A 288,358-nucleotide genomic window follows, 5' to 3' on the forward strand; every position below is an offset into this window, starting at 1 on the left:
AGATCTGCCGTGAAAAGTCCACACATATATACACACACACACACACACACACATAACACACAGAGATTATTGAATTAAATATGTGAAAACTTCAATTCCCATTTAAGTGTAAGCGATTATGACAAGGCGGCCAAACCACCCCTTCCATATCAGCGCAGTGTTTGCTGCTAAACTTGTAAAATGTAACAAAAACCGCTTGAAAAGTCACTAAAAAGTTGTTGTTCCCTATCGACCCTTGGAAAAGAACTTCGAACACAGAAAGAACATTTCGTTGGAGAGGAGTTAAGATCATTATTTTAAAGGGGGGAATTATTTACTTTAAAAAAAAACTTGGAACATCAGAAACTTCGTTGTGAAAAAAATATATATTTGCTGCACTGATCTTTCGGAGCTGTTTGCATGTCTCAGTCTAAACTTCTGAAACAACATTATTTTTTTACCCATAGGGAGTTTATTGGGGGGAGGGGGAATTAAGGCTATTTGCAAATGAGATTTCACTTGAAATTCTTCTGGACCACTCTGTCACGGTTATTAGATTTCTCATCATTTTATTTCATCCTCCCTATAAAAGCATTAAAAACAATCCGTGAAATGTAACTGGGTGAAGTATTGAAGATTTGCAATAGGGTGACAAAAGAATATTGTGTTTTAATCTCTTGCTATCACGTGGACACTGGGCGATAAAAAAAAATCACTTAATTTTCAAGATTCCGTTAAATGAGTTCAAGTGTTGACATCTGACGGTTCAGCCGCTGTGGCGATCAATCTCTGGAGGCGAAGTTGAATCCAAAGTCGAGGCAGATTCATCCGTGAGAAATATATCGAAAAGCCGGTTACTTCTCGGTCTCTGTCGCTTTCTCATCTCCGAGTAGGGTGCAGAGATAGTGTTAACGATCCTTGAGCGATTTAGGAAGTTCGCAAACAGGGTTTTGGGTTAGTGCAAAAATCAAAGGTTTTTTTTTGTTAAAAAGAAATGAACACAGTTCAATTAATTTCCACCGCCTTCAGTCATTTTCAACATTTGATATAGGCCACGGATCCCTCCCTGTCAATATCAACGGTCACTTTTTTTTTCATTCACTTAACCCAAGTCCAGCGGAGCTGCCCCATAATGTGAATCATGTTCTAATAGGTTAGCGGTTAAATGTAGCTCTGTGATGTCCTCTGGATAGACTGGAGTTTGAACGGTGCGCTCAGATGATCTGGGGCAGGTTCAAACACGCCAAGTCAGACACAAAATGTTTGAAGGTGGACTCCAGAGAGGTTATTTACTCGAACCTACGATCTGTATAACTCGCGAATGCACACACTTTGCATGTCTGTGAGTATAGGTGTGTCGTGTAACCCTTGTACAGTCTGCAGTGTAATACAGAACTGCTAACAACTGGCTGGAATCAAGTAATGAAATACATCATTAATGGTCTCATTTTGTCGCTAGCAAAACTGTAAGCACATCAAATTTGGAAGGTGCAGTGTAATCAATTAGGACGGGACAAGGCTGTTTTGCCCATATATCTTACATAATAAGTGGAAGGGACATTGCTGCCTGAATAACTAATTGCGGCAATATTTGGGATCATTCTAACCGTTCAGTATTGATTATAACCCCAATTTGATGTCTTTCTTGTTTTAAACAAGTACAGAAAAATCGCGTATCCTATTAATTTATTTCTCGGGAACACAAAAGTGTCTTTATTTCATTATTTAACGTCTGTTTCTAAACCTCTCCGACTTGAAAAGGGGTGATTTTTTTGTTTTTGCAGGCAGTGAGAAACATGTATGAGGATGAGCACACATTAAATGACGGTGGTCATTTTATCCCTGTCTCCCTAAAACTATCCCGAAGTGTAGTTTACAAATCTCAGCTAACCACCCGTGTGACTGGCAAGCACGCACTGGAGAACGAAGGTGCCGCGTCGAGATGGGATTCTCTCCCCGTGTCAGTGAACTTAAATCAGTAGCTCGCTACTAAATTGGAACGCTTTACGCTGTGAGGAGATCCTCAGTGAAAAAGCTGAGGGCAAATAGAAAGAGAGAGAGAGTAGATGGCGGGGAGTAAGATGAAGAGATGGGGAAACGTGTTGGACTGGACCTGTCCCCCCACACATACAAACACATAAACGTGTTCTACACCTTCTGTTGTACATTGTTGACTATCCGCTGGTTCTCCAGTCTCTCCCCTCACTATGCTGACCAGCATTTAGCAGGTGTCCCAGTCTCAGTGTGTGTTTGTCGCTTTCTAAGTGCCCTGCAATGCCACCTTATAAGAGGCCAGGTGAAGCCGTGCAGAACTAAGTTAGCTTGGTGCATCGCAAGCGCCGAGTTAATGAACTGGAAATCTCCGGGAACGCGTCACTCTCACAACAACAGAGAGAGAGAAAAAAGTTGAGCTTCAAAGTCCACAGTCATTTCTGAGGGGAGGCGGGTTACGGGTGTCATGGAGACGGGACCTGAGCCGTCTCTCCCGTCGTTTGTGCTGGTCAAGATAGCGGGGCGGCCACCAGCGCTCAGTGCTCTCTGCAGTGCAGGGGGGCGCGGGGAACCTGGAACTGGAGCAGACAGCATAATACAGCTTCACAGAAACTTCAAACGTGGCTCCTCGTCTCCCTTTACTTTGTCATGCTGCCCCTTCTGGCTACAGGCCGAATAACATACAGCAATTCCCAGCATCACTTTAGATATGAAAGTGTTTTGCATGGCTTTTTTTTTGCACATGGACAAATTAAATAATACACAAGCTGGAACAGATAGATTTTAAAAAAATTTGAGAAATTTTGCGCTAGAATTGGTTAAACGATTAAAGTAACGTGGAAATTGTTAATGCATTGAATTTCAGGAAAATGTTTGTCATGGACAATGCTAAAATAAGAATGATGCCTACATGTTCATCATGATCTAATCCGCGCAGTATTTACTGCTGACCAAACTACTGTTTAAAATACAAACCACACAAAAATTTCCCGCACAGCCGTTATCGGTACATTTCTGTCCATATATAATCGCCATTTCAGCAGGCAAGATTGATTCGACTTGGCATTTATCGTGTCTTTTTTATCCCCCTGAAATTCTATGCAGTCGAATTAAATCAGTTTGCAAATGTTTCTGAAATCACCTTTCCCGCGTGGCAATAATCCCTGATTAAATTGCAGATTAGATGCGAAGATTTCGTTAATAATTTGCTGCTACCTGCGGGCCTTCCTTCGCTATCAGTGTGTCCACCAACTAAAACCGGTCAGACAAACAGACAAGGGGGCTAGAGGTGGTGGGGGGAGTCATTTCCCTATTATTATCCCTTATTAAAACTCCACCTGATTTACAAACACACAAGCACAATCGTTCAGAGACCAGAGGGTGGGATGGATGTGATATTTAGAAATCTGGGACCTGTAGACTAACATATTAATTACACATCTGGCTTCCCTCTTTCAGATATTGGATTTCATTAATTTTCTACCAAATAAGTTTAAATCTATACGAGGTGGCAATTTTGCATGTATCGCTCAGAGTTTCAGTGTCTGCGTTCAGCTCTGTGTATATTCTGCCTAACTTTCCAATGTTAGAAATGATTTGGAGATGCCGGTGTTGGACTGGGGTGTACAAAGTTAAAAGTCACACAACACCAGGTTATAGTCCAACAGGTTTAATTGGAAGCACACTAGCTTTCGGAGCGACGCTCCTTCATCAGGTGATAGGAGCGTCGCTCCGAAAGCTAGTGTGCTTCCAATTATACCTGTTGGACTATAACCTGGTGTTGTGTGACTTTTAACGATGTTAGAAAAGTAGAGATTGGAACGCCTTTTTCATTGGAAGATCGGCTCTCGACCCACAGCTGCCCTGAACTCCCTGGGCACTAAACTATCTCACTCCAGCCCGGCTTGATAAACGGCGGGGTCTGTGGCAAATCCGCATTTTCACAGCTCATCACATTTCAACTTAAATCATGTAGTTAGGGAGAACACTTGAACAACTTAATGAAGTTCGCTGTTACTTCAGGACCGCGCTTCATCTGAGTTCCTGTCTATGTTTACACGCAATTTTGATCCATCACAGATCTTGTTTTCAGACAATAATTAGGACCAATGTATGCGATTGTTGAAACTAGCACGTAAAAAAAACGAGTGCCCGTAAACAGGGGAAATAGAACAGGGCACCTAAAACAACCAGTAGTGTTTTTTTAATGGTCAGCGTCTACGTTCTGCGCCACTTCCTCTATGTTCTCTATCTGGTCTGAGAGACAAAAGTAAAATCCGATTGCTCAATAATGCAGTTGGGACGATTTGTTGATGGGGTCTTTCTCATGGGGTACTTCGACCTGAGTGTTATTTATTTCCCTGCACCTTAGCACCATAATAGTCTCTCAGCTGTTAGACAGTAGTTCCGTTCACCGATTTGCACAGGCTTGCTGCTGGGGAAAGTATACACAGAGAAATACAGGCGCAGGCAAAACGCACACACCAATGAGTCTACCGGCTGAGCTCACATCGAACACAGCTAAGTAGAGAAAATTGAATAGAAACTGCCCCTGAACTTGCCACGCCAGGCTTTTGTTCGTTCCTCTGTGGTGTACATTCAAGTCAGCACAGTAAGGAAATATTAGCAGACCTTTTCGAAATTATTTAGAATTACTTCTCGATTTCTGTTCATATTTTCTTTCTGTTTTGTTTTCTTTTTGTCAAGCAGTTCTAACCCTACTGCCTCTGTTTTGCATCAATTAGATGCGCGTTTCATTTGATGGTTTGATACCCTGTCGGCTATTTGTCTTGTGTCAATCACTGGATCTAGGTAAGGGAGGGTCGGCTCTGGACTTTGGGTTGCAATTCGTTTCGCCTTTACACACGCAGGGGCGAGCGTGAATCGAAGGAGAAGGCAAAGTGCGTGATCCCTTTCACGTCTCAGCGAGTGTTGTGGCACAGGACACCGGGGGTGGGTGGTCAGAGGAGCGGTAAGAGAAGGGGCCTCGACAGGGCCAGCTCAATGTTGCTCAAAACGTGAGAAGGTGAACTTGGTTGTAGATGGGAAGTTTGTTTAACCCCTCCAATGCCAACTCGAACTGGAACACCAACCTTCTGTTTCAACAATCACACCGGTCCACACGCCAAACTCCACCCAGTCCAAAAGCTGGCCCTAACAGAGAAACCGCTCGAATTTGGTTCTAATCTATTTTATAATCAACCGTTGCTTGAAAGCTAAACTCAACGCGAAACCTCAATCCAAATCAACTTCGACTTTAACTGTGAACCTAACTCCAATTCTAATTCCGATTTTAGCTCTATTCTAGCATAACTAACTGCAAACCAATCCAACTCTATCCCCAACCCTTAAACGTCATTCCATTCTCACTGCAAACCAACCACAAGCCTAGCCACAATCCTGACTGTAACCCTATCCACAACCTTAACCCTAATCCTACACCAACTGCAAAGCAACTCTAACCCCAGGCCCTAACCGTAATCCACCCCTGAATTTATTTCTACACCTGCCCTAACTGCATATCAACCCCAACTCTAGCCATAACCCTAATCTGAGGTAAAAACAATGACTGCAGATGCTGGAAACCAGATTCTGGATCAGTGGTGCTGGAAGAGCACAGCAATTCAGGCAGCATCCGAGGACAGGCAAAATCGACGTTTCGGGCAAAAGCCCTTCATCAGGAATAAAAATTCCTGATGAAGGGCTTTTGCCCGAAACGTCGATTTTGCCTGTCCTCGGATGCTGCCTGAATTGCTGTGCTCTTCCAGCACCACTGATCCAGACCCTAATCTGATACTAACCTCCTTAAAATCTAATCTACCATAATTAACTGCAAACCAATCCAACTCTATACCCGACCCTAACCCCAAATTTGACCCTAATTCTACCCTAACTGCGAACCAACCTCAATCCTAGCCTCAATCCTGAACCTAATCTTCTTCCCACCCTTGACTCCAATTCTACCCTAGTTGCAAAGAGACTCGAACCCCAGCTTCAGCTCTAACCTGAATGGTCGCCCTAAGCTTCCTATCCTAACTGCAAATCAACCACACGTCAATCCGAAACCCTAACTTTAATGCTAATCCCAACGTTAACTCTAATTCTACCTTTACAAATTGCAAACCGATTCCAACTCTAACCGACCTCAATCTTTATCCAAACGCGGCCCCGAACTCTCATATCAAATCGAAATCAGGCACAGACGCAGCTCCCCCTCCCATCTCCAAATCCAGCACCACCTCCAATTTTAACTGCAGTGTTGAACCCCGCTCTCACTTCACTTTTTTTAAAAAAAGCCCCATGGATGGATGTGAATGAGTGTAACGGGACCCGGGGACATCTCGGGACTGCCAGCACAACAATCAGTTCAATCCTGTTTGTTCTTCAATTCCCTTCGAAAATCAATGATTTATCTTTGCTTTCATATTTAAATAAGCAAGCTTTCCCTGCTTCCGTTTATTAATACATTGATTATCGGGTTAGCCATTCGGGACCTGCAGCGTCTTTGCTGCGGTTCTGGCTCAGTGTACTGAGAGTGTGTGGCACTACTAGATACGACCAGCCACTCTCTCTCCTTTCAACTGCAGTTTGACCGCAGAAAGCAACCAATCAGTACCTTCAGCTGGTCAAACCAACTGCTCCTCTGTCCGCTTCCACATTGTGAGGGAGGTTGTATTGTGTTTACCCCCCCCCCCCCCCCAAAACTCCCTCGACCCATGCCATACCCCAACCACAAATTCCAACCCGTCCCCTCCCTCTCTCTCTCACACACACGCAGCTCCATCTCCAACTTTCAGGAAGTTGCTTAAACCAGGCGCACCCTCCCAAAACCCGAATCTCAGAATAATTCGCGTCTAAACCCACCTCTCCCCTTCCCTTCACCTGTCCCGGCAGAGACTGAGAGACATTTCCGATTCCGTTCCTGCTTTTGGTAATCGGCCTCATCCTGCTGTTAAGGAAATTCATTTCTGATTTCCCTTTAAACGTTCAGCAATTTCACCACCCCCCCCCCCTCTTGTTTTTGTTTAACCTAATCTAGTCGGAGTTTAAGTCGAGTTCAGGGTTTCCTTCTATAACAGTGTAACTTCAGCTAGTCGTAGGCACGGCAAGAGAATAAGGTGGGGTGGGGGGTGGTGAAAGAGAGAGAGAGAGAGACAAAAAAAAGAAAGACACCCAATGTTTGGGTGGGGCGGAGAGGGGTTATAACGCCAGCGAAACGACTACAGCTAAGGAAGCAGGGAACAAGACCGAGAGAGGAGAGGAAGAAGAGAAACCAGCGAGTAAGTTCAGGAAGCCTGCAAGATTTAGTGGAATCAGATCGTTAAAGCAATGGCTCAGAGAACAGGGCGAGCAGGTAGGATTGTCAAACTGTTTATCTGAGCCGGGGGGGGGGGGGGGGGGGAGGTGAAGTGAGAGTGTTTCTCTGTCTCTCTCTCTATTTCAGCATGTAATAAACTGGGGTTAAAACCGTCAGCTTTACTACCCCCCCCCCACCCCCGTTTTTGCCTCAGGAGGCAGTGAGAGGTGATGGAGGGTGGGGGCTGATCAGGCGGGCACTGGACCTCCCCTCGGGAACATTGTGTTCACTTCATAACAGTCGGAGCCTGAGTTCCAGTCCCTTAACCATCCCCTTCCTCCCAGCCCTGGTTGTCCAGCTCATTCACACCTTTAGGGTACAGCTGATGTTGCCTGACCCCTCTGTCCCCTCAACTTCAAAGGTTAGGTACTTGACAGGTCTGTTTCTGAGTCATTGCAGACTGTGTTGGTAAGTCCCTCTTAAAGGGTGCAGTGCAAACGAGCTCTCACTCTTGCAAAGACACTGTATGTTATGACGATTCTGCTGTAAATTTTACTAACGTCTTGCCAGCAATGCCTAGTTATTTTCGATTTCGCATAACGATTCTGGCCGTGTCTTTTCTTAAGTTAATTTTTAAAAATACATCACAAAAATTATTTCGCCGCATCTCTCCTATTATACGCATTTTCCTGTTTTCTATATAATGAGGCTTTGACGGTGCCTCATGTTAAACTGTCTTTGGCATTTTCTGATCATCTGTTAATAAACGTTTGCAACATTCTATTAAATTGTAACGGACTCTGGGAGCACACTCGTGCTTTGCGTTCGATTTATTAATTGAGCAAGAAACCAGAGGCAAAACTAAAACACCCCCCCCCCCCCACCCCCCCAAAAAAATGTTGTGACTTCTTCTCGGCCAAGTTTAGCTTGAAAAGCGTTCGAACGTTTAGACCAACCTACGCTCTTTGACAATCCAACATCCCTTTCTGGGCTTTCGGGAGCAAGAACATTAATATTGAAGCTGTAGGAATTGGACCAACACTTGGATGGTCAATGGTGGGATTCTTCTTAAAGTCAAATTAGGAGCCCAATACAAAACCGCTGTAATGATCTAATTAATTATGACAAAATTAAAACAGAACAAGTGAAAAATCAATCTCCGATCATGTCGAGTGTACAATTAAATTGATTGTCCATCTGGCTTCGTTCTACACCCGTTATGAATATGCAAACTGTACTGTCGTCAATTCTGAAACCCCCAGGATTAATATTAACAACACCGTCTATTTACTTCCAATTAGACTGTTGCGATTTAACCTGCACGATTTTGGGCTTAAACAAAAAATAAAATCCAGAGATGAAGGAGCAAAACTGTTTCCTTCATAATCAAGATCCACCCCCCACCCACCCACCCCCATCTCCTTTCAGTAAGGAATTTTTGTGAATGAGATTTCTCTCTCTCGGCCAAGGGATGTCTCGATCGATACTCTGCAGGCAATCCGTTTCCCTTCCGTTGTGCTTGCCTTGCCACGGCTACTCTCCCTGAAAGACAGGCCACTCGCGGCTGCTGGGAGCATTCTTGCAACTGCAAACTTCACTTTCCCCACAAACTGCAACCCCCCCCACCCCCACCGTGAGCCCCTGCACATGAGGGAAGGGTGTTCAGGAGTGTGAATGCCTCGGTACGCCGTTACATCCGCTTCGTGCAAATGTGCATGTGGTCATTAGCACGGGCCAGGATTCCGGACACCGACCGGAACATTACAACACCACACACAAATTGGTTTGGTGGTATTTGAGGAGGTTTGCAACGACAGAGCGCACAAGTTAAACCTTCTGAGCAGCTATATTTAATAAAATACAGAACGATTTGATGCTATTTTCTAAACTGTTGAAATTTCACCCAAATTGAGGGAGAATTGCCATTTGTCAATTGCCTCTCCGTCAGAGGCGTGGACCATAACCGACAAACTTTTCCTCAATTTCGCTGTTTTGTTTTGGAAGGTGCGTGCTCCTACTTTTAAACATACAGGGCAACGTTTAAAACGAATGCTGCGTTGCTGTGAATCAAGCTTGGGCGAGTTGATGCTACGTGACGCTAATTAATTTTACATAAATACGAAGTCACAGCTGTGTAGCAATTATTTTCAATGATGGGTAACTCCGAATCTTTATTTCTGGCTGCTCTGATTGTGTGTGTGTGTGTGAGATTGTGTGTGTGTGTAAACCACGGCCTCAAACAGCAAAGCCCCGATACAGTATCTTAGCGTATAAAGGACGCTCTGTAAGACAACAGTGTTCTACTGTCGGGGAACTAACATTTCAGAGGCAAATACTCTTCCCCAGGTTCTGACATCCAGGCGAGAGTGAGCAAGGGTGAGACCCTTTTATTCTAAGGACACAAACGCTAACGAGTCTGCTTCTCGCCTCACCTAGAAACTCGAATGACGAATTAACAGGTTCGACTTCTAATATGATATATTAATTGCCAGACTAATTGATCTATCGATAGGACAGATTGATTGGCAAGCTGTAAATAGGAATGGTGTTTCTCCAATTAGGCTGCTTTCTTGGCGTCTGAGAGAACTTTTTAGATCCAGGTAAAGCAGTGCAGGCGAGAGACCTGCATTCTATTCAATATATAAGACTTCGAATTGCCATCTCAATCCCTACTAGCAAATTCAACAAACCACCCAAGGTGCAACCACACAAATTTATCCGATTATGAAATTTCACTCCCAAATTCTCAATTTATAATCTCTAATGGTTTGCCTGACTGTTCAATTCTCGTGCTAAGCAAACACCATCTCAGAAACCGTTCACCTTATCCCGTTTAATGGATTATCGTCGCGTCAAGATATCGAATTACACACAATGAAAATGTTCATTTCTTTTATACCAGAAAAAGTCAGCAACATGGTTAAGAGGTTATGCGCTAAAACTCACACCCACTGGCACCGGGTCCTATGGCAGTGTAAGACCCATACATCGATCGTTAAAGTTGCCTCCGACACAGGGAGCTGAACGGAACTAAAAGCAGATGCATTCTGAGTTTGCAGTGACTGACCAGCACATGGCTGGAAGGGGAGGAGGGGATGAGGGAGGCTGGTGGTGGTATTGGAGGAGGGGTGGGGGGGGGGAGGCGTGGGTGTTGGGGAAGTGGGGTGGAATACCCCAGCGCACAGATTTGGAAATGTGGGGGGGGGGGGGGGGGGGGGGGTGTTGGTGTGGTTGGAGGAGGAGTGGGCGCTCCATCCAGTCCCGTCTCCGACTGGAGGCGCTTAGTCGCAGTCAACTACCAGAATCGGTTAGCAGCTGATGCTAAAGACAAATGGATTTCTGTCATTCGCTCAGACGGCTTTTAATTAGGGGGTCAACTTTTGTGTTTGTGTGTGTGTTGCGTGTGTTGCGGGTGGGGATGGTGTTGGTGGTTGGGGCGTTGTCTAATCTCCACTATTCCCAAATTACACTTCTCCACCAAATATCTGCTATCCGAGGGAGAACTGGCTGATCAAGAGAGAGGAACATTATGACAGAGAGAGTTCAGAACGCAGTCACTGCATCCAGAAAATTGTTCAGATTACCCCTTTGCTGAAGAACACTGGGGTGAGATTGTGGCGCGTTATACAAATCCTATAGCAATGCACTACCATCCTCAATATAATCCAGCCAGATTCAGAGAAAGATATATTTCATCTTTATGCATTGCTTCTTAATAATTTCAATACCCCGTATTTTCCTACCCTCGTTTCCTTCCCTGTTTAATATTCAGTTATCACCGATTTTTCTTTCGATGGATTTACTGTAATTCATCGTGTTATGTTGACTTGTAGATTTCATTAGGGATAAGTTTCTCTTCAGCTGCCTCTCTCTCTCCCCGTTTCACAGCATACATTTTCCCTCATTTATTCCCCACCGCTCGACATCCATCCAGGAAAACTGTCCGCTCTAACTCAGCAAATTCACAAGCGAAAGGCGCGCGTTTTAAGTCCTCACACATCCCGGAGCATCTCCCTTTCCATTTGCAAAACATGTCAAAATTTTGTGGAGACGGAGAGCCTGGGATCCGCCTGATTTCTGTGTGGAATACATGCTTCTTTAATCATAGTGAGTGGCTGCGTGCATTTAGAACATACATGTGCCTGAGGAAGGTAGATGTATTTACTTCGAGCTCAATTTCCTAATATATCAGTTTACCTGTGTGCACATGTGTGTTTATGCACGTGTACATAGGTGAATTTATACCCATATTTGTGTATACTTGCCGTATGGGAGTTTCTCAATGCAATGAAATATGTCTATCTGTAAAGATGCACTTGCTAATATTAGCTTGCATCCGTGAATGTGTGTGTCGATTCTAGATTTATGTGTGAATATTCTTCCTGTACATATATATGTGTGTGTAAACTTCATGTGCCTACGTGTATATACATGTCAATATTCTTTGTGCATTTACGTATGTGCCTGTGTATAGTTTGTGTCTATGTGCACAAATATATCTGCATATACGTGTCAATGTTTTTGTATATTTTTATATGTGCGTGGAAATGTTTGCATATTTGCACATGTGTGTCATTTGTGCATTCACATGTATGTCAATATTATTTCTGTGTTTAGGTGTGTATGCGTGTTTCTGTATGTATATATGTGTGTGCTTTGCGACATAGTCTTGCTACAGGTGTCTTCAGCACCCGCGTTTTGCAGGTGAAATTCGCACGCCTGGCTAACCGTATAGCAAGGTGTATCCACAGAATGAACAAGCCCAGGATGAAAGACATTGCCAACATTTTGATGATGGAGAGTTGCTGTTGTTGAAGTGATTGAAAGGAGGCAATACTTTAGAATAAAATCTATTCCATTAGGTTTGGTTTTCTTGCTGGTGTGCCATAACCATGGATAAGAAGCTATCACAGAAACCTTCAGTGAATGGAAATTCTCCAATACTGCAATTTCTGTGCATATATTTATGCCAACAAACTTAATTTATTTTTTAATGAAAAAGGTCATTTAAAGTTTGGGGGCGTGCGTGTTTAATCAAAAAAACTGAGTTTCTTTGGACAACATGGCATCTCATGTTGCATCTCTCATCATGAGGGATGCAGTTATATTTCACTAGCTTAATCAAATTGAATTTTGGCATGTAAATCTTCAACTCGGCGACCAGATACAAAGCAGCACGAAACATTTTCCGATATCGATTCCGAAAGGGAAAAAAAAATTGTAAGTGGCTCCAAAGTACCTCTACACGTGCGCTGTTAACATTCAAAGCAGGCACATGCAAAAAAAGGGAAAATAGCTATTACCGGTGTAGCGTGACCAGATGGGTATAACATTTATTTTATCCGTGCTTCCTGCTCCTTCACTGTAGCCAGGCACTGCAAGGAAAAGGGTCATAATCTTGGGGAGGGTTCGAGACAAGCGAGGAGGGGGAAATGAGGGATTAAGAAGAAGGGGAAAAATTTGCTTTAGGCAAAATGTTCTTCGGACTGTGAAATTGCCGCTACATTTGAGAGCAGAATGCCTCAACTTTTCTAAAACGCACATATCCAGCAAACCCAAACCTAGCCAAGGGTACAAACTGGCACCATGCGCTCATTAGTGTCTCGCCAGCACATTTTAAAGTACTTCCAATCTGCTTGTCCCTTTGCTGAGTGTTGACTGGGGCCTGTATATAATGATTGGACTATATATATATATACAATAATCTGAGAGTACGGGCTATATAATGAATCGGCAGGCTACATAGACCCAGGCTTAGACTGTGCAGATGCGTGTGTACATCTCTCTGTAAATACACAGTTAAGCATAGTTAATGTGATCTTGCTTTTCACATTGTCCATCTCTGTAAAGAAAATGCTACCCATCCATTGGGAGTATGCAACTTCCACACAGCTTTGACACGGTCTCCTCCCCCATCTCCCTGAGAACCCCCCCACACACGTACCCAGAAACACCCAATATTAACAATATAGAGTTTGCAATGCAACCCATCAGACCCCAACATCCTACTACAGTCACCTAGTAACTGCATTAAGGAGAGGCTTCAGAAAAGAATGGTGTGTGTGTGTGTATGTGTGTGAGAGTGTGTGTCTGTTGGGGAAATAAATTGTGACAGGCTCGACATCATTCAGCTAAAATGAAAAATGGCCATTTACGAGGGTTTGTTTTTTTATTGCAGCGAGAACTTCAAGTGAAAAGCATTGTTTGAGCAAACACACACATGTATATAGTGAACATTTAATTGCAGCTCGAGTACTTTCCAAATCATTATCCCACTCCCCCCCCCCCCCCCCCCCCACCCCCCCCACCCCCCCCCCCCCCGACCCGTGCTGTCCGGTTCGACATTTAACTTTTAAACGCTTCACATCAAAGGCAAATACACCGTCGCCGGTAATCCCGCGTGTAAGCACCGAGAGGCGTCAAATCAGACCAGTTTATTTACACCTAACACGATTATAGAGTTAAACAGTGAACGGACAAGAGCAGTCTGGATAAAACAGCATCAAGGGATTTGCCTCTCTCGCGTAGTGTATCAAGTGAGATGCGGATTGACTGCAGCCGGACAAGAGCTGATTTCGAGGACCTACACACAACCCCCTCTCTCCGCTCCACACTTGCCCGGCCTCTCCACCCCCATCCCCCACCAAAAAAAAAGTTTATTTTTCTTTAATTTCCGTTGGGCGAGACGGCACATTGCTTTGAAGTGCAAATAAAGCGATAGGGGCTTCCTGTGAAATAGGTTAATGAATGGCTGGGCAGTGAGGTCACCCAACCATCACTCCCCCAAATCCCTTCCAAGTATCTCCCACCTCGTGTCAGACTGGTATCCAAAGTTTGCAAGTTGTGCCCCGGATTTCCCGTCCATCTTCGGTTATGTTTATTTTTATCCCTTTCTTAAAATAGTGACTAATTTCGACTAAAGCTCTGCCCAAAGACCCAAGTCATTGCATTGCAGTTGGAACCGACAAAGGCCGCTGTTTGAAATCACTTCATTGCTGCTTTGGAATACTATCCTACACCGATTAATAATCCAAAATGCAATGGTGCTCCCGTCGACAGCCAAATAAATCCAGCACTGAGCGTTGCTACGCACTCAAAAGGCATTGTAAAAAAATAAATACAGGGACTGATCAAATGTTTGTTGTCGGAACCCTCCCGCAGAGAAAAAGTGTCACTTTTCTCTCGCGGGTGATGCAAACGCTACCACACACACAAAACAAAAAAAACCCAAGCCAGCAAGTTTGGAAGTATCTTACTTTCCAGTGGTTAGCACTTTTAGTTTGCTGTCAGGTCAGCCGCGCGCTGAAAAGTCTTAAAACTGCTAAACCAGACACACCAATGCTGGTAATGGGGTGGGGGAATAAACTGCACACAAGCTGGTACAAGGGAAAAACTGCGCTAATTTTCCCTTCCTCACTTGAGAGCTGTAAATGCCTGTTCCCCCGGTTGCAATTCCAGCTTTCAGCCCTTCCTGAAGCGCCACTGACCATCCCCTGTTCCCCAGTCCCACTCATGTCTCAAGCCTTGAACTAACTCCTGCGCTCGGTCAAATGAATTTCCCCGGGTGCTTCTCGAATGTTCTCTCGAACGGGATGACAGTGCCAACTTCACATTTACTCGGGGAGGGTAAAACAGCAAAATTCGACTCTGCCTCCCGAAATCCATTTTAGCGAGAAAAAAAATATGGAAGACCCAGAAATATTCCTAGCTACAGAAATGCTTCTTAACTGTCCCTCTCTGCCCATAGTTAATCCAGTATTTTACTGTTTTGTATTAATTACGTTTTATTAAAATTGATCAGCGATTAATGGTGGCCCGCTCTGGATAAATAACCAAAGTGTTAAAACTGAATTATGTGAGTTGAAAGTGTTCCCTAGCGTTAGATGGATTTCAGTTTAAGAGCTGGACTGTGCTTGGTTAGATATTATACAGGGTCACCGCCGGCACTCCTCAAGCTGAACAGTGAAAGCGGGAATTGTTTGCAAACTAAAATTACTTCAGCTATGGAAAAGGAGTTGGAGGTCTGGAGTGAGGACGGGGTGGCGAGGGAGACAATTTGCGAAGAAACGATTTAAACGATTTCAATTACAATATGCAGAGCGCGATGACAGAAAATCGTTTGAAAACAAGCGGTTTGATGACAGATTAAATGATTTGTCACCAAGAAATCAGACGGTTGACTCCGTTCAAAGAAGGGCCGCAATAGTAAATAGCGAAATTAATACAGCCGAACAGCGAGTATCGAATAATCTCTGATTGAGAACAGAGCAAACGGAGATTCCAATCATAGTCACTTTCAAATTTATGCCCAGAAAGAAATAACAAAGTCACGTTTGCCAGTGTTTCAGGGAGTTCTTTATATATTATATTATATATGGTTTCTATTGTGTCTCGGGAGAGTGAGCGCCGAACTCAAGGAACTGTGAACATTTCCAACTTTGAACTCACCTAAAACCTTTTACCAAACTGAACTGACTTCAGAGAAATTAGAAACCAGCGCCATCTGCAGACCTGTGGGTGACACGACAACTAACCCACTCCATTTATCGCTCAAAAACCTTGCACGCACACAAATCATTTCTTTACAATAAAACAAATGGGCACCTGAAAGATTCTGGTCGGCGAACAGGCAAGTGAAGAAATGAAACGCACATTAACTACCCATTGCAGAAAGATTATGGAGAATTCTGAAAGCTATTAAGAAGGAATGAGTTTTGAGTGTTTAGTACTTTTGCATGGCCGGCCCATCCACCGTGCTGTGTGACTGAAATTGCTGTGGGTCACTAAATTGATGCGTTTACACATGGACTCAGTGAAACGTTAAGAGCAAACATTATTAATAAAAAAAAAACTTCAGGGAGACAGGGCAAAGTGTGATTTCTAAACTCTATTGATATCCCCAGAAACGTTTTTTTTTATTTTAAAATGTCTGTCAATCTAATTTCACCTTCCACCCCGTTAGACAGCTCAGGTGAACTAACGGGGTCTATGTGAGGGAGGAGAGCAGAGATGGGGTGGTAGTGGTTAAATAATCCGGTTGCACAGAAATACCGGTTAACAGAATTAGATAGACAAACAACATCTCAGGAAGTGAAAGCACCATAGTTGTCGTTTGATATATATCCTTCTTTGGAAGCGGCTGATTACAATAAAGAGTCAATCTGTTTAAAACAAACAGATGTACAGGGAGAGATTGTTCCCGCAGAATTCAATTTGGAAATAAGACAGGAATACATATGATATGTTAGAGGAAAGTGCAGCGAGACACAGATTAAACGAAATACAGATATTGTGCGGAGTTGGTCTTGACTAAGGTCTGTCTACTTATTCCATTTATCGTTTCGTCTTGTTCATGTCAAACGGGCTGCTTCGTAATTTAATTTCCCAAATAACATCTAAACTCAGAATCTGAATTTAGGTGTTGTATTTGTGTGGTATAAGATTGAGTGGTGTACGTGAATGAGTGTTGTGTGTCGATGTATGTGTCCAGGTCCATGCGGATATGTGTCTCTGTACATATGAATGTGTGCATACGCATGTCAATGTTTCTAAAACATTGTGTCACTGTAAGGTGAGTGTATGTATCAATGTGGATGCTAGTGTATGTGTGTGTATAACTGTGTTTCTATATGTACATGCGATTATATGTGTGTATATGTGAGCACCTGTGTACACGCGAATGTGTATGGTTAAGTGTGTGAGGCGCTGTAGATATGTATGCGTTCCTCTGTATATGATACTTCATGGATCTGATGTATATGTATGTGTGACAGTATATGACTGTATGTGAACGTGTCTGTCTCCGTCTGTATGCATGCATTTCGGTATATATGCGTGTTTGCACATGTATGTGTATGTGTCTGTATATGCGAGTGTGTCTGTGAATACGTGTGTGTGTCTGTATGCAAGTGTGTCTGTTTATGTGAGTGTGTCTTTCGCTCTGTATGTCTGGCTCTCTGTATATGTTAATACGTTTCTGTATATGTAAGTGGGGGATGAATATGAATATGTGACACTGCAATACGAATGTGTGTCTGTACATGTGAGCCTGTGTCTGCATAGGTGTGCGTCTGCGTATGCATGTGTCTGTACATTTGTGTGTCTGTATATGAGTGTGCGAGTCTGCATATGTGAATGTCTGTATATGTGTGCCTGTATATGTGAGTGTGAGTCTGCATGTGTGTGTGTGTATGTGTGTGCCTGTAAAAGTGAGTGTGTGTGTGTTTCTGTATTTATGTGTGTGTGTGTTTGCGAATGGTGACTCTCAAGACTGGCAGATCACGGGACCTCCTCATTTGGGGTCCAATCTGCGTTGGCGAATCACAAAGTGTTGTAATCTATTGGCTTTGTCTGACAAGTCATCCATCTTTCTAAAGGGGACTGGAGTGGCTGGAATCTGCGCAGGGTTTTAGAGAGAGCCACGCAGAACCCGGGCTCCAGTCTGTACTTCAAAACCTGCAGCCAGCACCAGAAACTAACCAGAGACACGCTCTCTGGCTCCATTTGGGCACTACCGCCCTACCTCTGATCCTGCAGACCGGTCTGTTACCCTGGCGCAACTCAGGCACCCGTCAGTCGCATCTGAGGAGTCAGGGCGCTAGCAAAGGATTTGAGTGAAGGTGTACAGAAATTTTCAGAGGGACGGTGAAATTGCCAAAACGACGCATCGCGCGTTCATTTCCCGTCACTGCGTGAGCGCTTCTCTCTCTCTCTCTCTCTCCCTCGCTCTCTAAACAGTCTATAAATCCGAGACTTGGTTTCCGACTGATTTACTCCAAAAGCATTGCAGAAAACTGGACGGACATGTGTCTCACCTGTGTTACTGCCGACCTGTCTCTCCCTCTCTCTCCGTGCACCGAGAACAGCGAGTGAGAACACCAGCCGCCAGTCACTTAACTTTCTTTGCCGGAGTAGTTTTAGTATTTTCGGTTCGTCGCCACAGCTGAGAAACGAAGGGGAAAAAAAAGACAGAGAAAAGTTGTTTTTTTTTTCGTTTTGTTTACAGTCAATGTTTTTTTTTCTGCATTAACGTAAGCGTTTAATTAAAAGACGAGACGGCGGATTCAGTCCCTTTCATTTCTGTAGCGTTGGCACTCATGGATATACATTGTAAAGCAGATCCATTCTCAGCTATGCACAGTGAGTAAGAGATTAATTGTACTTTCTATTTTCTAACGCCTGTTTTAAGTGAAATATTACTGCTGCGAGGCGCAAATTAATAAAGCCTTCTAACTGTAATTGCCAGTATATTTATTCAGCACGAAAAATGTAACGAAATGCACATTTTATAAAAGGGCGTTTTTATTAATAAAGGCAAGGAACACTTACTTGACAAAATGCCACTTTCATCTAAATATACACGTCTGTGTTGTTTACGTTAATAGCAGAAAGATCACGGCACATATTAAACTGAGAATCTGAGGAATATTGAACAGGCCAAATATAATTGCTCTGGAAAAATAAAAGGGGATGTTTGAAGCTCCCGGGAGTTGGGTTGCTTTTCAGGTCATGCAACTTCCCTCTCCCTCGCACTCTCTGCTCGGTTGTAAGGAGAGAGTGGCATGTTTCCTCGCCATCCATATTAGTCAAGCTTCGCTCACAAATGGCCCCTAATATTCGGCTTGTCACGTTGTTTTCTTTTTGCCCACTAATTCTCAGGTAGGAAGGTTCTCTCTTTCTCTCTCTATCTCTCCCTGCCCTCCTTGCGAATTTACTTCTCACTGCTTCCAGCTGCTTGTTAAAGGTAACATTTACAAGGGAGCCCCGAGAGTTCGGGTGGCAATGAAATAAGCTTTTATTGAAACCCGGATTTGTCAAGTGCCGGCTCATCCCGTTTCCCATTTTATCGTTCACCACGTGTAGGGCCCCATCGCATTAGAAATCTCTCAAACACTATAAACCGATTGACTGCCCTAACATATATATATAATATTATATGAAGTCAAATAGATATCTTTTATTGCACTGGGTTGGGTTATCAAAATAACTTGTTAATACATACGAACCTCCACAGAATTTAACATCGGATTGAGAAGAAAATAAATCGTTTCACATATTACCATTTTCTTTGTAAAAGTAGACACATACTTATAACGCTTCACAGAAATTACAGCGTAAAAGGTTTTTAAATTATTTATTCTAATGTTCCCTTGATAATGCAGCTTTCAAATAATACTGAATCTAAGATATCAAAGTTGGTCTGAATTATTGATGCTGAATCAGATAGGAGTTTTGCCAGATAGTAACTTCAAACCACATCTCGGCAGGGCAATGGAAAAGCGCGGAGAAACAATTGCCGTGAGAGAGCACTTCACCTCGGTCTCCCAGTTGCATTTTGTCGGACAGATTGGCAAATGTTTTTGTTCCCTTTTTAACATAACTAAATTACAATTGGAACCAAGTTAAAATGTGTTAGGAAGAGCGAGAAAGATGTCAGCGAGTTTTGTTTTAAATAGCATTCTGTATAAGATTGTTCGACACAAATCCATATTTATAACCTACCGGTCTATCTTCATTGCGGGCGCAATTCAGAATTAGTGGGAATGATGTCATATCGCTAAGTTAGTGTTTGAAGTGAGGAAATAACCAGGGTCACTCCAGCGTAAATAAACTTCGGCCAAGTACAGTAGGGCCCAGGACCCTTGTCTCCTTCTTGTTCTAGCGAACCACACAAATAAACCGGGGCGTTTGAGATAATTCCCCCTGCCTGTTATTAAACAGCATGGCCTCAACAACTAACACGGCGTTTGGAGTTAAAGGAAATAACACAAGGGCAAGCGACACGTTATTTAGGACTAGCTGCATGAGATGTGTCTGCAAGTTTTGAAATGTAAACAATTGGTCTGCCTAATTAATCGGTGCCCAGCATATGCACCCCATTACAGATTGTTACTTATGTGCCCCATATATATCAACACAGATTGGCAGATGCATTTACAAGTCATATAGATCCATAGGTCCCTTTTAGCTTCATAATGTTCCGTACTGAAATTGTCTACTTTTTAAAAACAATCTTTCCACTCATTAAAATTGCTGATTGCCACCCGAGGAAAGGAGATCCACTAACCATGCACCCCTCCAACACAAACACACACACAAACATATTACTGGAGCAGAAGAAACCGAGACAGAGGAATTTTCAGACGGCTTCTCTGAAGCCCTGCAGCGAGGGAACTCTACACATTTGTAATTCGCTGCTTTGTACACTCTTTCCGCGCAGATACCAGCGTGCCGTTTAACAAACAGATCATCTTACCGCCCCGTCAAACACACACATGCACACACAAAATACAATCAACACCCGCTCGACAAATGCAAATGGAAGGTAATTCAGAAGTGGTAAACATAGATTAAAAAAAAACATAAAAGAATATCTGACGATCCTCAATTTTCAAAGTGCAATGAACATTTCTGCCTGTTAAAAATGCCACGTCATATTTGTGTGAGATATATTAATTTAATCCGGTATCAGAGATTTTAATGTATAAATAAAACGGAATTTGTATTCCGTAAAAATGCAGAACGAATCAATAAATGGAAATAATGTAGTTTTAAAATAAGGCATTTCATGTGCCTTTATGTGTAATTTAATGTGAGAACTTTAAAATGTATCGCTGTTTTACTACACGTGTCCACATATATGTAATTTCTTTATTCCATGCTTTCGATTTTTTTCCTCTCGTTCTCTTTTCTCTTTCTATTCCCACTCCCTACCTCCCTCTCTCCCCTTCCATTATTTTGTTGCTTTTGCGCCACTCCTCCCTTTTCTCCCTCTCTCTCTCTCTCTCTCCCCCTACCCTTCTCTTTTTTTGCTCTCTTTCAGGTTGCAGTTCTACCTGGGATGAGTTCAGTTGTGTGTGTTTTGCAGGGCATGGGGGTGTGAATCAGCTGGGAGGAGTATTTGTGAACGGCAGGCCCCTTCCTGACGTGGTGAGACAGCGCATCGTGGAACTTGCACACCAGGGAGTCAGACCCTGTGACATCTCTCGGCAACTGCGGGTCAGCCACGGCTGTGTCAGCAAGATACTGGGCAGGTGAGGGGTGATACTGCCAGAGACAAGGGGCAAACTGAAATTAACGCGGCCAAGAATGAAACAAAGTTTAATACTATGCATAAACCTACACAAACACATGATCCCGGAGCTAATATGAGAAATTGGCTGGTGGCGCCCAGAGGTGAAAGGACCCACACACAATAAAGTCAATTTATGCTCCTACCTAGTTGCACTGATCAAATTCGCACCACCCCTAATTACAATGCCGTTGGCAACGAAAGTTGAATCAATTAGCAGCGGAAATTTACAAAAAAAGGAAACTATTTTAACAACACTTCTCTTGGGCAGTGTTATCAAAGTGGGATGCAGGGTCTAACAACGACACCACAAACAGTTCAGAGTAAATGATATGGGTAATCCAGAAAGGAGACAAGGTACAAAGACAGACACGCGCTCTTAGGACAAGAAACATCAGTTAAGATGCGCCAAATCGTGAGCTGAACGTGAAATGCAACATTTTATGTTTTTTTTTTAACTGGAACGCCTCATTGTGAGCATACTCCAGTGTTAAGTAGATCAGGTCGGCCTCTAACGGAAGAAATCACTTACAAAACAGCAGTCGAATATAACGAGGGTGTTGGGGGAAGGGGGCGGCGTGTGGAGGATTTGTCGCTCGTTGCTAGGGCCTTCGAGTTTGACGTGGTCTATGCAAATGCTCGCAGTTTTAGTGGAACAGGTGGAAATACAGGGTGGACTATAAATTTTGTGAGGTTTTTTTTTCCAAAAGACTCTTCTACCTGCGATTTTAACCCTTGACCATTACTTTGGGGGGAGTGGGAGAAAACTAACAGATCCTTTCGAAACCTCAGTCTCTTGACTCAAAACTGACCATTTCCCAAGTAACTACAGAAACAAGTTAGAAATTAAAGAGAAGCTGAGCGTATAGAGATGATGTCTTGACACAACTAAAAATAAACTGGAAATTAAAACTTGGGCCCAGATTTGTTGCTACTGATATTTCACTGTGAAGCTGACATAGAAATTTGAGTGACATTGAAATAGGAGTTTCTGAAATTTAAATCTTAAAAGTAAAAATCTTAAAATCATTGCAACTGGCCTTTGAAATAGACTCGTTATCACTTTAATGTTCTTTTTAACTTGCTTTCTGAAAGTTATTGCATTTTAGACGCTAAAATTCTCCGAAGAAGTCATGGGGACATTAGGGAGGAAAACACATGTTAGAAAATGCTGGTATCACGCTGCGTATTTAGTGTCCCGTAATCGCTGATTGTATTGCACCCGGAGTGGAAACATTACTGTGGCGTTGGTACATTTCCTAATTCGGTGGCGCTATTTGGGAATACACATCCCCGGGAGCGGGTGGGGACAAAGTGGTTTGGCATTACCGTCTCTCGTCTTTGTTTATATAACTCCTGATTAAAAAGTGCCCAGTCCCTGGATTTTTCCGGACACAGGTATTTAGTTTACCCGGGGTGTGTTCAGGCCTTGAAACTTTTTGAATCCCCACTAGGCAGCCACGAACGAGGAGAACCATCACCTGTGTTGAACCTCAGGCACGTTGCCCTGGTCGGCGTGGAGGGTTCCCTGGTTTCGGTCCATTCAGTTCAAATTCATCCCGAGTTAAACCCGCGATCTACATCGTCTTGCTATTTACATTTGACCTCCCTCCCAATTTATAACCCAAACCGTGGAGTGCACAGGGGGGGGGGGGGAGGCGAATGTACCTTTTTCCCCACTTTAATAATGCGGTCAGCTTTTATCAATCTAACCCGCTTCGGTTGCACAACCCTTTACCGTAAAGACGCACAGAAACTGGGAGGTTAGTGCTCGGTGACAGTGGGATAAAGAAGACTTTTTTCTTTGGATTTATTGTTCACTGTAAGGCTTGTGGCTCTCGGTTGCAGATAACGCAGGGGTAATCGTCTTTAGATGAAGGCTCTCAATTTCTACACTGTCCACTCCACTTCAAATTCCTAATGTGAACAGAACATACAAGGGGCAAACAGACTTCAGCAGGGGCACACACACACAGAACCGGGGACAGCCATTCCGATATCCCCCACTCCCCGCTCTTCTTTCCCGTTCCCTCGGATGGAAAAACAGTCCGTAAATCAACCCAGGAACTTCGGCTCCCTTCGCTGCTAAAGGCAACGTGTCAGCGCGGAATAATGGGGCTAATTTTTGATTTTAAATCCTAATCTTTCTAAAATTGATACCCCGTTTGAAGAAGAAAATGTAGCTGCATTAAAGCTTTCAAATCTTTCAGTGAGCTGACTGGTAGAGTAGTTAGAGAGTAGGGAGGACTGTCGCGTAGACAAGTTAATACCTTTGCATACAGACACTGATTTATTTGTGTTCCAGTGTGCCATATTCATTTTATGGGGTTGTAAATAACGAGTGAGGTCGAGTTTTGCTGTCGTTTCCTTAAATTTAATTATATAAGCGATAGAACAATTGTGTAATTAATATCCACGTTTAATGTTGCTGGGCAGGATGTGATATGCAAGTTCTTGTTGATTGCGGGAACGCGGTGCGGGACTGACAGCATTGCTTGCTGAAGTTTTACTTGCCGTATTTTCTTTTCGCTTTTCTGGTTCGTCTACCCTATCAGATACTATGAGACGGGCAGCATCAAGCCCGGGGTCATCGGCGGCTCAAAGCCGAAAGTGGCGACGCCGAAAGTGGTCGATAAAATCGCGGAGTACAAGCGCCAGAACCCCACGATGTTCGCGTGGGAGATCCGGGACCGACTACTGGCCGAGGGGATCTGTGACAATGACACTGTGCCCAGTGTCAGCTCCATCAACAGGTATAGCCTAAACCCGCAGCAGCAGCGCAACACCCCCCCCCCCCCCCCCCAGCCCCCCCGCCACCCCCCAGGTTAACTGTGCAAATCGTCATTTATAATACTGAAAAGGGTCAGGAAATAAGAACGGGAGGGAATGCCTCTGGTGCCAGCGTTATCTCCAGTTATAACGATTAGTCTGGAAAGCAAACCTGTTTCATTTGAGATTTGGAATGGCCTTTGAATTCAAGGATCTGGATTAGTGGTGCTGGAAGAGCACAGCAGTTCAGGCAGCATCCGAGGACAGGCAAAATTCAAGGAAGCGAGGGAAAAATTGACTGAACCGGCCGCCGCTGTAAATGTAGATTTGAGCTGAACAGGACAAAAACAGACATTTGGAAAGACGAGGGCGGGGGGGGGGGGGGGGGGGGGGGGGGAGCGAGAGGCAGGCTTTCTTTATATCAAGAAAAAATTAAACTTTAATTTTGGAAGGATATAAGGCGGAGTGCCTCATTGATATAGGACGGAATGTTCTGTCCAGAGGTTTGAAAAAAAAATCAGTTCCCAACTCAAAGGAGTTCAAGAACAGTATCTGTTTATTCAATACACAAGTGCAGAAATACTAATCTGGAGATACAGGCAATCAGCTAACAAGATTTGTATATCATTCCTGAAACATGGGCTCCTAATGGGAGCGTCGTAAACCTATATCAGAGGCGGCGGTCTCACTTTTGAACTCACCTGGGATCACAGCGAAACAGGCGGCTATATCAATGAAGGGCAGGTGAACAAGACCCGGATGCACTGCCCTTTCTCGCTGTTTAATGTAATCGCAAATTGGTGGAAATGTAAACTATTAGGGAGGCTTTAAAAGGACATTGATTTAAAGATTACAGCCTGGGCGGTGCTGTTCCTCAAACCCCCTGAGTTTTGCAGGAGCGAACAGGAGAGAGAGAGAGAGAGAAAGAGAGCGCCCCTTTCATAACCTCGGAGGAATGGGGTTTGGGGCGGGGGGTGGAGGGGGAGAAATCCGTGTTTTTTTTAGGGAGGGGAAGTAAATTATTTTTTCGCAATAAAATAGGCGGCTTTGGACGATCGGCGTAGGTGAGGGGGAGAGCTGTAATCAGTCAGAGCCCAGGGCAGATTTCCTTGCAAGGAGAGCGAGATTTTTAATTAGAATTCACAGAAGCTGCTTCTCAAACGCGCACTGGATAAGTCAGGTCTATTAATTATTGCTATTAGTTGGACAGGTTGAAAACTTATTGGACAGAGAAACCAAAAAAAAAATCCACTTCAATCCCCTGGACCTTTATTTTTTTTACCGGTGTGCATCGTTGCCACTCTGTTTATTTTCTCTCTCTCTCTCTCTCTCTCCCATTTTGTTAATTTGCCCGAAGCATTATGAAGGTTTGCACAGTCCAGGTTAGCAGTTCTGAACTTTTGGAGGAATGCAAAGCTCTTTACAAGTAAATGGAGCTGGGTTGTTGACTGAATGCGCACTTTGTCTGAAGTTCACTTGAGGTCCAGCTATATGAAACCGCACCTTTCCATCTGCAGTCCTACCTGAAGCACACATGTCGGCACTGACATGCACTGATCATGCTGATCAGACGGACAACTTTTGTTTGTGCATTTTAAAAAAAAATAGCCTATTCCCCAACCTCTTGAAATTCACCCCAGAACAAATCAACCCGCGTCAGCCGCTCAACTCCCTGAAGTATTGAGCCTGGACAGTGAAGAGGCGCATTTACTGACATATGTTAGAAAGCTTCTCCACAGTTATTTTGCGTGCCAGTATCTTCGAGACCATTGCCCGTTACCTTTCCCCGACACTCAGCCTCACTGTGTTAAGTGCCGACCGCGTTCCCTTCCGTGCGATCCGTACCATTAGAATGAGAATTTAAGGGGGAAGAAACCCTCTATATTTCAGGGACACGCGAAGGGGAAAACAAAAGATTTTAGAATTCTTGCTTATGAAACAAAACATTTGCATAGCATTTGTGCAACGCCTCTAATTTATCAACTCCCCAAATAACCATCTTGAAGGGAGCTAAATCACTCGCACATGTTGATTTTTTTTGGGGGGGGGGGGAGGAGGGTGTTTCTGTACGGAAATATCTAGGGCTGATGGAGGTAGAAATTGGAAAGGAGACAAATGAATCCACGCTCTCCAATAGCTCAGATATTTTTCTTGGTGGAGAGAACACGGCAGTATTCGTTAGTGTCTAGAAAGGCATTATATGCACCCATCTTATTCTGTGACCGATAATTACAGGGTGTAATTCGATTAAAGTCAGTTTTGTGTGTGTGTGTGTGTGTAAAGGCTGTCTTGCTGTACCTGGAAGTAGCACTTTTCAGATGTCTAACAGGTGTCTTAAACAGCGATTTCCCGATATTCTAAAGGAAAGGGATTCTTTGAGTTGAGAGTGAGATTTCCCAGGCCAACGTGTCTCCTCTTACCGGCTTGAGTCACTCATCCATCCCAGGACTTTTGTTCTCCCCCCTCCGCCGGTCTGACCTCGCTACCGGTACCAAACATCCAGCCCAGCCCCGCAACATTGACAAAACAGTGCGTTCTGCCCCACTCCCTCCTCTTTATACATTTCCAAACGACTAGAGTGAGATTCCACGATTCAAGGGAGGGAGAGAAAAGTTGAAAAATGAAAGACAGTTCTTGTTTGAAAATAACAACCTGTGATCTTGCGGGTGGAGAGATGAAGAGGCGGCTTTTGGGGAGTGTTTTGGACGACAGATATGAACTGTCCCCGGACTGTTGTCACCAGCGACACCTTTTACCCGATGGTTGGTAGTATTTACATATGGAGCGTTTAAAGGCAGTGTGTTTAACATTAGAGTCTTTAAATAAATGCATGGCAGTGCAATCTCTCGCGAAGGCAATTTGTGTGGATTAATTGCATTACAGCATGTTGGTAAAAGTTTTCGGTTTCAATTAAACTGGAGGGAGAAATCATGTTATCTGCGAGAGCTGATGTTTAGACAAATAAAAGGACGCCAAAAAAATAATTAATAGACAATAGACAATAGGTGCAGGAGTAGGCCATTCTGCCCTTCTAGCCTGCATCACCATTCAATATGATCATGGCTGATCATCCTTAATCAGTATCCTGTTCCTGCATTATCTCCATAACCCTTGATTCCACTATCCTTGAGAATTCTATCCAACTCTTTCTTAAATGAATCCAGAGACTGGGCCTCCACTGCCCTCTGGGGCAGAGCATTCCACACAGCCACCACTCTCTGGGTGAAGAAGTTTCTCCTCATCTCTGTCCTAAATGGTCTACCCCGTATTTCTAAGCTGTGTCCTCTGGTTCGGCACTCGCCCATCAGCGGAAACATGTTTCCTGCCTCCAGAGTGTCCAATTAAGTGTATTCCTCCACCCCCTCCCGCCCCCCCCCCACTACCCCCGTGTTGCTTTTCAGTATCGCCTTTTAATTCAATATACAGCGATTATCTCAGATCATTACATTGGCAAGTCCACTTTGTAGCTAAATGCTGTCTCTGCATGAATTTTTAAAGATTACAACGAGACAAGGTTTCACTCTGTTGTTGCATTGCAGGCAGGAATAAGAATCAAACGGCTGGTGGCCATTAAAAAAAAACCAAACCCTCCTTTCGATGCTTATTGATTCCGACTCAAAGCAATTTTAATATTTCTTCAGGGAATTTTCCGCAACGGCCAACTCATTAATTCGCCCTTCTAAATTGCTTATTCAATATCCAGGACATGGATTCCGAATAAAGTCGCTGAATTTATGTGGCTGGCGCGAGTCAATAGGTCAAATAACAGTTATGGAGGAATTTGGGAATCCAAATCAAATATTGATACATGTTTTTTTTTGATAAGTCCTGTAGCTTTTGTCGTGTAACCCCAAGGACATTACCAGGGATATTGTGGGCGATATTGTGGCCATTAAAATCAATGACTGTTTGATGTATATCGACTGTTTTATATGAACTCCTACCAGGGATCCCAAGTGTTAGAGGTCAAGCAATAACATGGAGGCGGGGGCGGGGTGGTAAGAATTACCTAAAGCGGACTCACTGCTAAAATGCTCCACACAAGTGAAGGGAAAATCGCTGTGATGGCTATGCAGATCTCGAGGGTGATTCCTAAAGGCAGAGTCGGACTGGTGACTTCTGTAGTCAAGACTCCGGGATGGGTTATTCGATTCAAGCTCCCCCCGCTTCCCCCAACACGCACACAGACACTGAAGAACAGGGACAGACCCGTGAATCCTCCCATGGTTGACCAGACCTTGAAGAACATTCGTTCATTCTCGAAGCGTCGCGGCCTTAAAGTGGATACTGAGCACCGGTGCAGTTAGAGATGGGAGATTATCAAACGGAATGAACAAATAGACTGAAAAGAGAAGCAAAAAGGACCATTTGCATTATTTAAACAAAAAAAAAATAACCTATCCCTCCAGCTAATTTGCAGAGCCCAAACTATTTAATTGAGCTGAGGGCGATATCACGAGGACATGTCGAACATTTTAAGTTTTTTTTTGTCTTTTTATCTATTAACCAGAACTGATCCAAAATCTGTGAGAAATAAGCGTTTTTTTTATATAGGCCCTTTGTTGTAAATCTCGTTGCTAGAATAAATCTCTACATAAACGTAGCCTTTTTGAGAAAAAAAATGACTGTGATGCCTCCTGTAGTCGCCTTGCCTTCGCTCAAACGAAAACATTTGCTGGGCGCGGAACGCGCAGACCCCGTTTAAAAAGCCTCGGGAGTGAGCCCCTTTCAAAGTGTCATTAGTACAAACGATGGCAGAACGGCTTGCAAGCAGCATTACAGAACTATTGCATTCCTGTCACAAATAATTTATAGCTTTCCATTTGCATTACTGGCCTTGCAACTAATTCCCAACTTTTCTCCAGCCGCAGATCAATTAAATCACATCCTTTTTCAGCAGGTCTGGGCGCCTCACGCAGCTCTGACTCTAGGAGTTCTGCCTGGGGAGCCCAGGCTGCCTTACGCGCGAGACAACTAGATTAGACGCGACCAGGTAGAATCAGTCGCCCTGATCATTGAGGTGAATTGATGTGATTTCATGGTTTGTTTGCAGGATCATTCGGACCAAAGTGCAGCAGCCTTTTCATCCCTCACCGGATGGACCCGCCACAGCAGTCACTGCACCAGGCCACACAATAGGTAAGAAAGGAAACAGACCTAAAAAGTAGATGATAATCATTTCACACCGATCTAAACGACACATTTCCCTATCACCAACCGGCATTTCTGCTCGACAGTTCATGCTTACCAGCATTTCTGCTGTTGGCTGCATGTGTTTTTTTGTGTGGAATTTTTACAGGCCAACACAGCTTTTGTTGTCCATCCCCTATGAATTGCTTGGTATTTTATAATTTGGAGATGCCGGTGTTGGACTGGGGTGTACAAAATTAAAAATCACACAACACCAGGTTATAGTCCAACAGGTTTAATTGAAAGCACATTTCAAAGAATTATGTACTTGAACAGGTCTCTCGGTTCCAGTAGCTTTCGGAGCGACGCTCCTTCATCAGGTGATAGGAGCGTCGCTCCGAAAGCTAGTGTGCTTCCAATTAAACCTGTTGGACTATAACCTGGTGTTGTGTGATTTTTAACTTGTTATTTTATGGAACAGTTAAACCTTAACCACCTTACGGAGTCACATCTAGACGAGACAAGGTAAGGTTGGCAGCTTACCCTCTCACATTAGTGAACCGGATAAGGTTTAATGACCATTAATGTCATCATCACATTCCAGATTTATCATTTGTAATCAAATTTCAACAGTTACCATGGTGGGATTTGCACCCATGTCCCGAGAGAATTGACCCTGAGCCTCTGGATTCGCAGCATAGTGACATAACCATTACACCACCATCTTCCCCAATTGAAGAAAGCTATCATGGCCTCAGATAAGGTGCAGAGGAGATTAGCTAGACAGGTATTAGGGCTACAGGCCATTAGTTACTTGGAGAGATTAGCGAAGATGGGATTGTTTTCCTTAGAGCTGGAAAGGTTAAAGGGAGATTTAATCGAGATGTTCAAAATATGAAGGATTTTGTTTGAGTCTGTAAGAAGATATTGCTTCCAGAATAAATTGGTAGGCAAAAGAACCAGATGGGAGTTTTTTTTTAAAATGCAGAGAGTTGTCATAAACAAAAGAGGGCACCTTTATATAGCACCTATCACGAGCACAGGATATCCCAAGGTATGATATAGTCAATGAATTATTTCTGAATTGTAGTCATGGTTCTATGTCAGCTTATGCACAGCAAAAATCCAAAACCGCAATGTGACAATGATCACCTAAGCAGTTTTTATCATGTTCATAAATATTAATTCGGACAGGAAGGATACCTCCCCAGCTTTTCTTGAGAGTAGAGCTACAGCATTGTGTTCATTCACCTGAGAAGGCAGGCAGGACCTCAGTTTAGCATTTGCAACAGCACATCCCTCTCTTAGCACCGCACGAGAGTCAGCCTCACTTTTTACACAAATGTTCTGGAATGGGGCTTGAGCCTATGACCCAATGATTTTGAGACAAGAGGGCTGCCAACCGAACCACAGTTAATTTGGGACAGCTGGGCTGAAAAGGCAGAGGAAACAGATTCAAGAGTCACTTTTAAAAGGGATTTGATAGATACCCAAAATTTATAGGAGCTAAGGGGGAATAAGAAACAAGTGCACAGTACAAATGAGGTAATCCATTCAAAAGGACAGAATCGTATTTTGTCTGTCTTATGTAACTCTGCCTTTCACTACTAACATTGATCTGAAAATGCATGTTTTTTAAAGCCATATACATAGGGCAAGAAACTCAACAAGAGCCAGCAATGCTGAATATTTCATAATATAAACTGCAAAAGTATTATGTAAAATGCTACTAATTCTAAAATCCATAGAAATTCAATTCATTTGTGCAAAGAAGATGCATTCAAACCTGTAAAATTGCATTGTTTAAAGTTTTTAAAATCAGCCATTTCATTTTTAATTTTTAAAATTAGAAGCAATCCATTATTGTATTGTGGTCACCGAAATATCAGAGACTTGTAATCCTATAACACAATTTCAAAACATTTCGTTTTCAACAGCTAATCTTGAAGTTCTGTAGTTGTTAAAACATAAGGGCATGTGGAGATCATTTTGCAAGAACAGCAGTGACAGGGATAATCCGTTGAATGTAAAACCTTAGTACTTCTGCAGTTTGTTAAGTAGTAGTCTGGTTTAGCATCTCAGTCAAAGGATGGCACTATTCATCGTGGGGCACCTCCTTCCACACTTTACTGGATCATCAGTTTGGACTGGGGTGGAATTACTACAGGGGTTTACTGGAACCGAGAGACCTGTCCAAGTACATAATTCTTTGAAATTTGCATTACAGGTGGACAGGGTGGTTGAGGCGTTTAGCACGCTCGCCTTCATTGTTCAGAACTTTGAGTATAGACATTGGGACTTCATGTTGAGAACATCGGTGAGGCATCTTCTGGAGTACTGTGTGCAATTCTGGTCACCGCACTTTCGGAAGGATGTTATTAAATTGGAGGGGCTTCAAAAAACATTTCCTGGGATGTTGCAGGAATGGAGGGCCTGAATTATAAGGAGAGACTGGATAGGCTGGGACTTCTTTCGCCGGAGTGTAGGAGATGGAGGGATGAATGTATAGAGATTTATAAAATCATGAGGGGCATAGATTAGGTGAATAGCAAGGGTCTTTTCCCCATTTGGGCGTGCAAAAAACTAGGGGCATGTATTTAAGGTGAGAGGAGAAGGTTTTAAAGACAACATGAAGGGCAACTGTTTTTAACACAAAGAGTAGTTTGCGTGTGGCATGAACTGCCAGAGGAAGTGATGGATGCAGGTACAGCTACAACATTTAAAAGCGTGCTAAACGCCTCAACCACCCTGTCCACCTGTAATGCAAATTTCAAAGAATTATGTACTTGAACAGGTCTCTCAGTTCCAGTAAACCCCTGTAGTAATTCCACCCCAGTCCAAACTGATGATCCAGTAAAGTGTGGAAGGAGGTGCCCCACGATGAATAGTGCCATACTTGGATAAGTACATGAATAGGACAAGTTAGAGGGATATTGGCCAACGCAGACAAGTGAGACTAGTTTAGTTTGGGAACGTGATTAGCATGGACGAGTTGGGCCAAAAGGCCTCTTTCCAAACTGTATGACTCTAAATCTCTCTTTGTAAGTAATAGATTCTTAGTGGGGGTTGGTGTAAACAGTGTTTGAGACAATTTCTCTGGTATCTCTGCTTATTGTTTGGAAAACCTCTATGGATATTACTGGGGCACATGTTGCATTTTGAAGTGGATTGTGTGTCATTGCACTCTAACCAGGAGGTGAGATTATCACCAGGTACATTAAGCTACCAAAAGATCTTCTATATCAATGGAGCATTTTCCATTTCTCATACCTTCTGTCATCTCAATTTAAATTCCCAACTAATTGGTAAACGTTTGGGAGGTTACTTTGCAAATTCACAATTGTTGTGAAGCAATGTCCTTTTTGTATAGTTATTAAATTTTAACACACCCTTCCTGGGGTAGCTTCCAATAAAATATCCAATGAAACCAGGTCTGAGTCGATGCCCCTTTTCTGTTTTTGAAAAAAAAGTAGATATTTATTTGGTTTTGACTGAAATAATGTAATCACATAATCAGCGCATAATGAATATAAAGCCAGGCATTAAGACCCCCATATTGCAATATTAATAGCAGACAATGAAATAAAAAAGAAATGCAGATGCTGGAAATCTGAAACACCATCAGAAGTGACTTCTCTTTTTATAATTGCTGAGTTTCTCCAGCATTTGCAGTTTGCCTTAATTGCAACAATTTGTTTGAGGAGAGAATTTTTAGATCACAAAGCTAGGGACCGTGAAAACTCAGTCCCAGTTCCTCAAAGCTCAGAGGACACTTGCCACAGAGCTCATTGCAAGCACGGCTGTGCAGAAGTTGTGGATATATTGGACAGTTAAACATTCCTCAAGTAGGAGCCTAAATGTTGTGCCAGTGGGCTATCCCACAATTGGAGGCCATCACAGCCAAGCCTGCACCCGTCTGACTCAATGCACAGAGTAAGAACCCTGACTTTGCATTCCTCTTTCAGCCATAGAATGAGAGGATAGACTGTGGGACATCCAACCTGCCTTGTCTGAAGTCAGTTAACTCAGGACAGACCTGATGTCAATGCTGAGACCACGTCCAAGTGACTCAGCTTTGCATTAGGTAGAGAATTCACTTAGTAGGCCTGTGAGAGATGCTTGTACTTTGAGGAGTTCAGAGTCAGCACAGCCATGTATAATGGGAGTTCACTGTCTGGATATGGAGACATTCTCTACAGGTGCAATGAGGACTTGTCAAAGTTGAAGCTGGGGATCCAACTGCTTTCATTTTGGTTTCACAGAAAGTGCTCCTACGAGGAAGCTTTGTAGGTTATCTTGGCCTGGGTGATTGGTGCAATTCTACAGTTACAACATGGTGAGACACCGTGTATGCACTCCCGCATAATGGAGCAGTTACTGATGACAAGATCACATAGATCTAGTTGAACAATACAGGCCTGAAATTGTAGACAGGAGGCTGATTGTCTCCCCTATCAGTCATACTGCTGTTATTAGTCACATTGTACAATGCATTTTATATAGGTTACACATAAATACTTAGATGCACATACATATATATGCACATGTACATATGTATGTGGTACAAACATACGAAGAAGAACAACACAAATTTAACTCATTCGTGGTGAGTGAATGTTTCTTTTTAACTCAGGCATTAGAATACTGTGCTTGTGTAACATTGTTTGCATGTTCACTTGCTGATATTAGCGAATGTCACTTCATACCTTTGATTTGCACAGTACATTTTTAAGACTGAGCCAATCAAATGAGGTTGAGGCTTGTCAGCAGCCTCAGTGGCATTTTGGCATCATTCATTGGGGAGAGGGGTACCCTCAGAGACAATTAGCTGAAGGGACAACATCCTGGCCTATACTGATGTCCCATTGTACCTTGCCTCAGGAGGGATAGGAACACCAGCTAACCCATGTTTTATCCCTTGCCTGGAGCAATAACAAGTAAAACAAATGTCTGTTTAATGGTAGCTCTGTCGCCCAGCCCTTGCTACTGCTGGCGCTAAGCTACATTTGGCCGTTCAAAGTTATCACTGATTCCACTCAGCAGCTCCTGTTCTTGGTGAGGTGTTCTGCAAGATGTGTTCACTACAAGTGACTGTTAGAGGGCATCGGACATAGTAGACAGACAATACTACCATGGAATGATAATATCTGTATGTGGATGTGCTGAAAGAGGGGTGGGCTGATACAGTATCGTGTTCAACCATTTCAATGATATGCACTTGCACTCACTGCCATGCACCAGTTGTGATCCAGATAATTGTTGGCTTTTAATTAATTATTAATAATTTTGTAATTATATTTTTCTCAGCTTCATGACATGCTTTTACACCATTGAGTGTGGTAGCACTCTGTGACATAATTTCAACTTAAGTAAAACCATTGTAGTTGCAACTTTAATCAAGGTGAATTGTGACTGGGACATCTTTCACTGATCAAAGTTTGTGAGAAGATTTGTAGCTCGGGTGCTCGTTGTTGTGGTTCTGTTGCCGAGCTGGGAATTTGTGTTGCAGATGTTTCGTCCCCTGTCTAGGTGACATCCTCAGTGCTTGGGAGCCTCCTGTGAGGCGCTTCTGTGATCTTTCCTCCGGCATTTGTAGTGGTTTGAATCTGTCGCTTCCGGTTGTCAGTTCCAGCTGTCCGTTGCAGTGGCCGGTACATTGGGTCCAGATCGATGTGCTTATTGATTGAATCTGTGGATGAGCGCCATGCCTCTAGGAATTCCCTGGTTGTTCTCTGTTTGGCTTGTCCTATAATAGTAGTGTTGTCCCAGTCGAATTCATGTTGCTTGTCATCTGCGTGTGTGGCTACTAAGGATAGCTGGTCGTATCGTTTCGTGGCTAGATAGCTGGTCGTGTTGTTTCGTGGCCACGAAACGACACGACCAGCTATCCTTAGTAGCCACACACGCAGATGACAAGCAACATGAATTCGACTGGGACAACACTACTATTATAGGACAAGCCAAACAGAGAACAGCCAGGGAATTCCTAGAGGCATGACACTCATCCACAGATTCAATCAATAAGCACATCGATCTGGACCCAATATACCGGCCACTGCAACGGACAGCTGGAACTGACAACCGGAAGCGACAGATTCAAACCACTACAAATGCCGGAGGAAAGATCACAGAAGCGCTTCACAGGAGGCTCCCAAGCACTGAGGATGTCACCTAGACAGGGGACGAAATGTCTGCAACACAAATTCCCAGCTCGGCGAACAGAACCACAACATCTTTCACTGAGCTAGTATGTGAAAATCCTCAAAACAAACCAAAGTTATTCCTTACCAATTTCAATGTGTTTTCAACCAGAGTTTTCTTGAAAAGGAAGTGGTCCATTCTCCAGGTTTCTTCTGTTGACCACCACTCTACTCACTCTCATGAGTTTCTCCATCCTTGACACACTGGCTAATAATGCTGGACCACACTTTCACAGGCATCAGTGACCCTCTGGCACCTCGGGAAGTGAAGTGAGCCAGATGGTTAATTACAATGCTTTCAGCTATGCAGTGCATGTTCACTGCTAATTCATCATAGCCAAATACTTGATCAGTGTTTGGATAATCAATGGGAGACTGGGTCCCCCAACTCGAGATACCCTAGATTTAGCCTCTGATCCTTGATGAGATTTTCGTGTGTGGAGAGAGCCATGAGGCTGAAAAAGGTTAATGGATACGCGTGGCTACATGGATAAGGTGCTGAAGGACCTTTGGAGCTCTTGATACTATGACCATTGAGGGAAAAATGCTTAATCCATAAACGTAGGATTCCTTTAAGAACTGTGCTGCTTTTAACATCCTTATAAGGATCACGACATGCAGTAAATCCAATCATCCCTTTGAAGGCAATAATATAGCATTTGACTCAAGCCAGTTTATTGTCAGAGAGTGAATGTACAGTCTGAAATTAGACACTTCTTTTTTATTTACAACTTTTTATTTTCCCAATTTTGTCTCCCCATTCCCACCAGATATTTCCTCTCACTGGGCTGCAGATCTTTTGGGAACCAGCTGCCCTCCAATACCTTGCTCGAGAGGCCTTTATTCACGTCTGAACCTTGACAGTGAGTATTGGCCAGCTATTCATCCCTGGAAGGTATCACAGCTGATTTTTTAAAAATGGGTTGCAGGATATGGAGGTCTCTGTCTAGGCTTGCATTATTGCCCTTGAGAAAGTGGGAGTGAGCAGCCTTCTTGAATTGATGCTCTCTGTGTGTGGTTTGGATACTCCCTCAGTACCGTTTGGGAGGGAAGTCCAGGATTTTCGAAGAATGGTGAAGGGATGGCAAATTAAATTTCAGTCAGGTTATTAAGGAACCGGGAGGAGAATTTGCAGGTAGTGGTATTCTTATGCATTTGTTCCTTTTGTTCTCAAGGTTGTAGAGATTGTGGGTTTGGGATGTGCACTTGAAAGACCCTTAAATATTTCCTGCTATGCATCTTGTAAATGGTAGATAGGGCAGACATATTGCACTGTTGATGAAGGGAGTGAATGTTTCAGGATGGTTTGTCAAACAAGTAGGATACTATGCCATGGATGTAGTTGAGTTTTTTGAGTGTTACTGGATCTGCACCCATCTAGGAAAGGGGATTGTTCAATCATAATTCTGACTTGTGCCTCCTAGATGGTGGACAAGCTTTGGAAAGTCAGGAGGTGAGTCACTCACCACAGAATTCCCAGACTCTGACCTGCTCCTGCAGCCACAATATTTATGTGGCTGGTCCAGATCAATTTCTGGAACCCCAGGATATCAATGGTGGTAGAATTCAGCAATGTTAATGCTTTTGAAAGTCAAAGGGACAAGGTCAAGTCCTCCATTATTAGAGATAGTCATTACCTAACACTTTGAGCTGTCCAAGTGTTACTTGTCACTTACCAGCCTTATTGTCTAGGTCTTGCTGCTCCATAATCCTGGATCTGAATCCAATCCCGTCTTGATGCAGTATTCACACTGCATGCATTTACTGAAAGAAGTCGCAGGCTGGCAATCTAGAGTGGGGGTCTGGGATGATATTTATCCCCCTCTCTCCTTAACTCGGCAATGTTGAGAAAAATTGAAGCCCTCCAACACTGCCCAATTAACCATCAGTTAGTGCAGACAGGGAGTAGAAGTTGAAAATCTCTGACCTCTTTGAATTATTATTAAATCAGGAAATGCCTTAACACACTTGACAATAGGTGAATTAGATTTGGTTATACTCCATGCTGATTAATCTCTGGCTAAGTGGGTTTTAAGAATGTTGTTCATGACCATTGCAAATGCAGTTAGTTTTGCCCAAGCCGGCTGGTGAGAATAACAGGTTAAGTTGTTGAATGCACTGTGAAACACAACTTTAAATAAAAATATCGATTTCTTTCAGTCCCAAGCACAAACTCTCCGCCTGTGTCCTCAGCATCCAACGATCCCGTGGGATCGTACTCCATCAACGGCATTCTGGGCATTCCACGATCGAATGGCGAGGCCAAGAGGAAACGAGATGAAGGTAAGAGGGAAACACGATCCATCTTTTTGTACTGTCACCTGTAGGGCAGCTAGTGTTTCTGGCACAGTGTCTGCATGCTATCCATCTGCTCTCTAATCATCTTCTAGTTTACATAGGATTTGAGCTGTTGGCTGCAGCAAGGCTGCAGATGGGGTTTGATGTTTTTTATAAAATTTGGTTCTGCAATTGGGTTTGTGTAATGTGATCGGTTAAGGGTGTTATTCATTAAGAGCGCACATTTGGACGTAAGTGCAGGGGCCTTTAGTCCTCGCGATGGAAATTACAAGCTCATGCCACTGTATGGCCTTCCAGTGCTGGGTGGTACTGGCAACTTATACGTTTAAAGAAGTGAATGTTTTCTGTTGGTGTTTTGTGTGGATAGCTTGCACACATTACAGTCAAGAAGGAGTTAAGTGTATTCCCTGCCTTGTGTGGAGATCCGTCCGTTTGGTTGGTGCAGTCTTTGTTTCGATGGAGCATTAAGGAATTATTTCAGTGGTGTTAACCTTTTGGGAGCTCGAAGGTTATGCCAAGTACTGAGCAATTTTTATTTCTGTTGGAATTGAAAAAGGGATTTCTCCTTGACCTTCTAAGTGTGAATTTCATAGAAAATGATCATAAGTTATGTTACATATTTCATTAATCTCATGAATGGCATAAAATTACCCAAGGCAAGTATGGAAGGACAAAATCATCCTGCTCCTAATCACCTTCCAATTATTCCAACTGGAAATGGACATTGGAAGACATGATCAGGCCTGGTGTTGCCCATATTTGATAGCCTGCTGACACTCACTGCCAACACTTACAACACAAAGAATGGGCAGTCGAGTGAGTTATTGGAGGACATTTAGTGTGAGTTAAGCCAACTGCTGAACACAAGCCAGTGCCTTCAATTCAGGAGGAGATTAAAGTTTGCAATTTTGGAAAATTGACATATTTTGTGAACTGTTGGTGTTCTACCCTTGTATTCTCTTGTTAATGGAAAATTCCCTCCTTCAAATTCAGAGTTTAGAGGGAGTCTCATAGTTTCAGGAAATGGTGAGGCCGCTGTTGGTTTCAAAGGGTTAAATCTTCTCCATTACATTTTATTGAGACAAGACTCAGGATTTCTCAAAAAAATGAAGCATCTGACATCACACTTGGATTTGAGAATGGCCTTTGGGGAAAGAGGATGTGATTTAGAGGGCTAAGAAAGACTTGTGGCTGGTATTTACCAGGAAAATGCATGAAATAAAGGAGGGTGTTTGATGTCACATGAAGAAACCTTGTGTGTACTTATTTATGAATGCCATTGCAACCACCCCTGCTATTTTCTCAGGCTGTTGATAGATGTTTTGATCAAAGGTTATTTGCAATGTGTGTCAAAAAGCATGGAAGAAATGTTTTCAGAAACAATAATTTCTGATTTTTATAATTTGATTTATGTATTCTTGTTACATAAGAAAATAATTTTCCTTTTGGGGGCTGTCTTATTTTGAACTAAGTCAATTATGACTTAGACAAAGCTTGTGCTGTATATAAAATATAGACAACCTGATGCTGGTATAAGTGTGTATGGTCTAGCAGGGTTAATCATAATATTAAAACATTACGCATTCTTGCATGTGACAGTGCTGGTACGTTTAAAGTGACAAGGTATTTAAGATAGCTTGATTCTAACAGGGAAGAATATCACACTCACAATCTGATACCTCCCAGTCGGCTAGCAATGTCCATTTTAAACTTTCCACCCAAAACTTTCATTCCCTTCATGGGATTCACCCCTCCCGAACTCTTGTGACCTCCATCAGGCTCTCAAATCATTGGGGGCTTAGAATTTTGTCCATTCTACGCATCCCTGATTTCCACTGATACTTCTTTGAAGGCTGTGCCTTCAACCACTTGTGCCTAAACTCTGGAATTCCCTCCCTGGACCCTTTTTGTTTCTCTCTCCTAATAGTCCTTCCCCAATAGCACTGTTAGAGTACCTACACCACATGTTACATTTCAAGAAACCGCTTGACCACTGCCTTTTCAAGGGCAATTAGAAATAGGCACTTGAAGCTGGTCTTTCCTGTGATACCCACATAGAACATCGAACATTACAGCACAGTACAGGTCCTTAAGCCCTCGATGTTGCGCCGACTTGTGGAACTAATCTGAAGATTATCTGAGTAAAGGAACTACCTGACATTTCATTAAAGAAATTTTTTAAAATCCTTCTCTCCTTCATTAAGGTGCAACTTATATCGGACTTATTTGACCAGGTTATGATTACTCTTCCTAATATTTTAGATGGCTTAATCTCAAATGTTGTTTGATGAAGTACCTCAGGACGCTTGATTATATTAAATGTACTATATAAATGTGAGTTGTTGTTGTTGTAATGGCTTCAGCTACAAGAACCCTGTATCCCCACAATCAGGTATAACATTTGCAGGCTGTTGTTACTGCTGTATTTTGCTAGTCTGACCAGGTTCTGCCCAGTGTAATCATCCTGTTATAGTCAATGTTGGCATCGCTATTCACCTGCCTCATTCAGACTGAGATTTTCTTTGCCTCCAAATGGTGAGGCCTAGTACAAAGTCAGCTGCAATGCTCCCTGCAGTCATTACCTTGTCCTGTAAAGGATGGTAGCTTGGCTAAGATACCAGGGGGAGCAGAATGTGAGAATAAGTGGGGGTGGGGTTGGGTGGGTGGTGAAGAGGTTTGGAGGTAGATGGGGGAGAGGCCAGTTGTTGAGTCATAATGAAGAAAGGATCACAGGAGGAAAGAAACTTCCCAATTTCCTGACAGCGTTGACAGCAGAAGGGGCAAAATCAGGCCTTACCCAATGAAGAGGATAGGTGGGGCAATAAAGGGACTTCGAGGGGAAGGTGGTGGACAACATTGGTGGGGGTAGGGGTGTGTGTGTGTGTTGGGGGGAGGGGTGGAGAGGAGGAAGTAGCTGAAAGGGATAGCTGAGGCGTTCTATTTCAAATAACTGGCTGTGTGGTTCCTTATTCAACAAGCACCTAGGCCACAAAAAAACACAAGCTTTCTTATGCAGATTGTATAATGAATTCCCTGAAGATTCTATTCAGCCTCGTTCCCCCTTCCCCCAGCCCATACCCAACCGAGCGGAACACCGACCAATCAACCTCACCATCACCACCACCCCCGAAAAAAAATAAAAATCTGGCTTCTCTTTCTGTGAAGTTTATTAATTGAGTCAATGAAGTGCCTATTGAACACAACCAGGGGTTCCCACTCATAGGCCTGACCTACACTTTTGTCACTGTTGTCTTATACAATTAATCTTGGATGAAATGATTAAGAAGAGTTAGGATAATTACATGTCAAGATGATGTAGCAAGCCACCCAGGTCAGCCACGGAAAGCACCACTGATGTGTTAAGATGCTTTTACTCCATTTCTAAGAGAGAAGGCAGAAGAAATGATTTTTTTGCCTGGAGCCTTACAGATTATAGACTCACTGCACACAGCACAGCTCTCCATTTTAATTTTATTGAATAAACATTATTATAAGTAGAAAAAAATACAAAAATCAATCAATTCCGACACATTCATACAGTACAACAAATGAGCTGTATATGAGCCTGACGCCGAGGCAGGGTTGAGTGCTATTATATGATTACAGAGCCACTGAACTTTCACATTGCACAGAGAAAATTAAAAAGAGAGAGAGAGAGAGAGAGCGTGGAATTGCAAATAAATGAAAATTAAACCCGAGAGTTTTAAAACTGCCAATAATCAAGCCAAGGGATGCTGTGTGTCTATGAGGCAGAAGACCAGCAGTATTTGGCAGTCAAACTTGTCCTTTTTACAAAGTGGAATCCAGTCAAAATGCCTGTCCTAATCCCTTTCCCTGCTGGATTGAGAGTGTGACTCCAACAAAGCCTCCCCCCCCCCTCTACCCCGCCTAGGAACACTCATTGGTTGGACATTACAAGTTATTAGCAAGAGGTTATGGTGATAGTTACAAGTCTTCCACCAGTACAGGTGGACACTGACACAGGATATCCTGCACCAACGAGTGAACACATCTTCACTTTGGAACACTTCACTTCCCGTGATCTAAAAGCAAGATGGCCACAGATAGAGCAATCGCCACCTGGCAATATGTTTTTGTTTTCTGTTCACAAATACTTTGATTCACCCTGGCTAGGAGGCGTGAGGCAGTTGTGGGGTCGGGGGTGGGGGGGGTTGGAGGTGAGGATGGAGTGGTGGAAAGGAAAAAGACAGGATGGGGGAGAAAACCGGTAAAAGCTAATAAAATGTGTCAAATAATTAAAATTTGCCAGCCATTGTAACAATCATGCTTATACAGATAATAATCTGAATATATTCTAATGCACCCGTGTTTCCAATAACATATATTCACACGGAGACAAATTGCTGCTCACTTCAGACTGACCCTCACAAATCTGATATTAGAAAGACTGGAAACTTAATACACTCCATGGAAGTGGATGGAAGGGCCCAGATGTCAGGCTGGATTCCCTTCATTATCTCCCCGTTTCCCACAATCGTCTGAGGATCTCCTCTCCATTGATCCATTAAAAATCATTGCGTTGTCTCTTGCACTTTCACCCCTGTTCAGGCACTGGGAGGTAAAACTCACCTTTTGCAAGCTGCAAAATAAGCAAGACCTGGTTACCACCAGGAGTTAGCGGGGCAATGCAATGGATTGTATGGTTGGTGCACCCTTCAAAGCTAACTTGAGTGCACCAGCATGTTAACACTTTTGTTACACTCCATGTTTCTAATAAACACACACCCACTGTTGTGCGACCCATTTGTGGCACAAGTTGCAACTGAATTGGAAAGGCTTTGCAGGCTTTGTTTTTTGGGGGAAAAAAAGCTCCTTTAAAATGGGATTTTCTTTGCAGCCATCGTTTCAACATCTCCGCTGAGGGTTAGGCGATGTGTATGGATGTAACTGCCCAGAACATTCATTTGCTGCAGTTTGTTAGTGAAATGTTGCCATTTATTCAGCAAGGTGAGGTTACTCACTGTGTAACAGTATGGAGTTGCAGTTTAATTGTCAGAGTGAAGGTTATTATGCGCTATTACTAAATTAACAGGCTGAAGATTACTTATTGTGTACCTGTGTTGAGTTTCTAATGTAACTACTCAGGGTGAGGTTTACCATTAAACAAGAGGCTATCTTATAGAAGTTGCTTGGAAGCTGATTCTTGTTTACATGAAATTACCCCACAGTCCCCAAGGAGTTAAAACTCAGAAGGTGAATATTCAAGGCAGGGCAAACATTTTTGATTTGATTTATTTTGTCACATGTACCTAGGTACAGGGAAAAGTGAAAACCTAGTCATTTATTTGTTCCAGAAATGGAGGAGGTGGGTGGAGATGCACTCTGACACGGGCAGGGTGGGTGTTAGAAGGAAGTCAGGTGATAAGGTCTTCAGAATTATGTCCAGTCAAAGTCCAACCTCCCAAGTTTCAAGCGACGTTGAGCTGGCAAGTGCCTCTTCTTGTTGGCTCTGCACTTGCCTGTTTTGCAAAGAATTCCACTTGCCAAGGCCAAACCCTACTTCAGTTCAACTCGAGCAAAAATCTGGCAGGGGTAGATGCTGCTCACTCACATAAAAGACCATAGCAAAGAAAAAACAGAGTTGGGCAAAGTTGGCTTCCGACCAGTTCAAGGTCAACAGTGACTCTGGTTGGGCCCATACCTTGGCCTGTCCCCTTCCAGTCAAACAATCTGTTATCCATTGCTATTAATTTAGACACAAATAAATAATTATGGGCAGGATGGAAGTCTCTGCTTTAGCCCTTGCTCTTTTTTTTCTTCCTGGTTACTGGAGTGGGAGATTAATCTTTAATTCTTAGAAACTTCAGGACAGTCTTGGAGCTTTGGAACCCCACACCAGTCCTAATGAGTTAGCAGCCAGTATTAATTCAAACCAGCATGCCTTTATAGACTGACACAAACTTTGTGTTTTTACTATTGCACAGAATCTCTTTTTAATCAGTAAGGGCAACCTCTCCTACATCTGTCCACCTGTTCCTTGGTGATTATTGTTTTGATTTTTTTTCCTTTTGGTTCCTGCTTATTTGGAAACTTAGGAAATCAAATATCTTGAGATGACACCGAAGTTTAGCAAGACCCAAACAACCCACAGAACCTCAGCAAGGTTACTATAGAAACTGTATGAATCACGCTGCCTGTTAAGTCACCTCTCATTAAAGCATGTTTTTGTGTGCCTATAAAGGATCGTGTTGTGAGGAATGCAGTGTAGTTCCATTAAAACTCCAGGAGTCATTCACAGTCAGCCCAATCACTTCCTCCTTTTTATTGGGAAATCAGCACTTTTTTTCAAAAAAAGAAAACAAACGTTTTTCAGCCACAATAGATTGAAAGCTGCCGTAATTAAACGGAGTTTTGTCAGACCTACTGGGCACTGATCATTCTAATCTTCCTGCCACGGTTAGGATAAACCCTTTGTTTTTCTTTTTTTTAAACCTTTCTTCTGACGAAATCGACTCTTTGCTGGGGCTACAATTGCACAGGCTGCCATGCCCTATTGGCCATTAGTCACATTGGAAATGAACATCACAAGCTGTTCGACTGCAGGGTGCATCATAGCTGAGCCCAATCCCACCACCATCCAATGTTCAAATGCAGCACAGTAGTCAGAATGGAAAACACTAACTGGATTCTTTTTTTTGATGTTCCTAAACCGAGGCACCAAACCCAACTGTGGAGCCTGAGTCAATTAATCTATATTGAAGCATTCAAGGAGCAGTCTTGTTGTTTAATATCACAGAGAGGTAATGGTGTTGTGGTAATGTCATTGGATTAATAATCTACAGATCTAAGCTAATGTTGTGGGGTCATGGGTTTGAATCTCACAATGAAATTTAAATTCAACATTGAACAATTTGGAATTAAAAGCTACTCTTAATGGCAATCATGTAACCATTACCATAAAAACCCACCTGAGGGTGCTTGTGTCAAAGTGACAGTGTCCCTACTTTGAGCCAGGAGCCCTAGGTCCAAGTCCAACTTGCTCAAATGGGTGTATCATGACATTTCTGAGCAGGTTGATTAGAAAATATCGACAAACCCCATCTGAATGGCAAATGTGCTTGAGGGAATGAAATTTGCCATTCTTCCCTGGTCTGGTCTACATGTGACTCCAGACTCACAGTGATTTGGCTGACCATTAACTGCCCTCTGAAATGGCCCAGAGCCTCAATGAATTCAAGAATTAATTTGGCAATAAATGCTGGCATTGACAATGATGCCGACATCACATAAAGTCATACAGCATGGAAACAGACTCTTCAGTTGAAACAGTCCATGCTGAACATAATCCCAAACTAAACTATTCCCACCTGTCTGCTCCTAGCCCATATCCCTTCAAACCTTTCCTATTCATATGCTTATCAAATGTCTTTTAAACATTGTAACTGTACCCATATTAATCACTTCCTTCGGAAGTTAATTCCACATGCGAATCACCATCTTTGAAAAAAAATTTATCCTTCATGTCTTTTTAAAATTTATCTCCTCTCACCTTAAAAATATGCCTCCTATTTTGGAATTCTCTATCCTAGAGAAAAGACGCCTACCATTAATCAACCACCTTGACCTCAGCTTTCCTTTGTTTCACTTCTACAATTTATTGAATGAAGCTAATTTTTATTCAGCACTTCTCATATCAAAGTATTATTTTGCACAATTATACCTTAAAGTGGCGTGGTCATTATCACCTCGATTAGTTCAACAATTCAACAGCCTTGCTTTGAGGCTCAAACACCGATCCACTGGTCCAAGCACTGGAGTGACCGAACTGTACCACGCTGATTGAGCTGTGGAGACTAAGGCTGAATGCTCCTCAATTCCAGAGTAAGACCTGCTCATTTGCCGCTGGTATTTCCTTGCTACCCAAATTGATATAAAAAATGAAATCATTTTTATTTCAACGCATTTTCATCCAAAAGATATTCAAGTTGGCATGGAGAATGTTGTCAGGAAAGAGCAGAGTTGAACATTTTAAGAGATGATTTGATATTCAGAAGGTGAGAAAGCAGGATTTTTAATTACCTTCTTACTGTTCCTAAAAAAAAATCTTAAGTGTTCTCTTTCTGACAATGCAGAGTAAATGCCCTTCAATATCAACAATGGAGCCTCAAGAATGGTGTGATTATACTGGAATACAAGAAAATCACAATTAATGAAGGTCATTTAATTCATCCATCCAAGAAAATCATACACTGTCCCCTTTGCATAATTCAATTATTTCAGAATTGATTCAGAGGTTTTTTTGTCTTCACTGCGCTCTGTGTGGGAATCCATTGCAAGTGTTGGTTCCCCTTTTAGTGTGACATTGATCTTAAATTTGACCTTTATTCACTTCATCCTGTCTCTCTCATCGTCCTCACCTCATAATTCAGCTTAAAGTAATTTTCTGGACTCCCCTTTTCTGTCCTTGTGTCGGGTTAAGTACAATGAAGCATATGCATTAAAGAATGGCACTGGATTATACATGCCAGGGTCCACATGCTCATTGTGGAGAGACTACTGAATTATACACAGCAGAAAATATACTCTGTGATAGGAATACGGACTATGTACACTGCAGTAAGCTTGTTGCAATATGTACATAGAGATGATTTTTGCAGTGTGTAGACTGGAATTTGGGCTTTGGGGTTGGCAGATTACGGCAGAGCCTAATAATCAAATATTGAAACTTGAGCTGTTTCTAATAACTTGAATTAAACAACATTAATAGAACATCAAAATAATCATTTCATTCTCTAAAACATTAACTTATCTGATAAATTGACTTTAAAAACTTCAAATTAATACCTACATGTGATGGAATAAGTACATTAAAGTTTCCCAGTTGGAGTTCTATGTGTTAGCTGCTTTCAGGAACATCTGGGTGAGGAGGATGAAGTATGCATACGATGGTTTGAATAAACAGCTACATGTGAACTGGAGTATATTGTTGGGAATACAGGTGATACTATAAATGGTCATGCATGCATGCTGAGAAGTATATATTTGAGTATATAGACTGCAGTATATACTCCTGCATATCTTCAGCTTCCCCTGTAGTTTCTCCTGAAGCTATTTTTCAGTTTAAGAAAAGTCTTACTGGAATTCTAACTGTGGGCTTAGTGGAGTGAGATTTGTATGGATTGTCAGTGCGTCAGAGCCTGACTTGTTTTTTTTGAGGAATTATTTCACAGAATAAGCTCAGGGGCTGGCGAGAGAAGTAAAGGAGCAAGGTGTTAAATGTCAGTAGGGACTGCTGGGTGATGGACTGCACATTTGCTCAATGCATCTGTTTCAAATGATTTGCCTAATCTGCAGTTTCCTTGGGTTTAAATCTCGGGCACATTCTTGTCAGTCCATGCTTGGAGGGAAGGATTAGGGATGGTTCATAGGTCAGGCAGCTGAATCAAAACACTGCCACTAGAAGGAGCTTTCATCATGTGACTGCACCTTCTATTTCAACAGGAAGCAGATATGGTGTCTTGCAATACCAATAGGCCTAGCAAAAGCTCTTGTGGTAAAGTGGTAGTGCTCCTCTCTCTCTAGGCCAGGAGGCCCAGGTTCAAATCCCACCTGCTCCAGAACCATGATAGCATCCCTGAGCAGGTTGATCAGGAAATTATCTTCCAGCAGGCTTTATTACCTGAAATACCAAATGACATAGAGGTGATATCCAGTACTCAACACAGGTCACATCAATTTCATTCCCCTTTTTTAATTTAATTGTTACTTAAAATGAGGTCTACTCAACAGTGAAAAAAATTAACTTTCCTTAGAATCTTTACCACGATAAACTGAGCCTAGACACTTTGTAGGAACATGATGAAACAAGACAGAATCCACAGGAGGTGAAATCGGGTCAAGTGACCAAATGCTCAGTCAAAGAAGTAGATTTTGAAGAGAAAAAGAGAGGTGGAGAGATGTGAGGAGGGGTTTCCCGCACCGAGGGCCTTACCACATAAAGGTCTGGCCGCTGATAGTTGAGCGATTAAAATTGTGGATGCTCAAGAGGCCAGAATTAGATAAGTGCTGATGTCTCGGTGGGTTGTGGGGCTGCAGGAGATTACACAGATAGATTCAATTAAAAACATTGATGATTGAATTAGTAAAACAACGTTGCATTTTAATGGTGGCCTTAATTAACATTTCAACATGTCAACCCATTCTTTCACATCATCCTTACCTCACCCGTTCTTTTCTGTCCCTTTGTAGAGGTTTTTAAAATCTAATTCTGCTGTTAGTAATTTTGATTTACCTGACTTCTTCATTTGTCATTGCGTTTTTGATGATTTTTTTGTTCTCCTGCTCCATAAAAAAAATGGGGAAGAGGCACAGAAACAGGCACAATGGGCCAAATAGCCTCATTTGTAGCCTTGGGCAAGGTTTGGCCTCTGGTAGTTTTGATTTTCCCATTTTTGCCTCATTTCCGACTATTCATGCTGAAAGAAGCTAACATAAATCACCCCTCTTGTCAATGTGAACTGTCTAAAGGTCATCAAGCAATTTCATGACAGAATCTATGCTTCCAAATTTGGGCTGTACCTAGAGGGAGCACTTTGCATGTTATAGTGAGGTGAAGTGCTATTGTGAAGAGACCTGTCAGTGATATGGTGGCAGCTTGAGGTGAGAAATTATTGATAATAAATATTAAATGCATTGGTTGAAATGTGATTTTTAACAATAATGCTTATGGTATACCCTTCAAGTGTAATAAGATGCAGGTTTTTAATTTGCTAAATATTCCTATCAAAATTAGGTATAGAAATTCATAACAATCTTATTTAAATGGCTAAATAAATGGTTAATGCTTATATTAAAATATCATTGCCCATTAGCAACCCTACTCTTCAAGGCTAGAGGGTGATGTATAATATTGGTTCGTCACTGACTGTGCTACTGAGTGAGAAATTCTAGATTTAAAGTCAATACTGACAAATTATTTAAGTAAGTGGTATATTCTAGAGTGACTAGCCAAAACAAGTGATGTTCATATTAATCTTTAAATTGATCATCACTGAGAAGAATTTGCGAAGATAGGTTGTTCCCCTCCCTGACCTATTGCTCGCATTTTTGTCAACAACTTACATTTATATAGCACCTTTACTATAGAAAATAAACACTCAAAATTGTTTTATATTGCTGACCAGTGTTGATCCTTGGTACAGAAATCATTTACTCATCTTCCTCAGAGTAGTTCTTATCTTACCAGGCAGTGCGAAGGCTTGAATGCCGGTATATTTTCACTGCACAGACTCATGATTCAGAACCCCAGCCTAATGTTCAGGAGATAAAGGTTCAACTCCCACCAAGGCAGAGTATGAAAGCTGAATTCCATAAAAAATTGGAGTAAAAAGCTAGTCTAAAGGTGACCACATAACCACTGTCAATTGTCATAAAAATCTATCTGTTTCACTAATGCCCTTTAAATCGTAGAATCTCTAGAGTGCTGAAAGAGGCTATTCAGCCCATTGAGTCCACCCAGATGCTATAAAGAGCATCCCATCCAGACCTAACCCACCCTACTCTATCCCTATAACCCCACATTTACCATAGCTAGCCCACCTGAAAAATGTACCATCGCCACTCCATCTAATCTGCACATCTTTGGAAGGAATTCTGCCATTCTTACTGGTAAAACCTAGCTATGACTCCAGACTCACAGTAATAGGTCTACCCTCTAAGCAATTGGGGATGCTCAATAAATGATAGTGTAGGTAGTGACATTCACAACCCATAAATGAATAAATAAAATGGAACTAAGTACTTCAGAAAAGGGTGATTTTTATTTATTCCTGAAGGCAATTGAAACATCAAAGTGCTGTGGAGCTTAGGTATCACCTTTAAATGAAATAAAGATTTTGAGTTAGTTTAAGCCTGTTAAATGATTATTTCATTGACAATATATTGGAACAGACACCTGGATTACCAACAGAAAATAGATTCAATTCTATCTTTAACAAATAGAAAATGCTGGAGAAGCTCAGCAGGTTTGGCAGCATCTGTGGAGAGAGAAACAAAGTTCATTTTCCGAGTCCAGTATGGCACATCAAGAAAACTCAAAACATTAACTCTGTTTCTCTCTTCACAACTGCTGCCAGGCCTGCTAGTTTCTCCAGAATCCTCTGTGTTTCAGATTTCCAGAATCCACTGTACTTTGCTTTTATTCAATTCTATCTTTGTTGTTCTCAATGAGGAGTTGAGAGTGTGGTGCTGGAAAAGCACAGCAGGTCAGGCAGTATCCGAGGAGCAGGAGAATTCACGTTTCAGGCATAAGCCCCTCATCAGGAAGCCCGTATGCCTGAAACATTGATTCTTCTGCTCCTTAGATGCTACCTGACCTGCTGTGCTTTCCAGCACCACACACTCGACTCTAATCTCCAGCACCTGCAGTCTGCACTTTCGCCTGTTCTCAATGAGGAACCAAGTTAGAGAATCAAGCTGTTATTATCATAGCCTTATCCCTGACCCTCAGATAAGGACTTCAGCATGATCTTCTCAGAAATTACCTAAATAAATCTGGAAAGGTGTTAACAGTCAGAGCCTGAGACACGTGGCTATGCTTTCAGTTACACAGAAATTTGAAGAAGAACAAATAAAATTTTTAAAAGAACAACAATGAAAATATTGTGTGCAATTAGTTGTTTGTATTGATAGAGATATAGGTTCTGGGCAGCAGGTGGCACAGGAGAGGGAGTGTAATGGATCTGTCTCTATTTTATGAATTTAAAATAAGCTTATATTCATTATCTGCCTTTGAGTACTGCAAAAATAGTTCACAATATCCGAGCTCTCTCTGGCATTTTGCTCTTTTCTTAATTTACTCATACCATAGTAGCATAATGCCTGTTTTCTGTGCCAAGGCTTCAGCTATAGTTCCTTATTCTGCCTTTTAGCTTCATTCAAATTTCAGTTCAAAAACAAAAATATAACACTGCAGCACCAAGGTCTCTCTATCTCTCTCATACATTAATAAACCAGGCGTTTTTGGATAATGAAGTCTCTGGAGAAATTAAGACTTTTTAGCTTGCTACTTTTGTTTTGGCCGCTGAAGTTTTTCAATGTTCAAAATAACATTTGACCATGAATAAAACCACTTCATATTGACATGACTAAACATCACTTTAAATCAAACGTGTCTTTAAATACCTTCATTAATTGAATGCCTCACACTCACTCAACAGGCTGTGCTTAAATTTGATATTTTCTCCCCAGCTGAAATGAGGTCCTGCAGACTTAGTGGGTTCAGTGCACACAATTTCCGACCATGCATCAGTAGGATTCTCTCACTATCAGTAGAATGATGTAAATGGAGTTGAGTGTTTTGCAGTTTTCCCAAATGGTTTGAAAATAGGCTGATGAATGAATTCTGAGGTAAAGTTTCACAGAACTTATCAGCAGTTCATTTTCAGATTGGAGAGATCAAAAATGAGAGTCAGCTATTCAGATAATGGGAGGGAAATCCATATAGTTGAGATTTTAACTCAGTCAAAGCCAATACAGTTACACAGATTTAAAACTGGACTCACATTTACAGTTGTTAGAAAGAGAGAGAAAAACAGGGTGAGAGGGATAGAAAGCAATGATGCCACAGTCATCTGTGCTCTATTTAGAATCATAGAATCCCTACAGTGTGGAAACTGGCTATTCATCCCATTGAGTCCATACCAACCCTCTGAAGAGCATTCCACCCAGACCCACCTCTCATCCCATCCCTATAACCCTGCATTCCCATGGCTATTCCATCTAGCCTGCACATCCCTGGACACTATGGGCAATTTAGCGTGGCCAGTTCACTGGGTCTGCACATCTTTGGACTGTGGGAGAAAACCCACACAGACACAGGGAGAATGTGTAGACTTCGTGCAAACGATTGCCCATGGCTGGAGTCAAACCCAGTGCTGTGAGACAGCAGTGTTAACCACTGAGCCACTATTCAGAATTGAAGGCCAAAGTCATTTTTAGTAAGCAAGGGTTTGCATTAATAAGACATGATTCAGGATCTCAGAGCATCACAAAGTGCTGTAGAAAGTACAAGACCCCAATTTGCACAAAGCAAACTCCCATAAACATCAAAGAAATTAGAGTTTTATTTGTGTTGATTGAGGAACATCTATTCACTAGGACATCATGGAAATGATGACATGATGGTAATGTCAGTGGACTAGTAATCCAGGCCACCAGGCAAATGTTCTGGGAATTTACATATAAACCCACTGTAGCAGATGTGAAAGTTTGAATTCAGTAAAACCTGGAACCAAAAGCTAGTCTAATGGTAGCCATTGTAAAAAGAAAGCACATCTGGTTCACTAATGCTCTATATGTGACTCCAGATGCACAGCAATATGGTTAATGTTTAATTGCCTTCTGAAATGGTTGACAGAGTCAATCCAAGGGCATCTAGGAATGGACAACAAATGCGGGCCTTGCAAGCAATGCGCACATCTCATGCAATAATGTTCAAAACTTCCTTTGCTCCCATAGATTTTTTTTAATTGTCTCATGGGACACCAAATAGTGCCATGGTTTAACATCACCTCTAAAAGGACAGACAATGCTCCATCAAACAGCACTCCTTTAGTGCAGTCATAGATATATGCAGCACGGAAACATACCCTTCAGTCCAACTTGTCTATGCTGACCAGATATCCTAAATTAATCTAGTTCCATTTTCCAGCATTTGGATCATATCCCTCTAAACCCTTCCTATTCATATACCCATCCAGATGTCTTTTAAATATTGTAATTGTACCAGCCGTCACCACTGGCAGCTCATTCCATACATGCACCATCCTCCGCGTGAAAAAGTTAACCCTCAGGCCCCTTGTACATCTTTCCCCTCTCATTTGAGCACCAGATTTTGCACCTAGCTTCAGGCCTGAGACTTGAATCCAGAGATAACAATACACAGGTGACAGCTCTGCCAACTGAGTTATGCTTGACACATGTAGATAGATATTGACGACTTGACAGCAATTACCTTTAAAAGGTATACTTTAGCTAATGGAATATTTTATTTTTCTTAATATCTTTCCTGATATTGTACTTTGATATTGGAGCTGATTTTGCTAACAAACAGCAAGTTGGGATTTAAGCATCAAAAGCGTCACAGCTTGATTAGAGTCAGAAAGTAATACAGCACAGAAGCTGACCCTTTGGTCCAACTAGTCCACTCTGACCACATTCCCAAACTAAACCAGTTCCACTTGCCTGCGTTTCTGACAAAGAAAAAGCGATCAAGGTAGCATGTGCCTTGCTATTCCTTCCAAGTCAATAGAATATACTGGAAAATCAGCGGTGGTGGGGTTGGTGGGGAGTAGGAGTAAGGTAAAGGAAAACAAATGGAAATGAATTATGGAGCAGTTTAAAGAAGGAATGCCAATTCGTCTGTTGATCTGCTGCTGTAACCCTCATTGAGGCTTTTGTTACTTCAGCTACAGATTAGTTACTGGGCAGGAAGAGACCATTTGGCTCATCATGTCTGCTCCATTTCTCTGAGCGAGCATTTCACTTTGGTTTCATTTTCCCACCTTCTTCCTATAACCCTGTGCATTATTTCTTTCTGGATAGCAATCTCCTTTTCTTGTCAATTCTTCGATTGAAGCCACAACCCTCTCAGGCAATACATTCCGGACTGTAAACAATCATTGTTTGTAAAAGATTTTTATCATATCCTTTTGACTTATTTTGCCAATTACTTTAAATTGCTAGAGTAGACTACTGCAATGGCGAGTCTCCTAGGAGACCCGCTCCTTCTATAAATTTGAGCTTATCCAAAAATCTGCTATCCCAGACAAAATTGTAGGGTGCAACGGTGAATTAGTGACTAGCACTGCTGCCTCACAGTGCCAGAGACCTGGGATCAAATTCACCCTTGGGTGACTGTATGCATGGAGTTTGCGCGTTTCCCCTGTGTCTGTGTGCATTCTCTCCAGGTGCACTGGTTTCCACCCACTGTTCAAAGATGTGCAGGTTATGTAGATTGGCCATAGGGAATGCAGGTTTACAAGGATAGGGTAAGGGGAGGATCTGGGCGAGATGCTCTTTGGAGGTTTTGTGTAGATTCAATGGGCTGAATGGCCTGCTTCCACACTGTATGGATTCTATGATAATGGCCACACAGCTGCACCAAGGTTCGTCTGTGGGTCTGAGCACACTGGTTTCAATGTATACACAGCTTAAAATAATATGAGAAGGTGTATTGATCAGCCTCCTGTTATCAGTGGTGATTTTGCACAGCAACATTGCATTCCTATGATTGTGCATTCGTCGCTCTGGCTGGTCATGGTGTTCACGATAAATGCAGCAGAGCAGAAAGTAATGGAAGTGTTCAATATTGGTGGATGGAGAAACAGAGCTAACGTTTCCCATGAAGACTTACCACCAGAACCAAAATCTAGAAAAATAATTGATCTTAAGCAGGTGAAACGGGGGAAAGTGGGATAAAGAAGAAAACAAAAGGACTTTGTTAGGAATGGAAGAGACAAGACATTAAACGAGATTGAAGGGCAAAAGAGTTGAGGTTTACAAGGCAAAAGGGAATGGCAATGAGGCAATAACGAAACAAATGTTGTATAGAGGAGGTGTGTCTTGCAGAATGAGTAGCCACAGTCCGAGAAAAAAGTCAAAAGAGAAACCGAGAGTAAAATCAAAATTTTATTCAAATTTATGAAATTGTCAAACTTAATGCTAAGTCAGGAAGGCTGTAAAGGGCCTAATTGAAGGATAAGGTGCTATTCTTCCAGCTCCACTGCAACAATGCAGCAAGTCCAGGACATGGAGGTCAGTGTGACACCAAGGTAGAAATTTGAAATGATAGGCCGCCAGGCATTTTTGAGGTCATGCTCATGCACTGATTGGAGGTGATACACAAACAAGGCACTCAGTCTTCTAATGTGGAGCAGATTGCATTCTACGCAGCAAATTGAATACACTAAATTGAAAGAAGGGGATGTAAATTGCTGTCTCACATGGAAAGAATGTTTGGGGTCATGAATACAGATGATAGAAGAGGTGAACAAAGCGGGTGTTACATTTCCTGTGCTTTCATGGAAAGGTATCAGGGAAGCACAGAGAATGGTGGGGGTGATGGAAGAGCGGACCACTAAATCAGAGGGGGAATAGTCTGTCCAGGAAGAGTGGTTGGGGAAGATACTGGTGGTGACAGAAATAATGGGACATGATCAATTGAATAAGGCTGCTTATAGGTAGGGTGGAAAGTGAAGACAAGGAGAACTTTATTATGGTTCTGGGAGAGATGTAAAAGAGACCTAAGGGGCAACGTTTTCACGCAGAGGGTGGTACGTGTATGGAATGAGCTGCCAGAGGATGTGGTGGAGGCTGGTACAATTGCAACTTTTAAAAGGCATTTGGATGGGTATATGAATAGGAAGGGTTTGGAGGGATATGGGCCGGGTGCTGGCAGGTGGGACTAGATTGGGTTGGGATATCTGGTCGGCATGGATGGGTTGGACTGAAGGGTCTGTTTCCATGCTGTACATCTCTATGACTCTATGACTCTAAGTGTGGGAAATGGATTAGATGTGCTCAAGAGTCCTGTCAGTCACAGTTGGGGAAATCTCCGGTTGTGAAAACAATGAGACACATCAGAAGCGTGAAAGATCACATCGTTGGAACAGATGAGACAGAAATTTTTATAAAAATCTGGGAGAATGGCCTCAAGCTTATGAGGTGTCGGAATATGAGGAAGTATAGTTATGGTAGCTGTGAAAGTCAGTTAGTTTGTGGTGACTATTTACTGATAGTCCATCCTGAAGAAATAGAGACCAAAGACTTGAGGAAAGGAAGAGTGAGCTATACATGGGTATAATCTAATCAGACAACAGAAACCCAGGGGATAACTGTTCCCTGGCACATTCTCCATGGCAACATTTCCACTAATCAGAGTCCATTTGCAAACAACCAGCACCACTTTCTCATGAAATATAAATTGTTGTTCCTTTTGAGATTTGGTATTTTTGTGAATATGTGCTGATAAGTGCAATATGAAAAACTCTGACAGCACATTCCTTTCTTTAGCAACCTTCAAGTTCTTTCTGACCAAGTGATTATCTCTGTGATAAGCATACCCAGAGTATCTCAAAAATTCCACTATTCCATGGAATCTAATAGCACATTTGGCCCTGTCAACAGACTGTTGTGGGAGAAAGTGAGGACTGCAGATGCTGGAGATCAGAGCTGAAAATGTGTTGCTGGAAAAGCGCAGCAGGTCAGGCAGCATCCAAGGAGCAGCTCCTGCTCCTTGGATGCTGCCTGACCTGCTGCGCTTTTCCAGCAACACATTTTCAGAACAGACTGTTGTGGTCCAACATCCGATCCTATTAAAGCTGCATTTCTTCAGTCTTAAGACCAATACCAGAGCACTGGAGAAAATACAAAGGAGTGGAGGATTTGAATTGAAAAATAATGTTAGTTGCAGCCAGCACTTGGCTGGAAATTAAAAAGGAGCGTAAAGGTATCCGATGTCAGGTTAGGAATCAAAAGACTTCCAGCTCAACATAACCTTGGTGAATGGCCAAAGATACTGAGTGAAGAAGACAGAGCTACACACTCACTCATTACTCTGGCCATGGCGGATACTCTGAAGTTGCTTGTTTCCGCCTGGTCCTGTCTCATCTTACAGGTCTGTGCCGTTCTCAGAATATGGGAGGATTGCTGAGTGCCAGACTTTAATACTAGAACGGAAGACCATTCTCCGCTGTGAGGGAGGCATTATCATTAAGATGATATAGGGCTCATGGCATGTAGGAGGTAACAGCATCAGCATTCCTGTTGTGACCTTCAACCGTCTGGTTCGGAAGCTCCAGAATTCTGTTCATCAGCCTCTCTGACAATGACTTCACCCTTTTCTTCTCCCTTAAGACATTTTTTGAAATGTACCTCTTTGAACAAGCATTTTGTTGCCTGTCTTAATATCTCTTTCTTTCACTTGGTGTCAGCTCTTGCCTGACAACTCTCTTCTTAAAGCATCTGAAGACAATTTACTGCCTTTACAGTGCTATAGAAATGTATATTGTTGTTAACAGGGCTTTCAGTCGGATATATCGTTTGAGATACTTCATCATAGTGTATGATTCCCTTTCCCAAGTGAACTGCCTCCCCTCCTTCATCCCTGAAGATGCAATGACCTACTCAGCCATGACCTTATCTGTCTTGAATACCAGTGTTTGTAAATCATTTGATTGTGGGATGTATCATGGCTGAGCTAACCAGCACATGGTTTTCCACCTGAGGTCATAGGTTAACAGGACACTTGCAAATTTATCCTTGCCTTCTCGCTCAGATGGTGCTGAGGCTAAGTCACTGTCTTGTCTTTGTTGCCATAGCTATGATCAGCCAATGATGGAGTGACTGGGGATGAAACCCAGTTTCTTCTGTTCATTTTGTCTTTCTTGCTCCAGGCATCAGTGCTTCTAAACATTACAACATGAGAACAAACTGCGTCAGTGTTTGAAAGATTAATTCTTGACTCAGTGTTTCTGACTCAAAAACATTCAAGACCACCTGCATTAAGTAGAAACCAAAAATGCTGGGGAAACAAATAGAGCTAACATTTCCATTTCTCTCTCCACAAATTCTTCCACACCTGCCTGAGTTTCTCCAGAGAGTGTTTTTTATTTCAGATCTCCAGTATCCAGTAGATTAATACAGCATGGAAACTAACCCTTCAGTCCAAACAATCCATGCTAATCATAATCCCAAACTAAACTCATCTCACCTGCCTCTTGCTGAAACGCATACCTTCAAACGTTTCCTATTCGTGTACTTATCCAAATGTCTTTTAAACATTGTATTTGTGCCCACAGCCACCACTTCCCCAGGAAGTTCATTCCACATGAGAACCATGCCTTGTGTAAAAACATTTGCTGTTCGTGTCTTTTTTTAAATCTCTGTTCTCTCATCTATGTTTCCATACTTCGATAACTTGTATTGATCCTTCAAAGCTAACAGAAGCAGTTTCAGATAAAGTTTGACATAAATGTTGTGCAATTCTGTGTGCTGCAACAACCCTGTGATTCTGTGAATCGCGCAACGTGAGACATTAGGACAGGTGACTAGGTTTTAAAGAGCATCTTTAAGGAGGCAAGAGAGGCAGTTGAGTTTAAGGAGGGAATTCAGATGTTTTGGGTTCAGTTAGCCTGGCCACAAAACTTAGGGGCGAATAAAATTGGAGATGTGCAAGACCTTCACATTGAAGCAGTGGAAAGATCTTGGAGGACTGGAGGAGGTTAGGGAAACAAGAACAGGTGAAGTTATGAGAGATTCGAACATTCACAAGATCAGTACCGCAGGGTTAGAGTGAGCCACCTCCATTGCAATGGCAAAGCAACAAGATAAAGGGGTGTTTCATCCTCATGATATCTTTCAAGTGAAACATTTGGCCTCACCTATTTTGGGAGAGGACCTTCAAACTAAACAGGGAGGTGTTAAAATTTCAAAGACAAGGTGCTGTGATAAGAGAGAAAAAAATTGTACATCAGTAATTGACACTCTGGAGACTGACAGCCCCCGGTATATATTGGAATGTTTTATTTGTTCCTATTACCTTTGTTTGTAAAACAGAAACCAATTTGAAAATGTAATTTGCAAGAAGAATGGACGGAGGTGGGAGTCTGGCAGTGTGGTTGAAACACTGACAGCCATAGCGGAGGCAGGCTCAGTCCTGACTGCTCCCAGGCTCCTGACAGGAAGGTGAAAATAAATTGCATATTCAATCACCTTGGGTTAATATAACTCCTGCCACACACCACCTCAAAAAAACAAAAGCCCTTTTTTTTCACATTATACAGAATGCAGCACAAAGAACTGAGAACTGAGTTAGTGACCAAATTGGAGTCATTAATTCTGGGCTAATGTGGGAATCATCGCTTACCAATTTCCGAGGATATGAGGGACCTCAGTAAAAGGTTCAGAGAGGGACAATGAGATAATGTAGTGTGACGTCTATTATGTACACGGTGTCTTTGGAGAAAGCTTAGGGGACACAGGTGTCATAAGGCCCATTATTTCTGCCTTTGTCATGTGTTATTGTAAATTAAAAGTAGCATGTTACACTGTGTGGCTATTGGAAAGGAGGATTGTGATTGTTCCCACAGCAGAGAGGCAACTCCACTGTGTGTGAAATGTGACATTTGAAACAAAATTTGCAATTCCGCTGAGAAAACCTATTAATTCGCAAATTAAGAATTTTTTTTCCCCTTTCTGATGGTGAACCGATTGAAAAGACAAAAAGGAAATAGCCTAAAGGATCAGGCTTATTCTCTGTCTCAACAGAAGTCTTTCTGTTTTCTGATGTGACAGCAGAAACAGAATTCAGTTCTCCCATTGAGTGGCGTGTGTGGCCCATCAGATTTATTCCTTTAACTTGGAGCATTGTGCCATTTCCAGACTGTCCTGTAATTGCAATTAGTCAAAGACCGTCACCCTGTGCTCAACTTCCTTTGGTGCAAGTTTGAATAAATCGCTATGCAGGGTCAAAGTTGTATAGGCGTTTAGATGGTTGAGGAGTTGGGAGCCAGTAAATGTAACTTAGAATTATCCAGAGAGGAAAATAAATCACATGGGGAATCATGTTGGAATGACCTGCTTTATTCTGCACTTCACTCCCTCCTTTACTTCGATGAGTTGGGCTCCCTCAGAATCTTCAAGGGTATTCTTCTAATGTCTGCTCAGGCTTTGTGCTCTGGTATATTACCAGACCAATGGAAGTGGTGACGGTGTGCAGTACACTGATTAGTTTAACTCGGAACTTAGTGGAACTTGCAATTTTCAATAGCAAGAAACCAGAAATGTGGGCAATCTGTCTTCTCCTTAATCCAAGGGTACTCTACATTTTTAGTTATGAGTACACATTACAGTTTACCTATCTGTCTCGTAACGTAACAGGCACCTTTCTCAACTAGCCTTACCATGCATGACTGACTATTAAACAAGAAGGTAAGCATTCCCTTTTGAAAGTCACTTGCTTTTTGTTGTACACACTATGCTGCATTTTCACCCAAATTGCCTTTTGTGGTGTGCCTTGCATTTTTGCTCACCACAGTGAGAAATTTCAAGACTGGATAATTGAAGACACATCATCAATATCAGGATCACAGACTCCCCAGTCTCATGTAGTCGGGGTTAAATCGAAATTAAATTACAATTAATTGTTAAGTTAAATTTAGGCACACAATCAGAAAGGTAAATGGTACATTGCCTATTTTGCATAAAGATTTGAATACAGGAATAAAAATACCTTGCTGCAATTGTATAGCACCTTGGTGAAACTGCATATGGAGTAGGTGGTTGTATTTACCATAGAGCTGGAGGACCAAATTTCACCAAACCGATTTCTGGGATGGTCAGAGTGTCCAATGCGAACACTGCCAGAGTACTTTCTAGAGTTGAAAAGAATGAGAGTTAATCTCAATGAAACATACAGAATTCTTACAGGATTCACCAAGGCAGAAGGGTGTTACTCTGGCTTAGCAATCTAGGAGCAGGGAATATACTCTCTGAACAGTTCATTTAGGCTTGAGATGAGGAGCAATTTCAACCATGAGCTAGTTGAGATGCAAAGAAAGCCACAGGGGCTGAGTGTTGCTAAGTATAGAGTAAAACATTGCACTATACCCGCTCTTCCATCATACGGGTTAAATGTAAAATGGAACAGTCTCCATAATGAAAGACTCCAGTGTATGCTATTGGCAGAAATTTAATCCCAAGCTAAAAGAAAAAGCCACTGATGTTGAAGCAACTTTCTATTCTTACCTCCTGTGAGTGAAATGGATAGCTCAGTGATTATTTATCCCAGACACCTTGGTTCGGTCGCCGCTCACACTGGCTGTACGTACTGGATTTAAGATGTCCAAGGAGAAAAGACATTCACCCAGTCAACAGAGAATGCATTTGAAATAAGGTTGTAGAAGAGATGAAAACAGCCTCATTCCATGCCTCCCACTATCTTGTAGAGACTGTCTGAGTGAACATTGCCTGTGTTGATCATTGTGGCAGCTTATTCACTGTGGAAGGCATCACACTCCTCATCAGGTGGGATATAAGCTGGTAATCAGGAACAGGATACCTGACCAATGTTTCCGTCCCATAACTCATTGATACTGAGACAAATTATTTGAGCCATTGCCTAATAGTCAGAGACCAGCACAAAATGGGGTAGCACCAGTTGTTCAAGGTTAGCGCTGCTATCTCACAACACCAGGGGCGTGGGTTTGATTCTATCCTCAGGCAACTGTCAGTCTGGAGTTTACACATTCTCCCTGTGTCTGCATGGGTTTCCTCCAGGTACTCTGATTCCCTCCCATACTCCAAAGATGTATAGACTAAGCGGATTAGTCATGGGAAATGCAGGGTTGCAGGAATAGGATAGCGGGTGGATCTAGGATGGATGCTCTTTGTGGTCAGTGTGGACTCAATGGGCCAAATGGACTGCTTCTACACTGTAGGGATTCTATTCTATGAAAATACGGATTGAAGCTGGAAAGTTTCCATTCCATTTTTCATGCAGTTGGCCTGATATGATAAAGCTAATTGTTCCATGACAATGTTGGAGCAAATATTGTGCTCCTGAAATTCCCAGATCCAAGACAGAGACTTCCAATAGAACGGAATGAATTGCTGAATGTTTCTCCTACCTATTAGATCTCTGTACCCACAAGGATGAAAATATACTGTAAGAAATTGATATTGTTCATTGCTGTTTCACTAAATAGTAAAGGAATGTAGCAGTTCCTCCCAGCGATAAATGCCACACCTCATTAACCCTCAAGTGCCACTTGTACAATAGGCTCGATAGATTGAAATTGCTAGTCATAGATGTCTGGTTGCAGAGGATGCATATAGTACCCAGACTGTTCTGCATTCCACTCTGCAAAATACCTCACTACTAAGTCGCTTAAGGCCAGGGACACTGGAGTGGAACAATCACTGAGAGACTCGAAAATTTGAATCAGACTCATAGAGTCAGATGTGTATCACTTTAGTGCTAGGTGTTATTATCTCAGTATCCATTTCAGACAGGGCTATGATCCTCTCGCTGCAAAGGAGCCACGGATTGTTTAAATACTGTGATGCATTTAAGAGAATGGTAGGGTAATTTTACATTAGGGATTGGGCTGACTGCCCTTCTCAACCATTTAGAGTGTACTTAAGGAAACCTCATATGAACAATGAGACTTTTAAAGGGTTTGAGGGATGTTTTGGTATTTACTTTGCTTTCCAGTTTTACAGCATGTTTCTGTGGAATACAAAGCAGCAACAATTTATGTTGAGATTTACAGCAAACCAAAATCAAGGTTTATTGCTAGGCCATTAATCCAGAGATCCAGGAATGTTCTGGGATCCCAAGTTCAAATCCAGCCATGGCAGATGGTGGAATTTGAATTCAAGAGTCTAATGATGACCATGAATCCATTGTCAATCATCAATGATCTGGGGACCCTAGTTTGAATCTTGCCAAGAATTTGAATTCAATATTTAAAAAACTGGAATTAAGAAACTAATGATGACCATGAAATCATTGTCAATTATCAAAATAATCCACCTGGTTCACTAATGTCCTTGAAGGAAGAAAATTGCCATCCTTACTTGATCCGGCCTCCATGTGACTCCAGACCCACAGCAATGTAGTTGAATCTTAACTGCTCTGTGGGCAACTAGGAATGGGTAATAAACACTGACCCGGTCAGTGACACCCACATCCTGTTAATTAATGAAAATGCCTGGTTTGAATTGTGTTCATGGAAAAACTCTTTCATTGATCAGTCCTCCTTTATTCAGTGCCCTAAGATTTGCACTGGCCACTTTGGCTGTACTGTTTACACACATAGTGTGCTGAATTCAGGATTCTGTCTTACATAACAGTCCCGATTAACTGACTCTGTGATGTTCAAGCGAAATTACTAACTTACACACCTGGCAGTGACGTAGTGGTACTAAAACTGGACTAATAAACTAGAGCCCCTAGAGGCAGATGGTGAATTTAAATTTAATTAAAAATTCTGGAATGAGAACCTAATGGGAACCTATGCTGTGGTTCTGTTCGCCGAGAACCACAGCAACGAGCACCCGAGCTACAGATCTTCTCACAAACTTTGAATGGGAACCTATTGCTGAATAGTTTATGTATGGTCTTCAGAGAAAGAAATCTGACATCCTGATCTGGTCTGGACTATATGTCCCATGTTATCTCTTAATTGCTCTCTGAAATGATCCAGCCAGCCAGTCAGTTCTACCAAACTGCTCAAAGTTTGTGAGAAGATTTGTAGCTCGGGTGCTCGTTGCTGTGGTTCTGTTCGCCGAGCTGGAAGTTTTTGTTGCAAACGTTTCGTCCCCTGTCTAGGTGACATCCTCAGTGCTTGGGAGCCTCCTGTGAAGCGCTTCTGTGGTGTTTCCTCTGGCATTTATAGTGGCCTGTCCCTGCCGCTTCCGGTTGTCAGTTTCAGCCTAAGCAAATGAGTAAAACTGGAGAGACCACCAACCATTAACCGAGGCAGCAGAAAAAAACAATCCTGTGCAATTGTCCTTACTGAGGGTATATACTTGGACATCTGAGAGAGCTGTCTCACAGACAAGTAAGACAACAGCCTGAACTAGTGATGATCACTTATGATGTCGCAAACACTGCTATCATCATCTCTGGTATGTCTTGGCACAGTGGTATACAGTGAGAAGGGGTTGCTTTCACTCCGTACCTCATGAATCCATGCAGAAGGAAGTGAAACTTGAGTAAGGTTGATTACCAAACATCACCACCAACATAAATTGCTGAAAAACTCAGCAGTCCAGTCGCACCTGTGGAGAGAAAGCAGCGTTAACGTTTTGGGTCCAGTGACCTTTCTTCAGAACACTGAAGAAAATATCTGAAAGGCTGAGCCTGTGGGAGGTGGTGAAGGCACCTCTTGAGGAAAAAGGAATTTGAGCCATTCCTCAGCAATCTGCGTGCCACAACAATAACAATAGAGGAGTGACCCCTGCACACACATTGTGATGATAATTTCCCTTGTTCAGATGGAAGGTATCCTCCATCATGTTGTCTGGTACTATCACTGTGCTCAGTGAGTCAGACTCTGAACAGCAACTCAAAACTGGGCATCCATGAGGCACTGACGGCCATCAGCAGCAACAGAATTGACCGCCAGCGTAATAAGGCCATTCCAAGATGGCAGTGGAGTAGCAGGGCTGCATGCAGGCACTTGAAGAAAAAGTTCCTGAAGAAATACCCGAAATGTCGATTCTCCTGCTCCTTGGATGCTGCCTGACCTGCTGCGCTTTTCCAGCAACACATTTTCAGCTCTGATCTCCAGCATCTGCAGTCCTCACTTTCTCCTGCATGCAGGCACTTGTCTGGGCTCATCTACAGCAGAGTAATACAGCATGAAAACAGGCCCTTCAGCCCAAACCTGTCCATGTTGGCTATGGTGCCCACTCAGCTAGTTTCAATTGCCTGCATTTGGTCCATATCCCTCTAAACCCTTCCCATTCATGTACCTATCCAAATGTTTTTAAAATGTTGCTGTTGTACCAGCCACAACCATTTTCTCTGGCAGCCCATTCCATATACGCACCACTCTCCTTGTGAAGAAGTTGTCCCTCAGGTCCTTCTTAAATCTTTCCCCTCTCACCTTTAACCTATGTCCTCTTGTTTTCAATTCCCCATCCCAGGGGAAAAAAAAACTAGAGGCATTCATCATATCTATGCCCCTCATTACTTTATATACCTCAATAAGGTCACCCTTCATTCTCTGACATTCCAAGGAATAAAGTCCCGTCCTGACCAACCTTTCCCTATAACACAGGCCTATTAGTCCTGGCAACATCCTCTTAAATCTTCTTTGCACTCATTCCAGTTTAACCATGGCTTTCCAGTAGCAGGGTGACCAAACCTGTATGCAATACTCTTAAGTGTAGCCTCACCAATACAACTGTAATATAACGTCGAACTCCTCTACTCAGTGTCTCGACTGATGAAGGACAGCATGCTAAATGCCTTCTTCACACCCTGTCTACCTGTGACGCCACTTTCAAAGAATTATGTACTAGCATGCCGAGGTCCCCCTGTTCCACAGCACTCCTCGGGAACTTGCCATTTACTGTTTAAGTCCGATCTTGGTTTGACTTTCCAAAGTGCAACACCTCATACTTATTTGTATTGAATTGCCAGTCCTCAGCCCACTTCCCCATCTGATCAAGTTCCCTCTGTAATTTTTGATAATCTTCCTCGCTATCAACGATACCTCCTAATTTTGTATCATCTGCAAACTTACTAACCATGCCTTGAACATTCACATCCGGTTCACTTATGTAAGTAACAAATAACAAAACCTCCAGCATCGACCTGTGTGGCACACTACTGGTCACAGGACTCCAGCCTGAGAAACAACTTTCAACCATTACCATCTGCAGCCATCTGCTTTCCTTCGTTTGTTTCTTTCTACTTCTGCTTTTTTTTTCCTTTTGTTTCTCTTTTCTCTCTGGCGGGTTAGCTGGCAGCATTGGAACGGCTGGGAGACTGGGCTATGTGCAGAGTGGTGGCAGCCTCCTGGTAGTCAGAGGCAACTGCAGCAGTGGACATGGCTACTCTCAGTGTTTGGGGTGGGTGGAAGCACTAGCGAAGCTTCTCTGTTGGTCGGAGGTGGTTGTGGCTGCAGATTCTTCAAGATGGCAGCACTGACAAAGGTGACAGCTCGGTGGAGGGTGGCTGGAGAGGCAGCGAAGCCATTAACCCCTGGTTGCAGTAGGCCCAGAACAGGCACACTTGGTGCTGGCGAGGCAGTGGCTGCAGTGGTGACAGCGTGGTATGCTCGGAGCAGGGTCTGCTGGTGTCATCGAGGCAGCAATGGAGCCAAGGAATCCTGGTCGTGGTTGTGATTGGCCTGGAGAGGGAATTCCCAGTTGTGTTTGTGATAAGCCTGGAGAGGGGACCTCTGGTTGTGGTTGTGATAGGCCTGGGAAGGGGATTCCTGGTTGTGGTTGTGATAGGCCTGGTGTGGGGATCTTTGGTTGTGGTTGTGATAGGCCTGGGAAGGGGATTCCTGGTTGTGGTTGTGATAAGCCTGGCGTGGGGATCTCTAGTTGTGGTTGTGTTAGGCCTGGAGGGGGGACTCCTGGTTGTGGTTGTGATAGGCCTGGCGAGGGGATTCCTGGTTGTGGTCATGATAGGCCTGGAGGGGGGACTCCTGGTTGTGGTCGTGATAGGCCTGCAGAGGGGATTCCTGGTTGTGGCTGTGATAGGCGTGGCATGGAAATGCCTGGTTGTGGCTGTGATTGGCCTGGCATGGGAATGCCTGGTTGTGGCTGTGATTGGCCTGGCATGGGAAAGCCTGGTTGTGGTTGTGATAGGCCTGGTGTGGAGATTCCTCCATTGGTGGATCTGATGCAGGTGACAGTGAGGCAGTGGGAGAGGGGTGCTGGCTCAGGTGTTTGCTGATAAAGCCAACTCAGGACAAGTGGAGACAGCAGAATGAAGATTGACTCACTTTTGGTTCTACCTTTTTGTATTGTATATTCTTAAACTATTCAAAATGGTGCTGTTCTGTGACAACAGTTAAAGCTTTACATTGAACTTTACAGTATTACTCACTGTGAAATGCAAGTGACAATAAATCATTCAATTCAATTCAATTTGCAACCTCATGACATTATATATCTCCATTCTACTATTGCCATCAAGCTGGGAGATCAACCCTGGTTCAGTGAAGAGTCCAGAAGAGTATATCAGTGGCAGCACCAGACAATTCCGAAATGAATTCAGAGGAATGCTGGTAAGAGTCATTCCTAGTACAAAGGAGGTTGTGGTTATTGCTGGTGAATCATCTCTGCCAAAGGGCACCATTACAGGGGAGTGTTCCAGTCCTGGCTACTTCATCGATGATCTTTTCTCCATCAGAAAGTCAGAAGTAGAGTTCTCCGCTAGTGATTGTATAACGTTTAGCACCAGGCACTCCCAAACATAAGTATCAACCTGGTTAATTCAGAAACGTAGGACTTAGTGCATTCCAAAGTGTGGCTGCAGCATACATTCGACTGTACTCAACAATCCTGCAACCAATGGAGCCAATCTAAGATCTGTAGGACTGCTGCACCCAGTTATGTATACTGGTGGGCAATTAGACAACTAACAGCGATGGAAGCTCCACAAGAATCCCCTTCCTGAATGATGTGAGAGTCCAGTATAATTGTGCAAAAAACAAGTCTGAAGAATTTGCATTTATCTTCAGCTAGAAGGACCAAGTGGCTGATCAACCTCAGCCTGCTCCTGAGATTTATGGCATCACAGAGGCCAGTCTTCAGCCAATTAGATTCACTCTTCATGATATCAAGAAACAGCTGAAGACACTGGATACTGTAAAATCTATGGACTTTTCTAGCATTCAGCAATTGCATTGAAGATTGTGCTCCAGAACTAGCTGTACCCCTAGCCTAGCTGTTCCAGTGCAACTCCAAGACTGGCGTCTACCTGACAATTTCCTATGTGCTGTCAACAAAAAGCACGACAAATCCAACCTCATCAATTATTGCCCCATTACTTGAAATATCAGTAAATTGACTGAAAGAATAATTGAAAATGCTGTCAAACAGCACTTAAAAACAAATAACCTGCTCTCTGATGCTCAGTTTGTGTTCTGTCAGGACAACTCAGCTTCTGCCCTGAATACAACTTGGACAAACAAGCTGACCTCCAGAGGTCAGAAGAAAGTGAGTCCTTGATAGAATCCTTGGCTGTTTTTGACAGATTAGGAATCCTAGTAAAACTGGAATCAGTAGGAATTATGAAGAAAGCTGGTGGGTCTCATTACTAGCATGAACGTAGATAGTTGTTATTGGTGGTCAATCAACTCACCCAAAGAGCATTACAGAGGAGTGTTGGGGCTTTTGCCCAGAACGTCGATTTTCCTGCTCCTCAGATGCTACCTGACCTGCCGTGCTTTTCCAGCACCACTCTAATCTAGACTCTGTTCTAGTCCCAGTTAGCTGCTTCATCAATGATCTTTTCTCCATCAGAAAGTTAGTATTAAGAAGTCAGAAAGTAGTTCATTATTGATTACACAATGTTCAGCACTATTCACAACTCGTCAGACACTGAAGCAGCTAGTGTTCATATACAACAAGATTGTACAACATCTAGACTTGAACTGATATGTCACAAATACCATTCACCTCACTCAAATAATAGGTAATGAAAATCTCCAACAAAGGAGAATCTAGCCATTACTCCTTGATGCTCCATTATTCACAATGAATTCCCGACCATCAATATACACGGGCTCACCATTGATCAGCAACTGAGCTGGACAAGCCATACATTATAGAGCTGAAAATGTGTTGCTGAAAAAGCGCAGCAGGTCAGGCAGCATCCAGGGAACAAGAGAATCGGCGTTTCGGGCATAAGCCCTTCTTCAGGATTCCTGAAGAAGAGTTTATGCCCGAAACGTCGATTCTCCTGTTCCCTGGATGCTGCCTGACCTGCTGCGCTTTTCCAGCAACACATTTCCAGCAACACATTTTCAGCTCTGATCTCCAGCATCTGCAGTCCTCACTTTCGCCTCATTTATTGTGCCTATCAGAGTATGTCAGAAGCTAAGAATCTAATAGCTAGTAACTCATCTCCTGACTTCCCAAAACTTGTCCACAATCTACAAGGCACACGTCATGCGTGTGAAGGAATATTTTCCATTTATCTGGATGAGTGACGTTTCAACAGTACTTAAAGAGCTCAGTACCATCTCAGACAAAGTAGCCCACTTGGTTGGCACCACAATCACCATCTTCAACAGTGCTTCCTTCACCACTGATGCATAATGGCAGCAATGTGTACCATCTGCAAGATGTACTGCAGAGCCTCACCAAGACTCCTTTGACAGTATCTTCTAAATCCATAGCCACTATCATCTAGAAGGACAAGGCAGCAATACATGGGAATGCCACCACCTTTGAGTTTCCCTCTAAACCACGCAACATCCCGACTTAGAACGCTAACACTATTCTTTCTGTGTCACTGGATTAAAATCCTGGAACTCTCTGCCAAACAGCATGCTGGCTCTACATGTATCCCAAGGATGGTAGCAGTTCCATGAAGGCCACTTTTCCCATGACACTCAGTGATGGGTGATAAATGCTGTCTGAGCTAGCGATACCTGCATGAATGAATTAAAAACCATACTTATCTCTGTAATACAGCTTTCTAGCAAAGGCTATCCCAATCTCTTAATTTAGGAGAAGTTGGGATCACTCTACTGCTACAACAGTGTTATGTAATCTTATACAGCATCATGTCATCAACATACGCCTTCTCATTATACTGCAATCCCAAGGTGATTTCATGGAAGTGCAATAAAAAGAAGCAAAAATAGCCAAATAATATGACTTTAATTTGATGCACTTGCAGGACTTGAACAGAATAGGAAATGTTCAAAGAAAAACCACCAGGAAATGAAAAAAAGGCTTTCAAATTTCGACAAATCATGGGAGTGTTATTGAGTAAAGGAGACTATGTGTCTTTATGCAATTGGAAAGAGCATTGGTTAGACTGGACCTGGAACATTGTGCGCAATTTGGTCTCTTTATCTAAGGAAGAACATAGAGGGACCACAGTGGAGGGTCACTAGATACACCCCTGGGATGATCAAATTGTCTTGTGTGAAGAAATTGGGGAGACAGGGTCTGTTTTCTGTGAAGTTTCGAAGAGAGAGAGGTGGTCTTGTTGAAATTTTAAAAATTCTCACAGTGTGAATGTGCATGAGCATGTACGTTTGATATTTCCAATGAGTGCTGAGCCAAAAGCCCAAGGAAATAGTATTTGAATACAGGGCAGGTCATTTTGGACTGAGAAAAAGAGGAATTTCTTCATTTTGAATCTTTAGATTGCTGCACGCCAGAAGGTTGCAGAGACTTACTCATTGAGTAGGTTTAAGATAGAGATCGATAGACATCTGGATCCTAATATTATCAAAAGGTCTGTGGATTGTGTGGAAAAGTGACATTGAGAAGATCAGGCATGATATAATTGAATGGCAGAGTAACCTCAATGGGCTGAATGGCCTACTGTTGCTCCTATGTTCCAATTCTTCAGAAGCAATGCAATAATATTTCACAGCTGAAGTGTTGCTAGTTTGAAAAAGGCAGGCCAGAATACTGACCCATGTTATCAAACCACTCACCATGGCTGCATGTTCCAACAGCCCCAGGTGTGGACTTGCTGTTAGCTGAGGTGGTAGTGCTGAGATTGGACTCAATACATTTCCTCCCTCAGTATGTTTTGTTCCAGACTGATGTAGGCATCAGCTACAGTACCAGTCCATTTGTGGTCAACATGTGCATTAAGCAAGTATCTGAAGAATTGAACAGCTACTCAACATTTTCATCGCCTTTCTCATACTAAATGTATTGGCATCAAGAATTGAGCACCTCGTGGGGGTTGATCTTTGTGAGGCTCTGGAAGGGGCAGATATTTCAAAATATTACGTGCCTCTTGTAACTGTACATCGAGTTATAGAGTAAAAAAAAAACAACCAGCATGGAAACATACCCTTCGGTCTCACTCGTCCACATCTACCAGATGTTCTACATAAATATCCTCACAGTAGAAGAGGTGTTGGATGTATTAGAATGTATGAAGATGGATACATCTTCTGGTCCTGACCAGATATATCCAAGAACACTACAAGAGTCAAAGTAAGAAATTGTGTGGGTTCTGGCTGATATTTTTGCATCATCGTTAGCCACTTGTGAGGTCCTGGAAGACTGGAGGATAGCGAATGTTGTGACATTATTGAAGAAGGGCTACAAAGGAAGACCAGCAAGCCTAACATCTGTGGTGGATAAATTACTTGGGAAGATTCTGAGGGAGAAGATATACATGCATTTGGAAATATAGGGTTTGATCAGGAGTAGTCAGCATGGGTTTGTGCGTAGGAGTTCTTTGATGAAGTGACCAGGAAGGTTGACGAGGGCAGGGTGGTAGACATAGTCTAAATTTATTTCAGTAAGGCCTTTGATAAGATCCACATGGTATGTTGCTCTAGAAGGTTAGATCGCATGGAATCCAAAGTGGGGATGGCAAATTGGATGCACAATTGGTTTGATGGTAGGAAGCAGAGGGTAATACTGAAAGGATGCTTGTCAGATTGGAGTGTGTGGCTAGTGGAGTGCCTCAGGTGTTGGTGCTGGGATCAATACATTTCGTTATCTATATCAATGATATGAATGAGAATGTACAAAGCATGATTAGTACCGTCTGCAGATGACAGTAAAATAAGAGTTATCGTGGATAGTGAGGAAGGCTATCAGCAGGACCTTGATCAGCTGGGAAGTGGGCCGAGAAATGGCAAATGCAATTTAATACAGATAAGTGTGAGGTTTTGCATTTTGGAAAGTCAAATCAAGGTAGGAGCTTTATGGTGAATGGTTGGGCCTTAAGGAGTGTAGTGGAACAGAGGGACCTTGGCATTCAGGTGCACGGTTCTCCAAATGTGGAGTAATAGGGAGACCGGGCAGTGAAGAAGGTTTTTGTAACTCTGGCCTTCAGTCAGGGCACTGAATAAAGAAGTTAGCAAGTTATGTTGCAGCTATGTAAGACTTTGGTGAGGCTGCACTTGGTGTATTGTGTTCAGTTTTGGTCACCTTGTTATAGGAAAGATGTTATTAAACTGGAAAGAGTGCAGAAGAAATTTACAAGAATGTTGTCTGGACTCAATAGTCTGAGTTATAGGGAGAGGTTGGACAAGCTTGAACTTTTGTCTTTAGAGCGTAGGAGACTGAAGGCCCTTAAGAGCTGTATAAGACCCTGAGAGGCATGGATAGGGTGAATGCACTCTGTCTTTATCCCACGGGTAGGGAATCGAGGACAAGAGGGCATTGGTTTAAAGTGAGAGGGGAAAGAATAAAAGGGAAGCTGAGGGGAAAATGTTTTGCACAGAGAGTGGTACGCATATGAAGTGAGCTGCCAGCGGAAGTGGTTGAGGTGAATACCTTAACAACATTTGAAAGGCATTTGAACCAATACATGGATAGGAAAAGGTTAGAAGGTTATGGGCCAAGTGCAGAGGAATGGGGTTAGTGTAGACGGACGTTTTAGTTGACATGGACCAGTTTGGGCGAGAGGACCTGTCTCAGTGCTATGACTCCCAATGTCTCTAAATCTAGTCACATTTGCCAGTATTTGGCTTCCTAATCCTTCCTATTCATGTACCCATCCAGATGCCTTTAAATGTTGTAATTGTACCAGCCTCCACCACTTCCTCTGGCAGCTCGTTCCATACATGCACACCACCCTTTGTGTGAAAACGTTGTCCCTTTCAAATCTTTCCCCTCTCATCTTAAAACTTTGCCCTCTAGTGGACTCGCCCACCCAATTAATGATGGAGTGTGTACAGTACAGTCTGGGCCTTTACCAAGTTCAAGAGGAAAAGTAACATCCGCTAATAATTCAACAGCTAACTCAATTTAGCACTGATAATGATAGTGCCTGACAATTCAGTATAGAGTAATAGTGGCAGTTTTAATCCATCACAGTTAGTAATAGTGACTGACAATTCCAGACAGATAGTAATAGCAACTGATTCAATTCAGCAGGGAGAGTAATAACGATTGACAATTCAAGACAGATAGTAATAATGATAAATTAAGTTCAGCATAGATAGTAATACCAACAGACAATTCAGCAGAAAATGTAATGTGTCTGATTCAATTCGAGGTAATATGATTTTTCTTACCCCCAAATCCATAGTCCAGAGATGGCTGGGTCAATTGTAACATACTCATCGCTAGTCCATCTGGGATTGGACAAATTGTCTCAAACTGGGAATCTACCTTGGATCTTTTATGTTTGTTGAGGCTTTGAAGCGTGCAAGGCTTTTGTTGAGCAAGGTTGGATGGAGATGAAACCACTTCACATTTTCATAGGAAAGACATCAGGCACCTTTCCAATTCAGAGTAATATCAGAACTGAGCAGCTACACTGATTGAGGAGAGACTTGAGATGTGAGAGCTGTTTCTGCCAGAGCAGAGATGGATAAAGAAGACATTCAGTGGTGTTTTTTAAAAATAATAAAATGTGAGATGAGTAATGAGATGATCTGGCTGAGGAGTGTGTGTGGGAGATCATTGATTTAAAATTGTTATTAAGGGAGAAGTGAGGAGCAATTGTATTCACACTGAGATTGTTTAAACTTGTTTAGCTGGCTTGCAAAGGGTTTCAAGCTAAAGCACTGTGAAGAGCTATGATAGCTTGGACATCACATGGAACTGCACACTTTAAATAGAGATAAATATGCTTAACATTGGAAGAACAGTTTTATCAGTTATATTTGTAAGAATAGTCAACCTCCAGATTTTGTGACAGTATGGTAGTTGTAAAATTTGAGTATGAAAATGCCATATAGGTATGCTGTGGTGTGAAAATGTGTGTGAATTGACATGTATTGAGACACAATATATAGATATAGGCAGGAGAAAAGAAAAATTAAACATTTATTACTGTAAGAAATGGCAGGCACTTTATATAATTAAAGAGAAAAATGCATCAACATTTTAACATTTTTAAAGCATCAGTTGATGCCTTCAGCACTGTTACATATTACATATATACATGTTACTGTCACATAGAAACTAAATTATTGACTTTAACTTAAGGTTTTATAAGCAGTTATAAACTTGTAGTTGTCTTTAAAAGCATGCAAATACTGTATCTGTCCTAGTGTGTATCAGCAATGTGTCTGAAATAGTGTGTACAAACATTGTGTTGATCCTAGGGTGTACAAAGACTGGGATACTTTTAGTGTGTACAGGCACTGCGATTGTCCTGGGATGTATAAACACTGTTTGTCCTAGTCTGTGCAAAGATTGTGGCTGCCCTAGCATGTATAAATATTGGCTCTCTTCTGGTGTGTACAACCACTCAATTTCTCCTCGTGTGTATTATCATAGGGGTAGTCTGAGTGTAATAAAATAATATAATAGATTATTAATATTTACAGTCATCATAACCAAAAAGATCAAATCTGTACAAATATTGAGATCATCCTAGTGTGTAAAAAGTGTTCTAACATCTATTCATGCATGGCCCAGCATTCTGACTAGGAGAAAGTGAGGACTGCAGATGCTGGAGATCAGAGCTGAAAATGTGTTGCTGGAAAAGTGCAGCAGGTCAGGCAGCATCCAAGGAACAGGAGAATCGACGTTTCGGGCATAAGCCCTTCTTCAGGAATGAGGAAAGTGTGTCCAGCAGGCTAAGATAAAAGGTAGGGAGGAGGGACTTGGGGGAGGGGCGTTGGAAATGCGATAGGTGGAAGGAGGTCAAGGTGAGCGTGATAGGCCGGAGTGGGCTGGGGGCGGGGAGAGGTTAGGAAGAAGATTGCAGGTTAGGAAGGCGGAGCTGAGTTTGAGGGTTGGGACTGAGACAAGGTGGGGGGGAGGGGAAATGAGGAAACTCGAGAAATCTGAGTTCATCCCTTGTGGTTGGAGGGTTCCTAGGTGGAAGATGAGGCACTCTTCCTCCAACCGTCATGTTGCAACTCCCCCTCCCACTCCACCAAGAACATGCAGGTCCTTGGACTCCTCCATCGCCAGACCATAGCAACACGATGATTGGAGGAAGAGCGCCTCATCTTCCGCATAGGAACCCTCCAACCACAAGGAATGAACTCAGATTTCTCCAGCTTCCTCATTTCCCCTCCCCCCACCTTGTCTCAGTCAAATCCCTGGAACTCAGCACCGCCTTCCTAACCTGCAATCTTCTTCCTGACCTCTCCGCCCCCACCTTACTCCGGCCTATCACCCTCACCTTGACCTCCTTCCACCTATCGCATTTCCAACGCCCCTCCCCCAAGTCCCTCCTCCCTCCCTGCCTACTGGATACACTTTCCTCATTCCTGAAGAAGGGCTTATGCCCGAAACGTCGATTCTCCTGTTCCTTGGATGCTGCCTGACCTGCTGCGCTTTTCCAGCAACACATTTTCAGCAGCATTCTGACCGTTCTTGTGTACAGAACGACTGAGGCCATCGAAGTTGAACAAACATTGAGACTGTCCACTGCATACATGCACTGAGTCTGAGAAAGTGTGCCCACACATTGCGACTGTCCAAGTGTTTAAAAACACAGAAACAGCCTAAGTGAGTACAAACACTCAGACTGTTCTTGTGTATACAAACACATGCTGAGTCCAGCGATGCAGAAAGCTGATATTTGCACAGTTCCAGTCATCTGCACTATCCTGGTGGCCACTCCATCCATATCCTTGAAAACGAAGACAAGGAGCAGCCTGTTCCATCACTTTGCAATTGAACTAGGAATCAATATGTTAATCATCGATTACCAGCAGGCACCAGGATAAACAGGGCACAGAGACACAATAACATATGCCCCTGACTGGAATGAATGGCATCCAGCACATGAATGGTGAGGAGGAACTGATTGGCCATATCTGCCGCACTGGGTTCTTTGGAAAATATTGGCTGCAACGGTGCTCACAGAGTTACCCCTTCCTTTGTTAGCTTGTTTTTACACATCAGGCAATCTCAGCACCATATTGTCATTAACAGCAACATTTCCTTGATGTGATTGTCTAGCTCTGACTGTTCTAATGGCTGAAACATCCATTCCCTATGTGGTAAGTGGGAATAGCTATCATCAGTAATGTCATATCAGGTGGGACTGTTGACTTGACAGGATCTGGTAAATTCCAGATCGACCATATGTCTATGTGCAGTGTAAGTTCGAAGTAAAAGTTCACCAAGTTGTTTGAGCATGATATCTAGTCCTGGTCCAACGTATCTGAAATCTGGTCTTAATTGTTATACATGGTGGCAGCAGTGGTATGCTGTCAGTGAACTGTTTGCAAAGGGCCCCAGCCAATGCTGATGAAATCAGGAAGATAGAAAGTCTTCAGTTTTCAGAACACAGCAAAGCATCCAAATCTGGCTGTGGTAGTAATGGATGTAAAAGATATAAATACATTGGAAGCTGTTTAGGGTAAGTCTGCAAAGGTTATACCTGGAATGGGGTGTGTTATCGTGAGAAGAAATGCTGGTCAGGCCAAACTTGTTTAGACTGGAGTTCAAAAATGTAGGAGGTTACATGATTGAAATGTTTCAGATCCTGATGGGTCATGGCAAGGTGGATGTGGCAAGGATGTTTCCAGTTGTAGGTGAATCCAAAAATAGGAATCACTGTTTCAGAAAAAGGGATTGTCCATTTAAGGTGATGGGACAATATTTTTTTCTCTCAGAGAATCGTGAATTTTGTCTCTTTCTCAAAAGACCTTGAGTAGTTTTTAAGGCACAGGCAGATAGACTTTTGATAAGTGGGTCGGGGAGGGATGAGGTGGGGGCTGGTGAATAATTATTGTGAACAACCAGGAATGAATAGCGGAGAAGTTCCAGAGGCTGAAAGGCTGACCTGTACCCCTAACTTGTCTGTTGGTGTATATGAGCCACTGTTCCCTCTGCTATGGCACAGCGTGGGATCAAAGAAGCATAGAATCCTGTTCGAGAGGTTTAGTTGTTCTTATCGCATGACTAAGTCAGCACAGCTCATTGGAGTCCAAAGACAACATCCTATTAATGCCTTTGCTGCAGCAAGACACAGAAATGGCATATCAATTCGCTTTTGCCATTTAAAAGCAAGGCATGAAATGCAATGGGTCTTTTATTTATTTGACCATTTCCAGAAAGTCACTTCCCTTTATTCGATAGTTGGGAGTCTTACGATAAAACATCGGTGGAGGTTCCCCAAATTGTTACTACGCCAGAGCGGATACTCCAAATTGTTTTTTTTTATTCACCCACTCTTTTGGTTGGCTATAATAAGATTAATTTACAAAGGCTCCTCTCTCTTGTCAATACCTTTCCTGCAGGCCTAAATAAACTCATGTTTTAAAAGAGCCAATTTAACCAGGTTTTCTTGAATTTGCAAAAGAGTGAGTTTATTAGTTACTAAACATGAGAAGAAACAATGTTGCAACATATATTCACACAGATTAGAAATGAAACATGAGTCCAAAAACAGTTAAAAGATATATGTCTCCACCTCTTGGGTCATTTGTGAAGAGTAGATAGTGGAGTATTGATAGTTAAACTATCGATTTCAGGATTTGTGGCTTTGCACATTGATTTAAATCCTTTTGTCCTGTTTGGTTTTGACTGGTTTACAAGCTGCTGGCCTCAGCCTCTCCCAGCAAGGTACTCCTTACCTGTAATGCTGGGGAGATTAGTGCATGGTTCTGTGGCTGTGACGTTCACAGAAAGCTCATGCCCAAATTCAGGCTAACATGCATGAATACCTCAGGTCACTGCTGCACTTTTTTTCATGAGCACACATAGACAAGTGTTGGATAGGATTTTACTCTGTTTTCATGTACGTTTGAAATGGAAAGATGCAAACATGTCTCATGCTCAGGTAGCCATCTTTACTTTCATCATGTTCACAATGTGGGAAAACAGTCGGGAGATGTTTCTTTTCATTTAAATCTATTGTAGCACCTTTAACACCTCATCAGGTGTGATCTTCCATGACCTCTCTCCTTCCAGCCAGCCACTGAATTTACATGTGCTGTCATTTGTTAGACTATAGCAGTCCTCTCTAAAAAAGCAAGTCTTGTAATAAAGGTTCAGTTTATCCATACGTGACCCAGGGTTATGACAATGTGGTTTCTCCATCATGATGAATTTGTCAGATTTTTTCTATGAGCAGGATGAGGGTTTTTAATTCCCCAATAATACCACAGATGCACTTGCTTTACAAGCAGACTGTAACTTTTTATGTCATGCTGATAGAAAATATTCTAAATACCTGTGCATTAAACACTTGTGGTGACTCTTGAGAGCTATGATTTAGGTAGCAGCATCCTTGCTATCTCAACAATCCCGATTCTTGAGTACATCTCCAAAACAGACATGTAAGAACAGACGATGTAGGACTATAAATAGGCCATTCAGCCTATTGAGTTCGCTTCACTGTTCAATCAGATCTGATAATCCTCAACTCTATTTTCCTGCCTTTTCTCCATAACCCTTGATGCTCTGACTGATTATATCTGCAATGTTATGCCCTCTCAGAGATATCCTGAGCATGAAATATTGAACTGGGAGGCTGTTTGCCCTGGTAGGTGATAGAAGAGGTGATGCCCTAGTGGTATTATTGCTAGACTATTAATCCAGAGACTCAGGTAATGCTGTGGGGATCTGGGTTTGAATTCAACCATGGCAGATGGTGGACTTTGAATTTAACGGTCATCTGGAAATAAGAAACCATTAATGATTGTGAGGAAAAATCCATTTGGCTCACTAATGTCCTTTCGGGAAGGAAATCTGCCATCCTTACCTGGTCTGGCCTACATGTGACTCCAGACCCACAGCAATGTGGTTGAATCTTAGTTGCTGTCTGGGCAATCAGTGATGGGTGATGAATCCCAAGCCAGTGACACCCACATCCCTTGAATGAATGAAGACAAAGGATCTCACAGCATATACACAGGATGTTTACAGAAGTTTCCTGACCAACATCTCACTGCCCTTTTTGGGATCTTACTATGTGCAAATTGGATTCTGAAATGTTGTACCTGACCATATTTCATTGACTGGAATGCCATCAAGTGTATTGGGACATCTGTAGAACTGTAGAAAAGCTATAGTATGAAAAGAGGGCATTCAAAGTGGCCCACCTTGATCCCCCTTAAAGCACCTGGTCCATAGTTGTGCAGGTCACACCCATTCAGGTTTGTCTTAAATAAGATGAGGGTGTCTGCCTCAATCACTGAACTGGGCAGAAGATTCTCCACCCCCTCATATCCCCTCTAATCCTTCTACCAACCACCTTAAATCTGTGCTCCCTCGTCATTGACCTTTCCGGTAAGGGAAACAAGTCTTCCTTGTCTACTCTATCCAAATCAGTCATTATGTTTTAGCCCATGATTAGGTCATCCACCAGAGTCTTCTGATTGTAAGGAAAACAATCCTGCCCTATCCAATCATTCCTTATTGCTGAAAGTTTCAAGCCTTGGAATGTGATGGCCAGAACTGTGCACAAAACACTAGCAGTGGCCTAGCCAGTGCCTTATATCCTTGGGCCATGATAAGCACCATGCAGATGCAATTTCTTTGCTTCATAGTGTTGACTTATCCATGTTCCTGAGTGCAAGTTATTAAATAAAGCAAGGTACTGATGTGTTTTGGCATCCTCCTGCCAAGCAGGCTGGCACATGCTCTTGGCACCCACTGAACTGACTTAGAAACAGCAACAATAGCAACAACAACTTGCATTTAAATAGTGCATTTATGCAGCAACCTCTCCCAATTATACAAGTAGAGGCAGAGAATTAACTGCAATGCCTTGCACTAAACAGCTGAGTCACAGTCATTGCTGAATTCTGCTTTCCTGGGCTGTGGGTACTGAGCTCATGCTGAAGTGTGAAATGGTCAATATCAGAGGCAAATTGGGATTAGACTACTTACAGTGTGGAAACAGGCCCTTCGGCCGAACAAGTCCACACCGCCCCGCCGAAGCACAACCCACCCTACATTTACCCCATACCTAACACTACGGGCAATTTAGCATGGCCAATTCACCTGACCTGCACATCTTTGGACTGTGGGAGGAAACCGGAGCACCCGGAGGAAACCCACGCAGACACGGGGAGAACGTGCAAACTCCACACAGTCAGTCGCCTGAGGTGGGAATTGAACCCGGGTCTCTGGCGCTGTGAGGCAGCAGTACTAACCACTGTGCCACCATGCCGCCCACAGATTATCCAGCTCTCCAGTGTGACATAAGTATGTTCCCTAAGGAAAAGTAGGGCTTCACACAAATAATCATTACCATTGATCATTCAAAATTGGGATGTTAATCAAAAGCACAAAGCTTACTCGTTTGTATTTAATACAGGGAATCCCATATGCTCCACATGGGAAAGTCAAAGAGACAGCATTTTTTATAGAAGAATAATATGAACTATGCTTATTAAAATAAATAGCAAACCTTGCATATAATCTTGGGAATTACACAGCATGTATGTCCTTTAACAGCATGAGTTGTTTGGATTTTTCTTATTCCTGCTGTAGATGTAAAAAGAATGTTTCATCATGTGGGACAACCTAGAATGAGAGGTCACAGTTTTTGGCAAAGGGGAAGCAGATTTAAAATGGAGATTTAAACTCTTAAAGTGTTGTGAATCTGTGGAATTCTTTACCACAGAGAGTGGCGGATGCTGAGCATTAAATCAATTTAAGGAGGAGATGGATTTTTAACGTGTAATGGGTTGAATGGTCATGGAGAGCAGGCAGAAAAGTGGAGTTGAGGCCGAGATGAGATCAGCCATTAATTGGCGGAGCCGTTTCAAGGGCTGAATTGCTTATTCCTACCTAGCTCTTATGTTCGGGAGGATGTGGGCTTCCCTGACTGGGCCAGCAATTATTGCCCTTCTACTATTGCCCTTGAGAAGGTGATTGAGAGCTACCTTCATGAATTGCTGCAGTTCTTGGTGTATAGGGACACCCATGATGCTGTGAGGAAGAGAGTTCGAGGATTTCCCTAAAGGACATTAGTGAGTCATTTGAGATTTTTACAATTCGAAAGCTTCATGCTATACTAGCTTTGTATTTCCTGATTTTGAAAAAAAAATTGAATTCGAGCTCTCAAACAGCCAAATTTTTGAACTAATTTCCTTAGTCATGAATTACAAGTCTAGTAGAAGGCACCATGCTGTCATAATGAATGGGACCAACTGATGGCTATAAGATCAGTAAGACCTCATGTGTAAGTCCCTCTGTAGCAGGCTGGACTTGAACCTAGGACCATCGAACTCAGAGTTGTAAACACTGGCATTGCACCACAGGAATACAATAAATATGTGACCATGAATTTTAATTGCATTACATTGATGAGCTAATCACACAACTTGGATCCAGTTTGGAGAGTATTGAATAAGCAAAAAGGAACTGATCAATTTAAAATGCGTCATTTCCATCAATTTCATCCTGTCTAACTATAATCTGTTGGCATATAACAAGATTCAGTGCTCCCTCACTAATGTTAAAACTTGCAAAGAACACTAGGAATCCTAAATTCAGGTCTGAGAAATAAAATAGTTTTTAGTAAATAGACTTTGAAACGCAATCTCAATTTCTTTTCATTTGTTCATATTATTTTGAACAGATTTTTAGAAAAGTATTTCCTAAGTGTCTAGCTTGGCTAAGCACGATTGTTGCTAAGTTGGAAATTGTAGCTTAAGGCATCACTACCAGACCGCTGTACATTATCGAGGTTAGCACTTCAGTGCCTTACATTGTCAGAGGTCCTGTCTTTCATTTGCACTTTGAACTCAAGATATCTGCTTGTTTGGTAAATGGAAGAAGATCCTCTTGTACATTTTTTTGAGAAGGGCACAAAAGTTAACGTAATGTACTGGTTAACATTTATCTTCAACCATATTGTCCCATTGACTGGTTGTTCAAATCATTGCTGATGGTGAGATCCTGCTATGTGCAATGTGGATGTCAAAATAGCTACCAAAGCATACGTGAATTCCCCTCAAAACTAAGTAATGGGCTATGAAATTTTCTGAGACTTCCTGAAGACATGGAAGGCCTGATTGAAATGTAACCTCAAATTGTAACCTCAAATCGTTGAACTTTCTGATTTCAGTTGAGTTGTGTATGGTTTCGAGCTAAATAAATTCTTCACCAACATTTCTCTGAAATTGATTATGTCCTGGGGGAATTAAAAATAAGAGCTTTCATAATCTCCAATGTATAGTTATTGAACTGCAAAGTTCAGTTGTGAATTTGGCATTTGATTCCCTTATCTAGATTGTGACCTTAAATGGCCAAGGTTCTCAAAGCTGCTGTTACCGTTCTGTTTCTCCCCAGCAATTAGTTGCTGTATATCTACCTTACAATTTGTTACCATTCCTCTTTCTCATGGAGAAACACTCTGGATATATAAATATGTTTGTGTATGATAGGAGCTTCTCATTTCAAATAACACATGGCATAGAAGCCAGTCAATAACAAGCTGTGGGAAAGGACATTTCACCAAAGCTGCTTCTTTGACACAAACGCAAAGAATGCTGGAGAAACTCAACAGGTCAGGCAGCATCTGTGGAGACAGAAACAGAGTTAATGTTTTGAGTCCAATATGACTCCTCTTCAGAGCCAATCCGAAGAATCAAACAGACTCCAAACATTAACTTGGATTCTCTCTCCACAGATGCTGCCAGACCTGCTGAGCTTCTCCAGCATTTTCTGCGTTTGTTTCAGATTTCCAATATCTGCAGTATTTTGCTTTTATTCAAGCTGCTTTTTGACATTCAGTTTTTCGGTATTCAGATGATGCATTGGCTGTAGAGGGAGGAACTTTAGAAACCACAGTGTAGATACTAGAGTCAAGGTTTAAATTACAAGCTGCTGTTTGTAGATACTCCACTAAATTTGGGGTTTGAGTGGCTGAATATTCTCCATGAGATACTTGAATGTCTCCTTGTACCTCCCCACTGTTCCGAGCATTTTCCACTGAAGATTGGGTTCCAGGATTGAACTGCAGCATACAATCCACCCAACATGTCCAGGCTTTCAGTTCAGAAACTTGAAGATTTCTTCAGTTGACCAGACAGAATGGCAGGACGAGATCAGTCAGCTTATATTAATTGGAGTTTAGAAGACTAAGTGGGGGTGCACGGAAGTCTTATTGAAACCTGTAAAATTCTAACAGGACTAGACAGAGTAAATGCAGGAAAGATATTTCTGATGACCCAGGATCCAGAACTTGGGGGTCACAGTCTAAAGATATGGAATAGGCCATTTAAGACTGAGATGAGGAACAATTTCTTCACCTAGAGAGCAGTGAACTGTGGAATTCTTTACCACAGAAAACAATTGAGGCCAAACTATGTTTTCAGGAAGGAGTTTGATAGTTCATAGGGTTAAATGGATCAAACGGTAAGGGGAGGAAATGGGAACAGCCTATTATGTTGGATGGTCAGCCATAATTGTACTGAATTGTGGAGCAGGTGGGAAGGGCTGAATGGCCTAGTCCTGCTCCAATTGTCTATATTTCCATGACTGAAGCACTGGAAATATCCTACGAGTATGGGGAAGAAGGGAAACTCTAGGAGACAGGTGTGCAAACTGTAGTAAAGCATCTGAGTCAGGTTTCAAGCAGCCGTGATGAATTGAATTGAATTGAATTGAATTTATTGTTATGTGTACTGAGACACAGTGAAAAACTTTGTCTTGCCAGCAATACACAGAGTTAAGTAGCATAGAGAAGTAAACAATAGGTAAACAGAGGCAAAACAAAAACAGGTACAGGCGAATGTTAAAAGTTTGTGAGGCCATTCGGTATTCTAACAACAGTAGGGTGGAAACTGTTTCAAAACTGGTGGGTGCATGTGTTCAGGCTTCTGTACCTTCTCCCCAATAGTAGAGGTTGTAGAAAAACATTGCCAGGGTGGGGTGGATCTTTGAGAATGCTGATGGCCTGTTCTTGACAGCGGGCCTGGTAGATGGATTCAATAGACGGGAGGTTGGTCTCTGTGATTGTCTGGACCGAGTTCACCACTCTCTGTAACTGTCTCCGATCTTGAATGGTACAGTTGCCATACCAGGTAGTGATACATCCAGACAGAATTCTCTCGATGGCGCACCTATAAAGGTTGGCAAGGGTATTTGCTGTCATGCCAAATTTCCTCAGCTCTTGAGGGAGAAGAGACGTTATTGGGCCTTTGTAACCACTGCATCCACATGAAGAGTCCAAGAAAGCTTGTTGTGGATGACCATTCCCAGGAGCTTGACACTTTCTATTCGTTCCATCTCTGTGCTGCTGATGTGTAGGGGGGCATGAGTAACATTCCGCCGAAAGTCAATAATGAGTTCCTTGGTTTTGCCGGCATTGAGGGCTAGATGAGTAGAGTTCATGGTTTGGGTCCAGTGACTCTGTCAGAACTGAAACATGATGGTCAAAATAGTAACTCTGTTTCTCTCTCCACTCTGTACTGAGTTTCTCTAGCATTTTCCATTTTTGTGTCAGATCTCCAGCATCCATAGTTTTAGTTTAAAGAGCAGATTCTTTTGAAACTGGAATCTTCAAAAGGGACAATAATGTACAACAATGGGGAGGAGGAGAGTGTGTTGTTTGGGAAGTCTGAAAGGAAGTGTAGAGCCATGAAAGTTTGACCATCCAAGTTTGACCAGCCAAGCTCGCTACAGCAACTAGTCTTTAACTGCCCATCGATTTGACCGATCCTTATCTTCCCATTGCAAAAAACAGAGTTGATTGTGAGTGAGACTGCAATTCAATCACTTTGAGTTTTGTGTCAGAACGTTCCTCAGTTTTCTAAGCTGAAGATTGTATTATCGCCTGTTCCTTTTGATTGTTGATAGTTCACGGAGGATAGATTAAAAAAAATCATCCTGTTCAGATACGTAATGAACAGACATGGATGGCAGATGAGACTTGAACATGTACCTTCCAGTCCAGAGGTAGGGACATTGCCATTGCATCCCAAGGCCACTTGTTTCTAACCACATTTTAAAAAGATTAACCTGTTTGGACATACCTCTGTAGAGCATCAAAGTTTAACCCTGATCTTCTGGCTGGCATGGTGGCTCAGTGGTTAGCACTGCTGCCTCAGGCCACTGTCTGTGTGGAGTTTGCACATTCTCTCCGTGTCTGTGTGGGTTTCCTCCAGGTGCTCCAGTTTCCTCCCACAGTCCAAAGATGCGCAGATTAGGTGAATTGGCCATGCTAAGTTGCCCATTGTCTTAGGTACATTAGTCAGGGGTAAATGCAGGGGAATAGGTTTGGGTGGGTTGCTCTTCGGGGGGTTGGTGTGGACTTGTTGGGCCGAAGGGCCTGTTTACATAATTTAGGTAATCTAATCTAATCTTGCCCAGAGCTACTGCTCTGCCACCAAAACCTCTATGTTTTTCAATGCGTGATAAATTGTAAATTCAGCCGAGCTGAACCTCTTAGCTGCATGAACAAAGACCCAGTTGAAAACACGTTTGTAGAACCATTTCTTAAATAAAATACAATTTACCTGCCATCATTGATAACCCACAATGTCTTCTTGTTAAACATTGATAAAACCAAAGCGACACCTTCATTGGGAAGTTGATGGCCGAGTAGCTTTGCCATTAGGCTAATAATCTAAATACCCAGGTCATGTTCTGGGGTTTGCATCTTGAGAGGAATTTGAATTCAGTAAAACACATCAGAATTCCTGATGAAGGGCTTTTGCCCAAAACATCGAAGTTCCTGCTCCTCGGATGCTGCTGACCCACTGTGCTTTTCCGGCACCGCTCAGTCTTGACCCGAATTAAGAGACCATTGTGACCATTACATCATTGTCAATTGTCAAAATAGCCCATTTGGTTCACTAATGTCCTGGAAGAAAGGAAACTGCCATCCTTACCTGGTCTCACCTACACATGACTCAGGCTTAAAACAATTTAGGTGAGTTTAGATTAGATTCCATACAGTGTGGAAACAGGCCCTTCAGCCAACAAGTCCACACCGACCCTCCGAAGAGCCACCCACTCAGACCTATTTCAGCCCTGACTAATGCACCTAACATTACAGGCAATTTAGCATGGCCAATTCACCTAACCTGCACATCTTTGGACTATGGGAGGAAACCAGAGCACCTGGGGGAAACCCACGCAGACATGGGAGAATGTGCAAACTCCGCACAGACAGCTGCCCGAGGCAGGAATTGAACCCGGGTCCCTGGCGCTGTGAGGCAGCAGTGCTAACCACTGTGCCACCGTGCTGCTCAAAACCGTCCTCTGGGCAATTAGGGATGAGCAATAAATGCTGGACTACACAGCAATGCCCGCATTCTGTGACTGAATAACAAAAGTCCTCACCACAATCTCCTTACCCTTTCTAATTATTCTACCTCTCTACCTGGCCAATATCTCAGGTTAAACCAGACTGTTTACAAGTTTAATGTGCTATCAAAGCTAATCTTGTCAAATAATTTCCTCTCATTCAGGATTTTAAAAACCCCTACTCATTATATTCATTCATGAGATGTGGACATTGCTGTCTAGGACATCCATAATTGCCCAGAGAGAAGTTAATAGTCACATTGCTGTGAATCTGGAGTCACATGTAGACCAGACCAGGTTAGGATGGCAGATTCCCTGCATATGGGACATTAGTAAACCAGATGGGTTTCTTTGACAGTTGATTGCGGTTATGTGGCTGCCTCAGGCAAATTATATTATTGATTTCAAATATCATCACCCGTCATGCCCATAGTTTAATGCACAATGAATATTATAGAAGCCTTAATGAGCGCAAATGCTTCATACATTTACTATGTAACACCCAGGGATTAACATGCATCGCATACACTGAAGAAAGACTCGCATCTTTATCGAGTTTCCCATGAGCACAGGTCATTTCAAAGTGTTTTACAGCTAATGAAATACTTTTAAAGTGTAGCAAACCAGGAAATGCAACAGTCAATTTATGCACAGCAACATCCCCCCAAAGAGCAATGTGGGTTTATTTTTGTTTGCTGATGTTGATTAAGGGATAAATATTACCCAGAAAATAGATTTACAAACTCTTGTGGGACAATTTCTGTAAGATTTTATTAAAAGGCCTTCCATCTCCAACCTAGGCAAACAACAAACTGAAGTGTTGAGAGAAAATTTAAATGATACAATTTTTTCAGTGCCCATGCAATATTTCTCCTGGTTTTGCTCCCAATGGTAGCCAAGAGTAGCCATTTAATGTCAATAGTAGCCATTTAATTCCTGCAAGTCATTGGATTAGCCTGGAGTGTTGGCAATGCTATCATCAAAGTGAGTTAATGGAGGTTTTGGAATGCTCCGAACACACACAATTTAATAGTCATAGTCATACAGCACGGAAACAAGCCCTTCGGTCCAACTCGTCCGTGTCAATCAGCTTTCCTGAACTGAACTTTGGCGTATATCCCTCTAAACCTTTTCTATCCATGTACCTTTCCAAATATCTATTAAAAGTTGTAATTGTACTTGCATCTAGCACTTCCTCTGGCAGTTCATTCCACTCTGTGTGAAAAGGTTACCCCTCAGGTCCATTTTAAATCTTTGTTCTCTCACCTTAAAGTTACACCCTCTAGTTTTGAACTCCCCTACTCTGGGGAAAAGACCTTGGCTGTTCACCTTATCCATGTTTCTCATACTTTTATAAAGCTCTATAAGGTCACCTCTCAACCTCTTACATTCCGGCAAATAAAGTCCTAGCCTATTCAGTCTGTTAAACCTTTCTGTCCCACTGACATTCTTGTAAACTTTTCCTGCACCCTATCCAATTTAATAATATCCTTCCTGTAACCGAATGGCGTATACAGAGGCAATTTGCTCTATTGTAGGAATCTAAAACCTTAAAATTGGAGACTGGCTTTCAAAGTTGCACTTTATGCAAAAAGCTGACAGAAATGTGGAACTCTGTTCCCTCAGAAAGTGGTGAAGGTTGAGTTAATTTCTAAAGTTTGAGATTGATGTCCTTTTGTTAATCAAGGGGACGAAGGGTCAAGCAGGGTAATTGGGGAGTAAATACGCATCAGCAAAGATCTCACTTGAATGATGGTACAGGCTTGAAGAACTGAATGGTCCATTCCTGTCACTTATGTGTCAACAATATTCTAAGTCAGAATAAAAACTAATGGTTTTTGTAAATGTTGCATTTTTCACATGGCCTTTCCCTGACCCACACCTCAATGCTGAGTAAATTGACCACACCTCAATGCTGAATAAGGGTTAAACTTTTCTGTAACCCACTCCTCATGATAACGAGATGATGGAGGGAAGAGACAAAATGTGTTATTCCTTCACTCTTATTGGGATTGAACACTAAGTTCAAGAATGAAAGGCAAATATGTAACCCCCTGCATTATGTCACTTCTTCAAAGAGAATTATTTATTAACGAGTGGAAAATTACCTTTAAAATTCAAAATTTCTATAAAGTGTTTTTAGATTTGCTCAATTCTTGAAAGAGCATTTATTAAACTCTTTATCAGAGTGGGGGCTGTGTAGACAAAGGCAGCATTTGTCGCTCCTCTCTAATTGTCCTTAATCTCAGTGCATTACTCAAACCATTTCAGAGAACAGATAAGAGTCCACCACACTGCTGCAGACTTGGAGACACAAACGGGCTGAGAGACAGCAGATTTCTTTCTCTTAAGAGGAATTGGTGAACCAGATGTTGACAATAACAATAAATGGCAGTTTTATGGTCACCAATATAGAGCATAGCTTTACGTTCCAGATGTTTATCAATTTGAATTCATGGTGAGATTTGACCAAACACCCCCTCTCCCTTCCTCACCCACCTAGAAGAATAAGGGTCGCAGACACATGGGAACACCATTACCTACAAGTTCCCATTCAAACCACATACCATCCTGCCTTGGAATTATACAGCTCTTTCCTCATTCTCATTGGGTCAAAATCCTGGTACTCCCTTCCTCACAGCACTGTTAGTGCCCATATACACCAAGGATTGCAGTGGTTCGAGAAAGCAGCTCACCACCAACTTGTCAAGGGCAACTAGGGACGGGCAATAAATGCTGATCCAGCCAGTGATGCCCATATTCCACATACAAATAAGAAGGGAAAGTTGGCTTCTGATGCTTGGTTGGAGGTAACTCTTTTAACCTAACATGGGGATAAGAGCATAAAAACACAAGAACATAACAAATAGATGCAGGAATGGTTCATCTGGCCTGTCGAACCTGCTCCACCATTCAATAAGATCAAAGTTGATCTCTTCATGGACTCAGCCCCACTTACCAACCGCTCACTATAACCAATAATTCCTTTACTGTTCAAAAGTCTTTGCCTTTAAAACATTCAATGAGGTAGCCCCAACTGCTTCACTGAGCAGGGAATTTCACAGATTCACTACCGTTTGAGTGAAGAGGTTGCTCCTCAACTCAGTCCTAAAGCTGCTCCCCTTTATTTTCAGGCTATTGTCCCTAGTTCTGGTTCTAGGATACTAAGAAACCCGAAGGAGAGTGATTCCCCCTTGTTCATGAGAATTCAGGTTCTTGGCATTAAGAGCCTGTACAACCCAATGCCATCAGCAAAACAAAATCCAGAAACATTCTGCAGGATAAGAACAGAATGAAATTATAATGGTTAGATTAGATTAGATTACTTACAGTGTGGAAACAGGCCCTTCGGCCCAACAAGTCCACACCGACCCGCCGAAGCGCAACCCACCCATACCCCTACATTTACCCCTATAATCTAACACTACGGGCGATTTAGCATGGCCAATTCACCTGACCTGCACATCTTTGGACTGTGGGAGGAAACCGGAGCACCCGGAGGAAACCCACGCAGACACGGGGAGAATGTGCAAACTCCACACAGTCAGTCGCCTGAGTCGGGAATTGAACCTGGGTCTCTGGCGCTGTGAGGCAGCAGTGCTAACCACTGTGCCACCGTGCCGCCCTGGGTTACTGGGATTATTGGTTCCACATTCTTTATCTCTTCCTATGATCTCTACTTCTGTGCTGATTCAGCTGAACTGAGTGCCCACAGCCTTCTAGTACCACAATGAAGATTTATTCATTTCTTTGTAGACAAGCTGCAACACTTCTGACCTTACACAACGCTCCCTATGCACTCACTCCAACCGGAGTCAGTGTACAGCAATGGCAATGCAAAATGTAAGACCTTTCGATGTAGGATAGCAGAGGTAGGCCATTCACTGCAATCATGGCTGATCTGACAGACCCCCTCCCCCCCCTCCCCCCACTCCACTGCACTCTCCTGCCTTTTTCCCATAACCCTTGATTCCCTCACTGATTAAGAATCTGTCTGATTCAGCCTTGAATGTATTTAAGATCCAACATTGACAGCCCTAGACAGTAAAGGATTCCACAGAATCATTATTCTCTGTGAGAACAAAGTCTTCACATTTCCGTCTTAAATGGGTGATCCTCCCCCACCCGCCCCCCACTCTGGACACTCCCAGGAGGGGAAAGAACCTCTCAACATCTACTTTGTCAAGACCCCTACGAATCTTTTATGTTTCAATAAGGCCATCTCTCATCCTTCTCAACTCCAAAGGGTCCAGGTCCAACCTACTTACCCTCTCCTCGCAGGAAAATCCCTCCATACCTGGGATCAACTTAGTGAACCTTTTCTGGACTACTTCCAGTCTACTGCCAGTATACCTTTTCTTAGCTAAAATGACTAAAGTTGTCAAAAGTATTCTAGGTGTGTCTGCCTTGCCTTGTATGTTTGCAGAAATACCTCCCTATTTTTATACTCTATTTCCTTTGAAATATAGGCTAGCATTCCATTTGCCTTCCCCATTACCCAGTGAATTTGAATGCTAGCCTTCAATGATTCATGCATGACGAATCCCAAATATTTCTGCACTGCATTTGTCTCCAGTGTTTCTCCATTTCAGTAATATTTGGCTGTTCTATTCTTCCCGCCAAAAGTGCATAACTTCATAATTTGTGCCTGCTCCTGTATTGACAAACACTTCTTTGTGCCAAGGGGAACTGAGGTACCTACCACTCCCTTACGCACCCCTCCCCCACCCACTGATATTGCACGTTCCCTGCCCACCCTCAACATCCGCTCTGTCCAGACTGAGATCAATATCACAAAACAGGAAGTAGCTGAAATTTTCAGGCATTTCTGATCATAAGATCACTCTGTCTAAACGAGACTCCCGCTTTACCCAGTGGCAACTGCAAATTCTAAATCACATTGTGTTGCTTATGTAAAGAGCAGAAAAGCACAAGGGAATAATGCCAAGTTAGGGCCATTCAGCCCATCAAGATTTTCTGCCTATGCCACCAAGTACACCACTTTATGTAAAGTAGTTCTTCCTAATATTAATTTCAATTTATTTACTCTATCTACCTTATATTTATATGCTCTGGCCTAGTTTGCTACGTTACCTTTCTGTAGTCCAGTGATGTCAAAAATATTTCTATATATTTTCTACACATGCTGCCTTTCTTTCGAGACACCAACACCATGACTCAATGGTTCATTCCTCTTACATTAAGATCTTGCTTCTCTCTGTATGTGCCAGCCATGGATCAGCGGGCAGCACTCTAATATTCAAATTTGGGTTCAAGTATCACTCCAGGGATTCAACAGAAGAAGTCACGGATGACGTACCAATGCAGTGCTGAGAGTTCTAGACTCAGCACTCTGGAGCTGAAAATGTGTTGCTGGAAAAGCGCAGCAGGTCAGGCAGCATCCAAGGAGCAGGAGAATCGACGTTTCGGGCATGAGCCCTTCTTCAGGAAGAAGGGCTCATGCCCGAAACGTCGATTCTCCTGCTCCTTGGATGCTGCCTGACTTGCTGCACTTTTCCAGCAACACATTTTCAGCTCTGATCTCCAGCATCTGCAGTCCTCACTTTCTCCTCACCACTCTGGAGGGAAGTATTATAGAATCATAAAATTATAGAATCCCCACAGCATGGAAGCAGGCCGTTCAGTCCATTGAGTCTACACTGACCCTCTGATGAGCATCCCATCCTGACCCAGCATCCCACCCTATCCCTGTAACCTCACATTTCCCATGGTTAATGCACCTAATCTGCACATCTTTGGACACAATGGGCAATTTAGCATGGCCAATTCACCCTACCTTTGGACTAGAGCACCTGGCTGAAGCCCACATGGACACGGGGAGAATGTGTGAACTCCACACTGCCTGTAAGATTTCAGTAAGATGGCCTTCAATATAAAAGTCTTTCTATCTTTCTGTGTATATAAAGTGTCGGAAACCTGCCAGGCTCGACTGGCCTTGGGAGATTGTGAAGGAGCAGGCAATGCCACATGGTGTGGGAATGTTGTCTGCGTGGGTGAGGTGGGGGTGCAGTGACAATTTGTTTGATGCCTCATAGTAGTTATCTAAGTCAGTTGACAGGCCCAAGTTTCGATTAGCTGTAACAGATATGGCTGGCTCCCTCTTCTTTTCCATGATACGAAGCACTCAGGAAGAAATCATGTCAAAAAGAAGTCAATTACTGCTGCTGACGTTGGTGAATTAATACAACAGCTCACCAGCTGTAAAAATGAGTCAGGCATTAATTGAGCCTCGGCATCACTAAGGCCATGCTAATGATGGCGTCTGTGGCGCGGATCATGTTCAGACCTGCCGAGCACACGAGTGTCAGCCTTGTTGTTCGACAGTGTAAAATTAAATTAATAAATCCCGAACACATGGAAACATAACATGAAATTAATGGCCTTTGGTGCCAGATCTGATGCAGTCATTTGCTGCCCGCCTTTCCGCACCACGGACTTCATAAATGTGAGCAGTTTCTCAAAACAAGGCTGGCTGTTGTACAATGTAATTTTTTTTTTCCCGGTCTTGCTGTGTTCTTTCAGAGTTAACACAGGCGTTTCTTGTTCTAACTTGAGAAGTCAACTCTTCTCAGAGGCTAGGTAGAAGCAAGCATGGCTTAGCGATATTGAGAGGGTGAAATTAGGGTTCCAACCTACACTTTCAGCCTCTTCTCTTCCCTTGTGTTCCTAAAAGTAAATTCAGCACCATTTAGGAAGCTGAAGCGTCCTTTACTCTGAGGTACCTTCCTTCTTTTATTCATCAATCCGACCTCTCCACCTCCTCATAAGTCTCTCACCAAAGAAAAACTTACGCAGGTGGAGGTTTTACCTGATGTGTTATTAATAAAAATCAATCAAAAGTAGAAATCATAGAGTCATAGAATTTTACAGTAGAGGAGCTCACCAAAGTGTCATGGTATACAATGGGAAAAATTCCCCTGGTTATTACATTGTCCAATTCAGCAGTAAACATGCAAAATATTCTGAAGACAGAAATTAGACACATAGCCACTTATAAACAAATTCAAAAATGTTTAGAGTCATAGAGTCTAAACGGAAACAGACTCTTCGGTCCAACTCGCCCATGCCGACCAGATATCCTAACCTAATCTAGTTCCATTTGCCAGCACGTTACCCATATCCCTCTAAAAGCTTCCTATTCATACATCCATCCAGATGCCTTTCAAATGCTGTAATTGTACCAGCATGCCATTTAAATTAACTTTTCTTCCCTCTTCATTCTTTTAAAGATGACAACCCATGTTCCATCCAATAGGGAAGCCAAAATCTGAGTCATGCTGCTACTCTGATCAATGCCACCTTTTGTATTTGGTTTGATTTTGACTTTTACATCAAATCAATCCAGGGAGTTCCAAAGCTGGATAATATAGGAATCTTCAACTGTAGTTTGTGAAGTCCATGTGTACTCAGGAGCCAAGTGTGGGACTGAACCCATCCAACCTCTTGAAGGAGCAGGGTTATTCCCAATTTACTTTGAGTTAGTTTATTTTGACCAGGGCATCCACTGGGGTAATCATGTTTGGATATAATGGTCTAGGCTTAGATGGAAGAAAGTCAGTGAGGGACAGATTATAAGCATTTTTGCAATCATCTTAAAAGGGGGAGAGTCGCTCAAGTAAATGCTAGTTCCTTAGAAGTAGAGACTTCATAAATTACTATTGTCAACCACCTGATGATACAGTGGCGGTTCCGAAAGCTAGTGCTTCCAAATACACTTGTTGGACTATAACCTGTTGTTGTGTAATTTTTAGCTTTGTCCACCCCAGTCAAACACCTGCAACTCCAATTCACAGTTCAAGACATGAATTGCAGGCCAGAAACAGACAGTAACAAAAGGGCTAAGAAGAGAGTGGGAGTTAAAGTAATCATTGTCAGGAAAGATAACATTCTGGATAAAATTAAGTGAATAAAAGCCAATAAATATCTCAGAGTTGATGGATCTCATCCTAAGGTTTGAAATAAACTGAGCTGCAGAGATAATGGCTGCACTACATGTGGTTTTCCAAAACTGTAGAATAAATCAAAGTAGATCACAAGTTCACAAATGTGTAACAATCCCTGTAATAATACAACTATTAAAATTAACTTTTAAGAATATATTTGATTTCCCAGTGAACAAGTAAAAAGAATTGCATGACAAGATTTTAGTTTTTTTACTATAACAAAAAAACTAAAAGCAATATTGACTTAACAATACTTAGTAGACAAATCGTACTCTAAACTACAGATAAGGTATTGATCTTTAACCTTTTAATATGATTTAAAATTCCGTGCCAGTGATAATTCACTGCTTGCTATCTAAAGAATTACAGTTTTTATGGGAACCAGTTCAACGTGACCCCCGGCTTTAAATGGCACACCTTCTTCCTGTTTTATTGAGTTGTAACATAAGTGACTATCAAGAGATACTGCCCTCAGTTTCTGAAGAAGTTCTAAATCATTTACCAGCAGCCAGCTCCCTTCAGTGATTCTTGCCCCCAATAGGTCTCACCATATGCCTTCGTGTCACCATGGTAATTGAACATCCAAGCATACCGATGGGCAGATTTCAAAGCAGATCATGTTCACTGCTCAATATTACCTGGAATTCAAGACACAAATCCAAATCATAATCATCTTTTGTAACCTTGTATTTATCTCCCATTCCTCATAAAAGGTCAAAATTGGGGTTTCAATGGTTAATACTGCTATCTAAGAGCATCAGGAACCTGGGTTTGATTCCAGTCTTGAGTAACTGTCTGTGTGAAGTTTGCATATTTTCCCCATGTCTGTGTGGGTTTCTGCCAGGTGCTCCATTTTCTCCTACAGTCCAAAGGTCTGCAGGTTAGGCGGATTGGGCATGCTAAATTGTGACGGTCGATAAAATGTGAAGCTGGAAAAAAGCACAACAGGTGCATTAGAAGAGCAGGAGAGTCGACATTTCCGGCAGGACCTTTAATCAGAACTGGCTTTTTCCAGATCCACATTTTATTGACTTTGACATTCCAGCATCTGCAGTCCTCACTATCTCCAACATGCTAAATAGTCCATAGTGTTCATGAATGTGCAGGTTAGGTCGATTAGCTCTGGTAATATGTGGGGTTATTGGAATAGGGTGGACAGGTGGACAGGTGGCATTATAGAATGCTCTTTGGTGCAGACTTAATGGGTCAAATGGCCTCTTTATACACTGTAGGGATTCTATAATTGTAAGATTTTTCAACAGTCCTATAGAAAAATACTAGAACCCATCTCACACACCAATATTCTTTAGAAAAGGAGATTCACCTTTTGTTTTTAACCTAGTCAGGCCTACATGTCACTCCAGCTAAGCAGTAATGTCGTTTTTCCTAACTGCACTGTGGAATGATCGAGAAAGCCACTCAGTTCAGGGGCAATTAGGGATGAGCGATAAGCTTTGCTGGTGACACCCATATCCCCTGGAGAAATAAGAAAAGAAACCCAATAAAAACACAACATTGTAAATGCCTTATCAAATAACTTTCTACATACTGTTCAAGTAGTATGCTCTCTCCCATTGTCACATGCGACGTTATCAGTCTTCCTTCAGTGGCATTATAAAGTGCAACCCATCACACCCAGCCTCGAGTAATAATTGGGATTTGCAGTTTAGTTTGTGTGGGTTCTTGGAATTCTAAGTCTCACCTCAGCAACAACTCATTTCCCCACTGGTAGACCAATTTTCTGTCAAATGTAATAACAAATTTCCTTTCTTGTTTTGAGTTGGTTGTACAGCTTTTCAATGCCCTGGGCTAGAAAATTGTACACTCGGTCTGGTTTGGTTAACTTTGTACTACATTATTAACAGGGTGTTGATTTTAAAACACAGTCTTTGAATTATTCTGCTCCAAGATTTTAATTCAGGATGTCCATTCCCTTTCGTAGTTGTAGCTTTTAGATGTTCAAGTCTAAAAGGACAGTCTCAACATCTGAATTATCCTCTTTCTGTTTAAATGAAGGGCTGCTATTATGTTTAAGTTCCTTATTTAAACTTTAAATGATTTAAAGTTCAAAGATTCATTTCTTTTCTCAGAATTTTATGTCTCCTTGATTGTTTTCAGAACCTAATTAAAGTCACACCAACGTTCAGTCAACAAAATCCTGTTTGTCTGATTTTAGTTAGATCACAAGTTCCCTTTAATTCTTTTTATTGTTTGCTATTCCACTCAGCATGAATTTTATGGCAATGACTTCCTACAACAGCAATTCTCCTACATTCTGAAATTTACATTAATGAACACAAAATCTTCCTTGTAGTTCCATGATATTAGTATTAGTTACACCAGACAAATTTGATTTTGAAGCACTGTTTCCTGTCATCACTTTTTACTGCTGCTGGTATCTCAAGATCTCAAGATCCCAAAATCTCAGATTTAGGGTCTCTGTACAGGTTTAATTCAGGAAACTTCAGTACATTCCCAGCTGTTATTAACTCTTTGTTGCGGGTCTGATGTTCCAATATCTCTTTAACACCACGTTTGAGTTTTTAACTCTTTGGGCACATCATTTATGAACAGTCATGTCTACAGTAGGAGTACATGTAGTTACCAGTTTGTCTAAATTATGTGTTTTCTGTTTTACATTTTCAATGTTGGTTCCTCTAGACTTGTCTGACATCACTAGAGATGGCAGCATTTTATCTTCAAATATAACATCAAAACCATTCACATCTTCAACATAATGTGCACAGCTACAAAAAAATCACATTTAACATTACATTTATGAAAAGAACGCAGTTAAATATCCACCATTAGTCTCTTTACCCAAACATTCTGCTAGCGGGAGTCTCTCTTTACTATCAGCATTGAAGCAAACCACATTTTTCTTAAAATATCAATTTGTTTATTTACTTTGCTGAACAAAAATGGAGAGACATCTCAATGGAATATAACATCCTCATGAGGCTCTTTGTTTTGATTTTCTTGATTGTAAATTCATTTAGAGATATTGATTTGTCACAACTGTGAATGACTGGTGCAATGTTTTCTGCATCTATGTGCTCCACAAATTCTTCTATTTTTCCTTTTAACTTACACCAACCTGTTTTCAGATGCCCTTCCTTATGAAAAAAGAATTACGAATCATAGTCATTCTCCATGCTGTCTGTTCAATACTCTGAGGAGCATCAAGCTTTTTATTTCTGCATTTTCCCTCACGTAGCCAGAATTCTGTACATAAACAGATCTCTGACTGAAGGGAGGAGACGTAACTAAGGTACATAAGAGGCTATAGGGAATTGACAAAGTAAATGTGCAGCAGATGTGGGGTAACCTAGAACGAGAGGTCACAGTTTTAGGATAAGGTGTAGAAGGTTTAAAACAGATGAGAAATTACTTCTCTCAAAGGCTTGTGGAATTCTGTGGAATTCACTACTGCAGAGTGTGCAGAGACACAGGGACACTGGATATATTTAAGGAGGAGACGGACAGATTTTTAATTTGTAATGGGTTAAGGTTTCTGGAGTATGGGCAGGAAATTGGAGTTGAGACTGAGATGAGATTAGCATGATCATATTAAATGATGGAATAAGCTTGTGGTGCTGGATGGCCTATTCCTATTCCTAGTTCTTATGGTGAATTATTACTCAAGATTCTGTGTAGGTTTTCAATCAACGACCTGTGGCTGCTCATTCAAACACAGTTTGTCACCAGCAACCAAAATTATAGCACACTTCCTGAGAAACTCTGTATTCTTCAAAGTGGAGCCTTATTCCAAGGGGAGAAAGTGAGGGCTGCAGATGCTGGAGATCAAAGTTGAAACTTTATTGCTGGAAGGGCCTGTGCCCGAAACGTCGAATCTCCTGTTCCCTGGATGCTGCCTGACCTGCTGTGCTGTTCCAGCAATAAAGTTTCAACTTATTCCAAGGGGACACACATTGAAGTCTTCCAATAAAACTACCTCTCCAAGATTTTCAAAATCTTACTCGATTTTCATAGCCCTGTACCATTGATGATTTTTTAATCTTTAGCACAAGTAGTTCATTCTGTTTCTTGCTCAGTTTTCTCACCTTTTGACTGTATGTTTCTGACACCAACTCTTATGGATTGGGAAGAGCAATCTACATTATCATAATCACTCGATTATATGTTTGAAAATATTTAACTTATTTCTTACTCTTCCTCGACAAACACAGCTTGCAAGAAGTCTGTTAAAGTTTCCTTTGGTCAATGTATCTTTATAGCAGTCTTCTTAAACGATGCACGAAGCACATGTTGAGCCCACCTCACTGAACTATGGCATGAGATGAATATTCCATGCCAAATCAAAAGTTTGGAGGTAATCAGGACTAATTGTCAACTTTCCCCTCCTCACCATGTTTCCTCAATCTAAACTGCTCTCTTTGTTCAGTTCAGTTTTTCTCTTTAATTTGTCTTCTTCTAGATTTTCTTTTACTCTTCAAAACACAAACTTTTCCGACTCATTTGCATTTTGTAACTTAAGTTTTCTTTTCAAACTTTTTGTTTTATTTCCATCTTTGATAGAGTCATAGAGTCCTACATCATGGAGACAGGCTCTTTGGCCCAAAACTGCTCCGTTCCGACAAAAATGTTCATCCACTCTAACTCCACTTCTGTGCACTTGGTCCATATATCCTTCTAATCCTTTCCTATCCATGTATTTGTCCAAATGCCTTTTAAACATTGTTAATGTACCCGCCTCAACCACTTCCACTGGCCGCTCATTCCATGTGCATACCACACTCTGTGTAAATAAGTTGCCTCTTGGGTTCCCTTTTATTCTTTCCCCTCTGACCTTAAACTGATGCCCTCTATTCCTTGATTCCCCAACTCTGGGAAAAGTTCACTCACCCTATTCTATGCCTCTCATGATCTTATACACTTCTATAAGATCCCCCTTGCATCTGCTACGCTCTAAAGAAAAATTACCTAGCTTGTCCAACCTCTCCCTATAACTCAGACTGTTGAGGCCTGCCAACATCCTTGTAAACTTTTTCTGCACTCTTTCCAGTTTAATAACATCCTTCCTATGGCAAGGTTACCAAAACTGAACACAATACTCCAAGTGAGGCTTCACCAACATCCTGTACAACTGCAACATAACTTCCCAACTTCTATACTCAGTGCCCTGACTGATGAAGGCCAATGTGCCAAAAGCCTTCTTCACTTCCCTGTTCATCTGTGACTCCACTTTCAGAGAACCGTGCACCTGAACTCCGAGGACCCTCTGTTCCACTACACTCCTTAAAGCCCTACTATTCACCGTAAAGCTCCAATCTTGATTTGACTTTCCAAGATGAACACTTACCTGTATTCAACTCCATTTGCCATGTCTCAGCCCACTTCCCCAACTGATCAAGGTCCTGCTGCAATTTCTGATAACCTTCCTCACTCTCCATAATACTTCCTATTTTAATGTCATCTGCCTTGTACATTCTCATCCAAATCATTGATATAGATAATGAACAGTATTGGGCCCAGCACGACCCGTGAGGTACTCCACTAGCCACAGGCCTCCAGTCTGACAAGCATCCTTCCACTATTACCCTCTGCTTCCTACCATCAAGCCAATTGTGTATCCAATTTGCCAGCTCCCCCTGGATTCCATGTGATCTAACCTTCCAGAGGAGTGTACCATGTGGAAACTTACCAAAGACCTTCCTGAAATCCACATAGACAATGTCTACCACCCTGCCCGCATCAACCTTCCTGGTCACTTCTATGACCAGTGCCAACCATTGAGGTACCATGCCCCCTCAAATCCCAGTTTCTACATTCTCAAGTCCCCACTATTTGTTACATTCTCTGCAAAGACTAATAACTTTCAAAAGCTATTTGAACTCCTTGCAGCGATCTGAGAGAAATCATGTGAAAAGGTTTCAATTTTAAGTTTTTTTACTGTAACAAACTAAAAGCAACATTGCCTAAACAATTATTGGTGGCAAATAGTATCCAATAACAGAAATGATATCCCTCTGTAAATTTTTAACACGTCCTAACATTCTACAGCATAATCCTATTTCAATTACCACTACCTTCGCAGATTTAACTTTTACAGGAATTAGTCATGTATTGCTTCTGGCTTTTCACTTCTCCCGTTTCTTCAAGTGGTGACTGAGAAAAGCTGCTTTGTTCAGTTTCTGGAAGTACTGAACTGAATACCAGCCTTAAGGCCCCCTCTGATGAATCTTCCTCTTATTGGATGAATCTTCCAGTTTTCCTAAGTTATTGTAGGATGCATCTCTTTGACCTAAAACATACTTCCTCACATATTTCTGTTTTGCAGATCAGAAATATAAGCTTTTTCTTTCTACTGACTCGCCAAGCTGCTGTCCTTAGCCTCTTTATGATGCCTGTTTCTCTTTTCACTATTCAGAAGCACGTAAGGTGCAGACAGCAAAGTTGCACTTGTCTTTCTTACAGGTGTGACCATTTTTCTCGCAGCAAGTTGCAGTCTGGTCTGCTGTGACCCCACAATACTCCAGTCTCCCAGGCATGTTTCCCAGTAGAATTTGAAGCAAGCCCCTTTCACTGCTACTTTTTACCTGTAATAGGAGAGACAGCCCCACAACATAAAACATTGCATTCATGACAATGCAACAAAATCTTCTCGCAGTCTGAGTGATGTGGGCTATGATGAGATTGGGGATGGAATCATGCCAGAAGTGTAATGAGGTCTTTCTTGACATTGGGACCATCATTCTCCATCTTTTATGCTTTTGACAAGCAGCATGGTGAGCTTCTTGCTAGGCAGTTGCGAACTGTCAATTAAAGGGGATGATTGCCTGTTAAACAGCTTATTAACAACCCAACTTTCCTCATTAATAAATGCTTTCCAATCTTAACCAAGCTTTCCAAACAAACTGGATGTTAAGAAACATTGACATAGAAAGCAGAGCAGACACCTGGCGACTTCAGCTTGCTGCTTGTTCGAAAGAACTTCTATGTTGTACACTGAGCACCAACGTTTCAGGGCATGCTCCATTGGCACCAATCACATGTATCCTATCTCTTTTACAAAGAGATCTAGGTGTTCTTGTACACCAGTCAATGAAGGTAAGCATGCAGGTACAGCAGGTAGTGAAGAAGGCTAATAGCATGCTGGCCTTCATAACAAGAGGGATTGAGTATAGAAGCAAAGAGGTTCTTCTGCAGCTGTACAGGGCCCTGGTGAGACCACACCTGGAGTATTGTGTGCAGTTCTGGTGTCCAAATTTGAGGAAAGACATTCTGGCTATTGAGGGAGTGCAGCGTAGGTTCATGAGGTCAATTCCTGGAATGGCGGGATTACCTTACACTGAAAGACTGGAGCGACTGGGCTTGTATACCCTTGAGTTTAGAAGACTGAGAGGGGATCTGATTGAGACATATAAGATTATTAAAGGATTGGACACTCTGGAGGCAGGAAACATGTTTCCGCTGATGGGTGAGTGCCGAACCAAAGGACACAGCTTAAAAATACGCGGTAGTCCATTTAGGACAGAGATGAGGAGGAACTTCTTCACCCAGAGAGTGGTGACTGTGTGGAATGCTCTGCCCCAGAGGGCAGTGGAGGCCCAGTCTCTGAATTCATTTAAGAAAGAGCTGGATAGAGCTCTCAAGGATAGTGGAATCAAGGGTTATGGAGATAAGGCAGGAACAGGATACTGATTAAGGATGATCAGCCATGATCATGTTGAATGGTGGTGCAGGCTCGAAGGGCAGAATGGCCTACTCCTGCACCTATTATTTATTGTCTATTGTCTATTGTCTCTGTGGATATTGACCTCTGACTTGTGCTGCCCTCTAGGCACATTTCTGGTCTTCTTACTGAATGCTTCTGCAGTTAAATGCTACACTTTGGGCTGCACTGACAACTCTCATTGTATTGCCTCAGGTTGGATACTGTGTGCTCAGGGACGCACACCCAGCTCATGGACTACACCAGAGTGTACCTCTTCATTCACTGTCATAGCTCTCACTCACTCTGAGCCTACCGGACTCTGACAGTGTTCCTGCCTTGCATTGCTCTGCCTTTCCTTTGTGTAATTTCCCCCTCTGCCAGAGATACCAAGCTCCGATTACTTCTCACTTGTCATGTGTTTAGAGAAGACACAAGGACAGGAAGCTTGTCAGCAGGCTTCAGTCAAGACAAGGAGATGGTACTTTGCTCAGGGGATCTGTCTGCAGTGAATCAGGAACAGTTTCTGATATCAGTCCTGATGGTTAGCCAGCCACTTGGGACAGTTAGAGTCAAGATACTCTCCACACATGCAGTAAGGAGCTGAAGGTCTGGCAGCTGACTCTGTAACATTAATGTTCAAACCAGTTTTAGCCACGTCATCTCAAATGAGAGAAATGCCTTTCAACTCCAGCCTTATTGAATTAATCACTGAGTGTTGATACTTGGTTAAATCAAATCCCTCATTGGAATCAGAATCATCATGTGAGCTACTATCTCCCTAATCCTTATTTATTCCAAGCTTTTCTCTTACTAACTCACATTCCGTAATTTCCTTATTGTTTTGGCATTCAAGTGTTTTCAATTCCAATTCCTTTGTTTTTGTTTTTGCTCTTTCTGTCTTGAAATCTTGGTTTTTTTCCCCCAACTGACAGGCCTCCAGTCCGTAAAGCAACTCTCCACCACCACCCTCTGCCTTCTACCTTCCAGCCAATTCCGTATCCAAATGGCTAGTTTTCCATGTGTTCCATGTGTTTTAACCTTGCTAACCAGTCTCTTGTGAGAAAGCTTGTTGAACGCTTTATTGAAGTCCATATAGATCACGTCCACAGCTCTGCCCTCATCAATCCACTTTGTTACTTCTTTAAAAAACTCAATCACACTAGTGAAACATGATTTCCCATGCACAAGGCCATGTTGACTATTCCTAATGAGGCCTTGCCTTTCCAAGTACATGTGAATCCTGTCCCTCAAGACTCCCTGCATAAAACTTGCCCACCACTGATGTCAGGCTCACCAGTCTGGCTTTTCCTTACCACCTTTCTTAAACAGTGACACTACGTTAGCCAACCTCCAGTCTTTCGGCACCTCACCTGTGACTACTTATGATCCAAATATCTAAGCAAGGGGCCCAGAAGTTACTTCCCATAGCTTCCCACAGAGTTCTAGGGTACATCTAATCTGGTCTCCTGCTTGCTTACTTGTAAAACTTAAAAGGGTTCAGAAAAGATTCACGAGGGTTACCAGGGTTGAAGGGTTTGAGCTATAGGGACAGGCTGAATAGGCTGGAGCTACTTTCCCTGGAGCATTGGAGGATGAGGTTTATAGAAGTTTATAAAATCATGAGGGGCATGACTAGGGTAAATAGGCAAGGTCTTTACCCTGAAGTGAGGTGTCCAAAACTGGAGGGCATAGGTTTAAGGTGAGAGAAGCCAGATATAAAAGGGACTTAAGGGGCAACGTTTCCACACAGAGGGTGGTGTGTGCATAGAATGAGCTGCCAGAGGAAGTGATGGAGGCTGGTACAATTACAACATTTAAAAGACATCTAGATGGCTATATGATTTAGATGGGTTTAGAAGAATATTGGCAAAATGCTGGCAAATGGGACTAGATTTATATAGGGTATCTGGTTGGCATGGATGAGTTGGACCAAAGGGTCTGTTCTGTGCAGTATATCTCTATGACTCTAAGAGTATCTTAGCTATTTCCAAGTGGCACATCTCAATTTCAGGTTTCCATTCCATAAGTTGTGAAATCACATGAAGCACAGAAACGAAATTACCATGGCTACAGAAATGCATGTACATTAGTTAACCCACAGGTCACTATATTGGTTTACATCACACTGTTAACAGCAGAGAAATCAGTGCATTTTGTGATATGCAGGAAAGGTAGAGACTGTGAATGACACTGTGATTTGATTTGATTTGTATTGATTTATCCTTATCACATATACCGAGATATAGTGAAAAGTGTTGTTTTGCGTACTCTAGGCAATCAGTACCATACAAAGTGCATCAGGGTAGCAGAACAGAGAGCAGATTATAGTGTTACAGCTGTAGAGGAGGTGCAGAGAAGGAGATCAGCATTAACATTTGAGAGGTCCATTCAAAAGTCTGATAACAGGAGGAAAGAAACTGTTCTTGAATCTGTTCATGCATATCTATAGGGTGGCGTGGTAGCTCAGTGGTCAGCATTGCTTCCTCAGAGCACAAAGGACCCAAGTTCAATTCCAGTCTTGGGCGACTGGCTGTGTGGAGTTTGCACATTCTCCCCGTGTTTGCATGGGTTTCCTCTGGGTGCTCTGGTTTCCTCCCACAATCTAAAGATGTGCAGATTAGGTGAATTGGCCATGCTAAATAGCCCACAGTGTTCAGGAATGTGTAGGTTATGTGAATTACTCAGGAGTAAATATATGGTAGGGGGATGGGTTACTTTCCAGAGGGTGGGTGTGGATTTGTTGGGCTGACAGACCTGTTTCCACCCTTTAGGGATTCTATATAATCAAACTTCTGTATCTTCGCCCAGTGGAAGAGAGTATAATCAGGTTGGGAGGGGGTATTTGATCATGTTGAAGAGTCTGATAAAGTGTCTTCGAAATGTTAGTTTGCTCTTTCCCCATGGATGCTGCCTGACCCCACTGTGATTTCCAGTATTTTTTGTTTTCAGCACAGATTCCAGCTTCTGCAGTAATTTGCTTTTGTTGGTTGAGGTAAAGGCTGTCTTCAAGTATATTTCCTCCAGGTGCTCCGGTTTCCTCTCACAGTCCAAACATGTGCAAGTCAGGTGAATTGGCCATGCTAAATGTTGTCATGGGGGACTTCAACTTTCCAAATATTGACTGGGAACACTGTAGTACGAGTACTATAGATGGGTCAGTTTTTGTCCAGTGTGTGCAGAAGGGTTTCCTGACACAGTATGTAGACAGGCCAACAAGTGCGAAGCCACATTAGATTTGGTACTGGGTAATGAGCCCGGCCAGGTGTTAGACTTGGAAGTAGATGAGCACTTTGGTGATAGCGATCACAATTCTGTTATGTTTACTTTAGTGATAGAAAGGGATGGATGTATACTACTGGACAAGAGTTACAGCTGGGGGAAAGGCAATTACGATGCGGTTAGGCAAGATTTAGGAAGCATAGGATGGGAAGGAAACTGCAGGGGATGGGCACATTAGAAATGTGGAGCTTACTTCCTGCAACATTGTCGCAGTGAGCTACTCCCACAAGCTTACAATCCCCCTGAGGTGTCAGTATCTGAGCTGATGCGGGGTGCAGGAGGCAAACTTGTCGATGCTCCTTGATGTCCTTGTCCTCTTGTCTTTCCTGGGCAGCTGGGCATTTCCCAGCAGAGCTTGTCGGCATTCTGGCTGTGCCCAAGAGACAGAGAGAAGGCATCAGAGTAGTAGTTCAAAGTGGCGTTCAATGGCTGACACTGACAGTAGGGTTAACGTGTGAGGGTTATATCGTGTAGTAGAGTAGTGCTTTGTGGGTTGGTGGAACATGGAGTGGTCCCAATTTTCTCCCACGTGGGCTGGGATTCTCTGCTTATAGGGGGTTTGGCATCAAATGCTGGGAATTGTTTTAGAGATGATGAGGGTACAAGGGATGCTGATGTTTCATCAGATATCCACTACGTTGTACAATGAACCAGAACTCAACATGAGAGACATCATAAGGTAAATAATTCACCGACTTTGGTACAATGTGGGTTGCAACTCACTCGGCCGCTCTGTGTAAAAGCCTGAAAACAACTCGTCACAACTCAAATTAAATCAAAAATGCGTAAGATTCAGCCCAGCCTGTTTGTGAATCGTTTATAATATATACCGAAGAGAGTGAGACTGTGAAAGGGTGTACTTGAATTTATATAGCAGAGAGCAAGACTGTTAGTGAATCAATGAGTGATGTACAGTAGAAAGGAAGACCGCTGATGTGACAGTGTATTATAGTACATACAAGAGAGTGATTTTCTGAATCAGTGTTTTATAATTGATACAGGAAAGGGAGAGCACATGAAGCAGTGTATTACAGTATAAGCTGGTACAATTGCAATATTTAAAAGGCATCTGGATAGCTGCACAAATAGGAAGTGTTTATGGGCCAAATGCTGGCAAATGGGACGAGATTAATTTAGGATATCTGGTTGGCATGAACAAGTTGGACCAAGGGGTCTATTTCCACGCTGTACCTCTCTATGACTCTATATGCAGCAGAGAGCCTGTGAATCATTATATATAGCTTATCCAGAACAGAGAGAGATTGTCTGAAAAACAGTGTATTATAATATTTACAGGAGAAAGACTGACTGTGAATCAGTACATTCAATTATATAAAGGAGAGACAGTATATTAGAGAGACAGTGTGCCAATCAGTATATTACAACATGCAGAGGAGAAAGAGAGTTGGTGTATTATAATATGAGAGGGAGATGACCTATTAATTATATTATCAAATATATAGAAGAGGAAAAGACTATCTGTGAATCAGTATAGTGCATTGTATACAGGAAAAAGACCATTATGTGAAGCAGTGTATGTGCATCTCAGTGACAGTCAGTCTGTCAGTGAATGAGTTGTTACATATGGGGAAATGAGAGATGTTGCTAGTGAGTCAGTGTATTGAAGCTTAGCCAGGAAAGAAAAAAGAAGGATCCATGCAGGAGGGAGAAAGAGAAAGAAGGAAATGTGATAATTCTGCTGTTATAGAGCAATTGTTATAATATGTACAAGATTGTGAAAGACTATGTGAATCAGTGTTTTAAAGTGAGCACAGGAAAGAGAGAACGAGAGAGACAGACAGAGATTGTGAATCAGTGTTTTATATACAGTTACGAAAGTGAGACTGAGGCAATGTATTAAACTGCACCTCACTGGGTAATGTACTTGAAAACAAGTGCTGCTATTCCTGAAGTCATCACAAATGCTAAAGATTTTGTAAATATACTCCAAGATTCTACAGTTCGCCTGTCTGTTTAGACCCAGATGGACAGACAGCATAAATCAGTTTTCTGAACTTAGCAAGAATTGCCATTCATTACAAATGGATGGATTTGAGCAGCAGGAAAACAATAATGAAACATTGAGATATAACTCTACTAGTTAACACTCTCATTCCCTTATAAACTCCCCCTACAAAAGCATGCAGACTGACACAAAAACACAATATTTTCAGGGGAGGAGTACATTGGGAAGGAGGTTCAATGGTCCCTTGTCCACAGGATTCTCTGAGACAATCCATTTGGTTTGTCAGGATTTGCCATTTAGTGATCTCTCATTTCTCCAGGTACTTTTGCTTGCCTGCAGCAGACATAGAGTGACTGGTTCATAACTTATAATGTCTCTGACTTATTGGTTAAAAGTCACAGCTTGCAGCAACTGGTGAGGGAAAATAAATTGACTTTCTTCGGGCTTTAGATGTTTTCTTTTCACTACAGAAACAAAGACAGTAGCTTCCTTTCTGGAAGTCCAATGGTTTCTGGCTAATTGTTGGCCCCCAACTATTGAGCTACCTGGGAGCCAATCACACAATTCTTCACAGGCAGAAGATTTTTGTTATCGATAACTGATCATCACTCCACAAGCCAATCAGCTACTTGCAGCTGTTTGTGTAACAATGTGTACACAATCCCTGGTTCCAGTTCATCTACAACGTTACCTTCTCCCCTGGTTGCACAAACAACAGCATAAATAGCACTTACAATAATTGTTTTAAATGTGCAGCAATCCTTTCCACAATCCATAGCTTTCAAACCAGTTCTTTTTTCCCATTTCAATCTTGAATCTAAAATATAGAAAAATAAAGATATGTAGTCTTCACATGCCTCCACCCTTAGGAGATGAAACACCCTTTCAAAAATGCATTTTATCACATAGGTGAAATACAAACAATAACACACAAGAGTTATATCCATTCATGCTTCCCCTCTCCCTTATACAGCCTTGTACAATTTTAGCATTACCGAAGCCTTTACATTGCTCTGAAATTTTAGATTCAGGTCAATGCATCTGTGATTAAATTTTTTTTTTCACCGATTTGAATACTCTCTACATTAACCAGTTGAAATAAAAGATTTCACCTAAATAATCTTGCATTCTGAGTTTTAAACTTTTCAATGAGTGTCCTTGTATTATGATCAGTGTAAATTACGATTTCTCTGTTACCATACCAGACATAGACTTCAAAGTGGTGAAGAACTAATAGTAATCCTAAAGTCCTTTTCTACAGTAAAGTACTTCTTTCAATATAGGTTTCGTTTCTTGGTGAAGTACACCATTGGCTTCTCTATTCTTGACGCATCATCCTGTAATAAGATTGCACCTACCCCCAAGCCAGGTGGTCTTGTCACTGGACTATTAATATAGAGATTTGCGTAAAGTTCCAGGATCTGGGTTTAAATCCTGCCATAGCAGATGGTGGAATGTGAATTCAATAAAAAATCTGGTATAAAGTGTCTAATGATCATCAATCTATGTTTGATTGTTAGAAAAACCCATCTGGTTCGCTAACGTCCTTTCGGGCCATCCTTACCTGGTCTGGCCTACATGTGACTCCAGACACACAGCAATGTGGTTCACTCTTAATTGGTCTCTGGGCAATTAGGGATGGGCAATAATTCCGTGAAGGAATTTTTAAAAAGTCACTAGCATCAATCACCATTTTGAAAAATCCAAACATTGGCGTGGCCAATGCTGGTTCATTCATGAGGATTGCCTTCAGCTTCTCAAAAGCTGTCTGGCATTCTGCTTACTGCATCACTTCTGCTTGCATCTTGAACGAACAGCTATTGTGCTGAAATTGTGCACAAATTTTCATTAAAACTGGCACTTCCCTAAGAATACTCATGATTTTTAATTTAGTTTAAGGAATAGGTAATTCTGTAAGAACCTTCACTTTCACTGTCCTTGTCAACATTTGACCTTGTTCGACCACATGTCCTAAGTAAGTTAGTCATGATTTTCCAAGTTCATTTTTGGCTAATTTCATGACGAAGCATGTTAACCATAATTGCTCAAACAGATTTTTTCCTTGTCTCACATACTCTTTCCATGAGACACTATGTACCAGAACACAATGTAACTAAAGTACAGGGTTACAAAACTCAGCTGTGACTCAATTCACAAGCCTCTGGAATGTCGTTGGGCCATTCTTTAACCCAAATGGCATCACTCAACTTGTCATTCTTATATATAACAGTTGAGGTAACAGAAGTGGATATTTCTTTAGCCCTTGATATTAATGGCATTTGCTGGTGCTCCTTAAATAGATCGATCTTAGAAAGGACTGAGGCAATAGCAACCCTATCAGTGCAATCTTCTAACTATAGAAATGAGGCTGAATCAACTGCATTTACCTTTCTTCAATATATAAAGAGGCTAGTTGATCCATCCAGTTTCGGGAATACCAGCACCAGTGAACTTAATTAGCCATGGTTAGGTTCAATTAAGTTTCTCAGTATGTATTGCATCTCTGTATCCATTTAATATTGTTTTTCTGGGCTCAATGATTAGGATATTTTATTGGTTTATATGTCATGTTTAGTTAATGCAATAGATTCAGATGTTTCTCTATAGATTAGCTTATACTTCTTCTGTAGCTTTACAAAATCCTCCCATCTCCTTTGTCTTGAGTATGAGAACACAGTGCTTAACTGTCCCAGTATCACAAAGTTAGCTCATGGAATGTTAGAAGATGCACTTTGAGAACTGTCAAACAGTCCTTTCATCTCATTCTTATGGCTTGTGCCACTTTCCATTGCTCTTGCCACCTGACCCACTTATTCCTCTTTAATGTCTTCCTGATATTTTCAACATATTTATGTACCATAAGTAATCCTTCTTCTTATGATCAGAAGTATTTATCAGCTAGGTCTCTTGACTATACCTCATAGCAACTTTATATGAACCACTGAATTTCATGTCCAAAGGTTTGACTTACAAAGACAGCAATATCAATGCTTCACCTGCTCTTGATCCTAAATGCTGAGTGTTTCATTCTTTCATTTTCACTTGTGAAAGTTTCAAATGCTCTTGTGCCACCCCATATGCTCCTGTGAGTCTTTCTAGAAATGTGGGCACATAATCTTAACACTGGAATTCACCTTTTTGTTTCAAGAACTTCTCCCAAATGAATCTTAATTGACCTCAAATTGAATGACTATGTATCCAGAAAATTCATTTGGGGAATGGCTAGTAGAAAATAAGAAGAAATCTAATCCTGTGCCCCAATCCTGTGGGTATTTGTAACAGTGTGCCTAAATCATGTTGAGGGCTTATTGGTTTCTATCCGTCCAGAGCTCCCAGTGTTTACAGATGATGCATAGTTGGCTTCTATTGTTTTATATCTAAACAGTTAATAACCTGCTCGAAAACTTTACACATAAAGTTCGAACCCTCTTCGCTCAATTTGTCGCTCATAACGGGTAAAAATACTATGTTAAATGTTTCATTACTACCCCCACTCTAATTGCCACCAAAGGATTAGCATCTAGGAATCAGACAATTACCCATAATTGTAAGGATATACTGAGGTCCAGCTTTCATTTCTCGTAATGGTCCTACACAATCCACCAACACTTGATTAAGTGGTTCATCAAAAACTAGTCTGGGTATCAAAGGTGCTAATGTCTTACAGAAGTACACTATGTCTCTAAGCAGTCTTGGCTATGTAAAATACCTGTTTATTGATGCTTGCATTTCTGTGTTCCCATATGCCCCAGCCAAAGGAATTTTTTGTGCCAGTCGCTATATCTCCTTAAAATATCTGGGCGGTTACCACTACTCAATGAATAACTGTCCATTCTTCATTCTCAGGTCAATGGTAATGTCTCCACTTTCTCGTCAGATCTCCATTTTATAAAAAAAGCCACTGGAACTCATTCAGCCTCAGCTTCAATGTGAGCTGCCTGTGCTAACTTACTTAACTCTGGTTCTTGAGCCTCAATTAATGAAGATATGCCAAAAAGCCCTTTTGAATTATTGCCATTCTCAAATGAAATTTCAGCTACCCTGACATCTGCTTGTGACATCACTGTGACCCTTTGGTGATGGACTGTGTTTAGCTATTACTCTTGTCATTCCACACCATGGAAAAGGGGAAATAGACTGTCTGTGACTCAGTGTGCTATATTGTAAACTGGAAAGAGAGAACATGTGAAGCAGCATATGAGAACATATACAGGAAAAAGACTGTAAATCAATGCATGACCTACAACATAGAGACTGTTGGTGAACCACTGCATTGTAATTCTTACAGTAGAGACAGAAACTATGAAGCAGTGTAAAGGTAAAGTTGCCAGAGTTTCACCAGATCACAGGGCTATGCTCTCTTTCGAGAAAGATAATTGGTATGGTTTAATCTGAGGGTCACCACACCCCAGTTGAGGAAGGTGCGGTGGGGTGTGGAGGAGAGTCCTTCATGGTAACCTCAGCCAGTGTGAGAAATGCTGATGATGTCACTCTGTATTACAAGCCAGCCATCCAGCCAACTGAGTTAACCAGCCACGCTCCCCCCACCACCACCACCAACGTAATACAATGCGCACGGAACAAGAAAGGCTGTCTATGAGTCAGTGTTTTGAACTACATACAAGAGGGACAGAGCTACTGTTTGTGAGTCAGGTATTTTATTACTTACAGGAGAAAGAGAAACAGTGCACCAGTGTATTATTATATATACAGGGGAGTGAGACTGTGAACCAGTGTATTATAACACATAAAACAAAAAGAAAGAGATTTTCTAAACTGTTTACTATAGTATATTCAAGAGAGAGACTTTCTGTGAATCGATGTATTTTAATATGTACAGGAAAGAAAGATCTTAATCTGTGAATTGTCATTGTAGAAGAGAGTGAGTGTCTGTGAATCAATAATATCATAAATAGCGGGCAGAGCGATATACACAGACAGCATATACAGGATAGAGGGAGACTTTGAATCATTGCATCAGAATACTTAATGAAGAGAGACACTGGCTGTGAATCAGGACAATATATTATATGCAGGGGAGAGAGAGAAAAAGAGAGAGAGAGAAAGGGAGCGATAGTAACTATCTGTGAATCATATTATATTCTATACAGGAGTGAGGGAGTGAGCGATTATGAATTGGTCTTTTAGAATAGCTACATGAGAAAGAGAAATTGCCTATTTTTAAGCATATTATAGTTCATATAGGATGGAGAGAGACTTTGTGTGAATCAATGCAGGGTATAGAGAGAGAGAGAGAGAGACTATCCACAAAGCAGCATATCAGAATATATACTGAAGAAAGAGAGGTGCTGGGGAGCTCTGGAGGTGGCTTAGATGGATCACCCATTTGGGTAGATATGGCTGAAGATTATTGTGAATGCTTTAGCCTCATCTGTTGTTCTGGGCTCTCTCATCATTGAAGATATTTAGAACATAGAACATAGAAAAGTACAGCATAGAACAGGCCCTTCGGCCCACGATGTTGTGCCAAGATTATTCCTAATCTAAAATAAAATAACCTAACCTATGCACCCCTCATTTCGCTGTTGTCCATGTACATATCCAGCAGTTGCTTATACTGGCAATGCATTCCATGCATTCACAACTCTCTGCATAAAGAACCTACCTCTGATGTCTCCTCTATACCTTCCTCCTAATATCTTAAAACTATGACCCCTCATACCAGTCAATCCTGCCCTGGGGAAAAGTTTCTGGCTGTTGACTCTATCCATGCCACTCATTACCTTGTATACCTCAATCAGGTCACTTCTCTTCCTCCTTCTCTCTAGAGAGAAAAGTCCGAATTTAGTCAACCTCTCTTCATAAGACAAGCCCTCCAATCCAAGCAGAATCCTGGTCAACCTTCTTTGCACCCTCTCCAAAGCCTCTGTATCTTTCCTATAGTAGGGCGACCAAAGCTGGACACAATATTCCAAGTGTGGTCTCAGCAGGGTCTTCTTGTAGAGCTGTAGCAAAACCTCACGGCTCTTAAACTCGATCCCCCTGTTAATGAAAGCCAAAACACCATAAGTTTTCTTAACTAACCTATCCACTTGGGTGGCAACTTTGAGGGATCTATGCACTTGAACACCCAGATCCCTCTGTTCCTCCACATTATTAAGAATCCTGTCTTTAATCCTATATTCAGCATTCAAGTTCGACTTTCCAAAATGCATCACTTTGCATTTATCCAGGTTGAACTCCATCTGCCATTTCTCAGCCCAGCTATGCATCCTGTCTATGTCGCACTATAGCCTGCAATAGCCTTCGATACTATCAACAGTGTCAACCTTAGTGTCATCTGCAAATTTACTAACCCACCCCTCACCCTCCTCATTCAAGTCATTTTTAAAAACTACAAGGAGCAGAGGCCCAAAAACAGAGATCTGCAGGACACCACGCAACACTGACCTCCAGGCAGAATACTTTCCAAATACAACCACAACCACTGTCAGCCAACCAATTCTGAATCCAGACAGCCAAATCTCCCTGTATCCCATACCTCCTGACTTTATGAATGAGTCTACCGTGGGGAACCTTATCAAATGCCTTGCTGAAGTCCACACACACCACATCCACTGCTTGACCTTCGTCGACCTGTCTCGTCACCTCCTCAAAGAACTCAATAAGATTTGTGAGGCATGACCTGCACCTCACAAAGCCATGCTGACTGCCTTTAATCATTCTATGCTTTTCCAAATAGTCATAAATTCTATCCCTCAGAATTCTTTCCAAAACCTTGCTGACTACAGATGTAAGACTGACTGGTCTGTAATTAGCAGAGATTTCCCTATTCCCCTTCCTGAAAAGAGGAATAACATTCGTCTCCCTCCAATCCTCCAGTACGACTCCTGTGGAGAGTGAGGAAGCAAAGATCTTCACTAGTGGCTTAGCAACATCCTTTCTCGCTTCCCAGAGCAGCCTGGGATAAATCTGGTCTGGCTCTGGGGACTTATCAATTTTAATGTTTGCCAAAATTTCCATCATGTCAACTTCATCAATTTTCATCTGTTGAAGCCTGTTTTACAGCTCCACAAACTTCTCATTCACAACAAAGTCCCTTTTCTTCATGAAAACTGAAGCAAAAAACTCATTTAAGGCTTCCCCTATCTGCTCAGACTCCAGGCACAAGTTCCCTACGCTCTCCCTGACCAGCCCTACCTTCTCCCTGATCATTCTGTTATTCCTCACGTATGAGTAAAATGCCTTTGGGTCTCCCTAATCCTTTCTGCCAAGCCTTTTTCGTGCCCCCTCCTATCACTCACTGTTTATACTGTTCAACATGTAAGTAGTCCTCGGTTTCAGTTTCATCAAGTCACCACCTCATTTTTAGGTATACCTGGTGCTGATCCTGGCATGCCCTCTTGTACTCTCCATTGAACCAGGGTTGATGGTAATGATAGAATGGGGGTTATGTTATACCATGAGGTTATAGATTGTGTTTCAGTAAAATTCTGCTGCTGAATGCCCACAATGCCTCATTGGTACCCAGTTTTGAGTTGCTGAATCTGTTCAAAATCAATCTCATTTTGCTCAGTGGTAGTGCTGCACAACACAATGCAGAGTATTCTCAATACGAAAGAAGGACTATGTGACGGTCACTCTTACTGATACTGGACAGCCTGACTGGTGAGGTTGAAATCAAATATGTTTTTCCCTTTTGTTGGTTCCCTCACTGCCTGCCACACAGACTCAGTATAGCAGCTATGTCCTTTAGGGCCAAACCAGCTCAATCAGTAGCTGTGCTACTGAGCCACTCTTGGCTCACTTTACAGTCTACCACCCAGAGTACAATCTGTGCCCTTGACAAATATGATGTACAAGAGAGGGAGAAGATTGTTAATCAGTATATTATGATAAAGATAAATTTAAAAATAGATAAGAAAATCTAATTGCTAAATGCAGCAGGTCTGACAGCATCTATGAAAAGAGAAACAGAGGTAACTTATCGAGTTCGGTAAAAGTCTTCTACAGGAGTTCAGTGTGTTGCATTGTGCCATAACATAGACATATAGAACATGTACAAGAGAGAAAGACTGTCTATGAATTGATGTAGTGTAAAACATATAGGAGTGAGACAAACTCTCTGTGAAACAGCACTATAATATGTAATGGAGGGATGGAGACTATAAATCATTGTATTGTAATACATATAGGAAAGTGAGCGACCACCTGTGAATCAGTGTATTGCAAAGTATACAAGAGAAAGAGTGACTGTAAAAAAAACACTGTGCGCATTATAGTATATGCAAGAGAGAGAGACTAGAATCACCATATTGCAATACATAGAGAGTGAAACTGTGAAGTGATTAAGTATATCATTACATGTAGTAGAGAGAATCAGTGGATCACTGGAATTATAACATATACAGCATTGTGAGAGATTGTCTGCAAATTAGTGCATTATGAGATATATAGGAGACTGAGAGGACAGTGAATCTATATATCTATACATGAGAGAGAGACTGTTACAATCTATATTAATATATATAGAGAGACAGACTGAATCATTGCAATATTTTATATATATAGGAGAGAGAGAATGGTTGTGAATCAATGTATTATAATATAGACAAGAGAGAGAAAACTATCTGTGATTCAGTGCTTTATAATATGTACAGGTGAAAGAGAGATTGTCTGTGATTCAATATATTCTAATCTATACAAGGGAGAGAAAGATAGACTGTGAGTCAGTGTGGTACATGAGGGACTGTAAATTGTTGTATCATGAGATATACAGGGGAGAGTGAAGACTGTGTCTTAATCAGTCTATTATAATATATCCAGAAGAGAAATATGACTGTGAATCAATGTATTGTTAAGATATACAGGAGAAAAAGAGAAATAGTGTGAATCATTGTATAATGATATATACAGGAGAGACGCAATGCATGAATCAGCTTATTGTAATACTTACAGGAGATAGAGACAATGTATGTGTAACAGTATATACAAGAGGAAGAGAGAGAAACTGTCTAGGGAGTTAATATACACAAGAATAAGAGAAATCAAGCCTGACTATTGTCAGAATCCCTACAATCCAATCAGCTACTTGTTGCTAGCTACGCTCCATTTGTAGATAGCCTTGGCCCCTGCTTATCTGCATATTGACCACTCTCAATTTTTGCACAAGCAGCTGTGTAAACAGTACTTACAATAAGTGTTTGGTAACTTGCTTTTACAATATACAGCAATCCTTCAAAATTCTTCAGAATCTAAAACTGTTATTTTCACTTTTCTGGCCAATTACCAAGAATACAGAAATATTTAAAAAATTGTATTTTCATACCTCAACCTTTAAAAATTGAAACACCATTTCAAAAATGCATTTATTACAAAATATGTGGTGTACAAGCACCAAAATGCAAGAGTAACATCAATTCATTCTCTCATGCACCCTGTTTCTCCTTATACAATCTTGACATTTCTTAAACCATCAATGTATACCAAAATTTTACACTTGGGACAATGCATCTGCAATTACATTATCCAGCAATCTGAATAATCTTTGCATTAAATGGATTCAAAAAAGCATTTCATATAAATAGTTTCATGTTCTGAGTTTTAAACTTTTCCACAAAGGCAAGTGAACAATATGAGATAGTGTTTCCCTGTTGCTGTGTTGAATATCAACTGCAAAGTGTCAAAGAGACAACAAAAGTTCCAAATTGTTTTTTCCACAGTTGAGTACTTCTTCTGAGATTGGTTAAGTTTCAAAGAGAAGTATCCCACTGGCTTCTCTATTCCCAACTCATCACCCTGCCATGAGACAGCACTCACCCCCAAGTCACTATCTTCAATAGCCATTGTCAAAGACCTGGAAACAGCAGGGTGGCCAGCACTGGTTGATATATTAGGGTTGCCTTCACCTTTTGAGATGTAGCTTGACATCCTGGTAACCATTATGCATTTGCTTGTTTCTTCACTAAATATGTTAAAGCTACAGTTATCATGCTTAAGTTACACACAAATGTTTGGTGAAACACACCAATTCTGAAAAATGTCATGATTTCTCATTTAGTTTTAGGAAAAGGGAATTCTATTCGAGCAGAAGTTGCTGACAACACTCAACAGGTCTGGCAGCATCTATAGGAAGAAAGCAGAGTTAATATTTTGAGTTTGGTGACTGTTCATCAGAACTCTTCTGAAGAAGAGTCACTGAACTCGGAATATTAATTCTGCTTCCTTCCCACAGATGAATCTCTGATTTTGTTTCAGATCTCCAGCAACCATAGTTCTTTGTTTTATTTAATTCCTTTAGAGCCTTCACTTTTGCTGTCCTTGGCAATGATTGTCCTTGCCCTACAGTATGCCCTAGGTACGTTTCTCTTACTTTTCTAAATACACTTCAGGCTACATTTATTACTGAGTCAGTCCACGGTAATTGCTTAAACAGGTCTTTTCCTTGACTCACCTACAGTTCCTATGTATCACTATATGCGGCAACATCATGTAAACAAACTATACAGTTGCGGACCTCACCTATGACTTGATTCTTAAGCCTCTGGAATGTACCTGGGGTATTCTTTAACCCGAATGAAATCACTCAACATTGGTACAGCCTATTCAGTGTAAAAAAGTATTTATTTCTTGTCAGTACACCTTCAATAGATCAATTTTAGAAGGAATAACGGGCTGCTAACCCCATCAATACAGCCTTCCAGTCATGGGATTGGGTACAAATTTGCCTTTGTAACTGCATGTTTTTATAAAGTAAACAAAGGCTTGTTGATGCATTCAATTTCGGAACCAATATTATTGGTAAATCCCAATTGCTTTGATTTGGTTCAACCAAGTGTTTTTCCATTCTCTGTTTCGATCTGTTTTTGTTTTCTCTGAATGCAACTAATAAGGATGCTGTAAAATCGGTCCTGGCTCTCCTGTGTCCACATCATGTCTTGCTGATGTATGCATTCAAGTCTGTCTCTGAAGATTACTTTATACTTTCCCAGTAGTATGAAAATATTCTCCCGTTTGAACTTTCTCTAAGCCAAAGCTCACAATGTCTAACTTTCCCGATATTTCTGTGTTAGCTAGTCAAACTTTGGGAAGCATACTTTGAAAACTCTCTACTTCTATTTCTTTCTATTATTACCTCCATAACCATCCTCCAGTCTTATCACATGACACACTTTTACCTCATTATCTTCTTGCCAACAATATCTTTTGGTTGAGTTTGAGCGACCCATGTATCTCTTAGCATTATTATGAACTTGGATGTTTCATTTAAAGAAAACAGGCGACGTATACTCTTTGGACAAAAACCTTCTTTATCTCTCATCTGCCCTGTGTACCTCCTTTGCACTCGCAGCAATGCTTGCTTGCAGTTTCTTAGTTGTATTTAAAGCTATGATCTGATTCGTGGCTTTCCCTTTTGAATTTCCTTCTTGGACACATTCTCATGAGCTCAACAAATCCCATTGGTTTCCCACACAACTTCCAGTATTCTATACAAATGTGTTCCAACTTGTCACAACAAAAGCATCTCAGCTTTGAATTTTCACCTCCATACTTTCCCTTCGATCTAAGGAGGAACCCATGGGGCATTCCTTATCTTAGCTACTTGCTTTCCTTTCATTCTCCCATTTTCTATCTCTTTCTAATTTATGAGGGAACAAAGATTAGTTTTACGAATTAGCTTATAACAGCCATTAAATGCTTTCTTTCCAATGGTTGCAACTTTGGCCATCATTATGGGTTCTTATTACAGACAGTTATGGTGCTTAAATTCCTCTAGGAGAATAATCTCCCTAAAAGTGCAAGAATATAGTCTGTGAATCAGTGTACAGTAAAATATGTAAGAGAGAGAAATTGTCCATGAGTTATAATTGTGTAATACACACAGGAGAGAGGGAAGTCTGAAACTGATTCAGTATAGTATAGACATGAGAAAGAGGGGGTGTATCCATGTGAATCATTGTAGTGTGATATATACAGACTGTTAATCAGTGGATTATAATGCATTCAGGAGAGAGAGTGTGTGACTGTGAATCATTGTAGTGTGATATATATATATAGAGAGAGATAGACTGTGAATCAGTGTATTATAATAGATACAGGACGGAGAAAGACTGTCTTTGCATCATTACATTATAGTATATGCAGGAGGGAGAGAGACATATCCTCCAAGTTTGTGTATCAATATATACAGGTCAGAGACAGGCTGTCCTTGACTCAGTGTATTTTAACCTATACAAGAGAGAGTGAGAGACTGTCCATGGTTCAATGTATTTTAATACATAGACGGAGATTGAATATCAATCATGAGAAAGAAGATTGCTGTGAACCAGTATAGTAAAACAATACGAGAAAAGATATTATTTGTAAATCATAAAATACAAATTATACACAGAGAAAGAAACTGTATGTGCATTAATGCATTATAGAATATGCATTTGAGTCAGACTGTCTGTGAATCGGTATTGTATAAAATATACATTTGAGAGCCAGACTTGTTTACGAATCAGTGCATATTAGTATAAACCAGAGAGGGAAACTGTGAATCAGTGTGCTCAAATATACAGAGGAGGATATATAAAGGGACTCTCTGTTAATGCATTTGGGATAGAGAGAGACTACATGTGAATCAGTGTATTGTCATATATGCAAGACTAGCAGACACTGTTTATGGTTCGGCATAATATGATATATACAGAAGAAAGAGAGACTGTGAATCAGTGTTTTAGAATTCACAGTACAGAGATTAGGTGAAGCAGTATATCATGATGTATAACATAGAAGGAGACACTCTCTGTTAGGCAACACAGTCCTTCAGTTTGGTCTAACCAAGGTCCTGTATAACTGCCATAAGCCATCCTTTGTCTGAATTCAAATTCTCTTGCAATAAAGGCCAACTTGCCACTTGTCTTCCTAATTGCATGCTGCACTTGCCTGTTTGCCTTCATTGACTGGTGTACAGGATCACCCAAATCCCTTTGTGTGTCTATATTTCCCATTAAATCCAATTAAAGCAAATCATATTCTTTCTTTAAATTTTCAAACCAAAGTGTATTACTTCACATTTATCCATATAATACTGCATCTGCCATGTATTTGCCCACTCATCAACTTGTCTAAATTGTTGTGAAGCCTCCTTGCATTCTCCTTATAACTCACAATCTCACTTTATTTTGTGTCATCATCAAATTTGGAAAAGTTGCATTGGCTCACTCTATATAAAGTATTAATAATAACTGGGGCCCACGCATGATCCCTGCAGTACATAATTAGTCACTGCCTGTCACTCAGAAAAGACTCATTTACTTCCACTCTGTCAACCAATTTTTCCATTCATGTCAGTATATTATGCCCAATCCCATGTGCTTTAGTTATGCCACTAGCCTCTTATGTGGAATTCTTTACTGCAGATGGCTGTTGAGACTGTATCATTAAATATATTCAAGGCTGAGATAAATGTCTAATTGATAAAGGAATCAAGGGTTATGGGGAAAAGGCAGAAAAGTAGAGTTGAGGTTTATCAGATCAGCCATGATCTCATTATTTTGTGGATCAGACTTGATGGGCTGAATGGCCTGTTTCTACCCCTGGATTATAGTTTTACAGTCATATTAATCTTATCAAAAACCTTCTTGAAATCCAAATGTACTCCAGCCACTGGTTCTCCCTTATCTATTCCACTATATAAATCCTGAAAAAAAAGTCCAGTATGTTAGCCAAACATGATTTTTCTTTCATAATCTGATACCAACTTTGTCTAATCCCATCAATACTTTTCAGGTGTTCTATTATTATGTCTTTTATAATAGATTCTAGCATTTTCCACATGACTGATGTTAGACTAGCTGGTCTTTAGTTCTCTGTTTCCTCTTTCCCTCCCTTTTAAAACAGTGGTGTTATATTTGTCAACTTCCAATCTGTAGGAACTATTCCAGCATCTATAGAATTTTGGAAGGTGGCCACCAATGCATCCAATATATCCAGGGCTTTACCATTGTAGATTATCAGGCTGTGGTGATTTGTCAGCCTTTCACCCCATTAATTTCTGCATTTTTTTAAAAGTTAATACTGATTTTCTTTATTTTTTTTCTTCCGTTTAGACCTTATCCCTGACATTGCTAGGAAATTATATGTCCTGTTTTGTGGAGGCAGAACCAAAATATGTGTTCAATTCTTCTGTTGTTTCGTTACCATTATAATTTCTGACCATAAGCAACCTGCTAGTGTTCTTGCAGATTGATTTCTCTTCATGTATTTATACAAGTTATTATAGTCAGTTTTTATGTCACTGCAGGTTTACTATCCTATTCTATTTTCCCATCCCGATTGGTCTTTTTGTCCTCTTTTACTGAATTCTAAACTGCTCCCAGTCCTCAGGCTTCCTGCTTTTTCTGGTAATTTATGATGTCTCCTCTTTCGATCTAATAGTATCCTTAATTTATTTTGTAAGTCATGGTTGAACCACTTTTCCTGATTTAGTTTTGTATCATATAGGTGTTAATAATAATTGTATTTCATGCATATGTTTCTTAGATGTCATCATTGCTTATCCTTTTTGTAACGTTTCCCAATCCAACATTGCCAATTCATGCCTCATATCCTTTATTTAGATTCAGAACCCTAGTTTCAGGCTCAGTTTCTTCATTCGCCATCTTAACAAATGTTTCTATCATTTTATGGTTGGTCTTCCCAAATAGACCCCACTCAACAAAGTTGTTCATTAAACCTTCCTTATTGCACAATGCCCTGTTGAGGATAACCTGCTCTGTAGTTGTTTCCTTAATGTTTTGGTTTAAAAAGTATGCACACAGGCCAAGAAATATTCCTCCACAGTATTATTGCTCATTTAGTTTGTCCAGAGTATATGGAGATTAAAGTCATCCATGATTATGATTGTGCCTTTATTACGTGCATCTCTAATCTCCTTTTAATGCCTTCCATTACATCTCTGCAATATTTTTTGTTACTAATACAGATTTATCAATAGCCAACATCACCAATGTTTCTGTCCCTTGGTGTTTTTTTATCTCCACACGTATGGATACTACATCATGATTTTCTGAGCCAATATCCTTCTTCTGTATTGTATTAAAGTATTGCATTCAAGTCTCTTTTACCAACAATGTTACCCCTCCAGTTTCCCCTGCTGTCTGCCTTTGTTAGACATAAAATACCCCTGGATGTTCACTTACTATGCTTGGTCACCTTGCAGTCATGTCTCCATAATTATACATTTGTCAAAACTGTGTATATCTATTTATGCTGATAATTTATCTGCATTGTTTGAATACTCTGCACATTAAGACTCAAAGCCTTTAGACTTGCATTTCTATCCTTGTTAATTGTCTTAACTCTTAGTTCACACTATGACCCACTAGTTGTACACTCTTGTTTTTCCACCTCCCACTTTTACTTCTTACTTTTTTGTCATTAGTTTCTATCCTTGTTTCTCCCTTCTCTATCTCCCTGTTCAGGTTCCCATCCCTATACCATTCTGGATCAAGCAAAACATGACATTAGCAAACAGCCCCCCAGGACATATATATATATATATATATATATAGAACAGAGAGAGAGAGAGAGAGAGAGAGAGATTATGAATCATTGTGTCATACTATACAGAGGCAAAAAAGAAGAATGTGAAAGTCTATTATAATATTTACAAAATTGAAAGAGAATCTATCTGAATTAGTGTATTATAATATAGAGGAGAGAGAAGACTATGTGTGTCATAAATCAGTTGATCTGTGAATCAGTGTATTATAATACAAAGTGGAGAGAGACTGTCTGTGAAGCACTAAATTATAATATTTACATGACTGATCATGAGTGTATTGTAACATGTACAGGAGAAACAGAAATAGTGACTGATGGTTTATTATATACAGGAGAGTGGGAGTCTGTCTATGAACCAGTGTATAATATAGTATTGTTATAATATAATATGCACTATAATGTGTACAGGCAAGAGGGGACTGTAAGTCAGTGTATTACAATATATACAAGAGAGACAGAGACTGTATGCTATAATATTTACAAGATTGGGAGATACTGCCCATGAACCAGTGCTTTAGAGTATACTGTATACAGGTGAGAGAGAGAGAGAAACTCTCCATGCATTCGTTAACTATACTCGACACAGGAGGGACTGAGCAATTGTCCATGATTCAGTGTATTTCAATATACATGGAGAACTGCCAATCATTATATTGTAATATGTATAGAGAGAATAACTGTGATTCAGTGTATGCAGAAGAGAAAGACACTCTGAATCAGTATATTATGATATATCAGAGGAGTGAGAAGTTGTCTGAGTCAGCATGTTATAAAATATATCGGGGAAAGAGAGACTGTGAATCTGTATTATAATACAAACTAGATAGAGAGCATTAACAAATCAGTGTATTATGATCTGTTCAAGAGATTGGGGAGTCTGTGCCTCACCATCTTGCAAAATATATAATAAAAAGAAAACGTGTGTGAATCTGTTTGGTATGATACATAAAGGAGAGACAGAGACTGGCTGTTGCTCTGATGTAAAGGAAAGAGAGAGAGAGACATTCTGCCAAACAGCAAATAATGACAGATACAGGAGAGAGGTACAGTATGAATCAGTATGTTATCATATACAAAGAAGTGAGTAAGATTGTGAATCAGTGTATTATAGTTTATACCTGAGAGAAAGTGTCTGTGAATCACTGCACTATGAAATATACAGGAGGCAGAGGAGACTCCCTGGTGAATCACATATAAAGTGTTATATAAAGTAAAGATAAAGTCATGTAGTCTCCCTCTCCCAATACAGAGAGATAACTGGTAGTGAGTTTAACCTGAGAGTTACCCCTCGGGCAAAGCGAAAGAATTGAGAAGGTAGGCTCTTCATAATAACCTTAGCCTTTGTTAGAATGGACACATGCTATTGTATCAACTCTGCATTGCAAACCAGCTATCCAGCCAACTGAAGCAAATCAATCCCAAAAAGTGAAATCCCATTGCCCCACTTTCTTGTTAGAGAAAGACTGGTGATGGGCTAACCTGAGAGTCACTACACTTCAGCTGAGGGGAGAGCTTGAGGAAGAGAGTCCCTCATGGAGACCTCAACCTACATAGGAATTGAACCCACACTGTTGGTTCATACCCTGCTTTCAAACAGCTGTCCAGTCAACTGAGCTAACAGGAGAGAGAGCAGCAGTCTGGATCAGTGCAGCGTAATACATAAAGGAGGGAGAGAAAGAGATTGTCTGTGAAAGTGTATTAAAATGTATACAGGAGAGAGATGGAGAGGGGCAGTCTGTGACTCTATTATAATACATAAAAGCAGAGGCGTGACTGTGAACAGTATACTGTATGACACCCAGCAGAAGGAAACACTGTGAAGCAGTGTTCTATTATACACAGAAGCAAAAGTAGACTATGAATTATATATTACTATACAGGACAGAGAGCACAATGAAGACTGTGAATTGGTGTAGTGAAATATATACAGACATGAGAACTGAGAAACTGCATTATGATAAACAGGAGAGATGGAAGACTGTCAATCAGTGTCTCATAATGCATATAGGAGATTGAGAATGATTGTCCATCAGTGTTTTATAAATACAGTGAATCAGTGTATTCTAATACTTATACAAGAGGAAGAGAGAGAGGGTAAAATCTTATAGGGTTATGAGTGACATGGGCTATGGTGAAATGTGTGGCAGAAAGGGGTAACAAGTACAGTGAGGCCCATCCCAAGATCATCTTCAGTCTTCTTTTGTGCTTTACACAAGCAAAGAGGTAAGATTCTTGCTAGGCAGTGGCAAAATGTCAACTTATTCTTATTATTGCTTGTTAAACATATTATTAACACCACAGCTTGCCTCATTAATATTTACGCTTGCATCATACCAAACTCACCAAACATAGAAACTCAACACGGAAACTAGACTGTCTGCCGCTTACTCTGAAACACCTCCATGTTGGCTTTCACCAAGCCACAGGATAGAGCACACACCATGGGCACCAGCCACACACTACTTCTCTGTGGCTATTGGCATTGACATCTGTCAGCCCAGTATATGTAGGGATGTGTAGGTTAGGTGCATCAGTCAGGAATAAATGTAGAGGAATGAGTTTGGGTGGGATACTATTCGGAGGGTTGGTGTGGACTCTTTGGGCTGAAGGGCCTGTTTCCACATTGTAGGGATTCTGTTCACTGGCATTGCGCTCTGGAAGCACAGACTTACATTATAGGGTGCAATAGGGCACTTTGTGCACAGGGCCAGGCACCTAGCTCGCAGACTGGACTCAGCTGCATCTCAGGGATATTCGCTTGCCCTCTTAGTGCTCACTCATTTTACGCTTCTCTGACAGCATCCCAGCCTTGCCTTCCCATGCTAATTAATATAGAATCAATTTGCCTTCTCATGCCAGTCTCATATACCAGTAGCTTATCAAGCAAACATACAAATTTGCAGCAAGCAAGCAACCATGTTTTATATTCTTAAGGGAATGGTCCTCAAGACCACCCAATGAAGGCATCCTCCAATGGGGGGTCCCAGCACAGTAAGCCGAGGTATGATATGTGCAGGAGACTTTCTAAGTGTCAGTCTATTATAAAAAGCGCAGAAGAAACATGAAATCAGTATTTTATAACAGTCAGGAGAAAGAGAGATTGTCTGAATCTCTTTTATAATATATACAGGTTGGAACCAGACCGTCAATCAGTGAATTACAATATATACAGGAAAGAGACAGAGAGACAGACATACAGACTGTCCATGAATCAGTGTATCATAATGTATAAAGGTGAGAGGGAGAGAGACTGTCTGTGAATCATTATAATATGTACAGGACAGAGATAGAGAGTATGAAACAGTGCATTCTATGATATACAGGAGAGATTTTGAAAGATTGTCCATGATCCAATATATTATAATACCAGTAGGAAAATGGAGTCTGATTGTGAGTCAGTATTATAAAACCTACAGAAGACAGAGACTGTCAATGAATTTGTGTATCACAATTTATACTAAAGAGCCACTGATTGTGAATCAGCTTATTATGAGACAGTGAGGTTTGCAGATGTTGGAGAGTCAGAGTTGATATAGTTTATTATACTATATACAGGAGAGAGATTGATAGAGACTGCCAGTGAATCAGTGTAGGATAACATATACAGAACACAGAGACTTTGTGGCATTAGTATGTACGTTAGAGAAGGGGATTGTGTATCAATGTGTTAAAATATATGCATGATGTGGAGGTGCCAGATGTTGGACTGAGCTGGACAAAGTTAAAAATCACACAACACCATGAAGATGCTGATGAAGGTGCAGCGCTCCGAAAGCTTATACTTCCAAATAAACCTGTTGGACTATAACCTGGTGTTATGTGATTTCTAAAACTATATACAGGAATAGGAGGACTGTCTATGAATCAATGCACAATAAAAGATAGAGGATAGAGAGAGAACCTGACTGTGAATCAGTCTATTAAGATTAGGTACAGGAGAGAGAGAGATTGCCAATGAACAAATCTAGCACAGTCAATGAGACTGAAACGTTTATTTCAGTAAATACAGGAAGAGAGGAAAACCTGTGGGAAAGTGCGAATCTGTGTTATCACACATATAGGATTGAAACAGACTGACTGTGTGTGACAGCATTAAAATATACAGCAGAGGGAAATACCCTCAGCTGTATTTTACAGTGAGTATCAGTCACTAGTCATTCATTGGAGGGAACTTGCTCGCCAAAATGTTGGCTATCTCGCATCTTTTAATGCCTGAAGCAGTGTTATTGGCTAAGTTTGATTCCCTTGCCCCCCACCCCGTGACACGCACAGTTTGTGAAATCTGTCCTTCCTCAGAGATTGAGCTGTGGCCAGTGTTGAGACAACAGGCAGCCACTGAGCAAGATGAGTCCTGAACAACATTGTACCCATCACCATCTCCACTCCCACTCCCCTCCAAGAAGGTACTTAGAGAGGGCAAGCTACTGGACAAGTTCCACTGCAACTATAATCGACCCTTGATCTCTGAACTCCTCAACCCAACAGCAGTATGCTTTCTCCCCACACCACCCAGGTTAAACCATCATACTGGGAGTAACAGCTGAGGACCTGTGGCAGGAGGATTGCCAGGGGAAAGCCTTTACTCAAAACCACCCTCTCACCACATTAACAAAAAATAAATTGTGTTCTAATAAACACGAGAAAGAAAGAGACTGTCAGGAAAGCAAGGTATATTTCATAGATATGGAGAAGAATTGTCGGTGAATCACAGTCACAGAGTCATAGAGATGTACAGCATGGAAACAGACCCTTCGGTCCACTCATCCATGCCAACCAGATATCCCAACCCAAACTAGTCCCACCTGCCAGCACCCAGCCCATATCCCTCCAAACCCTTCCTATTCATATACCCACCTAGATGCCTTTTAAATGTTGCAATTGTACCAGCCTCCACCGCTTCCTCTGGCAGCCCATTCTACACACACATCACCTTCTGTGTGAAAAAAGTTGCCCCTTAGGTACCTTTTATACCTTTCCCCTCTCACCCTAAACCTATGGCCTCTAGTTCTAGACTCCCACACCCCAGGGAAAATACTTTGTCTCTTTATCCTATCCGTGCCCCTCATGATTTTATAAACCTCTATAAGATCACCCCTCAGCCTCCGACGCTCCAGGGAATACAACCCTAGCCTATTCAAACTCTCTCTATAGCTCAAATCCTCCAACACAGGCAACATCCTTGTAAATCTTTTCTGAACCCTTTCAAGTTCACAATATCCCTCCAATAGGAAGGAGACCAGAACTGCACGCAGTATTCCAAAAATGGCCTCACCAATGTCCTGCACAGTCACAACATGACCTCCCAACTCCTGTACTCAGTACTCTGACCAATAAAGGAAAGCATATCAAAAGCCTTCTTCACTATCCTATCTCCCTGTGACTCCACTTTCAAGGAGCTATGAACCTGCACTCCAAGGTCTTTTTGTTTAGCAACACTCCCTAGGACCTTACCATTAAGTGTATAAGTCCTGCTAAGACTTGCTTTTCCAAAATGCAGCACCTCGCATTTATCTAAATTAAATTCCATCTGCCACTTCTCAGCCCATTAGCTCATCTGATCAAGATCCTGTTGTAACCTGAGGTAACCTTCTTTGCTGTCCACTACACCTCCAATATTGGTGTCATCTGCAAACTTACTAATTATACCTCATATGCTCACATCCAAATCATTTATATAAATGACGAAATGCAGTGGACCCAGCACTGATCCTTGTGGCACTCCACTGGTCACAGGCTTCCAGTCTGAAAAACAACCATCCACCAACACCCTCTGTCTTCTACCTTTGAGCCAGTTCTATATCCAAATGGCTAATTCTTCCTGTATTCCGTGAAATCTAACTTTGGTAACCAGTATCTCATGGGGAACGTTATTGAACGCCTTACTGAGGTCCAGACAGATCACGTCTGCCGCTCTGCCCTCATCAATCCTTTTTGTTACTTCTTCAAAAAGCTCAATCAAGTTTGTGAGACATGATTTTCCATGCACAAATTCATGTTGACTGTCCCAAATCAGTCCTTGCCTTTCCAAATATATGTACATCCTGTCCACCAGGATTCCCTCCATAAACTTGCCCACCATCAACATCAGGCTCACTGGTCTGTAGTTCCCTGACTTGTCTTTACCACCTTTCTTAAATAGTGGCACTATGTTAGCCAACCTCCAGTCTTCCGGCACCTCACCTGTGACTATCGATGATACAAATATCTCAGCAAGAGGCCCAGCAATCACTTCCCTAGATTCCCATAGAATTCTAGGATACACCTGATGAGGTACTAGGGATTTATCCACTTCTTTGCATTTCCAGACATCCAGCACCTCCTCCTCTGTAATATAGACATTTTTCAAGATATCACCATCTATTTCCCTATATTCTATATCTTTCATGTCTTTTTCCACAGTAAACACTGATGCAAAATACTTGTTTAGTATCTCCTCCATTTCCTACAGCTCCACACATAAGCTGCCTTGTTGATCATTGAGGGGCCCTATTCTCTCCTTAGTTACCCTTTTGTCCTTGATATATTTGTAAAAACCCTTTGGATTCTCCTTAACTCTATTTGCCAAAGCTATCTCCTGTATCCTTTTTGCCCTCCTGATTTCCCTCTTAAGTGTACTCCTACTGCCTTTATACTCTTCTAAGAATTCACTTGATCTATCCTGTCTATACCTGACATATGCTTCTGTCTTTTTCTTAACCAAACCCTCAATTTCTTTCATCGTCCAGAATTCTCTATACTTACCATCCTTTCCTTTCACCCTAATAGGAATATACCGTCTCTGGATTCTCGTCATACATTTTTGAAGGCTTCCCATTTTCTAGCTGTCCCCTTGCTTGCAAACATCTGCCCCCAATCAGCTTTTGAAAGGTCTTGTCTAATACCGTCAAGATGGACTTTCTCCAGTTTAGAACTTCAAATTTTAGATCTGGTCTATCCTTTTCCATCGCTATTTTAAAACTAACAGAATTATGGTTGCTGGCCCCAAAGTGCTACACCACTGACACCTGTCACCTGCCCTGCCTTATTTCCAAAGAGTAGGTCAAGTTTTACACCTTCTCTAGTAGATGATAATGTACACAGGATAAAGAGACTGTCAGTGAATTGCTATTATCAGATATTGGATATACAGGGAGATACTGCCAGTACAGTGTCTGATCATTACAATAGTGAAAAGCTTGTGTTTTCAAAGAAATTTGTTGGATTATGAGTCATGCTTCTCGTGTGACTACATTTATATAATACAGGGACAGATAATTCCTCATGCCACTCACAATTTCTCCCTGTTCTCCCTGTTTGTCGGGAGGTGGTGGTCTAGTGGCATTATTGCTGGACTGTCAAGAGGAAGTGAGGGCTACAGATGCTGGAGAACAGAGTCGAGAGACTGGTGCTGGAAAAGCACAGCCAGTCAGGCAGCATCTGAGGAGCAGGTCAGGTGACGTTTCAAGCATATACTCTTCGGCCTGATGAAGAGTTTATGCTCAAAACGTCAACGCTCCTGCTCCTCGGATGCTGCCTGACCAGCTGTGCTTTTCCAGCGCCACACTTTATGAATGTTAATCGAGAGACCCAGGTAATGCTCTGAGGACCCGGGTTTGAATCCTGCCATGGCAGATGGTGGAATTTGATTTCAATAAAAATCTGGAATTCAAAGTCTAGTGATGACAATGAAACCATTGTTGATTGTCAGAAAAAACCATCTGGTTCATTGAAATAATTTTGGGAAGGGAACTGCCATCCTTATCTGGTTTTGTCTACATTTGACTCTAGGCCCACAGTAATGTGGTTGAGTCTTAACAGCCCTGTGGGCAATTAAGGATGTGCAATAAATGCTGACCTCACTAGTGATGACCTCATCCTGTGAATGAAGAAAAATAAAGCCCTGCATGTAATCTAGAGCATAATAATATTCAGTGGGAGAGGGATAGTCAGTGACTTACAAAATGGGTACATTGCAGAGGGAGCCTGTGGTGTGATTGTAACGATGTCAGCCAGTCGGATGTCACAGAATATGAGTTCCATGAGTGGGACAGGTAATCTGTTCCAATCAGGGAGTTGTGGCTGACAGGTATAAACAGGAGTGTCAGAGATCCTGTTCACTTTGAGAGCTGGCTCTGAGGTAGCTGGACCTGTGTCCACGACTCTCCACATGTAAATAAAAGGGGACTTGATGATGGGATACCAGCCTCTGTGTAGTGTACACCGAGAGAAAAGCACACTCCTGAAGAAATTTGTCCTTGAGTTAGGATAAGTGTTGCTGGCATTCTGCCATTATTTGGGAAGTTTTATTCATTCCATCCTGCCATCAAAGACTGGCCCCAGTATGTGGAAAGAATGTGTTATTTTTTTCCGGGCAAATGACACTAGGGCAGATAAAAAGCAACAATTAATTCTCGTGACAGCTTGTGGACCTGCCGTTTTTTTTTTCAGTTATTATGGGTCTAACTTTCCCTGAGGCACCAGATACTAAAACCTTTCAAGGGTTGATGGATTTAGTTAAGGATCTTTACAAACCCAAACCTCCTCTAATTCTGAGATGCTGTCAGTTTTCCTTGGCAATTCGAGAACTAAAGGAATCCATGTCAGGATTTTTAACGAGGTTGAGACAACTGTCAGAAGCATGTGACTCTGGTTCAACCCATAATGAGACTTCACCTGAGACACTGGTGTGTGGAATTAATGACATAACCATGCAAAAATGCTTATTAGCTGAATCCCAACGGGACTTTAGACAGGACTACAACTGGCTTTAGCTTTGGAAAATGTCGCAAGTGGAGCTTATGAGTTACGGGGTATACCAATGGAAGCGGACATCCTTGCCAACCCGACTGAGCTTGGGGAACATCACTTGAATGAAGACAATTGCATAGTCTTACTCAGGACATGTCCTGAATGGAGGGACTCTAGGTCAGTTTGCAGCAAAACCCCAAAACAAAGCCAAGCCCCTGCCCAATAGTTAAAATTTCATTCAGGATCTGTGCCAGCAAGCCATTGTAGTTGCTGCTGGTATGTGGACTCGAGAAAGCAAAAAGAGTCCCACCAGACATCAACTGAGTAAAATAACTCATAGGCTGGTATCTAGCAGAGTACACACCCTTGAAAGTCGACCTACATCTAACAGTTAAATTGCTTCGCGACATCCAAATCAGAACCAATCAAAATAAATGTCTGTTTAAATGGAGGTTCTAATGGAGGTTGATACTGGTCTGGCTATTTCAGTGATCGCAGAACCAGTTTTTAATAAAATTAGGTCCAGACTCCAACGCCCAAGTTTGTACATGATCTCGGCTAGATTGAGAACCTATACCAAGGAATCTTTCCAGATTAAGGGTACAATTTTGGTTTCTGTCTCTAATGACAAGCAGCTGGTTCAGTTACCACTGATTGTAGTAAAAGGCTCAGGCCCAAGTTTGTTTGGGTGAAGTTGGTTGAAATTTACCTGGATTGGCACAACATTTTTCGATTAGAAAATGGCTGCCTGAGTGAAGTCCTAATTAGCTCGCTGGAAGTTTTTCAGGAAGGTCTAGGGGCTATCAAAGGAGCCAAGGCCAGCTTACATGTTGACCAGGAAGTGATTCCATCATTTTGCATGGCTCACCCAGTGCCATTTGCCTTAGGGCAAAAGTAGAGGCAGAAACTAGGAGGCTGGAAAGTGAAGGAATCATCAAAACGGTCTACTTTGTGGAAGGGCAGCACTGATCTTACGGATTGTGAACCCTGATGGGTCGGTTCATCTTTGCCGGATTTTTAAACAAATGATAAACTGTTTTGCATAGCTGGATAAATACCTGACCCCTCACATGGAGGATTTATATGTGGTGTTCCCCAAGCTCAGTCGGGTTGGCAAGGATGTCTGCTTCCATTGGTATACCCCTTCTCAAAACTGGACATTAGCCATGTGTACTTGGAATCGCAGTTAGATGAGGATTCCCAGAAGTATGTTACAATTAATCTCCATAAGGATTTCTACCGATGTATAAGACTGCCATTTGGAGTACTGTCAGCCTGTGCAACTTTTCAGTGGACGATGGAGAACATTTTGCAAGGTCTACCGCAGGTTGTCATTTATCTGGATGATATGCTAACAGGGAAGACCAATAAGGAGCATTTTGTGAACTTGGATATAATCCTTAGATATTTCTCCCATGTGGACATATGCCTGAAAAGGGAAAAAAATATATGTTCCAGCCACCCAGGTGACCTACTCGGGCTACAGAGTTGATAAGATTGGGTCATATTGGAAGATAAAGTGAGGGTGAACAAAGGTGCCCTCATTCTCACATCAGGACCAGAGCTTAGGTCTTTCCTTGGGCTGATGAACTATTACAGGAAATCCATCCAAAACCTGGCCTCCACCCTGGCACTCTTACATCATCTCCTAAACAAGGGTCAGCCTTGGAAATGGTCATGCAGCCAAGCTATAGCCTTCAAGGAAGTGAAGAAAGGGCTATCTTCCTCTAAGGTGTTGGCACATTATGATCCCAAGTGAGATCAGGTATTGACATACCCTGCCTCCCGGTATGTCATCGAAGTATTATTAGCTGATTGGTGGCCCAATGGAGAGGAACGCTCAAGAGCGAATGCATCCAGGACTTTGCCTAATATAGAGCGTAAATAAGCTCAGAGAAGGAAGGCTTTGCAATCAAATTTGGAGCCAGGAAGTTCTACCAATATCTTTATGGACATAAATTTGTAATAATAAAGGACCACAAAAATCTGCTAGATCTACTTAAAGTGGACAAGGCAGTGCCAGCAATAGCTTCAGGCCAAATTCAGTAATGGGCTGTAATACTCTAATTACAAGTTGGAACACCATTCTGGAAGGCCAAGTAGCGAACATGGATGCATTGAGCCTCCTCCCACTGGCAGATACACCACCAATGGTACCACCACTGGAAGTGTCCAGAACGGTTACTAAATTTTCTGGTCACACTTCCAATCACAGCTGACTATATCAGACTTTTGACCTGGAAAGATCCGGTCTGAGCAAAACTGGAACAGTTGGTGGTGATGTGGAAACCAAACGATCATCACAACCAGAAATGACACCTTCTTGGACCCAAAAGACACTAGAACACAGTAGAGAATGACATATTACTATGAGTGATTGTCCAAAGCAAAGGTCCCCACCAGTTACTTGGTGAAGTCACCCAGAGTTATCTAGAGATTTCCAAAATGAAGATTTTGGTGAATTATGCTTGGTGGCCAGAATTGGATGTGGACCTAGCTGCATTGGTGGGGCAGTGCCCAAAGTGTCATCAAGGACAAAACTTACCACCAGCTCCCTTACATTTGTGGGAATGAACTTGCAAACCCTGGACTCAGTTACATGTAACTATGCAGGTCTTTTCATGGACTCAATATTCTTTGTCATTGTTGTTGTCCATTCAAAGTGGATGGACATGTATAAAATTCATTCGTTAAACACAAGAAAAACTGTGAGTGTCTTTTTCAATAGAAAGACTCCTGGAAGTGTTAGTCACAGACAACGGCCCGTGTCTGCATGGGTTTCCTCCAGGTGCTCCGGTTTCCTCCCACAGTCCAATGATGTGCAGGTTAGGTGAATTGGCCATGCTAAATTGCCCATAGTGTTAGGTGCATTAGTCAGAGGGAAATGACTCTGGGTAAGTTACTCTTCGGAGGGTCGGTGTGGACTTGTTGGGCTGAAGGGCCTGTTTTCACGCTGTAGGGAATCTAATCTAATCATTTAACAGCAGGGAATTAGAGTATTTCCGAAAGTGGAATGGTATTTGTCTTAAAAGGACTGCTTTTGTCATCCATCATCCAATAGCCTGGCAGAAAGAGCAGTCCAAATTTTGAAGACAGGCCTAAAGAAATAGCCTATAGCTTCACTAGATAGCAAACTGTCTGATTCCTGGTTGATTATGGGATCACCCCTCATACAACTACAGGGTCACCTCCAGCATAGTTTCTAATGGGGAAAAGACTCCTCAAGATGTTAAATCTGATCCTCCCAGACGCAGGAGTGGCAGGTGAAATGGCATCAGGAACACCAGTGCTGGATACAATACTCACTAAATGAGAGAGACAGTTTACTTCGAGAGATGAGGTTTAGTGTAGAAACCATGGGAGTGGTCCCGCGTGGCTAAGAGGCAAAGTCAATGCAAGGTGAGGTCCCATGACATGTGCAACAGGTTTGAACAAGCACACGGACCATTTGAAAACTGCAAACTCGCAAGTAGCCAAGACCAAAATGTGCTCTGCTCCTCAGCAGCCTTTCTGACTGCTGCAGAACCCATGGTTTTTCTCCCTCTCCATCAAGTGTTGAAGATATCTTGGAATCTGAGATGGACACGCCAGATGTTGCCACCTTGATACCGTTGCCACCTGAAGAGGAGAATGAATTTCTTCTGAGACACTCGGGGCGCAAGAGGCGAGCTACTGCATGTTACACACCACCTCAGAGGCAGGGCTGGAGGACTGTGACCCAATGCTAACACAGCCCAGGAGGAGCTACAAGGCAAAGAACCAGCCTAGGTCCTTGGACTCAGTGCGGAAGGGATGTAGTGGTAAAAAGAGGTCAGGCAGGTGCACCTCATAGAATATGAGTCCCCTGATTGGGGCTGTTAATCTGGTCCAATCAGGGAGCCCTGGCTGATAGATATAACCAGGAGTGTCAGAGATTCTGTTCACTCTGAGAGCTGGCTCTGAGGGAACTGGATCAGTGTCAAGGACTCTCCACGTGTAAATAAAGGGTGACGTGGTGATGGGATACTGGCTTCTGTGGAGTTTTTTGAGAATCTCTTCATGAAATATAGTGTTTTGGGTTATATCATGTATATTTGAGTTGAGTTGAGTTTAGTTTCTAAAACTACGTTTTCTGTCAAAATGTAAGGTGTTGACTTTTACAAGAGCAACACTTTGGTGGGATTGAAATCCATTCTCTCCCATCGCCTTGCTGTCTCACAATGGCAGTTCCTACCAACCCCACCCTTATAAAGTAGTGCACAAAGTGCCACATGTATGTGTGCTGACACAAGGAGCTGAACGGCTACCTGCAATGGTGTGCAGTTTTATTCAGTTTGATCCTGGATGGGTTGACCTTCAGTGGTGAGGGAGTGGTGAGTTCAAAGCTTTGGGAATTTTTGGCTAAAAGGGAAGGAGTCACTGACTGCACCAAAGGTACATAAAAGTGAGTGATTTTTGCCAAAAGACGGAAGTCAATTTTGCACATGATTAATCATTATTCGATTATATATAGTGTGTAGGGAGAGAAACAGTGTGTGAAACCATTCCAATCTCTACATAAGAGATTGTCAGTTAAATACAGAATGTTACAATGTACACAGGACAATAAGACTTGCACATGGGAAAGAGAGAAAGACTCTCTGTAAGGTGCACTGTAATATTTACTGAAGAGGGATTGTCAGTGACACACAACGTGTTATAATACATTATTATATAATACTCAACACCAGTGAGGCATCGTACACTATAATACATGATAATATTGTATGAGCGAGGAGAGATTGCCTGTTTGTGAAACAATAGATTTAACTCTTTAGAGGAGAAAGAGAGATAGTCTTTGAAATCCAATGTGTTCTTAAGTATGGAGAGACATCCAGTCTTTGAGACAATGACCACATGAGACACTATCAGAGGGAGACCATCTTTGAAACACTTTACATATACAGAGGACAGATGTTAATGAAATACATTTTATTATGATATACTAAGGGCAAGACATTGGCAATGAAGCACAGTGTACATTACTAATAGAGAGACAGACTATCATTGAAACACACTAATATAATATAGACAGGAGATGGAGACTGACCCTTGAACACAGTAATATAATAGAAATGGGGTGAAATCACCAATGGAACGCAGTCACAGTGGGAGACTATTCAGCCCATTGTTTCTACTGTTGTTTTTTGAAATGACAATTAACCTTGTACTGTACCATGCACTAGCATATTCCTTCTTTTCCATAATGTGAAAATAAGCCACACAGGATGGTTTTGACCTCGTAACCTTTAGACTACAGATCAGGCACGTTTCTTCTACATCTCTCTGTTATTAGTGGCATAATATATATAGGACAAGGGATAGACAATGTAATGTCGGATATACAAGAACAGAGAACATCTGTGAGCCTGTTACAATATATAGAAGCGAGACTTTCAGTGAGGCACAGAATGGTACAATATACACCGGAGAATGAGACAGTCAGTGAACAATAGCGTTTAATAATATTTACACAGGAAGATTGAAACTATTAGTGCAACTGTGCATTATAGTATACGCAGGGTGATGTCAGTGAAACACAATTGCCCAGATTGTCCAGTTTCTGGAGAATCAACATTGAGCATGTCATGCAGTTTCCCTCGGAGGTCCCAATGCATGACTCCATAGGAACTTCCTGGCAACTTCCAATGGGCAAATACCCAGCTCCCTGGGACACTCCATGTGTATCTCCAACCCTGAGTTTGAGGCAGACACTTGGGAATGTGACTTTCTTGGATGGTTATCCAGGAAATATTAGACAGATGTAAAACATGTTTAACTCCTGTTTAATGAGAAAACTGACATCCCCTAGCTCTCTCTTTCCCTCACAAATCCATGCCTTCCTAACACTCTTGTGGCAACCCCTCAACTTCCTAATTTCCCCAAACCCTCTGTCTCCCTCTCTTCTGACTCTCTCCACACAGCCTACCCTACATGCATACTGACCTTCCCATTCTACTTGACCCCCTGATATGGCGACAGCCCTCCAATTCTCCCCAGCTCCCCTGACTTTGACCCAGCTGCCCCACTATCCCCTCAACCCTATTTCCCTCATCCATTCTGATTTGACCCAACCTACCTCCTGACAATGCACTAACCCACCAACTTGCCTCTTTCCCATGGACCATCATTACCCACTGAACATACTCCGTATCTATCACCTCTCCACCTTACCCAGCTGCCTCATACCCATTTGCTATTTTATCTGCTTATCCCCTCACCTCACCTGCTCTACTCCCTCACCCACTCTGTCCAGTTGACATTCACCTGCAAACTCCAATGTTCACACAACCCCACTGAAACCTTCTGGAAGATTAAAGTTTGCAAGAGTAAGCCAGCTGTGTCATAAATAGAGGACAAGCTTTGTGTGGCTGCTGTGTATTTCTGTGATGATCAAGTTTTGAAGGATACCCCATAGACAGAATAACCCTTGGAGAAGGTAAATTGGGAAATTTTTGTCTAACCAGCATCTAAGGTCAACTGGAAGATGTGTGTTGTATTATACCATTCAGCCAATCATTTCAGTACTGGCTTTCCAAAGAAGTAATTTATTGAGTTCCATGGTCCAGACCATTTGGATAATAAGATAGCACATAGTTTTATACCGTTGATCACTGTGTGATATGTCACTGCACCACCCTGTCACTATCAGTTATCTCAAAATGCAGTGCATTATATTATTCATCAAGAGCAGGATGTCAGTGAGGTAAAGTTTATTATACTATAAGTATAATAGAGTAATTGTTATCAAAACACAATTTTTATAATATATTCAGCAAGATAGATAACCAATGAAAAGCAGTTTAAGATATAATATACAGGAGAGGGAGACTGTCAGAGGAATAGGGTGTATTATAATGTGTACAGGAGAGGGAAACTCTTAATGGGCTAGAGTGTATTGTAATATGTACAGAAGATGGAGACTGTTGTTGGAATAGTGTGTATTGTAATGCCTACAAAAGAGGCAGATTGTCAATGGAATAAGATGTATGATAATGTATACAGGGGTGTCGAGGGAGTGTTGGTTAGCTTAGTTGGATGGATAGATAGAGATGCTGAGTGATGCCAAGAGCATGGATTCAGTTTCTGCACCAGCTGAGACTACCATGAAGGACTCTCCTTCACAACATTGTCCCTCACCTCTGGCATGGTGACCATTAGGTTGAAACACCACCAGTCATCTCTCTCTGGTGAGAGAACAGCCCTATGGTTCAGCAGGACTCTGGTGAGAGTAGAACAGGGAAAACCAGTCAGCAAACAGAGTGACAGAATGATCACAGCACATAAGAAGGCCTTTCAATCTATCATATCTCCAAAGAAGGAATTTACCTTGTCCTTGTCCTCAGAGTCTTATATATTCTTCATTATCTGATAAGGAAGAAAGCAAATAACAGGACGGTTTCAACCCATTGACTTTTGCTTTATGAGCCCAGCACACTTCCAATAGACCATGTAACTCCAATTAATTGCCTGGCAAACATCACACTTTGTATTACATGCAGGGAGAGCCTGGCTGTGAACAACAGTGTATTAAAATATATATGGAACAAGAATATCAGTGAAACTGGACATTAAAATTTGTCCTTGAGGGAGACGTGTCAATGACATACAATGCATGAGTTTGGCATGGGATTAGGTCATTTGGATCTCTGAGCCTTTAGTAAGATCATGGCTCAACTCTATTTTCCTATCTGCGTGCCTCCATGTCCCTTGACTCCACTGTAGATCCAGAATCCATCTAACTCTGCCACGATGCAATCATGCAGCCTCCACTGTTCTTTGGGGAAGACAGTACTATATTCCCCAAGTTCTAGACTCTCCCACAAGGGGAAATGTCATCTCAGCATCTACCATTCCACATAAGAAAGCTCCTTCACATTAGGAATTATTCAAGCGAAACTTCTCAAAACTGCTTCTGATGCAAATATATATTTTATGTAAGGATACACAGTATTTTTAAACCATTTACAGGATGCAGGCTGCCAGTGAATCAAATTCTATCCTAAGACACATAGAGAAACATTGTGTCATTGCCTATCCATCAATTCGAGAATGGTGCCTACGCAGGGTTATCAATTTCTGCCATGGGTCATCATGAGACTGGACAGGCATTAATCTCCAATAGTGTACACAGTTCACTTGGGTGCATTTAGTTTTGTGTGTTCCACTGTCAATGTTTTGGAGGGAGGCTGCAGGGTCGAGTGGGATGGCAGCTTCTGTGCAAACTGAAACACTTCTGGAATACTATCCGAAAGTAAGAATGCATCATTGGTGAGAAGGAAGTGGACTTCTGGGTGAGACTTTCCTGCATAGCACTGTTCTGCGGTAAATTGGCTTACTTGCCTATATACTTTACTGCTTTTTCTTCAAAAGATTCTGTACGTGATTGCTTTTTTTTAAAATAAGAGCTGGCTTGATAGTCCTTTGCAAAGGCAAATGAAGATTTTTATTCTCTATCTTAAAGATCTTTTTGTAACACCTGGTCACCATTCATGAACTGAAGAAGAAAGTTTTCCTCAACTAATCGTTCACAGTGATCTTGGAGCTCTGAACGTTTCAGCAAAAAAAATACTTCATTGTAGTGTCTCTTTCTTGTACTACTGGAAGAAAACATGATGTTTCTGCATTGGACTTAGGAAAAAACTATTGTAATTATTGTTTTCTCAAGACACAGAGTTGTTGGGAGACTGCTGCTGGCTGAGCTTTGAGATCAGCAATCTCTTTGCAGTTGTGAGCACGCTTCAATGCTTGTTGGATTATGTGCTTCTTTTAATGCTCAGATTTAACTTTTGCTAAAATACTCAAGCACAAAAAATCATTCAGGTTTGGGCTTTTTCTAGTTTACTAAAATAAACTTTAAGGGCTTTCACAGCTTGCTGATGAGAACCATATAAACGAGGAACAAGGTGAAGCCACTCAGCCCTTAGATCCTGCCCCACCATTCAATTAAATCGTGGCTAATCTGATTTTAACTTCAACTCTACATTCCCGTACGTTCCCAATAGCCTTCCATTCCCTTGCTCATCGAGAATCTATCTAATACTGCCTTTAAAATGTGATCTAGTTTCACCCACAAATTGAAACATGCTTTCAATATCCACCCAGTCAAGTTCTCTCAGGACCTGATTTGTTTCAATTGGGAAACCTCAGACTCTCCTAAACCCTAGTGGATACAGACCCAGCCTGTCTAGCATTTCTCCATTAGGTAATCTGCTCATTCCAGCAATTAGTCTAGTAAACCTACTCTGAACTGCTTCTAATGCATGTACATTCTTCCTTCCATAACTGTCAGTGTGGAGTTTGCACGTTCTCCCCGTGTCTGCGTGGGTTTCCTCCGGGTGCTCCCACAGTCCAAAGATGTGCAGGTTAGGTGAACTGGCCATGCTAAATTGCCCGTAGTGTTAGGTGAAGCGGTAAATGTAGGGAGATAGGTCTGGGTGGGTTGCTCTTCGGAGGGTCGGTGTGGACTTGTTGGGCCGAAGGGCCTGTTTCCACACTGTAGGTAATCTAATCTAATTACAGTGACTGGTATTGTACACAATGCTCTAGATGCAGTCTGACCAATGTTCTGTATAACCGAAGCATAATTTCCCTATTCTTGCATTAGACTCCCCTTGCAATAAAACGTTACTTTCTATTAGCTTTCCTGATTACTTGCTGTTTCTGCATTGCAGGGCAATTGTAGATTTCAACCAGCCTTTTTGTAGATAAGGAATTTCTGAACATTGTTAATTCGTAATTGAAGCTCATCTTGAACTCTTGGAGTAGATTAGGGTATCTACAGTTCATTACTCTTCAGTGCACTTCGCTTGCAATACTGGAAGACCTTTTGCTTTCAGTTGAACTTCCTGGAACTTTACCAAGGTTCGGCTTATCTCTAAAATGATCTACAATGTGCTCTGTAGGAGAGTCACATTAACTCTGTTTTTCTCTCTCTACAGATGCTGCTGGGTCTGTTGAGTTTCTCCAGCACTTTTTGTTTTTATTTCTGGTCATTCTGATAAATAATAAAAATTCTGATAGAATCATTCATCCCGTCCCTCTGTGTCTTCTGCTGCTCGCACTCCCACTGGAATGACATAATTGGCCTGTTGGTATTTGTCACCCTCTATATACTGGGTTTCTTAAAAGCATCATTGACACCCTCTTTGTTTTTGCACTTGCTGAATTTTTGGAGGGCTCGTTTTTATTGTTCACATCTGTCGGTGCTCTGTTTGATGATACTCCTTTACTTCCTGGGACTGATTGCTTTTGCAGGAATCTTGCTGCATTTTCTGCAGCACGCTTTCTTCTGCACTTCCATAGATTTAGATTAGATTACAGTGTGGAAACAGGCCCTTCGGCCCAACAAGTACACACCGACCCGCCGAAGCGAAACCCACCCATACCCCTACATTTACCCCTTACCTAACACTACGGGCAATTTAGTATGGCCAATTCACCTGACCCTGCACATCTTTGGATGGTGGGAGGAAACCGGAGCACCCAGAGGAAACCCACGCAGACACGGGGAGAACGTGCAAACTCCAAACAGTCAGTCGCCTGAGGCGGGAATTGAACCCGGGTCTCTGGCGCTGTGAGGCAGTAGTGCTAACCACTGTGCCACCGTGCCGCCCACCTGCAGGATTTTTTCTCATTGCAGTTTGGTGCCTAAATGTGCCTTGAAGTCTGTCACTCGCTGCCTCCTGCCACTACTGAGCTACTTTTCAGATAGTCCCCCATCTCTAGGGTCAGAGCTTTGGACTGGCCTTGGTCTTTACACTTAGCGTTATCCTATTGCTGGGCTTCACTTCACTTCCCTTTTGTCTCTGGTTTGGTGAGTTCTGGTTACTGCTGCTACCATGTAGTAAGATGAGGTCTGCACTCTTCTGAATGAGCATTAACAAGCTTTATTAAACATAACCATTTACAAGGGATGGTGAGACAGGACATCTTTCTGAAAGCCTCAGACTCTTGTTCTCTGTGATCTGACATCGCTGTGAAATCACTCAGACCTCCCACTCATGACAGTTGCAGTTATGTCATGATGGAGTACTTACAGGATTGTGATTGAGGTCCTCAGACATCCACATTTCTGGAGAGCAATACACAGAGCCTCACGATTTACTCAATGAAATGATTCAGTCAGGTCAATGAATGCAATGAAAGGATCTTGGTGCTGTTTTAGGTACTGGGGGAGGCTATGGTCTAGTGGTATTATCCAGAAACCCTGGGGACTGGGTTCAAATCCCACCATTGCAGATAGTGGAATTTGACTTTAATAAAATATCTGGAACAATGACCTTGAGACAATTAAAAATTAGACAACACCAGGTTATAGTCCAACGGGTTTATTTAGAGGCACTGGCTTTCAGAATGCTGCTCCTTCTCCGATCCTCCACATCTTGAAACAACTGTCATCGGGGAGAATCCTGTGATAGGTTCACTGATCTTTTGGGAAGGAAACTGCTCCCCTTCTCTGGTCTCACCTACGTGTGGTTCCAGACTCAAAGAAAGGTAGTTGACTCCTAACGTTTCTCTGGGTAATCAGGGTGAACATTAAATGCTGGCCTAGCCAATAATCCCCAAGAAGGCAAATCCCCTTGATTATGTGGGACTGTCTTTGAGAGAAGAGATGATAAATTACACAGTGATATGGACTGTCAGTGAAATGCAGTTTATTATAAAATACGCAGGAGAGAGAAAATGTCATTGGAACACATTTTATAATAATACAGAGAGGGTGATAAATTGCTAGTGAGAAACAGTTTAATATTACATATGCAGAGAGAGAGGTTTTGTAAAACAACAAGTGTTATAATGTACAGAGGGAGAAATAGTCAGTGATTCCGGAATCACAGAATGGTTATTGCATGAAAGGAGGCTAATCAGCCCATCATATCTGTGATGGCTGTTTGAAGGATCCATTTATTCAGTGCTTTTCTCCGTAACCCTGCATCTTCTTTCTGTGCGGATAATAAAAATGTAAAATAACAGAGGATTTGGTCCAGCAACTGAGTTATGGGCCCAGCGTACATCCACTGCACCACACTGTTACTTGTGACTATGTGTAAATCACAGTCCTTTATAATATACAGAGTAACGACTGTCAGTGAAACAGTGTATTGTAACACACACAAGGTTAGACACTGTCAGTGAAACACAGTGTTAATTTATATACAGAAAAGAGAGAGACTGTCAGTGAAATACTGTATGAAAGATTATTACAGTAAACATCTTAGATTTTTCCCCTGTCTGGTATAGATTGAGAAATTCAGAGTATGCAGCATTTTTTCACATTTTGGTTCTGATGCTGAATATTTAAAGGTGATGGTTGTTGCTGATTTTTGAAGGTCTATCAGGCTGGGAGCAGACTGTGTGACTATTTCCAGTGCTGATCACTGCAGGCCTGAAAATATTCTTAGACAACCCCAAGTCAAAGAGAGGGAAATAAGAATAAATTGAGATATTATGTAAAGGACTGAGATGGAGAATGAACACTTAGGTGGAGAACAAGGAAACAAATAACAGTACAATGACACTGTCTGTGAATCTGCAAATCTGACAAGGGACATGAAGCAAAAATGAACTATCGTGTAAATATATAAAATTTAAGAGGTTTTCGGGATGAGGCAGGCCATACAGTGGTGGCTAACTGGTTTTACAACTGTTCAACACCAATGCTTGAAATGTAACTGTTTGATCTGGCATTGGGTCATCCTCCTCTGTTTATGTATCTCATTTTCAAATTATGTCTGGTCATACTCCTTAGAAGTGCCTTGGGATATTTCACAGGGTTAAAGGCACTATATATGAAAGGACATTGTTGCAGTGTCTGAAACTGTGCCACATGCCTCATCTGCATCAAGTCAGTGAGCTCTCAAAACTCATCACGCATCCCAAGGTTGCTGATCATCCATCCAATGCTAAATTCTCACATGATAACTGTTTATGGTGTGCACTCACCCCTTTGTTGTGTGAGTGTCACCTTTGAGTCCACACTTTGCAGATCAAAGTCCCAGTTCAGAAACCCGAGAGAGCCATAATATAAGCTGACACTTCTGTACAGTACTGGAGGAGTGCTGAATTGTCAGAGCTGCTATCTTTTAGTTAAGGTGCCCAAGATCACACGACACTATCTGATGAAGAGCAAAGTAGTTCTCCCAGTGGACTTTCTGACATTTGTCTCTTAATCTACATCAATGAAGCAGTTCTAAGAAGAGTCATACTATCATGAAACATTAACTCTGTTTCTGTCTCCACAAATGCTCCCAGACATGTTGAGTTTCTCCAGCAGCTTCTGCTTATAATTAGATTACCTGGTGATTATTCAGTTACTGGGGAAACTCAACAGGACCTGGCAGCAGTTATGGACAGAGAAACAGACTTAGCATTTCGAGTCTGGATGCTGGGATGTTCTGAGGATGAGAAAGGTACAGCATAAATGCAGACTCTTTCTTTTAATTTGGCAATGTTTTCAATTTCCACACTCAACAGTCTCGCTGTTTATGTATGCTTTAAAGTGAATGGTTGAAAAACCATGAGCCAGCAAGCTTGAACTGAGAAATACTGGTCTATATACTGTCATAATTAAAGCACAGGTTTACGGGTTAGGGCAAGGGATACAGGGCGAATGTTAGGACGAACTATTTATACAGCAAAGCAGAAAAAGTAGAACTCACTGATTGGAGGCTATTCAGCCCATCGAAATCAAACTGGATTCCATAGAGAAAGACAATCAGTCCCACTCCCTTGGTCTCAGCCCGTGGCCCTCACATTTATTCCCATTTTAGCCCCCATCCCATTTCCCTTGGAAACTGTTGATCAAATCTGCTTCTGCCAACCTCCACAGTACTGTTTGAGGTGTTGACTTTCAGATAAAACCTTCAGAATCAAAGCTCCTCCTGCTCTGTCAGATGGTTGGAGAAAGACTCCTGAAGCAATCTGCTGACCCAACCCTGTTTTTGTGCTCTCCACAAAGGTCAATCTCACCCCCCATTTATTTCAGGTCTTGGACTATACATAGGCAAAGGAAAGGCATGAGGATCGAGAAAGTTTCCTTCCTCAAATGCAATTGACAATTTCCTCATAGACCTTCAGGAACCCATCTGAACATTTTACCCCAAGATCAACTGTGAAAGAGAAAGTCATTGTAGTAGCTGATGTGCAAGAAAAAAACTCAATCTTGTTAAAATTCCCTTCCAAGCCACTCACCATTCTGACTTGGACTTATATTACCATTCCTTCGGTATTGCTAGGTCAAAAGCCTGGAACTTACTCCCTAATGGCATTGAGGATGTCTCTACAGTATATGAACTACAGCAGTTTAAGATACAGTCACCATTACTTTCTCAAGGGCAGCTAGGTATGGGGCATAGATACTGGCACAGACAATGAAGCTTGCATCTCGTGAATGATTAAGAAATAAAAATCTAAATGCTTTCAGGCACTGGGGTTGCCTCTACATGCAATTTGGCAATGGAAACTTTGACTTGGGGTAGCTTTGTGTACAGTTTTGATCTCCTCAGTCAGGGAAAGATGTAAAATGTGTTCAAAACAATTCAGACAAGGTTCACTCGAATGACACCTGAGATAAAGGTGTTATCTGTTGAGGGAAAACTTAACATGCTGCATCTGTATGCACTGGAATTTTGAAGACTGAGTAGTGATCTTAATGATACGTGTAAAATCCTGAGGGAACTTGACCAGGTACATGTTGTGATATGTTTCACCTTGTGGGAGAAACTTGGACCAGGACAGGTTTAAGAATAAGGAGGCTGAGTTGATAAAGTATGGTGCTGGAAAACGCACAGCAAGTCAGACAGCATCCAAGGGAGCAAGAGAGTTGACGTTTCAGGCAGGATCCTTCTTCAGAACTGGGAGGAGGAAGAGGGTTGAGAGATAAATGGGGGGAAGTGGGGTTGGGGCTAAGGGAAAGGTCTGCAATAAGTGGGCGAAGGTAGGAGGTGACAGTGATAAATCGGTGGGAAGCGCGGAGTGGATAGGTGGAAAGGAAGATGGACAAGTAGACAAGGTCAAGAATCTAAGTCGGAGGGTTGGACCTGGGATGGGTTCAGGGGAGGGGAGATTTGGAAACTGGTGAATTCAATGTTCATGCCATGTGGTTTTGGGCTCCCGAGGTGGAAGATGAGGTGTTTCTTCTTCAGTTTACAGGTGGCCTGATGTAGGCAGTAGAGGAGACCCAGAATTGTCCATCTTCCTTCCCACCTCTCCGCTCCACACTTCCTATCGATATATCACTATCACCTCCGACCTTTGCCCACCTATTGCCTACCTTTTCCCTAGCCCCACCCCTTTTCCCCAAATTTATCTCTCAACCTCCTTCCCCCTCCCCAGTCCTGAGGAAGGGTCCTGCCTGAACATCGAGACTCTTGCTGCTTGGATGCTGCCTGACATACTGTGCCTTTTCCACCACTATATATTATCAACTCTGATTTCTCCAGCATTGGCAGTCCCCATCGTCTCCTAGAATTAGGAGGCTCCTAATTAAAACAGAGTCTTTGGAACTCTTTCTCATAAATTGGCAGAGCAGGGTAATTGAATATTTTTGAGACAAAAGTAGATTGATTCTTTGCTGACAAGGAGGTTAAAGGTCACAGAGGATAGGAGAGAATCTGGAGTAAAGGCCACAGTCAGATCAACCATGTTTGAGTTGAATGGCAGTGCCTTTGAGCAGGTTAAAGGGGCTGAATGGCCTAATTTTGTATTTTCATATGTTCTGGAATCCAGCCAAACTGGAAAGAATGATGTGAAGAAGATTAGTACATGCTAATCATGGACCTCCCACAATGTTGCTCACAGTAAATTTGATGACAGAACCATAAAATGAGTAGCAAGATGTAGATCATTTGGCCTTTGAGCTTGCTCCCCCAATCAATATGATCATGGCTGATCATCCAACTCAGTACCCTGTTCCTGAATTCTCCCTAGACCTTTTGATCCCTTTAACCCTAAGAAACATGGAATCCCCTACAGTGTGGAAGCAGGCCATTTGGCCCATCAAGTCTACACTTATCTTTCGAAGACCATCCCACCCCAGACCCACCCCATCCCTGTAACCCTGCATTCCCTATGGCTAATCTAGCTCGCCAGCACCTCCCTGGACACTATGGGTAATTTAGCATGGCCAATCAACCTAACCTGCACAAATTTGGAAACCAGAGCACACCGAGGAAACCCATGCAGTCATGGGGGAATGTGCCAACTCCACATGGGCAGTTGCCTAAGGGTGGAATTGAACCTGGTTCCCTGGCACTTTGAGGCAGCAGTGCTAACCACAGTGCTGCCCCAAAATATTAACCATGATAAGGTATTTTATGATACACTTAGAGCACGACATATTATCTGTTGCTAACTGGATTAAAAACAAGGTGACGCCATTCAGAGTTGAATTTCCATCTGGTTAGGGAATGTTTTGGGTACGCGATCACATGTTCCGATTATTTCCCGCCTGTAGTAGAATGCTGTGATTGTGTGGTGTCTGATACCTTCAAGTGATTATTACCACTTTAATACATTAAAGTTGCTTTCCCTACAGCAAGACAATTTCCTCTGAATCCAAGTGTTAAACCAGTTAATTCAGAATTCTGCTGGTAAAGTGGATTATGTCATGTTAAGGCTAAAAGCCTAACTGTTGAAAAAGCAGATCCCCAGGCCAAAATTTAATTTTCTTTGATCGAGAAAACTTGCGCATTTGGATGTGCTTGTCAATTTAGGCTGGGGCAGGGAATTGAAACATTTATTAAGATTTGTTAGTGTGACATCTCCATTGTAACTCTGCAGTGGGATGTATGCAGGCACAGGTTTATGCAGACAGAAGTGTAAGTCTACAATTCCAGTGCAGTTCACTAATATTTAAACCCAATTGCACATAAAAACTGAGCTTTCAGTGCTGTTTAATAATTGAAACACTTGCTAAAAATGTACAGAGAGATGAGTTTCAAAAACAAACATCTCCAGATTGCACAGGAATAAATCAGACACTTATGAAGGGCTATGGGATCAACTATAACTGACAAATAATTAAAATCAGGCACCAAATATATTCAAACAAAAATTGTTGGAGAAACAGCAGCAACACTTTTTTTTCTTTATTTTTTTAAACGGTGTCAGAGAAATTTGCATAAAACAGTTTGTGACACCTGAAGTGTGACAGAGTGCTGCAGTTTGATCGACAGCAAATTCACCGGTATGTAGAGTTTTTTTTTATAAAATTGTGACAATTTTCCTTTGGTGCTGTCAGCAATAAATTAGAGAAAGTGTTTTTTTTAAGAATAGAAAGGGTTTTTAGAATGACTTTCACAATCTCAGTTCATGAAGGACCTTGGATATTGAAACGTAGGCAGGATAGGGTGAGGGAGAGGTGATGGCTGAGTGGTATTATCGCTGAACTGTTAATCCAGAAACCCAGATAATGCCCTGGAAGTCCAGGTTCAAATCCCGCCATAGTAGATATTGGAATTTGAATTCAATTTTAACAAAACTATAATTGTTGATTGTCAGGAAAAACCCATCAGGTCCACCTTAGTGAAGGAAAATGTCATCCTTACCTGGTCAGACCAACATGTAACATGGGCAATAAGTGCTGGCCTGCCAGCAATGCCCTCATCCGGTGAATGAAGGTATCTGGCATTTGAAAGGGCAACAGTTAAAAATCCCATCCATAAGATAGCACATTTGACAATGCAGCACTCTTACAAAACTCTACTGTATTTCTATGTCATCTTAATGCAGAAAAAACACAAATGGTATGATACCTTTGAACATTTATCCCCAGGAAAGACACAAGTTTGGCCTGGGCCATCACATAAAGGGCCTGTTATATGGAACACAAACAGTGGGGTTGAGAATGGGCCTAAAATGGGTGACCGGTACACGACCACAAAAGATAAATTTTTGCCCTGAACTCCCCAGGTACTAAGCATTAGACATGACGTCAGGTCAATAGTTACCATAGCTTACCTACAGTATTCCTGGTCCATACCCCAGAGCATACCAGCACAGTATCTGCACTCACAATGGCTGCGATGGAGACAAGTGAGGGTTGGGGAAGATTTCAAGTGGAACGGTGACTCAGTGGTTAGCACTGCTGCCTCTCAGCGCCAGGGACCCGGTTTCAATTCCACCCTCAGGAGTCTGTCTTTGTGGAATTTGCACATTTTCCCATGTCTGTGTGGGTTTGCTCTGGGTGCTTGGGTCCAAAGATGTGCAGGTTAGGTGAACTGGCCATGCTAAGATGCTCATAGTGACCAGGGATGTGTAGGTTAGGCAGATTAGACATGGGAAATGCAGGGTTATGGGGATATGGGAGGATGGTGTGTCTGGATAGGATGCTGTTCAGAGGGTCAGAGTGGCCTTGATAGGCTGAATGTCTCCTTCCACACTGTAGGGATTCTATGAAGTCCTTAAGCCTAAATTTCCTTCGTGTTACAGGTATCACAGATCAGTGGATGCTTGGTCTTGCTTGGCTTTCCAGCAGGGTCAGGGAATTGCGCAGAGAGTTCCTAAACTGATTCTTGTTGGCATTAATTCAACAATCTGAGCTAAGGATCAATGTGACTGTGGTGGACCTTTCAGTCTTATTTTGTTTTTCTCCCACTACTTTCATTGGCTAGTCCCTATCAGGTTTAGGACCTATATCAAGGGCCCATTGAACTCACACACATCACCTAAACCCAGATATGCAGTACTGAGCAAAACACACTTCAAGTCAATAGGGAAATTAATGTCTACCCCTTCAGACTTTTAGACAATGTTTTATAATCTGATACCAAGAAACAAAAATGAACAAGAAGCATTAAAAGGAGTTTTCAACAACTTGATTGGTTGATGGATTGCTTTCTCCTTGTTAATACATTTGCATTTGACCGAATTACAATTAAGAAATTTGAATTAAAATTAACAAATTTGCACACCAGTCAATGAGCTGGAGGTAATTTGCATCAAGCTTGAATAGTTTACCTGGAAGAATTTGAATAGTAGCCAATTTATACCGCAAGAACAATTTGAAAAAGAAAACATTCTGCAGAAAAAGTTATTGCAAGGAACTGAGACACAGAACTTTTGAGGTATAGTGGCATTTAGTGTCTCTAAATCACATCTTGAGATATAGTAGCATTATAATATAATTAAGAAGTTTCTAGAAAAGGTGCTAGTAGATATCCTATAATGTTTATCTTACTGGTCAGTAATTATGTTGTTATGGGAAATTAGGGTATGGTTCCACTACTAGGGATATTTATACCTGGTAATAAGGGAGCAGTAGAACATGGAGCTGTGGTGTACAAGAATGGGGCACTTTGGGGTGACATGGTAGCTCAGTGATTAGCACTGCTGCCTCACAGTGCCAGGAACTAGTTTTGATTCCACCCTGAGGCCACTGTCTGTGTGGATTTGCACGTTCTCCCGGAATCCATGTGGGTTTCCTCCGGAAGCTCCGGTTTCCTCTCACAACCCAAAGATGTGCAGGTTAGGTGGATTGGCCATGCTAAATTGCCCATTGTGTCCAGGGATGTGTAGGTTATGAGGATTGGCCATGGGAAATGCAGGATTAGAGGAATACATTTGTTGCGGTGTGTCTGGCTGGGATGCTGTTCGGAGGGGCAATGTGGACTTGATAGACTGAACAGCCTGCTTCCACACTGTATGGATTCTATAAACTTTTATGAGTGGAGTGGGCTTGCAGGACACAACAGCAATGATCTAGGATTAAGGCAACATGAAATCGCAGGGTTTAATTTCACTCCTTTTGTTAACAAGGTGCAAGGGCTGAAGTGGAACTCAATACATCTCCAGCGGTAATGTAGGCCTCAGACCTCCTGCGTCCCTTACCTTCTATGATGCCTGCTCTCCTGCTGCCCCCAGCCATTGCCTTCCAGGCTTTGGCTCTGGCCTGTGCTGCCTCTGGCAAGCTCTTCCTGGGTGACCTGTCTGGGGACTGGGAATTGAGGCCAGTGTCTCTAACTCACAGCTGTGGGTGCTTCATAGTTCAAGCAGGTGACCATCCAGAACTAACCAGCGGGTGACCTCAGGAACGTCAAAATAGAACTCCACTCCATCCTCAAAATAAAATCCCTTCACTCACACACCATTTTTCATGAGCTCAGGTCCCTCCAAATTACTCCACAACCATCCTGAAGTACAGTGACTGGGTTAGATATGTGATATAAGAAACAGCCACAACACTGGCATTGACCTGACAATGTGGAAAATTATCCAGAAACTCCCAATCCCACAAAAAGCAGGCCAAATCCAACCTGACCAATTCCCAATCCATCAGCTTATTCTTGATCATGATTAAAGGGTGATCAACATCCTTGCAAAGGAGTAATTAGCTCACTACATTCATTTTGCTATGCACCAGGGCTATCAGCTCTTGACCTGATTACAGCCTGGGTCCTAAAATGGATGAAAGTGCTCAGCTTAGAGGTGAGGTGAGAGTAAGTGCGCTTGACATCAGAGCAGCTTTTTGACTGAGTGTGGCATCAAGGAATTGTAGCAAAGATGGTCCATTGGGGGAAAGCTCTCAACTTGCTGGAGACATACCTAGCACAAAAGACTGTGATTATTGAATGTCTCTGTCCTAGGGAAACTCTGCAGGAGTTCTTCAGGGTAACATCCTCAGCCAAACCTTTGTCAGCTGCTTCATCAATGACCTTTTCTCCATCATAAGGTCAGAAATAGAATATTTACTGATGACCGAACTATGCATCATTCATGACTCCTCAGATACTGAAACAGTCTATGTTCAAATGCAGCAAACCCCAGAAAATATTCAAGCATGGGCTGATAACTGGCAAGTTAGACTCATGTCACACAAGTATCAGCCAATAACCATCTCCAACCAGAAGGAATCTAACCATCTATCCTTGACATTCAATGATATTGCCATTGTTGACTCCCCGCTATCAACATTGACAAGAAACTGGAACAGCAATATTAATACCGTGACTGCAAAAGCAGGCCAGAAGCTAGAAGTTCTGCAGCAAGTAACTTATCTCATGGCTCTCCATGACCTGTCCGCCATCTACACAGCACAATTCAGGAATGTGATACAAACACTCCCCACTTCTCTGGATGGCTGCAGTTCTAACAACTGTCAAGAAGGTCAACATCATCCAGGACAAAGCAGCCCAATTAATTTTATCACATCTTTCAACATTCACTCCCTTCACCATCGACACACAGTTGTAACATCTACAAGCTGCATTGCAATAACTCAGATAGCACTGTACCTTCCAAACCTGTGAAGTACGTCATTGAGAACAATAAGGGCAATAAATATATAGGAACACCACAGTGAAAATTTCCCCTCCAAGCCACTCACCATCCTGATTTGGAAATATATCACCATTTTGTCAGTGTCTTTGGGTCAAAATCCTGCAATTCTCTACCTTCTAACATCATTGTAGGTGTACCTACACCATAGGTAGTGGAACAGTTCAAGAAGGCAGATAACAACCACCTTCGCCAGAGCATTTAGCAATGGGGAACAAGTGACCGAGACGGAGATGTCCATATTTAGTGAATGAGTGAAAGAAATTCCAATTTGCAAAGATCAAACCTCCTGAAAACTTCAATAAGTTTTTTAACATGTGGAATTTCAGAAACTGAAAAAACAAAATCACATTCACTGCACTTCAATTTTTTTAAAATCAGTTTCTCTTGCTAAGATTTTACTCCAGTAAACAGAGAGAGAGAGACTGTCAGTGAAATTTTATATCCCCCAACTTGCACTTCAGACATACCTGCTGAATTTTCCCCTAATTTAGTTAATCTGCTGCCAATGCTCATTCATGACTTTGTATTTTCCCAATTTGATTACTCCAATGTTTTCCTGTCTGGCCTCATATGTTTATACTCCATGAACTTCAACTCATCCAAAACTCCACTGTCCATTTCCTAACCTGCTCACCCATTACTCCCTTAATTGCTGAGGTAGAACTCTTGACTTCGCTTTCAATTAAAATGCTCATCGTTCTACTTAAATTGCCTTCACAGGCTACTCCCTGTCTCTTTCATGTTTCACAGCCGGAATCACCCATATTCCCACTGCTACCAGCACTCTCCCTTCCTCTGATTTTGGTCTTTTATGTTTATGACCCTCACCATCCCATTCCCTTTAAATCCACCAAACCCCATTACATTAGCACTTGCTTTTCTACTTACAAAACCATCCTTAAAGCCCATCTCTTTGTTTCAAATGTCTATTCAACCCACCTTGATTTGGTGCTTGTTAAAAGTGCTTTTGTAAGTTGTTGCTTATGCTATTTGATGTCCAAGAGACAGAATATAAATATTTAAAGAAAAATCCTATGTGGTCCAATGACCACTGCTTGACATGTTTCTGAATTATCCCCTGAACTGAGGATAGTTTGCACTGGGAATTTATATATTGAACTCTGTAGTGTAAAAGCACCCTTAGGATATGACAGGGCAAAGGTTTCTCGTGTACTGTTGAAGCATATTGCTTTCAGTGTGTGTTCCTGTCATAGATGGACACCAGTGGACATATGATATATAAAATATATGTAATCTGGTGACTACACTGCACCAGCTGTTCTGGATCTAGTCTACAAGTGGGGGAATTATCTTCAGTCAGATGATTGACGATTTATTACCTGAAGCAAATGCCTCCATATTGCAGCGGCAGTAAATGGACCCTGGGCATTCACACTCTCACCACAAAGAGATGTTTTAATATTTGAAAGCTGTTGGTCAATCAATGAATAGGTAAATGCTCAAAGGCTTCAAGCAATAGAATTGTGCAGTCTCCTGTGGGGAGGTCAAGACCTCTTGAGTGTCAAACCTGTGACAATGTGACTTGCCTCATAATTTGATTGTTTGATCTAATATACTCCCTGACGCTGCTTATCGGAACACTAATACTGACTGATATCAAACTGTACAGTGTCAAGTGTGGCAGCAATCAATATAAACACTGCCTGAGATCATTCAGTACAGTTCATTCACATCATCATCATCATCATCATCATCATCATCTCACCGCAGTCAGACCGAGTATAGGATCAGCAACTCTCACCACTTAGCACACTGCTGTGTTCAGTCTGGCTGCACTGTGCTACACTTATCTGCAGTGGGCATTCAGTGGAAAGCAAATACAGAGATCTATTTGGACAAATGTCTTGTGATTAAGCCAATATATATTATAGAACATTTACGGGAGTGGGGGTGAGATAAAGAATTAGTGTCTGTCACATTTGGAATCAGCTGTAACACAGTTGTACCTTCACTCTGTACATTTGTGAAACATTAATCTGATGAAGGAATGATGTTCAACAACAATAAGCTAATACTTCAATCAGGAAATTCAACTTGGACTTTTTATTAAGGACTCAAGACTGTGAAGATGAAATTATCTATTCTTGTTGCATGTTCACATTCTGATGCATGTGGTAACATTTCTGTCTGAGTCAGGGTTGTGTCTCTAAGTTCCAATCAAAGGTTTGAGCACAAACTCTAGGCTGACCCTGCAGTGCAATATTGAAGGGGCGATGCACTGTAGGAGCTGGTACTTGTCATCTGCCCTCTTTTCTTAGAAGACTCCATGACTACATTTTGAAGAAAAGCAGCAGAGTTATCCCTGTGTCCTAGTCATTAGTAATCCTTCCAACAGCATGTCTAAAACAGATTGTGTGGTCATTATTACATCGGTGCTTGCTGTTCACAAATTGGGCATTGTGTTTCCGACAGTGAAAGAGTGACTAAATTTATAATTAATTAATTGGCAGTAAAACACGTTGAAATGTCATTACAAGCACTACGTCAATACAAATCTTCTGTTGCAGTACATTAAATGTTCTGAAACATTCAAAGGAGTTCTGCAGGAAAGCTATCAAAACTGGCCACTGAAGCAAAGGAGGTATTTAGACAGGTAACCAAAAAGATTCACTAGATATAATTGCAAATTGGATTCAGAATTGGCTAAGTGGCAGAAACAGAGATTGAAGTTGCGTGGTGTTTTTCTATATGGAAGGCTGTGTCCAGTGGGTTTCCACAGGGATCAGTGATGGGTCTCTTGCTGTTTTTATGTTTATGGAAGTGACTTTGACTTGAATTTAGGAGGGTTGATCGGTAAGTTTGCAGATGATTCAGAAACTGGTGGGGTGGTAATTAATGTAGAGGATAGCCTTAGATTGCAGGATTATATAAGTGAGATGATGTTCAGAAGAGATTTACCAGGATGTTGCTGGGAATGAGTTATAAAGAGAGGCTGGGACATGTTTTAGTGGAGTGTAGGAGCGTTGAGAGGTACTTTGTAGAGGTATATTAAAAAAAGCGAGGGGTATACATAAGGTGAATGGTCGATGTATTTGCTGTCGGGTAGGTGATTTCAAAACTAGGCGGTATAGTATTAAGATGAGAGGATAATCATTTTAAAAAGGCTTGAGAGGCAATTTCTTTACACAGAGGGTGTGGAATGAACGTCCAGAGGAAATGGTGGATGTGAGTACAATTACAACATTTAAAAGACATTTAGATAAGTACATGAATAAGAAATGTTTGAATAGATATGGGCCAGATGCATGCAGGTGGTACTCATTTAATTTGGGATTGTGGTTGACATGGACGGGGTTGAACTGAAGGGTCGGTTTCCATGCTGTATGACTCTATGATTCTGAATGGTCAGATGGACTGATCATTGGCAAATGGAATCAATCCAACAAGAATGAGGTGGTACACTTGGGCAGGACAAATGAGGGAACAGAATACATGATGAATAGTAAGAGTCTGGGAACACCAAATATCAGAGGAGCTTTGGTGTGCAGGTGCACTGATCCCTTAAGGTAGCAGGACAGGTGGATAAAGTGGTGAAGAAAGCAAATGAGATGATTGCCTTTATTAACTGAGGCATTAAGTTTAAAAGCAGGGAGGTAATGCTGGAACTGTATAAGCAGTTAGTTTGACCTCAACTGGAGTATTGGTGTAGCCCTGGAATGTGGATATGATAGCACTGAAGAGGGTGATATACTAGAGTGTTAACTGGGTGGGAGAGTTTTGGTTATGAAGAGAGATTGAACAGACTGAAGTTGTTTTTCTTAGAACAGAGGAGACTGAGGGGAGAGATGATTAAGTTGCAGAAAATTGTGAGGGACATAGATAGAAGGAACTTCTCCCCTTGTGAATAAGAGGCAGGAGGTTTAGAGGGGATGTGAGAAAAAAATATTTTCACCCAAAGGATGCTGAGAATCTGGAACTCACTGTCTATGAAGGTTAGTAGAGGCAGAAAACGTCGCAACATTTAAGAAGTATTTAGATGTACACTTACGATGGTGTGGCATATGAGGCAATGGGCTTAATAATGGAAAAATGGGATTAGTTAGGTGGTTGTTTTTGAGCAACACAGACTTGATGAGCCAAAGGCAAAAGTGAGGACAGCAGATGCTGGAAATCAGAGTCAGATCAGAGTGGTGCTGGAAAAACACAACAGGTCAGGCAGCATCCGAGGAGCAGGAAAATCGATGTATCAGGCAAAAACCCTTCATCATGAATTAGTCAAAGGGCTTTTTTCTGTGCTGTAGACCTCTATGGCTCTAAAACAACAGAAGCAATTCAGAAAATGTTCAATCAGTTGAATCCTGGAATGAAAGGGTTGTGTTGTGAAGAAAGAGTGGGCAGCTTGGGCCTATTTTAAAGTTTAAAAGAATGACAGGTGATCTTATTGCAACATATAAGATTATGAGGGGGTCTTGACACGGTCGATGCTGAGGTTCCCTTCATGGGGGAATCTGAAATTAGGGGACACCATTTAAAAACATATTAAGATGGAGATGAGGCAGAATATTTTCTCTCATGGAATAGTGAATCTTTGAAATTCTGTAACTCGGTGGAAGCTCTGCCACTGAATATATTCAGGGGTTGCGGTTAGATAGTTTTTTGATTAACGTGGGAGTCAAGGGTTATGGGGGAGCGCCAGGACAATGTAGTTATGACCATAGCTTTAGAGCAGCCATGAAGGGCCAAACGGATGATGTCTTATGTTCTAATGTCACTGTGATGCTCTCATTGTTGCATTCCTATAGGAACAATAACAGGCAGCTTGTGGCATGGGTAAATGGTGCCAGCAATCCTCCTTCCTAGACTGGGTCTAAGGCCTTTTTTGATCAATGGCAGTGAATGTATGAATTACTTATGGGACTTAACAAGAATAGGCACTTGCTTTAAAAAAAAGGTTATTACTCGCTCATGAAATGTACAAATTACATTGACTGTTCAGACATAACCATAGAGACTGTCAGGAGCTGGAGGTGATGCATCTGACCCCATCCAAATCAAGAGGTGGGCTCCTTATTTTTCCATGCAGGACTGTGTAACATCACCAGATTGGGTAGAATATCATGCATATTTGAACATTAGTTTGTTCAGCTCCATTACCTTATACAGCATCATCTCCCAAGCTATTTCCCCCATAATTCACACCAACGCACTCAGGCACATAACAACGTTTATATTGATCACAGTCCCATCTCTTCCAACTCTCTTGATTTTGAAAATTCCGGTGGCGTGTATGTTTCAGAATTCATTCTGAGAAAGCATGCTGTTCAGACTGGGGATATTGGTGGCACGGTAGCTCAGTGGTTAGCACTGCTGCCTCACAGTACCAGCGGACCTGGGTTCAATTCCTGCCTTGGGGTACTGTCTGTGTGGGGTTTGCATATTCTCTGCGTGGGTTTCCTCCGGGTGCTGAGGAACCCGGAGGAACCTGTCTTTACCACCCAATCATCAGGAAAGTGATGGAAGGGGTCATCAACAGTACTATCAAGCAGCACTTGCTCAGCAACAACCTGCTCAGTGACATCCGGTTTGGGTTTTGCTAGGGCCACTCAGCTCCTGACCTCATTACAGCCTTGGTTCAAACATGGACAAAACAGCTTAATTCCAGAGGTGAGGTGACAGTGACATCAAGGCTGCATTTGACTGAATATGGCATCAAGGAGCCCTGGCAAAACTGGAATCAATGGGTATCAGGGGCAAACACTCTGCTGGTTAGAGTTATACCTGGCACAAAGGAAGATGGTTGTAGTTGTGGAGGGTCAGTAATCATAGCTCCAGGACATCTCTGCAGGAATCTTCAGGGTAGGGTCCTAGGCCCAACAATCTTCAGCTGCTTCATCAATGACCTTCTCTCTATCATAAGGTCAGAAGCGAGGATATTCGCAGATGATTGCACAGTGTTCAGCACCATTCGCAACTCCTCAGATACTGAAGCAGTCTGTGCCCAAATGCAACAAGATCTGGACAATATCCCCCATTGTGAACATCCTTGGGGTTACCATTGACCAGAAACTCAACTAGACTCACCACATCAGCATAGTGGCTACAAGAGCAAGTCAGAGTCTAGGGATACTGCAGCAAGTAGCTCACTTCCTGACATCCCAAAGTCTATCCACCATCTACAAGGCACAAGTCAGGAGGATGGACTACTCCTCACTTGCCTGGATGGGTGCAACTCGAACAAAACTCAAGAAGCTTGACACCATTCAGGATAAAGCAACCCGCTTGATTGGCACCACATTCAATCCCTCCACCACTAGCATTCAGTAGCAACAGTATGTACTATCTACAAGATGCACCACAGAAATTCATCAAAGATCCTTAGACATCACTGTTCAAACTCACAACCGCTTCCATCTAGAAGGATAAGGGCAGCAGGTACTTGGGAAGACCACCACTGCAAGTTCCCCTCCAAACCATTCACCATCCTGCCTTGGAAACATAACACCGTTCCTTAACAGTCATTGGGTCAAAGTCCTGGAATTCCCTCCCTACCGGCATTGTGGGTCAACCCACAGCAAGTGTACTGCAGTGATTCACCACCACCTTCTCGAGGGCAAATAAGGATGGGCTATCAATGCTGCAATGCCCAAGTCCCACAAATGAATATATATACTAACTGAGAGAATTGCCTCATAGCATGATCTGGAGGAGCTCTCCAATACCAAAAAACAGCAGGTCTGTCGAAACAAGTACTTTCTGCCTTGTAGTTTCCTAGATTTTCAGACCAGGGCAATTTCTCCTTTTTGACTAGGCCCAGAATATGCGGACTTGATCTCTCTTCCATAGAGTCACCTTCAGGTCAGCTCCATTTTCTTCAAAAAAATCTTTATTGTTAATCTGCTGATACATATTGCAGAGTAGTTTGGTTGGTTTCCGTCGTCCTTTGTGAATGTCTTTCTGCTGTCCTAAATATTTTCACATCCTCAATCATGGTAGAGGACTACAGTACTTAGCATCTCCTCTGTCAAAGGTACTATGATTCTTCTTTGAAAGTTGAAACATTGAAGAGTTGCTATTGGTCTTGTGTTGGCTCATAGAATCATAGAATCCCTACAGTGTGGAAACAGGCAAACAAGTCCACACTGACCTTCTGAACAGTAACCCACACAAACCTGTTCTCTTACCCTATTACTTTACAATTCCCCTGACTAATGCACCCAACCTACACATCCCTGAACATTTTGGGCAATTTAGCATGGCCAATTCACCTAACCTACACATCTTTGGACTGTGGGAGGAAACCAGAGCACCCAGAGGAAATCCACACAAACACGGGGAGAATGTGCAAATTACGCACAGTCACTCGACCGAACTGAACCGGGGTCCCTGGAGTTGTGAAGCCATCTTGTAGAAACAAAGTTACATCTGCTATGTCAATTTTTTCAGTAAGCTAATTTGCTTTTGTCAAAGATTCATCAATGCGCTCAAGTGGGTGCTACTGCTCATTCTTATTCTAAGTATTTATCTCTTCTTGCAAAGTTTATTGATTTTTATCTTTTGAATTCTCTTCATTGATGATTTCTCAGAGCATTGGGTGTAGAAGTTGGGATGTCATGTTACAATTGTACTGGACATTGGTGAGGCCACTTTTGAAATTCTGTGTACAGTTCTGGTCACCCTGCTGTAGGAAGGATACTATTAAATTGGAGAGGGTTCAGAAAAGGTTTACCAGGATGTTGTCAGGACTGGAGGGTTTGAGTTATAAGGAGAGCCTGGATAGGCTGGGACATTTTTTCCAAGAGTGTAGGAGTTGAGGGGTGATCTTATAGAGATTAATAAAATCATGAAGGGCATAGATAAAGTGAACAGCAAAGGTCTTTATCCTCGGGTGGGGAAACACTAGGGGGTATATTTTTAAGGTGAGAGGGGAAAGATTTAAAAGGGACCACAGAAGGTGGTTCATATGTACAATGAACTGCAAGAGGAAGTGATAAATTCAGGTACAGTTGCAACATTTAAAGGACCTTTTGGATAAGTAAATGAGTAGGAAAGGTTTGGAGGGATATGGGCCAAACGCAGACAAATGGGACTAGTTTAGTTTGGAAAACTCGGTTGGCATGGATGAGTTGGACTGAAGGGTCTGTTTCCATGCTGAATGACCCTATGGCCCAATTACCCTATGCACAATGATAGGAATGTAAAACATTTCCAACAATCCTGTAGAATTAGTCTTCTTTCCTGTTCACAGTATGGAACATTTCTCACATGCCAACATAAGTAATCCAAAGCAGCACCTGCTCAGCAACAACCTGCTTAATGACGCTCGGTTTGGGTGCTCCCAGAGTAACTCAGCTCCTGACCTCATTATAGCCTTGGTTCAAACAGATAAGTTCCAGAAATGAGGCGAAAGTGAAAGCCCTAGACATCAAGGCTGCATTTGACTGAGTGTGACATCAGGGAATCCTGGTAAAACTAGAGCCAGTTGGAATCAGGGAGCAAACTCTCTGGTGGTTGGAGGCATACCTGGCACATAGGAAGATAGTTGTGTTTGTTGCAGTCAGTTATCTCAGCTCCAGCACATCACTGCCGGGTAGTAGCTTAGACCCAGCTATTTTCAGCTGCTTCATCGATGTCCCTCTCTCTACCATAAAGTCAAAAGTGAGGACATTCGCTGATAACTGCACAACGTGCAGCACCGTTCATGACTCCTCAGATATTGAAGCAGTCCATGTACAAGTGCAACAAGATCTGGATGATATCCAGGCTGGGGCTGCAACAAATAAGTAACATATGTGCCACATAAATGAGAGGCAATTACCTTTACCAATAAGGTATCTCCCCTTGACATTCAACAGTGTCACTCTCTCTGATTCCCCCACTTTCAATATCCTGGGGATTATTATTGACCAGAAACTAAACTGGACTGACCATAAAATGCAATGGCTACAAGAGCAGGTAAGAGTCTAGGAATACTACAGTAATCAACTCCCATCCTGACTCTCTAAAGCCTGTCCACTATCTACAAGACATAAGTAACGAGTGTAATGATATGTTCCCCACTTGCCTGGATGGGCGCAGCTCCAACAAAACTCAAGAAGCTTGACACCATCCAGGATAAAACAACCCACTTGATTGGCACCACATCCACAAACGTTCACTCCCCCCACCACTGACGCTCAAAGGCAGCAGTGCATAGAATCTACAAGATGCACTACAGAAATTTGCCAAAGATACTTAGACAACATCTTTCAAACCCATGATCACTTCAATCTAGAAGGCAAGTGCAGCAGATACATGGGAACACCACCACCTTCAAGTTCCCCTCCAAGTCACTCCCTTTCCTGACTTGGTAATATGTCTGTTCCTTCACTGTTACAGGATCAAAATCCAGAACTCCCTTCCTAAGGGCATTGACATCTGGCTACAACACGTGGACCACAGCTGTTCGAGAAAGCAATTCACCACCACCCTCTCAAGGACAACTAGAAATGGGCAATAAAGACTGCAGTGCCCAAGTCCTACAAGTGAATTTAAAAAAAAAGATTTTTTTTCTTTTTGAGTCCTGCCATTAGTCGAGGAATTCTAATCAGATTGGCTGCTGGTTGCTCCTTTGCTAATTGGTTGACAGTGGTTTTATTCTAAACCGATTGCTGTCTTGCAACTAGTCAAACTCCTGCTCGAGCAATGACTTTTGTGAAGACAAAAATGTGAGAAATGATGATTGTGAATTGCACACACCTCTTCAATTTCCTTACATTTATGGCGTTGTAGTTTTACTTGTAGAGTACCTTTAATTTTGGGAGTTAAACCATATAGTTCCATCCCCATAATTTCTGCTTCTCCAGCTGTGGTGATAGGACAGAGACACTTGCTCCTGTATCATGCTTAAAATTAGTTACCTGTCTACTGACATAAATAAATGCTGTCAAACTCAGATTGGTTGAATCACTAGTTTCTGCTGGGAGACTATCCATTTATTGTGATGTGTGCTCTAGAACAGAAGTACAGATGTAGAGTGAAAAGTTTTACAATGCCAAATCTATGGTGCCATCTTCTGTACAAGTACCCAGGTATAAATCTTAGATACAAAAAGGGGAATTAAAAAAGAAAAGGTGTTGCATTACTTTACAGTGATTCACGAAATAAGTTAGAATTAAGACATTTTTAGAAAATGTAGACATTACAGTCAGACAAACAGATTACAAACAAACATTATATTGCAGAAGCTCAACGCAGGGGCCTCCACATGTGGTCTGACTGCCCACGCCAGACCTCAGTCCAACAACCATCCCCGCTCTGGACCGGCTCTCAGCTGCTCCAAGGTAAGTTTTCTCCAGGATTACTTCCCCATGCTGACCTGTGCTTCGGGACTACTTCCCACAATGGCCTCTACTCCAGGACTACTTCCCCACAGCGGCCTCCTCTCCGGGACTACTTCCCCACACTGGCCACCGCTCCAGGACGACTTTCCCACACCGGCCTCCACTCCGGGACTACTTCCCCACACCGGCCACCGCTCCAGGACTACTTCCCCACACCGGCCTCCACTCCGGGACTACTTCCCCACACCGGCCTCCTCTCCAGGACTACTTCCCCACACTGGCCTCCACTCTGGGACTACTTCCCCACAGCAGCCTCCACTCCGGGACTACTTCCACACTGGCCTCCACTCCGGGACTACTTCCCCACAGCGGCCTCCCCTCCGGTACTACTTCCCCATTGCGTCCTTCTCTCCGGGATTACTTCCCCACATTGGCCACCGCTTCAGGACTACTTCCCCACACTGGCCCCTTCTCTAGGAGTACTTCCCCACACCAGCCTCCATTCTGGGACTACTTCCCCACAATGGCCACTGCTTTGGGACTACTTCCCCACACCGACCTCCACTCCGGGAATACTTCCCCACACCGATCACTGCTTTGGGACTACTTCCCCACGCCGGCCTCCACTCCGGGAATACTTCCCCACACCGATCACTGCTTTGGGACTACTTCCCCACGCCGGCCTCCACTCCGGGAATACTTCCCCACACCGATCACTGCTTTGGGACTACTTCCCCACACCAGCCTCCACTCCGGGAATACTTCCCCACACCGATCACTGCTTTGGGACTACTTCCCCACACCGGCCTCCACTCCGGGAATACTTCCCCACACTGACCACTGCTTTGGGACTACTTCCCCACACCGGCCACCGCTCCAGGACTACTTCCCCACAATGGTCCCTTCTCTAGGCTTATTTCCCTACGCTGGCCTCCTCTCCAGGACTACTTCCCCACACCGACCTCTGCTCCGGGTCTACTTCCCCACACCGGACTATGCTGCAGGAATGCTTCCACGCACTGACCTCCACTGCAGGACTTGCCTCCGGGCGCGCCAGCTCCCCTGTTCCCCCCAGCTGAGTTCCTTAGTTGAAAAGAAAATGCAGAATGGAGGAAATAAAAGAGAAAGGATGTAAAAGAAAGAGCAGAGGACGGAGCAGAGGAGGTCCGGTTGGAGTGTTTTACTGTGCCACCATCTTGCCATCTCTCATTGTGGTGGATGTTCTATCACATCAATCTCTCTGTATGAGGAAGCATTTGACCTTTGCTTATCAATAGCTGTGTTCTACTTGTGCTAATGTTCAAGATGTCACTGATAGTTTTCAAGAAGTCACTAATATGGAATATTCTTTTCTGATAGTTGTAATGACTGCTTGAGCCTGTGAGACTTCTTTCTTTCACAGCACAGATATTGGCTACTGGTATCTGCTGTTTAGTTTACTCTTTGTGTTGACCTGTTATGCAAGTATATCTGAAGCATAACCTCCCCAACTCTTGCATTCAATTCATTTTGCAATAAATCATTGCATTCTATTAACTTTCATGATCACCTGCTATACCCACAGACAAACCTATGATCCATGCACTACGATATATGGATCCCTCTGCATCTCAGAGCTCTCACCACTTAGATACTAGCTTTTTTCTTTCTGGATATGCTGTACAGATGGGAATATTGAATGAAAATCAAGAATTTGAAAATGCAATGAGTCTTGAGCTGGAGGCTTTGACAGAAATGTTATTTTATTCCTGAGGCAGAACTGAATCACTTGTGATATGTGGATGTGAAAGTTCTGTGGTCATCAGGATGTGTAAGGGAATGGTGCACCTTTGTTCATTCAGAGCATCTCATTGTCAGTCAGCTCAAGAATGTGTTTCTGAGCTTACCGAATAATGTGTCCTTTGAATAGGTTTCTGGAACAAATTCTCGACAGCACGATTCTTGCTTAGTTCAGTATTTTCACAAAGTTATCTTAAGAGCAAGCGAAAGGTCAGACTCCGGCTGCCGGAGATACAGTTCTCTCTCAAGCTTAACATCATAAATCAATCAGAAACTGAACCAGGACCCTGTCAATACCAGGGAGGAAGAGATATGGGATATAATGTTAGTGTCACTAGCCTAGTAATCCAGAGACTTCAGTGAATACTCTGGGTCAAATCCCACCATGGCAACTGGTGAAAGCTAAATTCAATTAAAAATACCGGGATTTGAAAACTATTCTCAGTAATGGAAATCATAACTATACAAGTTTGATAAAAACTTCCTGGCTCTCAATGGTCTTTACGGTGGGAAATCTGCCATGTTTATATGGTCTGACCTACACGTGACTCCAGACCACAACAATGTGGGTTGGCTCTTAACCTCTCCCTGGAATGGCAGAGCAAGCCACTCCAATTTGAGGGCAAATAGGGATGGGCAACAAATGCTGGCCTTGCCAGCAATGTCTACATCCCGTGAAAGGGTAAAGAAAAATAAATTAAGACATTTGTGATAACAGCCAGGGAGTAACTGCCAGAAAGAGGCAGAAAGAGCCAGCAAGTCTACATTGCAGATTGAATTGATACTTGCTATGAAGAGACAGGTCAATCTGTACATGATTTGTATGACCAACGCAGTGAATATCATCATCATGCACAGATCTACCCACTCGAGGACTGGGTAGCAAACATAGAATCCCTACAGTGTGGAAACAAGCCATCCAGCCCAACATGTTCATGCCAACCCTCCGAAGAGTATCCCATGCTACCCTATTATTCTATATTTACCCCTAACCTACACATCCCTTAACACTATGGATAATTTAGCACGGCCAAATCACCTAACCTGATCATCTTTGGACTGTGGGAAGAAACCGGAGCACCCGAAGGAAACCCATGCAGACACGGGGAGAATGTGCAAACTCCACACAGACAATCGCCCGAGGCTGGAATCGAACACAGGTCCCTGGCGCTATGAGGCAGCAGTGCTAACCACTGAGCCACCGTAAACTGTAAATATTTCTGCTCATTTAGAATGTAAGGGCTTGCCATTATCATGTAGCACCTTTCACATTATGAGGACACCTCAGTGTGCTTTATATCCAATGAAGTATATTTTGAAACCAAAATAGAGAATGGTAGAAATATTCAGCATCTACGGAGATAGAAACTCAGAAGAAAGGCCTTTGACTGGCACATTAGCTATGTTTCTTCCCCACCAGTATGTTAGGAATTTCTAGAAAACATAGCAGCTAATTTGTATGGGGTTAAAAGCAAATGCTAAGAGCTCGACTGCAATGTCATCAATATCAAATCATATCAGATCACATGTGAATGGGGAATCTGATGGAAGAAGGTTCTAGTACTCAACCACACCTCTGCACCTAGTTCCAATTGTCAATAAATGTTCATCAGTTCTCACTGGGATGATGTGTCCAGTCCTTGTCTGCCAAAGGATCCTAGAGCATGGCTATATTATCTACACAGACAGCATTCATGTTTTGGATTCCGGACGCTGTGAGCTTGAAAAGGATCTCAATCAGAAACTTGAGCACCTAATACAAGGATGACACTCTGATGGTGTGTTGAGGGCCGGCAAAGTCCTGTAAGAAGGAATCAGATCATTTATTTTCACCACGAGTATTAGACAAGATGCTGGGGTAAAGACCCCACTGCTTCTTCGTGCAGTGCCAGAGCTTCTTATCCATCCACCTGGGAGGGTAGAGAGGGCCTCTATTTGTTAACCAACACAATCTCAGATGATTGTCTAGATTATTTCTCAAGTCTTTGGAGTGAAGGCTTACATCTCACAATCTCCTGACTCTGAAAGCATGAGCCACAATTGACATTAATAGCAATGATCCTCTGAAGGGATCAGTGATATTTGGTGTAGCCAACATGGAGGGAGAGGGTAAGGAGGAGGAGATTCATTGGAATGAAGTTGAGATTTGAGTATCCCACCTTGTTTAACCTCAGCAGGATTGTGATATAAACTGACAAGAGAAAAATAACTACGCTGGTCAGGAGCAGTGCTGCCTGTTCACTGAATGAATCAGTAACACAGAACTGGGAAAGCTTCAGCTGAAACAGTCCTGAAACAGACCTGTACAACCTGCAGTGCGACATTCAGTAATCCCTGGCACTGGGGATTTGACCCAGTGGCTTGATTCACACATCTTTTTCAGTGCTGTGACTTACACAGCTGGAAGGCTGCACATCGAGGGCTGCCTGTGTGTACCTAATCTCAGGGGCTACAGTCAAAGTGATAAATGAATACTTACCTTTGCTGCACCCCTAACCCCACTCCCTTCCTTCCCCCATGTGAGGGTTCTGGCTATTGACTGGCATCTACTGACCCCTACTGGATGATGCTTGTCTGTGTGGATGATGGCAAATGGGGATAGAATGGCAGACATTTGCTGAGCTTGATGTATCTGAGGGTAGGAGGTACAGCAGAGAAAGTAATCACAAACAAGAAGATGATCAAATCTTCTCTCATCGAGTCCATTAAATAATTGTCATAACTGAGAAAAAGATCTGAGGTGAAGTATATTGTCAGTTCCAGTGAAGAGGGAGATGCTTAATATTCCAAAGCAATCCTATAATGTCCCAAACAGCTTTCCAACCAATTAAATAGTTTTTAGGTGTACTGTAATTTTGGAAACAACAAAAGCTAATTCACAAGCAGCAAGTTCTACGGAATGCAGTATAGTATGTTAATTACTTACAGTGTGGAAACAGGCCCTTTGTCCCAACAAGTCCACATCGACCAACCGAAGCGCAACCCACCCAGACCCATTCCCCTACATTTATCCCTTCACCTAACACTATGGGCAATTTAGCATGGCCAATTCACCTAACCTGGTCTGTGGGAGGAAACCAGAGCACCCGGAGAAAACCCATGCAGACACAGGGAGAATATGCAAACTCCACACAGTCAGTCGCCTGAGGCGGGAATTGAACCTGGGTCTCTGGTGCTGTGAGGCAGCAATGCTAACCGCTAGCCACTGTGCCATCCCGTGTTATCAGATGATCTGTTTTTATTTGGTTGATGGATAAATATTGAACAGGACAAACACTCTTATTGAGTTTTAAAAACTGTGTACTATCCTTTATGTGCCCCCAATGGGGAGAGAAAGGTCAGTTTAGGATCACAGCAGAAAAATGGCACCACCAATGATGCAACACTTTTTTTTAGATTACATTACAGCGTGGAAACAGGCCCTTCGGCCCAAGAAGTCCACACCGACCCGCCGAAGCGCAACCCACCCATAACCCTACATTTACTCCTTACCTAACACTACGGGCAATTTAGTATGGCCAATTAACCTGACCTGCACATCTTTGGACTGTGGGAAGAAACTGGAGCACCCGGAGGAAACCCACACAGACACGGGGAGAACTTGCAAACTTCACACAGTCAGTCGCCTGAAGCGGGAATTGAACCAGGGTCTCTGGCGCTGTGAAGCAGCAGTGTTAACCACTGTGCCACCGTGCCACACTAATATATTTATGAGCCCTTGCTCATATTTCACCGGAGTGACAGCTTAGATTGAGCTTCTGGACTGGGACTTCAACTTGCGATTCAACAACTGATTAGCCTGGGGTCCAAGCAAGTCATAGAGGTAAGCATAGCATGGAAGGGGGTTATTTAACTCATCAAGCCCATACTGGTACCTTGTGAAGCAATCTGGTCAGTCTCACATTCCCCCTCAAACTTTGCACCCTTGAAAGTTTATTTCTTACCAAGTCTCCACTGAATATCCTTTAGAAATCATTGATTGCCTCCACTTCCATCACCCTTGTAAGCTGCAAGTTTCAGATCATGACCACGTGCTGCATAAAAAGCTTCTTCTACCTTCCATCTCTTATCCAAAGTCTTAAATCTGTGTCACCATGGTCCTGGTATCATCAGGCAGTGGGACAAGTTTTTTCTTGTCTACCTTATTGAAGATAGCACTTGTAGATCTCAACCAAATCTCTACTTACCATCTGAAGCCGCATGTTTAGCTGAAATCCCTCATCCCTCCTGCTAAATAATCTTTGTGTCCTCTCAGGGACTTTCACATCTTTCCTACAGTGTGATACCCAGAACTGAATAGTTAGGTCCTAATCAGAACTTTATAACATAGGTACTTTGCTTTTCCACTCAATGCTTTTTTCATAAAGTTTTCAGTCAAACCATCAAAAAGACAGCCACACACTGGTAACAGCTGATTCCCAATCACTAATACGAGGGTTATCCATTACTGATTGGAAACAAGCTTGCTCATGATCATACCAAAATGGCTTTGACAGTAGACTGAGTTAATAGGGTTTGGTATCACTACAAAATACAGGGGTCCAAACACAAACATTGTAAGGAGACCCCGTAGGGAAAGACCATTCCCGGGAGTGGGGTTGGGATGGCAAGACCTCGTCACACCATGATTATCACTGTCTGGTTTCACTGAGGGCTAGTCTTGGCTGGGCGTGTTCCTGGTGTTTCATTATAACCCCTCCTGCCGATATCCATCATATGCCCATGGACCACCATTGACCCCGACCATCAAACAACGCGGCCTTCCCAGGATCATGTGGCAGAACAAATCAGCCTTTGGTTCCAATCTCCAAGGCTGCGTAAATGATGATCTCCATTTTCTTGGAAGACTAATCCACAATTATTTTCAAAGCCACTTGGAATTTTCTCTTCCAGCTGCCTGCTGCAGTAACCAAATGTTCGACAACGAACTCTACACACAAATATACAAATTAGGAGTAGGGGTAGACTACTGAGCCCCTCGAGACTGGCTTGCTATTCACTAAAATTACAGATGATCCAACAGTACCCTCAGCTTGACTTTTCTACCTACCCCGATATCCTTTAACTTCTTTATTAATCAAGAATGAACTAGCTCAGACATAAAAATTGTCACCGACCCCGTCCCTCTTATTTTTGGGGCAAGAAGTTTCCACAGGCCTATGATCCTCTCAGAGAAATAAGTTATCTTCTTGATGATGGGCTTTTGCCCGAAACATCAATTTTCCTGCTCCTTGGATGCTGCGTAACCTGCTGTGCTTTTCCAGCACCACACTGCAGACTCTGTATGATATGGAGCACCTCCGATTTTTAAACTGTGTCCTGTAGTTCCAATTTCTTCCACAAGGGGAAACATCCTTCAACATCGATCTGGTCAGGTCCCTTCAGGAACTTATCTAAGATCACTGCTCACACATATAATCTCCAACAGATACAAGCCCAACCTGTCAACATTTCCTCATAAGACAACGCCCTCCATCCCAGAAATCAGTCAAGCAAAATTTCTGTCAACTGCTTCTAATGCAATTATGTCCTTTCTGAAAGAGAACCAAAACAGGTGACCCCTGGAGTGTTGCAAATGTTGGGGAGGTGGGTGGAGGGGATGAGGGCTTGCCTGATAATTTCGATATTTGTAATAACTCGGGAAGCCCGACGTTGGTATTCATTTTGAATACCAAAATTGAGCCACTACTTGTGACAGACATAGACTAGATCCAGTCCAGGGCAAACCCATCCCTTGGTCTGCTTTATAAAAGGCTCAAGTGATAAGATCCAAATGGGCAGGCCATTACCTGTTACCAAGGGAACTCATATTCAATGGCCTCCATAGGGAAATTAATGAGTGATTCCCCATGGGCTTTGTAGGGGATAGCACATCCCTCCTTTGCTAAATCTGAGGCTTCCTTTCACTCCTGTGATGATGGAGTGCCTTGTGTCGCTTTGTCCACGGTCCCATTTCTGTTGCTTTCTAACTCTGATCGCGAGCGGGCAATCATCACTTCTGTGAAAACCATCGAAGCCCGACTGCAGGGGACTCATCCTGAGTGGTGGCCTCCGACTGAGTTTCCGCTGCCTCTGTCTCCATCTCCAAGTCCTCATGATCCTCAGGACTGGCACTTGAGTTTTTGGTGAATGTAGTTTCCTGTCTACAGGATGCCAATGGTGTTGTGTCCATCGCAACAATTGCCTCTCTGGACAGAAGTGAGTTTTTTTGTGACCTTCTCCTGGTTTCAACATGTACGAAACTGGTCCTGTTTTAGTAAGGGTGAATCCTGGAATCCATGAAAGGCCATCACCAAAGTTCCTTACATGGACTGTATCTCCCGATATAAATCTCTGTCTGGCCTATGCCCATTGTGTCCCCTTTTCTGGTCTTCTTGTTTTATTTCAATCTTGTTGCCCAAGTTTGGGAATGTCAGGCTAAGTCTACTCTGAAGGCATTGGCCCATCAGTGGTTCTACCAGGGCTACTCCTGTCATCATATGCAATGTTGTAGTACAGTTGAAGGGGAAATAGTCAAGCTTCATTTCCAAAGACCCTAGAGTTTGCTTTCTCATGCTACTTTGGAATACCTGAACTGCCTGCTCAGTCATTTGAGGATGGGTGATAGGGTGCTGTGTGGATGTGTCTTACTTCATTTGTCTTCATAAAGACTTGAATTCCCCACTGGAAATGGGTTCCTGTTACCTGGTCGCATGAACTTCGGGCATACTGTGTGTCCTAGAAGACTGGCAGAATTGTTTCTGTGGTGTAATAAGAGGCAGTTGAGGTCATTCAGGGCATGTTGATCCATTTTCAATGGGTCTCGATAAGGATCAAGAATGTAGACCCCATCAATGGCCATGTGAAATCTGCACATATCCGCATTGAGGGTCTCCTCTGCCATTCCCATGGGTATAAAGAGGCTGCTGATAAGCCCTTCTAGTTTTCTTAGAGGGTTTTCCATTTTGACTAAGTTTTCATTATCCGTGATTCTGCCAGACCACAAAACACAGGTCTTTGCAAGCATTTCCATTTCAGAAATTCCTGGGTGGCCATTGTGCAATTTTTGAAGTGTCAGATGCTGGCCTGGATGTGGGACAGGCTCCCCACAAGATAATACCATCTTCTGGAATCAAACCTGACACTTTTAGAGCTAGGGTTTCAACTCCTCTGTAAGACATTCTTGCGGTCCACCATTTAGGATGATATGATGTAACTTCTTCAATAGGGTCCTTCTGAGTCCAGGCCTGGATTTGCTTGGCTGGCACTGGTAGTGGGTCCTTGAAGTTCATGATAACTTCATCCGTCTTTTGAGGTGAATGTAGGCTGGTGGGTAGCAAATGGAGGCTCGGGGCATCTATATTGACTATATATCTCCCTGAACAATGCTCCAAAGTATATCCATAAGCACGTAATAGCAGTGTCTAGCATTGGATCTGAGCTAACACAATGGGAGGAATTGCCTTGTCTTCCTTGAAGAGGCCCAGCAGAGATTACTATGGGAAATGTGGACCATAGATATACTAGTGGAATGTTTTCGCTGTGAATACAATGGCCAAACCTTCTTTCTCAATATGAATAAACTGATTTGGATGCAATTAGACATTCTGTCCCAATGTCTCAAAGGTGAAACAATACCATCCCTATCCCATAGGGGGAGTGTCACAGGTTGCAATGAATGGTCTCAGGGCTAATGTATTTGTTGGTAATAGTTCTTGTTTGCTGTTTGCATACATTTTCTCTTGTAGCATTTGCCACTATCATTTCTGATTTTCTTTTAGCAGGACATGCAGGGGTGCCAGAAGGGTTGTCAGGTTGAGTATCAATTTCCTATCATTATTTATGAGATCTAGAAAACACTTCAGCTCCACGGTGTTCCTTAGAGTTGGAGCCCTATTTGCGTCCTTCACCTTCTCTCCGACAGGGTATAATCTGACCTTGTCAACTCTGTACCTCATTCACCTGGAATGCACGTTTGTCCCTTTTTAGCCAGATGCAAGCTGCTCCAAACTCTCCAAATGTGACTGAACAGTAGCTCATGAGATTCAAACATCATCCAGATAGACTGCCACTCTATGCACGTGTTCTCCATCACACTTTGAAAGATGGCACAAGCCGGGGACTCCCTAAAAAGCAAGCGGGTGTGCTCGCTTTTGGGTTGGAGTCATAGTGGGTCTACTCCCACTTGTCAAGTGTGATTGACTCCAGGATTGCCAGGTGGGTAGGTTAAACTCTTTAATTTGATGAAAGTCAGCATTTCACAAATGGTCAGGAGAATGACTTTTTATCAGTGATCCCCTTCTATACCATTTGCCTGAAAAGACAATTTCATTTTTTTGGCATACTGGGGTCAATCCTCCACACCTGTATCATAAGGTTCCAGTTCCCCAAACACCGTGGGCGGCACGGTGGCACAGTGGTTAGCACTGCTGCCTCACAGCGCCAGAGACCCAGGTTCAATTCCCGCCTCAGGCGACTGACTGTGTGGAGTTTGCACATTCTCCCCGTGTCTGCGTGGGTTTGCTCCGGTTTCCTCCCACAGTCCAAAGATGTGCAGGTTAGGTGAATTGGCCATGCTAAATTGCCCATAGTGTTAGGTAAGGGGTAAATGTAGGGGTATGGGTGGGTTTCGCTTCGGCGGGTCGGTGTGGACTTGTTGGGTCGAAGGGCCTGTTTCCACACTGTAATGTAATGTAATGTAATGTAATTTCCAATATTTCCCTGTCATGGTCTAACCGGGTTTATGAAAAGACAAAAGTTGCTCTTGACTCCAGTCACTGAGGTATTAACTCAGGAAGCCTGATGAGAAAGGAATATCATTTATTGTTGAACTCCAAAATAGAGCCACTACTCATGGCAGAGATTGACTAGTCCCAGCCCGGGTCAGACAGTTCTGCAAAACCTATTCCTGGGCCTGCTCTACAAAGGGCTCAGGTGATGAGTTTCAGTTGGGCAGACCATTGGCTGTTACCAAGTGAACTGATACACAACCAACTCCACAAGAAGATTAATTTGTGATTTCCTTAGGCTTTTTAGAGGTTATCATAATATTCAAAAAAACCAATAACCTAACTCTCGATTTTAAAAACATAAACATTAAACAATAAGAATGATACAATCACACCAGCAGTTCATTGTAAAAACTTCATTCATATGGATGTGGCAACACTGGCTAGGCCTACATTTGTTGCCCACCCTAACTGACCAAGGGTTAAGTGTCAATCACATTACTGTGGGTCTGGAGTCACATGTAGGCTAGATGAGGTGAGGATGGCAGTTTCCTATTCTAAGGGGCATTAGTGAACCAGACAGGTTTTTCTCATAATTGGCAATGATTTCATCGTCATTATTAGACTCTTGATACTAGATTTTTATTGAGTTCAAGACCCACCATATGTGAGATTCAAACCCGGGTCCACAGAACATTACCTGGGCCTCTGAATTAATAGCCAATAGATAATCCCGCTAAGCCATCACCTCCCTCTTTTCCACTCCAGTGTCAAATTTAAAATAAAATAACACCCAATTTAACTAGACAAAAAAAAATTGTGATAACTGCACACAGCACTGTTCAGTGTCAAAAAGTAACTCTAACTGCTGGTTGAGAAGGTACTGAGGTTTATTATCATTTTGCACTAAGAGCTTGTGGAGCTGGAGTGAATGATAAATGCCTTATATCGATTGTCCTATGTAGTAGACCCAGGCTGATAGAGAGTAATTAATGACTCTATTTGTTTCTGTACCGAGGAGAACAATTGAGTTTGATACAGCAACAACTGGTGCCAGTGTGAAAGGCCCCAAGGGAGTCGTCCAGGAAAAGCCTGTACTGAGACAGCAACACAGATCCGTGGCCATATCCCTGAGATGCTATCTATATTGTAACTGATACGATTTGACATGGAAAAGAAAGTACAAATGTGTTCATTGAGGCCAACAAAGATTTGTTTAATAGATATGCAGGAGCTGACCGAGAAAGAGATACATTTATTCCTCAGTGACTTGGACACAGCTGTAGCATTCTCCTCTGTGGGTGGATCTGAGATAACTTTAGGAGTACCTTTTAAAAAGGTTGCTGTCAACAATATAAAATAATTTATTTCCTCATTAACCCTTTCACAGCTCACACTTAATAATTATACTTCAACGACTTACAAATGTAGAATGAAGTCTGTCCAGATTGGATGACATCACCTGTATTTCACACCATAATTAATAAGAGTTCACGTGTTTACAGATACAATGCTACTTCTGCAACAACAACAAAGTGCATTTGTATGGCATCTTTAGTGAAGAAAAATGTCCTCAGTCGTTTTAAATAAAGGCTCATTCAGGGCCTTTCTACACGGCTAAATTGGTTGTCACTTTTCAGATTTCAGGATAACAAATGAACTGTGTCTTCAGCATATAATGCTGGTCACCAACAACCAAATCCCCTACCCCTTCACTCCCACCCAACCAGCTCCCCCCATTATTAGATACTAGCATGTGACTACTCCTTGTAATCCATTGTTCTGTGTAGGATTCAATTATACCCCTTTGATAGGATCTCAGTCTGTAACCCAGTATAGGGCATTCATTATTCTGCATCTAAAACCCTCAATTAGATCCTAGATGTAACTCAGTCTCTGGACTTTGTTAAACTACCTGGATCCCTCGATTAGATGCCAGGCTGTATTTCACCCCACACATCTTGAAATGACTCAGGCATGAATTGCCATCATGATTAACCTCACAGCCAACATCCTCAATGAGCGCCCTCTTACAATCTTAGACATATAGTTCTGTTTGTATGGACCACACACCGTGCACGGGGTTCTGATATTGACCCCACACAGACTAAAGTAAGAAGTAAAAATAGCAGGTTCAATACAAATGTAGTGACTTGCTATGAGGAGATGGTGCTTTCTTTCCCCGAGTTGGTTTAAGCTCATCTCCTGGCCTAGCCAAGGAAAGGTCAAGCCTTGAAATGGAACAGCAATAACACCCTGAAATGGTACTATCAGTGAAACATGATTGATCAATTGAATTCCATAGCAGTGAAAAATGCGGGATTAAGTAGAGTATTATACGCACAATGAGTTGAAGCATGATGTTCATTTCAAGTTCATTTCTGGAGCCTTTGCCACAAGATCAGGCAATCAATAGGGCCTTGCATATCATATATCACCCTGCATTGAAAAGAGAACATAATCTGCAGCAAATTTAGAATGACAGATTTGTTGGTATCAGAAGCCCCAGACTAAACTGAGAGTGCCACATCCTGCACTGAGAGAGATGGCTGACAGTTGGAAGAGATTTAAGAGGCTGCTTGTGATCGAGGGAAGGAAAGATACCATGCATTAGAATCAGGTGCAAAGAGGAGGATGGGGGGTGGGGGGAGGAGGATTCAGACGAATGGAGCAAGATTAAATGCAGGCCAGCATCTGTGCCTTCAGCATTGGACTTGATCTTGGAAAAGAACAATTTAAAATTGAGAATTAAAATATAAAGAGTTTTGACTGTAAAATCCATGTTCCCTATCAATATAATAGATAACGTTATATTCAGCTCCTGTGCGATAGGCAATGGATTTATGTAATGCTTTGCGTGTTTATAAAAGTATGGGGCCAGTTCACACTTATAGGAGAGTTGCTCACAGGCTTAGACACTTTGCATTGTCACCATGATAATCCTCTGTGTTTTGAGGGTGGGAAAGCCACTAAGTGAGGCAGAGTGATGATGGACACAAACCCTACCAATTTCTAATCTTCACCATCGGTGAGAAAGACACACTTCAGCCCCATGTATTGAAAGAATTAGGCAGCCAGTTAAAGGCTGGGGATTAAGCCAGTTGCCCATCACCATATGATGTACTTAACAGGTCCAACTGTGTGGGGAGTTTGTCACTTTGGGGAGGGGGCTGTGTCGCTCAATCAAAGGCAGTTGTTGCCTGATGAAGGAACTGGACTTTTGAGGATGGGTGCTCACGAGGAGCCAACTTTTATCAGTGTCATCACTTCGCCCCTAATCTGAGAAACCCCACTTCCCCACAGATCACTGATCTTTATCCTAGATCTCTGATGCAGCTGTTCCATGCCCAGAGACTGCCATGACATTGCTGAGTACATGAGCTGATGGCCTCTGATTGGCCAGCAGCTCACTCTGGGTCAGATTTCTGTCCCAGGAGTCTTGATTCCGAGACATATGATGGTGCCTTCCTGTCTGCCTGATTGGCATGTGTTTCGATGGGCCTTCTGCTGGAAGAGGCAGTGCAGGTCTCCCGTTGGATATTCAGCCAGTAGGTGACATCCAAGACTTCACAACACAATTCAGACCCGTATGCCCAACTTGTTCTCCTGAACATCATGACTGAAGTGTTGGATGATAGCTGCAGAGCAGCCCCTCTGTCCGAGTGCTGTGTGGATTAGGGGGTGAATTGCTCATAACGCTGACCATGTCACTTGATATATATATTTTCAATCATCCTGTTCAGAGGTGTTATTACAAAACTGTGGAGCAGAGCCTCCTGGTTCAGAGGTTCGGGCACTACCTCAGCATCGCAAGAACCCAACAATGGGTATAGTTATTTTAATTAATGTGTTCAAAGATGTTACGACACATCTCTGAGGCAGGTGGGACTGTTCAACTATCAGGGAAGGCTGAACAGGTTGTGGATTTTTATCTCCGGAATAACGAAGATTGAAGGGTGGTTCAATAGAAATTATTAAGATTACAAAAGGCTTTGAATGGATAAATACAGATAAAATGTTTCCAATTATGAGCAAATGCAAAATTAAGCTTTGTCTGTTGTAAGTAGCTGTAATAAAAGCAGTAGGGTATTCATTTGAATATAATGCAAGAGCATCAGAGCAGGAAGCTATAAAGAACTTTGGTGAGGCCACAGCTGGAGTACGTGTGCAATTCTAGTCACTGCACTATAGGAAGGACATGATGCATTGGAGAGGGTGCAGAGGAGATTCACCAGGACATTGCCTGGCATGGAGTAATCCAGCTCAGAAGAGAGACTGGATAAGCTTGGGGTTGTTTTCTTTAGAGCAGAGAAGACTGGGAGCTATCAGATCGGGGTGAATAAGATTGAGGGTCATGGAAAGCATGACCCTCAGTTGAAGGATCAATAACAAGAGGGCAAAAAGTTTACAGGGGATTTGCGATATTCCAACCTAAAGGACAGCGAGTGCACTGCCTGAGAGGGCAGTAAATGCAGGAAATCTTACAGCCTTTAAAAAGCACGTGGTTGAGCACTTAAAATGTCATAGTGTTCAAGGTTGTGGGCCTAGTGCTGGAAAGTGGTAGGATACCAACTACCATGATGCAAAATTGAGTTGAATAACGCAGAGGGTGGTGGGAATCAGAAACTCACCGTAAAGGTGCTAGATGCAGAAGCCTGCATAACATTTCAAAAGTAATTAGGTGTACACTTGTGATGCCAAGGCATACAAGACCATGGGCCAGATGCTGAAAAATGGGATGAGAATGGTTGGTGCTTGTTTCTGACTGGCACAGTAACAATGGGCTAAAAGGTCTTTTTCTGTGCTATAGATCTCTTTGACTCTATGAATACATGATATAGAGAAAGGAAATGGAGGATTATACTGATACGGTTAGATGTAAAGGAGTGGGAGGGTGTGCAACACAAATGCCAGCAGATGCCAATTGGGTCACTTGAGCTGTTTCTGCTCTCTGCATTCTATGTAATTTTACATAATTAATGGCAGGTTCACCCACTTGTAAGTGCTTGGGTGAGTTTTACAAAACTGAGCTCCTGAGCATAAAACTATGAAGTAAGCACCAGGACCTGCCTTCACTGGTCTTTTATATCTGAGGCCCTACAGATGCCTATTTCATGATTAAAGTGAGTCGTCAAGATCTTCATTTGTGGCGAAAAAGGACTTTGGCCAGATTTTCCCATTTTATTTGGACTAAATGTGGAAAAATCTCCAAGAGGGAACCCTGCGGCCTACAGAGGTAATGGAAGCCTGCTGCATCTTCCAATAGGCAGACTGCTGGAAAGATTTCTTTCAGAATTACAGCCCCAGAGCTGGAAGTCCCGCCAGCCCGTTACTGCTGGACTGTCAGAAGTTAGAAGCTCTAGGACTCAGTAGTAGAATAGTGGGATACCACCAACTAAAACCCCAGATGGAGGATCATCACCAAGAAACATTGGTGCTGCTTTCCAGTGTTGGGATGACAGAGAGAGGTGTACAAGGCAGTAAAGGAGGAGCTTGGAGCCGACTCTCAGCAGCCAACTTTACCCAAGTTCCAGACCCTTGCAGATTGAGGAACCCAAACTGACAACTTGGCTGCACTGGGTTAGCAGTCAGACAGGCTGACTCCTCCTCATCCTGCCTGAATTCAAATTAATTGCAGCTCAGCTGGGATGAGGCTCTCAAGTCATTATTAATTGAAGGCTTCAGGGTCTCAATTGGTAGTGGGGTGGCAAAATTAAGCTTGGGCATTCCCTTCGCCCTCCACCCTCCACCTCCAGGTTAAATTTCTGATGGGCTGGGTCCCTCCCTGATGCTAACCCCACCCCCAGCCCCTCCCCGATTAGCTTCCCCTCCTGCCACGTTCACCTCTGACATTCAAGAATGGAGGATTCTGGCCACTGATCCAATTTGAAAGACTGACTCACCTATCTGTCTTCTGCAGAAAGCAAAGTGGAGGTTATGAAGGTTTGTTTGTAGAATGAGCTGCTAGAGGAACTGATTCATGCAGGTAGTTACAAGATATAAAATACATTTGGACAGGTGCATGAAAAGGGCAGGTTTAGGGGGAACATATAGGCCAAATGCAGGAAAGTGGGACTAGTTTAGTTTGGAAACTTGGTCGGGCTTGGAAGAGTTGGACCGAAGGGTCTGATTCCATAGAATTGTTCCGTATGTGATTCTATGACTGTATAAATGCTGATATAGTAGGCAATTCTTCTGAAGAACACACGGCCAAAATTCCTGCCTTTTATCTGGGGTGGGGGGTGTCATTAACCACAGGTGTGAGAAAGGAGCTAAAAATTGAGTTCGGAGCTGGATCCATTGGAGAATTCCTGCTCCACTCATTGCAAAGGGTCTTCAAGAGGTTGGATTGTTCTACTCATCCCATTATATCCTGGTGGGAGCTCGGAGGAGACCTTGTAGATGGGAACTCATAGATAAGCCTCTGGTATACTCAGCAGTGCCTCCAACTGTTGAGAACAGGCACAGATGCCAAACTGGCCCAAAGGTGCAGCACGGTTGCTCAGTGGCTATCACTGAGGTCACAGTGCGAAGGACCTGGGTTCAAGTCCAGCCTTGGGTGACAGGTTATCTGGAATTTGCATGTTTTCCCTGTGTCTGTGTGGGTTTCCTCCGAATACTCCAGTTTCCTCTCATAGTCCAAAAATGTGCAGGTTAGGTGGATTGTCCATGCTAAATTGTCTATAATATGGGATATGGGCCAAACAAATGTAGGCAGGTGGGACTTGTTTATTTTGGGAACATGGTCGGTATGGTTAAATGGACCAACGGGTCTGTTTCCATGCTGAATGACCTTAAGAATGTGCAGGCTATGTGGAATAACTATGGCAAATTCAAATTCTAATTCCTAAAATGTGGGATGATGGGGATAGGTAGGTTTAGGTGTGACACTCTTTGGAACATTCGTGCAGACTCGATGGGCTGAATGGCCTCTCTCTGCACTGTAGGGATTTCATGATTCTGAGTTTTTTTTATTTTGCTCTCCAGTCTGGTGCAGTACAGCTGGGGCTGAGGACGTTCAAGGAGCAGTTGTGTAATGACCTGTGTAACCAGGCATTGAGGGATTTGTCAGCTTGTCATACCTATGACCCATCTAGGTCATAGCTGCCCCTCTTTGAACAGCAAGTCACAAATTCATCACTCCACAACCAGTCCTCAAATCTAAAGGATCTGCCCTCAGAGTTAAATCATGTGGAGATGGAATCAGGCTTGACTCAATAGCTTGCAGATAAGGATCTGATTTAAAACTGAAAGAATTGTGGACGCTGGAAATCAGAACAAAAACAGAAATTGTTGGAGAAACTCAGCAGGTCTGGCATGATCTGTGGAGACTGAAACAGAATTAACCTTTCGGGTTTAGTGATCCTTCTGCAGGATCTGATTTAACCTGGGATCACCTCAACAGTTGTCGGGTCCTCTTTAATTTAATCTTCTTTCACGATTCATAAGTCTTCAATCCAAAATGGTTCCCTGCTGTGTTTATCCATTGGGAAATGCACAGAGATTGAACAAGAGCCTTTTAGCAAAAGTGATAACTTGCAAATGCAGTATTGCTTGCAGTTCGGAACAGAATATCAGGCCGCGTATCTAACACGTGTCTCATTTTGGGCTGATGTCAAAGCTGAACTTTACCCCATTGCTTCTCATTCAGGTTAAAACGGCAGTCACATCTCAATGATATCATCAGCACTGTCATATCGTTGGAAGAAAGGTCTTTAGCACTTGCTCCGTCAGAAGATGGAGGATCTGAGTTATAATGAGAGGCTGGATGGGCTGGGACTCATTTTCCCTTAAACATAGGAGGCTGAGGGGTGGCCTTGTAGAGGTTTATAAAATCATGAGAGGCAGAGATCAGGTGAACAGCCAAGGTCTTTTCCCCAGGGTACAGGAGTCTAAAACTAGAAGGTGTAGGTTTAATGTGAGAGGATAAAGATTTAAAAGGGATGTGAGGGGCAATATTTTACAGATGGAAGTATATGGAATGAACTGCCAGAGGAAGTGTTGGAGTGGATACAATTACAATAGTTAAAAAAACATTTGGACAGGTATTTGAATAGAAAGCTTGAGAGGGATGTGGGCCAAACACAAGCAAGTGGGACTAGCTCAGTTTAGGATACTTGGTTGACATGGGTGAGTTGGAATGAAGGGTCTGTGTGACTCTATGGTTCTAAATGTAGAACAGTCTTCAGGGCAAGGAAGCACCCTGTGAAACTGTCCTGTTGCATCCGATATTAATCTCTAACTTCACTTAAGGACTACGTAGTCATGTCGATATAGATTATGACAGCGGGAAAAACCAGTTTAATAAAATCCACAGTAACTGCCTTCGCACTATGACCTCAGTGATAGCCACTGAGCAACCGTGCTGCACCTTTGGGCCAGTTTGGCATCTGTGCCTGTTCTCAACAGTTGAAGGCACTGCTGAGTATACCAGAGGCTTATCTATGAGTTCCCATCTACAAGGTCTCCTCCGAGCTCCCACCAGGATATAATGGGATGAGTAGAACAATCCAACCTCTTGAAGACCCTTTGCAATGAGTGGAGCAGGAATTCTCCAATGGATCCAGCTCCGAACTCAATTTCTAGCTCCTTTCTCACATCCTTGAAATTCCAATTCAAGTTGGACCATTACATGTGTCTTTCAAACGCATTTCGGCACTTATTTTCCTCCTGGGTTGTGAATTCAGCTGCTTTCTCAAGGGCAGAAGTCTCTCGAGGGCAATGTTAATATTCTTCAGCCTGTTCAGCATTTTATTTAAAATGTTAAGAAAACCCCCTTTACAATTCAGACAAAAAAAAACATAAAATGCAGTTTGTGTCCTCTTCCTCTTAGATACCCAGGATGCCTCCGGGCCAAATGGTGATTCTCAGGGAACTGCGGAGAGTGTACGGAAGCAGCTGCGGAGTGAAGCGTTTGCCCAGCAGCAGTTGGAGGCTCTGGAACGCGTCTTTGAGCGGCAACACTATTCAGATGTCTTCAACGCTGGCGAACATATCAAATCAGAACAGGTAAGACGCTCTGCTGTGTGAATATTTTGTGCGAGAGGAGTTTATCCTTCAGGTGTGTTTACGCACACACACACACACAAATACTCAAAAGCTGCAGTGGTTCAGCCTGTCACAGTCACGTCTCTAAATCTGGTGGTTCAGCAGCAAATCTTTAACTTGAGCACAAAATATATCCCAGCACTGGATTGAGGGAAGCTTGTATTTTTGGAGGTGCTGTGTTCAGACATTAAGTTGAGGCCTTTATAGTTTTTTAAGTGAATATAAATGATCCTGTAAAAATTGTATTAAAGAAGAGCAGGAGAGTTCTCATCATTGCCCTTGAATGATAATCACTCACAATGATAGAAAATAAAGTGGATTTTCTTTTCATTTTTACATTGTTACTGTGTGATCTTGCTGTGCTCAAGTTGGGGACGCGATGGCCTAGTGATAATATCTCTGGACTATTAATCCAGAGACCTAGATAATGTTCTGTGCACCTTGGGCCAAATCCCACCATGGCAGATGTTAGCCAGCTTATCTTCTATGCATGCCAGTGTACCAGCCCCTATATCATGAGCTTTTACTTTCTGGAAATCCCATATTCCCTCTGAGTAAAGCAATCTCTCAATTTTACAGTTCTCATCTTGGTTTACATTTCAAGTCATGGCTCTACTACACCCTATCTGTGTGATCTCTGCAGTCCCAAAACCTTCTGAGATATCCGCATTCACCATTTTCAGCCTTGGGCATTCCCAAATTTCAATCAAGTCACCAGTGGTGGATGTACCTTCATTTGTCTAGGCCTTAAACTCTGCAATTACATCCCTCCACTTTTACACAGTTTGACATCGCTTGCCTAAGTTAAGACTCTTCATAAATTATACCTGGTCATCTTTTGCCCAACTATCTCCTTATGTGGCTCATGTTGAAATTTTCTTTTTGGTGCTCCGAAGAAGTGACTGAAATGTCCAATTATCATAAAGGTGCTATATCAATACATATTTTTGGTAAAACCCTTTCCTGTGTGTATATTTTCAGGATCGTCTGGGTCTAAGTGAAGATTACTGAAGCCTGCAATAACCACAATATTATAGACCATCATTCAAGTGTGGTAGTGTAACTGAATTCAATGCACTTGGAGAACTTTAAACTTGCACCGAAAAGTGACCATGAAAACAATTGTTGTAACAATGCAACTGAGTAACTAAAATCTTAAGGGTATTATATCCATGGGTTTTACCCACGATGTGGAGGTACTAGTGTTGGACTGGGTTGGACAAGGTCAAACATCACATGACACCAGGCTATGGTCCAATAGGTTTATTTGAAAACACAAGCTTTCGGAGCCTCACTCCTTCAGGTATTAGTGAGAGAGGAGACATTCAACACAGGATTCATAAGTAAAAGATCGAAGGGCCATACAACTGATGCAAATGTATTGAACAAACCTCAGATGGCTGTCAAATCTTTGATCAGTTAGAATGGAGGTGCAAGTTTTGATTGATTAATCTGAAAATCCTAGAATTCTTTCAAGAATATCACCGCACCAATATTGCCATATCCTAAGAACGAATTCTGAATCAGCAACTGTTACCTACCTGTATTCCTGCATATCATCCATCTGAACTCCTCAATGTATCACAGCTACCCACAGGTGTTTGCCCTGACCCATAAAAGCTTAGCTGGGGCATAGCTGAATGCAAGCTATTAACTGCTTGGTGTCTTTTCTACAACCCATTTGAACCCCTTAATTCCATAGTGTTGTGTTCATTGTCTGCCAATATATATCTAGTTCATAACTCCAAAGCAAGCAGATTAATCAGGAATCTACCCAGTGTTTAACTTTGCCTGGATAGTGCACTGTTGATGTAAACTTCTTTAGAAGCCTGTCTCTTTAAGCAGCTCAGCAACTGTTTTAAATAGCATACCATGATAGCAAACCAGTCACCTGTCACAATGTAACACATTAAATCCCAGTATTGTTCTGGTAAATCTGTGCGTGACCCTTAACAAGGGACCAGAATTAATGAATAGTTACATTGCTAATGAGTTCTCATATTAAACATATGATACACGATTACAAACTGAAAGAATATTTATTAAGACAACTTCCAGGTCAGAGATTTTACTGAATTTATAGGGAGAGAATTTTAAAATTTGGGAGTTTTATTCTGAGGGTTGATGCTAAGTGTTTCTAAGGATGGAGTTTCTTATACAAACATTTACTTTGAGATCATCGATATAACATACTTGGTAGTGAGAGAGATTGCAGTGAGACAACTTACAGCAAAAGTTCAAAATGAATGTGTATACTGCGAGAAAGGTCATGAAACAAGTCCTGTCGTGAATGTGTCATGAGAGGTTGTGAAAATTTTTGATGAGAAAGTTATGTTAAAAATTTGTATTGCAAAAGTCTCAAGTGCAAGATGCAGTGAGAAGCTTATGATGAAAGAATTTCTCGTCAACGTTTCTAACAGCAACCAACTTCAAAAGTACTGAATTGGTTGTAAAAAACTTTTGAAAATCCTGAAGTTGTGAATAGCACAGGATAAAGCAACTTTCTTTCTTTTCTCATTTTCTTTCTCCTTCCTACTTACTTTCTTTACTTTTTCCTTATTTTTATTTTCTTCTTAATTTCTTTTTCTCCTACTCTTTCTTTCTTGCTTCCTTCTGTCATTTCATTGTTTCTTTCACTCTATCTTTTTACTAAATGGGTATAAGAGGAAGATTTGCACCATTTACAGTCTCAGTTATGCATACCTGAAGTTAGAAACCTGCTTTTAAGCAGTGACACAAAACAGGAAGGATTGGCTTGGTGGCCATTTCACTGGAACAATTGATATTCAGTCCCATTGTTGCCAATTAAATTAAATGTCAGACACTACATAGCGTTGACATTGAGAGAGTTAATATTAAGCTTACACTCTAACATAGTTTACAGTGCATGTGCTGGTGATAGAATTTACAGGGAGAGAGTTCTAATGAGTGAGTTTATTACAAGAAAATTTACTTTGAAAATTTACTGTCAGTAAATCTTTAGTAAAGGCTGGACAGTATGAGGTTTTACAGCAACAAAGATTGCAGTGAGGTAATTTATAATGAGCAATTTTGCAAATCTTCTTCCTTCATAAAAACTCTCTGAACCATATCAATCACCAACTCCTTGTCTTCTCATTTCCTCTGGCCTCCTTACTCAGTAAATAACCTGCATGTTTTTGCTGGTCAGTTTTAGTTGTGCTGGAAGGGTTTCTTCCAGCTTCTGAACACTTCCGTATATCTAGGAAGGAGTGTTACCTCGAGGAGTGCAGGAGTGAAATCGTTCACTAACCAGGCCATTTCTGAACTCTTGTTTCTGTATCTTCCATTCACATTTCTCTACACCTTTCCAAAGTCACTTCCTTCTGTATGTGTCCTTGGACAAATACAGCTCTTCCTGCAAGTTGGTTTTCAGTCCCAACTCTCCACTGACCAGAATACCTCTAGAACTGCCCGTTTGCTTAGCTACACAGCTGCCTGTGTCATTGATGCCCTTACTGTCTTCCCTTGATATCCTTGAGTGTGGCTACCTGTTCCACTTCTCTTCAAAGCAGCAAAAGTTTAAATCTACCCAATGTACAGCTGACTTTCCGATCTTGCTAGTCCACACACCATAGAATCCCTACAGTTTGGCAGAAGGTCATTCAGGTAGGTAAAAACAATGACTGCAGATGCTGGAAACCAGATTCTGGATTAGTGGTGCTGGAAGAGCACAGCAGTTCAGGCAGCATCCAAAGAGCTGCTCCTTGGATGCTGCCTGAACTGCTGTGCTCTTCCAGCACCACTAATCCAGAAGGTCATTCAGCCCATTGAGTCCACACCCATGCTTTAAAGAGCACCCCACCCAGACCCACCACTCCTATTCCTATGACCCTGCATTTCCCACGGCTAATCCATCTAGCCTGTGCATCTTTGGACTGTGGGAGGAAACTGGAGCATCCAAAGGAAATCTATGCACACATGGAGAGAATGTACAAACTCCACAAAGACAGTCACCCTAGGGTGAAATCATACCCAAGTTCCTGGAACTGTGAGGCAGCAGTGCCAACCACTGAGCTGCTGTGCCTCTCCCAATCTCCAACAAATCTCACTTTCTTCTTGCAAAAACACTACTAATTCAGAATCATTCGGCACCACTCAGTAAATGTCACATTTTCTCCATCACCTACTGGAACCCCTTTTCCCCACCCCTTCTACTTTCATATCTGATAAGAGATGGGTATCGTGTGAGCATATATTTTGAAAGAGTTTTGTTTACTTTGAGCTTAGCGTGTGAAAGCTTTTAATGATTGAGTTTATTTTCACTAAGTTTACGGTGAGAGTTTATAGGGAAAGAATTTATAGGAAATAAGTTTATAGTGATTGAATTTGTATTTAGTTTATGATGTTTGAGGCTTTAATGAGCTTATGGTGATTAATCACTTTTATAATAAAAATTTATATGTAGAAAGCTTGTATTGAGAGAGATGACAGTGAGAGAGTTGTTCCAAATGAATTTACACTGAGAAAAGTCACAGTAAAATAGTCTATAATGAGGGAATTTGTATTTAGAGTTTATAGTGATGGTTTTAAACTGAGATAGTTTATAGTGAGAGAGTTTACATCATCAACAGTTTTGGTGCTCTGGGTGCCATTTTAGAAATAAACATCTGGACCACTTGTATTCACTTCTCATATTGTCATTGCCAAATTTAACTTGGTGAGGACATTTGGATCCATGCAGAATGGGTTAATTGTCACAGCAAACAGTGCCTAACACTGATTCAATTCTAGAGGATTTCACTTCTCTAGGTAACACTCCTTCCTACATAGACACAAGTGTTCAGAAGCAGGAAGAAACCCTTCCAGCACAACGAAAACCGACCGGCAAAAGCATGCAGGTTATTTACTGATCAGTTGTTTGTTTTTAGTCTCTCATGGGGAATGGACATTGCTGTCTGGGCCAACATTCATTGCCTGTGTCTCATCGCCCTTGTGAAGGTGATGGTATGCTGTCTTCTTGAATCATTGCCATCCACCTGGTCCAGTTACATCCACAGTGCTGCTAAGAAGACAGCTCTAGGATTTTGACCCAGTGACAGGGAAGGAACAATGATATATTTCCAGATTAGGAGGGTGTGGGGCTTGGAAGTGGTGGTGTTCATGTATCTGCTGATCTTGTTCTTCTTAGATGCTGAGGTTGCAGATTTAGATGCTGAGGTTGCATGGCAAATTGCTATGGCATGTATTTTAGACCATGCACACTGCTGTAACTATGCATTGGTTATAGAGGGAGTGAATATTGAAGCTGGGGTGCTGATGAGGTGCTGATCAAATGAGAACTGCTTTTTACAGTCTGCTTTTGAGTGTTGTTGGAGCTGCACTCATCTAAACAAATGGAGACTACTATTCATCGCAATCCTGACTTGTACCTTGTAGATAGTGGACAGGCTTTATTATTCAGAAATGGCAAAAAAATTGAATATCACGGGGAGAGTTCTTATTTATTTATTCTTGGTTCATTTCCACCTTTGGGTGACTGTCTGTGCTGAGTTTGCACATTGTCCTCATGTCTGCATGGGTTTCCTCTGCGTACTCTTGTTTCCTCCCAGATTCCAAGCAGGTTAGGTGCATTAGCCAGGCTAAATTGCCCATATTGACCAGGGATGTGCTGTTTAGTTGGGTTAACCATGGGAAATGCAGGATTCCAAGGATAGGATATTGGGGTGGGTGTGAACTCGATGGGCAAGTAGCCTGCTTCCACGTTGCAGGGGTTCAATGGTTCTGTGATTCTATGACACTTCTTGAGCATGGCCAGCTTCAGTTGCCCATCCAAAATTACTCTTAAAAGAAGTGACATGCGATGCCATTTCAGAGAGCAGCGAAGATTGAACCATGTTTTTGTGGATCTGGATTCTCATGTACACCAAACCAGGTAATAATGGCACATATTCTTGCTGAAGGCTGTTAGTGAACCAGATGGGTTTTTACTCCTCTCCTGCCAATCTTCCCTTGTGTATTCGTCAACAACCAAGATATTCTAGTTTGTCATTTATTGTGATATCAGAGAGATAAAAGAGCAGCAGAGGAGCGTTCATTGTGTTCTCTCTGAATGCACTGAAGCAGACGGAATGCACACATGCCCTGGATATGGGTTTCCTGAGTGTACAAGGTGCCATCAGGTAAACCCTTGTGGCGTTTTGAAAGCCTAATCTTAATGGTGAGATGAGCGCTCACTGGACATGAAGGAGCAGTTGGAAAACCACGACCGTCAATGCAGCTTGCTGGGGAATGCCTGCTGTCTCGGCAGATGTCAGGTGTTGTGAAACTTGAAAGGGTTCATAAAAGATTTACAAGGATGTTGCAAGGATTGGAGAGTTTGAGCTGTGGAGAGAGATTGAATAGACTGGGAAGTGACATTATAGATGTTTATAAAATCATGAGGGGTATGGATAGGGTGAATAGACAAGGTTTTTTTTCCCCGGATGAGTCCAAAACTAGAGGACATAGATTTGAGGTGAGGGGGAAAGATTTAAAAAGGACCTAAGGGGAAACTTTTTCACACAAAGATGGTGTGTTTATGAAATGAGCTGCCAGAGGGAGTGGTGGAGGCTGGTGCAATTGCAACATTTAAAAGGCATCTGGATGGGTATATGAATAGGTAGGGTTAGAGGGATATGAGGCAAATGCTGGCAAATGGGACTTGGTCAGATTGGGATGTTTGGTTGATGCAGATGAGTTGGACCAAAGGGTCTGTTTCCATGCTATAGGACTCTTCCATTTTCTCTCTTCCTCTTTCCTTTGCTATTAACCTATCTCCTCTCCAGTCTCCAGAGTTTCATGGCCAATTCGATTCCCAATCGACCGACAGTAAGCTAATCCACTAAAGCAGTACTACCACCCAACCCAATGGATGAGTTGGACTGAAGGGTCTATTTCTGTGCTGTACAGGTCTATGACTCTATAAGTCTATGTCTCATTAGTTCTGCATCCATTCCCTTGTTGTTCCATCAACTGTTCATTGATGGCTCAGTTAGCACTGCTGCTTCACAGCGCAAGGAAGCCAGGCTCAATTCCAGCATCAGGCAACTGTCTGTGTGGAATTTGCATATTCTCCCTGTGGCTGCGTGGATTTCCTCTGGGTTCTCTGGTTTCCTCCCATAGTCCAAAGATGTGAAGGCTAGGTGGATTGGCCATGTCAGATTGCCTCTAGTGTCCAGGGATGTGCAGGCTTAGGTGGACTAGCCATGAGAAATGCAGGGCCACAGGAATGGGGTGAGTCTGGGTGGAATACTCTTTGGAGAGATTACAAGAACTCAATGGGCTGAATGACCCGTTTCTGCACTGTAGGGATTCTATGAAAACCACCAAGTGGCTGCAGGGACACAAGGATTATTCACTCCATACCTGGCCCTTGACTCATCTCCACAACTCAACTACAGGTGATAGGAGGATCGTGCTACCATGAAGAGACATCTTTGAGGCAGTGATTGGTGTTCTATAGAAATGGCTCTGCTGCTTTGTCTACTCTGGAGTAGCCTCTCTGTACTCACCAGTGTTGACTTGTCTGAGTTCATTATGATCTGTTGAATCCGCCAGCACCTGACAATCAAGAACGGGCATCCATTATGATCAGTGATTTGTCAGGCTGATCAGAGCTAACTTCATACAAACGTTGGTCACTTGCTGAGACATGCAGCTAGTCAGTAACATGTTTGCAGGCTTACTTGCCACAATCATAATTCACATGTAGTCCTAGTTTTATGTGTTGCCTTTATTACTGTGAACAGACCCAGGATAAATGCGCCTAGAGTCCTCCACCCATTTTAGTGATCCATGCGTGTTTATAGTAAGAAAGTAGATGTTGAGAGGTTTTATGGTGAGAGTTCATTATGAGAATAGTGTACCTGACTTTCCTGGGAGATGTCAAGGGATGAAACATTGTGGAAAGTTAAAGGTTTAACAGAATATTTCCCAGCAGTTCATTGACACATATTGTCTCTCCTCTTACCCTTTGCTAAAGTCTTTGATTTTTTAAGTTGTGGCAAGACCCCTTTGTGTCTTGAATTGTGAAGTATTTGACTCTGTGGCCAGGTTTCTCTGACAATGGTAACTGTGCATTCTGAAACAGATGGCTGATCCTGCCATTTTCCAATGCTGAATCCCTGGAGAACCAAGAAATCCTGACTCAATTTCTCCTTCTCACTACAGGGGCACCTGGATTTATCTCACAGTTCTGATCATAATCAGGATCAGAAAAGTGGGAACCAGAACTTACCTGTGACTAAATAGGCAGAGTCTTTGTCCCTATGTTAGGGCTTGTATAATAAAATCAGAAAATTTATGAGAATAGCATTTCTGTTAAAAAGCTTTCATCACCGTTTGGAAAAGCAGATCTCTGATGTTGACCTTTGACCTGACAAAGTAATAGCTAAGTACAGTACACACACATATAGATCAGATATTGTGTCTTGAATGAATACACAGTATTCAAAGGAGGGAATTGTAACTCAGAGAATCTGTCTGGCCGAGTGGATTTTGCAGGAGGTGCTTTGACAATACACACTGCCCCTTTGAAGTGAAGCCCCATGTGGACAATGTTTGTCTTAATGCAAAAGAAATTACATTGGAATGTCACTATGAATCTCCAGCATCATAAATGAGGGCTGTGGCCGTATACAACTTTTTATAGCTGCTGCCTTATTACAATGGATAACCTTTATTTACTTTCATTAGACTATTAAACAACAAGAGTCTATTAATTTTTCGTCTGAAACTCCATCCGAGCCCATAAAGCAAACCAGTTGCTTAATTGAGTTCATTTTAATTTCCCTCCAATCGCACTGAATTACTCCAGTGATAAATCAGAGGGACAGGCCTTACCCCCAGTAGAAAGCCTAATTTGCAGCTAATTAGAAAACTGATTCCCAGTGAAAGATCAATACCACAACGAATTGGAAATGACTTGCAATCTCCGCCATGGAGACTGAAAGAGCGAGTTAGAGAGAGAACAAGAGCACGTGGAGAAAAAAGAAAGCCATGTGTCTGGAATGCGGAGGCAAAAGCGAATCAGTCTCAATCTAATGTAATATTCATGAGGACAATTGGCTTGTTGGTCTTCGTAAAAGTAGCTTTGAGATGTAACTGTTCATCTGGATGGACGCTTGATGTAGTCTGACGTGCTTTTAAATTCAATGAGTCATCGCCCCACACTCCAGTACGCAATGTTATCCCTTCTCAGAGCCAGCCTTGCTTTGGGGAATTACTGTTATGCAGTTGAATGCCATTAAGAAGAGAGCATTCCAGCATCTGGGCGACAGTTGAAGGAGAAAATCAGGGGTTAGATGTTGTTGATTGAGACAAGGCAAGGTCAGCGAGAGGCCTATCACGACATGGTCACTTGGGGTAGCACACCACTTGAGGATCATTACAAAATGTGCATTGAAGATTTTTTGTTGGCTTGAGGCTGCACATTTAGAAACCTGTCAGGCAGCAAAGACATTTTGCCCATTACTGTCACCTGGATTTGAGCTCAGGTTCCAGAGATGACCCCTCCACCTCATTTTGTGTTTGATTCATCTGTGACCTCCCACTCTATAGCAAAGGAATTTGAAATGAACACTTCACCTGATAGACTAAAGCCAACCCGATACTTGCTGTTCTTTGAGATCCCATTTTAACATTACTGTGAGCAATAAAGGCAGCTGCTGTGACATGCCAGTGATACTCAAACCTCAAACTCTTTCTTCCCGAGGTTCAAGGCCCAGTCCAGCATCTTGAACCCAAATGACACTGCAGATATTTTTATGTATCTTCCCTCTAACACTTCCTTATTTCTGCTCTTCAGTCTCCTTTGGTTCTCCACCTGTTTTTGATGTTCTCTGATCACCCTTTGGTTTTACACTTTTTCTCCCGATCCTTCCTCTTCCTTTGTCCCATATATCACTTGATTCTCAGTGTTGGTGTTTGAAGTTTTCTTTTGAATCACTCATGAATTCTGTACTCATATCCAGGATTATTATGACAGGGTTGGGTGGTAATACTGCTTTAGGGGATCACCTCACTGTCAGTCTATTGGGGACCAAATTGGCCATGAAACTTTGGAGACTGGAGAGGACATAGGTCAATAGCAAAGGAAAGATAGAGAGAAAAGAATGGAAGAGGCTACCTTCGGACAGAGTCATAGCGCCACACAGTCCTATAGCATGGAAACAGACCCTTTGTTCCAACTCACCTGCACCAACCAGAGATCCCAATCTGACCTCGTCCCATTTGCCAACTTTGACCTGTATCCTGCTAAGCCCTTCCTATTCATATACCATCCAGGTGCCTGTTAAATGTTGTAGTTTTACCAGCCTCCACCACTTCCTCTGGCAGCTTGTTCCATACATGCACCACACTCTGTGTGAAACAGTTGCCCCTTAGGTCCCTTGTAAATCTTTCCCCTCTCACCTTAAACCTCTGTCCCCTTGTTTTAGACTCCCTCACCCAAGGAAAAAGATCTTGACTATCCAAGCCCGTCATGATTTTATAAACCTCTGTAAGGTCACCCCGTCAGTCTCTGACGCTCTAGAGAAAACAGTCCCAGCCTATTCAGCCTCTCCCTATAGCTTAAACCCTCTAGTCTAGATTCTTGTAAATCTTTTCTGTACTCTCTCAAGTTTAACAGCATCTTTCATATAGAAGGGTGACCAAAATTGTAAACAATATTCCAAAGGTGGCCTCACCAATGTCCTATACTTAGTGTCCAGACCAATGAAGATAAGCATGTGAAACTCCTTCTTTACTACCCTATCTACTTGCAACTCCACTTTCAAGAAACTGTGCACTTGCACTCCCTAGGTCTCTTTGTTTGGCAGCATTTACGAGGGCCCTACCATTAATGGTAGAAGCTCTGCCCTGGTTTATCTTACCAAATGCAACACTTCACATTTATCCAAATTAAACTCCATCTGCCGCACCTCAGCCCATTGGCTCACCTGATCAAGGTCCCATTGTACTCTGAGATAATCTTCACTGTCCACTACAGAACCTATTTTGGTATCATCTGCAAACTTACTAACCATATGTTCTATATTCACATCCAAACCATTTATATAAATGATGACAAACAGTGGACCCAGCAATGTTGACCTTGTAATTCCAGTGAGCCAAGCCATAAATGGATCTTTAGATTACCTACAGTGTGGAAACAGGCCCTTCGGCCCAACAAGTCCACACCAACCCGCCAAAGCGTAACCCACCCATACCTCTACATTTACCCCTTACCTAACACTACGGGCAATTTAGCATGGCCACTTCACCTGACGTGCACATCTTTGGATTGTGGGAGGAAACCGGAGCACCCGGAGGAAACCCACGCAAACCGGGGAGAATGTGCAAACTCCACACAGTCAGTCGCCTGAGGCAGGAACTGAACCCGGGTCTCTGGCGCTGTGAGGCAGCAGTGCTAACCACTGTGCCACCATGCCACCCACATCTTCTCCACTTCAAGGGGCCATGTCAACCTGAACTCCTGAGTTTCTGGGTGACAGTTGAACGTGCATAACAGAACTCACTCCAGCAGAGGCCTCGCTGTTTGAGACTTTGTGAAATAATTTCTGGAATATGGTAATCAGTTTAGAAGGGGACAGATTAACTTTTCAAGTCAGTGTCATCTTAAGTTGGAGGTAAAGGACTGAAAATTAAATCCATTTCAATTTCTGGAGGACTCCACTATCTCTTTTGGACTGAGGAATTGGCTCTGCTTTTGATAGTCATCAGTGAAGATTCTTTACATGTGGAGCTGGAGAAACACAGCAGGTCTGACAGCATTGGAGGAGCAGGAAAGTCAATGTTATGGGTCAGAACCCTTTGTCAGGAGACCATACTGTCTCCAAGCCATTGAAGATTTTTTGTTGGCTTGAGGCTGCACATTTAGAAACCTGTCAGGCAGCAAAGACATTTTGCCCATTACCGTCACCTGGATTTGAGCTCAGGTTCCAGAGATGACCCCTCCACCTCATTTTGTGTTTGATTCATCTGTGACCTCCCACTCTATAGCAAATGAATTTGAAATGAACACTTCACCTGATAGACTAAAGCCAACCCGATACTTGCTGTTCTTTGAGATCCCATTTTAACATTACTGTGAGCAATAAAGGCAGCTGCTGTGACATGCCAGTGATACTCAAACCTCAAACTCTTTCTTCCCGAGGTTCAAGGCCCAGTCCAGCATCTTGAACCCAAATTCCTGGCTGACACTCTGGTTAAGTATTGAGGGAGTGTGGTACTTTTAGAGGTAAAATCTCTTTGGGAGTGATGCTCCCTGTTTTAGTAGATATAAAACATCTATTCTCTTGAAGAATAAGTAAATATTTGCTGTTCCAGCAATATTCAGTCTCTTATTGCCAGTCTTATTACTTCCATGGGTTGTGAGACTTCTAAACTCTTATTCCTCAAAAGTCAATGGAAATAGAATCTTTGAATATATTTAAGGAGTGGCAGATACACCTGTTTGCTTATCCTGAATCTATCAGAAATAGGTAGAAATGTGGAGTTATCAGGTCAACTGTGATCTTATCACTTTGTAGAGCAGATTCAAGGGATCGAGTGGCCTATTCCCATTCCTATTCCTTATTCAAATTACTGCATATTCTTGTAGGTCACTGTTAATAATTTTCTGTAACTGACTCCAAGCCTCTGTTGTTCCCTGTGTTTCCTTCCCAGGGTCAGTTATTCTCTGCATTTCATTCTTAGATACATATTACACTCTGTACCTCATTCGAAATTTCAGTCACTTTCTGTGTCTCTGCCCCAGTTCTTTGTTGTTTGTGTCTCACTCTTAGATTCTCTGTTAAGTCACATTGATGGGATGTAAAAGGAGTGTCATTTTCCAGCTGTGTACTCTGGGAAAAATAAAGATGAAGCTTCTGTTATTTTTATGGGGCGGTTCGATGGTTATGAGGGTTCAAGTCCCACCTGCTCCAGAGGTGTGTAGTAACGTCTCTGAACTGATTGATTAGAAAAACAAAGTTAAATAAAAAATAACCGAAGTATTATAAAATTATGAAATGTGATGCAAGTGACTTACAAGGAAATCCAAACCAAACTCTCTTCATTATACCATGTTTGTGTTTTTCTCAGGCTAATGAGTATTCCCTCTCTGCCCTGGCCTCTGGATTGGAAGATGTCAAAAGCAGCCTCTCAGCCGCAGCCACTCCTGACCTTGGGACCAACGTTTCAGGACCCCAGAGCTATCCTGTTGTGACAGGTAAGGTGGCTAGCTCATCTGCCATCTTAGTAAAAAGGGCAGAAAATAGAGAGTGCGGGGAAAAAGCATTTGCATTTGGGGAACAGGGAACATTCAAAGGTGCATTGTCACCTTGATTTCAAGTGTTGTTGTTGTGACAGATGGACTGACTTCTCCTTCGTCACTCACTCACTGTTGCATTTACTTCAACATGATTTGTGCCAGCAAAGTTTAAATGTGACTCAAATCCTTTCATACTTCAGGTTCCAGAACACCCAGGCTAGTGAAACATGGCTAAAAATGGGTTAAAGATACTTAGGCAGTTATGGAGTCATAGAGTTGTACAGCATGGAAACAGACTCTTCACTCCAACTCAACCATGCTGACCAGATATCCTAAATTAATCTAGCCCCATTTGCCAGCATTTGGCCCATATCCCTCTAAACCCTTCCTATTCATGTACCCATCCAGATGCATTTTAAATGTTGTAGTTGTACCAGCCTCCACCACTTCCTCTGGCAGCTCATCCCATATACGCACCACCCTCTGTGTGAAAATGTTTCCCCTTGGGTCCATCTTATATATTTCCCCTCTCCCCTTAAACCTATGCTCTCTAGTTTTAGACTCCCAAGCCTTGGGTAAAAGAATTGCCTATTCACCCTATTTATGCCACTCATGATTTTATAAACCTCCGTAAGGTCATCTCTCAACCTCTGACACTCCAGGGAAAACAGTCCCAACCTATTCAGCTGCACTCTGAGGACAGCCAGATCTTTGATGAGAATTCATTGGTGTTTTCATGGAACTGCCACCGGACTAGTTCAGAACTTTATTTTTCCTAATTTAAAGGGATAGAAGGCAGGGATTAAAAGACCATCTCTCAGTTCATGAAGGATTCCACATACATTCATGATTTTAGATGACTTTCAGATGCTAATTAAGTTGGATGGATCATAATAGATGATCACTCAACAATCGAGTCGATGTGAGAAGGAACGGAATTAACTATTCTGAAGAATCATTAATCTGGACTCAAAATTTTAACTCTGTTTATCTCTCCACAGATACCACCAGACCTGCTGAGTTTCTCCAGCACTTCCTGCTTTTATTTCAATTTTCCTGTATCCACCTTATCTTGCTTCTATCTTAAATGATGGAATGATAGGTGTTGGATGGATAGATGGGGAAATGGATTTAAAAATATAGAGTTGGATGAATGCATTTATGGCTTTACTTGAAATAGCTAGTTAAATAGTTGGCTAGATACATTAAGAGTGGTTAAGCACTGCAGCCTCACAGCGCCAGAGACTTGGATTTGATTCTAGCCTCGGGTTACTGTCTGTGTGGAGTTTGCACATTCTCCCTGTGTTTGTGTGAGTTTCCTCCCACAGTCCAAAGATGTGCAGGTTAGGTGAATTGGCCATGCCAAATTGCCCATAGTGTTACGTGCATTAGTCAGAGGGAAATGGGTCTGGGTGGGTTACCCTCCTGATTGGAGGGTCGGTGTGCATTTGTTGAGCCAAATGGCCTGTTTCCACACTGTAGGGAATCAGAAGCAAGGTAGGTGAATGAGTGGGCGGGTAGGTTGAAAGGTGAATGAGTAGATAGTGAATGCATGAATGAATAAATTATAAGGTGGGAAATTGCTTTTCTTTATTTACTCATGTAAAGTGGGCATTGCCAGAGATGAAGCCAGTATTTATTACCCACCTACAAAGAATTATCTTTGAACTGAATGATTTACGTGGGGTATTTCAGAGGGCAGTTCAGAGTCAACCACATTGCTGTGGGTCTGAAGTGACATGTAGGCCAGACCCGGGACGGATGGCCAATTTCTGGTCCTGAAGAAGATCAGTGACTTAGATTGTTTTTTATGACTATTTATGATAGTTTCAAGATCGCTATCAATTAGACCGGTTTCTAATTCCAGATCTTATTAATTCAATTTAAGTTCCAACAAATGCCTTGGTGGCATTTGAACCCATAATGCCAGAGTTTTGGCCAAAGTTTGAGGATAGCTAGTCTAGTACCATGACCACAAAAATGTTCACCTTGTTGGTAGGAAATGGTCTGGTGAGTAAAAGGATAGGTATCTGATAGGTTCAAGGATTCTGGATTAGTGGTGCTGGAAGAGCACAGCAGTTCAGGCAGCATCCAAGGAGCAGCGAAATCGACGATTCGGGCAAAAGCCCTTCATCAGGAATAAAATCAGGAATAACAGGCTTTTATTCCTGATGAAGGGCTTTTGCCTGCTCCTTGGATGCTGCCTGAACTGCTGTGCTCTTCCAGCACCACTAATCCAGAATCTGGTTTCCAGCATCTGCAGTCATTGTTTTTACCTCTCTGATAGGTTCAACACCATCCACAAAAAAACAGGATTGATTGACACCCTCTCTACCATATTAATCATGAGCACCCTTCACCAATGATCTGTAGTGTGTACCATCTACAAGGTACCCTGCACCAACTCACTAGTACTCCTTTGATGGCACCTTTCAACCCACAAGCTCATACATAGGAACACCACCATCTCTACACTCCCTCCAAGCCACCTGTTATCCTGACTTGGAAAATACTGCCATTCCTTCACTGTCTCTGGGTCAAAAACCTGGAGTTTCCTCTCTAACTGCACTACCTGTAGTTGTCTCTACACCCCTAGACCTGCTGCTTCAAGAACTCAACTGATCATAGCCCCCTCCATGGAAATCAGGGATCATTAACAAATGCTGGCCCAGGTGAAGTGAAGGATTGAGAGCTGATGTTTTGCACCAATGTTTTATGCACCAATGTTTTGATGCATAATTTGAGATTGATTATGGATGGATTGTGACAAGATAGAATATTGGGTGGATTAATAAATGGTTAGGTGGGTGCGTGGGTGTGTTGACAGTTAGATGAATGGAAATGGGTGCCTCAATGAATTCATGGATAAATTCAGAGGTACTTGGGTGAGCTTTTCTGTGTAAAATGATTCTTTCAGATGAAGAAGAACAGAACCACTTCATTTTTTCACACTCAGGTATTGATAAACAATGGTACAGTTGTTTCAATAGCAAACTGCCCCAGTTCATTCAGGATCAGTAAGGTGTGTGTCTAATAGGGCTTGTAAACAAGAACTACTCTGCTTTTCACACAATCTATTATTGGAGCAAACTGATTACTTCACCCCATCATGCATAATGGAGGATAAAAATGTGGGTTCAGTCATAGAGACCAGGAAAGAATAAATCAGGTGCCTTCAGCCAAAGTGGAGGTTGCAAGCTTCCGTGTCCTGTGGGAGAGTCACATTAAAGGGATCACTCTTGTTTGTAGCATGGGGAGTATACATATTCATGATTTGGAGGCGCCAGTGTTGGACTGGGGTGTACAAAGTCAAAAATAACACGACACTAGGTTACAGTCCAACAGGTTTAGTTGGAAGCACTAGCTTTTGGAGTGCTGCTCCTTCATCAGGTGGTTGTGACACAACCAAGTGCTTCAAAATGTTGGACTATAACCTGGTGTTGTGAGATTTTTAACTTCATACATATTGAATCACTGCACTGTGGAAGCAGACCATTCAGCTCATCAAGTCTACACCAACCCTTTGAAGAACATCCCACTGAGACCCACACACTCAACTTCCCATGGCCAAACCACCTAACCTACAAATCTTTGGGCTGAGGGAGGAAACCGGAGCAAACCCACACATATGTGGGGGGAATGTGCAAACTCAACACAGACAGTCGCCTGAGGGTGGAATCGAACCCAGATCCCGGGAGGCAGTAGTGCTAACCACTGAGCCATCATGCTATCCTAGTAAAGGAGGACAAAATTGGGCTCAGTTGCAGTACGCCCTTGAAGATAATAGCTAGCTGGCAAACTGTGAGCTGAAATTTGCAGTTGCAGTGTGGTTTCTGGCAGCAGGCCAGAGCTGGAGGGGGTGATCCCACCTTGGCATACCGTGGGATCTCCACCTGCAATTTACCTGGATCAGGCAATGAAACAGTTACCGCCGGGACTACTGTCACTTTAAGGAATCCAGCAATCATTCGCAACTGGGAATGGAGGTTGCTACAGGGATATCTCCACTCTACCAACTGTGTGTGTGATCTGGGCGTACTGGAGGGGGAGTGGTCAGAATGGAGGGTACACAGTGGGGTGGCACTGTGATGAGGGCAACATTGGTTATTGCTGAGGAGCAGCCCCCAAGGGACACATGGTGTCTGAATAAGAAGGAAACTCTCCCATAAGGCCTCCAGGAAGCTACCGGGGCTCCCGATGTGGTCTCCCATTGAGGCAGGAGTGGCCCCCCCCCACTGCCAAATAGCCAGAAGCTGTGGGAAAAGGCTGAAAAGTGATTGGTTAATCACCTCAATGGACTGGAAGGCTGACCTCCACATTTTCCACTGTGGTAAAATGACACAGCAGCAGTGCAAGACAGTGGGTCCTCCACCCTCTGCCGTCCCTCATTGGTGCCCACCTAGTTGACTTGGGGAAGGGGTGCTTTCTTATTCAGGCACCCTGTGACCCACAGGCAGAAACTCTTCATCATTATGGCACCCTTCTGTCTAATCCCAGTCCCCACGATCATAGATTGTTTGAAGTCAGATGACGATTTGTGGGAATATACTGTGTGCAAATTGGCTGTGCTTTTCTAATATTGCAACTACTTTTCAAAAAGTAGCTGTGCAGCATTTTCTTGCCCTCACCATTGCAAATCGTTCTTGATTCCAAACAAGGAGCTCCAAAGAGATTCATTTCAGGAGGTAATTCTCTCCCCATCACTTCAAAAAGTGCAATATTACAGATTACATATCCACAATTGTTCACATCCAGCATCACTCTGAGCCACCTCTTGCGCTTAATCAGCATCTATTGCACACAAAAAATTACGGAAGAGTGACTGAGAAAGGGGTGGCCACAGGGCTTAGAGGCTAAATTGTTCTGCCTCTGCCCTGCTTTGTCTAATATCAGCTAACTCAGGATAAACAAGGAATCACATTCGCAGTTGTGCACCCTGGATGGTTTCCTTTTGCAGCCTGCAATGACTTCTCAACTGCATAGCACACTGCAGCTCGACTGACTGTAACACTGGCAGTAATCTGGCTTCCTGCAGATGTACTGGCCATGACATTATAAGTGAACCACAAAGATACAAGAACAACTGACGGACAAAGAGTTAAACTCAATAATGTCCAGTTGTCAGTGTCAGGTTAATATGAGAGTGCTTTATTAAAATTCACATAATTAGACGCAAACCATCAGAAAAGCGACAGTAAATGCACTCTGTCATAAAGGGGACTGTTTGAAGTCTGAAATGATATGGTGCAGCTACGTAACAAAGCAATGCCTTATCTTATAAATATGTGGATTGACGATTTGACTAACTGGTTAGGCCAGAACCGAAAAGAAAGGATTATTTCTTCCTTTGTTGTTCAGGTGCTTCTCATCTAGGCTTCTCATTCATGGACTCCACTCTCACCAGGTGGTCACTGACTAAATAGCAGAGGGATTTTCCTTTAATTTTATCTTCCTGTTCTTTTCGCTTGTGCCCTCTTTTGGTATTTGGACAACTTTTCCTCTTCTTCCTGTCTTCCCTCATTTGCTCCTCTGCAAACAACATATGCTGGTGAGTGTAAAATCGAGATTTTCTCGTCACATTTTTGCAAGCCTTCCAGACACGAAATCACTGAAAAGTGTCTTTGGAACCTGTGTCTGATTCACGCAGCCCAGCCCGTCAGGACCATTCAGCTTTCCACAGTATAGTCTGTCAGGTATTGTGCATTGCGCAGGTTGCACTGAATCCATGCAAAATCAAGGAGCTGCAGAACTCTCATCTGAGATTTCCCATGACTGCTTAATCATTAGAACCGTCAAAACAGAAGAATGCCATTCAGCAGCACCCCCCACACCCCTCCCAACCACCACCACCCACACCCCCTCCCCCTCCCCTGAGCTGCTTAGGAGGAGCAGTGAGGTACTCAGTCCCTTGAGATTATTTCAATGCCGTCCTTAGCTGATCGATACCTCAGCTTTATTTTGCCACCTTTGCTTCATAGAGTCATAGAGATGTACAGCATGGAAACAGACCCTGCGGTCCAACTCGTCCATGCCGACCAGATATCCCAACCCAATCTAGTCCCACCTGCCAGCACCTGGCCCAAATCTCTCCAAACCCCTCATATTCATATACCCATCCAGATGCCTTTTAAATGTTGCAATTGTTCATATTCTATGATGCTTAACAAAGATCTACCATTCACAGACATGAAGATGTAACTGATTCAAAAACAAAGGACAGAAGAGCAGAAGGCCTTGTTGTCATAGGACCAGAAGTAGGCCATTCAGCCCATCAGATCTGCTGTGCCATTCAGTGAGATCATGGCTGATCTGATAATCCTTAGCTCCTCTTTCCTACATTTACCTTGAGAAGCTAAGATTTCCACTTGCCTTTCTGTGAATGTTCCTCGGAGTAGACCTTGACAGGCCTTCCTCCACGATGGATTGACTTATTTCTGAAATTCTTCATCACTTCAGCTCAGCTCCAGATTAGTGGGCGGCATGGTGGCACAGTGGTTAGCACTGCTGCCTCACAGCGCCAGAGACCCGGGTTCAATTCCCGCCTCAGGCGACTGACTGTGTGGAGTTTGCACGTTCTCCCTGTGTCTGCGTGGGTTTCCTCCGGGTGCTCCGGTTTCCTCCCACAGTCCAAAGATGTGCAGGTCAGGTGAATTGGCCATACTAAATTGCCTGTATTGTTAGGTAAGGGGTAAAATGTAAATGTAGGGGTAGGGGTATGGGTGGGTTGCGCTTCGGTGGGTCGGTGTGGACTTGTTGGGCCGAAGGGCCTGTTTCCAAACTGTAAAGTAATCTAATCTATAAAGATCCAACATCCATGGGAAGGAGTTACCTATGGATCATAGGATAATGGGAAATTACAATTCACTGTGCACCTATTATCACCTTCCTATGGCAACATGGCAAGAACACATGGTACCCTCCCTCACCATGCAGTGACAATTCCATCAGCAGTCTATTGGCAATTCAGGTGTTCAAGCTGTGGAGACCCCTTATCATGCATGGGCTTATAAATTACCAAAATTGCTTCACATGAGAGATTTTGGCAAAGATAAATGACTGCCACAACCTTAACCCTTCTTTCAGAGTTCTCGTAGACAGGGTATTATGGACCAGACCTATCCCTACATGCTGCTGTCTCTCTCAGTCTCACACATTGACACGCACATGTACACGCTCACACACGCGCAACACAAATACATACACACATCACGCATGAGCTATGAAGAGAGTCTAGAAAAATTCGGGTTGTTTTCTCTGACATGGTGGAGGCTGAGGGGAGACTTGATAGAAGTCGATAAAAATATATGATGCATAGAGAGCATTGACAGTCAGAATCTTTTTCCCAGAGTTGAAATGTCTAATAGTAGGGACATGCATTTAAGATGAGAAGGGGAAAAGTTCAAAGGGGATGTGAGGGATAGGTTTTTTATGCAGACAGTGGTAAGAGTCTGAAATGCACTGCCAAGAATGGTGGTGGAAGCAGATATGAGTCAAGAGTGTGGTGCTGGAAAAGCACAACAGGTCAGGCAGCATCCAAGGAGCAGGAAAATCGATGTTTTGGGCAAAGAGCCCTTCATCAAAAATGGGGTTGTGAGCCGAGGGGGTGGAGAGATAAATGAGAGGGGGTGGGGCTTGGGGGAAGGTAGCTGAGAGTGTGATAGGTAGACAGAGGTGGGGGTAATGGTGATAGGTCGGAGAGGAAGGTGTGGCAGATAGGTGGGATGGAAGATGAACAGGTAGGATAGGTCATGAGGGAAGTGCCGAGTTGGGAGTTGGTACTGCGATAAGGTGGGGATGGGAAATGAGGAAACTGGTGAAATCCACATTGATGCCATGTGGTTGGATGGTCCCGAGGTGGAAGATGAGGCGTTCTTCCTCCAGGCGTTGAGTGGTTAGGGTGTGGCGATGAAGGAGGCCCAAGACCTGCATGTCCTTGGCGGAATGGGAGGGGAAGTTGAAGTGTTTGGCCACGGGGCAGTGAGGTCGATTGGTCCCGGAGATGTTCTCTGAAGCGCTCTACGAGTAGGTGTCCTGTCTCCCCAATGTAGAGGAGAACGCATCGGGAGCAACAGATACAGTAAATGACGTGAGGAAATGCAGGTGAAACTTTGATGGATGTAGAAGGCTCCTTTGCGGCCTTATTCGGAGGTGAGGAGGGATGTGTGGTTCACGTTTTGCAATTCCTGTGGTGGCATGGGAAGCTGCCGGGAGGGGAGGTTGGCTTGGTGGGAGGTGTGGACCTGACAAGACAGTCGTGGAGGGAATAGTCTTTACAGAAAGTGGAAAGGGGTGGGAAGGAAATATATCTCTGGTGATGGGGTCCGTTTGTAGGTGGCAGAAACGCTGGAGAATGATATATATGGAGGTTGGTGGGCGGGAAGGTGAGGACCAAGGGGATTCTGTCCTTGTTGCGGTTGGAGGGGTGGGGTTCAAGGGCGGAGGTACAGGAAGTGGATGAGATGCACTGGAGGGAATCATCAACCATGTGGAAGGGGAAATTGCAGCCTTTGAAGAAGGAGGCCATCTGGTATGTTCTGTAGTGGAATTGGTCATCCTGGGAGCAGATGCAATGGATTTAAAGGGGGTGTTCAAGGGACTTTTGAATAATAGGCAATAGACAACAGGTGCACGAGTAGGCCATTCTGCCCTTTGAGCCAGCATCATCATTCATTATGATCATGGCTGATCATCCTCAATCAGTATCCTGTTCCTGCCTTATCCCCATAACCCTTGATTCCCCTATCCTTAAGAGCTCTATCCAACTCTTTCTTGAAAGTATCCACAGACTTGGCCTCCACTGCCCTCTGGGGCAGAGCATTCCATACAGCCACCACTCTTTGGATGAAGAAGTTTCTCCTCAATTCTGTTCTAAATGGTCTACCCCTTATTTTTAAGCTGTGTGCTCTGGTTCGGGACTCACCCATCAGCGGAAACATGCTTCCTGCCTCTAGAGTGTCCAATCCTTTAATAATCTTATACGTCTCAATCAGATCCCCTCTCAGCCTTCTAAACTCAAGCATATACAAGCCCAGTCGCTCCAATCTTTCAGCGTAAGATAGTCCCGCCATTCCGGGAATTGACCTCATGAACCTACGCTGCATTCCCTCAATAGCCAGAATGTCTTTCCTCAAATTTGGAGACCAAAACTGCACGCAATATTCCAGGTACGGTCTCACCAGGGCCCTGTACAGCTGCGGAAGAATCTCTTTGCTTCTATACTCAATTCCTCTTGTTATGAAGGCCAGCATGCTATTAGCTTTCTTCACTGCCTGCTGTACTTGCATGTTTGCTTTCATTGACTGATGTACAAGAACACACAGATCTTTCTGTACCGCCCCTTTACCTAACTTGACTCCATTTCGGTAGTAATCTGCTTTCCTGTTCTTGCCACCAAAGTGGATAACCACACATTTATCCACATTAAACTGCATCTGCCATGCATCTGTCCACTCACCTAGCCTGTCCAGGTCACCCTGTAATCTCCTAACATTCTCCTCATATTTCACCCTGCCACCCAGCTTTGTATCATCAGCAAATTTGCTAATATTACTTTTAATACCATCATCTATATCATTAATGTATATTGTAAAAAGCTGCGGTCCCAGCACTGATCCCTGCGGTACCCCACTGGTCACCGCCTGCCATTCCGAAAGGGAGCCATTTATCACTACTCTTTGTTTCCTGTCAGCCAACCAATTTTCAATCCAAGTCAGTATTTTGCCCCCAGTACCATGCGCCCTAATTTTGCTCACTAACCTCCTATGTGAGACTTTACAAAGGCGTTCTGAAAGTCCAGGTTCACTACATCCACTGGATCTCCCTTGTCCATCTTCAGAGTTACATCCTCAAAAGATTCCACCCTCCAATCCGCAGGAACTGATCCTGAATCTATAGAACATTGGAAAATGATCACCAATGCATCCACGATTTCTAGAGCCACCTCCTTCAGTACCCTGGGATGTAGACCATCAGGTCCCGGGACTTATCAACCTTCAGACCTAACAGTCTCTCCAACACCATTTCCTGGCAAATATAAATTCCCTTCAGTTCAGGTCCTTCAGTCACTATTACCTCTGGGAGATTGCTTGTGTCTTCCCCAGTGAACACAGATCTGAAGTACCAATTCAACTCTTCTGCCATTTCTTTGTTCCCAGTAATATATTCACCCGTTTCTGTCTTCAAGGGCTCAATTTTAGTCTTAACCATTTTTTTTCCTTTCACATACCTAAAAAGCTTTTACTATCCTCCTTTATATTTTTGGCCAGTTTACCTTCGTACCTCATTTTTTCTCTGCGTATTTCCTTCTTAGTAATTCTCTGTTGTTCTTTAAAAGCTTCCCAGTCCTCCATTTTCCAACTCATCTTAGCTATGTTATACTTTTTCTCTTTTGACTTTATATGTTTCTTAACTTCCCTTGTAAGGCACGGCCACCCCTGCCTCCTCTTAGGATCTTTCTTCCTTTTTGGAATGAACTGATCCGGCATCTTCTGCATTATACCCAGAAATACCTGCCATTGTTCCTCCACTGTCATCCCTGCTCGGGTATTGCACCATTGAACTTTGGCCAGCTCCTCCCTCATAGCTCCATAGTTCCCTTTATTCAACTGAAATATTGTCTCTTCCGATTGTACCCTCTCCCTTTCAAATTGCAGATTATAGCTTATTGTATTATGGTCACTACCTCCTAATGGCTCTTTCACTTCGAGGTCCCTGATCAAATCCGGTTCGTTGCACAACACCAGATCCAGAATTGCCTTCCCCCCCCGGGTAGGCGGAGGCACTCCACAAACTCCCTTTCTTGGGGTTCACTACCAATCTGATTCTCCCAGTCTACCTGCATGTTGAAATCTCCCATAACAACTGTAGTAATGTCTTTGCGACAGGCCAATTTCAGCTCCTTATTCAACTTACACCCTACATCCAGACTACTGTTTGGGGGCATGTAGATAACTCCCATGAGGGTCTTTCTACCCTTAGAATTTCTCAGCTCTATCCATACGGACTCTACATCCCCTGATTCTAAGTCCTCCCGCACAAGGGACTGAGTATCATTCCTTACTAACAGGGCCACCCCACCCCCTCTGCCCATCAGTCTGTCCTTACGATAGCACGTATAGCCTTGAATATTCATTTCCCAGGTCCTGTCCACTTGAAGCCACGTCTCCATTATCCCCACAACATCGTAACTGCCACTAAGCACATGAACATGTAAGGAATGGAGGGGTATGGATCAAGGCCAGGCAGAAGGGATTAGTTTGGCATCATGTTTGGCACAACATCGTGGACTGAAGGGCCTGTTCCTGTGCTGTACTGTTCTAAGTTCTGTGTTAACCAGGAATGGAGTTAATTTGGTCATATATCTCATAGTGTATAACAAATCTGCACTTGGATTTACATCGAAGTAAAGACAAAAAGGATAAAGATGCAATTCACTTCTTCTCAGTCCAGGATTGCATCCAGGTTGAATTTACCATCCATCAGGAATCCCATGCATTGTGCATTGAAAATATGAAGGTGTGCATAACTCAAACAGAATCCTATCCTCCCCTCAGTAACTCGAGCTTTATTGCAAGAAGAATGGAACAAAAAAACAGAGAAGGTTTCTTACAGTTGTACAGGTCATTGGTATATCATCTGAAATACTTGTACAGTTTAATCTCTTTATTTTGGAAAGGGATATAATTGCAGTCAAAGTTGTTCAAAGTAAGCTCTGACTCCTGGGATGAAGGGTTTGTTATAATAAAAGGATAGCTATGTTGTGCCTGTTTTCATTCGAATTTATAAGACTGAGAAGTGATCTTATTAAAGCTTGGAGGATTCTTATAGGGCTTAAAAGAATGGATGCTGAAAGGATGTTTCCCCTTGTAGGAGGGACTGAAACTAGGGGATACATTTTAAAAATAAAGAGTCTTCTCATAGTCATGGAGTCATACAGCATAGCAACAGGCCCTTCAGCCCACCATCTCTATGCTGACCCACAAACACCATCCTACTGTATTAATCTCATTTACCTGCATTTTCTCCATAGCCTGCACTATTCTGGCATTTTAAGCACTCATCCAGATGCTTGTTAAATCCTGCAGGAGTACATGTCTTCACTAGCCTCCTGGGCAGAGCATATTATGCTTCTATCTTCCGTGTTTTCCTTAGTTCTGCTCTAAACTACTTACTGCACACTTTAAACTCACGATTTTCAATTTTAAGCAGGTTTGCCATGGGGAAAAGATTCTCATGATCTGCTCTGTCTATACCTCTCATAATGTTGTGCACCTTAATCAGATTGCTCCTCAGCCTTCTCTGATCCAAGGAAAACAAGCCCAGCCTATCCAGTCTCTCCTCATAACTGAGAATTTTCATTCCAGACAACATCCTGGTGAATCTCCTCTGCACCCTCTCCAGTGCAATCCCGCCCTTCCAACAGTGTGGCAACCAGAACTGCACACAGTATTCCATCTTTAACTGAACCAATGTTTTATAAAGTTGCAACAAGACTTCCCTGTTCCTATATTCTATGCCCCAGTTAATTGGGGCAAGCATTCTGTATGTCTTCTTTGCAACCCTAGCTGCTTGTGTTGACACCTTCAACAATCTATGGACTTGTACACCAAAACCTCTTTATTCCTCAGTACTCCCTTGGGACCTGTATTCATTGTGTAACCCCTTCCCTCATTAGACCTCTAAAGTGTATCACTTCACGCTTATCAAGAATAAATTCCATCTGCCATTGCTTTGCCCAATTTACCAGCTGATCACAATTGGTCTGTAGCCTGGGCCCATTCTCCTGGCTATCAACAGCACCATCAATTTTTGTGTCATCTGCAAAGTTACTAATTATACCTTCTACATTTGTATCCAAGTCGTCAATGTACATAGCAAACAGCAAGCGCACGGCACCGGTCTCTGTGGTACCTTGCTGGTCACAGGCTCAAATCACAAAAGCAACTCTCCACCATCACCCTTTGCTGCCTGTTTGTAAGCCCCAATATTGGACCCAGTTTGCCTTGTTTTAGAATCTTTTAGATGATGATGAAGAGAATTTTCTTTTTCACTCATAAGTTTGTTTATCTGTGAAATTCTTTTCCCTAGAAACGAGTGGAAATAAGACCTTTGAACATTTTTAAGAGAGAGTTAGGTAAACTCTTTGTGTATGACGGTTGAACTGACCTGTGAAAAGAGATTTGACTGTATTCACTGGAGTTTAAAGAATGAGAGGGAATTGCATAGAAATCTATAACATTTTAATAAAACTAAACAGGGTAAAGGATGAATGTTCCCAATGACTGGGAAGACCAGATCCAGGTGTCACACTCTCAGGATATAGCGTAGACAATTTAGGACTAGAATGAGGAAAACCTTTTCACCCAGAGACTGGTGAGTATGTGGGTTTCTCTGCCACAGAAAGCGGTTGAGGCTGAAATATCAAGCATTTTCACAAAGGAGGTGGATATATTTCTCAGGGCTAAAGGGATCAAAGGGTATGGGGAGAAAGTGGGAAAGGCGACTGAGTCGGAAGATCAGCCATGATTGTCTTGAATGGTGGAGCTGGCTTGAAGGCTGAATGGCCTATTCCTCTTCCTATTTTCGATGTTTCAGTGATAAGGGAGGTATGATGTGGTAGACCAGAAAGAAGAGATGGCAACCAGATCAGCCATAATTTTGTCAAATGATGGATTAGGGGCTGAATGGCCTATTCTTGCTGCCATTTTGAATTGGTGTTTTCTGGCCCTATTCTAAGATCCTTTCTTCTCTGTCATGTAGTGCAACTTTCAAGAATGCCAACTGGAAGACTCTGTCTGCCTTCCACATTACTGTTAACTGGGTGATGAAGTGTGGGCTCCACCATCATCATTTATCTAATTCTTTAAGACCTTCTGTCTGTGCAGTCAGTTTGTCCATGCAGATGGATCTCTACTGCTGCTGGTTGGCATCAAACAGCTGTACAGCATTCTCATTCCAAATCATGGGATTGATCTGGTTGCTAGGATACACTAGATTTGTGACTCACTGGTGGAGCCCTTCTTAATGTGCCTGACAACAGAGAAACAATTTGGAATCATTTCTGTATCTTTGTAGGTGAATATACCAACCAACCCTTTTTATGTCCCAGTGGCTGTCCAGTTTCCTCAATGCGCTGCATAATAATCCATTGGTCATTGATCCATGTACTGCCTTAAGGATCTCCTATCTTTGGCTCACTGCTCTCCATCTCTCACAGAGTCATAGAGATCTGCAGCACAGAAAAAGACCCTCTGGCTGATCGCATCCATGCCAGTCAAAAACAACCATCTAACTATTCTAATCCATCCTTTCATGGGACTTTAAGCAATAGCTCCAGACTTCAAGTTGTTGATGACTTCAATCGCAGAGGCAATAAAGTCCCTAGGATTGCCATTCACCATCAGTCCTGACCCATCATCAGTTGCAGAAAACTCAGTCCCAAACTTCATAGCTGGCAATATTTTTCTTGTCATTGAGAGTCTTGATTACATATAACGATGGTGTCAGCTACTCTAACTTGGGAGTCACCCTTTGTATTTATGAATGACCACGGGACTCAATTTACTGACATGCAGAATTAATTATGTCAGAATTGGGCACAACACACAATGAACCCACACAGCCCTGTGACTCTCTGTCTCAGGATCAGAGAAACCTTATGGCAGAGAATGAGGCCATTCAGCTCATCATTGGCTGTGCCAGCTGAATAACCGAACCAAGCATTCTAATCCTGCATTTTCAGACCTTACCCGTTGCCTCTCAGATGACAACATTTTCAGATGCAGATCCAGGTTTCTTTTAAATGAGTTGAGGGCTTTTGCCTCAACTCCCAAACTGAGCAACCAATTCCAAGCGCCCACAATGCTCCAGGTAAAAATGTTTGACCTTGTGTCCTCTCTAATATTCATTCTCTGCCTCTCATGACTCTTACCATCTGAGTGTTATCCATCAACCTGTCCTCAGTTGCTGGCCTTATGTTGTATTGGTGGGGTGATGGGGAAGGCATTTTAAATGGAAATAAAATTAGTAGGTAAGAGTTTTTCATCTCCTTCAAGACAGTCTTTCATCTGATAAGGTTAGAAACGAAACTCTGGTGGAATGGTGTGCTCATTAACACACAGTGCATTTTGAATTCTACATTAATAACACCATTGTTCTCAAAAGTACTGACAATTACATTTTTTATTTCTATATTATCTAGAATATCATGAAATGTTTTCACTGTCAATTAAGTGATTGAAGTTATTGATCTTGTGGATTTTATGTTGCAGAGATTAGCATAACCTATTTAAAATGAATGAGATGTGAACTCTTCTTTACTGTGCAGTAAACATCTGGAGGGTTTTGTTTGGACTTGTGACATAATTGGCAAGTTGACGTGCTCTACGTAAACTTAATGCAACATGTATAAAATGGGCAAACCTTTTTAAACGTAACCAACAAGTGGTTTGCAAATCATTTCCACAATATTCCATTGGTGAAACTGTCAGGCTCTCTAAATAGTGTACCGTCACTAGAAACTTTTTCCCCGGGTACAACAGAGTGTTACAAGGGGACATAAATTTAAGGTGAAGGGTGGAAGGTATAGGGGAGATGTCAGGGGTGGGTTCTTTACCCAGAGAGTGGTGGGGGCATGGAATGCACTGCCTGTGGGAGTGGTAGAGTCAGAATCTTTGGTGACCTTTAAGCGGCAATTGGATAGGCACATGGATAGGTGCTTAAGCCAGGACAAATGTTCGGCACAACATCGTGGGCAGAAGGGCCTGTTCTGTGCTGTATTGTTCTATGTTCTATGTCACGATCTGAGGAAAGGTAGATGATGGAGAAAGGATTTGAATAATATGTTGATGGTGTGACATAAGACAGAATGAGAGAGTTTTACATTTTTCCGAGATGAGGGAATTAAAGATTAAAGGGAGGCGATGGCCTAGCTTTATTATCACTGGATTACTACATTACAGGTCCAGCGACCCTTCTCCAGAGCCAATCTGTAAAACAATGTGATCTGTTCTTATTGTGAATATCAATCTCTATCCTAACCGACAACACCTTACAAATCTCATTTTCAGTTTTCCATCATATTGGACTGAGAGTTACTGTGCTGGAAAGCAATGTAGGTCTTTTCAAAACATAACTGTAGAATTGTAACAGCACAGAAGAAAGCCACTCAGTCCATCCAATACTGGCACTCAGAGAAACTCCCCCTGTAACCCAAAACATTCTCCCTTTGTAACAGTTGCCTAGTCCCATTTTGAATGCTTTGATTGAAAGAAGACCACTTTAATTTCAAACATAATGTCTCTGTTTGTTGAATATTGGTTTATTCACCTACAAAGATACAGAAATGATTCCAAATTGTTTCTCTGTTGTCAAGCACAGAGACCCAGGTAATGTTCTGGAGACCCAGATTTGAATCCTGCTGCAGCAGATAATGGAATTTGAATTCAATAAATATCTGGAATTAAGAATCTAATGATGATGATGAATCCATTGTTGGATTGTTGGAAAACCCCATCTGGTTCACTAATGTCTTTTAGGGAAGGAAACTGCCATGCTCTCCTGGTCTAGCCTACATGTGACTCCAGACCCACAATAATGTGGTTGACTCTCATCTTTCCTCTGGGCAATTAGGGATGGGCAAAAAATGCTGACACGGCCAGTGATGCCATCATCCCGTGAATGAATAGAAAAATACTAGGCAGGTAAACAGAATATAGGGATAGGTCAGCAGGATCTAATTGAGTGATGGAAGAGGCTTGAGGGGGTTGACGATCTCCCATTCCTAATGAGGCTTGTGTGGAGCATTAACACTGACTTTGACCGGTTCCGCCAATGGGGTAGTTTCTGAGCTGTAACAGATTCTGTGCAACTCTGGCACCGTCGAATAGTCTAGTAAACTATGACTGAAGTTAATAGACTTTTTGATGAGATATTGGTGCTCCTCAGTTGGATCCGACAAGCCTATCCCAAGGAACTCTGGCGTTTTGACCTTTTGACTATTTTTTGCTTTACTGGAGCCTCTAAAAGGTAAATGGCAACTTGGACAAGCTGCTGCCAACATTCACTGGGCTGCAGATTCTTTCATGTCTCAACCAGGACGTGATCACAACTTGATGGTTGTCACATGATCCCAGTGTTGAATGTACTGTTCTCTGAGGTGAACTGTTAAACTCAGGATCTGTTTGGCTGATGAGGGGAATGTAGAAGATTCTGTGGCACTGTTCAAAGGAAAAGAAGGATTTTTCTGATATCCTGGCAAAAATTCACCCCTTAATCAACAAGACCAAAAGAGATTAAAGGAACATTCATCTTATTACTGTTTGTTCAGCCTCACTGCATGTAAATTGGATGCTGAGATAACAGTGACTGCATTTCAAACATAAATCATTGACCGTAAAGCAATTTTCAAGTCCAGTGTGTGATTCGGGTACTATTGACGATATTTATGTTTCTTTTACAAGTATTAGATTTTTCGGCAATATTGTGAGGACTGAAAGTTGGGATGAAAATGGAGGCTCATTTTTTGTTGAGTCCAATATTCAATAAACAGAGACATTATGTTTGAAATTAAAGTGGTCTTCTTTCAATCAAAGCATTCAAAATGTTACAAAGGGAGAATGTGTTGGGTTACAGGGAGAGTTTCTCTGAGTGCCAGTACTGGATGGACTGAGTGGCTTTCTTCTGTGCTGTTACAATTCTACAGTTATGTTTTGAAAAGACCTACATTGCTTTCCAGCACAGTAACTCTCAGTCCAATATGATTGAAAACTGAAAATAAGATATGTAAGGTGTTGTCTGTTAGGATAGAGATTGATATTCACAATAAGAACAGATCACATTGTTTTACAGATTGGTTCTGGAGAAGGGTCGCTAGACCTGTAATGTTAAATCTGCTTCTTCTCCACACATGCTGCCAGACCTGCTGAGTTTAACTCCCCCTCCCACTCCGCCAAGGACATGCAGGTCCTTGGCCTCCTCCATCGCCAGACCCTGGCCACACGACGCCTGGAGGAAGAGTGCCTCATCTTCCGCCAAGGAACCCTCCAACTACACGGGGTGAATGTAGATTTCTCCAGCTTCCTCATATCCCCTCCCCCCACCTTATCTCAGTCACAACCCCCAGATTCAGCACCGCCCTCTTGACCTGCAATCTTCTTCCCGACCTCTCCGTCCCCACCCCCTCTCCGGCCTATCACCCTCACCCTCACCTCCTTCCACCCAAATTCCGCCCCCCCCCCCCCCTCCCCACCTTTTACCTCAGCCTGCTTCACACACCAGCCTCATTCCTGAAAAAGGGCTTATGCCCAAAATGTCAATTCTCCTGCTCCTCGGATGCTGCCTGGCCTGCTGCGCTTTTCCAGCACCACACTTTTCAACTCTGGTCTCCAGTATCTGCAGTCCTGACTTTCTCCCTGCTGAGTTTTTCTGGTTGTGTTTCTGATTTCCAGCATCCACAGTTCATTGGGGTTTTTTTGTCAAATTGTTTTACTCATTGCTACTATTACTTACTCACCCTCCCCACCTTCCCTGATTTGATTGCATTGTCCCCTGTAAGATATTAAGCATTAACTTTTAGATGGTAAAGAGAGAAGGCCTTTGTGGTGCAGTGGTAGTGTCCCTATGTCTGGGCCAGGAGGCATGGGTTGACAGTGTGTTGCTGGAAAAGCACAGCAGGTCAGGCAGCATCCGAGGAGCAGGAGAATTGGCGTTTCAGGCGGAAGCCCTTCATTAGGAATCCTGATGAAGAGCTTATGCTTGAAACGTCGATTCTCCTGCTCCTTGGATGCTGCCTGACCTGCTGTGCTTTTCCAGCACTACACTCTCGACTCTAATCTCCAGCATCTGCAGTACCTACTTTCCCCCAGGAAGCCTGGGTTCAGGTCCTGCCTGTTCCAGGAGTGTGTGATGACATCGCTGATTTCAGATGCATTTTCAGATTAGGTTTTGAATATTGTGTTGGTTTGTGGGCAAATGTCCATGACCACAAAGATCATCTCCATGCCTGGAACTCTGGATACATGTTGGATAAATGTGAGATTCTCACCAAATCTATCATGGAAAATCATCTGTCTCATTGAGATCTCAAGTGGCAAGGCATTGGTCCTTTGTGCAGGACAAGTACTGAGGGTAGAAAGGATAGGAGGATTGATGAGGTCAGTCACTGGTGATTGTAAGAAACCAGTCTTGCATTTTCATATGCAGATGTAGGTTCCTTTTAAATGAGTTGAGGGTTTCTGCCTCAATCCCCAGCTTTGAGGTCCTGCAGAAGGAAGCGTTATGGTAGCAAGGAAAAAAAGAATAGATAGAGAGCCAAGAAACCCGAGTTGCAGGGATGAAGAGAAAGATAGATTTCAAAGGGCGTTTAAGAGAGTCAAGTGGAGAAGGAGTGAAAATAATTATGAAACTATCCTGAATGCTGTAATATTTACACAGGGGCATGAAGGACGTATTCACCTTCAGGAAGTGATGTAGAGAAAGAAATTAATTATTGGGAATGGGAGTTGGCATGAGGAGGGAACAGGGTAGTGATTGGTCTCTGATAGGACCTCAAAAGGTTTGCACCCTGCACACCACCAGTACCTTGCCTGGCCACATCAGGGCAGGCTGGATATCTGGGGTTGGTGTCTCCCACTGTGGGTAAAATCCCAGCAGAGAAGAGCCAGAGCCTTAAGAGACCTCAAACTGGCCATTTGTTGGATATTTAAGGATTTCTGTTAGTGCACAGTCAAGACTGTTCGACCTTACCCCCCCCGCCCCCCCCCCCCCCCCCCCCCCGCGCCACCCCGACCTGCTTCTGAGAAAATGCAAGGGCAAGCAAGTGAGAAAGGACAAGTAAGATGACAATAAGAGTGGATCCCCCCTAGCCCCAACTGTTGTCCTACCCATGTCGGAGTTTGGACATTGAGCTATTTGGAGTTACGCATATAAATCAAAGATCCGCTATCCCTTCGGGGTTGTCAGGTCTCGATGCCCCTCACATTTTCTCTCATTTGTGCATCTGAACTTTGAATGTGGGTCTACTTCCAGCACATGCACTGCAGCGGTTCAAGAAGACAGCTCACCACCACCTTCTCAAGGGCAGTTAGAGACGGGCAATACATGCCGGCCTGGCCAGCGATGTCCAGGTCCTTCAAGAAAAATTCCCAGAAAGTGGCACAGTATTTCCTTGAAATAACTCTGATGGATCTGACGCTGGTGTTGACTGTGTCAGCTTCAGGATGAGGAGCAGTTGGCACTGCAAGCTTTACGAAATCAATTAACGTATCTGTGAACTCTTGGCTGGAGAAGCTATGTCAGAAGCAGCTAAGGCTGAAGAAATGGATCTCCTCAGGTTTCAGGGGCTGGTGTCTAAATAGTCACAGAACAAAGCAGCAAGAATGCGAACATTGCTTGACACCAAGAAAGTCTACTGTTACTCAGTGACAATTGAGTCCAGCTCAACACTAACTTATATCGACAGAAGATGGACTGGGAGGCAGTCCCAGCTGGATACTAATGGATTGGGGGCTTACCTGTTCAGTTTTACTGGAGATTAAAACCAGACAGTGGATGCAAACAAAACCAGCTTGGAAGAATAGAGGTGACAGAGAGTCATCTTTGGTTACTGTATAAACAAACGAATACACAATTTTTCTAAACAGCCTGTCTAATTGTTCTTGTAAGATTATACCTAACTGCACGAAGGCCTTGCTTGTGAGTCACTGAGTTGGAATGGGAGTGGCCTCTTAGTCCTGTCAGTTGGTGTTCACTCTCTGAATTACTGGTTTCAAACAAGAGCCCAACCCATATAGAGTCCTTATGGCCTTTGGAGCTGGGAGCTAAAACCCACAGCAGCCTCAATTGTCAGGGAATCTGTCAAAGGGTATTACCCAAATCAGGTCAAACAAACAAACAAACAGGACTAATTTTATTGGGTAAGCTTTGCTCCTGACAGCTCTCTTGTATATCACATTGTGCATTGTTCTCATGAACTTCTTTGTAAAGTAGTTTGCATTGTGTTTTGCTAATAAGGGTCCCAGGGTAATGCAGATTGTTTTGGCTACTGACTGGTTCTGACTCCTGGCTGCCTGTAACTGTGCTGTTTTATGTGACACCAGTGAGCAACTCCAAAAACAATTCATTTGCTATAAAGAAGTTAGGATGTGATGAGGTCATGAAAAGCGCTGTATCAATGAAAATTTTCATCTTCATTCATGTTCAAATTAAGTTTTTGAAGCATTCAACAACAATGTATATTTGTATAGTCCCAGATATTCAGATGGTTGTTGGAGCAGCGTCAACTGGGATTAGAAGGAATTGGCAAGGATATTGAAAATTTTGGTGGTGAATCATGTTTATCAGGATCCCTCTCACCAGGAGCCCTCCCCTGAACTTATATCCTCCTCACTTCAACTAGGTAACTGCTGGATTAAACCCAACCCAACTGCACTCCCCATGTGACAATCCCCTGACTCATCAAATCCCTGACCCAATGCCCTCCCCTGTGCACCCAATGTCCCCCACAGCCTGACCTGACAGGAAACATAGCAGGGAGGAGAAAGTGAGGACTGCAGATGCTGGAGATCAGAGCTGAAAAATGTGTTGCTGGAAAAGCGCAGCAGGTCAGGCAGCATCCAAGGAGCAGGGGAATCGATGTTTCGGGCATAAGCCCTTCTTCAGGAATGAGGAAAGTGTACCAAGCAGGCTAAGATAAAAGATAGGGAGGAGGGACTTGGGGGAGGGGCATTGGGAATGCGATAGGTGGGAGGAGGTTAAGGTGAGGGTGATAGGCCGGAGAGGGGGTGGGGGTGGAGAGGTTGGGAAGAAGATTGCAGGTCAAGAAGGCGGTGCTGAGATAAGGTGGGGGGAGGGGAAATGAGGAAGCTGGAGAAATCTGCATTGATCCCTTGTGGTTGGAGGGTTCCTAGCTGGAAGATGAGGCGCTCTTCCTCCAGGCGTCATGTTGCCATGGTCTGGCAATGGAGGAGGCCAAAGACCTGCATGTCCTTGTTGGAGTGGGAGGGGGAGTTAAAGTGTTCAGCCATGGGGCGGTTGGGTTGGTTGGTGTGGGTGTTCCAGAGGTGTTCACTGAAACGTTCCGGAAGTAGGCCGCCCGTCTCCCCAATGTAGAGGAGGCCACATCGGGTGCAGCGGATGCAGTAAATGATGTGTGTGGAGGTGCAGGTGAATTTGTGACGGATTTGGAAGGACCCCTTGAGGCCTTGGAGGGAAGTGAGGGGGGAGGTGTGGGCGCAAGTTTTGCATTTCTTGCGGTTGCAGGGGAGAAGATGGACTGTTTCACATATCCGACGAAGAGGCAGGCATAGCTGCGGCCCATGCGGGTGCCCATGGCTACTCCTTTGGTTTGGAGGAAGTGGGAAGATTGGAAAGAGAAGTTGTTCAGAGTGAGGACCAGTTCAGTCAGTCGAAGGAGGGTGTCAGTGGAAGGGTACTGGTTGGTACGGCAGGAAAGGAAGAAGCGGAGGGCTTTGAGGCCTTCATGATGGGGGAATGGAGGTGTATAGGGACTGGATGTCCATGGTGAAGATAAGGCGTTGGGGGCCAGGGAACTGAAAATCATGGAGGAGGTGGAGAGCGTGGGTGGTGTCCCGAACATAGGTGGGGAGTTCTTGGACTAAGGGGGACAGGACCGTGTTGAGGTATGCAGGGATGAGTTCGGTGGGGCCGGGGCAGTCAGGTTTGTGGATTTTGGGCAGGAGGTAGAAACGGGCGGTGCAGGGTTGTGAAACATAGCAGCCAATTTGCTCACGGAAGGTGCCACAAATAACAATGTGATAAATGACAGTTTTTTTTTATGATGTTGCCTGGAGATTACTTTGGATAGTGCCACATGGAGGTGAGACCTCAGTTAGATGTCTCATTTAAAAGCTGACACCTCCTCAGTACCACGATGGAGTGTTGGTAATGGTTTTTACTTTCAAGGCCTGGTGTAAGTTGGTATCTGAGGAACCATAGCCCTCGACATCAACACTCCAAGCATTCTGCATGAACCTGGCCCCTGACTATCAACAATCTTTTGGCTGTCTCCTTTATAAATCCATTCCTTAATGTGACTTAAGATTTATTGTCTTGGAGTGTGGCTGATACCAATTTAAATAAAATTTATTTAAAATGACTACAGAGGGTCTAATCAGAACTCCTGACGCAGAAACGAGGCAACAGTGCTATTAACTGAACTATTGTGTGTGTGTGTATATGTGTGCGTGAGAAAGTGAATGAGCGAGCTTGGGTAACTGTTGTGTGTGCAGTCGTGTATTTTTGTGTGTGGATATGTATGTGTGTTTGTGTGGATGCTTGTGCACTTGTGTTTCAGTGTGTAGCTGTGTGGATGTGTGTGCATGTATCTCTGCATGTGTCTCAGTATCAATGTGTACACACGTGTCCTTCAGTGTATAATTTGACTATACTCATTTAACAGCTCACGTGGACTGCATTCTACTTTGGCTTTGTCTCCTTTGTGCTTTGCAGAGAGCACAAGATAATAAAATATTTGCAATTTATTAATCAACAGTCTAATTACTGGTCAGTTAATGATATTTTCTCCTGGTCTCTTAATTGTTTAATCTATTATGCTCTGCTTAGTGCCATAGATTAAACAGACTGATCAGAGTGATTATCTGAGACTGTTTACTGAAAAACGATTTGGAGATGCCGGTGTTGGACTGGGGTGTACAAAGTTAAAAATCACACAACACCAGGTTATAGTCCAACAAGTTTAATTGGAAGCACACTAGCTTTTGGAGCGACTATCACCTGATATCGCTCCGAAAGCTAGTGTGCTTCCAATTAAACCTGTTGGACTACAACCTGGTGTTGTGTGATTTTTAACTTTGTACTGAAGAACATGTGAGCTTTGGTCAGACCATCATCATGCCTGATACAAAACTTTCACATGTGGGGATACAGATTTGCTCATTCTCACACACTTACTCACATTCATCCTCACAAATGTATACCTTTACACTCACATTAACACATGTACTTACACACAGGTGCGCACTCTCAAGTGTCATATCTGCATTCACTTTCACAAATTCACCACACAATCTCACTATCACCCTCAAACTCATTCACTCACACTGACACAAATGCATTTTTACACACTTACATTCATGCACTCAAATATATACACTTCTGATATACTGTGAGATTGATTCATACACAAACACACTCAGAGACAGAGACACAGTAACACACGCGTACATCTACAGTAATGAAGTGATTTCTCGATTGTGTATAAGGCTTGTTTCTTTTCTTTTCAGGCCGTGATATGGCAAGTACAACTTTACCTGGGTACCCTCCACATGTCCCACCGACTGGGCAGGGCAGCTACTCCACCTCCACACTGGCTGGCATGGTACCAGGTAATTCAAATAATTAATGAGAAGCTTTAAGGTGAATGCTGACAAAAGTTTAGCATTGTCCTGGGAAATTTTCTCTGTGGCTATGCCCCATTTCTGATCATGTGCCGGGGTTGCATGTTATATTTGCAGCTGCACAGTCACCAGCAACGAGAGAGTGACAGTGCAGGGATGATGAGTATGTCAAAGAGTATGGGACACAATCGAACTGCCAGGTGATGGCTGGATATTTCGGCTGCAGAGCAGTGCTATTGGGTTCAAAGCTGCGGGATTGTCAGGTGGCACTCTGTAGAATGAGACAGGGGAAGGTTTTTGAGGTTTTGGCGACTTATTGTTTTGCAATCCATGAATTTGATGTTAAAAAGGATTTTTGACAATCCATCACTTTGAAAGAAGAACAACGTAAAAGAGAAAAAAAAAGTGTTTAGTGATCCTTGCTTCAATGCAGTGCAAGAGCAGTGCCTTGTTTTTGCTGGATTCCAATTATCTGATATCGAAGTGTCGAATCATAGGGTTTTGCCGAAGGAGGCCATTGGCCCACAATACCTTTGTGAAAGAGATATTCAGACCAAGTCCCCTTCCCTTTATCTCGAAACACTTCAACAGATTATTTCTCCACTTCACCTTTACTATCTACAATGGATACTGATTCTGCAGGTTTCTCTTGCACAGACAGAATCAAAGAGATTTATTACACCACAGAAGGTGGCCATTTGGCTCATCATGTTTATACTGACTCTCCAAATGGACATTATGACTCAGTACTGGCCTACTGACATTTCCCTGTAACTCTTCACATTGTTTCTATTCAAATAATCACCTCTGCCTTCTTGAATGTCTCGATTGACACTGCCTTCCACCACATTTTCAGACAATATGTTTTATGCTTTAGCTACTTGCTATGTGAAAAAGCTTTTTTCTCAACTCACATTCACTCCTTTTGCAAATCAGTTTAAACCTTTGCCTTTGTTTTTGATCCTTGTGTGAGTGACACATGTTTCTCGCTATCGACTTTGTCCAGACTGCTTATGATTTTGAAAACTTCAACCACATCTCCTTGCCAAAGAAAACAGTTCAACTTTTCTAATCTGTTACGTAGCTTAAATTCCTCATCCCTAGTCCTTGCACAAACCTCTCAGAAAACATTTTCTGTTCATTGTTTCGGTGATGATCTTAGACGGAAGTTGGCATAGTCTCATTGCTCTATGATTAGAGAGAAACAACGTGAGAGGTTAACCATACATCAGGCAAGGTGCGAGGTTGTGGAGATAAGATTTTCATGGTGACCTCAGCTGATGCAAGAATTGAACCTACATTGTTGGCATCACTCTGCATCTCTGGCATCACTCTGCATCGCAAATCAGCTGTATAGCCAACTGATCTAACCAACCCCCATAGGTCCTGTGTCACTAAGCGGTAGGAAAGGTTTTCAAAATTTCTTTTAACAATGGCCTTCAAAACATGACCACTCCTTTTTGACCTCATCTTAAACTTCTTTAGTTTAATGAGAAGAACTTCAGTTCAACTAACCCCGAAAATGTTTTCAAAAAGCTCTGCATCGAAGGTGTTAGTTTTTCAAAAGATTGGCCAAACGTTTGGATCCCTTGAAGGTAGGGAATACAGTCATTATGACTTTTGTTAAGTGGGGAATGCTAGAATCAGAGCCCCTTACAAGTCAATATGATTAGGACTGCTTTTAGAGGCAGACTCATCAGCAAGATTTCTCCAGAAGACAGGGTACTAGAAAGACCTGTAAGGAGTTAAACCAGTGTAAAATGTCAAAGAACTTTAAGAGTAAGTATTAAGTAAGTTTCCAGTTGGATTACTGGGGTAGCAGGACCATCCTATTAAGAGACTGGGCCTGTATTCTCTAGAGTTTTGTAGATGCAATCTCATTCTTTCAATGATCAACAGGATAGATTAACTAAGGATGTATTCCCTGTTGGTAAGGTCAAGTATCAGGGGACAGAGTTGCAGAATAGGAGGGAGATTCTTTATGACTGAGCTGAGGAAGAATTTCTTCACTGAGAGCATAGAAACTCTTTGGAATTTTCCACTGTGGAGAGCCTTGGCAGCTGTATCATTGAATATATTAGTGACAAGAGATTGATAGCTTTCTAGATTTTAAAGTCAACAAGGTGTGGGATTTTATTCCTACGTTCTCTGGTCTGGGATATGGGGATGCTGCAGGAAAATGGTGTGGAGGTAAAAGATCAGTCATAGTCTATTCATTGACAATTTAGACTCAAGGGGCTTATTCCTGTTTTCTGTTTCTCCAATTCTGCAATCTTTGGTATTCTTTAAAAATTGCTTTGGAAAATGGTCATACCCACAAACCTGGACATGCTGTTAGACTGAACCAGTCACCATCGTCAAGGGTGTGCTGCTGGAAAAGCACAACATTCAGGCAGCATCCGAGGGGCAGGAGAATCAACGTTTCGACCATAAGCCCTTGATCAGGAATCAGCCCTGAACCAGTCACCATGACTATTTGCCATTGATGGGCATCTTGTGGAGGAGGTTCTTCATATTAAGTTCTTTTTAGACACACAGATACATGTTGTATAAATTTTTAAAAAGAAAATTGAAACAGACATATATTACTAAGAAACTATTAAAGTGTAGAAAATTGGTAAATGTTTCAGCGTAGCTTATAAATGTTGTTTTATTCGATTTAAAATTGGTTACTTACATGTGATGGTCCTGACAATCATATTAAAACTTCAAATTTATTATGATCAACCCATTTTCAGCAATAACTATATCAATAAAACTGCACCAGGATTATCAAGTTTTAAATACATCAAACAATAATTGTTAATGCAAAGAAAGAAAACAATCACATTTTATTACATTTTATTACACCTCCCGATTGTGCTGGTTCATGGAAGATTTTATGTTTGTTGATTTGAAAAAGGAAGGATTTGCATTTATATCACACCTATCATGACCACAGGACATCACAAAACACTTTACAACCAATTAAGTGCTTTTTGAAGTGTAGTCGCTATTTTAATGTAGGGAACACAGCAGCTAATTTGCACACAGCAAGGTCCCACAAACAGCAATGTGATAATGAACAGATAATCTGTTTACTTTATGTGGATTGAAGGCTAAGTATTGCCTATGATACCAGAGATAACTCTCATGCTCTTCTTTGAACTAATGCCTTGAAATTTTATTCCAAATCAAGAGGCCAAGAGTTGAAATACCATTTCTCTCCCCAGTGGATGCTGCCAGTCTTGCTGAGTTTATCCAGTTTTTTAGTTGAGATTTGTACGCCCACATGAGAGGGCAGATGGATTTTAATGTAGCATTTCAACTGCAAGATAGTGCAGTGCTCCATCAGTACTGCAATAGAGCATCAATTGTAATTTCTGCACTCAAGGATTGGTTCAGACTTGAATCCATAATTGTGGGAGGGGGTGAATTTAAATTCAGTGAACTAAATAGATATGAAAGAAAAAGCTATGATTGGTAATGGTGACATGAATTACTGAACTGTTAATCCTTCGCTAATGTCTGTTCAGGAAGGAGATTTGCCTTCTTTACCCAGTCTGACTCTTGTGTGATCAATGGCAGTTTTAACTGTCCTCTGAAATAGCCCAGGAACTCACTCAGTTGTTAAAGTGGTTGGAGTGTTAGGTGCTCAACTCCGTGGATTCTGGCAGGGATCTGGGGCTATGGTTCAGCTCCTCTGATTTTCTCTGTGGCCAGATACAGGACTGTGTACAGTATTGGTCTCTTCAGTTAAGGAGAGATGAAAATGGGTTGAAAATGTTTCAGACAAGGTTTACTAGACTAATACCTAGAAGGATTGGGTTGTCGAAAGAGAAAATGTTGGACAGCAAAGCTGGTATCCACAGGACTGTAAGGAGAGTAACGAGATTAAGACATATAAGATCCTAAGAGGTTTCAATAGAGTGGATGTAGAGAGAATGTTTCCTCTTATGGAAGAATCTTGAATGAGTGGCCACTGTTTAAAATGAAGGGGTTGCTCATTTAAGAGAAAAACAAAGGAGATTTTTAAGAGTCTTTAGAATTTCCTTGCTGGAGAAGTGAAGTGTTCATCTGACGAAGGAGCAGCGCTCCGAATGCTTGTGATTTCAAATATACTGGGCTTCTGACTTTGTCCACCCAAGTTCAACACCGGTACCTCCACATCAAGTTAGTATAATGTGTGGTTCAGAGGGGCACTTTCATGCCATGCTGTCCTTGTCCTTCTAGATAATAGAAGTTGCAGATTTGGAAGGTAAATATTGAGGGATGTTTGGTAAGTTGCTTCAGTGTATCATGTAGATGGTACACTGTGTTGCCATTGTGCTTTGGCGGTGACAGGAGTGAATGTTGAAGTTGATAAATAGGTTGCCAAACAAGCAGGCAGTTTGGTCCTGGATGGTGTTGAGATTCTTAAGTTATTGAAACTGCCCCACTGCAGGCAAAAGTAGTGTTCCATCACATTAAGGCTTGTGCCTTCTAGATGGTGGAAAAGTATTGAGGAGGCGGGAGGTGAGTTACTTACCATGTAATTCCTAGCCTCTGAACTGCCCTTGTAGCCATAGTACTGATATGGTACTTTCAATTCAATTTCCGATCAATAATAACTCCAAGGATTCAAAATTGACACACTGATATTGAACATCAAGGAGTGATGATTAACTTCTCTCTAACTGGAGATGGTTAATGCCTGGCACTTGTGTGTGACAAATGTTATCAGCCCAAGACTGGATATTATCCAGGTCTTACATTCACATGCACATGGGCTTCTTCAATATCTGACGCGTCATGAATGGTGCTGAGCAATAAAATAAAATCATTACATAAGCAGGCAAGAGAAATAGTGTTCCATTAATTTATGGTGTTCTGAGGAAGTAAAAAATAAAGTGGCTAAAGAGGAACCAGTAGATGTGGCGTTCTTGGTTTTCAAAAGATTTTTCATAAGGTGCTGCCTCAAAGGTTACTACACAGGGCAACATCATATGGTAAATCTATGATTTTAGCATTGATAAAGGATTGGTTAGCTAACAGAAGGCAAACAGTAGGGATAATGGGTCAGGTTTTATTTGGCAAATTGTCACAAGGAAAGTTTAACAACCTTTGACACCTACAAATCTATATCAATTACTTTGATGAAGGATGAAGACACAATAGCTAAATTTACAGATGACACCAGAATAAGTTGGAAAGTAAATTTTGCAGATGGACTATATTGTAGGCAAACATGCACTTGTCAACTTTGGCAAGAAGGACTGAATGGTAGCATGTTATTTAACAAGAAGGACTGTAAAGCTGAATACCTTTTCTTTATTTCGTTATTCTTCTACCTTTCTATTCTATGTTTTAGTTTATTTTTCTATGTTTTAAGATGACACTGGACAGTGGCAACATGGTAAAACGCTTTTCACTGTATTTTGTAATAAATACACATGATAATAAATAAATGAATCAAATCAAATTATTTAAATAGAGAGCACCCTTGTACATGAATCACAAAATGTTGATAAAAATGGGTACAGCAAATAGCGAGGAAGGTAAATGGAAATGTCATTGCTTAAAACAAGGGAGTGGAATATGCAAATTCAGAAATTTTAGTGCAACCTTACAGGGTCTTGGTGAGACTGCTTCTGCAGTATTATGTACATTTTTGGCCATTTATTTTTTTTTTAAAATTATAATTGCATTAGAAGCTGTTCAGAGAGGGTTTATTCAACTAGTTCTTGAGATAAATGGCTTCTCTCATGAGGAAAAACATTGGACCTTTACCCTTAGAGTTTTGTAAAATGGGAGGTGATCTTACTAAAACACATAAGATCGTGAGAGGATTTGAAAGGTAGATTGTGAGTGGATACTTCCTGTAGTAGTGGAGATAAAACTAGGCAACACAAATATAATTTAGGAATTATGCCTTTCTTTGAAGAAGGACGTGAGGATAATTCTTGTGCCGGGTATTTGATTAAATGTCTTTTAGAAATCCAAATGTGGAATATCTACTGGTTCCCTTGACCTATGCCATTGTTACATCATCAAAGAATTCTAATATATTTGTCGGTCATGGTTTTTGTTTAGTGGAACAATGCAGACTCTGCTTGCTTATGTTATGCATTTCTAAATACTTTGCTGTTACATCCTTTACAATAGATTCTAGCATTTTCACAAAGACAGAAATTAAGCTAGCTGGCCTGTAGTTGCCTGTTATTATCTCCTTTCTTTTTTTGAAAAGAAAGACATTTCACCAGCAGCTTTCCAATCCTCTTTGATTTTTCATGAATCCAAGGATCCATGGATGATTATTCCTGTGCATCCACTATCTTTTAATATCCTAAGACTCATCAAATCCAACATTAGATTTCCCTTATACATTTTCTGTAGTGGTAGTTATTGTATTTTTTTCCTTTCCCAGCTTTTGTCCATTGATTATGTAATAGTTTTTGATATGACATGATTGTTTTCTATCTGAAGATTGCTGCAATTTATTTATTAACCTCCTTTTCCATTTCCTGGTTCACAATTATACTTTCCCCAGGCTCATCCTCTAAGGAGCCCAAGCTTTGGCCTCACTCTTCCTGTTTTGTACATTTAAAGAAGCTCTTACTATCTGTTTATATATTACTTGTTAGTTTGCCTTCAAAGTTTGTTTTCTCCCTCTTTGTTTTTCATCATTGTGATCTGTTTAAAAAAAATGTTTTGCAATCCTCTGGTTTATGCCTAAAGTTTTCCACATTGTATGTTTTTTTCTTTAAAGTTGACACCAAACATTTGGTGGGTAAGGGAATGAAAGGTACTGGAGCACAAATAAGAAAGTGGAGATAATACAACGATCAGATTGGCCATGGTCTTATCAAAAGACTTGAGACTAACCACAGGGATTAGAATTCTAAAACATGGGATGCAGCTGGCCTCTGTGATATTAACAGCAGCAAATCATATCCTGCATGAAGCTCTCTGGAAAAAGTGATGAAAGCCAACTTAAGATTCGTAAATCACAGCCCGAATTTTAAGGTCCATGTCACCGAAATTCCAAGTGACAGGCCTGACTAGGCCATAGGATATAGGAGCAGAATTAGGCCATTCAGCCCATCGAATCTGCTCTGCTATTCGATCATGGATCATTTGTTTCTCAACCATGTTCTCCTGCCTTCTCCTTGTAACGTTTGATCCCCTTACTAATCAAGAACCTATCTATCTCTATCTTGAATACACTGAATCACTTGGGCTCATCAGGCATCTGTGGCAATGAATTCAAAGACAGAAAAGCTTATCAGACTTAATTGGCAACTTATCGGACCACATTTGGAATACTGTCAACATTTTCATGGAATCCACAGATTCATTACCCTCTGGATCAATTCTCAAAGGATGCCACTTCACTCTGAGGCTGTGCCCTTGGGTCGTAGTCTCTCCTACTATTAGAAACATGTTCTCCCCCATCTGCTCTATCCAGGCATCTCAGTATTCTGTAAGTTTCAATTGGATCCCACCTCAACCTTCAAAACTCCATCCAGACATACCCAGAGTCCTTATATGGCAAGCCCTTTATTCCTCGGTTGATTCTTGTAAATGTCCTCTGGACCCACTCCAAAGCCAAGACATCCTTGAATCCCCTTGCAATATTTCAAGTGTGGTCTAATAAGTTTCCAATAAAGTCTGGTAAGGCCCAATATGATTCTCTGCCTTTGAGCTTATTGTAGGGCAGGAAAGGCAGAGAAAGATGGAGAGAGAAAGATAACAGCAGGCATGAGATGAACAAGGGAGAGATGGTTACTAATATTAAAGAAAGTTTGTCACAGAGAGGAAAACAGAGAAGACTTATGTTAATATAGAGACATCGAGGTAGCTGGCATTAACAGAAGGTTGGCAGTTGGGAAAAATCCAATGTTGAAAAGCAAATTGAACATCTTTGATTACTATCTAGAATGAGGCAGGACAGTTCCTTCTAGTCACATATCACCCCAGAGCGCATTATCTAACACACATTTTCACAAGTCATCGATAAACATTGTTGTGGGCTGTGCAGCTGTTGCAGTTCTCTCTACTTAACCTGCGGTTCAGGTTCAAGAGAAGCATTTCAGGGTCACAGAATTGAAGAAAAGTCTGTAAGTATTTAAATCACAGTCTGGAGCATGAGTCACAGCCTCTCTCTCTTCACCCCAGGACTCTCACTTACACGCCAATCATTTCTCACACTCAGGTCCTAGGAGGTTTCAAACTTCTATGTGCGGAACAAAAATTGGCATCAGATCCTGCCTGGAAGCTGATGGGACAGATTTCTTGGTCCAGGGAAAGTCATGGTACATTATTGAATCTTGAGCCTTCACCTTTCTGTGCGCAGATTTACCAAACCCCACTTATTTGGAATGAGAATCATACTTCTTTTAAATCATATTTAATTGTCTCACTCACTGCATATAAACAGATTCAATCTTTTGATCATAGTTTTGTTTCTACCATCTGGTGTCTGTAGTTAGATTTGAAGACTTTACGGATAACACAAGAGGTCAGTCACAATTGTTCCATTCAGAAAATTACAGGAAACATTGCAGAGAATGTGCATTCCCAAATAGAGGCACCACAGCAGGAGTGATATTAGGAAAAATCAATCCTGTAACCCTCATCAAAACTCTCACAGCAGTGCATGGAATAAAGGTTTGCATTTGTTTAAACTGTGGCTGGACAGTTCACTGTGCCTGATAGTTTAACTACAGAAGCTCAGCAGTGTGGTCGTGAGGGGCTTTACTAGAGATTGAACCAGTAAGACCCACTGACTGTAAATTGTGCTAAACCTATTTGTTGTCGTCATGTACCCACTCCATCCCTCTTCCCACCCCATTTAAAGAAGAAGAATACTTAGCTACCTTTGTAACACTGGAGAGTAGGAGGCTCATAGCTGACCTTATAGAGATTTACAAAATCATAAGGGGCAGAGATAAGGTGAATAACCAAGATCCTTTTGACAGGATAGGAGAGTCTAAAACTAGAGGGCATAGATTTAAGGCGAGGAGGGAAAGATCAAAAATGGACCTGAGGGGCAATTATTTTACACAGAAGGGGGTGTCTGTATGGAATGCGCTGCCAGGGGAAGTGGTAGAGGCTGGTATAATTACAATTTAAAAGATATTTGGACAGGTACATGAATGGCAAAGGTTTAAAGGGATATGCCAAACACAAGCAAATGGGGCTGGTCCAGTTTAGGAAATCTGGTCGCTGTGGATGAGTTGACAAAGGGCCTGTTTCTTTGCTGTGCCCCTATGACTCTAGTTCAGTACAGGCTACCCTGCCTATCATTACCAGGAAGAAGGGGGCTTCAAAGAAGCTACTAGGGTTCTGTCACGTAAATGTAACACTGTCTTTGACACATGTTATTCTAATTAAAGACACTAATAAAACATTTAACAGAAATACTTGTCACTCTGCCTTATCCATGAGTCTATCTCACACTAAGTTTCAACAATCAATCTCACTGATATAGATCTGTGTTTTTAGTCCTTAAAAATGGTCCGCTGTATCTATGAGCAATGTTCCTCTGCATTTTTCACTCCTCTGGTGCTAACACTTACTATAGGATGAACTCTGATCCTATTAATGATGGAGCAGGCTTGGAGTGGCCAAATGACCCTGTTCCTCTCTCTCATGGCCTTTGCTGGTTGTATTTAATTGTATTGATTTGTTTTTGCTGATTTAATTGTATTGATGTAGCGGTCGTCTTTTGTATGAGGAATGCTTGCTGCTGCCACAAGGGCTGATTGAAGCAAGTAACAGATTCATTTGATGGGAATCTATACTGGGACATATGAAAGAATGGGATACAATGCCATGCTGCTGGAATAAGGTGAAGATGTTGGAAGAAGGTTCCTGTGGACTATTTTTGGGCTGGAAGGCCTATTTCTGTGATGCAGATTGGATGTAGAGCTATGTAACTTGAAGACTCCGCCAGAAGTGAATCCCACCAGGGCTGTTTGGGGCGGGTGAGTGAGATGAGGGTGCCGATGAAGGCTCCTGCTTAAAGCTGTGCCCTTGATGCTCCAAGGAGAGATGAAGCACTTTTTTCTGGTATGTTAGACCAAAGCCCTTCACAAAAGTGTACTATGGGCCAAAATCAAACTACATTGGACATCCTTACATCCCAACAGCAGCATGGCAGACTCCCAAGGGGCTTCAAATTGAACAGTGGCCCTCCCAGCAAGTTAGATCTGTTCAGTGCATCTACCCTCTCAGGTTAAACTCACCACCAGCCATCCTGCTGCAATGAAAGAGCAGCATTATGGCTCTATGGGACTAAGGTGACCTTACCTTTACTCCACTGGACTAAAGAGGGCTCAGGTAATCAGGATTCTAAATGTATTACTTGGAACATATTGCTCCACTCCCATTGAATTAATATTTGCATTTCTACAATGTTCGTCTGGCAAATTATTCCTCACGTTTTTCACTATTCAAGGAAGGAAAACATTCAGACGCATGTTTTAAATCTTCTGTTGATCTTTTCAGCTTTTGTTCTCGCGCTATAACCTCCTGCCTCACTTTGACATGATGACCCTTCTTCAGTTCACATGTTCATATTAACTCTCATCCCATTCAGTGGTATTTTACAGTTTGGCACTCTGGCTCAGTAGTCAGCACTACTGCCGCACAGCACCAAGGACCTGGGTTAGATTCCACCCTCGGGTGACTATCTGTGTGGAGTTTACACATCTCCCCGTGTCTGCGTAGGTTTCCTCCGGGTGCTCCGGTTTCCTCCCACAGTCCAAAGACGTGTAGGTTTGGTGAATTGGCCATGCTAAATTGTCCATAGTGTTCAGGGATGTGTAGGTTAGGTGCATTTGTCAAGGAAAATGTAGATAATAGGGTAGGGGAATGTGTCTGGGTGGGTTACTCTTCAGAATGTCAGTGTGGACCTATTGGGCTGAATGGCCTGTTTCCACACTGTAGGGATTCTATGACTGTATAATTCCCAATTGACAGGCTAATAAATTGCTGCCTGTGACCTGTCCACTGCCTGCTGGTCAGCCCTGACTGTTTGATGGGATGTGGAGGACTTCTAGTTAACCTCTCCACAGCTGGGCTGATTAATGCCCCCTTAAGGAACTAACAAGTCCCTAAGAAAGGAAACATAAGACATTGGAGCAGAAGAAGGCCATTCAACCAATCAAGTCAGATAAATGCAAGGTGCTGCATTTTGGGAGAGCAAATCTTAGCAGGACTTATACACTTAAAGGTAAGGTCCTAGGGAGTGTTGCTGAACAAAGAGACCTTGGAGTGCAAATTCATAGCTCCTTGAAATTGGAGTCACAGGTAGATAGGATAGTGAAGAAGGCGTTTGGTATGCTTTCCTTTATTGGTCAGAGTATTGAGTACAGGAGTTGGGAGGTCATGTTGCGGCTGGACAGGACATTGGTTAGGCCACTGTTGGAATCTTGCGTTCAATTCTGGTCTCCTTCCTATCAGAAAGATGTTGTGAAACTAGAAAGGGTTCAGAAAAGATTTACAAGGATGTTGCCAGGGTTGGAGGATTTGAGCTATAGGGAGAGGCTGAACAGGCTGGGGCTGTTTTCCCTGGAGCATCGGAGGCTGAGGGGTGACCTTATAGAGGTTTACAAAATCATGAGGGGCATGGATAGGATAAATAGGCAAAGTCTTTTCTCTGGGGTCGGGGAGTCCAGAACTCGAGGACATAGGTTTAGGGTGAGAGGGGAAAGATATAAAAGAGACCTAAGGGGCAACATTTTCATGCAGAGTGTGGTACGTGTATAGAATGAGCTGCCAGAGGAAGTGGTGGAGGCTGGTACAATTGCAACATTTAAGAGGCATTTGGATGGGTATATGAATAGGAAGGGTTTGGAGGGATATAGGCCGGGGGCTGGCAGGTGGGACTAGATTGGGTTGGGATATCTGGTCGGCATGGACGGGTTGGACCGAAGGGTCTGTTTCCATGCTGTACATCTCTATGACTCTAAGTCAGCTCTCCCATTCAAATGGGATCATGGCAGATCTGATAATCCTCAAAATCAAAGAGTATGATGCTGGAAAAGCAAAGCAGGTCAGGCTTGAAAGGCATATGCCCGAAACATCTCCTGCTGCTCGGATGTTGTCTGACCTTCCCTGGAGCCACACTTTTCGACTCTGACTCTCCAGCATCTGCCTTCCTCACTTTCTCCTGATGATCCTCAACTCCACTTTCCTGCCTTTTCCCCAAAGCCCTTGATTCCCTTCCTGATTAAAATACTTGGCCTCCTCCATCGCCAGACCATAGCAACATGACGCCTGGAGGAAGAGCACCTCACCTTCCACCTAGGAACCCTCCAACCACAAGGGATGAATGCAGATTTCTCCAGCTTCCTCATTTCCCCTCCCCCCACCTTATCTCAGTCCCAACCCTCAGACTCAGCACCGCCTTCTTGACCGGCAATCTTCTTCCCGACCTCTCCGCCCCCACCCCCTCTCCGGCCTATCACCCTCACTTAACCTCTTTCCACCTATCGCATTCCCAACGTCCCTCCTCCAAGTCCCTCCTCCCTATCTTTTATCTTAGCCTGCTTGGCACACCCTCCTCATTCCTGAAGAAGGGCTTATGCCCGAAACGTCGATTCTCCTGCTCCTTTGATGCTGCCTGACCTGCTGCGCTTTTCCAGCAACACATTGTTCAGCTGTGATTAAAATCTCAAATCTTGAATATACTTAGTGACCTATCCTTGACAGCCCTCTGTGGTAAAGATTCCATAGTTTCCTTCCCTTCTCAGAGAAGAAATTCCTTCTCATTTCTGTCTTAAATGTGCAATCCCTTACTCTAAGATAATTGCCTCTGTCCTAGACTCTTCCATCCGGGGAAACAACCTCTCCATGTCTACTTTGCCAAGTCTTACGGTCTTTAATTGTCTGCAGCTCAATCCCTTCAAGGGCAAATTGGCTGAGCATGTGATATCTTGACCTTTGCTGGACCTGATAATGAGCGAAACAGCGAAGATGGCAGAAAGATTAGGCCATTCAGCCCTTCAGAATGAAACTAGCCAGATCACCTAATGTCAACCTCGCATCCCCCAGCTCCAGAACCCCTTTTCAGGAGTTTCTCAGGTTCCTGTCCTACCCTTCAGCTGCTTCATTTTCCTTCCCGAAGTGGAGATGTGCGAACAGCAGCAAACAATGTTCAGCCATATTCATGGCTCCTCAGATACGGCTAAACTCAGCAAGAACTGAATAACATCCAGGTTTGGGCTGATAAGTGACAAGTGTCACGAGCAAAGTGGAAATGGGGTGAATTGAAATTATGATTGTTTTACTCATCTTAAGCTCAGGACAGGGAAGTAGTGTTTGCTTTCCTCTTTTTCATTTTTATTCCCATCTGGTACTGAGGTCAGCTGAAAGGTGTTCCCCAAAACCTTGTTTGGGATTCCACATTTTGAAATAAACCCACAGTGTAACAGTTTAGGACGAAATCAAAGATAGGGTTTAGATTGCTTACAGTGTGGAACCAGGCCCTTCGGCCCAACAAGTCCACACTGACCTGCCGAAGCGCAACCCATCCAGACTCATTGCCCTACATTTACCCCTTCATCTAACACTAGGGGCAATTTAGCATGGTCAATTCACCTAACCTGCACATTTTTGGATTGTGGGAGGAAACCGGAGCACCCGGAGGAAACCCACAAAGTCACTGGGAGAATGTGCAAACTCCACACAGAGAGTCGTCTGAGGCGGGAATTGAACCCAGGTCTCTGGTGCTGTGAGGCATCAGTGCTAACCACCGTGCCACCCATAACAAAGCATTCAAAAACTCGGGGATTTGCTTTACTACTCCTTTCATGCACACCTATACTCAGGAAATTTATTAAGGCAGTACATAAGTCAGGGGTAAATGTAGGGGAATGGTCCTGGGTGGGTTGCTCTTCAGAGGGTCTTTGTGGACTTGTTGGGCCGAAGGGCCTGTTTTCACAGTGTATAGAATCTAACCTAAAAAGGTTCCTCGGTGAACTGGCCCAAATGGATCCTTTCTTGCAGTAAAAGTGTTGGCTTCTTTCCAACTAGCGAGATGGAGGGTTCAAAGAAAGTTGCCAACTCGCTCTCCTTCTAGAGAGTGACTGACTTAGAATCCCAGTATTGTTTGGTTAAGCAATTCAGCAAACTCTGATTTTAGGCAGGCATCATCTCTTACATGTGTATGTACCTCTATTCTTAATCACAGGCTCCTTTTCAGTGTTCCTCAAGGGTCCAAGCTGAAACTTCAGCTCATTGTTGAGGATGTCCTACAATATTAGTGGCACCTGTCTTTCTGATAAAATGTTAAACCTAGTCTCTGTCTGCTAACTTGAGGAAGGTGGAGGGGTTAAAGAACCCATGCTGCTACTTTGTAGAAAAGCAGAGGGGTTATACTCGATGTCTTACTTATATTTATCTCCTACTTATTGAAAAGAGATGGGTTATTGAATCATTGTGACACCGTTGTTTGTAGGATCTCACTATGGGAAAATTTACTGCAGCAGTGACCTCACTTCAGAAATGTTGCTATCTAAATTCAAGTCTTTCTTTCGAATGAGTTCTCGCAGCAATTCAGTGTAGAGCTCAACCAAAGTAATGAACATAAGATGAACAGTCCAAAGAGGAAAACACAACCCGCAACTCAATGAAAAGGTTCCAAATTATTTTCTGCTTTCTTTAAAAAAAGAAAATTTTCTTTCTCATTTCTTTCCTTAGGCAGTGAATTTTCGGGAAACCCTTACACTCATCCACAATACACAACCTACAATGAAGCCTGGCGTTTCACTAACCCGGGATTACTAAGTGAGTATTTTCTGGATCATTGCTGTTGCCTATTTTGTGTCTGTTGCTTCAGAAAGGCTTCTATAAATGTGATCTAAACTTAAGAACTAACAGCAAATAGATTATTTTTTTTTAAACTGGGCTCCTGCTACTGCTTTTGGTTTTCACACATACAGTGATGTTGCTTCACTCTCCCCCAAATAAATACCATTTGAATTCCTGAATTAACTAATGTTTGGGTTTCCCTTGGTGGGTCAATGAATGAGTACACTCCAGAGTGTTGGACTGTATCAGTGCTAACTTGAATGATTTCAACTCCAACAGGAATGGTGGTGATCAGGTTTTTAGAGGAACAATGATGGTGAACATTGCTGTCTGAGCCAGGATTAACCAGGCAGGCTGTCCATGATTGATTAGAGTGGTGTTGTAAAAGCACAGCACATTAGGCAGCATCCGAGGAGCAGGAAAATTGACAAAAATAGCCTCATTCCTGATGAAGGGTTTTTGCCCAAACCGTCGATTCTCCTCCTTCTCAGATGCTGCCTGACCTGCTGTGCTTTTCCAGCACCACTCTAATCTTGACTCTGATCTCCAGCATGTGCAGTCCTCACTTTCGCCCTGTCCATGATTGATTTCTACCTCATAATGTTGCCCTTAGATTACGAATGACCGTGAAATGCCTACATGATCAGGATGAGCGGTGAGGGCTCACACAGTCGATCAGCCTGCTGATTATATTTCACCTGCTTGTGGCTGTGCCTCAACGAGCTGTTTCCACCTCAAAGACTTGGTCCGATAAGGGTCCGAACATTCAAACTGTACAATTAAAAGCAAATCCGTTTTGTAGCAAATTACTGAGTGTTGAGTCAGACTTGTGTTTAACTTGCAAATATTTGAATTTAAAAGTAGGCACAATGTTAGTCAGCAATTTTACAATTGAAGTCCTTCTCATTACAGAGAATAGGAACTCTGTTCCTGTAATCAAAGCTACCGTTTACTGTGAATAGTCAAGGAATGGAACATTAGCCATTTCAGACACCCAAGGGCCGCATCAAATGCTTTTTTGCTCCAGCCTAGGATGGAAGGGATGTTTCCTCCACTCAGCCTCTACCTCAAAAGAATGACTGCAGTATTTCCCACTTCAGTCATTGTCTGTGTGAGCACATCAGTCAGTGTGGTGCTGCAGGTCTACACCAAACAGAACCTGGTTTGCAAATGCTCTAAGTTGTTTCGTACAGGACTTTTTGCGGAAAGCAAACAGAAAGAGCTTTGTCCTGCCAGTCTGGGTGGGATTTGAGTTCAGGTCCCAAGTGTAAAGTGATAGCGTCTCACCATCTATCCAACCTATTCTGTTTAAAGCTGCTTTAATCTTTAAGGAGTGCCAGCAAAACATCACGTATTCCTTCCTATTCTAGTTGAATAGGCCTCAGTAATGTCAGCAGCTACCCAACCCCTAAAACCCTGAGACATCACACTGAGACGTCTTTGAACAACCTCATGGCTAATAGGCTGCACAGTGGCTTAGTTAGCACTGCTGCCTCACAGCGCTAGGGACCCAGGTTTGATTCCTACCTCAGGTTGACTGCCTGTGTGGAGTTTACACATTCTCCCTGTGTCTGTGTGGGTTTCCTCTGGGTGCTTTGCTTTCCTCCCACAGTCCAAAGATTTGCAGGTTACGTGAATTGGCCATGCTAAATTGCCCATAGTGTTTAGGGATGTGTAGGTTAGGTGCATTAGTCATGGATAAATGTAGAGTAATAAGGTAGGGGAATGGGTCTGGGTGGGTTACTCTCAGGAGGGTCATTGTGGACTTGTTGGGCTGAAGGGCCTGTTTCCATACTATAGGGAATCTAGTCTAATGTTCCAATCTAAAGGGTTTAAAATGAAACTGGATTTAAAATTCTCATCCTCATTTTCAAATTTCTCCATGCTCTCACCCCAAACTATCTACATCCTCCTGCGCAGGGCAGTGGCTCAGTGGTTAGTACTGCTACCTCACAGCACCAGGGACCTGGGTTGGATGCCACCCTAGGGTGACTGTCTGTGTTGAGTTTGCATATTCTTCCTGTGTCTGTATTGGTTTCCTTCAGGTGCTCGGCTTTCCTCCCACAGGCCAATGGCCTGCTTCCACACTGTAGGGATTCTATGATTCCACTTCTTCTGACCCATTGCATGCTGCTATCGCTGATGACTGACTGCCTGAGCACGCAACTATAGTATTCGCTCCTTAAACTCTCCACCTCTGTTGCTCTCCCAAACTAAAATGCTCCTTAAAACTTCCCAATGGACCAAGCATTATCATCTGTTTAATATTTCCTGAAGTGGCTCAATAATACCCTTTTGATCCACCATATAACAAGAAGTAGACTATTCAGCCCATTGAGTCTGCTCTGCCAGTCATGGCTGATCTGATCATCCTTAACTCCACTGTCCTGCCTTTTGAAGGTGCTATACAAATGCAAGTTGTTGTTTGACATAAAGCTTTGGAAGTGAATTTTAGCTGACAATTTTTATTGGACTGTCAGAAATTTGTAACACCGCAAAAGGGAATTCTGAGCAATGCCATGGAGACAGCATTACGCTCTGGCACACAGACTGTTGCCAACTTGCTCAGCTGTCTTTCACTCATGTCTGCTCAATGCCATCCCCACCATAGGTGTTGCCACGTAACTTAGTAAGTAAAAATTGGGGCCACTTGTTACACTTTGATTTCCCGGCAGTTTTTAAGCAAGATTCAGAGCAGAATTGGTGGAAGCCTGAGAGATGCCAAAAATGTCAAAGGATGACAGGCAAGGAAAGGATGTTCTGAACATGCTAACATACCAGTTAGGAACAGAAATAGGTCATTTGACCCAGTCAACCTCATGCATCATTTAATACAATCTGATTGTGGCCTCAACTCTAAATTCTCACCTACCCTCAATTCCCTTGTTCGTCAAGAATCTCTGTCTTAAATATATTCAGTGAAACTATCTCTTGGGAATGGGAGTTCCAAAGACTCGAAATCTTCTGAGAGAAAGAAAACGTTGGGTCCATTCAACTTGGCCCATATAAATACAATTGTTTTTACATTGCAAGATAGTCATTTTCCACCCAGTGTTGAAGTAGATCGTGGTCTGGTGCAGTGCCACTGGACTAGTAATCCTATGGCCAAGACTGATGATTTGGGAACATGAGTTCAAATCTCAGTTTAGCAGCTGGGGGAAATTCAGTTTGATCAGAGGATCTTGGATATAGAGCTAGTTTCAGTAATGGTGACTGTGATAGCTGTCATCAGTTGGTGTACAAACATGCCTGGTTCTCAAAAGGAAATTTGCTGTCCTTACCCCTTCTGGCCCAAATATGGCTCCGACCCAATTATGGCTGGCTCTTCACCTCCCTCTGAAATGGCCAAGCAATACGGGATGGGCAATGAAGTCTGGCTTGACAGTTGTGACCATATCACATGAAATAATAAATAGGAAGTTGTAATTTCCAAAGATAGGGAGAAGCAGCTTGATCAATTTGGGGAAAACAAAATATCTGAAGAGATCACAACTGGGGTGGATGCCGATACGTTGGTGTGTGGAAGCAGGCCAGGGCACAGGGAGCGGACTGCCCTAATAAAATAAGGTCAAGCCAACTTTCTGTTGGGTGGGCACTGTTTGCTGATAAGTTTTATATGTCCTTCCAACTGGTCCATCTTCTCCTGTGTTAACTTTCAGGTTCCCCTTATTATTATAGTGCCGCATCCAGGGGTGCTGCACCCCCCACTGCTGCCACTGCCTATGACCGCCACTAGTTACTATGGCAACCACATGAAACTGCAAGATGAATCTCTCGGGCTCCACATTGTACCAGTCTGATCAATTTCAACAGTTGGGATGAAGAACTGGAAAACTTAGAAAACAAAATTGTTAATCTGTGAGAGTGGTGGAAGGACAGATAATTGGACATCTACTCTGAGCAACGTGGAACACTCTGACTTTGGCTGTTTCTCCTTCAAACTATGGTGCCATTGGTATATTTAAACTTTTGGCTTTATTTCCCATTTCAGCCCCATTGGTTCCTATTGACTGGACTGAAAAAAAAGATAAAGAGAAGGAAACAAAATAGCTCATATATAGATATATATATATGCGTATATCGTAATGAATGGATTGATTTAAAAAAAATACATTAACAAAAAAAAAAGCTGCTTCAGTGCTTCAAAACATTAACTCGGCATTTGGACGAGCTCATGCTCCCATGTTTAATTTGGTGATTGCAATGATTCCAAATATATCTATCGGCCTAATGAAACAACAGTGAAAGAACATCTGTTGTTCACATGAAGACCATGTCTGGGAAGGCAACAGTGACATGACAACTGGTGGGTTAAACAAACGGACTCATTCCTCGCCGAATCATGTTTACAAGACGGCCTAATCTCAAAACTCTGGCCAATGTTGACTCCTGGTGTTATGGATGGAGGGAGTGCACAACACTGTAACCTCGTCACCTCCCCCCCCCCACCCCGATGACCTTCCTGCCCCAACTCCACGAAGCATCTATGACCCTTCCTGCCACCCCCCCCCCTCCCCCCCCAACATCCGCCAACCCCTCTTTCCACTCAGCGTCGGGGAGGCTCTGGCGAGTACATATGCCATCTCTTAGTTGTCTCTTGGCTATACCATTGTCCCTTACATCCCTCCTCCCAGACCATACCCACCAAGCTCTATTGAGCTCTCTGCTCCTGGCGATTCTCCAAACACTTTGGTTCCAATGACATACACTCTTTACAGGAAATGACCAAAAGCAGTAAGCGCTATCTGTGAGAAGCACCGAGGGCCACATTTAACTGTTCAAATCCCGACACACTTACATGCTACAGTTCTCAGTAAATTCGATTGTGTTTCACTTCCGGAGTTGACGATGGAAGGCATAGAATGAAGACCGAAAAGCAGTTTACTTTCTTCAACAGACCGATCTTGGATGAATGAAAGGCCACATAATAGCTGATGTTTCCATGTACTTTTTTTGCACTAGCTATCTGATTGTACCAATTATGGCTGCAATGGGTTTGGAGTTGGTAAGGGGCACCGATTTCTGCAGTAGAACGACATTGTTAAAAACGCTTTCCTTTCTGAGAAAGAAAAGAGTCAAATAGGCACTTAATTGGCTTGTATTTTGAGTTTACAGTTACTGCACTCCAGTGGTGAAAGGTATTAATGAAGCCTGTAGATAGACATTACAAAATAGCTATATGCTTTGGCAGTCACAGTAAACCCTGCCTTCTGACTACCTGCCAGAAACCAGAGCTTCCATACTTAACAGAATTAAGAGCAAGGTTATCTTTGAGTGATCCTGACGGTAGGGTTAGGGGAGTGGAATATTCACTGAGCTGTCCAGGTTATTGCTTGCACTTATTGTGGTAGTACAGATTGACAGTGCGTTCTCCAGTCAACACACTTTTAATCTGCACTGACATAAGAAGCCTGTGCTCTGGAGGTTGCTTTGTTTTGCATCCTCACCACTTCTTATCTGCATGCGAGTGCAAAAAAAGAACAGGCATTTCATGCACACATGTACAGACAGACACACACAAATGCAAACATATAAACAGGCATATATGCACATACATACAGACAGACAGGCATACAAACAGGCAGATTCTGACAGACAAACAAATGCATACAAACAGACACATAAATACACACATATAGAGACATACAAGCACTCACATATGCTCAGACACACAAATACACACATATAGGCACAGACAGACATACAAGCACACACATACATCAGACACACACATACTCACACAGACACAATGACACACAGAATGACATGCAAGCATATACAAGCACACACAGATAGACAGACAGACAGAAATACAAGCTTACACATGCAAACACAAACACACACATACAGACGGCCACACACGCACGCGACACACACAGCAGATACTTACAGACAGCCATGTGAAAACACTGGAGGATTTATCTTTCCCCTGCTCTGCACCCTTCAACAGAACTCCAAACACAATTCTTTAAGAGTTACAGACAAAGCACAATATTCACTGCCACAGCTCCCCAGCGCTTTTGTTTGTCTCTTTCCTGACCTGTTCACGAAAGCAGGTACAACCCAGGAGCCAACTCACACTTGGGTACAACTTTATACAATTAATTGGAGGGGGGTGTGGTGAGCAAGAGAGGTTTGGGGGAATACTAGTGGGTAGGGCAGGGAGTCAGAGGCAGAGGTAGGGAGGAAGTTGTCAAGAAAGAGACACACAAACGTTGCATGATAAGGGACAACCTACTGCACTCTAAAACAACTGATTAAAAAGTGAATGTAATTTTTATTGCAACATTTGCCAAAGACTCGGTTATTGTTAGGTTTTTATTTACAGGATGTGTATGCATTGATTGTAAATCAGTATTATACTACTACATAAGAGATTTGGAATTTATATGATAATATGCAGCTGAATCTTCAATGTGCATATTATATGACAATAGAACTGTGTAGAAAGAACTGTGGAAAATAATAATCCCAGCAATTACTTAATGTATTGTTACTTGCAAAGGAAGGATTGCTGCTTTGTAGGATGATATTTGCTTATAATGTGAAGAAATTCCTCTTGTATATATACATCACAGCTGCATCTATTAGAGAATACACTGACACAGCAGTGTCTTGTAGATTTACTGACAAAAGACAAAAAAAAAATCAGCACCTGTTCTGTTAAAAGTGTTTTTGTGTTTCCTACAATGTTCAAATAAAGCACAGCATGGCCCTTTATTCTGGTGGGCACACAGTGCTGAGGAAAGGTAGTCTTTCACACTGGACTTATAATTTTTATTTTGTTTGGTTTTGTTAGAAGAGAGAGAGAGAGGAAGGAAAAAAGGGTTCTTTTAAAAAGACAAAGAGATTCATCACTATGCAAATTTTACGAAATGCTGTGCTCTTTATTCTGTCGTTGTGTTACACCAATATCCAATTTCACCTTCCTTGTGAGACACACACGTGTATACTTACACACACACACACACAAACACACGCACAGAGTGTCAGACGTGGTCGGTAGAGTGAACAGGGTTGTTGTGACCTGACTCGGTTCTGGAGACTTCGATCGCAGAGATCGCTTTCGTTGTGATTCGCTCGTCAGTGGGCCTGCGTTCTGACTGAGGCCTCGGCGCCTGCCCTCACCTCCGTCGGAGCTGCTTTTCGAAAAAACAAAAAAAAACGAGCAAAATCCGTGACCATTAGATGTTAGTGGCAAAACAGAAGCCAGCAGAGATCATTGTGATCGACTCTTGCATGCTGTTATCACACTTGCTTACCCAGTGGGATTGGGTGAAAGGGGGCACGGGTGGGAAAACCTGGTTGGGGGGGGGTGGTGGGGAGGGGGTTACAGAGGGTTGGGGATGGGGTGGCGGTGGGGGAGGGGAGCAGATGGGGAGGGGGAGAACTTGGAAACATTTTGGACAAAAAGCACTCACTTATCTCAACTGAAAACAAAATGCAGATTGTGTGAGGTCGACGAACTGAGAAAGAGGGCTCATTGTAAAAGAATTGTACTTCTTGAGAGAATATAAAAAAATATATTTTAAGAAACAGAAAATTCAATTTTCTTTTTGGTCGGGATTAAACTGTCAAACTGCTGGACTTCCCAAGGGATTGATGGTGGGGTTCAGGGAGGTGCTTCGGGGTTCAGGGTGGGAGAGGTGGGTTGTGGGTTTGGGCAGGGGAGGAAAGTGGGGAAGTGTTGGGGGATATCATCACAACCCAGTGTGGAGTGAGTGAAAACAGAACGGCTGGGTAGCTTGCTGGCAGGGAGCTGGGAGTGTTGACAAGGCAGCTGCCTTTATTCAGTACCTATTCATTGGAATCTCCCTTTGCAAAGCTTGGTAGTAGGGGCATGGTATTGTCACTACTCTTAGAGACAATTTGGAAGGTCTACAATTTGACCCATGTGGCTTTCATTAATGGTTCTATTCTGTTCAGATTTCTTTGTGGCACATGAGAAATAAATTCTTTTGTATGTCTCCTCCGAGTTTTGTCTCTTATTAATTGGGTCCTTTTTGTGGTAATGCAATGCTTATTTAGAGACAAATGACTCTGGAGATTAGGTTTTGCCTTGCGATGGCCATTGTTAAGGCTTAGCACTGATGAATTAAAATGTGGGAAAAAGTAAAATTATCCATTTTTGTGGGACTCATAGAAAAGTAAAACATTATTTAAATGGAGAAAATGACTACAAAATAGTGCACTCCAGGGAGATCAGAGGTCACCTGGTACATGAAACATCAAATATCAGCAGCAAGTAAGTGGGAAGGCAAATGAAATGATGACTTTTATTGTAAGGGAGATCAAATATAAAAGTAGAGAAGTCTTATACATCTGTGCAGGTGAGATCACATCTGAAGGAGATTTACTTTGTATTGGAGGCAACTCAGACGATGTTTATTTGGTTGATTCCTAGGATGAAGGGGCTTGCTTTATGGTGACCCTAAACTTGCCCAGGTTGGAAATACAAGGCTTTTTAAGGATCAAATAGAACAGCTCCAGAGTTGATTGAGAGTAGCTGATGCTCATTGGACTTGGCCTTTAAGAGCTAGATTCTTCTCTGTCCTGCTGTTATGTCCAGGCCCAAGTGTCTTTGGCGAGAGAGCATGTGGTATCCATTAATACCCTCAAGGTAGTTAGAGAAAGCTGGGCACCATGGAGGCTGGAGTCCAATGTCTCCCCCACCAACCCTGTTTTGATTTAATGAAATAGTTTGCTTACCTCACTTTTTTTTGTTATTTTTACACTGTCCCTGCTGGGCCGTGCTTGTTAATTGCTACTTTATTTGGGTAATTTGGTGGGGGGCTATTCAAGACAAAAATGGTGGGTTTTTCTCTCTTCCACAGATACATCCATGCCCAGGTGTGCTTGGTCAGGGAGCATGCTATCTGCACTGGACCTCTCAAAACATTTGGAGAGAGGTGAGCATCACAGGGCCTGTCTAACACCACTTTGATTTTGTCCATTCCTTGTCTCATCCACTGCCTGATTTTAGTTAATATTGCAGTTTTCACTCTAACTTGTTAATCGTGTGTTTAGTTTAATGGGTGGTGCATTTATTTTGAAAAAGGGGCTGAATTCATCCCCAGTGTGGAGTTGATCAAGGAAAGAGTCCAGAAAGGAAAGTTGGAGACTGTTTTTTGTGCCAAACTATAGATTTACTATAAATCAATGTAATTTCCCCAAAATTGAATTTGCTACCTAATTCATTAAGTGATACCAGTCTGTTAAACAAAACTTAATGGGGTTTAGAAGAATGAAAGGTAACTTATTGAAATTATAAGATTCTAATGGGCCTACAGGGTGTAGACTTGGAGGAATCTAGAACTAGACAATTTCAAAATAAGGGATCTTCAATTTAAGGTGGAGAAAACATTTCTTGGTGTATTGTTAACCTTTTGAGAGTAGTGGAGGTCACTGAATACGCAACTAAATGCTTTTAATCTTCAAGGGAGTCAAGGGCTAAAGGAGGTATTCAGGAAGGTAGAGTTGAGGCTACCATTCAAATCAGCCATGTTCTTGGTTAAGAACAGGTTGAGATGGCCAAATGGCCTACTTCAGTTCCTTATTCTTTTACTTAATGGTGGTTATTGTCAGGGATTCAATATTTACACTGTGATTAGAAACAAAAATGGATTTACACAATGTTTAGAAATGAAAAGTGTGGCGCTGAAAAAGCACAGTAGATCAGACAGCATCTAAGGAGCAGGAGAGTCGATTTTTCGGGCATAAGCCTTTCAGCAGAAATGTGAGGGTGGAGAGGGGAAGGGGGCTGAGAGATAAATAGGAGGGTGAGAGTGGGTATGAGGGGAAGGTAGCTGGGAAGGCGATAGTTGGATGTGGGTGGTGGGTAGGTCAGAAGGGAGGGTGGAGCGGATAGGTGGGTAGAAAGACGAACAGGTTGGACAGGTCAAGACGGTGGTGCCAAGTTGGAGGGTTGGATCTGGGATGAGGTGGGAGGGAGGGAGGGGAGATGAGGAAACTGGTGAAATCGACATTGGTGCCATGTGATTGGACAGATCCCAATGGTGTTCAACGGTCAACACCATCACGGTTTCAATTGTACACAATACAACACATTAGCTGTTTTGCAACAATAGCTTTCAAGTCCCTTTTCTTATCCTGCTTAGGAATGTAGTTCATGCTCGGTTGATAATCCAGTGGTAACAGCAGCAAAACCCTTCACAAACATCCATGCCTTTTACAATTCTTTTAGCAAGTGCCACAGACAGCTAGATCTCTTTGGATTCATAGCTGAGTCTCAGCCGAGGTCTACATCTCTACATCATCCAACATCAAACCTGGAATGGTGAATGGTTGGCCCTACAGAGGGGCTGGGATCACTTGAATCTCTCCTGTGACGGATGATGCATAGACAACACAGGGGCAATAGAGGAAGTAGAAATTTGTGTCTAGGTAAAAGCCAAGAGTGATCAATCTATTACCATACAAGAGACAATGTAAGAACAAATCATTTAAAGAGGGACATCATTCAAGAGAGATACTAATCTAGATTTACAGACTGTCTCCTGGAACTATAAGTCATAGGGACCCATTCCTTTGTCTCCTATAGGATTTACCCAAACATTTGGAGAAGACAGCACATTGGTCAAAGCACAATGCCCATCTGCATTCAGTATATAACAGATGCATTGCTTTGGCAAGCGTGTAGAGCCCATTCAATCCTCTGTAGCAAGTGAGAAATGGTTGGAAACTGCTTTCACACAATGTTTGATGCGTTGAATTACACATTCATGGAATATATCTTTAATCATAGAATCCCTATAGTGTAGAAGCAAGCCAATCAGCCCATCGAGCCCACACGGACCCTTCGAAGAGCACCCACCTCCATAACTCTGCATTTCCCATGGGTAACCTACCTAGCCTTTATATCCCTGGACACAATGGGCAATTCATCATGGCCAATCCACCTAATCTACACATCTTTGGATTGTGGGAGGAAACCAGCGCACCCGGAGGAAACCTATGTAGACACGGGGAGAATGTGCAAACTCCACACAGTCAACCGAGTGGAAGCAAACCTGGGTCCCTGGTGCTGTGATGCAGCAGTTCTAACCACTGAACCATGTCAGAATAAATGTGGTGTTAGAGTGATCCCATACTTGAACAATGGTGTTTTCCATTGTAAAACATGCAAAGATGAACAATAGCTTGGAAAAATATTATACGTTACTCCAAAGGGCAATATCTGATTCCTTCAGCTTCAGCAGTTCCTCTGTATTTGAATAAATAGATGTTTCTGCTGCTTCTGAGGGAAACCATGCCATAAGCATTGGGCAATATTTTACGCAGAATCAACGTCATGAAAAGAACTTTAACTCTTATCCTCTTACAACTAGACGGACAGACAATACTGGAGAAACTCAGCAGGATAGCAGAAAGCAGAGTTAACGTTTCAAGTCCGGTATGACTTCTTCTGAAGAAGAGACCTACCAGACTCGAAAAGTTTACTCTGTTTCTCTCTTCACTGATGCTGCCAGACCTGCTGAATTTCTCCAGCACTCTCTGTGTTTGTCTCCGATTTCCAGCATCCTGTGTTTTGCTTTTATACTATTATAAAGACCTTGCTATTTGTAAATTGGCTGTTGGGTTTTCTAAGTTTCAACAGTGTCTACACATCAAAAAGTTCTTAGTTGGCTATGGAACACCTCAATAGGACACTGTATAAATGCACGTCTTTATTTTCCAACAAGGCAGTACTTTGGAGTCCCTTAGAAAATCTAGCTGAATCTAATTGGATGACAATGTGCTGCACAGGGCAGAGAATGTGCTCCTGATTGCTGACTATGTGATAAAGGTCAACATTCACCTCATTGTGTTCTTATCCAGAATAAGAGAAGTTCATTGAGGCCGTTTCTTTAATACTGACTGTATTAATGCAATCAAGAAGATAGAAATAAGCTACATTATCAGACAGCAGTCTGTTCCAATCAGTAATGTACAACAGTACAAATCAATATGCCTTCAGGTCTTCCGACATAAAGCCTACTCTCTGTTAACAATACAAAATGGATATTGTTTGAAGTTTAGGATTGCAAAACTAAAGTACAATGAGGTACTGAATCATAAAACCAATAGTTGATATCGCAGGTCAATTAGCTTGCCCTCAGCAATGTGAGCTTTGAAATACAATTTCAAAGATAAGCAGTGTATTCACTGTTAACGTCTGTCCTGGTAAAAACAGTGCATTGCACCTTATCATGCTTAGGTATCATTCTTGATGCACTCTCTCCAATACGTCAGTGGGCTCCAAGTTCAACTCCAGTGATCTGAGCATCAAATCTAGACTGACATTTTACAGTCAAACTAAGAGAGTACGGCATTGTTGAAGGTGCTGCCTTTTCGAAGGTTTTATTTATGTTCTTAAATGGATAGAAATCATCCATAGAGTCATACAGCATGGAAACAGACCCTTTGGTCCAACTAGTCCATGCTGACCATAATCCCAAACTAAACCAGTCCCTCTTGCCTGCGCTTGGCTCATATCCCTTCAAACATTTCTTATTCATGTGCTTATCTTTTAAACTTTGTAACAGTAACCTCATCCACCACTTCCTCTGGAAATTCACATGAACCAATCATTGTGTTAAATTTGTGTCTCTTTTAAATCTTTCACCTATCCCTTTAAAAAATAAACCTCGAGTCTTGAAATCCCCCACCCTAGGGAAAAGGCACTTGCCATTCATCTTATTTATATCTCTCATGATTTTATAAATTTCCATAAGATCATCCCTCAACCACCTATACTCCAGTGAAAGAAATCCCAGCCTTTCCAACCTCTCCTTATAACTCAAACCCTCCATTCCAGACAACATCCTGGTAAATTTCTTCTGAAAGAAGAAAATATTTCCCCCATGTTCTGGACTATAATTATCCGACAAACAATTAATTTTCTGATCATTATCATGTTGACCTCTGTGGGACTTTACCCATGACATTAAAGGCATTTTGGGATGCGAAATTCACAGTGTAGATCAAACACCTTCCTGCCATTTTCGAAATTTTTGCCAATCCCTCAGTGCCATTGGGCATGGTGAGATATCTGTAAAATTCATCTGTAAAGATGTCCAGCATGGGTCTTCCCGATACTGAGATCAAAATGTCCTAAGTGTTAAATGCTGAGGTGAGATTTTCACGAGTGGGCAGTAAACGGCCTATTTCATGGATTATTGCTCATTCTTATCCTCATCACAACTCAGCTTATGTCATTCATATGCATTATCATGTCATCATGACAGCAGATAGAAACTGAGTGCTGACAGTTCCCACTGTGAAAATCTGGTGACTCCAGCTTGCACTTGTTCCCGTGGACCTCCATCTTGAATTCCTATTACCAACATCTCATAGCATACTCCATTGGCAGAGTCCATATGTATCCATTATCCATGAACATTAGAAACATAACTGCCTCACCAGGCCATCATGGCACATCCCTGACTCACTTATACATACTTGCAATGCTGTATTTCACAGGCATACTGCACCCTCTCATTGCAAAGCTGCAGCCAGAACATTTTACACAAAGTGATGGGCATCCAAGTCATGGTTCGGATTAAGGTCCATCTCAGGACTCCTTGCTCACTCTATTAGTGCTCACTTATTTTGTGCGTGCTATAAAGTTTACAGAATTTATGCTTTGCCTTGCCTTTTTCTATTTGTTACAGATCTTCTATCCTGACTTACCTTTCAGTGGACATACAAAGCCAAGAAGCTTGTCAGGTTGCCAACAGTCGTCAGTCAGTGGGATGGACATGCTGCTGGGTGGCACCATGCTACGTCATATGTTAACACTCTACACGGAGTAACATACTGCATGTACCAAACAGCCATATTTCAAAGTTTAAAGAGGTTAAAAATCACACAACACTAGGTTATAGTCTAACAGGTTTAATTGGAAGCACTAGCTTTTGGAGCGCTGCTCCTTCATCAGGTGGTTGTGGAGTATAAGATTTAAGACACAGAATTCTACAGTTTAAAGAGAAGCAATCTTCAGTCAAATCAAGAGAAACACACTTCAATCCAGGGCTTGGGCACAGTCAGTCAACCACTCCAGGGTGTAAGGGTAAAGGGACCACCATCAACCCTGTAGGCCCAGAGCAATCTCAATGCTTAGCACTGCTGCCTCACAGCACCAGGGACCCAGATTCGATTCCACCCTGGGGTGACTGTGTGGAGTTTGCACATTCTCCGTCTATTTGCATGAGTTTCCTCTGGGTGCTCCTCCCACAATCCAAAGACGTGAAGGTTAGCTGAATTGGCTATGCTAAATTGACCTGTAGTGTCCAGAGATGTGCAAGCTAGGTGGGTTAGCTACAGGAAATGCGGGGTTACAGGGAGGGTGGGTAGGAAGATGGGTCTGGGTAGGATACTCTTTGGAGGATTGGTATGGGCTGAATGGTCTGCTTCCACAGTGTAGAGATTCTGTGATTCAATGATGTGGGTCCAGAAATTCACTCAAAGGCAGATGGGGTGCAGTACAGACATCAGTCAGGGGTCTGGCCATTCATCACACAACATTGTCTGATTTAGTCACAAAAGGGGATGGGACACAGTCGATCCTGGAATTCAGCCTCAAAATGTCAATGAGTATGTTATCAGGGATCACTACCACATGGAGAGATGCTGAAGATTGGAAGAAGAATACAGAGATGCAGAAGGATGAGAATGATAAAGAGGGGAAGCTCAGTATATAAGGAGGGAGATGATAGAGCAATGAAGGGAAAAAAATAGGGTAATGGGCGCAGGGGGTCATTGGTAGTTACCAGCACCCTGGTTTCGAATGGGGTGTGTGGGTGGGCAGTACTAGATCTGGCATCTTTACTCAATATGCCTGGGGCCCAGTGGATGGGTGGGTTAAAGATGGAGATTTAGATAAATGGTTTGAGTGGGAACATGAGGAAGCTCAAAACCTTTGGGGCTGACAGAGAGGGCTACCTGAAAGGGATTGTTTCCTCTGTGAGGTCAATCAAGATAGAGAGGTTGAGCCTGAGACTCACTGACTCAGGGATCACGGTTAACGTCTATCATGCTGTACACAGCACGTGCCCAAATGGAGATGGAAATTGCTGTGACCATACCCATAGTGGGCAAGGCTAATCCTCCATTCTGTGAGATGGTGCGGGGCGGGGGGGGGGGGACTTTAATTCCGAGCAATGTGAAGCCCTTCAAAGAGCAAGAGTATCACACAAGACACCCAGCCACTTCAGGTGGAAGATACCGCGAGAGTTACACGCTGTATGTGAACCTGCTGACAAGAACCTGCTCTGTGCAGTCCAAATCCTACACCATAATGTACAACATCATGAATCAATCCCTATCATGGCCAGGATGCATTGTCAATGACCTATTGCCTGGAAAGATACCTAATAAGTGATACCACCTGCTATTTACCCACATGGTGCAGGAGCTACTCACCTCACAACTTGATCCATCAAACATCATGTAATGTTGAGGATGGCAAGACTCTAATGTTGTAGGTACATCTGAATAGAATCCTGCATTCTAAGCTGATGATGAAAAAGTGAACATGTACTTACAAATATGATCCTGCATTTACATTGACATGTCACCCGCGGACCACTGTGCTCTCAGAGGGTCTTCTTCAGTCCTACTATGTCTCACAGTACTGTCCTGGGGTAGAGAGGCTTTCCCCATTAATGAACCCACTTGCCTTGGAGTCTTGGTTGAGCAACCCAGAGGCTATTGCATCTAGGCATCGCAGATATACTGAGTGTATCTTTCCCAAAAGCACATGCACTCTCCTTCACTTGAACTCCCACAGGACTGACAGTGGAAGGCAGTATGGAGTTAGAGAGGGGCTAGTTACCTCTGGAACATCCTGAAAGGAAACTTCTGAGCAGCCTGTCGTTGGCTCCTCCTTTGGCAGTTTGCTTGCAGACACCGTTTTGTCTCCTGTGAGGAAGGGGCTCTTGGAGTGAAGTCAACATCCCTAATACCCCTTAATGCTCGTGTTGAGTATCAATGGCTAGAGTGACGGAGAGCAGGTCTGTGCACATGTCCAGCAGATACTGAGTAAGCTAGACATGGCTCCTCGGTACCAGTCAGCAACCTGTCCAAGGAGACAGCCAGACATTCGCAGTCCTGAGGCAGAGGAATCCCAACCCCTTTGCTGAAGCTCTATGAGCTTCATGTCAGATGGCCAAGTACTCTGTCAAACCTGGCTCCTGTATCTGCTTGTGTGCGTCAATGAAGTTATGAATGGCCATGGAAGACAGTAATCAGTGGGAGGATTCCTGGCCCGTGTTTAACCTGAAGCCATGAATCTTCATGGGATCCAGAGTCAATGGTGACGATTCCTATGGCTACTCCCTCCTGACTCTATACCATTGTGCTGTCATGTCTGCTGCATCTGTCTTGGACATATCCAGGATGTTGATGGTGGTGTTTGGGACATTGTTTGTAAGGCATGCCAGTCTGTTGTTTAACTTGTTTATGAGATCATGCTCCCAATGTTGACACTAGCCCTCAGAGGATTTTGTAGAGTCAACAAGGCTGTTTCTGCCTTTGTCATTTCTGGTGCCGAGGTTGATGTCGGCTGGTCTGTTGGTTTCATTTCTTTGTTGAGATTTTGTAGTGATTGATACAATTGAGTGGCTTGCAGGGCCATTTCGGGGGACAGTTGTGAGTCGACCACATTGTCAATCATACGTAGGCCAGATAAGGTGAGGATGGCAGATTTCCTTCCCGAAAGGAAGCTGGTAGGCTTTTCCTGACAATCAACAATAGTTTCATAGTTATCAAAAGACGTGCAATTTCAGATTTCTTTTGTTATTGAATTCAAATTTCACCATTTGTAGAGTGGGATTTGAACCCAGCTCCCCAGAACACGAGCTAAGCTTCTAGATTAACAGTCTAGTGATACTACCACAAGGCTATCACTGCCCCTGTGTATACCTTGTGCCTTTCTGTATATTGGACATGATCTCTTTGTGTGTGTGTGTAAATCCATGTTGCATCTTTGTTATATTTCTGCCACTTAGCAGGTAAGAAAAATAATCTTTCTCTCAATAAGAAACCCTTGTGATTGGTTCTGGATTGCTAACTGTGAGTGGTTAACAGCATTTCAATTGGAGAAAGATGTAACCTTGTGCTAAAAACTAGCCCTTGCTGTAATTGACCAAGTAATTTGAAATTTGGAGAGCTTATTCAACCCTTCTGATGACAACCCATCACTGGGGCCAACATAAACCACAACATCAGCTTGTTCACCATACCCCTGCAAGATGCTCTCTAGATGTGCAATGACATTCGGGACCCTGGCACCAGGGAGGCAACATGCCATCCTAGATTCATGTCTCCAACCAGAAATACCAACCAACTCCTCCAATTGTAGAATTCCGTCTAGTATTGTTTCCTTTCTCAAACACTATACAGCCAAGCCATCTACAGTACTGTGAGATTGACTGCAATGCCTCTCCGTAGAAGATCCATCAGTACCAGCATTCAGAGCTAGAAACCAGTTGGAGAGTGAAACATTCTCAGTGGACTCTCGCATTCTTTGCCTGGCCATCGTCAATTGTCTGCGAGTCACTCATTCCCTTTTCCTGCGCAGTCTTAATCTGAGGGTAATCCTCTCCAAACATATATTGTTCAGATAGTTCTGAATCCTGGAGTTCGAAATCCTTCAGCTGATAGCCCTTCCCGGTTTCACAGTGTAATACTCCAGCCCTGGAAATTACGCTGAGAAGTGCCGTAACAGGTGCAACAAAATATCTCAACAGAGGGGTAGCAATCGATCTCTATCACTGTCGTTTTTGTAATAAATTTCTGGATCCATTTCTTTAGACCCTTCAGGTTGTAGTTACATTAAACTGAACTGTAGGAGTGGAATAGTAGGACAGAGGTTCAAATTGAGATGGGTATGCTTAGGACAAATGTCAGGTAATTCCTCCTCACAAAACAGTAAAATAAACTTCAAAACAGAAGAGTCATCAAGTCATGCAACATGGAAACAGAACCTTCGGTCCAACTAGTCCAAACCGACCATAAATTCAAACCAAACTAGTCCCACCTGGCCCGTACCCCTCCAAACATTTCTTATTCATGTACTTATCCAAATTTCTTTTAAATGTTGTAAATGTACCCTCACCTGCCATCTCCTCTGGAAGTTCATTCCACGAATGAATTGCTGTTTCTGCAAAAGAAGTTGCCCCTCATGTCTTTTTAAAATCTTTCTCCTCTCACCTTAAATATATGACCCATAGTCTTGAAATCCTCCACCCTAGCGAAAAGACACCAACCATTCATCTCATCTATACACCTCATGGTTTTATAAATGTCCATAAGATCACCCCTCAACCTCCTATGCTTCAGGGAAAAAAAGTCCCAGCCTATCCAGCCTCCATTCCTGGCAATATCTTTTCAGAACCCTCTCCAACTTAATAATATTCCTGAAATCATTATGGAAATAGAGCCATAGAGTCATAGAGATGTACAGCATGGAAACTGACCCTTCAGTCCAACACGTCCATGCTGATCAGATATCCCAACCCAATCTAGTCCCACCTGCCAGCACCCGGCCCATATCCCTCCAAACCCTTCCTATTTATAGACCCATCCAAATGCCTCTTAAATGTTGCAATTGTACCATACAGCCTCCACCACATCCTCTGGCAGCTCATTCCATACACGTACCACCCTCTGCGTGAAAAAGTTGTCCCTTAGGTCTCTTTTATATCCTTCCCCTCTCACCCTAAACCTATACCCTGTAGTTCTGGACTCCCCGACCCCAGGGAAAAGACTTTGCCTATTTATCCTATCCATGCCCCTCATAAATGATCAGATATGACAATGGAAGTCTGTTACAATCTCTCCCACTGGCCGTCCTTAGTTATAATCAGTTATTTTGACAATGTTAACAATAAAAGTTTGCACAAATATCTGGTTAGCATTCGAGTCAACAGTGTTTTAGATTGTATAATCCTGCACCAGTGCACAAGCCACTCAGAAGAAAATGCAATCACTGAGCCCATATCCTTTGATCCACTCATTTCAATGGATGGAAATTCATGGGCAGTGTGAGCTTTAGTTCTCAGTGTGCTCTCACAGCAGGCAAGGTTCTGCACCAAGGCGAAACTTTCCCCTTAATTGCAACAAGAGAAAATCAAAGAAGCTTTGGGAGATGATAGTTGGGATCGCGCCAACATCATGCTGAGGATGCAAGCAATCAAGGGTGTACAGCATCATTTGGTGGATGTTACAGAGTTTTGTTTCATTACTAGTGATGGAGACAGGATGAAACTTTGCAGAATCTGCCCCCAGGAGATACAATGGGTTAGACAGAGTCCGTAATAAAGCAGATTATACACAGCTCTGTGGGAAGAGCACAGCAGCTTTTGGGAATAGATCCAATACTCCCATGACTGTGGAAGAACAAACGTCCTTCCAAGCTTAAGATTTGCTTAGGGCTTAGTAATTTTGGTTATCTCATTCCCTTATGCAATCATAATCTAAGTTGAATCCTCATTGCATCCATTTCACACAGATCCTGTGTATTTTATTTTAATTGAAAACAAAATCAGTTCTGTGAACCCTTTAAACAAATTAGAGAACAAAATCCCAGAACATCTGTGTCACCAGAATCCTTTACAATGTATAAATATGCCACTCTGTAGAGGGAGCTAACAAACACACACATCATTGAAAGAAAATGCTTCACTCGTGATTAGGTGAAGACAATCTGCTATGATTAAGAGGAGTACCCCATGTCAAAAATAGACTTGCCAACTTTTCAACATTAGCCAGATCGTTCCATTCAATAATTAGTTATATTCCATATAATGTTGCCTTTCCACTTTGTTAATTAATATGATGAGGTATGGTAGTATAATAGCTTTGTTACTGGCCTTCCAATTCAGTAACATGGCCTAATGATCCATAGCCACAAGTTCAAATCCCACCACAACAGCTGGGGAAATAAAATTCTAAAAGTGAAACAAACTTGAAAAAAAGATAGTAGAGTTATCTCCTTTAAAGCGGTGTCCCCTCAAGAGATCAGTATGCAACCAAACCAAGTATTCAGATATTGTCATATGACCACAGGCAACAGACTGTCTGCACTGTAGCACTTGAGTTAAAAATCACACAACACCAAGTTATAGTCCAACAGGTTTACTTGGAAGTGTGAGCTTTCAGAGCGCTGCTCCTTCATCAGGTACTTACTCCCAAATAAATCTGTTGGACTATAATCTGGTGTTTTGTGATTTTTAACTTTGTTCACCCCCGTCCAACACTGGCACCTCCACATCATTGTAACACTTGAGACACAGACTGCGTCTAGGGATTACTCTTGACCGTATAAGTTAGTTTACTGTAAATAAACCCACAAGAGGTCTTCAATCATATAAAATCCATGTACAGAATTTGTGTTATTTTTGGATAACATGGCATTACTATTATAAAGAGGAGCTCATAATAATGGTGATCATGGAACTATTGGATTCTTGTAAAGTCCTACCTGATTCATTACAGAAACTGTCTTTTAAGGGAAGAAAAGTGGTTGCTCGGTCCTATATATGACTCCAAACCAACAACAATCTTCACTGCCCTCTGAAATCATAGAATTACTACAGTGTGGAAACAGGCCATTTGGCCCAACAAGTCCATACCTGCCCTCTGAAGAGCAAGCCACCTAGACCCATTCCCCTATTACTCAATATTTCCCCTGACTAATGCACCTAATGTACACATCCCTGAACACCATGTGCAATTTTAGCTTTGGCCAATTGACCCAACCTGTACATCTTTGGACTGTGGAAGGAAATGGGAGCACCCGGAGGAAATCCACGCAGACACAGGGAGAATATACAAACTTCACACAGACGGGCACCTGAAATTGAATCCTGGTCCCTGGCGCTGTGAGGCAGCAGTGTTAACCACTGAGCCACTGTCCCACCCTCCTTGGTTTTTCAACGTTACCTCTCCCACTTTCATCACAGAATACCTACAGTGTGGAAACAAAAGTAAACATCACAAACTTGAGGGTGCCTGCATCTTTCGCAAGCAATTGCCTGAGATATATAACCTGTGATTCTGGTAGCGGTGGGATATACCTAGCAAGTCAAGGAATTCTCTAAAGCTTTCTATAGGTATATTAGGAATAAAAAAATGACAAGAGTAAGATTAAGGCCAATCAAAGACAGTAGTGGGAAGTTGTGCATGGAATCCAAGGAGATAGGAGAAATGCTAAATGAATATTTTTCGCTGGTATTCACACTGGAAAAAGACAGTTGTCGAGGAGAATACTAAGATACAGCTACTAGGCTCGATGGGATTGAGATTCACAAGGAGGAGGTGATAGCAATTCTGGAAAGTGTGAAAATAGATAAGTCCCCTGGGCCAGATTGGATTTATCCTAGGATTCTCTGGGAAGCTAAGGAGGAGATTGCAGAGCTTTTGGTTTTGATCTTTATGTCATCATTGTCTACAGGAATAGTGCCAGAAGGCTGGAGGATAGCAAATGTTGTCCCCTTATTCAAGAAGGGATGTAGAGATAATCCCATTAATTATAGATGAGTGAGCTTTACTTCAGTTGTGAGTAAAATGTTAGAAAACATTATAAGAGAGAGGATTTATAATCATCTAGAAAGGAATAAACTGACTGGAGATAGTCAACATGAGTTTGTGAGGGGTAGGTCATGCCTCACAAACCTTATTGAGTTCTTTGAGAAGGTCGGGTAGGAGAAAGTGAAGTCTGCAGATGCTGGAGATCAGAGCTGAAAAATGTGTTGCTGGAAAAGCGCAGCAGGTCAGGCAGCATCCAAGGAGCAGGAGAATCGAAGTTTCGGGCATAAGCCCTTCTTCAGGAATGAGGAAGGTGTGCCAAGCAGGCTAAGATAAAAGGTAGGGAGGAAGGACTTGGTGGTCCACCAAGGATATATTTCTCTCCCCTCCCCTATCAGCGTTCCGGAAAGACCACTCCCTCTGCGACTCCCTCATCAGGTCCACACCCCCAACAACCCAACCACCACTCCCGGCACCTTCCCCTGCAACTGCAAGAAATGCAAAACTTGCTCCCACACCTCCGCCCTCACTTCCCTCCAAGGCTCCAAGGGATCCTTCCATATCTGTCACAAATTCACCTGCACCTCCATACACATCATTTACTGCATCCTCTGCACCCGATGTGGCCTCCACTACATTGGGGAGACAGGCCGCCTACTTGCAGAACGTTTCAGAGAACACCTCTGGGACACCTGCACCAACCAACCCAACCACTCCGTGGCTGAACACTTTAACTCCCCCTCCCACTCCGCCAAGGACATGCAGGTTCTTGGCCCCCTCCATCGCCAGACCATGGCAACACGATGCCTGGAGGAAAAGCGCCTCATCTTCTGCCGAGGAACCCTCCAACCACAAAGGATGAATGCAGATTTCTCCACCTTCCTCATTTCCCCACACCCCCCACCTTATGTCAGTCCCAACCCTCGGACTCAGCACTGCCTTCTTGACCTGCAATCTTCTTCCTAACCTCTCCCCCCCCCCCCCACCCCCTCTCCTGCCTATCACCCTCACCTTAACCTCCTTCCACCTATCACATTCCCAACACCCCTCCCCCAAGTCCCTCCTCCTTTTATCTTAGCCTGCTTGGCACACATTCCTCATTCCTGAAGAAGGGCTTATGCCCAAAATGTCGATTCTCCTGTTCCTTGGATGCTGCTCTTTGAGAAGGTCACCAAACAGGTGGATGAGGATAAAGTGATTGATGTGGTGTATATGGATTTCAGTAAGGCCTTTGATAAGGTTCCCCATGATACGTTATTACACAAAATATGGAGACATGGGATTGGGAGTAATTTAGCGGTTTGGATCAGAAATTGGCTAGTTGAAAGAAAACAGAGGGTGGTGATTGATGGAAAATGTTCGAGCTGGAGTTCAGTTACTATTGGTGCATCGCAAAGATCTGTTTTGGGTCCACTGCTGTTGTCATTTTTATAAACAACCTGGGTGAGGGCATAGAAGGATGGGTTATTAAATTTGCAGATGACACTAAGATCGATGGAGTTGTGGATAGTGCTAAAACATGTTGCAGGTTACAGAGGGACATAAATAAGCTGCAGAGTTGGGCTGAGAGGTGGCAAATGGAGTTTAATGTGGAAACGTGTGAGGTGATTTGGAAGGAGCAACAGGAAAAACGAGTACTGGGCTAATGGTAAGATTATTGGTAGTGTAGATGAGCAGAGAGATCTCAGTGTCCATGTACATAGATCCCTGAAAGTTGCCACCCAGGCTGAAAGAATCTTACCATTAGCTCAGTACTCGTTGTTAAGAAGGCATACGATATGTTAGCTTTTATTGATAGAGGGATTGAGTTTCAGAGGCACGAGGTCATGCTGCAGCTGTACATAACTCTGGTTCGGCTGCACTTGGAGTATTGTGTACAGTTCCAGTCACCACATTATAGGGAGGATGTGGAAGCTTTGGAAAGGGTTCAGAAGTGATTCACAAAGATGTTGCCAAATATGGAGGGAAGGTCTTAGGAGGAAAGGCTGAGGTGCTTGAAGCTGCTTTTGTTGGAGAGAAGAAGGTTGAGAGGTGACTAAATTGAGACATATAAGATAATCAGAGGGTTAGATAGTGCCGACAATGAGAGTCTTTTTCCTTGGATGGTGATGGCTAGCACGGGAGAACATAGCTTTAAATTGAGGGGTGATAGATATAGGACAGATGTCAGAGGTAGTTTGTTTACTCAGAGAGTAGTAATGGCGTGGAATGCACTGCCTGCAACAGTAATAGAGTCATCAACTTTAAGGGTATTTAAACGGTCATTGGATAAACATATGGATGAAAATGGAATAGTGTAGGATAGATAAGCTTCAGGTTGATTCCACTGTTTGGTGCAATATCGAGGGCCGAAGGGCCTGTACTGTGCTGTTATGTTTTATCTTCTATGTTCTATATTAAGTCACTTAGATCTCAAGAAAATTAGGGATGGGAAATAGGTGCGAAACTTGACAGCAGTTCACTTCTCAACTGAATGAATAATTGTTTGTAAAAGGCTTTTCAACCATTGACCATATTGTATGCATTGGCCAACCAATGTTGTGTTATGTTTCGTAGTCAATGTATTAATTTACAGCTAAGAAACACAGTTTGTCACTATACTATTCAGAAATGCAATATGCTAAGAGACATGTTTATGTTATCAGCACTGTTTTCATACCATATGACATCGAGATATAAAATTTTGTTTGCTATCTCACTTGAGATCATTTGAAGCAAGACATGCTATTGCATGTATTCTCCTGTTAGAGCCAAATAGCTTAATGCTAGTCCAGACACTTCAGTGCCTCTGAATACAATAATTGTAAATGCTGTAATGAACATTTGGAATGAACATTGTTGCATTTCAATAGCACATTAACCATGTCTAGTTTCATATGTTACAAGGGATAACATAAGCATTTCCACATTAGGTAAAACCTATGACATTGTGGAAACTTTTAAGTCCACAAAATACTCCAAAACTTTGTTGGTAGATATTTGGAAAACTAATTGAAGTCCAACTGGAAAACAGTTTTCAAAAGCATTATTTGGGTAAAGGAACAGGTCCCACATGTGAAACATCATCAGTTTATGTGAGCACAGACACTTATAGAGACTTGCTGGTCAGGCATTAACCTTAAACATCAGCAAGTTAATTTATTTTCTTTGAAATTTAAATTATTTCAAGAAAAAATACATTTCTAAGATTGCATCATGTAAAATAAAAGCCTAGTCTACTTTTGAGCTGAGACACATTGATATGGTGGCTCAGTGGTTAGCACTGCTGCCTCACAGCGCCAGGGACCCGGGTTTGATTCCAGCCTCAGTCTGTGTGGAGTTTCCACATTCTCCCCATGTCTGCATGGGTTTCCTCTAGGTGTTTCAGTTTCCTCCCACAATCCAAAATGTGCTGGTTAGGTGAGTTGGTCATGCTAAATTGCCCATAGTGTTCAGGTATGTGTGGGTTAGGTGCATTAGTTAAGGGTACATATAGGATAGCAGGGGAATGGGTCTGGGTAGGTTACTCTTCAGAGGGGTTGGTGTGGACTTGTTGGGCCAAAGGGCCTGTTTCCATACTGTAGGAAACATACTCTATGATATACATCTCTGTTGGCTGCAAGCTTGGCACACTCTGGTTTACTATAATTATCTCTTTCAGAACAAACGCAGCTTTTAGAGGCTGTTCTTAAAGATTGAGCTCTTTTAACTCACATTGACACTAAATCAGGCATATGTAGATTAAAGGCATTGTGCGAACAGCTTTAAGGCTGAGTCATGGATAGCTGAAACCTGCAACTTCAAATGTGCAAATTGTAAACTTCAAAGCCATTGTTCTCAGAGCATTGCTCTCAAAGGGACCAAGGTGATCAAAAGATAACAACAAGAAAAGTGGGAGAAAGTGAGGACTGCAGATGCTGGAGAGTTAGAATCAAAATGGGTGTTGCTGGAAAAGCCCAGCAGGTCAGGCAGCATCCAAGAGCAGGAGAGTTGACATTTTGGGTATAAGCCCTTCATAAGGAATGTGGATGGGTAAGGGAGATGAAAGATCAATGGGGGGTGGGACTGGGGGGGACGATAGATGGGAAGGTGATAGATGGATGCAGATGGGCAATAGGTCAGTAGAGAGGGTGAAGTGACTAGTTGGGAAGGAAGATGGACAGGTAGGTCAGGTCAAGAGGATGGTGCCGAGTTGAAGGGTTGGATCTGGGATGAGGTGGGGGCAAGAGAGATTTGGAAACTAGTAAAGTCAACATTGATGCCGTGTGGTTGAAGGGTCCCAAGACATAAGATGAGGTGTTCTTCCTCCACTTGGCAGGTGGCTTTGATTTGACGGTGGAGGAGGTCCAGGACTTACATGTCCTTGGGAGAGTGGGAGGGGAGTTGAAGTGGTCAGCCACAGTGCGGTGAGGTTGTTTGGTGCGTGTGTCCTAGAGATGTTCCCTAAAGTGCTCCACGAGTTGGCATCCTGTCTCCCCGATGTAGAGGAGATCACATCGAAAGCAACGGACACAGTAGATGAGGCGTTTGGATCTGCTGAATGTGAAAAGATCCTTTTTGGCCTTGGATGGAGGTGAGGGGGGAGGTGTAGGCACAGGATTTGTACCTTGTGCAACAGCAAGGGAAGTTGCCGGGAGTGGAGGGTGGGTTTGTGGGGGATGTGGACCTAACAAGGGAGTCACAGGGGAATGGTTTCAGCGGAGCACAGATAGGGGGTGGGGAGGGAAATATATCTTTGATGGTGGGCTCTGACTGTAGGTGACAGAAATGCTGTATCCGGAGATTAGTGGAATAGAAGGTGAGGACATAAGGTGTTCTATCCTTGTTGTGGTTGAAGGGGTAGGGTTCAAGGGCATGATCTGGGATGTTCTGGAGTGAAATTGCTCCTCTTAAGAGCAGATACAGTGGAGGTGGAGGAATTGGAAGTAAGGGATAGCGCTTTTACTGGCAGGGGGATGGGAGGAGGTGTAGTCCAGGTAGCTGAACAAATTGATGGGTTTGAAAAGGATGTCGATGTTGAGTTGGTCACCCGAGATGGAGACAGAAAGGTCCAGGAAGGGGAGGGAGGTTTCCGAGATGGTCCAGGTGAACTTGAGTGGAAGGTGTTAGTGAAGTTGATTAATTGTTCGAACTCCTTGTAGGAGCATAAGGTGGTGCCAATACTGTTATCTAAGTAACAGAGGAGAAGGTGGGGAGATGGTGCCATGTAATTGCGGAAGAGAGACAGTTCCGCATACCCTAACAACATGAAACGTAAAGGAAAGCAGATGGAAAAGGAAAAGCAAAAAGAACGATAAGTGTGAGATGTTGCACTTTGGAAAGTCAAACCAAGGTAGGACTTATACAGTAAATTATAAGGTCCTGAGGAGTGTTGAGGACCTAGGAGTACAAGTACATAGTTCTTTGACAGCGGTGTCACAGGTAGACAGGGTGGTGAAGAAGGCATTTAGCATACTGGCCTTCATTGGTCAAGGCACTGAGTATAGGGGTTGGGATGTTATGTTACAGTTGTATAAGTTGTTGGTGAAGCCAGATTTGGAATATTGTGTACAGTTTTGGTCACCCTGTTATTGGAAAGCCATGGTTAAACTGGAATGAGTGCAAAGAAGATTTAAGAGGATGTTGCCAGGACTAATAGGGAGAGGTTGGCCAGGATAGGACTTTATTCCTTGGAATGTAAGAGAATGAGGGGTGACCTTATTGAGGTGTATAAAATCACAAGGGGCATAGATAGGATGAATGCATAGAGTCTATTCCCCAGGGATGGGGAATTGAAAACTAGAGGGTATAGATTTAAGGCGAGACCGGAAAGATTTAAGAAGGACCTAAGGGCAACTTCTTCACGCAGATGTGTACATGGAATCGGCTGCCAGAGAAAGTGGTTGAGGAAGATACAATAGTAACATTTAAAAAAAAGTTGATAGGTACAAGGATGAGAAGGGTTTAGAGGGATATGGACCAAATGCGGGAAATTGGAACTAGTTGAGTGGGCCCCTTGATCAGCATGTATCAGTTTGGGCCAAAGGGCCTTTTTCCCTGTTGTATTACTGTATGACTTCATGACCCTATTACCCTAAAGTGGCATAAGACCACAAAGTAAAGGGGATGGAAGACAAATGCTTAATTAAGGATCCGTGAATACTTTATTAAATTACAGTTATTCAAACTGGATACACGATTCTATTTTACAGCCATAACTGACCTCAGAAGAATTGCTCTGAAAATCTTGATTGCCATTGGCAAGGAGAGGCCTTGTGGAGTTAACACCTCCAACCTTTCCATGAGTAATCAGAAAGATCCAGAAAAAAATTTGAAAAGTTCTCAAAGGCCAGATCAAGGTAAGAATTAACTTCTGGATTGACAGACTTCTGCCCATGTCATATGGAGAGCAACCTCAAGAGTGAATTGACGTTTGTGGGAAGGTGCCCTGATAATGGGCATAAAGGTGGCTTTTCTGAACAGGAGCTCTCAAAGAGTTCATTGAATAAGCAATCACCTCCACACCAATTAAAGCCTTTAGTAAGACAAGAAAAAGGACCATACCATTCACGCATTACTTGAGGATGGATGTAACTATGAGTGGCAGGCTGATAATAATTACATACTTTAAGTGCAGCCAACACTACTACTATGGACAGCAAAGCACATCAAATCAATAAAATCTGTAATACCTATCTAGAAGTCATCCAGCTTTTCCTGATATCTGTGCAGCAGTTGGCAACAGGGTCATTGGGTATGTGCAGAATGGAACCAAAAGGCAATCCTGGCCTTAGAACAAAATAAAGGTAACTAGCAAGACAATACTACATCCCAACACCGGCAGCGAGGCAAGTGGATGATCGAGTTTTCTATGCAGACAGAATGTGGTTGTAAACAGATTCTATTCTGGAGTCCATTTGTACAAAAGTCAGAACACAATGCAGATCAATGTAAAACAGTCGTTTGTAAGTACAAAGAAATGGTCATTTAAGAACATATATAACAATACGTGACAAAGTTGATTGATGAGAGAAGGGCTGTAGATGTCATATACATGGACTTCAGTAAGGTGTTTGATAAGGTTACCCATGGTAGGCTGTTGGAGAAAGTGAAGTTGCATGGGGTCCAGGGTGTGCTCGCTAGATGGATAGAGACCTGGTTGGGCAGCAGTACACAGAAAGTAGTAGTGGAAGGGAGTTTCTCAAAATGGAGAACTGTGTCCACTAGTGTTCCACAGGGATCCGTGTTCAGACCACTGTTGTTTATGATATACATAAATAATTTTGAGGAAAATATAGGTAGTCTGATTAGTAAGTTTCCAGATGGCACTAAGATTGGTGGAGTAGCAGATAGTGAAGGGGACTGTCAGAGAATCCAGCAGATTGGAGAGTTGGGCAGAGAAATAGCACATGGAGTTCATAGAACATAGAACATAGAATGTTACAGCGCAGTACAGGCCCTTTGGCCTTTGATATTGCATTGACCTGTGAAAATACTCTGATAACCTACATTGTTCTATTATTATATATATGTATGTCCAATACCTATTTAAATACCCTTAATAATGGCAAGTCTACTACTATTGCAAGCAGGCCATTCCACATCCCGACTACTCTCTCTGAGTGAAGAAACTACCCCTGTCTGTCCTAAATCTATCACACCTCAATTTAAAGCTACGTCCCCTTGTGTTAGTCTTCACCATCCGAGGAAAAAGGCTCTCACTGTCCACCCTATCTAATCCTCTGCTGTTCCTGTGCTGTATTTTTCCTTGTTCTTTGTTCTTTGTTAACATAAGATCTAGGAGCAGGAGTAGGCCGCCTGCCCCCCCCCCCCCCCACCCCCGAGCCTGCTCCACCACTCATTTAGATGATGGCTGATCTTCTCATGGACTCGGCTCCACCTACCCGCCCACTCACATAACCCTTAATTCCTTTACTGTTCAAAAGTCTAACTGTCTTTGCTTAAAAAAAATTCAACTAGGTAGCCTCAACTGCTTCACTGGGCAGGGAATTCCACAGATTCACAACCATTTGGGTGAAGACGTTCCTCTTCAACCCAGACCTAAATCTGCTCCCTGAAGAAGGGTTACACCCGAAAAGTGACATCTCCACCTCCCGATGCTGCCTGGCTAGCTGTGTTCTTCTAGCCTCCTGCTTTTCTATTCCCTTATTTTGAGGATTTGCCCTCTCATGTAAAATCCTCCAAACCTCCCTACTGTATCATATCTATTCCCTTCATAATTTTGTGCATTTTGATAAGAACACCCCCTCATTCTTCTAAATTCCAATGAATTTAGTCCTAGTCTACTCAATCACTCCTCATAAGTCAATACTCTGAATTCCAGAATCAACCAAGTGAACCTTCTCTGCACCCCCTAAAGTGACAGTGCATCCTTTCTCAAGTAAAGAGACCAAACCTGCACATAGTACTCCAGGTGTGACCTCACCAGCACCCTGTACAGCTGCAGCAGAGCCTTCTTATGTTTAAACTCTCTCCAGAACATCAACCATAGAACATTACAGCACAGAACAGGCCCTTCAGCCCTTGATGCTGCGCCGATCTTTGGAACCTTCACTATCCTTCACTATCCCATTTTCATCTATTTGTTTATCCAATGACCACTAGTAACGAAGGACAATATTCTATTTGCCCTCTTAGTTACCTGCTGCACCTGTAAACCAACTTTTTGTGATTCATGCACATGGACACCCAGGTCCCTCTACAGAACAGCAATTCACCATTTTGTCAGGTCCCTATGTATGTGGTCACGTTCATAAGTACGACAGTTCGTAAATTGCAATGATAACCTCACAAACCATGTGGATGGTATATGGTGACCAGAATCTTTCACAACCATTAACATCATTTGCCCTGCAAAAACAGAACAACATATATTAGAAGCTAAAATCAACATAGGAGCATATTATCCGTACACATCCTGAGAGATGTGTATCGACAGCAGGTCATCACACAGTCTATAACAGATCATCAGTTCTGTAAATTGCCAGAATCTCTTCGCAATGCTGAATTGCAGGCATAACTTTGCTTTCTGAAATCTTCTACCTGGTAGATAGCCCAATGACCTGGTAATGCCCAGGCTACCAGAATGGATAGATTTCAGTTGAGTCACAATTCATGAGATTCCAAGCATGCACACTGTGGCAGAATGGGTCATATATGATGCAGTCTAATCAGTGAGCAATCTACAAGGATTTGGCTCTGAAGTGAGATGTGAACCAGTGAGTGTGTTTGATTGAGCTGATTACTCAACCCGCATAAAGACTATTCCTCTTGATATAGTTAAAAATCACACCAGGCTTATTTGGAGGCACTAGCTTTTGAATCGCTGCTTCTTCTTGATATAGTCATTGATGCTCTAGACTGCAAAATTGATGACGTTCTCAAGAAACAGTCATAATTGAAAACTGCCAAAGATAAGCAACAATAAGAGTTGCAAAAAAATCATTACCAGGGACGACCTTACAAAATTAGACAGGTATCTGATGGGGTTTCTTCATTTTGTCCATGCAATGAACTTGGAATATTACAACAAGTCATTTTTAAAGACAAAAATGTCCTAAAGCCAAAGGATTGCACCAAGATATCATGTACATATTTACAGCAGTGATGCATGTATACTGAATGACAGGAAGCCTCACTGTGTACTGATCAGGGATGAATCAGGATATTCAATCACTTGTGAATGCACGTAAAGCAATGCCTTCACATCATCCGCAGCAGCAGAGGGATACTCTACATATACATGATGTTGCACACATTTAGCAACAAGTTATTCACAACGCATAAGGAAGAAGGATAATCTACACATTTCCAACATCTTAGCAACTCAATTGTTATGGGCCAGACCAGAACCCCTCAAAATATTTTAAGAAGGTAGCCTAGACCCTAACTTTTCCTTATTTTAAAGGCAGATGTGAAGTGGATATTCTAGGAGTGATGTAGCTGGTCAAACCATTCAGCTTTAAGCAAAACAGAGTTTATTTAAACACTATAAGTTGAAAAACAAACAAAAGAAACAATTTAGAATAGCTTAACAATTTGAAAAATCAACCAACTCAATACCGCAACTTAAGTAAGGAGCTGTTCCAATTCCTGTAACATCCCATAAACACACCCCTGGCAAAAGGTAAATTCAAACACGGGTTCTTACAGGCAGGAGAGATTTCCAAAAGAAGTCAGTCAAGAATCATCTGCTGAAGCTTGGAACTTTTCTCTGGACTGCAGCTTCTCACTGTTACAACTAAAAGAAAACTAGAATGAAATCTGAACTGGGAGAACTGGCCATCCCCCTGCCATTGTTAAGCTACCTGATAAAGGAGCAGCGCTCCGAAAACTTCTGCTTCCAAATAAACCCATTGGACTATACCCTGGTGATTTTTAACTTTGTCCACCCCATTCTAACATAGGCACCTCCATATAATTGTTAAACTAGGCTCTCTCTCAGACATTTCAGCACCTCTGCCTTTATGACCTCTCTTAAAATAAAACCCAAGGACAAAGTAACCCTGTTAAGGGGATAGCATTGTCACAAAATGCATGACCATCCCTGACAATGAGGAGCACTTTTTCTAGCTTATTCAATTTGATGGATCAAAAAGTGTCTGACAGTAGACCTTGAATCACTGGGACTGGCCAACCATTTTAGATCATATGTAGTAAGTAGGGAGTGACTCAGAGCATACCATCATCCCACTATCCCTGCTAAAACAATCTGGCAGAATGTTTAGTATGTACCATCAAATCAATGTTCATTCAGTGTTGAGCAACAAAGCAAGATTTTTGAATTACATTGCTGCGTTTCCATGCATTGACAATGAACAAGAGAGTACCATCCTGAGCACACCTTACAGTTGGAAGGCGTGTGCAACTGACCTTGTTCAGTAGCCAATTGTCCAATTATTCAATACACATGATATTGTTTCTTGTAACTCAGAGGAGAATGAAAGATGAGCTAGCAGATTGAGAACTATCAAAAAATGTTCAAATACAAATACCTGGATATTAGCGAAGGGCTCTGAAACATGCAACCAGCATATATGATTATACAAAGTAATTTAATGCAAAGGAACAGCAGTCAGCTCAGACTGGTGCTTGACACATCAATCATGCATAAAGACAGTGAGGAGGAACACTCCAACGGTGATGATTGGATGGCACTATTAACAGCATTTGCCCAAGTACAACCATGTATATCTAATGGAGCATTTGTTTATCTTTGGAAAAAAGGGAGGTGTTATATTGTGCCTTGGGGTCAGTATATAACTAAGAAATACAAGGTCAATGTACCTTTCAGAGAGATGCTCGTGATACCATCAGTGTTCCTTGGCACGTGACCTGAGATTATAAAAGTCTTATATACTATCTTAATTAAGACCACTTAAAGAATGATATGCTATTGAAAGCATGCTTCTCTACAACAACTGAGCAGTTTAATGTTAGTTCAGACATTTCTGAATGTAATAATTGTATACGATAGCCAACTGTGGTAAACATTTGTTTGATCTTTCAATATTGCAGAAACCAAGTTTCTTATGTTACAAGGGATACCATAACCTTTGTCATAGCAGATAATTTTTTTTCGGTTGGACTCCAGAACCCACATCACCTGATTGCCCTGAACAGTGGTTTGGGGTCTCTCCTATTAGACTTTGAGCACAGAAGATTGGCTTGCAAGAACAACTCAAATGTCACTGAAGTAGCACAGGACTGAATGACATGTCATGGTTCAAGTGAATGGTTCTCTATTTTGAAATAGTTAATCAACTGAGCTATTGCAACAATTAGCACACTGGTGATTTTTCATCACAAGCTACACATGATGCCTCACCTTTAGGGGTATGGCAATGTGGTAATTAGGCAAATAAGGTCAGTATCAGAGGAGCAATTGGCAAAAGAGGGCAAAATGCATTCCCAAGCACCTCTTTTGTACTCTTCACACAGATGGCCATGTGCAATTCTTGTGTCTCTTTGGCACCAAATTGTGCAAAACACTTAGGAGAATCATAGAATCCTTACAGTGTGGAAGCAGGCCATTTGGCCCAACAAATCCGCACCGATCCTCTGAAGAGTAACCCACCCAGACCCGTTCCCCTACTCTATTACTCTATATTTACCCCTGAGTAATTTACCTAACCTGTACATCCCTGAGCACTATGGACAATTTAGCGTGGCTAATTCAGCTAACCAGCACAGCCTTGGATTGTGGGAGGAAATCAGAGCACCTGGAGGGAACCCACACAGAGTTAGGAAATAAAAATCAACTTTATCAAGACACAGCAGAAAGAATGATTGTCTGAGTTGGAAAGTAAGTGGTCATCAAACAGGAATTATACATGGCTAAGCTTTGGGTTGGACAATCATTTAATTTGCAACAAGCAGAGAACATGGAAGCTCCTTGTCATCTTCGTTGCTAGTCCATATTCCATTGGGATAGATTGATTAAATAGTCAACAGACTGACAGATAATTAGATACACAGAGGGGTGGAATCTTTTCAAATGCTGAATGATATGTCAGTTGGTAAAATATGGTGGGATGGGAAATGACATTCTCGAGAGCGAGGTGAAGAAGTCAGATTTTCCTCCTGAGGACTTACCATGAGACAAAAATCTAACTAGGAAGCAGAGATAGGCATATCTCCTTGGATTAACATTTCATTCTTAGCTAATCTCACCTTGGTAAGATGCAGTTTGCAATTTTTCCAGGCAGAGAAGAGAAATTACATTCTGAACACGAATGTCAGCGTGGGTAACTGACAGCTTCACTTTGTCCTCCGAGTCATTATCTCTTCTAAAATTCCCAATATCCCAGGCAGCAATCATCTGCAATACTTTATCCACAGAGGTTGGAATCAGCAAAGCATCAGCCTCTTGACATAATTTTTCTAAATCTCTGATTCATTGAGAAAGCAGTTCGCTACTTCAATACTGCACTCTGGAACGCACTAGCACCTTTCATTGCAATGCTGGGCTACTCTGGGCCACACAGCCAGGCCATTTCATGTGCAGAGGCAGGCACACACCTTAAATGTCAGAATAGTGTGCACATCAAGACTTTGAGCTTACTTAGATGCTCAAAACAGCATTGCTGCCTCATTCAAGACTTACAGTCTCACAATGTTTCTTTTAGCACAGACACAACATCAAGCAACTTGACATGCTTTCTAGAAGTGATCTGTTAAGGGGGTGCATATGTTGCTGTACAGCAAAGTGCTATGTCATGATCACACCTGAATCACGCAGCAAATTCACTGCATGTGCTCCAAGCAATGGCCTACTGAGATTCTAAGTGAAGCAGTCCTCAGTGAGGTCAAGGGAGCTGCCAACATTGAGGGTGCCCTGACACAATAAATCAAAGTTGTTGTTCAATATCAGTCCAAGAGCTTGTTCATTTGGGCATTTGGAGCCATCAAGTTAAAGGGGTTCACTTAATTATAGTCCATGGAATGAACTATGGTCCTACGATTCAGGTATACAGAGTGCAGAGGCAAATAAGTCAGGGGTTTGGGTCACTATGAGTTGGTGTTGTTTTTCTGAGGTAGTCAGTGGGGCAAGTCATGGTTAGTCTGTGAGATCTGACATGGGAAACCCAATCGCTCAGCTTCCATGCAATACCATGCAGATGAGAGAGGGTCCAAGGGATTTTCCTCTATTCAGAAGTGGTACTTCAGATGATGACCAGCATTTCAGCAACTTTCAACATTGGGGTCAGTAAGGGCCATAAGGTACCATCCTCCATGTCCAACAGAGATATGGGGGCTCCTGGTGGCCGCAGCAACACATTGTGAATGTTACTTTCTGCTGACAGCGTTTGAGCGGGATTTAAATACCGGCCAGCGGCATGAATATCGGAAGTCTTCAGCAGCTGTCAGCATGTCTGCCATTGGTGAGTGCAGGATTGTGTGAGTGTGCCACCCTCAAATGTGGAGCATGCAAAATGAGATAAGCACTAGAGAAGTGTGCAAGAAACTCACTACAGCTCCCAGAGAGAAACCCTCCAGTAAACTTGATAGAATTGCCACATAGCTGAATTTTGGTAAAATGCAACCTTTATAGACAGACAAACAGACAACAGATGACTGATAGACAGACAAACAGACAGATAGATAGATAGACAGAAAAACAGACATAGATAGATAGATTAGATTAGATTACATTACAGTGTGGAAACAGGCCCTTCGGCCCAACAAGTCCACACCGACCCACCGAAGCGAAACCCACCCATACCCCTACATTTACCCCTTACCTAACACTACGGGCAATTTAGCAAGGCCAATTCACCTGACCCTGCACATCTTTTGGACTGTGGGAGGAAACCGGAGCACCCGGAGGAAACCCACGCAGACACGGGGAGAACGTGCAAACTCCACACAGTCAGTCGCCTGAGGCGGGAATTGAACCCGGGTCTCAGGCGCTGTGAGGCAGCAGTGCTACCCACTGTGCCACCGTGCCACCCACGGTGATAGATAGATAGATAGATAGATAGATAGATAGATAGATAGATAGATAGATAGATAGATAGATAGATAGATAGATAGATAGATAGATAGATAGATAGATAGATAGATAGATAGATAGATAGATGATAGATAGATAGATAGATAGATAGATAGATAGATAGATAGATAGATAGATAGATAGATAGATAGATAGATGGATAGATGAATACATGGATGTTTGGCCAGACAGATGGATGACCCGGTAGATAGATAGTGAATATGTTAAGTAATATGTTCATTGGAAAGAAAATCATGACAGCAGATGCAGAATCCCAATTATATAAATAAAACATTTTATCTATAATTATAAGCAATGATTAAAATATGATATCACATAAATATAAACAATAAAAGGATTGCACAAATATGATCATTTCAGCACAACTTATTACATTATATTACAAAATGTATGCCTCCTTATTTTACAGAATAGGATTGGGAGTCTATTCCACTCCGTGTTTTGTATTGAAGTCATATATTAACATGAGAAATGCAAACTGATAGAAGACTGTCTTCAAAACTGGGTACCACACTGGGCAGGAAGGATATACCTGCTGTAGAGGGAGCACAGTTCACAAACACTGCCACAAACAGTGCACAAACACAAATAATGCACAACACTGCCCTGTTGCTAGCACAGAAGTATTTTCTTCCACTTGGCATAATGGGAGCCCCAAGGGTTAGAACAGACCCTTGTGGAGCTCTATAAGTCATTACTTTCAAACTCACTCCTTCTATTTATTGTCATGTCTGGTTTCTATCGCTGAGCCACTTCTCAATCTAATTAACTAAATATGCATTAACTTCATAAGCCTTAATCCTCTTTGGAATCCTCATGTGCGGAACCTTATCAAGTGTTTCCTGAAAAGCCAAGTAGATTGTATCAGCAAATCTTGTGAGTCACCTCCTTGAAGAATTTCAATGGATTTATGAGGCATGACCTACGCTTCTAAATCCATACTATTTGTCATGACCTCTTAGCTGCTTTGATGAGCAGTAGTACGGTGGAGGTTTTGAATGATGTGTAGGGGGTTTATATTATATGCCTGTAGAAGCCCATGGATAGGAATCTCACCTCTCTTGTGTTAGCAGAGCTGTGACCTCAGGATGACACTCCTTCGAGAGCTTCTGGCAGAAACTGGTAGGTGAGCACTGTTCTCAAGGGGACTTGTTGCACTGAGTATGGCAGAGACATTTTGTGCTTACGTCCCACAGGGCACCAGGCTTCCATAACCACATTCAACATTACTGTTCAATGACTGGCATTGTGGCAACTCCTCCCCACAGAGGATGGCTTGGTTCAGGTTGCCTTCTTCTGCAGATGTGACTTTCCGCATCTGTTGTGAGCAGGTCATAAACTGTAACAAATTGGTCTATCAAAAAGTATTGGATTCCTATATCCAAATGAAAATGTTTTGGCTGCATGAAAGTAATCTTTGAGATAGAGACAGGTTACTCAAGCATCGGACAACCAGCTCCATCCCACCTGTGATGCTTTACAAGTGCTGTCTATGTAACAACCACTTCAATTAAATGCTGTCATCGATTAGTAGGCCTGACATATACGTTGACTGGAAGTGCACAACCAAGTACTGAAAACAATCCTCCACATTGAATTTTCTAGCAAATCCTGTAATAGTCAAGTCAATATATTCTTGTGATGATTTGTTGGCAATTTTTATGACTAAAATTAAGTACATTTTGTAAATAAAAATATATATTCGTGAAAAAATGCCTCTTGTTGAGGATTGCTGAGCAGAGGCAGACACCTGGCTAATTTCTGACCTTTCCTTTAGACAGCGCTGTTTGGCTAAAATATTATTTTATAGTCAGGAATAGCTCAAGGAGGAAACTGTTAGCCAAAAATCTGTTTCACTGCCTCCATCAGGAAGAAAAGAAACTCCCTTTCTGAAAGGAAGAAAGGCAAGAAGAAAAAATTTGACTTTATAGTTTGTTGGCTTAACTTGTACTGCGGTTATTTCTTTTGAAATAAACTCTCTGATAAACTGCACCATAAATATGAGCTTGTAAAAGCAGCACCAAAGTGTAAAACTCTCTAGTGTGGCCACTGTGCAACTGAACCAAATACGTCACAGGACATGGTACGCCAACAAGTGAATATTCAGGAGTTGTGCATGACACGTTAATTATAATAATCTTATTTATAACAAATCGTGTATCTAATCATGTGTGCTGAAGTGTAAAGCCATAGTACCATCAGGTTTTGTTGATATGCCAGTGGATGTGAATCCTTGCAGCCAATATCATTACACATAACTGATGTAATTAGAAACAATGTATTCATGTACAGCATGATCACATTTGCAGAATCCATATCAATAAGGAGTTCTCAGCTGTTTTAAAATTTCTAATAGAAAGGAGTTATTGCATGTGAGCCTTCTTCTCTCTGCCTGTAAGAGAAAGCTAATTTGATTGCAAAATTATTTTAATTAAAACAATAGCCAATTAGAAGGCATGTTAAATGCAAAGCCATTGACAGCATTTTGCATCAAATCTCGAAGTTTATTTCAGGTTGGCTGGCCCTCAGTTCCCAGTTGTTTTCTTTGTGTCCCTCTCTTTTATCTCAGCACTGTGCTGGTCTGAGAGTTTCTAGCGAGCTACTCTAGTGAGATCTGTGACTGGGAGAGGGAGAGCGTGAGGGATAGAAAGGGGAGGGTGGATGGAGTTGGAAAAAGGAGAAGGGAGATGCAGAGTTGGAGAAGAGGATTGGGGAGAGATGAGGGGAAGGGAGAATGGGGGAGGACAGTGGGATATGGGAAAGGATGGGAAAGGTGTGGCGGGGACAAAGAGGTCAATAATAAGCTGTCAACAAATGACATTGATTCTGAGTGCTACAGGTAGAGGAACAGGAGATAGCTGTTCAATCTATTTCATATTTTAGTCTGTTCCATTTAATTAGATATTGGGTAACCCACTTTGCTTCAAATTTGTTTACTACCACTGTCTGGCAAACAGTTATCACTTTTATTCTCAGTTAATTCCTTTTCTGAATAATGTCCACTCACCTTCATAAAATTGGTTTCTACATTGGCCCAGGAATTCTGGGTTGGATGCTGGATGTCTGGTATCAATGTCAATAGCCCTGAGATGTGAAGGGGAAACTGAAGCCAAGATCTGTGGTCTTCTTTGAAATGCAGCAACTCTGGATGGAAAGGGAGGGGAGTTGGACATTTCGTGAAGGGATGTCTGGATCCAGTTGATGTGCCTCATAGATTGTGCCAGGAGAAAGTGAGGACTACAGATGCTGGAGATCAGAGTCAAAAGGTGTGGTGCTGGAAAAGCACTGCCGATCAGGCAGCATCTGAGGAGCAGGAGAGTGACACATTCCTGATGAAGAGCTGATGCTCGAAATGTCGAAGTTCCTGCTCATGGGATGCTGCCTGACCAGCTGACTTGTTCCAGTGCCACACTTTTTGACTTATAGATAGTGCCAGCCAATGCTTCCTGTATAGACATCCAGAAATCTATATTTCTGGCAGGAGTCTGACTTACAGCAGTAGAAGTGAGAAACCATAATTAAAGTTCAACCATTGGGTTAATCAATTCTGCTTGCATTGCCAGGTTAATACATTATTGAAATGAAATATGTACAGAGAAATAAATGAATGAAAATTTAGTAAAATTCTAAAGGATAATATGCACATTAAAATTTGGCATCAACTCATGACATGTTTTGCAGGAAGCACTTCATTGTGTGCAAAGAGCCCCAGGTAATCCCAAGATAGGGCAATAAAGTGTTAAACATGTGGCTGTCTTACTGGAGCTTAGCAAGACATTTAACTTACAAATTGTAGATAACTAAGCCAGTGAAGATAAAGCACATTGAAGATTCACACATTAGCTGGGGATGTGAATTTCCTCAGCATCAGTATTTTATCCCAAGTCTATTTATTGGCACATAGCTTCAGTATAAGACTTCCACACAAAGATAAAAACATTATATGTGTCTGTCTGTCTATCTATCTATCGTATATCAGATCAGCCATTGATTAGTAGAGCAGACCCAATGAGCTGAACAGGGTACGTCTGTCTCAATGTCTTACTGTCTCATTGTTTGGGGGAAGAGAGAAGTGGGGAGAAAGAAGAGTGAAAAACAGCAGAAAGAAGGAAGTGGAGAAAAAAAGCAAAATGAAATAGGAGAGAATATATTTGCTTTTGTCACTTCCCTGGGAATGTTACTCTTTAGAGGTACTTGTTTTATTCCTTCTGACAATGATGCTACAATGAAAGCAGAAAAGATTGGTAAATAGATGGACATGGATGTGAGTAGGTGTAGATGGACAAAGAGATAGCTAACACACATATTAGTAGTTTGGTTTGGATCAATGCAGTTCGCCATTAGAATAGTGGCCAGTGTCTTCCACTGGAAGGTAGTGCCATTGAAAGTCAAAGGGCAGTGGTTAGATTGTACCTTACTGGAGATGGTCATTGCCTGGTATTTGTGTGGTGCAAATCTTACTTGCCTTTTGTCAGCCCCAGCCTGAAAATGCTGCATTTGAACACGAACTGCTTCAGTATCTGTGGAGTTGCAAATGTGCTGAATGTTATGTAATCATCGGCGAACATTCCCACATCTGATCTTATGATAGTCATTAATGACGCAGCTGAAGACAGTTGGGCATGAAGAATTCCTGCGAAGATGACCTGGAGCTAAGATGACTGATTGACCTCCAACAACCACCACCATCTTCCTATGTATTGGTATGACTCCATCCAATGGAGAGTTTGCCCTCTGATACCCATCGATTCCTGTTTTTCTAGGGCTCCTTACTGCCATATTCAATCAAATGCAACCTCAATGTCCAGGGCTGTCACTCTCATCTCACCTCTGGAATTCAGCTCTTTTGTCCATGTTTGAACCAAGGCTGTAATGAGGTCAGGAGCTGAATGGCTCTGGCAGAACTCAAACTTAGCGTTAGTAAGCAAGTTATTGCTGACCAGATGCTGCTGGTTAGCATGGTTGATGGCATCTTCCATTACCTTACTGATGACTGAGAGTAGACTGATGGAGCAGTAAATGGCTATATTGGATTTGTCTTGCTTTTTATAGACAGGACATACCTGGGTAATTATCCACATTGTGGAGTAGATCTCAGAGTTGTAGCTATACTTGAACAGCTTGGCTAGGAGAGCAGAAAACTCTGGAGTGGATGTCTTCAGTTGCTGGAATGTTGTCAGGGCCCATAATCTTTGCAGCATCCAGTGCCTCCAACCATTTCTTGATATCATGTGGAATTGGCTGAAAACTGGTATCTGTAATACTGGGGTTACTAGAAGAGTATGGATCATCTACTTGGCAACTCTGGCTGAAGATTGGTGCAAATGCTTCAGCCTTTTCTTTTACACCGATGTTTTGGTCTCTCCCATCATAAGGATGGGGAAATTTGCATATCTAGTGAGTTGTTTAATTGCCCACCATCATTCATGACTGGATGTGGCAGGACTGTAGAACTTAGATTTGATCATAGAATCCCTACAGTGTGAAAACAGGCCATTTGGCCAAACAAAACCTCTAAAGAATATTACACCCAGACCTATTCCCCAATCCTATTACTCTATATTTCCTCTGACTAATGCACCTAACCTAAAAGTTCCTGAATGCTACTGGCAATTTTGCATGGCCAATTCACCTAACCTGCACATCTTTGGACTGTGGGAGGAAACCGGAGCACCCAGAGGAAACACACACAGAGAATGTGCAAACTCCACACAGAGTCATCCACCTGGAATCAAACCTGGTTTCTTGGAGCTGTGGGGAAGCAATGCTAACCACTGAACCACTGATTCACTGGTTGTGGGATCGCTTAGCTTTGCCTTTCACTTACTGCTTGTGCTGTTTGGTATGCAAGTAGTCCTGTCTGGTAGCTTCACCAGATTGATACCTCATTCTTAGGCATGACGTCCTGCATTCTCCATTGAACCTTACTGAGTTTACAGACTCTGGGCAAGGATACTGTGCAATTATGAAAAGGGGAGCAGCAAGATTTTCAAGGGATTGAGTACAAAGCATGGTTCGGAAGGGAGAAGTGGTTTCCTTTTCAGGGAGTTATGTGAATGACAACACAAAGCATGATTATGGGTCTGGGTGGGAAAGACAGGTATGTGAATGTAGAGGTGTTGGCTGATGACTTGGTGGCATGCTGACTCAGTGGTTAGCACTGCTGCCTCACAGCACTAGGGACTAAGGTTTGATCCCAGCTGTCTGTGTGGAATTTGCACATTCTCCCTGTCCCTTTGTGGGCTCCGGATTCCTCCCACAGTCTAAAGCTGATGTTATTGGCTCTATACGGATCCTTTTATGTGGTCATGATCTTCTGCAGGATGGTGTGACAATGCATTAAACATTTAGAGAGAGTCACAAGCAGATGCATTGGAGTTGCACCCTGCAACATTTAAGCATAAATTTACAATAAGTAGCCTTCTTCATCCATGCCACCAAAGTGCCTTCATTGCGTTTTCTACTTTCTCTTCTTCTCACTCTGTCTAGGCTGGTCCTATAACTGAAGTGGAGGGAGCCTGCTCTGCTGCAGAAGTTGTTGGCTCTGGAGCTTTGGTGGCTGACCCCAGAAGAGCTTGTGTCTGCGCTGGCCGGATACTCCAAGGTCCTTCCTGCTGGAGGCTAGTTGACTCCCTGCAGCTGGAATCTCTAAAGGTCAGAGGAGGCCAGGCAGGTTGGAGATGGTAGGGCTGGCCACCTCTGCAGTGTCCTGAGTGATTCCACCTCTGACTGGGTACCTTCTGGCACTGCCCTGTCTCCATATGAGGAGTGGAAGACTCAGACTCGGGGGCAAGGATCTGTGACCCCTTATGGCACATCAATGGCTCAGGCAATGAAATGAAGGTGTGTGCATCTCTCCAGCAGTCATAGAGTCATAGAGATGTGCAGCATGGAAACAGACCCATCAGTCCAACCTATCCATGCCGACCAGATATCCCAACCCAATCTAGTCCCACCTGCCAGCACCCAGCCCATATCCCTCCAAACTCTTCCTATTCAAATACCCATCCAAATGCCTTTTAAATGTTGCAATTGTACCAGCCTCCACCACTTCCTCTGGCAGCTCATTCCATACACGTACCACTCTCTGTGTGAAAAAGTTGCCCCGAAGGTCTCTTTTATATCTTTCCCCTCTCACCCTAATCCTATGCCCCCTAGTTCTGGACTCCTCCACCCCAGGGAAAATACCTTGTCTATTTATCCTATCCATGCCCTTCATGATTTTATAAACCTTGATAAGGTCACCCCTCAACCTCCGATGCTCCAGGGAAAACAGCCCCGGTCTGTTCAGCCTCTCCCTATAGCTCAGATCCTCCAAAATCCTTGAAAATCTCTTCTGAACCCTTTCAAGTTTCACAACATTCTTTCGTTAGGAAGGAGACCAGAATTGCATGCAATATTCCAACAGTGGCCTAACCAATGTCCTGTACGGCCGCAACATGACCTCCTAACCCTGTACTCAATACTCTGACCAATGATTGAAAGCACTATCCTATCTACCTGCGATACCGCTTTCAAGGAGCTATGAACCTGTACTTCAAGGTCTCTTTGCTCAGCAACACTTCCAAGGACTTAACCATTAAGCGCATAAGTACTGCTAAGATTTGCTTTCCCAAAATGTAGCACCTCGCACTTATCTGAATTAAACTCCATCTGCCACTTCTCAGCCCATTGGCCCATATGATCAAAATCCTGTTGTAATCTGAGGTAACCTTCTTCACTGTCCACTGCACCTCCAATTTTGGTGTCAGCTGCAAACTTACTAACTGTACCTCTTATGCTCGCATCCAAATCATTTATGTAAACGACAAAAAGTAGAGGACCCAGCACCAATCCTTGTGGCACTCCCCTGGTCACAGGCCTCCAGTCTGAAAAACAACCCTCCACCACTACCCTCTGTCTTCTACCTTTGAGCCAGTTCTATATCCAAATGGCTAGGTCTCCCTGTATTCCGTGAGATCTAACCTTGCTAACCAGTTTCCCATGGGGAACCTTGTCGAACGCCTTCCTGAAGTCTTTGTTACTTATTCAAAAAACTCAATCAAGTTTGTGAGACATGATTTCCCATGCGCAAAGCCATATTGACTATCCCAAATCAGTCCTTGCCTTTCCAAATATATGTACATCCTGTTCCTCAGGATTCCCTCCAAAACTTGCCTACCGTCAACGTCAGGCTCACTGGTCCATAGTTCCCTGGCTTGTCCTTACCACCCTTCTTAAACAGTGGCACCACGTTAGCCCACCTCCAGTCTTCCGCCACCTCACCTATGACTATCGATGATACAAATATCTTAGCAAGAGGCCCAGCAATCACTTCTCTAGCTTCCCACAGAGTTCTAGGGTACACCTGATCAGGTCCAGGGGATTTATCCACCTTTATGTGTTTCAAGACATCCAGCACTTCCTTCTCTGTAATATGAACATTTTGTAAGGTGTCAACATCTATTTCCCTACAGTCTATTTCTTCTATATCCTTTTCCACAGTAAATACTGACGCAAAATACTCGTTTAGTAGCTCCACACAAAGGCCGCCTTGCTGATCTTTGAGGAGCCCTATTCTCTCCCTCGTTACCCTTTTGTCCTTAATGTATTTGTAAAAACCTTTTGGATTCTCCTTAATTCTATTTGCCAAAGCTATCTCATGTCCTCTTTTCACCTTCCTGATTTCCCTCTTAAGTATACTCCTACTTCCTTTATACTCTTCTAAGGATTCACTCGATCTATCCTGTCTATACCTTACATATGCTTCCTTCTTTTTCTTAACCAAACCCTTAATTTCTTTAGTCATCCAGCATTCCCTATACCTACCAGCCTTCCCTTTCACCCTAACAGGAATATACTTTCTCTGGATTCTCGTTATCTCATATCTGAAGGCTTCCCATTTTCCAGCCGTCCCTTTACTTGCAAACATTTGACCCAATCAGCTTTTGAAAGTTCTTGCCAAATACCATCAAAATTGGCCTTTCTCCAATTTAGAACTTCAACTTTTAGATCTGGTCTATTCTTTTCCATTACTATTTTAAATCTAATAGAATTATGATCGCTGGCCCCAAAGTGCTCCCCCACTGACACCTGTCACCTGCCCTGCCTTATTTCCCAAGAATAGGTCAAGTTTTGTATCTTCTCTAGCAGTTATATCTACATACTGAATCAGAAAATTTTCTTGCACACACTTAACAAATTCCTCTCCATCTAAACCTTGAACACTATAGCAGTCCCAGTCTATGTTTGGAAAGTTAAAATCCCCTACCATAACCACACTATTATTCTTACAGATAGCTGAGATCTCCTTACAAGTTTGTTTCTCAATTGCCCTCTGACTATTCGGGGATCTATAATACAATCCTAGTAAGGTGATCATCCCTTTCTTATTTCTCAGTTCCACCCAAATAACTTCCCTGGATGTATTTCCAGAAATATTCTCCCTCAGCACAGCTGTAATGCTATTCCTTATCAAAAATACCACGCCCCCTCCTCTCTTACCTCCCTTTCTATCCTTCCTGTAGCATTTGTATCCTGGAACATTAAGCTACCAATCCTGCCCCTCCCTGAGCCATGTTTCTGTAATTGCTATAATATCCCAGTCTCATGTTCCTAACTATGCCTTGAGTTCATCTGCCTTCCCTGTTAATTTATTAGTCCTACCTTGTCCCTGCCTGCCCTGACTGTTTGATTTGCTTCTGTTCTCAACTGTACCAGTCTCAGATTAATCTCTTTCCTCACTATCTCCCTAGGTCCCCCCCACCACCTTACTAGTTTAAATCCTCCCGAGCAGCTCTAGCAAAACTCCCTGCGAATATATTAGTCCCCTTCCAGTTTAGGTGCAATCCGTCCTTCTTGTACAGGTCACTTCTACCCCAAAAGAGATTTCAATGATCCAAAAATGTGAATCCTTCCCCCATACACCAGCTCCTCAGCCATGCATTCATCTGCTCTATCCTCCTATTCCTGCCCTCACTAGCTCGTAGTACTGGGAGTATTCCAGATATTACTACTCCTGAGGACCCCCTTTTTAAATTCCTGCCTAATTTTCTGTAATCACCCTTCAGAATCTCAGCCTTTTCCCTTCCTATATCTTTGGTTCCAATGTGGACAATGACCTCTTGCTGGTCCCTCTCCCCCTTGAGAACATTCTGCACCCTCTCTGAGATATCCTTGATTCTGGCACCAGGGAGGCAACACACCATTCTGATTTCTCGCTGCTGGCCATACAAACGTCTGTCTGTACCTTGGACTAGAGAATCCCCTAACACAGTTGATCTCTTGGAACCCGACATTGCATTAGAGCCAGTCTCAATACCAGAAACTTGGCTGTTTGTGCTACGTTCTCCTGAGAATCCATCACTTCCTACATTTTCCAAAACAGCATACTTGTTTGAAATGGGTATAGCCACAAAACATGCCTGCACTAGTTACCTACCTCTCTTACCTTTCCTGGAGTTAACCCATCTATGTGACTGTATCTGAGACTTTCCCCTCTTCCTTAAACTGCCATCCATCACATACTGTTGCTGTTGCAAATTCCTCATTGCTTCTAACTGTTTCTCCAACCGATCCATTTGATCTGATAAGATTCACAAGCAACAACATTTATTGCAGATATAATCTGCAGTAACCTTTAAACTCTCTTTAAATTCCCACATCTGACAAGAAACACATATCACTGTACTAAAGGCCATTTTTGCCCCTTCACAATCTACAGACCCAGAAAATAACACCATCTTATTCCTCTACAAAACACTGCCCCATGTTAGATTAATAGTTATGGCTTATATTTTAGGTTTAATCAAGCAATATTTCAGAAAACATATAATCAAGAAAGAACCCACTCTACTCACTACTGCAGACTTTCTGTAAGCCATTTAAAACAATAAACTTATTTGATTCTGTGCTGTGAACTTCGTCCAAACAGTTCCTCCAAGATCAGTTGTGAATTTCACTGTTTGTTAATTTTTCCAGATGCACTCCGATGTCCTGTGATACATGAATTCAAACAGCAAAGGCAGTAACTGTGCAGGTACCCTGTGGTGTCAGTTTCTTTCTCTCTCACTGTCTCTCTCCTACACTGACTTCACCATGTGCTTCCTTTGTCTGTTCTTCTCCTTTTTAAAACTGCTGTTTTTTTGACATTTTTTCCTCAAAGTTCCAAAACAATGCAACAGCATATGAAACAGTAATTGCTGCTCCTGGAATTCGAGGAAATCACCTCCAGCACCGTGGGCGGCACGGTGGTACAGTGGTTAGCACTGCTGCCTCACAGCGCCAGAGACCCGGGTTCAATTCCCGACTCAGGCGACTGTCTGTGTGGAGTTTGCACATTTTCCCTGTGTCTGCGTGGGTTTGCTCCGGTTTCCTCCCACAGTCCAAAGATGTGCAGGTCAGGTGAATTGGCCATGCTAAATTGCCAGTAATATGAGGTAAAGGGGTAAATGTAGGGGAATGGGTGGGTTGTGCTTCGGTGGGTTGGTGTGGACTTGTTGGGCCGAAGGGCCTGTTTCCACACTGTAAGTAATCTAATCTAATCTAAAAAAAACCTCAAAAATGGAGCGACTGTTACAGTCAGAAATTTTTCCCGTCCTCCATCTTGGATTATCCAGTCCCTGATGGGGTAGGCCCTTGCTCTCCAAAACAATGCCAACCTGGTGCATGGAGGCAGGAGGCTGGAAGAACACAGCAAGCCAGGCAGCATCAGGAGGTGGAAGGCCCTGAAGAAAGGTTAAACCCAGATCGTCGAGTTCTGCACCTCGTGATGCTGTCTGACTTCTGTGTTCTTCCAGCCTCCTGCCTGTCTATTTGGATTTCAACATCTGCAGTTTTGTTTTTCTCTGGTGCATGGAGTCAGCCAGACAGCCATTTAACACGCTGCACTGCTGTGACTTCTGGGCAATGTGGGCTGTTGCATCCCCAGGTGCCTGTCTGTCAATGCTACTCCTCCCTGAGCCTTTGGATAAAATCTCTGATGCCACAGGGTCCTCACCTGCCCGGGCCGGAAGACTCTAGTCGTCCTCTGAGAGCCAACGGCTGCAGCTAGCCACTCGGTGGTACCCTCCAAAGTGTGTACTCAATCATGATACTTCCTAGCAAGGTCTCAGTATCCAGGCAGCAGGGAGCCTTTAGGCCTATGTGTTCTCAACCTCAAAAGTCAAGGAATGGGCATCAGCTGGAGCCAGATGATACAGACTGGTGCAGGCAGGATCACAGTACTGACAAGACCAAAGAGAGAAGGCATTGTGGCCTGTTGGAAGTGGAGCCCAACGATTGAGAGTGGCAGCAGTTAGCGGGAGAGTGGCAGAGTTATTTAGAATGGTACTTATCGCTTGGAGGGACATGGATGTTTCAAAATCACAGCAGGAACAATTCCATTCTTTTCCTGTAAGGGCCAATATTTTCTGCTTGCCAGGGTGAGTACCTCTCTACCTGTCCGGCCCCTCTCTGTCCTCTGCTGGGCTATGTCCTCCCAGAATGAGGAAAAGTGGGGAATGAATGAGATTGCTGAGCATTGTGGCAAAACTGTTAGGCCAGGGGCATGTGTGGGAAAGGTGTTGAGATATTCCGAAAGACTGAGGAGGCAGTATGGGGGCATGAATGGGGGAGTGGTGTGGGAGGATGGGGTGGGTGGGGGTGGGGGGGTTCACAGTGGGCAATAGATGATATTGCATACATCTGTAAGTGGGGCAAATACCTTGGTGTGAGCATGGTGCCAATGATAAAATGAAAGTGAATTAGTGGCAAATGGCACAGTGGCTCAGTGGCTAGCACTGCTGCCTCACAGTGCCAGGGATCTGGGTTTGATTCCAGACTCAGGTCTGTTTGGAGTTTGCACATTCTGCCCGTGTCTGTGTGGGTTTCCTCCCACAGTCCAAAGATGTGTAGGTTAGGTGGATTGACTAGACTAAACTGCCCCATAGTGTCCAGTGATGTGTAGGCCAGTTGGATAAACCATGGGAAATACAGGGTTACAGGGAAGGGTTGGGAGGGCTGTCTGCCATGGGATACTCTTCTGAGGGTCAGTGCAGTCTTGATGGGCTGAATGGCATCTTTCTGCACTGTGGGAATCCTATTCTATTCTGTTCTAACAAGATAGCATGAGTGTGAATTTCCAGAGAGAATGGGGCAGCATGGTGGCTCAGTGGTTAGCACTGCTGCCTCACTGCATCATGGACCCGGGTTTAATTCCAGCCTCAGGTCACTGTCTGTGTGGTGTTTGCACATTCCCCCTGTGTTTGCGTGGGTTGTCTCCGGGTGCTCTGGTTTCCTCTCATAGTTCAAAGATGTGCAAGTTAGGTGAATTGGCCATGCTAAATTGCCCATAGTGTTCAGGGATGTGTAGGTTAGGTGTATTAGTCAGGGGGAAATGTAGGGGAATGGGTCTGGGTGGGTTGCTCTTCGGAGGGGCGGTGTGGACGTGTTGCGCCAAATGGCCCGTTTCCACACTGTAGGGAATCTAATCTAATCTATGAGAAGAATGTGGTACTTACACAGAGCAGAGAAAATCAATGACCTCCTTGTGGGACTGCTGTACTTTAGAGGTGGGCATTACGCCAGGTGGTGATCTTGGAGCATTGTCAGCAACACCAGGAGCTCCACATGCTAATGCAATGGCATCTTGCCCTTCTCCAATGTCTTGCCCACAAACCTTTGATCAAGCAGAACAACTTTGAAATACTAGTGCTCCCTCAGGTACAGCATAATTTGGGTGTAAAGGAAACCAGTCTTTCAGCGGATATCTGTTGAGTGGTGAGTTGTTCAGGGAAGGGCATACGCTGAGGCGGTAAATTGGAAGTAAGGGATGCATAGGGGCAGAATGGGTAATTAATGAGGTGATTCAATTATGAAATGGCAATAAAACTTGCCATGCCTAGCAGCCACAAACCCTAAAAAAAAAATCAATCAATTCAGACTTAGCCACAAATGTAAGATTCAGCTCTTAGCACCTACTTTAATCAGAGCTAGAATTAAGTTTTATGTCATTTTTATGAAGAAGGACATCAGGAACTTAAAAACACTTAAAATATCAGAGCCTGGCTTAAAAAAACACTTGTAAATCAATGGCATAACCTGTGGTAGTGCTGATATTCTGTTCTAGAAGCTCAAACCTTCATGTTAAAATTTGCAATAGCTTAAATAAATTTTAAAAATAATTATCTGTCCCCAACCTGTCTCCAATCCACCCACTTCTGGTTTCAAGGGAGGTTGGTAAGGATGTTTACAACTCATCCATTTTCTGAAAGCCAATCAATTACTGAAGTCTTATGAAAATGTTGTATGTCTCCACATTCATTGGATTTGCATTTTAAACACAGAGAGGGTTACTTCCTGGGACACTTACAGGGCCCATGATTGGATCACTATGTCTAACAGTGCCCCATCCTAATCATCAGCTCCCCAATTCCAATTGCCATCTCCCTCATCCTGATCTCCAGGACCCCCCCATGCCTATGTCAAACTTCTTCCACCTCTGATCTCACACTCCTCCCTAATGATCTCTGATTCCCAATCTCTGGCACCCAAACCTCTCACTTGCCCAAGGACTCCTGACATCCCTCTCCTCTACCCAATCTCCAAATCACCCAGTTGATCTGATTTCGATCCACAACTTCCAACAATCACTGTCAATCAGACTGCCTTTTAGATACAAAAACAGCACCTTGCATTTCTATAGCCCTACTGAACATAGGAAAATGCCTCTTGGTACTTCAAAGAAGGGTCCTCAATCCAAATTGACTGTGGCTAGAGTGATCAAAAAATTGATTGAAGAGTTACATTTTAAGGACAGTCTAAAAGGATGAGTTAGAGTCTGAGAGGTGGGCATAAGATTCCAGATGTTAGCAATTAGGCAGCTGAAGATACAGCCACCATTACTGGAGTGAGGAATCACTTACACTAACTTCTCAACTCCATTAAAGAATTATTCAACCTTTCCAGTTTGATTTCCATCACACTCACTTTCCCATAGGTGGATTTCTGCTCCACCTGCCAATCTGACACTCTACCATCACTGGTGCTAGATGAGTGGGACAATGTTGAGGTATTTGTGGGCGGCACGGTGGCTCAGTGGTTAGCACTGCTGCCTCACAGTTTCAGGGACCTAGGTCCGATTCCAGCCTTGGGCAACTGTCTGTGTGGAGTTTCCACATTCTCCCCGTGTCTGCGTGGGTTTCCTTCAGGTGCTCCTGTTTCCTCCCACAGTCCAAAGATGTGAACATTAGGTGAATTGGAAATTGGTAAATTGCCCATAGTGTTAGGTGCATTAGTCGGGGTGAATGTAGGGAAATGGGTCTGGGTGGATTTGTTGGGCCGGAGGCCCTGTTTCCACACTGTAAGTAATCTAGTCTAATCTAATCTAATCATTACATCATTGGCAAAACACTGGAAAATAGAAATTGCTTGATGAAGCAAGAGCTAGGTTCACCTTCTGCCTCCTGATAGCTGTAGGATTGACCAATAGTGAAGTCTATCCAACACTGCTGGATTAGCAAACTCATGCAAAACCTTGGATACCAAATCATAAGCACAACAGCACGAGTGCACGATCACGATGGATACCACTCAGGTAATGTTATTTTTACAAAATGAGGAGGGTAAATTTAACAGTTCCACAACATTATGTCAATTGGAGGTTGGTTAGCTCAGTTGGTTGGACAGCTGGTGAGAGATGCCAACAGCTTGGCATCAACTTTGCCCCATGCCTGAGGACGTGACAACCCTCAGGTTAAACTAATGACCAATTGTCTCTTTCTCTCTATCATGAGAGAGTAGGACCATGCTGACTTTACTTTATATCAAAAGACAGTAGTGCTTCATGCTTTACTATTCTCAACCTTGCTGAGTTGCTTTAATATACCCAACCTTTCATCCACTGAAAGAGAAAAGGTGGCTGAGATCCCACTCTATTAGATTGCATCTGAAGGGGCTTCAAGCAACTTAACAACACTCCATCACTGTAGCAGTCAGATCCTAAGACACTCAGAAGCAATAACGCCACAAATTGAAGAAAAAGGAAGAAAAATGTATTATAAGAAAACTCCCTGTTGTATGGTACGTGAGCTGACATTTCTCATTATTTTAATTGTCTTTCTGATCAGCATCATCAGTGCAAATGCAACATGGTGTTCACGTTAACAGGACATTAAACACTCGTGGCTTTGTTATATATAAAGTCCACTTGAAATAATATCATTTCACACTGGCCACCCGTAGGGTACCTTCTATATTTCCTTTAGAGAAAAAAGACACAACTGGAATGCTTCCAACTTGGATCCTCACAGACAGTGAATATATCAGTCAGTCCAGGCATGCCACACTTTGCTCATTTCCATAACAGCATCCTGTTATATCCTGTTACAACTGCTGTTGAAATTTTCTAGACACAATTTGCATCAGTTCTTTCAACAGGCTCAAGAGGAACATTCAATTTAAATCCTTTAAGAGCTGAAACAGATTTTATTATTGGCAACTATATTGAAATACCGACATTATTATCCACTAATCCGCAGACGATTACTGTGTCATGAATTTCTTTAATTCCATCTAATATGAACTGATATTAGGAATTTATATTGAAAATGAATGACTATCAAGATCCCCCATGGTGTTACGGGGAGTAAGGTGTTCGTATTTCCCATATATACAATAGCGACTGCACCTCAAATTGACTCATTGGCTGGGAAGCATCCTGGGGCTAAGAAAAGCAATACAGGAACACAAGTTTATTAAGACATACAGTAGGAGACCATTCAATCCAATACTCTTGTGCTAGTTCTGTTAGAACTATTGTTCGAAGAGATTTTTTAAATCCTTGTACAGTTATACTTTTACTTTGAAAATCAAGAACATTGTTGGACATATATTTTCTGTGCCTCTCAATTGCATGTAAGTCCTCACTGCTCAGTAGTCAGGACTAGGTTTTATAGTAACCTCTTGAATGGGCCGATTTACCCGATCATTTCTATTAAGCAGTCACTGAACACTCAGGGAATAAATCAGTGGCTGAACAAATGTTCCGTTTTAAAGAGAGAAATTGTCATTAACAAGGGGGCCCATTAACTGGTGTGTACTGTAGTAGAAAGATGATAAACATCAGTGCTAGTGTCTGATAGAAATTCCACGTGGAATAGCAAGGAAAAGTTTAAAAAAAAATCTGCTTGATGTTAAGGCTGACTTATTTGTTTTATACTTGAGAATGCTGTCTGCCCTGAACCAATTCCTTCTTTAGTATGTGTTCTTCACTAGTTGTAATTCAATTCTCTCCCTATTGTTTATTTCATAGCTCCCCAGTGAAGTGTCAAAGTCAATGTTCTGTCAGCCTTTAAGTGTCGTATATGTTTGTCATTCAGTCCTTGTTAAAAATGCTGCCTCCGTTCTTCCTTGGCCTAGAATTCCCTGTAGTAAAATTATTCCATTTAGATGGAAACTTTTTGTCACTCTCTGTCTAAATTGGCATATCTGGCTCTTTTGCAGAAACCAATAAACTGTGACCTTGATGCATCTGTCAATCAAATTCATCTTTACTGAGAGAGCCAGATGACAACAAGGCAGAAAGGGATCAGCTGATTGGTGCTCATCAGCAAGGCATTACAATATCCACCTGTCATTCACCATGCAACCAAAACACTCTCTGGGTCCCATCACTAGGTTGTGGTTTCCCAGAAAGATTTTTGTATTGTTTCGGGCATTTTTATTCAAGGTTGCAAGCGCTTGCAACCATGTACAGTGCATGTAACAACAAGAGTGGAAAATTTTTCAAATAAAGTTTGACCAGTAAAAAACAGTAGCTCCCAGTCAGACTAGACAGTTTTACACTGTCTGACTACTGGTTGGTGAGTGGCAATTTCCACTGTTATTAAGTTTAATTAATGTATTGGGACCAATAAAATGCCACAACATTGCACCAATATGTTATTTTGCTGACAAAGCCGGATTGTACATGAGTGCAATGTGTACACTGAACAAATCCAACAATGGTAAGGAACAGAATGGCATTTGATTAATCTGGCTATTTCTGAGTTGCCTCAGGAAGTATATTACAAACACCCAACTGGTTCCCATCAGGGAAGAAATCATGACTCACTTATTTGTGACTCTGGTCAAGTTTTACAAACATGTGCTACTTCAGAGTGG

General features: G+C 42.5%; 1 protein-coding gene across 19 annotated transcripts; it reads left to right on the forward strand.

Annotated features, from left to right (window-relative positions):
* The first annotated feature begins 7,229 nt into the window (after positions 1–7,229).
* Positions 7,230–240,973, forward strand: LOC122541755 (paired box protein Pax-2-like). Of its 19 annotated transcripts, none has more exons than XM_087982644.1 (14): positions 7,230–7,324; positions 18,303–18,406; positions 21,090–21,300; positions 23,894–24,091; positions 29,161–29,246; positions 36,208–36,300; positions 37,598–37,720; positions 162,176–162,274; positions 171,814–171,846; positions 181,595–181,770; positions 194,893–195,019; positions 219,322–219,423; positions 234,103–234,189; positions 237,892–240,973. In XM_087982644.1, exons 2-14 carry the CDS (start codon positions 18,364–18,366, stop codon positions 238,011–238,013), a joined length of 1,500 nt encoding a protein of 499 aa, XP_087838770.1. In that variant the 5' UTR covers positions 7,230–7,324; positions 18,303–18,363; the 3' UTR covers positions 238,014–240,973. The 19 variants fall into 19 exon arrangements, with proteins under 19 accessions (XP_087838770.1, XP_087838775.1, XP_087838777.1 ...); XM_087982649.1 differs by having other exon boundaries at positions 7,233–7,324; positions 21,135–21,300; XM_087982645.1 differs by lacking the exon at positions 7,230–7,324 and adding an exon at positions 7,430–7,735.
* The last annotated feature ends 47,385 nt before the right edge of the window (positions 240,974–288,358 follow it).

The sequence above is a fragment of the Chiloscyllium plagiosum genome, unplaced genomic scaffold (assembly GCF_037043375.1).
Source record: "Chiloscyllium plagiosum isolate Xiang-an unplaced genomic scaffold, Cpla_swu_hap1 HiC_scaffold_43, whole genome shotgun sequence".
Taxonomy (NCBI): Eukaryota; Metazoa; Chordata; class Chondrichthyes; order Orectolobiformes; family Hemiscylliidae; genus Chiloscyllium; species Chiloscyllium plagiosum.

Coding starts and splice junctions, on each gene's coding strand:
- LOC122541755 (XM_087982644.1), top strand. CDS start 18,364: ATGGATATACATTGTAAAGCAGATCCATTCTCAGCTATGCACA. Junction 162,275..171,813: donor CGGCTCTCAGCTGCTCCAAG/GTAAGTTTTCTC, acceptor ATTTTCTTTTAG/CAGGACATGCAGGGGTGCCA. Junction 171,847..181,594: donor GGTGCCAGAAGGGTTGTCAG/GTTGAGTATCAA, acceptor TCTTCCTCTTAG/ATACCCAGGATGCCTCCGGG.